Source organism: Pangasianodon hypophthalmus, chromosome 5 (assembly GCF_027358585.1).
Source record: "Pangasianodon hypophthalmus isolate fPanHyp1 chromosome 5, fPanHyp1.pri, whole genome shotgun sequence".
NCBI lineage: Eukaryota > Metazoa > Chordata > Actinopteri > Siluriformes > Pangasiidae > Pangasianodon > Pangasianodon hypophthalmus.
The window spans coordinates 11,684,516-11,972,873 of record NC_069714.1 but is presented as its reverse complement, the minus strand read 5'-3'; the positions used below and the strand labels follow the sequence as shown (position 1 = coordinate 11,972,873).

Sequence of the window (288,358 nt, the reverse complement as noted above, 5' to 3'; positions counted from 1 at the left end):
CTTTCCGCCCCCTCCACAAGCCTGGTTATGGGATAGGTCTGTTGCCTCCAACCCCCCCAACTTCTCCATCCCACCACAGGTTTGGCTTACTGACTAACTGACATGGCTGACGTGTTTCCAAGCTAACTAAGCCACTGGGAGGCTTGGGCAGGTAAAGCTGGTGCCATAACTGTGTACATGTGTAGTTTTAAATGTGTGTATTTATATTAATATGACAAAAAATCTGATAGCCCACTCACTGTTTGGGAGTTGCACAATAGACTAGAAGAAGTTGAGCAGGTTTGAAAGATCTGCTTGTTTTTTAAAGAATGAATTTTAGTACCCTTATAAATGAATAACTAGCTTGTTGATTTGCAGTCTTGGATGCCTTATCTGACTCCCTGGAGTTCAATAATTACACAGCGTCTACAGTTACAGCGGCCATGTTTGATATGAGTTTATCTGAGCTGTCTGTCAGGCAATTAAGGTCAGCGTTCAGCATTCTCCCAATAGCACAGTCACAGCCCCAGCAAGCAAGGGAGCGGATCAAAACCAACACAGATCAAATTAGGTCACTCAGTCTCAGTTTCCACCTTCAGCCCCCCTCCCCACCATGACAACACACAATGCCTCTGATAAACCTTTTCCTAAATGACTCTTCACCCTGTATGACCTATACATTTAACACTCGTATTACCTGAGCAGCCCTGGAAAAATGAATACCAAGTCTAAAGGCCATTAAAAATAATCTTTGTAATTTCTCAGAACATTTTGTGCTGTTTTTCAAGGCATTTCCTTCACTATGAACAGCATTACTCAGTCAAATGGTTATGTACAGTATGTGGTCCTTTTGGGCTGTGTCCAATATTAGTGTCATTATTTTCCTCAACTGAATAAAACCTGTTTATTGTGCTGAATGAAGCTGCCACAGCTGGGTGTGGGAGAAATATATAGTAATAATAACTAAAACATTTAACTTTATCCAGATAAGAGCGTGCATCAGGCAGGTCAGAGCAGTAAACAACCGAGTGCTTAGACAATAAAGACTAACATGAGAAGAAGATTCACTCCATGGATAGCCATAGCCTGGCCAGTTTCACTGTGTAAGGACTCACACCTGATACTCTGTAAACATGTGGCTTTGTCTGTGTGTGTGTGTGTGTGTGTGTGCGTGTGTGTGTGTGTAACTCATGTGATGATACGTGACATGCTATACTGAACCACAGATTAACTGTTTGACACCATGATAGCTTGGTAAATGTACAGTCATCCTTTTTCAAACAAGGCTATTCCTCCTTTGCACTCATTCATTTGGGTTTTTAAGCCATTGCAGCTTTAATGGTCTAAGCTAAATTTCTGAAATAGACTTTTAATGTTATGCAAGATATGCAACAAAAAAAAGCATTTAAAAAACCATGCAAATTAGGTCATACTACAATGTTTACATGAAAGTAAAAAAAAAAATCCACACTTTTAAATGCCATAAATGTGTAGCAATATAGGAAACCCATACAATTTGAACTTTTTTACACTCTTTTAAAAGGTTAAATCAAGAGTCCTAAAAAGAAAACTGTAAAGGTTCTTTGTACAGGGTTCTTTGTACTTTGCACCTTTTCCCTAGGGCTACTCTTTTACCTAAATACAAAGTTGAATCTGTCAGCGAATCAATTTCCTCTTGTTCTGTTATTCACACGTGTTATTTTGTTATCAGGCTCTTTACCCACCTGTGGTTAGATTCTACTGATTTAAGTTGGTCTATAACATAGCAGTGTATAATGCAACAACCAGTTTGAACAATAACACACCATATATGTGTGTAATGGAGGGACTATTTGATATAAATAGTAAGTCTCCACAGTATGAAAACCTCTGCCTGAGACACAAAGTCTTGCAATTGTCATCCATGATCTCATTCTGCCCTTTTTGTATTACACAGATCAAGAACTCTTTGTTGAACTCTGTTAGGAATTAGGGAGGAAGAGATTAGCTGAAAGCAGAGGATGAACAAACACACCCCTCCACTTCCACACATCTAGAGTTCTGAGAAAATCAACAACCTGAATTATAATGTATTAAATAGGGGAACATGCAGGGAGCATGCTGAAAGCAAAGTTAATATTCAGAAAATAATAGACTAAAAAGCAAATGTCACCTCATGGGCCATGAGCACATGGTGTGAAGCTTAAATGAGCCTTGATTGCACAAGGCAGTTTGCATCTCAGCATAGCGCTCAATTAAGCTGAGCGATTAGCATTGCCTCTGACTTGTCCAGTTCTATGTCATGTCATAAGTCTTGGAGTGTGGCCTCATAGCAGGAGTCTGATTTGACCAAAGCCCTGGGCAGCAGCTTATATCACTAATGAGGCCTTCCACATTCAGTGCTCCACATATATGACTAATGGGGCCTTCGATATTCAGTAAGACCTTAGACCTGCAGGCAACTACTGAGAGCTGCACTGAACACAAGCTATCAACAGCGCAACTCAGACCACTTTACGCCATTTACTCCACATGAGCCTTTCCTGCTTCGCTTTTAAATATGAACTTAAAAGGACATTCCTTAATGAGAGTCCATACCTGTAAGCACCATGTCATCTGAATGAATACTGGTGTAAGTATTTTTGGGATTCTAATTAGGAGATCTGGTTTCCAGTAGCAGATTTTGAGCAGGTTAAATTCTGGGCACAATCTGGAATAGTCACAATTATACATAAGACAATTACGTGTTTCTTTGTTTTTTCACATAGCTAACAAGCAATTGTAATAGAATTCTGAGATCATAGGTGATGATTGTTGATTTTCATTTAACTATATTGTGACATTTATTTAATGTCACATTTGCTCTTATTTCCAACAGGCACTCAGGCATTAACAGAAGTCAATAAACTCTACAGTAGCTGCACATGCAAAACCAGTGCTACACATCTTTCACTTTGTATGCTACTTTGTTTTGTGTGTGTGTGTGTGTGTGTGTGTGTGTGTACTTGTGTGAAATGTCTCTGAATGTGTGTGCACATTGCTGAGAGTGAAGCAGTGTGCACTGCATCTCCTTCAAACGTCTTCCCAGTCAATGGCAAAAACAAAGGTCAGGACTTTGGAAATGTCACTCAGTCTTTGGCTTGGCACTTAGAGGGCCAAGGGAACCTGGGGGGGGGTTTGGCCTGGCTGCAGGTTCCGGGGGGACGGAATAATGTGTTGCGCAGTGGCTGCTGCTTCCTCTTCCCCTGGTGGCTGGGGGCAGGCAGCGAGGCGCAGTGGGGGCTCATTGTTCCGCTGCCTTTTCCATCAGCTGCCAGAGGGGTAGGGGGCCTGACTAAATGGGCACTCTAAAATAGAGCACAGCCGGGAGGGAGCCCTCCCAAGTATATAAAGTACACCTAGAAAGTGCGGAGAGAAATTTACAGCCCTAGTATTTAACCATACATATGACACATATATAGCATTTGAAGCAGTCATGGTTTATTCCTGTTTCACACATATGCTACTGACTCCAAAAAGGCCACTTCCAGGATGGTGTAGGTTATCATGCACAATGTAGTTTGTGTCCATCTTTTGATTATATATTTGATCTTTATCTCTATCTTAATATAGTAAAGTTCAATGCAGAAAACTTGCAGTTCACTTTTTAAGTAAATAGTTTATTATCGGACAATAAACTATATTATTTTTAATTACACACTACACATAAATGAGTTTTTAATGTTATGCTAGAGCCAAGCTAGCAGTGATATACAGTACTGTGCAAAAGTCTTAGGCAACTTTTTTTTTAGTACGAACTTTGTTATAGATTTTTACTTTATGACTTCTACATTATTGATTCAGTACAAAAACATTTTAGATTTCCAAACATTAGTTTTCCAGCACAAAATTAAATGTTACAGAAAAATGTTTGTATGTCAGTAAAGAAAGCAGCATATTACATAAGAGACACTTTTCAGACAAAAAACATAATGAAGGCTGCTGGGTTTTGCTGCAAAAATAAGAAGCAAGTGTGACAGTCAAAGTCTCCAGAAGAACTGTGGCTGCTTCTGCAAGATGCTCAGTAACACTTACAGCTTATTTCCTTATAAAACTGCACACATTGCACCTGAGACTGCTATTTTTAAGTGAAGGATCGTCACACCAAATATTGACTTTGCTTCATTTAATACTGTTTAGTGCTCTTTATATATTTTTTTATGTATAAACATTTAATTTCATTACTTTTGAAGGCATCTTTGCTCTACAGCATTTCTTTGCATGTGCCTAAGACTTTTGCACAGTACTGTATATGTGTAATTACATTTTATATTTTGTATACCATGTATAGTAGATCTAGCATGAACACAGGCATGTCAGGCTTTTAACAAATTTTCTTTTATATATGTTTGTATATTGCAATTTTACAGCAAATCCTTTATTAGGGAATATTTGACTTAAAGCCTTTTAGATACACTGTAAAGTATTTCTGCAGTATCATTCAGTGTTCAAACCAGTATGATACTTTAAATGAGTTTTTTTCCAGTTTAATACTGTAGCCTGCATAGTAGTCTGGGAGAATATTTACAGTACTGTTTGGATAATACTGTATCTAAGGACCTTACTGTATAGCTATTGCAACACTACAATTGTATTGTAATAACACAAAAAACATACAGTATCATTAACTTTACTATAAGATTAGGCAACTGAAGAATTTCCCTGAAGGAACGTCATCTAGCTGATTTTTCTATTTTACATTTCTTCCATGTTCGTGTTATTCTAAGTTGCAGCTTTAACTATTTTTTGCAAAGCAGAATGAACACAATATGTTTAAACTGGAGGTAATGCTATGCAACACAAGGTAATTTTAGCCTTAGGTAGGTAGCTGAAGTTTGCTAGGTGTCTGATATTTTAAATAGATAACCCATATAGCGTACTTTTTTGTGCATTTTTTTTCTGTGATATTCTGGACTGTGACCCACTGATTGTTCTACTGTTGTGGTAATTGTTCAGCTGTTACTTATTATTCATTTTTTTGCACATTCTTATTGTGTAACTTGATATCTTATGTTTGTTCTTATGTGAACTGAAATGAAATGAGTACTGAGAAGGGGGGGTGACTGATTGCTGATCAGATGATTATTTCAGGGCAAGTAGCTGAAACAGAGCCATGCTTGTCGCTGGCCTGTGGGTGATGAAGGCAAGAAGGGGAAAAGGAGGAGCCATGGCCCTGAGCACACCTGAGCTTGCATTACCTGCCGTCTCTCAAGCAACATACTGAGAGCGTGGAAACCTGAGTGCAGTCATGGGAGGAAATCTGGCTGTCTGTCAAGTGCCTTTGTTTGTGGTTCTACGAACAGGTCAGATTGGGTTTCCCTGCACATGAAACAGGGCACCTAACCACGGACACAGCAGAGAAGCACACACAACGCCTACAGTATCTGTCAATACTATGTCAATAGCAATAACCACAATAAGAGTTGTTCAGTAAAGAAAATATGACTGTTTATAACAAATACAAGAAAATATTGCATATTCTTAAAACTACAGGAATGTATCTGGGTTTATTCAAGATGTTTTTGTCTCGCCAAGAACCCCAAGAAATGGACACTCACATATATGTTTCATTTTTTAATTTAAAAAAAAAAGGAATTAAAGATGGTCAAATCCCACCTGAGTCAAGGTGTGGTAGAACCGAAAAGAAGACAGGACAGGCTTTGTGGATTTAGTTTAGATTCTTAAAAGTTAAATTCATAAAGGTGATCACAAAACCTTACAACAGAATGTTTTCCTGTCAGGGAGGGTTCTGCATAGAACTTCTTTTGGAAGCTAAGAACCATCATTATCCCCTTTTTTTATGAAAACCCGTAGAAGACAAAAGACAAAAAAATTAAGCTCAGAACATAGTAACTACAATTTACAACAGGTTTCTACAGCCATAAATACAATGTTATATTTAAAAGCAAGTTCTGCTAGAAAAAAAGTGAAGCACAGTAGTAAATGGTAAAAATGTATTTATTCACCATCTGAAAAAACAACAGTGTAAGACCATAGAAAGTTGTTTACAGAAGCTTTCACATCATATTTAAACACATAAACTTACAATCAATAGCATGTACATTAGCATGGATAAGCCAAGTAATAGGTAAGCACTCAGAGGTATATTCTGTTGGAGTACTGGGAATTTAAACCATACAAAATGCTAGATGCAGTCTTACTACAAATCACTCAGGTGTAATTGTTCACAGACATTTCATGTGAAATTAATGTATCAAGAGCATTCCCATGATACGTCTGAGTGAGTGGATAATTTATTGTTGAGGGCCTTAGCCCCTTAGCGTTGTAATTAAAAAGTGAAAGAAAATCAGAGAGATTATTAGGGAGCAACATCAAGGATATGGCAGGAATTTTTTTTAAACTAGAAAGTGAGCTGTTAAAAGGGGTAGGATGGTTGAGTTTGGAACAGACAGAGTGTGTACAGTAAATAAAGAGTTAAAGATTAAGAGAAGGGTGTGTATTTACATCTGATGTAATAGGCAGAAAGGTTTAAAAGCCACTGCCACATGTGGGAATAACTCACTGTCTAACTGAATAACTCATATAGTTGCACCTTTTCCCATCTCTCATTCTCTGAGGTTTTGTTTATACAACTTGTTATTGTGGTTTCCCTTCTTCCTCCCTTTTTCTTTTCCTGCTTCCCTCTCCTCTTTGTCTTTTCTTGCTTGAGGGAAATCTGCAAGACTGCCAGCAACTGTTAATCCTCTTCCAAAGCACCTTAACTATGCTGGGAATTCTGTGGATGCTAAAGAAAACAACAGGAACAGCCATGCACTTAACACTGGCTTACTCTGGCAGGGATGTCTCTGTCTTCAGATGCTGTGCCTTTTTAATAAGTAGTTCAAAACAGTCTGTTGTTGTGTGATAACTGTGTGTCTCTTGAGTGAACAGGGAGAGGGGCCATGCTGAGTTCAACAGCAGCATCTCTATAATCCCATTACAGCAGTTCACCTGAGATTACACAGCCTTGAGTGGAAACAAGACCTTACCTTACGGTCTGCATAGAAAACACAATGACACTCAAAATATTACATAACTACTTTCATGATCAAATACTGCCTATCTTTTGATGATAGCAATTTTGCAAATAAAAAAGGTAGTGTGTAGGCCTATGTGAGCGAGACCTCTTATATTTAAAGGTAATCTCTCCTGTCTGCCCCTTCCTATTGTATTAGGATGTTACTATTCAGAGACGTTTAGCAGACATCCTTGTGGTGACACGTTCCAGAAACACAAAATGAACCACTCTTTTTTTTATTACAGTAATTCTTTATTCACAGCAGTTATTTATGCTATTTCAGTATGATGGTAGCAAAACACCATTCAGATAATATTTATAATCCCAATGTAAATCATATTCCAATAAATTATTTAGTTTTTGGATTTGCCATTGACTGAGATTAAATAATTATCCTACTTTAATCAACATTCTCTTCATGTAGAGAAACATAGAAGTGTACCATAGATATATGTGTATAGCTAATTCATCAAAAGATTAGTGTAGATTTTCGGTTTGAACTGAGGAGTGTTATTTAATTCAGTTTTATCCATGCTCAGAAAATTGGCAGCTAGAATCTTTACAACCATTCTCAATGGCCGTAGCTACTTGAATTACACATCTTTACCTGGAGATGGAGGAGACTTTGTAAACTACATAAAATAAAATCTCTCAACAACATAAAAACAAGGTCTCAGCAATAGTTCTGTCAATCAGCAAAATCAATCAAATGAGAAAATGACATGAGCTTTTTTAAGGTGATTACATATTCCTTAAGAGCTCCAATTGTGCTTTATATTTATCATTCCAGTCATATACTTATGTTATTCTTCTTAAAGAATGCAAGACACATCTTCCCTCAAAAATATAATGATTAGTCAAGACAGTTATTTTGAAATCAATAAGTTGTCATTAGCACACCTTAATGTAGATTGGGTTGGTGAAAAGGATGGTGAGCTCAGGTGGAGTTTCTATGCACTGTTCATTATGCCTGAATGGTGACCTTCAGGAGTGCACATCTCTGTAATCATCCTTCACTCTCCGTCTCTCTTGCTAAATGCTAACTGGATCTTTTCAAAGCAGCCACTGAAAGGCAAAATTGTACTATTGAAGAAGTTTATTAGAAATTGATTTACTCCTTTCAAGTAATGTAGCAGACAGAAGACTTCAGAAACTTCCATGGACATGAGACAATCTCAGCTCAGCTGTATTCATGCTCATGGACATACTTAAAGATGGAGACACTGTTGGAAGCCAATGAAGGGGAAACCAGGGTCAATAGACTGAGCCATGGAAAAGGTGGATTAGTGATACCTTAGTGACACATGTGGTCATGGGTGAATATGGTTTCAATCTGGTGTTAATAGGGTTGGTATTGGTGATGAAATAGTAGGGCAATAGAACCCCTGTGTGTGTTACAACTGGATATCAAGGCTCATTTTTCTATAATCTCATCAATGCCATGTTGTTACTGTCACTTGGAGATAACAGAATATGTTGAAGATAGTTCCAAAATATATAAAATATATCATATTGAAGTATGAAAACGATAGTACCTGTGAATGGTTATTAATATCAATATAAATATAATATATGTTTTCCCTTTAGGCATAAGAAAGATAATCTATGATGATCTTTTTTTTATTATAAAATTAATTAAACCCAATTACTGTTGTTTGTTCAGTTCTCTAACAGTAAATTCTACAGAAAAAATGAATGAGACACATGGAACAGCAAAACTGCAGATTAATTTGGTTGTGAGAAGTGCAGGGAGCAATTCTTATAACACGTTTTCACAAATCCATGGCAACAAGTGTATGATTGTCAGCCCAGTTTTGAATTCATTTCCACTGGGCAGCTCTAAAGCAATTTCTGTGCTGCAAAAAGTACAGAGATGTTTTATTAGTCCCAGAAGACATGTTTTTATTGTTCATTCTAGTCTGTTCTACCTTGTAGACCATTTTTTGTCATGATAACTTTGCATATGATTTACACATTGGACTAGATCGGACATGATGACGATCCAACACTATGGAAATCCTGAAAAGAAGTTCGGCTTCCAATGGCTTTATTTGCAGAATATTTTTCATCAATAAATCTTTAGCAGTTATGTTATTGATGCTTAGCCTTCTTTTTCTGCATGTCACTAGTGGCATCTGGGCATACTGTACACTTACATGTATTCATCTGGCAGATGCTTTTATTCACAGATATTTAGAAAATAAAGCAAATAGGCAGCATCATATTGAGCAGAGCTGAAGAACTAAATACATCAACTGACCATAGACAAATTCGGGATATTTCAGGATAAAACAGAGAGAGCAACAACTAAATATGACTGTTTGACTTGGTGCTAATACACAGACATGCTGCAAACATTTTGGCAAGGGTACAAGGGAAAGTAGGGGTGATAAGAACGGGGTTAACTGCAATAAAATGTTTAGGTTCAATTGCAGCTCATATAGTTTTTTTCTCATCACTTCTGTATTCTTTCTAGTATTTTCACATCTCACTCCAGAGCAGATTACACCTGACATGGGTTCTGGAGTACTGTAACGTTTGTAACATTTCTCTCATTGTGACTGATGATTATTTACATCTACCTGGTTAACTGTATTTGGCTAAGAGATGAAAATTGCATCAGTTTGTAGCAGATGTTTTGGTTGGTCTAGATGGTGTAGTTTTTAAGAAACTAAGCAAAAAGTAAAAACTATTACAATCATTCTCAGTCTACCCTACCCTACACACACACACATACACACACACACACATACACACACACACACTCAAAGGAGAGCTAATTGTGTTTTGGTATCAATGTGTGTCTTGTGCCTTAGGAAGAGCTGAGTCATGTGTTTGTTGCAGGTGGGGATGGAATCTGCAGAGTGAACTTAGTTGAGAAGTTTGTTCCAATATCCCAGAACTACAAGTGAAAGAATGTCTGGTTTCACACTCAGTGCCACGTTGTGGTCATCAGCAGGTGCTGTTTACTTACAGATTGTAGTGATCAGGGTGGAACATAGGTCGAAAAGTAGCTGAATGAAGTTTCATTTGTTACTCTATAATCAATCATCAAAAAACTTGACCTTAAGCTGGTAGGCTGGCCTTCAGAGAGTCGCAGTAATTGAGAGATGAAGAGTGCCGGTGCAGCAAATTATGACTGATACCGTCTGACTACCGTCTGCAAGCTTGGCAGATTTGTGTAGAGGGGTTTGTGAAGGCAAGCTGGTCATCAGATCTTTTCCCAAGGTTCTACAGGGGTGAGTATTGGCAAAAAGTCAGGCTTCATATTGAGCATTCATGTTGTAGAATATAAGTACAATATAAAAAAAAATTAGTAACACTTACACCAGTTTTTGTTCAAAAAAAATTCTTGAACTATTGTTTGACATTAATATGTGTAATTACAATGTTAAAATACATATACTATAAATTTACCTTTGGCACTAAAATTTGTGTTATTTACCTGGAAGAAAGATGTTTTATTCCAAAGGAAAAGAACAAGAAATTAGAGTCGCAGTGAAGTGCCTTAATTCAAACTTGAATTGATGGCAGACTCGCAAAAAGCACAGATGTGAAAAACCTAGTCTTGTTAAATATAAATGCTAGAAATTTTAGAACTGTTAATGGTTCTCCCTTAAGACTTCAGTGTTGAACCCTGTTGAACAGAGTATGTCTATAAGAAAGCTGAGAACCCATAATTATCCAAAGAACCCTTAAAAAACCCTTGAAGATCCTTTTTGTCTGTTTAATACATGAAAGATGATAATTGAATACCCCCTTGACCACACTAATTCTGTCTAAGAAAAAAAAATCACCACATATTCTGTATATAACGACTGTTGCTACAAATAGATTCTTTTTAGTTTTCAGTGAGATAAATTTCTGCTGTCCATTACAAACCCAATGGGTGCAAATCATGTCATAATTTAGCTTTCTAAAGGCCTGTGTTTGCTGATCACACACTGTAAGTGAGGTCAAAGGTCAGCAGTGGTGAGAGCTATCAGTGACACCCAGAGGAAACAAGCCGGCTGTTTCTGTCATCACCTCCTGACCTCTCATTTACCTAATCTCTACTGAAAATAATCACGTACCACAAGGATAGTACCAGTCCGATGTTTGCAGGTGTATGTTAGACAGATTTAAGACTGTGTTAAGTTATTGAATTGTGGTTTTTATTTGGTTTGCATAAGAAGTATGAACTATACAGTTTGTAAAGAAACCTCTAGCAGGATTAGCTGGTTTGGGCTTGGTTTTAGTTGTTGGTTGTGTTCCTCTGTATGGATTGACAGTTTTCTTTGACCCTACTGAGAAATACTGCCACATTAGCAGTTCAGGCACCAGAAGAGCAACACAGCCCCGGGGCCATATCACACCCATCTATGTGTTTATGTATGGTGACTCTTACTGACACCAGCATTACTCTACTTTTTTGCCCTATGAACATCAGCAGCACTGGATCAATGAGCTGAAGTTGAGAAAAGAAGCCCACAGTAATAGTTCCAGTATGAGTGTTAAACACTGGTAATGGCACCTAATATGCAACATTTTAATTTACTAAAAGTACTGATTGTATTATAGATACTCTACTACTTGTGTTACGCTAAAGATCTTGCTTTTTCCAGTAAAAATCCCAAAGTAGAACAGGACTGATCTAAGGCAGACTGAACATACTGTATGTAACTATGGAATTGGGGGCATTCAAGCTGTAAGGTGGCAGGCAGAATTCAAGATACACAAAGGCTATTTATGTCAGTAGTGTGTGATAACAAACCCCATACTGCTGTTTAACCCTTTCATGTATTGTGTCCACACTCATAGACCACTAACTTAGGACTGTTTTTAGAAATAAGATTTAAATCAACTCCAAACCACTGTTATATACACTATTATATAGACTATTATCCTGATTTCTATTATTCCATTCGATCTTGCTCCATATGGTGAGAGTGACAGATGCAGCACATCTCAGGCATTTATGTCTAAACTGTCAGACTGTCACTCTTTTTTAATATGACATCATTTAACTGTAGTACTAACCTGTACGATTGACATATGTGTTAAAAAATGCATTTTCAATCATTTTGGACATCAACCTTGCATGCAATTATTTAGAACAAAAACCATCTAAAAATCCAGATGTTTTATAATTTAAGCTTGAAAAAAGGTAAATAGTACCTCATTATTAAGTATAGCTCAATCCTATCCTAAATAAACTGTCCATAAATAGCAAAACATGGTACAAACTTTTCTGTTTTGCTACTTTTCTGTTTTGCATTTTATTTTACAAACTATTGCCAGAGTGAAAGCTGATCAATTCATACATATATAGGCTATGCATCATCATGTCCACTTGCACTGATGATGATGCTCCGGCTATATTAGATCTTGGCCCTTTTTAAATGTTGATATCAGCTGTATTTACTCCTACAGTAACAACTGGTTTTCTCATACTTTTTAATGTTACATTTCCTTTTAATGTGAGAGAAGAGTTTTTTTTTTTTACTTACTTTAAGCTACTTTGTAATATTCGCCATAACAAGTTGCTAGCACAAAAATCACATTGCCAATGTTTTTTTTTTTTTTTTTTGCTGCATGCAATACTCTTGTGCTAAACTGTATTATCCTGTCAAGAAACCTAGAGCTCTGACATAATATTATTCTACTAAGTCTATAATTGTAATTTTCATTTATGATTGCATGTTTTAAAAATCTTTACAATTCCAAAAGGAAATTGTATATTGAGTTACAGAATTATAAGGAAATCCAAATTGTATATTAAATTATATATACAAACAAAGAATAAAGGAAAAACATTGTTCTCCAGCTTGAAGCAAGAACATTTCACCTTGCATTGATGCTGTGGCATGAATAAGTCATGAATCTACAGACCTGCTCTCTTTCTCTGTGAACAAAACAATAATACTTTTGGTGCTAATGGACTAGCCTTCTATAGTTCTACATATTTCTGTAGTGAGGAAACTAGAAAGTCTCTTTTACACACATACAAACACATATGCTCCCATACATAGACACTGTGAGAATGATTACTGGTCTGATTTGCTTTGGGGTAAAGCTGTCTCTCAAAGCATTTTTGAATCTAAGAGGAAAGTGTCCAGCCGAGCTAACGATCCTTTGTGTATGAGCCCAAGGAGTCCCTCCACACATAAGACCTGAAACAATTATGCAGGAAACTACTTATTACACACAGCATGAATGTGGCCCTCACCAGGAGTTGGCTACTGCAAACCAGATCCTATTCTCTCTCTCTCTCTCTCTCTCTCTCTCTCTCTCACACACACACACACACACACACACTTGTTGCTCAGCTAAGCCCTTGTGTATTTTTCAAATGTACAAATGTACTTTTCAAATACTTCAGCCAAGGCACATTAGAGAATATATCCGCGTTCTTCCACAAACAAATGTATTCTAGAAAATGTATTACACAAACAGTAGGCAAATGCAGCTAACCAGAGGACTCTAAAGTACCCCTAGCATGCACCTGCCTGTGGAGTCAGCCCAGACACACTCAGCCTCTGCTCAAATATCAGCAAAAGATTAAAACAGAGTTTCAGAATTTCTGGTATTTATCCCACAAATTTATGAACCAGGCATACATAAAAGTCTTTTTAGCATAAAGATTCTTAAGGATGGGAGAGTAGAAAGGGGATATATATATATATATATATATATATATATATATATACAGAAAGAGAGAGAGAGAGAGAGAGAGAGAGAGAGAGAGCTACAGGAGACAAAATGGGACAGAGATAAGCTGTAAAGCAAGAATACCTAGTTCCTTGAAAACAGGGCATAAAGTACCCTCCCATTACAATGTCATTTCATCCCAGCACAGTCTTTAAGTAATAACTCTCAGTGGGGTGTGCCATTATCACCCCAACCCCTCTGCCCTCCATCCGCCACACTGTCTTCAAGGCAGGTGCTCCCGTTGTCATCAACTGTCCATGCAGACTCCACTTCCCCTCTGCAACATCCCTTCTGATGGTCTGCGTGCTTTACTATTCCACCTTCCATCCACTCCTCCTTTTAAGAGAACTCACAAAGATGGACACCACAAAATCAATAATCAATCCACGAACATCAAATTCTTTGTTGTGGTTTCTCTCTATCTGTCTCCCTCTTTTAGATGTAAAAGCACAACACAATCAGACACAAAGTTTAGCCCCTATCAGAAAATACAGAAACACAGTGCAGCCCTAAAACAGAAAACAATTCAAAAACCCATTTGTGGAGCCCTGCTGAGAAGAAGTTTACCTCATGAGATGGGTCGAGGAAAGTCATTTACAGCTGCCATTTGGGCTGTTGATAGATCACACCATTTGCTAATTCTTGTTTGATTTCAAACCAAAACTGCATGAAATGAGAGAAATCCCCGGACTATTTTTGCATTATTAACTAAAGCTGTTATCACTCTCAATTTTTGAACCATCTACAGACAAGTGAGTAAGAGCATTTCTAATTAACACTGTTCTGACATCTAACATGGGATGTGAAAACATTTTTGAAGTGGTTGTTTTAGGTGGTAGAACAGCAAAAACAAAGGTCTGTGCAATGTGTATTCTAATAAAAAAACATTTTATGCCATACATACCTTAATAAACTCTTTGTGTCTAATGCAGTCTGGCAGTGTCTACATTAATATGTCTTTTGTGCTTTATGTAGCTACATAGAAATTGTCCCTTAGGAACCCAAGCCCTATTAAATTAATTCTAAATTAATTTTAATAACGTTAAAATACCTAATAAGGCCAATTAATATCCTACAAAAATGAATTTCTCATAAGCACTGATACTAAACTTTTTTCCCCTTTTTCTTGTTACCAGTGGTGCATTGTTTCGACTCCTCAGGTGTAAAATTTGGGACGTGGTGTGTGCTGGTTCCTTGCGCTTGTCATTTCAGAACTAGGACAGCTCCTCAGAAGCGCGCGTTTGTGACTTGAATTCGACTTTGTGTAAGACATGCATGCTCTGAATTGCTCGCGTTCACATACCCAGACATACAGTAAAGAGGTGCTGCAGTCGGAAGGGGAATGTGTATAGAGAACAGAGGGGTTGCAGCTGCCCTGAGTTCTGAAGATCTCCGCAAAATCGGGATCAGTATTCGCCGTTCTCTGGCCATTTACTCCAATTAGCATAGTCGGTCGCGCCTGAATGACGAGCCTGGGCGCTTTTGTCCCCTCATCACCCGAGGACGACGGGGGTGACAGGACCCAGGTGAAGCCAAAGTTACAATAGATTAACGGCTTTTTTTTTTTTTTTTTTTTTTTTTTTGGTGGAAGGCATGAATGCACAAGCACGCAAAGAGAGCCGGGACCCAACAAGCTCTCTGTTTGGAAACTGAATTATTATCACAAATGATATATTATTTATAAAAGAAATGTCGAAGAATGGGTTTACTGGTCTGCAGCCTTCGTATGGAAAAAAAAAAAAAAAGCATAATCCATTGTGCTCCCTTCTGACCATTAGATCCACCCATGGCTCTGTAAAGGATGGGATTTAAATAAGCCGTATAAACTGGGATATTGTGTCCTTATTAAAACATAATGTAAACGCTTACGGACTACACTGGACCCACGTGTGTGGAAAACTGCTGTGCAAACTCTATTATAGAAATTAGGCGAATCACGCATCATAGTTTTCATAGACTGGCTGGAGCTTCAGTTATTGTATCGTTTAAGAATAGTAGCTTATTATGATCACAGTTGAAATTGTTAATCAAGAAAAATACGACCAGAGCGTCATGCGTGAGAATTACGTTAGGAAGTTGTGAATGAGGACATTCAGATGCAGTAAATGAGGGAAGCGGGCAGATGCGGCTGATTATCATTGTAGTGTTGCAGTAATGAGCGAGCAGACCGACTGTTCGGGTGCTGATTAGCGGCCCTTAGGGAGCCTCTGTTTTTCTTGAGTAATTGATAGTTAGACTCCGCTTTAATTAAATACGCTGCCTGGTCCACTGATGTCATATTTTGCGGAGCAGAGGGAATAAAAGAGACTGGATTAAGCAAAGAGACTGCGCTTTTTATGATTCTCTGTGTTAACCCCCAACACTACAACTTACGTTATTACATCATGAAACACTAGTTGACTGCAGCTTATGAAATTTACATATGCAAATTTTCATATGCCACAAATTAGTAACACAATGATGCAGACTACAGCATGCAAGAGAATAGGTTTTCATTCCGACAGAATACAGTCTTACAGTCTAAATGAGCGGCGATAATAAGGGTGGTACTAAAAAAGTTCCTCTGTGCACTCACGGATGGGAGGGCATTTGAAGAGGTGGCGTTTTCCCTCAGCTTACACACTCTGTTCCCACCAAATTCCCGGGACACTTTGGCTTTTTGTGTGGTCCCCCCGCCTTGCCCCGCTCTGGAGGGCTGCCCCCTATCTAACGCACACCTGTGTGACTGGCCCGCTCCCTTCACGAACTCGCTGGGGCTTGTAATCAGCTTTGTGAAGCTATTGAGGCCACGGCTCAGTGCAAACTTCCCAACCACACAGCGCGCTCGACCACTGAATGGCAGCGCAGCGTGGGGGAGCCTCTCCAAACTCCGGGCCTGCCAAATTCCTGCAGAGGCTCTCACAATCACCCCTACACAGACACAAAGAGTGAGAAGAAGAAGAAGAAGAAGAAGAAGAAGACATTTAGATGCGATCATACAATCATAACCAAAAACAGACGATCGCTGAGATAAAAGTTGTCAAGTGTAACAATCAGTTGCTTCGTGGAAGAAATCTGAAGTTCAGTAACAAGCTCATTTCTGCCTGAGGTCTGTGAATGCTGAGTTTGGTGTTTCCCAAACAGTGTGTTGGAACAACATTGCAAATGAGGCCCACTGATTGCAGGCAAGATGTCATTTTAAAGTAAAGTTCAGCACATTAAGTCTGCCAGCCTCACACGTACAAGACTACAGTAATGCTAATCTTGGCATATTCCACAAAATCCGAACAGAAATGAGCAAAACATTGGAAAATAAAAACGGTAAACTAAGTTGTGGGGGGTTTAGGAGCGCATTGAATGCCAAACCACATTTTGTGCCGCTTAAAAGCCTGCTAGAGAGTCGCAGGCTGCAGAAATTGCGGCGCAGCAGCATCTCTCCTCTTGGAAGGGCGCAGGATTAAGAGGCCGCAAGATTGTTAAACATGTCAACGTGTAATTGCACGATAAGGCCCTCGCGAGGAATTTATTGGCCCAGTTGCTATTTCTATTCCCCCCTAATCTCGTTCAGCACATTCGTTCCGTGCAATCTGTCTCCGTAATCTTCTGCGACAGAGCGGCGACCAATAGCGGCATAGCGGGTTTTTTTTGGTGAAGGGAGAGAAATATGCAGAGGCGTGATAAAGTGATGCTAATTATCCCCATTTAGGACAGCGAGTGCGAGAGATCGGGGAGTGCACGAGAGAGAGAGGCGAATACGAGCCAACAACAGCCAAGGCTCTCCCAACGCAAAATATATCGGCGGTTACAAGATAAGGACATCGCGCCCTGAGACGATTTATTGGTTGGGGTTCACCGCCATAACCAGCAGCTCCACCACTTTGGCGCCCACTTCCAGCCCCATCCCGTCTTTTTCACGCACACCCGCCCCACCGCTTTGGCGGAGGAGTAAATTATTTTGGTGAAATTTACCAGAACGCTTTGGCTTTAACCTGGCACTGTGCCCTAAATCGTACCCCGCCTCTGTGCTTTCAGCGCTAATCCGTGTCGCTTTTCGGGGGCACCAAAAATACAAAGAGCTGCAGAGAGGGCAGTCCCTCAGCTCTACTACCCCACTACTCAGACAAGTAAAAGTGTAGGCCTAAGAATCAGCATCAACTCGTTATAAGAAATAATGAATATAACATCTAGCTTATATTTATTTAGCAAGAAGTGACAAGAAGAAGAAGAAGAAGAACAAGAATAGGAGGAGGAAGAAGAGGAGGAGGATAAAGAGGAAGAAGAAGAGGAGGAAGAAGAAGAGGAAGAATAGGAGGAGGAAGATGAAGAAGATGAGGAGGAAGAAGAGGAGGAGGATAAAGAGGAAGAAGAAGAGGAGGAAGAAGAAGAGGAGAAAGAGGAGGAGGAAGAATAGGAGGAGGAAGATGAAGAAGAGGAGGAGGAAGAAGAAGAAGAAGAAGAAGAAATCACATTTTACATCATATCTTTAATTATGGAAAAGAGTCTATAACATAGTTAAGTAACTGTTACCAAATCATTTAGGCAATTATTTATTTATCAGTTACCTTAAAACCTTAAGTTTATTCAATTCTTTTTAGTTTATTGTAGTTAATTTATAATAGCCATTCTAAACAATAAACTAAGTAGGCTAAGCTAATGTTTTGTTTGTTTGTTTGTTTTTCAATACTATAATCATTTAGATTCTGGAGGTTATTTTATCCTTCAGACGGTGTGTATTGGATGGGATGCTGAGATGTCTGAGGGTCTGACACTTGTTGCTGAACTTCCTCGGGAGTAACAGGGAAGTGATAATAGACTCTGACCTGCTGCTGACCCTGAGGTCAGAGCGTCTGCTAGTTAATCCTACATCCCCTTACACACTCCATCCAGCTCGTTTTCTGTGATTCAGCACTCAAAAACACACGAGCACAATATGGTCCACAACTCAGCTCCCAAGTAATGTACAGTAAATGAGTGCATGGGACACACAGAAAACTAAATGCAGTAAACTGGCCTGTAACATCATATTAAGCTTACATTATTTACCAAGAAATATCAAATGATTAAAATCCTCATTATTAAATGCAATTGAAGGGGTTTTGTCTAATAGAAACAGCTGTTTGTTAGTGTCTGAGTGATTCTTGGTCTTCAAGTTAGGCAGTTTGTATCAAATGATTAAAAAAAAAAAAGATTTGGATTATGTTTGTAATCTCACGCGCAATGTCAAACTGCGCAGGTATTTCATGTCCGAGATGGAGTTTAAGCCAAGGCGTCTAGTGCACTAAACATTTTTGCTTTATTTAATTTCATTATAAACTGTTTCCACAGTGAAATTGCTCTAGACTATCAGGACTGCTTCCACAAATGTTTCTGATGTTAGCTCTTCAAAGCCGCACGCGCACATCTCTGTACTGCCTTGCAGTTTTAAAGTTCAAGCGTCTGGACAGAAATTCTGAAAAAGGCCAAAATCGTGTAGGTGCTTGATTTATGCTTGCCTTATAGGCTATAGCAATTACAACGCCTGAACCTGGGTTATAAAGAAGCTTTTAACTGGCATGTAATTAATTGTTTTTCATGTAAGTCAGTCTTTCATAAACGTGTTTTCTGTGGAAATCATAATTTATTTTGCAGGGTAAAAGGCAAGAGAACAGATTTAATACATTGTGAAAAAACCTGCCTGACCTGCTCACGTCAAAACGTAAAGAAGGTGTTTTTTATTTAATTTGCCCACATAAATAATAATAATAATAATAATAATAATAATAATAATAATAATAATAATGGTTTGTCTAAATAATGGAATGATTTTTATAGATTGTGTTCTCTATAAAGTAAGAAATCTTCCCAAGTGAACTTCCCCAAAATGTCCCATTACAAGAAATAACAACAATTTAGTTTTTTTTAATTATTATTATTATTATTTTAAATCAGCTGTTGTCTGAAATAGCGACGATGGATGCTTGAATAACGACTGAATTATAGGGTGCAATTAAAGGTGGTCCTTTACACTGAGGAGCGAATAGGTGCACATTATAAAGATGTGAGAGAAGGAGCGGAACAATTACACAATGCCATGAACAAAATAACAAAACTAACACATTTTAGAACCATAGTAACATTCTTCCAAATTTTATTTAGACAATGAGTCAGCGCAAAGTGAGGATGTAAACTGGCAGGAATGCATTTCATAAATTATATACAGCAGCAGTTACGTGCCAGTCTTCTCAAATATTAAAACTTATTCACAATTTACAAGAAATGTTACAGCATATTTCAGGTACATAGATTCACGTGTACAAATGTTTCAAATGTAAGAGGCTATGCAAGAATCTCTTTATAAATTCCCAGAAACATTTCTCCAAGTTATCCAAGTTATGCTAGATGTCTTATTAACTTAAAAAAAATGAATTTGCACAAATAAATATGTGAACAGAAACACTTCAGTTACGGTGAACATCGCGGGATTTTTGGCATGGCCAGGAAGAATGTCAAATTAGAATTCATGAACAGTATAATTTATAAAAACATGTTTAGTCTAAGTGACATATCATCAGCTCTCGAGTTCCTCGGAACGGAAACCGAAATGATAGCTATTTTTATCTTAAATTACAAGGACATCTTAAAACATTCTGTACAAAAGTAGTTAAATGGCCATCGAAAAGAGGTCAATATTTGGTGGTGTGTCTGAATCCCCCCTCCCTTTTCTTCAACAATTTCAAATGTGCGTGAGCGGGACAGTCCCGTTTACTCCGGCCGTCGTGCTCTGATAGTGCTGCGGTAAAGCGTGTAGTCTGCTCTGAACGGACGGCTCTCCGGACTCTCCAGCCGGTAAATACATGCTAATCATCTCCCTCAAGTCTCCCTGGCACGGGCCTCTGGAGTGCGTGCTAACTGGAGGACTTACGTTCGGCTCGGACTTGACCAAAGAGCTCAGCGTGCCGATGGCGGCCGACGACGCAACACCCGCGTTTTGGTGCTGGGAATAGGAAATCCCTCCATAGCCGGGCGGCGACGCGCTCATGTAACTCTGGGAACTGGATATGGGGCTGTACTGCAGGGTGCTCATGTCGTAGCGGTGCATTGGCTGCGGGTTGTGCGGATGATGGTGGTGGGCATGGGGGTGGTGGTGGTGGTGGTGTGCCCCGCTGCCCGGGTGCTGCCCGTAGGCGAGCTGCGCCTCCTGCATCATAGCAGCAGCAGCGGCGGCGGCAGCGACTTGGCCCGAATACGCGCCGTTTGCCCAGCCGTTCATGTGCGAGTAACCGGCGCCGGCTGAGCCACCGTGACCCCCGGGGCTTTCTAACCTCTGGCCTACTCCGGCTGCGCTCATGCCCACCCCGAGGCCAACTCCCGCGCCCGTGGCCGCTCCGCCGAGCAGACCGCCAGCCAGAGAGTACTTGTCCTTTTTAAGCAGCGTCTTGGTTTTGCGCCTCGGTCGGTATTTGTAATCCGGATGCTCTTTCATGTGCATGGCGCGCAGCCTTTTTGCCTCGTCGATGAAGGGCCGCTTTTCAGCTTCTGACATCACCTTCCACTCTGCGCCGAGTCTCTTGCTGATCTCTGAGTTGTGCATTTTCGGATTTTCCTGAGCCATTTTCCGGCGCTGGCCGCGGGACCACACCATAAACGCATTCATAGGGCGTTTGACGCGCTCTTGGTTGGCTTTGTTCCCCGTGTTCGGACCTGTCTGCCCCGGGTTTGTATTGCTCTGGGGTCCCGGGGAGTGCAAGTCCGTCTCCATCATCATGCTATACATTCACGTGGTTTTAAAGACTTCTCAACTAATACAAAAAAGCATTAACTTTCGGCGCTGGTCCGCCGGAGCAGGTGCAGCACAAGCAAGGCAAGGAGAACTCCGGAATGAAGTGGAATTTAATCCGAACAGTGGCTGTGAGTTTGAAGTTCTGGTGGTGTTTTTGTATTTTTTTTTTTAATATCTTCCTGCAGCCTGTTTTGTCTTGTCCCGAACAGCTGTTTTACATCCACGCTAATTGAAAGCGCATTGGAGCTACTTTCCCTAGTGGAGCTGAGGAGTTAGTTAAAGTGGCGGCCATATGACGGGTTTTGACAGCGATTAAACCGAGCCAGCGGCCAATGGCGTGCAAGAACGGGAGCGATTTGCATGGTGATCGGTGCAGTGACGTAGGAGCGAGGACAGACCTAGTAGGCGGGGTGCAGCAGGGGTCAGCCACGCCCCTCCAACGGAAACCAGAGAGCGGGAGACCCTGACAGATTATGGCTAGTTGATTTTTTTTTCCTCCAGTAAATTCATTAAAAAAAAAGAAAAAAAAAAAAAAAACACTTTATCCTCTTTAAAAGTTCAATTGTTTAAAAATATTCGATCATCTTTAACGTTCAATCAAACAAAAGTGTGTGTAATTGGAAATAAAGGGTAAGATCTCTGAAATAAATCGTTTATAATAACCCCGTTTCTTGCTGTGTTCAGTTTCTTGCAAATAAAGAGAGAAAAGTGAAGTTCAGACCTAATTTAATGCTCTGCTGAATATGACAACGGAGCTGTAGAATAGATATACTACCACGAAAAACTTAAACTCTTACAATGTCACTGATTTCGCTCATTAGAAAATGGTTAAGAAAGACCATTATTATTATAAATAAGTAACCTAATTTATTGTGTGAATGCACTTTTCCTCTGGACACGGATACAAAACAGCACACAAGTGCGCACTGTGCTTACCTGCACCCCTCCAGCGCCACACACTCTGCCTATCGGCATCCCCGCTGTAGCAGCCCAGCCGCCGGCTACTTTTACAACAGACTGCCTATATGTTCAGCTAATACATTTAGTCAAAAGGGGAATGCGATTCCATAGACGTCTGAAAGGAGTCTTAGTGCCGTCTGCTGGCAGTTTAGTGTTTGAAATATGTCATGGTTCTGAAAGACAGCATCATAGCACGTATGGAAATATATATTAAGTCGCTTTACACTGAAACAACGGATTAAGTGCAATATACATATATATGATTTTTTTTTACTTGGTATATTGTTTGTAACGCAGATCAGACTGAAGACGATATTAAGACCAAGTGCATGTTACAATCTATTGGCAAGGGAAAATCTCACACTGTGCACAACGCAGCACATGTATAATTCGAATTTCACAGCTGACCTGCCCTGAAAACACCAATCAGCCCCTAATTGAAGGCAAAACAAAAATATTCCTGCCCCGCTGCGCAGCTAACGATGCCAAGCTGTATGGCTTTTAATTAGGTTAATACCGATGTGCATGAGAAAAAAGAGTCATTGAACGTGAATCACACACTAAACTGTGTAATTGTGCTTAAACATATGACAGTGGTAAATATCATATCTGTCAGTGGCTCGAGGTGAGATCAGTTAAATTACAGGTAAAGAAAATGATGAGTATATAAAGAATATCAATTATTTTCTCCGTTTTCTCCACTGATATTAAACGACACCTGTGGAAACTGATACAGGGTTACCTCTAAATATTTTAGGGTGTGATATTCTATATATTGCTCACAATAATAGCATAGAACGGGGTATTTAGATTTTTTCCCCCTTGTTTATAAACCACAAAGCAATACGTTTGCGCCTAATTAAGGATCTATTACAGTATAGCGAATATATATTGTAATATATTTTATAATAGAGGAAAACACGATTTGACAGCCAGAACATTACTGCCAGACCGTTCAATTTCATATATGTTTTTCTATGTATGTTTTCGACTTCCTAAAATGTCTGAATGGCTGATTTAATAAAAAAAAAAATATCACCCACCCTTAAGAATAAGTCTATCTTAATTCATGTGCACTTTATCAACAAAACCCAGCCAGACAGTGATGGCCGAAATAACGCAAGTTACCTCGCAGTAGCATAATAATAATAATAATAATAATAATAATAATAATAATAATAATACACAGTGATTATTATAGTTTCTATTATTATTATTATTATTATTATTATTATTATTATTATTATTGCTGTTGTTGTGGTTGTAGGATTATTATTAATTTATTGTTGTTGGTGTTGTTCATAAAGACAAACCAAACTTGGTGTTCATACCGATTATTTCACCATTTTTCTTTACTTAAAATGTTTTTAGAAAGCTGCTTGAGGAGGGGATTAGTAAGATTAGACGTTTCCGTTTCGCTTGGATTAAAGTCAATTGAAACACACCGTAACCCTCGTGGGACACATTTACTTTGTCCTTGTTATTTTGTGTCTGGCTGCGCGCTTTGGAGCAGTGCAGACTGAGCACGCGGGGGAGAGGGGACGGCGGTGGTGCGCGCGCGAGTGCAGGGGTCACAGCAGTTCCCCTAAACAAACAGCACTGACCCTCATAATTGTTCAAGGGTTCTTATTTGTTGGATTAAGATGGATGCGCTCTCTTTCTAGAAACACAAAAGATTTTGTACAGGGCCCACAAAGGCACTATCCAAATTAATAAGCTGCTTTCTATTAGATCTATACTTTGTTCTCAGGACAAGTAAGTAATAATAATATATAAGCACTAGCATATAAGAGAATATTTGCAAGAAATAATGCATGGACTAAAAAACTAAACACAGACCCGAGTTTTTATTCCAGAAACGAATTATTACCCCTCAGTGTACCCTCTCCCTCCCATTGCTAAACCTCTCCCAAAAGTGGAGAGTCTCTTGAACTTGTGAGCAGGCAGTTTAGCATCACCATCTGACAGGTGTTAGCGGCCGCGCGCTCACAAAACATAATTACGCTGTAGGGAGAGTGGAACAGTAAAAATGCTCTGGGAGAGGGGGTTTGGGTATCAGATATCAGAGATATCAGAGTCTATAGCACAAATGCCCCAAACACAAATTTCCACTATAGTGAAAATCCTAAAATCTATAGACTCTCTAACTGTCCCCACATGTCGCCTGAGTCTGTTTCTGAAACATAACTGTCTGCAATATTTTCCCTCTTTTGAACTAATCGGGCACGTGAGCGTTAAAATTTCATTATGGCCTATAAATATAATTCAAAGTAAGATCGCATTAATAGAAACCTCAGTGATGAAAGGTATGATGACAAAGTAGGCGACACTGTGTCACTAATCTCTTTCGTTATTGATCAGACATTTATATTTAACCTGAATCTAGTGTAGTTTTTTTTAAAAGACAATTTACATTTATTTACAGTTACAGTTGTATTGTATACAATTTACAGATTTACAGTTGAATCCTAATGGCTCTAGTTCTTATATACATATATATATATATATATATATATATATATATATATATATATATATATATATATATATATATATATATATATATATATAAACACTTGTTTTTAAAAGAGGGCAATGTTATTCTATAATTAGTTGATCGCTGACCTCCAGGGTGGTTGGTGAGTTAAAATGACCATTTGTCAGATAGAGTGATATAATACTGAAAAAAAGCACTGGGATGAAATCATGCAAACCAAATATACCTAGGACCTAATGTTTCAGCGGCATATGCATGAGCTTCAGTACTACTTTAAACTTTGACACGATAACTGGCTAAAGCAGTACTCGTTTAGAGTATCCTTAAACAACTTTCTGTGAGTAATCTGTTCAGATTTACTGATATCTCATTGCCTACTGAGTAAATCTGGTAGTCTTGTCTCGGCGGGATGAAGGACGCTTTCCTCCGGCGCGCGGCAAACACCAACCCCTCGCTGCTACAACAGCATTAAATTCACACTGCAAATGTGCCATTGTGTAATTTATAATTATTCCAGTTCACCCACAGACATTTAAGCGTGTATATCTCAGTCTAAGTATAACCTTGTGGATTTAATTCTAAACACACAGTTTAGTTAAGGGCAGTGTAGTCAGTTCCAGCGCACTGGAGTTGTTGCCCCAAACCTTTTTTTTTTTTTTTTTTTTTTTTTTGACGAGGATTAGTCGTTTAACACACCATGCGGTCGAATCTAAATAACAAAATCTTATTTCCGATTGTCCTGTACTCTACAACCAATCAGTTTTATCAACATTTTTCTTCTCTAAAAGAATCTGAATCATTACATTTCAGATCAAGCAAACTTACGCGAGTTCCACCGTTCCCGATTTGCAGTGCTGGAAAATTGTTGTTGCTCGTGACTATCGCTCCATCCCTCTTAAAAACTAGTTTAGTGCACCAAAGCTGCGCGAGCCCGGCTCCCCATCCATCCCACCACTCACCACACACTGAGCAGAGAAGCAAGAAAATGAAATTTATTATAGACTCGAAAGACAATTTCAAGTCATTGTTTCTCTCGGCGAAAGGGCTCCTTCTTACATAATGAAGCGCCTTTTGTGTGGCGCAAAACAATGGCAAACAAGTATTCTAATAAATAGCCACTTTTTTGTTCCCTCTCGAGGATGAATGGAGTCGAGCAGTTGGGTTTGAAAGCAGCTGCGGCGCGCGCAGGAGACGCTTGGGGGCGGAGCCTCGGCGCGCGGCCACTCTGCTCTATGGAAACGGACTTGGAGAGCGGAAGCAGCAGCGGCAGCAGCATGTCCACAGCCCTGATCGCCTCCAAAGTCTATCAGCTACTACAAGGCTCCAAAGAGCACTACACAAATTAAATAAAAGAATCCCTAAACAGACATTCTTTCATTTACTAGGCGCTCACAATACAGCACTTATGCGTATAGGCTCATTTGGACAATAAAAAGGAAAATGTCTCAGTGTGTGCCTCTGAAAAAAGCTCAATAATAACCTCTTCTCCAAACTGGAAAATGAGGGACGTATCATCCAATTTCTCGCTCGTAGCCCACTACAAAAGTACGTCAATAGACAGTACATTCAAGGTTCACTACAGACCAGAAATAATGGTTGTATAATGAACTACTAATCACCACTTTAATGTTTAGGAAATCAGGAAAATTCTCTACCATGATCATCTCAGACATGATATGGATCAGTACTTACAGCTGGGACACATTCAGACCAAAACTGAAATACTGCACATGCATTAGATATGGCTATCTGTGCTTCCAAATGTTGTGAAATCCTTATATGCGGCTGCTTACAGCTGGAACAGTTTTGGCCCACATTACACACTTGTCACAGTTAATGTGCCTAAACTCACCAGAACTTTCTGCAATCTGGGTTACTTTTCCTTAGACTGGACCTCAGAGTTTTTTTTTTAATTTATTCCATTTTCTCATAGCTCATAGATGCTCATGACACTCTAATTGACATCCCTCACACCTAGAGAACAAGCCCAGTTTTGCTCTTTTGGACTCATGGATGTCTGTGGTATTGTCTGGATTCAAACTCCCAATGAAAAGGCAAACTGTTGCAGCACTTGAGTGCCCCTCAGAAAGTTTCTTTTAATCCTTTTTATCATCACAGACCTTCAGTTATGAAATTCACTATGGAAAGCGCAACATTCTGATAATGTGGTAGCTGAGGGCATGGCCTGTTATGTGTAAAAGTTTGTATTTAAAAAAATTACCCAACTGTTATTAGTTCTCAAAGAGTGACTGGGAGCTCGTGTTGAGGCCCAAGCCTGTATGTAACACATAACACAACATGACAAATCTCAATTCATTTTTCATTTTAGGTGATATCTACCCTGCTACAAGGGGCACTGCAGGAGGGGGCTGAATGATTCAGTTGGCCCAGAGACAGATAGTTGCTCTGTAGCACATAATCTAAACTAGAGACTGTTGGAGTGGAGGGCAAGCTTTTCCTATTTTTTCCAGGGACCCAAGATATCTTACCTTACTCTTGCCAAGTACAACATTGTTAAATCAGCATGTTGTAGCCTAATGCTACAACTGAACTGCTAAAATAGTTCCTAGGGTTTCAGTAAATAGTTCTTTTTTTGTGTGCCATTCAAAATATGCAACAGTTTGTTAGGCTTTATATTCTCTCTTGCATCTATACTGTAAAAATGATTACTAAGTAATTACTTTAAAACGTTTACAGGTCAAGAAACATTTCTACATTCATGGCTAGCTAGCTGAACTAGCAATATTGTAGCTTTCTAGTCAAATTTGCTGATTTTTTCTCAAGTCATAATTTAATATATTAATTTAAGAGGGTTCTTTAAAATGAATTTTAATTCTTTTTACACTATAGCTCTTTTGTGCTGAGTGTTGAGACGCAATCAAGAGCAGACACTGCTTAGCAAAACAGCTATCCTCACTTACTAGAGATCATTCTAGACACAATCACTTTCAGATAACTGACTGTAATATGCATATTTCAAAATTTTCACAAAATAGTAACTTCCTTCAGTTTATTACATGAACATATTTTTCTATAATAAACAAACAACCTCGGAAGGTCTTATAATAATAATAATAATAATAATAATAATAATAATAAGCTTTAGGAAAATCATTACCCCTCACTGACTAGGGAATTTGTCTAGTGAACAACAGATACAAGTTCGAGGCTTGCTGGACAGGAATGTCTCTTTCCTTCTTTTCACAATCGATTTCTTTTTCCAGCTCTGTGCAAATGCAGCCCCATGTGTACTGATGTATACACATAATGTTTGATAGATATATTCTAAGATTGCCTCTTCATCTGGGTAACAACATGCTGAACAGTGTGCATAAAATAAAATCAATGTTTCCATATGCAACCTGTTGTAAATGGTTCTTTAAAGATCTTTTTAAAAGAGTTCCACTATTGCTAAGAAAAACAACTATTATGGTGCTGTATAGAACCCTTTTTGCTAAGAGAGTACCATATGTCTTTGACAGTGTAATGGAGTGTGTAAGCCATTATACAACAGCTCTGACAGGCTCAGTGGGAACCACATCATCTCCATCTCTTGGTAGATGCTTACAGTATGTTATCCATACCCTAGAACGGATCTGGAACATCTCTTTTCTAGTCATTCACTAACCCTTACTATTGATCAACAAGATGATGATGATGATGGCTATGGATGGTTTACACTACTTCCAGATTACTACAATGGATATAAAAAGTCTACACACCCCTGTTAAAATGAATCCAAGATAAATCATGTTAGAACTTTTTCCACCCTCAATGTGAAATTACGACATAAAAAAAAAATTAATTGGAAAAACAATCAGAAACATTTTTAGGGAAAATAGGAAAAATAAAAAAGTTACAATATCCTAGTTGCATAAGTGTGCACACCCTTTCATAATTGGGGATGTGGCTGTGCTCAGAATGAACCAATTACATTCAATCTCATGTTCAAAAGTAATTATCATACACCTGTCATCAATGAAATTATTCTGATTAACCCTAAATAAAGACCAACTGTTTCTGTAGGATTTTCTTCACATCTACTTGGTTTCATTTACTGAAGCCATGGTCCGCAAAGAGCTTACAAAGCATGTAGGGGATCTCACTTGTTGAAAGGTATCGATCAGGAATGGGGTATAAAAGACTTTCCAAAACATTAGATGTACCATGCAACAATGTAAAGGCCATCATCAACAAATACAGAAAATGGAGCATCGCAATGACAACACCAAGAATAGGATGTCCCTCCAAAATTTAAAGGACAAGACAAAAACTTACCAGGGAAGTTACCAAGAGTTCAACGGCAACATTAAAGAGCTACAGGAATATCTGACAAGTACTGATTACTCTCTGCATGTGACAACAATCTCTCGTATTCTTCACGACTGGGCTATGGGGTAGGGTGGCTAGACGGAAGCCATTTCTCAAAAAAAACATCCAAGCTCAACTAAATCTCCCCAGACCATGTGGCGAAATGTGTTATGGTCTGATGAGACCAATTCCAAAAGTTTTAATAATTCCATAATTCCAAAAGTTATGTTTGGCGCAAAAAAAAACACAACAAAAGAACACCATACACACAGTATGAAGCATGGTGGTGGCAGCATCATGCTTTAGGGCTGGTTTTCTTCAGCCAGTACTGGGGCTTTTATCAAGGTGGAGGGAATCATGAATAGCTTGTCTGCTAGTAAGCTGAAGATGAAAAGGAATTTCACCTTTCAGTATGGCAGTGACCCAAAGCATACATCCAACTCAACAAAGGAACGGCTTGACCAAAAGAAGATCAATGTTTTTGAATGGCCGAGCCAGAGCCCAGACCTGAATTCAACTAAAAATCTGTGGGGTGACCTGAAGTGTTCTGTGCACAGGAGATGCCCTTACAATCTGATGGATCTAGAATGTTTTTGCAAGAAAGAGTGGGAAAATATTGCTAAGTCAAGATGTGCCATTCTGATAGACTCTTACCAAAGAAGGCTGGGTGGTATAATAAAATCAAAAGATGCTTCCACAAAATATTAGTTTAGGTGTATGCACACTTTTGAAACGAGGTTATTGTTTTTTATTTTTCCTTTTCTCCCCTAAAAATTTTCTGATTGTTTTTCACTTTATTTGTACACCTTGCAATTGCACATTAATGGTGGGAAAAGATCTGACATGATTTATCTTAGTGTCATTCTTTTACTTCACAAAAACCTGCCATTTTAACAGGGGTGTGTAGACTATTTATATCCATTATATATTTACTGTGAAGGCAGTAAATACTAAGTATTCAATTTAGAAAAAGATAATGAAGAAGAAACTTCTTTCAGATAAATTACAAGCATTCCAAAATAAATGCTGATTTATTTAGGGTACTATGAGTTAGGTATTTAGGGTACCACACATATTCATTCACACCTAGAAGAAATTTAGCCTAGACAATTCTTCATGTTTTGGGAGGTGGGAGGAAACCAGACAAGCCAGAGGAAACCCGCACAGACACAGGGAAACATGCCAAGAAACTCCAGACAGACAGTAACCCAAGCTCAAGATCAAACTGGGACCCTGGAGATGTGAGGCCTTCAACGATTGTCATCATGACAGCTGAGCTGTGTGACTTGTGATTAGATATATATGCTCTGGTAGATGGGTGAAAGGTAATTACACCTGGCACCCAGCTCACCTCATGGTCTTATGTTAATGATACAGTATTTAATCAAGCAATTAAAATATTAAGTTAACAACAAAATGAACCCTCCTTATGTATTATTATATTGTGCCTTGGTTGTTTTAATATGCAGTTTGTAGGTGTGGTGTAAATTTAAAGCTTTGTCCCATCTGCTTACTAACAATGTTCTTTAAAAACCACTGAAACCTTTGTCATTTGTGTGAATATCATTTTTATTACTAAGAAATAATGAGTTTTAAATATGAACTGACTCAAATTTTACTTGTTTATTAATCTGGCAATAAAAATGCACAGTACAATTAAATTAGACACAGTAGACAGACCTATGAATAAGGCAACAGTGTATACAGTTCATCATAGGATCATTATCCCCAACAGAGTCTTGTTGAACCCCATCATCAGCAGGACTCTGAACCCGATCACTGCACAATTCATTAATCTCTTACCACGGCTGTTTGGGCTGCCAGTGGTTAAACATCTCTCTCAGGGTACAGCACTTCTTCAGCAGGATACCGCTGTGGTAATTTTCTCAATCTATTAGCAATGCTCAGCTAATCAAGCCCCTCTCCCCAACACCGGTGGGAGCCGAGGAGACATGAGCAGGTGTCAAGCCTGTCTCTGCCATTTACCACTGCAATCTGTCTCCCAACTTTGCCTCGGTGGGATAATGGAGGGATCATATGTGATTGATTCTCTCACTGCTATTGTGCCCAATCTGTTGCATTAAACACTTGGCAGACATTCAATTACAAATAATCAAATCATTGTTTTTCCCCTCCCACAGTTCATCACATGCACTCTCTCGTAAACATAAACAAGCACAGTAACCTTTCCCTAGCAGGCCTCATTAGTAGCCTGCTATACCATACAAATGTTATTTAAATTGTATAGAACTCATTGTTGCAATAAGATTGAAGACCCAGTCATCTGTAATCTCACAGACTATGCCATATATATTTGACAGATAAGACAATTATGTAACACATTTCATTATGGATTAAAGCGTAATAGACTTATCTCTGTATCTGCTTTTTCAGAAGTTGTAAAACATGTTGTTAACCAACCATTTTTAAGTATTTTAACTATTTATTTTAACAATTAATGTTTAACAATATTATAATAGTTTAACTCAGTGGTTCTCAAACTTTTTCAGCCTAGGACCCCTTAACTATGAAATAAATTCCATGGCCCCCATCAGTACAGGTTTTTTTTTTTTTTTTAATGAACGTAATCCAAAGATTCAAATACCTTATCCTTATTGCAATGTGTACAAAAATTTGTGCTATTCGTTAGATTTATTAGAGTTTTTTATTCCCTCCCACACTACTACATTGCTATGCTCCCTCCACTGGCTTTCTGTAGCTGCCCACATCAGATTTAAAACTGATGCTTGCCTACAAAAGCCAAAAAAGGACCAGTGCCCACCTACCTCAAAGGACTTATCACATCCCACTCTGCGCCATGCTCACTCTAGCACTGCTCGATTTGACCCACCATCTCTCAGGGTACGAGAAAGACATACATCAATACTTTTGTCTGTCCTGACTGTATTGGCACCTAGGTGGTGGAACAAACTTTCCCTGGCTGTCCGACCAGCTGAGTCACTGTATGTCTTCAAACGAACACTAAAGACCTGCCTCTTCAGCAAGTACTTCAATTAAAAAAAAATGTCTTGTGTTTTCATACTGTACTAACCACCCCCAGGGGTTTTAGCCTGATGGTATCCCTAGTCCCTGACCTAATTATGAGGATGTGTTTACTGATAGAGACTTCAAAGCACTTCTGTACGTTGCTCTGGATAAGGGCATCTGCCAAATGCCAGAAATGTAAATGTTGTTGTTGTTCCTCTTTTAGCTGCTCCCGTTAGGGGTCGGCACTGCGGACACTGGTCCGCGTATTTGATTTGGCACAGTTTTTTACGCCGGATGCCCTTCCTGATGCAACCCTCCCCAATTTTATCTGGGCTTGGGACTGGCAGTGAGAGCGCACTGCATGCAACCCCAATGGCTAGGGTCTGGCACTGAGAGCGCACTGCATGCAACCCCAATGGCTAGGGTCAGCTCCCTGGCCAGGAATCCAACCCGGGCCGCAGTGGTGGGAGCACTGTGGCGTAACCACTAGTCCTCCAGGGACCCCCAGAAAGGTAAATGTAAACCCTTTCAAACGAAGTGGCCAGTCATACAGGCTAATGATTATAGAAACCTAAATAATAATTAACTTTGATAATGGTGGATTGTGATTTTTACCACTGCAACTAAATAAATTGTGGACTATGCCTCACAGACCCCACTTTGAAAACCACTGGTTTAGCTAACGGTTAAATTCCCATTTTATTATCTGGTTAATTATCCTTATTAAACATATTATTCAGTAACTGCCATGAATTAATCAGTATCTGAAGTGAAATTGATAATAAATGAGGGAGTTTAAGGAATTAACTAGCAACCACATTACTAGTAGTCACCACCACTAGCGCATAAGATTCATGGCAAATTCCACATATTCAGAGAGATGTCTCTTATGTCTGTTTACAGATTCACGTGGCATCACGGTTCTCTTGCAATCTGTTGATTTATGCATCATTAGCATAAATGCAAAACGTACTGAAAGGCTGAACACATTTCCATGTCGCTCTTTGTACTCAGATGAAACGGCAGTCACAACACTGCTTTGAAGGCTCCCCATATCTCTGTCCAGAGCTGTCTGCAGCCTCATATGTTTTAAAGACAACGAAAAGAGTACGAGAGAGAAGATGGGCCAAAACGAGAAGTGTGGGGTCAAGTCTAAAAGCCTTGTGTTAGAGATGGACTCAAAGGCTTTAAAGCTCAAAGAGTTCTCCCCCTCCCACAAAACCCGGCTGGTTTCAAACATATAAACTTCAGCCGCCGTAGGTCTAATAAGTGAACAAATCTCTCAAAAATAGAATAAATGTTAGGAAGGAACTGGGTGTAATAAATCAGTATCACACTTGTAACACCCCCCACTCCTTTTTAATGTAGGAATGTGTAAAAAGACTCATGACTGGATAATAGGATTTCAGAAACATCACCTAAGATGCTTATTGGTTTGAGTTTCATCTAGTGTGTTAAAATAAAAATAAAATGTGTGCATGCATTCATCTTTCGTTGAGTTTCAATACTCAAAGACATTTCCAGGAATGACGGTGGCATAAATTCATCAGTTAAATTGCATCTATAACTGTATCTAGTTTTCCAATGCAGTGAATTTGTGGTTACAAATAAATAAATAAAAGTTTAAAAAATGGAAATAATTAATCTTGACTATTTTTGTACCAAATAAACCAATAAAATCTTAGGCAGTTAAAAAATGTGCTTAACAGTATTGCTAAATGAATATGATAGTTTAGTTAAATTTTCAATAATGCATCTGCTTTTTTCCCAGAATGAGGAGAGGCATTGCTAAAGATAATTTCATTAAAAGACACAGTATATTCACTAAGACATAAATCATCCATTATGTAAGAAAATCTATCCATCATAGCAAGAGCACATATGACCATTATCCAGACATTGATGGGGTGTTTTTCTTATTTTCCTTTTTTACCCATCAATAACGGCAAGATTTTAAGCATTGTTCCCACTCCTCAATTAGCAGCAACACCTTTCCTTTGATTGATATATAATGAATGTAATGGTTTTAACAGTCCACAGACAGATCACTTAGAGCAGCTCTGTTAATGGCTGTGGCGGCTCCAGGGCTGGAATAATGTCAGCTTCTCCAGGCCCCAGCTAATTAGAGACTGTGTAGCTCATTACCCAGGTAATAAGCCCTAACGCTAATGGGTATCAGACAAGACCCCCAAACACTAGAGAAGGAGAGTGAGAGAAAGAGCATGAGAGAGAGAGAGAGAGAGAGAGAGAGAGAGAGAAGGAAGAGAAGAGAAGAGAAGGGGGGCTGTAAGCATTGAGGCGACGAAAAAAATATATTCAGGGAAAATTTAGGCAAAAGAAATAACAGGAAAGGAAAGAAAATAGACAAAATGATGTGGAGGTTTTAGTGTATTGTAATTGAAATGCTATGCTATTTAATGTAGCAGCTTCACTGTTTAGGAAGAAGCAGGGTTTTCACTTTGGACACAATGGTTGCTATGCACAAGGCAAAGCGAGGAGTGAAGGAGCAGGAAAGGGGGAGGAAGAAGGCAAGCGTGAGAGAGAGGGAGCGATGGTCTCCTTGTTAACCACTTTCCCACTTAGGCCTCGTTAGGACCAGAGCTCCCAGCTGCACCTATTATTGGACTTGGATGCTATGCTTGAATTTACAAGGCTCACACAGATGCTCTACGCTCCAGAGAGAGCACACTAGTTTCCAGCTGAAGAGCATGTGATGAGAATCACTAGATGACAGAAAGCCAAGTGACACATCATATTCTACATCATTAGAGACTTTAAGGACAACCAGGAACAAAAAATATACATAAAAATGTATTCATTTCAAATTTCTCATGTCTTCTAATATGAGTAATATTTTGATTTACAGAATTGCTCGAGACACTTTAAATGTGGCTGAGGAATGAGAGCATAATCTGTATCTCATCTCCTCATGGGGTCATCCAAACTGTTGCAGTGACTGGCTGCAGTCTGAGAGGAGCCACAGAGCTGGAGCAGTGTGTGTGTGTGTGTGTGTGTGTGCGCGTGTGTGCGTGTGTGCGCGCATGTGTGAAAAGGCTGTTTAGCATGCCCATGAGCTGAGCAGCAGGGTCTGGAGACTGTGTAATCTCATTTAACCTCACTACACAGCACTAATTAGAGGTGACATGGTAACAACAAACACCAAAAAGCCTCTTGGCTTAAAAAGTCAACAGCAGCCCCTGACCCAGGGCACAGTCCCTCCCTGTGCCCAAGTGGCCGGTCCTCCCCAGAGAGGTGGCACAGCTCTAGCCCAGGAGCTAGCGTAGTCACAGGGCAGCAGCCTCCCCAGAGCCAAATTAGCCTAAAAGCTTCTTCGGTCCTCCTATACTTCCCCCTTTTTTGGGAATGAAGGGTCAATGAGGTACCCTGCTGATTAGTGTGTGTGTGTGGGTCTGTGTGTGTGTGTGTGAGAGAGAGAGAGAGAGAGAGAGAGAGAGAGAGTGTGTTGGTGGGTACTGGGCACCCCCTCTCACCCTATCCTGGCTCCCAGCATTCTAAATGAGGTCATGCTTTTAAAGGAGGTCTGAGTGGATCAAAGTCTCCAACCTACACCTGCCCTTTTCTTTCTTTGCTGCTCTCTCTCTCTCTTCTCCCCTCTCTCGTTTATGTCCTGAAGTTTCCTATTGACTAGCAGCTTCTAAGAAGCCCCCTGACGCCTTAAGATGCCCAGTCCTCAAAAGCTCCCCCTGAATTTTGCTTACTGCGGTATTTTCTGTCTATTGGTTAAGGCTGAAATTGTGGGGGGAAAAATCCACTAATTCACTTATATTCGATTACCTACTCGCCATTTTTAATGCATCTTTTTTTAAATGAAGCAGCCATTGACAGAAGTGATGAGATGGTCCATGTTGCCAGATAAGGCCTCTAATCAGCATATTTAACTTTGCTGTGCATTTTAAAACCACAAGCGCTTAGAGCAACAGAAATGCACATCCAATATCAGCCTGCATTCATGACAACAACATACCATTGTGATGCAAATCAAGGGGCCCATTAATGTTTAAATTCATTTCGGTCCTTTCCTGAAAAAAATACGCCTATTTCCCGCAAACCCAAATAATTACTTCTCCCCAAATTGCATATTCCATTAAGTCAGGTGAATATCGCTCATCAGATTCTGGTTTATTTCTTTATGATAATGCAATTTAAAGGTAAATGACATTCTGACCATTACAGAAGGACAAAATGAATGTTAAACAACAACCAATCCATAAATTACAAATAAAGCAAAAAAAAAGTCATGTTTTGCTGTATTGTGAATTAAATTACCTGGGCATAGCTTTATAAGTAGTTGTCAAACATAAGCTACTGTGTCCCTGTGAGTACACTTTCACTTAAACAGCTCACAGAAGCTTAGCAGCAAAAACCTTGCCAGACTTCTTAATTCTAACACTGTACCAACATGACAGGTCAAAGGTATGCTAATCTCTTTAGCCTTAAAACCACAGAGTACTCTGTCATGTAGGAACTCCATATTACTGAACATCAGTCCTTTCCACGAAACACAAATCACAACCATTATGTCCATAGTGGACATTGCAACTGTGCAGGAATTTCAATACATTGCCACAAACTGCCAACACTAAAAACATGGCCCTAATCTATATATCACTCTTACATAGATGAGAAGAGAGAATTTATAGGAGATGAAGAAGCTCCCTAATGATAACTAATAATAATTGTGTTATTAGTTATAAATAACAATTGTGTGGTCCTGACCAACTTCTATAAACAAATAAATAACCTCGGGTGACAGCAAAAAGAAGCACAAGAGATTTCAATATGTAGTCCTTTTTTCCAAAACGTAAACCAACATTCAGAAACCAGGTGGGAAAAATAAATATACCTTACAATTCAGTAACATCTAGAACCTACTTTAGCTTGACTTGCTTAAGTTGACTTGGCCATCCCAACACCTTGATTTTTTCTTCTTTAGCCAATCAGATGATGATTTGTTGGTGAGCCTGGGATCATTGTCCTGTTGCATGACCCAACTGTAGGCCTCATATTTATTTCAAGAATATTCTAGTATAAAGTAGAGTTCATTGTTGTCTCAATGACTGTAAGTTTCTCAGGTCCTGTGGCTGCAAAATAAAAACCCAAATCATCCGTCCATCACCGTGTTTGACAGTTGAGGTGTTTGTGGTGATACACTGTGTTTTCACCAAACACACCAAACATGGCACTGTGCATGAAGACCAAACATCTCAACCTTGGTCTCATCAGTCCAAAGGATATTGTTCCAGAACTTCTGTGGTTTTTTCAGATGCAATCTTGCAAAATTTTGCAAAGTTGTTTTGCCATATTCTTTTTGGAGAGAAGAGTCTTCTTCCTAGCCACTCTTCCATGAAAGCCATACTTGTTCAGTATTTTTGTGATTGTTTTGTCATGAACATAAACATTTAATGTGCTTACAGAGGCCTGTAGGTCACATGATGTAGCTCTTGGGTTTATATCTCTGAGCATTAAACGGCCTGACCTTGTACTGAATTTGCTGGGTCACCCACTCCTGGCAACTGTCTTGAAAGTTCTCCATTTGTAAACAATCCTTCTCACTGTAGAATGTTGAATTTCAAATTATCTGGACATGGCCTTATAACCCTTATCAGAATTTTGATAATGTAAATTTGAAGTAATTTACAGTAACATGCTTGTAGCATTCTTACTTTGTTTACACAAAGTGCAAAATTGTATTTTTTCAGGGCTACACATTGGTGGCAGAATAACTTACAGATATACCTTTTTAGTGACAAATATACATCTTAAATAAATATAAAAGTGTCAGTAATTCTAAAACAAAACCTGACTAAAAAAAGTGTTCATTAAAGCAATCAGTTCAGTTCACATCAGAACAAACAAATCATAGTTAAATTAGACAGTAAGAACTAAAATGAACAATCAGACTACGCAAAAAGAAAATGCTTAAATGAAAGATAACACAAAAAGAAACTGCTAAAATGAATGAGATCAATGGTCTCAAAAAAAGCAAGCTATATGGCTTATCTGTTAAAAATATCAGGTTAGTTAGCAAACAATAGCTACCTAGCTAGATTAACATTAAAGGATTACCTAGCTTTACCTCCAGTTTAAACGTGTTGCACTTACCTGGCTTTACAAAAATAACTGAAGCTATGGTTTTTTTATTCAACATTTAGGATAGTAATGGAAGAAAATGAAAACTGGAAACATCTGCCAAACAAGGTTCCTTTGCTGCTTCAGGTAAATGCTTTTGGCACCTAGTTTTACAGTAAAGTCAATGATATTATACATTTCACTGTGTTAATATATATATATATATATATGTATCATCTACAAGTACTGGAAATGTACCAGAAAACCAGGCAGGCTATGGCAATCAAACTGTAATATATAACGGTTTAATGCTTTGAGTGCAGTATTTTATTGTAGAAATATAAATTGTACTGTGGAAAGAGTATTGAACAGTAAATATAGACTGAAGTGCTTTAGTGTTTTGCTAGCTGGAATATCAAATCTTTGAGTACAAAACCAGAACATCAAACCAGATAGAACCTGTGTGATAGTCTCAAATTGTTGATAACTTTCCGTTTTTTTTCTCCATAAAAGGAAACAGGAATAGGAATTAGATTATAAATTATGGAATATTTATTTATTTATTAACATAGCATAAAATTATGATTTAATTTCTGAATGGCCTTGAAACAGAATGTGTCACTTTCTCTTAAGCAACAAATTTAACATGAAGATCACAGCAAAACACACATTCCCCTATACACACATGCACACATACACACACATAGTATAAATACACAACACATGCACACAGGAACTGCGGTCATCAGGATGGTAAATGCACTCATCACTGAGCCACACAGCCCTATGATTTGGAGGCAAAACCAGCAATCGAGCAATCATGAATGTAGGGCTCTCTAGACTCTCCACGCACACGCACAGACACACACACACACACACACACACACACACACACACACACACGCTTATGCACAGAGACTCAATGACTGCTGTGTTGTCTCAGGGTTGCCAAAGACACTTGGTAGTACCCAACAGTCACCTGGGTTATGTTACTCTAATGAAAACAACAGAAATATTTACAACATACACTATTACCACCAATGTATATCACACAAAAACCACCACAGATATTGCTGATTCTCTTTCACAAACACACATACACACATGTGATACAGGCACTGCATGCACAAAAGCAGACATGCACACAATCATTCTCATTTGACTAACACAGAAGGTCCAGGATGAGGTCACTGACAACAAATGACAGCACAGTGGATCTTCCAGAATAGTCTGGCTGCATCAGCAATCCACTGACTGCTCCTGCTTTACCTACTGACACAATGCGGTATGTACACTCCCTCACACACACACACACACACACACACACACACACACGAAGTACCATCCAGCATAGTAATATAAATTTTACTCCAGTTCTTTAAGCAAAGACATTCATTTAGTATGTATAGCTCAAGAGTGCCCAGCAAAACCCATTACATCAAATATCTCCATATTTCCCCAGCTCCAAACTGTATCATCCTGTAATTATGAACGGAGAGAGCAGTTTAATTAGCCGCTCTGCCTCCACCTCTAACAGGGATTTAATTAACAAGGTGGCTGGCATAATTAGCTGGAGATGGGCTGCTGATTCTCACACAACACCCTATGTTGACACAGTAACCTGCAAAACACACACACACACACACACACACACACCAAGCAAACATATACTGGCATTGCTATACCCTCTGTTTTGATCTCCTCTCTCCCACTCTCTCACACATATACATTAACACACACACACAAACTGCCCGTGGTGACAGCGTAATGGATAGGATCTCTGTGGAGGCGACTGTCAAACCCGACCACCCTAATCAGAGAGGAAGATAAAGGAGAAAATAATGAGTGTCGGGTCGGGCCTTTCAAAGAGCAACAAAAGAGCCGAGGATCAGATAGGCCAGCACAATGTGGAGAGAAAAGGGGAGGGCACAAGAGGAGAGGAGACGAGAAGTGAAAAAGAGGAGAGGAGAGGAGGAGACAAGAAGTAGAGGAGAGGAGAGGAGATGAGATGAGAAGTGGAAGAGAGGAGAGGAGAGGAGAGGAGAGGAGAGGAGGAAACGAGAAGTGGAAGAGAGGAGAGGAGATTAAGTCTTGGGATGAGAGAGGAGGAGATGAATAGGGAAGGAGTGGCAAGACCAGGAAATATTAAGTTGCAGATCTGAACATTTGTATTACAGGTGGCTCTAACATGCTATTTTTGACTGCTGGACTGCAAGAGAGGAACCTATGGAAAAAAAAAAAAGTGTAGAAATGGTGTGTGTTCACTACTGTGTGTGTGCACTTGGATGGGTTAAATGCAGAGCACAAATTCCGAGTATGGGTCACCATACTTGGCCACACGTCACTTCACTCACTTCACTTCACTATATTGAGAGTTGTAAATCTTTTTGCCATGAGGCCCACTTCCCAATTTTTTGAGAACTTGAGCACACCCCGCCCCCCCGCCCCCCACCACCCACCCATCAGCACCACCACCCAAAAAAACTTCTCAGTAGGCTACTTAAACTTTGTCACTTTACTTTAACTTTTTATATGCAGACAATGCATACTTATAAAAACAGGACAAGTCATCCCTTTTGCCCAGGGCTTTCATTCCCTGTTATTAAATGGTTAATAAAATAAAATAGAACCACATAAAAAAAGAGTCTTATAATACAGCAGATCTGACAACCCCAGGATAAAGAATAATGCCTAGTCCCACATTATTGATCTGCTTCTCAAACTGTTTGAACACGTCTGAGCACCAAAAGGTGCAGAACAGCAAAGCCAACAAACAGCATTTTTATCTCTGTCCAATTATAATTACCAAGCAGCAAGTGTTAAAATTTAACACATAGTTGTGTTAATTTTTTTTCAGTCAAAATATTCAGCCTTGGTATAAACAAACAAATAAACAAACAAACAGACAAACAAATGCCATTTTTGGCCATTTTCGGTGAATTCAAAACATTCTCCATTTACCTGACAGAAAGAGAGGGTGCAGTATCAGTGCATCTTTCAAGCACCTTGAGCATAGACCAAAACATTACGAATGTAAAATGGGCGAGGGGGTGGGGCTTCCAGAGAATGTCAGTTAATATTTGAGAGTTCAAAACACCTGTGCAAAAATGTTGATTGGCTCATCTGCAATTAAAAGAAAAGAAAAAACTACAGCTCATCTGGTGTATTTTAAAGTAAGTTCCAGCATACTTCACTGTTACAATGCAGAGGTCCTATGCAAAATGCATAAAGGCTTGCAGGTCTGGTACAGACTTTTAAATATTTATTTATAATATTTTCCATCTCACCCCTCACTCTCTTCCCTCCTACAACTCTGCTATAGGGGAAGTCTATGCTCTATGTAGAACCATACAACTGCCTGTTTCCTTATTAGAAATGGTTCCAAGCAGAACTATTTTAGGAAGCTATGGACTCTTAACTATACAAGAACCCTTGAAGAACCTTTAAAAGGTTCTTTTTCTGTATGTCTTATAACACCAAAGAAATATTTAGGAAACATAAATAATCACTTAACTTAGAGCCTTCCAAAACACAGCATGTGAAAATTTATTGAACTGAGCATGACAGGATGTCAAAATTGTATTTATTTGTCATCTAAAAGATTTCTGAAACAATTATAAACATGCTACATTTTGACAAATTATCTTCTTATGGAGATCTTCTTATGCAAGAAAATGAGTCTCTAGGAGTTGGCACCTTTGATTTCAGAGGACATGTGTGTTATATGAAATGATTCATAAATGTTATGTACTGTATCTGGCAGTATACAGTAATTTGTACTCAATTTGTAGGAAAAGTTAGGAGGATTAAACCTAGAAACTAGCAACTATATGTTTTGTTATGAGTTCACTCATATTAAACCAAACTAAATACAGCATTATCGCTCTCACTTGTTCAAATATGTATAATTTCTAGATATTAAAATAAGTTCTAAATGTAAACTAGAGGACTATGCAGTTAACAGAAAATATTAAACAGAAAAAAAAAACCCACTGATCTCAGGTGAACCAGCAAAATGCAAAACAAAATGCTCAGGCTCAGGTTTGTTTTGTTCTCAAAATTTTGACTTCCTTGTAAGTGAGCATGAGTTGCTAGGAGCTGAGAATATGCCAGGGGTGAGCAGTGGCCAGAGGCTGTATGAACTCCAGATGAACAGCAGAGTGGCACTGTAAGCTGAGCTGACGGAAAATAGCCCCTAATTAAGTACATGACAGCCAGCACTATCATATTCAGCCACCTGCTTAATAATACACAAAAATTAAAGGGAATATGTACCTCCCCTTCCCTTCTCCCATTCATATTTAATAACCTGTTCACTTCCCCTGGGAGGTTCGGCAAAGATGAAGAGCTGAGGGGGTTACAGGAGTAGTAAGAACACTACACACTACACTTCAAATGCTTATCAAATAATGCCATGTTTGGGCCAAATGTACTTCCTTCTAGCATTTGGCAAGAAACAGGAAGAGAAGAGAAGAGAAGAGAAGAGAAGAGAAGAGCAGAGCAGAGCAGAGCAGAGCAGAGCAGAGAAGAGAAGAGAAGAGAAGAGAAGAGAAGAGAAGAGAAGAGAAGAGAAGAGAAGAGAAGAGAAGAGAAGAGAAGAGAAGAGAAATGAAATCGGCAGGGGTACACAAAAGAATTTAAACTCTTTGGCTTTCTCTTCTGACAGAGACGGGTCATTATCTGATAGATTTCAGGGCCAGGCCCTGTATTATTGTTCAGATAGACAGTAACAACCCTAGAACAGCCTGGGAACAGGACACACAACACCACCACAATCATCCCTGAGAAAATGTTCAGAAGCCCAGGACAACACTCCTAATCTCTCTCTATCAGCCACTGAATCAGGTACAAACAGCCATTCAGCTAGAGACTAGACATAAGAGATCATCATCTTTATCATTAATGTATCATTATCAGTCACGATTACATGACTCAGTATTCATGCACTCACTACTCGCCTTAAAAAGGTGGAAAGATATGCAGACCTTTTAGATCAGCACAGCTAGCACGTCCCTGAATAAACAACTTTCTGACCAGACAATTGCCACTGTGCATAATATGGCATATACCTCATGCATAAAATGGAATGTACAGTCCCCTCTGAAAGTATTGGTACCGCAAGGCCACTTCTTTTGTTTTTGCTATACACTGAAGACATTTGGGTTCAAAAGATGAATATGAGATGATAGATCAGAATTTCAGCTTTCATTTCCTGATATTTACATCTAGATGTGTTAAACAATTTAAACCATGACAACTTTTATTTGAACCAATTTTTCAAGTGATCAAAAATATTGGGCATGAGACTGCCAGGTTTCTTGTTGCCCAGGTGTTCCCTGTTGGATTGATTGTTTAATCATTTAATAGCTCTGAATGTCTACTCTTGGTTTGAGCCCTGGGTTTCACCTGTGAAAACTGCGTTTGTTGTTAAAAAGGATAAACCAACATGAAGACCAGAGAGCTGTCTATGGGAAAAAAGCAAGCCATTTTGAAGCTGAGAAAAGAAAGGAAATCATTCAGAGCATTGCACAACCATTGGGCATAGCTAGTGTCCTGAAAAAGAAAGAAACTACTGGTGTACTAACAATCAGACATCAACAGTCAGTGACATCACCAACAGCTTCCACAGGCCAGGGGTGAAGGTATCACAATCCACTGTATACCTCTATTTTAAAAATTATGAACAAAAATCAATCAATCAATCAATCATCTTCCTTCCACTTTTCCTAGTGGGGAAAACATGAAAAAACAAGGCAACATTAAAAATGTATTTATTTATTTATTTTAAAGTTTTGCTATGATCCTCTCCAGACCCGATTTAAAGATATTATAACAGAGATGTCAAGAAGAACAGCTGGTGAGTGTAGGCAATATGAATTAATTATTAATTGATTAAATTATTTTCTTTTTCTTCTTCTTCATTTTGTCTTAAGGGTATGCATTTGCTTTTGTAAGATCAGACTCGATATCTACAAAGTAGCTACCTATAAAGCTAATGGTCTCTGATGTACAAGGGTACTAAGGAAGAAAATATGCATATTTTTCTGTGGACCTTAGTTGCAAGAATATATATCTGGAATTTCTTTTTATAAATGCTGAAAGCAACCATTTTCTTTACATTGTTCTTTCTTTCTTTACTCATTAAGATCAGGCAGCAGATTTATAGGGGGGGCTCAGAAACCTGACACCTGATCAGCCTGCTGAGCAAAAGGTGACACTCAATACTAACACCAGGCTGTTGACCCTTAACACTCACCTCACTAATACAATGTAAATAGTTAATGTGAATGTTCATATATACACATCTTATATACAATGGAAATAAAAAGTCTACACATCCCTGTTAAAAGGGCAGGTTTTTGTGATGTTAAAAAATGAAACCAAAATAAATCATGTTAGAACCTTTTCCACCCTCAATGTGAAATTACAGTGTATAAAAATTAAGTGAAAAGCAATCAGAAACATTTTTGGGGAAAATAGGAAAAATAAAAAAGTTACAATATCCTAGTTGCATAAGTGTGCACACCCTTTTATAATTGGGGATGTGGCTGTGTTCAGAATGAACCAATTACATTCAATCTCATGTTCAAATGTAAGTATCATATAGCTGTCATCAATGAAATTATACTGATTAACCCCAAATAAAGATGTTTCTTTAATCCTACAGTTGTTTCTGTAGGATTTTCTTCACATCTACTTGGTTTCATCTGACTGCTGAAGCCATGGTCCGCAAAGAGTTTACAAAGAATGCATGGTATCTCACTTGTTGAAAAGTATCGATCAGGACAGGGGTACAAAAGAATTTCCAAAACATTAGATGTACCATGCAACAACGTAAAGGCCATCATCAACAAATAGAGAAAATGGAGCATCACAATGACAACACCAAGAACAGGATGTCCCTCCAAAATTTACAAAAGGACAAGAAGAAAACTTATCAGGGAGGCTGCCAAGAGACCTATGGCAACATTAAAGGAGCTGCAGGAATATCTGACAAGTACTGATTACTCTCTGCATGTGACAACAATCTATCTTACTCGTCACATGTCTGGGCTATGGGGTAGGGTGGCTAGGCAGAAGCCATTTCTCAAAAAAAACATCCAAGCCCAGCTAAATCATCCTAAACCATGATGGGTGCAAAACTAAGTGTTATGGTCTGATGAGACCAATTCCAAAAGGTGTAATAATTCCATCATTCCAAAAGATATGTTTGGTGCTTAAAAAAAATAAATAAATAAAAATTAAAAAAATCACCAAAAGAACACTATACCCAAGTTGAAGCATGGTTTAGGGCTGCTTTTCTTCAGTCAGAAGTGGGGCTTTTGTCAAGGTGGAGGAAATCATGAATAGCTATAAACACCAGTCAACTATACCAGTTTTTTATTTTTCTTGTTTTTCCCTAAAATGTTTCTGATTGTTTTTCTCTTAGATTTTATACATTGTAATTTCACATTGAGGGTGGAATAAGTTCTGACATGATTTATCTTGGTTTCATTTTTTTTACATCACAAAAAGCCATTTTAACAGGGGTGTGTAAACTTTTTATATCCATTGTAACTGCAAAATTCATGGGTGTTTGATATAATTTCTCAACAACAAACGGGTGAAAGTGATAGGGGTAACATTCTTCACTTTGTCTCAAACTTCAGCACTCCCCAAAATGTAGAATTCCATGACCTCTTCTGTGTTCACTTGAAGCACTTTTCCAACCTGTTCTAGTCTGATAGCGACAAACCCCAGCAATAAGTCACAATTGAATAACTTTGAGTCCGATGCCTAATAACGCTTCAGAACCAACACAAGCTATGAAGCCTCAGGTCACTCCACAGCATGTGGCCTTCTCTGGCTTGTGTCTATGTCAGTCACCCCTGAATGGCTTTATTAGCTGCAGACTCTAGACAACTGATTCTGCCTGTGCTCTGATGACTAATTGATTGCTGTTAATCTGCCGCTGAATGAAATATTCAGATGATTCAGGGAAAGGCACACAGGGTCTGGTTGGTCATGTGACCCTTGAGGTCATGTGATAGGGCTGTGTGAGAGAACTCATTAGCTGGCCTGATGAGCAACGGGTGCCTGGCTCGTTAACCCTACACGGACTTGGTTTCACTCCCAACCTGACCTGGACATGATCCTGAGAACAGGATTCTAATAGTCGATTGTAGTAAGATAGAACATTTAGACAAACGCATTCTTTCTTTACAGATTAACCATATTCAGTTTCATCTATTCATATACAAAAAATGTTCATCAAAAGTGTGTCAGCATCCTCCATTTAAAATCCCTATGTCAGTAATAACTGTATGACCTCTGCCCCGCCTCCAGCACACATACACAGATACACTGCTCTTCATCTCATCTACACAAATGGCCCTGCGCTCTGTAGCTGGGATGGAAATGCACTCTGGTCTTTCAAAAACACCTTCACTCTGCTTTCCGTGCCAAAGCCTTTGAACTGCTGCTTTCAAAATACTGCCCTTGTACCTATGAATAATATTTGCTACGTGTCAGGGAGCGCAAGAGAAATAGTGCGAGAGCAAGAGAGACAGCTAGACTGTGAGTGAAATTGACAGAGAGAGAGAGACTGAGAGAGAGAGAGAGAGAGAGAGAGAGAGAGACAGAGGAAAGAGGGAGAACCATCTTGGGTCTATTCTTGTGGTAAAGAGGGCAAACAACCTTGTTAGTCAACATTTATTAGCATCCCACCACACATGCATACACATGTGCTCACGCACGTGCACATACACACATGCATACACACAAACACACACACACGAGTGACACTTATTACCTGAAGATGAAAGGTTTGGCTTTACCCCATACCTTTAATTTTGATCTGAAAAGGTAAGGCATAAGGAGGTGAACCAAATTTATAAATATGGACGGAACTAGGTGATGCATAAATATACATAAATAACTACAATAGTCTTTAAAGACCCTGTAACCAAATGGTACTCCTATTGTGTCCTCTAACGTGATAGCTATGATTATCAAAAAAGAAAGAAAAATTTAAAGAAAGAAAGAAGGAAAGAAATTTACAGGGATGGGAGAACGTTCAGTTCACCTTGCTTCAGTCGCTGTCTGCCTGTTTTGTGGTTGAGCTGTATAGAAACCTTCTTCCCCTCTGATGCAGGCTCAAGGTGTCTTTCATGAGCTAAACACAAATTGAAAGCTCAGGTGGTTTGAATATGAATTCTGAGAGAGATGTCTTAATGGAGGTTGTCCTTGGGCCTGAGCTTCCAAAGACCAAGCAAAGGGTTGTGGGAGGCTACGCCTGTGTGTACCCTCTGGTTGACGGTTTCAGCCAACACACACTTGCAGTCATGTAGCCTTGACTAAATCTCCATTATTCATTAGCATGACCCCATAATGAGTTTCGAGCCCTGGCCTTGAGAGCAATATGCAACACAATAAAGATGGCCATGGTTAAAAAATACTCCTGCTTCAAAGTGTGTCTTCCCCACCCACCCTCTCGTGCTTCTTTGGCACTGAGTCTACTGTGGCTGCTATTTCCCTCAGCACCATTCTACCCAGAAATACAAAGATAGTCTTCAGAGAGTTTGAAAGAAGAGTAAAGGTGCTGGCCTCCTTTAGTGCGGACAAACACACCTATCTTAAACATGCCGACCCCAGAAATGTGTAGCCACTATCAGCCTGCTGAGTCTGCTGAGCTTGCCTCAGAATCACACAATGGAAAGATGATAATTAATAGCTCACATAGCTACATTACAGCCTGAACAATAATGTTATTTTCTGTCTCTTCTTGATCTCATATGCATGTGTGAATGAGTTTCAGTAAAATAAAAACACAGATCAATATTACGACTCAGAAATAGCGTGATAAATACTAGATTCAAGCATTTTTCATCTCTCACTATTCATACATACACAACGAAACCTTAGTGTTGAGCTCAGAAATGTGGCTACAGGGAAGCTTTTGGTAATTCAGCTATTGTGATTAGTCATAATAGTGATGTTTATTCGAGATGAAATTGGATGAAATTGAGTGAAAACACACACCTCATCAAATTAAACTGCTATCGAGCTATAGACTGTGTGCATGTGTGTGTGTGTCACATGCCAATGTCTGTGCATATGATGCATGTCAGTAGATAATATAACTATCATTTTAATAGCATATATTTAATATACATCCAATGAGAATACATAGACACACACTGAACATACAAAAAAGTTCTCAGAACAGATGATTCCAGTGCCCATAATAAAATGATCTGTTCTCTCAAGTTGGTCTTGAGAGAACAACTGCTCTCCAAGCACATATGTGCGTTAGCCTAGCTTGAAATTATATTAAACTATATTTTAAAGAAATTCCTTGAATGAAAATGGTCATTTCTGTCCCAACCAGTAGCCAGATAAAATAATTCTATTGCATTAATGCTCTAGCTTGTAAGTCACTTAAATAGAGGAAGCTGTATGAGCTGTGCATGCACTTGAGCTTATGTTGCAAATTGCACTTACAAACCTACACAGTCAGTGACATAGCAAAAAGAAAAAAGAAAAAAAATTAAAAGGGGCGGTAATGGAAATATGAGTGTGAGGGCTTTCAATCTGACCTCAACAATCTTCATTTAAGATGCATACGCAATGCAAGTAAAATTTATGTCAGAGGTTATTTTCTCCCTTCTAGCATTCACTTCCACTCTTGCCTCACACTCTCCCTTTTTCTTTCCCTTATCCATTTTCTTTGAGATGCACCTGGTTCATAACCGCAAACGTTATTTTGATTTGGAATTAGCTCTTAGACACTTGCTATCTTCCAGGCTCTGAATACTCTACACAATAATGGAACCTTTTCTCAGTACTGCATACCTTATTCAGCTACACTAATTAAGGCTGGACAATTAACTATGTAGGATTCAGCACTGATGCTTCCTGAATGACATTTGCAACTGATAAAGCTCAGGAGAAAAGGCCATGTTGCAATGATGAAGATAAACAAAAAGCTCTTATTTGTAATGCAACTCCTGAAATATTGCTAGACTCACAGTGTTGCAATGGAACAAACAGCAAGAAGGGAGACAAGTGAGGGTGTTGAGCTGTAGCAGAACACAACAGATGTCTTACTTAATTGGTCCAAAGGTGCGCTAAAGAACACAGGGGCTGCTAATGCGATTTGTACAGAATGCCTCCAGGTTAAAGGTCTCAAGTAGACTGCTGGGCAACAGCAAAACAGATGACAACTGTGAAACTAACCATGATAGATGGGAATTCAATTGACTGGCTGAGTCCAGACAGACCTCATGTCAGCAGTCATTTCCTCAGAATACTTGGTGGGAATCCACCCTGACATAAAAATCACACAAAATACAAATGGCGATTCTTGGTTGATGCTAACATTAAACATTCAGTTTGAGTGTGCTTGAACCTTATTGTTTTAGGGTTGATGGCAGAGTTAGACAAGGACATTTTTCTCTAAATCTATTCATCTGTTTATTAGTCACATTATTCCTTTTAGGAATTGCTGCATGTGCATCTTAATGTAGCTCTACTAACAATGAATAGAATTCGCAAACATTCCTTTTGAAAGGCTGTTCTTATCTTGTTAAAGCTCAAATGACCTGTAAAAAAAAAAAAAAGCAACATATAACAAATTAGGAAACATCCTAAAAATATCAGCTTGAATTTAATATTAACTATTATTTAATATTAAATAAATAACCATACAATAATTAATTAAACATATTAACCATATACATTTTTCTTCCATCTATACACTTAGATGCTAAAAAAAAACAGCGAGAGAAAGGCCAGAACCCAAAAATGCTATTGTCTGGAAAAACATGATAAAATTCACAGGATGGGGAAAAAAAACTCATCTGTAATAACTGCAAGTCTTTTAAGAACAACAGGAAAACATCAGCATTTAGAAATAGGACAGAATGTCCTAATCATATTTGCTTTTCTTCTTTTAAAAACTAATATACGATGGAAGTTTGAATCAGAACTAAAAAGATCAGTTGTGAGCTTTCTAAACTTTCAGGAAAATATTAGATGCATGTCAGATATCACAATCAAAATTTTATTAAAAACATTATTTTAGGCTGCCAGCATTCTCTTGGAACATACACTACATCATGCAGATGGAACACTACCATATCAATTATATGTTCAATCATATGTTCAGCTAAAAATATTTTACAGCTACAGTGTTGCTGCAAGTTAGTGATGAATATTATTTAATTGATACATGACAGAATTACATTTCAGACAGAATGATTGGAAATGCAAGGTCCTGCAAATCCCAGATGCCTCATACAAAACCAATGTCAAACCACTGAGAAAGTGTGAAAAGAATGAAAACTGGAAGCATACTGAGAGCTGAAGGTTTCTTTTTTCTCTGTATATTTGCTGTAAGCTGTCAGTTTGAAGTCACTCAAGATGAGCATGCTTAGGTATTGTGTTCAAGGCCACATAACTGTGCTGCTGTGTGTTGTTCCAAAATTGTTCCACAAGAAGAGTGAACACATGTGCGTTTGTCTTTTCAGCAGTTAGAAAAAGACATTTTTATGCATTCACTCTCTCACTATGCTCCATAATGGCATAACATCATTTTGAGGTTAGGTTATTGAAACCCGAGTTTCTGTAAGTGGTGGGAAATTGAGGGTTAGTAGTATCTCCTTTTTAAATTTGCTCATGTTCTAGAGATGTATAACCAATAAAAAAATAAAAATGAACTGCAAAAATGGACATTTCTTATATATTATTTTGCTAGTGAGTCACAGGAGCTGGAATAAAAGAAAATGGATATAATGAGAAAGAGGTCCACTTAAAGGGTTAAATGTAAGTCTCAAGCTATTATGCTATCATCCTTAGTTAAAGTGAAAGAGAAATTAACAGAAGAATTAGCAAAGCAATTACCACCATAAATTGGACTAATTCCTCTGCTCTTGTCACAGCTGTATTCCAAAATATGCATTTTTTTTTCTTCATCCTGCACGCTGTTATTAATTTTTCTAATTTGAATCTCCCTTTTTCACCAAGTGACACCTGGGGTTGCTGAGGGTGTGCTTCTGTCAGATTCCACTCATATTTCCCCCTTTGCTCCCCCTCTTTCAATTGCTCTCTCTCTCTCTCTCCCTCTCTCTCTTTCTCTCCCTCTGCCTGCATGCACAGAATTTTTCTCCACATTCTTCAAGCCATGTCTGTCTCTCTTGGTTTTGTCCCCTTACTCTTGCATTCTTTCCTCTTCCCAATACTTTTCTACCTTACTCATGCTTTTAATATGACATAACACTGATAATCAGTTGAGAAAAGCATGGTATGTTTAGTCAAATACCAAAAAGGATATCTATAATACTTAGCTATTCAGCAATATACAGTAAGTGACTGAAATCTTCATCTATCCAAATGGGAAAAGGGAAATTGCACAGAACTATTAAAATCACGACATGTTGCATTTCTGCAATGCATTATAAACATATTGTCATTAACCTCATATGTACTGATTGACTACTCCTAAGTGGGTCCTGTGGTTGTGATACCTTTTGTCTGAAGACCAGTGGAACAGGATTAGGACTGACAGCTTATTGTGTTTGCTGACTGAGTCTAGATCCATTCACTGCCTCTTGTTGTTCCTCCGTATATAATGGAATCAATCAGATTGATTAAGAGCGGTTTAGCCTGAGCAAGGAGGGAACAGAGCATCTGTCACTTCCCTGGTACTTAGCAGAAATGCAGCACATGCAGTGAAACATCAGGTGAGGTTAGATGTACTGAAACACTGATCATTAAGTCCCCACTGCATTTAGAACTGTAATTACCCTTTGACTGAACAACTTCCAATCAATCACTAATAATAGACCTCTGTTTTTCAGTGTTGCCAATTGGACTACTTCCAACATGGCAACATACTTACAGTACACAAATTAATTAGTTGTATTCATTTGTTCTCATAATAATTTATCATATATAGATACGTTGATCGTCTAAAAATGAAACAAAATCTATTGCTAATATTTTAGTACACTGCAGTAGTGTCAGCTGTAGTCTTGTATGCCATCTTTTCAGATTAGTAGGGTTTGCAATTTAATACAATTTAATATAAAGATTGCAAAAGCCTGACTGACAGAATCAGGATAAATATTAGTTAGTAGGCCTACAGTAGGATGCAGGTTTCATCTGTCATTAAAGACAGACATTATTTATTCAATTATTTGTGTCTAGGAGAAGACCACTGGAACTCTGTAATAACCGCAGAGAACCCACAGGCAAAAATACTTCTTTCAAATAATCCAAATATGAAAGCGATTCCCTTAAAATATTCATCTCCAGTAAAAGTAAGTCCCTGTTCTCTGAATTTAATTAAGAGACCACTCTTTATATTTCAAAAAGGGTTTTGTTTGTGTATACTTTGAACCAAAACAATTACTTTTATAGTCATGAGAAATAAATGCCCCCCCAAGAGTGGCACCTACTAAAAGCACTATGTCTCATGTCAGCTATAATCGGGGCTTGTGAATAACATGATGGAGTTCAAACCTGGTCTCACAGTTAATTCATAGACATTCAAATAAGGAAAAATTTAGCTGTGAACAAATGCCACAATCCTTCCTCTTATTTAACTGTAACCTGTCATGGTTATGATGAAATCAGCACTGACCTACATTACCCATCAGCCCCATCACATGACCTTGTCACATGTCTCACCTGTTCTGTGTTACCCCTAACAAGCACCACTATTTAAGTTCTGGTTTCTGTGTACCTCATTGTCATGCTTCTGTTGATGTCGTGTCTGTTGTTGCTTTGCCTGCCATAGTCTTGTTCATAGTCTTTATGTTTTGCTGTTTTGTGTATACTCACTGGATTAGTTGTTATTTTTACACTCTGCACAAAAAAAGTCTGCACTTGCATCCATCCCCTCTGAGAATACCTGACATAAACATTCATAATTTTTCCTACAAGTTGAGAATTACTTGAGATACATGAGAATTCCTACAAATTCTCATGTATCTCTAATTGTGAGACAATCTTATAGGTTCTCATTCTCAATAAAACAAAGTAGAGACTCTCTGTTTTTTCACATTCCCATACTAGTTTATTGGTGAGACACACTACTCTGGAAAAAATACAGTTTCTAAAAAATATATTGCATATAATGCTGTGGGCAAAACCTGGATTTTTTGTCTTCCCCAGAGAAAAAATCCACATGAAAACTTGATTCATCAGACCAGGCCACCTTCTTCCATTGCTCCATGGTCCATTTCTGATGCTCTCGTGCCCATTGTAGGCGCTTTCAGTGGCAAACAGCGTTCAGCTTGACCTTTAACCTGACTCGTCTGCGACGATGCAGCCCCATACGCAGAAAGCTGCGATGCACTGTGTGTTCTCTCACCTTTCTATCATAGCCAGCATTAACTTTTTCAGCAATTTGTGCTACAGTAGCTCTTCTGTGGGATTGGACCAGACGGGTTAGCCTTCACTCCCCACACACATGGCTGAGCCTTGGATGCCCACAACCTTGTCGCTGGTTCACCAGTTGTCCTTCCTTGGACCACTTTTGCTAGGTACTGACCACTGCATACCAGGATCACCCAACAAGACCTGCTGTTTTGGAGATGGTCTGACCCAGTCGTCTAGCCATCACAATTTGGCAAAGTCGCTCAGATCCTTACGTTGCCCATTTTTCCTGCTTCCAACACATTAGCTTCGAGAACTGACTGTTAACTGTTAACCTAATATATACCACCCCTTGACATGTGCCATTGCAATGAGATAATCAATGTTATTCACTTCACCTGCGTATGGGGCTGGGTAACCACAGACCGGTTGGAGTGCCCATGCTGACCCCTGTCCACCGCCAAAAGCTCCTACAGTGGGCATGTGAGCATCGGATCTGGACCATGGAGCAATGGAAGAAGGTGGCCTGGTCTGATGAATCATGTTTTCTTTTACATCATGTGGACAGCCGTGTACGTGTGCGTCATTTACCTGGGGAAGAGATGGCACCAGGAAGAAGGCATGCCGACGGAGACAGTGTGATACTCTGGGCAATGTTCTGCTGGGAAACTTGGGTCCTGGCATTCAGGTGGCTGTTACTTTGACACGTAACACCTAAACTAAACATTGTTGCAACTAAACTAAACAACTAAACATTGTTGCAGACCAAGTACACCCCTTCATGGCAGTAGTGTTCTCTAGCGGCAGTGGCATCTTTCAGCAGGATAATGTGCCCTGCAACATTGTAAAAATTGTTCAGGAATGGTTTGAGGAACATGACAAAGAGTTCAAGGTGTTGACTTGGCCTCCAAATTCCTCAGATCTCAATCTGATCAAGCATCTGTGGGTTGTGCTGGATAAACAAGTCCAATCCATGGAGGTTGCACCTCGCAACTTACAGGACTTAAAGGCTCTGCTGCTAACGTCTTGGTGCCAGATACCACAGCACACCTTCAGAGGTCTTGCGGAGTCCATGCCTCGACAGGTCAGAGCTGTTTTGGCGGCACAAGGGAGACCTACACAATATTAGGCAGGTGGTTTTAATGATATGGCTCATCTATTGATCTATCTATCTATCTATCTATATTATATATAGATATAGATATATATATACACATTTTATGGATGATTATATATATATATATATATATATATATATATATATATATATATATATATATATATATATATATATATTTACATAGACACTCTCTCTCTCCCCCTCTTGGCATCACTCTCTACTCAGAGAAGGCACCTGTGTATCTGTGATTACACTCATACACAGACAGAGCTCACTGTGGGAGAACAAAAATGCACCACGTGTCAATACAATACAGGATGTGTAGTAAAGTAGTTGATGTGCAGGATTATTTTATCCTGAATTACTTACTATGACTCTATTTGTGTGTTTGTGTGTATTTATTTCCCTTGCCCCATTACAAGAGTGTGTGAGGAGTGTGTTGGTGTGGAAGAGTGAACTGAGGGTATTTACTGTCAAATGGAGGGTGGGCACTATGTCATGCCTTTAACCTCTAATCCAACCTGAGACATGATTTGAAGTACAGGAAATGGGAAAAACCTCTTTCTCTCTCTCTCTCTCTCTCTCACACGCGCACACACACACACACACACACACACACACGCACGCACACACACACAATAAGTGTATAGAGAGCCTGAAACGAAAAATGGAAATACTGAGGGAAAAGAGCATTTGTAAAATATAGAGCTGCAAGCCTCTCATATGGCCTGAGTGATCTACCCTAGAGCGAAATTCTCTGTGCCTCAGGAAGCTTATCAATTACAGAAGAGCATCTTAAAAGCTTACACGGCTCAGATGTGCCCACAGCTATGATCAAACACAGCATCATACAACAAAAGAAAATAAAAGATGGATTACTTTTTCCTGGCTTTTCCTAATTCCCTGTCAGCTTTCACTAAAGGTCCTGTAATGCTAATCTCTTTAGCTACAGAGGGAATATGTCAGTTCTGTAACCTCTTTATCTGGAATTATAGAGAAATCCAACAAAAAAAACTTTGTCAGATAAGGGTCCATCTCCTCCTCCTTGGAAAGAAGTTTCAGCTGCCTGTTTCCATATCCATGAGAAAGATAATATGGTGTCTGGACCAGTGGCAATCAAAATGGTGTCCTACTCATTACAGCATATTGCTGAACCTTTTCTTGCCCTAACCTCTCAATCACTCTTTCTCGCTGCCTTTCTTTCCTAATTCCCTTTCCATCCCTTGTCAGAGCAGAGGCTCCTGTCAGATAGCAGGAACTCACTGGACATGTTATCAGATGTCTCTGCTGATTTGGGACGGTCTCATTCAGCCCCCAGTATAGAGTGAAATGCCAGTGGTCATAGGTAGACAGCAAAATGATGATGGTGCAACACTCAATCTCACTCTCACACTGCTTCTCTCTCTTCCTCTCTCTGAAACACACACACACACACACACACACACACACACACAAACACATGCACCAAAATGTCACTCTTAAGTTTGAGATGGGGCAGGGATTTTTGTCCTGCTCTTTCTTTATCATAGTCACATCTTAATTTATAGCTGAGTCCTCATTATCACGTATGTCAGCCTTGTTTAACCTCTCCTGATCTCCATGATTCCTGGCCGGCTGACAGGCATGATTGCTTGCCTTCTGTCAGCCAGCTGATAGGAGCTGAGTGATTAGCCTGCCTCCTAAATCTAGACAATGATGCATAGGATTCAGGAGTCTGGACCCCATATTAATGAGAGGGGTTGTGGGACTTTGATAAGACAGTGGGCTGATATACTATGGGAAGATTTCAGAGGGGGTAGTATTACATTATTAGACAGATTAAACAATTAGAATTTGCTTAAATATCTAAAATATTAAAAAAAATCATTCATATACAAATAAAGAACAGAATACCTTGAAAAGGAACAACACAATGTGTCACAGAAAAAAAAATCCACATGCCCATTACACATTAAAGGCACTGAAAATTTATTTAGAATATATCTCCTAAACACTTTGGTATATTGCTTCTTGGTTTACACACACTCTCAGGAAAAAAGGTACCAAACTGTACTTTTCTTGTAGATGGGGTGATACCATCAAGTGGTATAGGTTTTGTACCTTTAATATCTATTTGATCTGTAAACCTTTAAAAATAATTTAAGGTACATAATTGGACCTTAAGGACCACTACTCTAAAAGCAAATTAAAGGTACAACCACATGCGCTTTCCTAGGCAAACGATACATACTAAAGGTACAACACATGCACCCTTGGTGGTACCAACTCAGCAACACAGGAAAGTATATTTGGGTATATTTAGGTATATTGGTGTAAATGGGTACAAAAAAATTCTACTGTGCCATCATGATGATGATGATGATGATGGACTGAGCAACAACAAGATAAGTGGGTACTTATAAATTCTACAAATTGAGTTATGCCTTGAGAAATTGAACAATGAGCAACAATCATGAGAAATCAAGAAATTGTCCATCGAGCATTGGATAGCTGCTCATCTCTCTTCTTTAAGGGGCTCTATTATATGTGAGAACTAAATAACAGGCTTGTGAGACAGTTTGCTGTGGATAAGGATTTCCCAGCTCAGCTTTCTCTATTCTATGTGAGCCTAAATACTCTTACAGGTGTAACCTCAAATTATATGTACTATGTGCAAGGGGAGGGTAAGAAAGCAAAAGAGAGCAGACAAGAATGAAGGGAGGAGAAAGAGATTGTCCTCACAATTATGTCAAATGTCACATCAATCCACATCTAGAGAGAGGCTGGGTTGTGGCATTTAAGCAAGGGGGTCACTAGGTTTCTGTGGGGCTTTTGGAGAGAGGTCAATATCTCTTCTCCATGGTCACCTGACTTACCTCCCTCCTTCATCAGCTCTCTTTTTCTACTTCTTTATGTGTTTATTGGAAGTCTGTTGAGAACAGGGGGCAGAGATCAATAAGAGTTCAATCCATGATACAAACAACCTGGATCATCTCTGTCCATTTCTTGCACACAACTACTGGTTTATTCAGTTTCATTTGTGAAAGAAAACCCAAAGTATTGTACAGCACAACAGGGCAAATCCATATAAACATGCCAAGAAAGAATCTATGTAACATATTTGTAGATGCCTAATATTTCAAGCACAACAACGGCATGTTTTTTTTTTTAATGTGATACCTTTACCACATGCAATTTATTGACCTGTAATAATCTCCATGTTTACACAGAGAGGGAATGGCATTGGGGTGGATACCACCACAAACACACACACATGCACACCTTCAACAGCCCCCTCATCCCAATCACGTTAGTAGGGCTGCATGGCAATGATTTCTCCTTACTTTTGTGTGGGCTCTAGTTAAACCCAGGCACTAATGGGCTTTTTTTCTCCAGATAAGAAATTACCAGCACAGGCCACTCTTTTGTCTCTCCCTGGGAGCTCAATAGCCGTCGGCGTGGAGAAAGGCCTCGGTTACCAGAGAAACAGAGAGTGTGCTCCCCTCGTCTCCATGGTAAACAGCAGAGCATTTTGTCACAGCCTCCCGTTCAGACCCTGCACACGATTTAGCAGTTTGGTAACAATCTACTGCATAGTAATAATTTGTACAGAATAAACCATCTACAGCAAATGTATGTATTGCTTATAAGAGAAGCAAACATGGCAATGGCATGTTATGATAACCTAATATTCACAAAGAGTACAGTGTTTTATGCCATGTGAAGAATTTTTAAACAGACAAGAAAATAATAATGTAAATCTCATTCATCACCTTCTTTTTCCCTTTTTTCCACTTGAACTTAATAGTTTAAATGAATTAAAAACCATTTACCTAATAATAATAAGAAGAAGAAGAAGAATTTAATATATTCTTAAGAGCTTTAATTTATTTGTTTTTTATGATTTTTTTTGGAGTTTTTTTTTGGAGTTTTTTTTTTTTTTTTTAATCAGCCATCATTTTCAGTGTTCAGGTTTCACTTTGCATCACATCTAGTCTACAGCCACTTTTGATTTGAAAAGAACTGAATGAATCGGGGGGCGGACGAAAATACTTTTTTTTGAGAGAGAGAGAGAGAGAGAGAGAGAGAGAAAGAGAGAGAGCCAGTAGCCTCCATTTCACTTCAATCAGGACGAGGGAAACAGGGAAATTGCAGCGCACACAAAGACACTGGCGTCGTAATTTCAGGGATAGACAAACCCTGCAATAAAATTACCCAAATTACTGGCGCGCGCCCTAAATACTGCTCGCGCTCAATCTCGCAGCCAGAGCGCACACGGGCACGCGCCTCCCCGCGCTCCCGCGAGTCAGACCATCGGTTCATACAGTGGTGTCCAAAATATAGAAGGAGAACAAATAAATATAGACGGAGAACAAATAAAAGATTAAAAATTCAAAGAAAATGACATTTAATTATGCCTATATAAAATAGCTTTTAAAATAAGACCAGGAAACAAAGATGAAAACTACAACTGACATTTATGGAATGGTTAATATACTGTACATACAATACATACATTGTCAGTAATGTAAGTTGGAAAATCACGTAAAGTACAGTAACATTCAAAAGTTATTTTCACTAAATAGCTATTTCAATTTTGCCTAAATCTAATTTAAAATATGCTTGTCATATAAACTGTATGCATTTAATTTATATAGAATCAAAACATTTTGTACTAAATACAAAACTAGGATTTATAACACGTTTAATGTATATTATGGGGGGTTGATTAAAAAAAAAAAAAGCACACATTTGGAAGTCATGCACTATACTATATGCATAGTTCACTTTAAAGGTGTTCTGTAGGAGCTGCCAAAAAGTGCCCCACGTTACCTGTCTTCACTTAATATACAAGCATTTAAAGCAGCACGCATAAGAACGTTTGCCATGAGAGGGGTCAGAGGAGAATAGCCTTATTGGTTTGAGCTGACAGGAAGGATGTGGTAACACAAATAATCATTAGAACCATGGTGAGCACAAAAACATCTCAGAATGCACAGCACAATGAACCTTGAGCTGGATGGGCTACAACAGCAGAAGACCACATCAAGTTCCACTCCTCTCAGCCAAGACAGGAATCTGAGGTTACAGCCTTAAAGACTTAAATACTAATTCTAAACTAAAGACACAGTTGTCAGTTTTTTAGGCACCATACATACTCACAGAGAGGTAATGCATCATCAGCTGACTGTGGCTCATACCACTGGAATGCATTTTTTCAGCACCAGTCTATTACATTCTAAATAATGATCACAGTAAGTATAAAATGACAGTAAAGATGTCGAAAAATACCAAAGAAGTATTTTGTTAGATCACTAAATGTTTTAATGGAGCTTTTAATACAGTTATCTGTGGCTACACTATGCTATAAGGTAAAAATAGCATAATTACATTAAAGCTGCATTCATGATTGATGTGATCTCTCCTAATAACAATTAATATTGAAGATTTAGTTTGAATACCAAATGTAACAAGTGACAAGTGCGCACAATTGGGTAACCTGACCAATGATGAGGGACAGAAGACCAAACAGAAACACATTTTTGCCATGAAAGCAATGACACAAATCAGGGAGGGCAAGTTTGTGAAACATCCTATGTAGTGCACCCATCTCTTCAAAAAAAGAGTCTATTTGCATTGCACAAACACATACACAACCTGAGAACACTGGATATTCCAAGGGCAATGCCCACTCCAAAAACTGCTGTCCACACCACAGGCCCAACTGACAGGTTCACATTTTTCTATTGTCATTGCTTAGTTATTAAACTCAACATATAAACTTGCTAAACAGAAACGTTCATTTCCCTTTCATCCTCCATCCCCTCCCCCACATCTGTTACTTGCAGAACTAACACAAGCAAATCATATTGATTAGCTGTCACATCGAAGAAAGCTGCCCTTCACTTCAGCTACTGGTAAGTATGGCAGGTTTCAATGTCTATTCATTATTCAGCTAGAATCCAGCTAGTAAACTTGCTTGCTGAAGTTACAAGCAATAGGCTGTCTATTGTTTTAAAATGTAACACTACATGTTTTTCTTTCAAATTCAAATCAGATAGTAGCCTATTGTATAAATGTAAAATCATAGTAATTTGTACAGTGTTCTGAGTGTCCCAGCATTCCATACAGATGATCTTATCCTTAATCAAGCTGATCTTATCCTTTCAGTCAAGGGGCCACACTGCCAGGCTTTGGGCAAATGTTTCAGTACCCCACATCTACATAACAGGGAGGCCAGCCCCCAAGCATGTACCTTCATGGTACAGGCTAACAATGTAGCGTCTTATAGCCAAGAACATTGCTCACTGGACAGGGACTACATCAGATCAGTGGTCCTAAAGTCAGTGTCAAAGTGGTACAAACTACAATTCTGACACTGGCCCCCAGTCTTTTCAGGGTTCAAGTCATTGGCAATTTCAGACCCCACATAAGTACTGTCTGCCTCGTCAGAGCCCTAAACAGACAGAATAAAGCCCCTAACATGGACCTGGGATCCCCCGAATCATCATGTGGAACAGGGCCTTAACAGAGCCCCCACTACTTATGAGTCCTGTGGAGCCCGCAGGGGCTGCCAATAGTACAAGGCTGGATGAGTCTCATTGCCTCCGCACAAAACCTCCTCAGTTGGGCACACCTCACTGAGGGCAACTCACTTGCCAAGATGGAATAATGGTGCATGGGACACCTGTCAAGACAGCATAGTGTGTGGCATTTGAAGTGGTGTCCTAGATCTGTGAGAGATTTGGTAAAGCACAGTTGGACCCCTTTGCAGATGTTAAATCAACTCAGTGTCAACTGTGGTTCTCCCTGGTGAAGCTGCACAATATGTTGGCCCATAATTCAGTGGCCCACAACTGCATGCGTTGTGCAGAATTTAGCAATTGGGGTAAATAGTCCTACTTGTGGCCCAAGTCCAGCCTTGGTTTCCACTGCTGCTCTCACTAGGTGCTGGATCGCCTTGGCCGCTTCATCCCTGAATAGACCTGTTATCCCAAATGGACTGAGAGATTCAGCACTCTTGGCCTTTGTGCATCATGCTACTGCAAGAGCCTGGCGTGGGATCTCTCCTTAGGCATCATATGCAGGATGGTGAACTGAAATTGGTTTAACCCGAAGACTGCGTTTTTTTCTAGCAATCACCACAGCAAAAAGAGTGGGAGAACTGCATGCAGATAAGCTCATCTTTCATGTGTTGGTGGCCAGAGGCTGGTGGAGTGATCTTATGGTTAAACCTGGGGTTTCTCCTCCAAGTCATATCACACAGTTGTGTTAAACAACTGACTGACCTTGCAGTGTTCCATGAGGAAAAAACCTGCAGAGTGCTCAGTAACCCCCCTACAGTACTGGGAGGAGTGGATGGTGGCCATTCGGACATTAGATCAGCCTTCACGGAGAAAAGACATGAAGAACTCCCCTAAATAGACAGAGACCTGCTACATAACCACCATGGCCTACAGGATGGCTGGATGTGTGGCCCCTCCATGATATGCTACTCTACATGGAGCATCTCCATTACTCAGAGGCAATTACTTTGTCATTACTTAGAGGCAGGCTGCGCCAGCACTGTTGCTACCTGGGTGTTACTGTCCAGGTTCTTCAGGTATTGTATATGGTTAAAATTCACCCTCCCAGTGGCATCAGTGAAGCAGTCATCTACAAACACCTTTTCAGTCAGTGCTAAGGTGGGTCAGTTCCTCATTACATTGTTGCATGTCTTCTCTATCCCAGGCAGATAGCAGGGGTGAAACAGAAATCTTGTTACTTATACAGTCAGGTCCGGAAGTATTTGGACAATGACTGAGTTTTTGTGATTTTGCCTTTATACACCACCACAATGGACTTGAAATAAAACAATCAAGGTGTGATAGAAGTGTAGACTTTCAGTTTTATTTTAAGAGGTTCCACAAAAATATGGCATTTACCATTTAGGAATTACAGCCATTTTAAGTAAAGCACTTCCATTTTCAGGGGCTCAAAGGTATTTGGACAATTGACTGACAAGAAGTTAATTGACCAAGTGCGGTCCATTCCCTCATTACTTCAAGACATATGAAGCAGATAAAAGGTCTGGTGTTGATATCAGGTATTGGGTTGGCATTTGGCAGCTGTTCGACTGGAGCTACCAATATGAAGTCCAAGGAGATCTCAATGCAAGTGAAGGAGGCCATCACTAGTCTGAAAAAACAACATAAATCTATAAGAGAAATAGCAAAAACCTTAGGTGTGGCCAAATCAACAGTTGGGTACATTCTTAAAAAGAAAGAAAGCGCTGGTGAGCTCAACAACATCGGCCTGGAAAAAGGCCTGGAAGACCATGGAAAACAACTAAAGTGGATGATCGCAGAATCCTTTCCTTGGTGAAGAAAAACCCCTTCACAACATCAACAGAAGTCAAGAATACTCTGGAGAAGGTAGGCCTATCATTGTCAAAATCTACAATCAAGAGACGTCTTCATGAACGTAACTACAGAGGGTTTACAACAAGGTGCAAACCACTGGTAACATTCAAGAACAGGAAAGCCAGATTAAACTTTGCCAGAAAACATCTAAAAAAGCCTCCCATGCTCTGGAATAAGATTCTTTGGACTGATGAAACCAAGATTAACTTGTACCAGAATGATGGGAAGAGAAAAGAATGTCAAAAGAAAGGAACAGCTCATGATTCAAAGTATACCACATCATATGTCAAACATGGTGGAGACAGTGTTATGGCATGTGCATGTATGGCTGCCAGTGGAACGGGCTCACTGGTGTTTATTAATGATGTGACTGCTGACAGAAGTAGCAATATGAATTTTGGGGTGTATAGGGCTATACTCTCTGCTCACATTCAGCCAAATGCTACAAAACTGATAGGATGCAGTGCAAGTGGATAATGACCCTAAACATACTGTGAAAGCAACTCGAGACTTTTTGAAGGCAAAGAAATGGAATAGTCTTCAATGGCCAAGTCAGTCGCCTGATCTCAACCCAATAGAGCATGCTTTTCACTTACTGAAGACAAGACTGAAGGCAGAAAGACTCACAAACAAGCAGCAACTGAAGGTGGCTGCAGTGAAAGCCTGGCAAAGCATCTCCAAGGAGGAAACTCAGAATTTAGTGATGTCCATGGGCTCCAGACTTCAAGCAGCCATTGACTGCAAAGGATTTTCATCCAAGTATTAAAATTATGGTTATATTTACAATTATGTCGCTTTGTCTAAATACCTTTGAGCCCCTGAAAATGGAGGTACTTTGTTGAAAATGGCTGTAATTCCTAAATGGAAAATGCCATATTTTTGTGGAACCTCTTAAAATAAAGCTGAAAGTCTACATCTCGATCACATCTTGATTGTATAAAGGCAAAATCACAAAAACTCTGTCATTGTCCAAAAACTTCCAGACCTGACTATATGTAACTATGGTCCTATTAACACTGGGTAACTGCCTGGATCAGGAAAGAGATCTGGCACGAACTCTAAGAGAAGATTTGAGGAAAAGATGACCACTGTACCAAATCGGCACTGAACTACATTACGCATCAGCCCCAGCATGTCACTGCACTTGCATCCACTGCCTCTACAGAATCATGACAGAAACCTTGACCAAACATGGATGCAGCAGATATTTTTTTACCATCCAATAAGCCCTCCTGGAGAGGAACCACCTGCGGTGGGAGCAAGAGGGGAGGGGGAATTTGGTCAAAGCCACTCGGGAATGGCTCGACACAATGCGCCCCTCAAGAAATTTTTTAAGGGGGGGGGTCACTGACCCAACTAAAACCATCTCCCACCCTCCCTGCCCCATTTCGGACATCGCTCTGCCTCCTTGCTCTGCTGAGGATGTTGCTCTGCCTCCTTGCTCTGCTGAGGATGTCGCTCTGCCTCCTTGCTCTGCTGAGGATGTCGCTCTGCCTCCTTGCTCTGCTGCGGGGCAGACGGGCAGGGGATGTCCTCAGTGGAGCAAGGAGGCAGAGCGCTCACAGCCTCGCCATGGGCATCACTCCATCTCCCTGCTTTGCCTCAGACATCACTATATTACCCGGCTCCACTTCTGACGTCACTCCGCCTTACTACTCTGCTGAGGATGTCGCTCTGCCTCCCTGCTCGGCTGAGGACATCGCTCTGCCTCCCTGCTCAGCTGAGGATGTTGCTCCACCTCCTTGCTACGCTGAGGACGTTGCTCCACCTCCTTGCTATGCTGAGGGCATTAGTCCTCCCCCGACTTTGTGGTATACGTCACTCCCCCTCTTGCTTCGCGGAGGACATCGCTCCCCCCTCTGGCCTCGCGGAGGACATCGCTCCCCCCTCTGGCCTCGCGAAGGACATCGCTCCCCCCTCTGGCCTCACGGAGGACATCGCTCCCCCCTCTTGCTCCCCAGAGAGTGCCGTTCCCCTCTCTGGCTTCGTGGTAGACGTCGGTCACCCCTCTGGCTCTGCCTTGAACTTCACTGCAGCCTCAGTTTTCTGTTCTTGGCTGACAGAAGTGAAACCCGACGTGGTCCTCTGCTGCTGTAGCCAAGCCGCCTCTGGGTTTGACGTGTTGTGCATTCTGAGATGATTTTCTGCTCACCACAATTATACAGAGTGGTTATCTGAGTTACTGTAGCATTTCTGTCAGCTTGAACAAGTCTTGCCATTCTCAGTTGACCTCTCTCATCAACAAGGAGTTTCCATTCGCAGAACTGCCGCTCACTGGATGTTTTTTCTGTATTGCACTATTCTGAGAAAACTCTAGAGACTGTTGTGTGTGAAAATCCCAGAAAATCAGCAGTTATAGAAACATTCGAACCAGCCTGTCAATCAGCACCAACAATCATGCCATGGTCAAAATCACTGAGATCACATTTATCCCCATTCAAATGGTTGAAGCTGCTGGCCTGTATCTGCATGATTTTATGCATTGCACTGCTGCCACAAGATTGGCTGATTAGATAATTGCATGAATGAGTAGGTGTACAGGTATTCCTAATAAAGTGCTCAGTGAGTGTAGTGTATTTGAAATAGTGCATTTTTTCGTTTTGAAAATTCCTTCCACCAAAAAAGTAGTTCCACCACAAGCAGCTCCACTACAAGTATCAGTTTCACGGTTGCTAGCATATAAACGCAGCTAGTAGCTTAACACGTCAATTTGGATTAGTGCATAGCTTAGAATTGGAAGGGTATTTATTAGCTAATTCAAGTTTGTTAAGCTGTATGCCTAAAGGTTGGTTAGACAGCACAATGACAGATTAATGTTACTGTTCTTTCAAATCTGAGATGGGTTGCAAAGTCAAATCTTACTTTTCAAATGCATCTATTTTTCCTGACCTCTATTAGATAACATTAGCAGTTAGATGACCTTAAAGTAGAGCTATGGTTACAGAACTACTGACTTTTCAGATATTCCTGGGAATGATACAGGTATTACCTGTGTACAGAATTAGCTGTTGTCTAATTATAATTTGGTAATGAAGAACGAAAAAAATATATATAGTGATTCCTCTACTTCAAACTAATTTAAATGTAACTTATATATATATATATATATATATATATATATATATATATATATATATATATATATATATATATATATATATATATACATACATATATATACGTAAACAAAATACTCATACATTTTTTATTATTTTACAATGCAACACCAAGGAACAAGATCTACTCTGTTGATCTTCTGAAAGAATTTAATCTCTCCACCCACCTCTGATGCAGTGGGACATGATTAACGTCTCCCTTTTTTCTTCCCTTCCTGCTGGGGAGAAGGATATTTTCAAGTTGCCCACAGCAGGAATTTACAGTAAAGCTTCCTTGACACGCCACACAAAGGAAAGAGCTACAGAAAGAGGTTCCAGTGACACCATCTCTACCTCAGTATCTCATCCAGCTGCACTACAGAATAGCGATTGAAGACTTACGACTGAGAAACTCCAACACATCATAAGACTAAGCTCAGATTAGACGAATGTAGGCTGTACAGTATATGTGTGTTATTATGCAGTGGTCCAATGGAAGTACAGCTCAATGTTATGTTTCATGCAGTAAATACAGACAAGGTACAGTAAGCATCATTTTCCATAAACAGGCCATGAATTATGTGGTGTTCTGTAACCTGAGACCTTCTTTTCTAGTTAGGCTGACAGGTCAGGTTACTTCCTGTTATGATGATGTGGCTGCTGTGGCTATGCATATGACAGTTATGTTCTGTCGTAAGTGGCAAGTCAAACATAATGTGCTCCCAGCCACATTATTTAAAATTCACTTAACAAATTTAAGCAAAATGCACTAATCTATAAGTCACATGGGAAAGGATCATATCGGTTTGATGCAATAGTTGTTCAATGTACTAAACCATTAAATTGTTGAGTTTTCAACCTAGGTTGCGCATTGGCTGCATGTGATGGAAAGCAGGCATAAGAGGATATATTGTATAAATCATGCACGTGTAGGTCAAATGTATCTATTGTCAGGTATTATTTAGAAAGGTACTAGAGAAAGAGATCACGGAACAGAAACTCAAGCGGAGACATGTTTAAAAACATGTTGTTCATCCTAACATATAATGCTATTTTATCTAATAGAAATCATACTGTGGAAATATTTTATAACTGTAGAGCACAGTAATATCCACTATAGCTCAGTTAGTGCATTGCATAGCATGAGTTGGGTGTGACAAAGGGGTGTGAGTAATTGGATTGTGTGTGTGTGTGTTCACGTGTATGTGTTCGCTTGTGTGCGTGTGTGCGTGTATGCGTATGAACTCATGCCCAAGGCCTCACTGGCTGGCTGTAGGCTGGGTTTATTTGTTGGAGAGATACTGCAGAGCTGCACTAAGAGAGCTAATCACCAGGAGGGGGAGAGACCATGACACATACTGTGATTGACACACAATAGCCATGGATTCCCTCGCTCTGCTCATCTCCTCTCGCTCTTTCTAAAGAAAAGGGAGAATGAAGAGACAGGGAGGGAGGGAGGGAGGAAGGGTGTGATGGAGGGAGGATGGAAACAATGGAGGGCAGAAGGGTGGAAGAGAGGGAGGAAGAGTTGAGATGAGCCAAATCTGTAACTTAAGCATGGCATGATACTGGTGTGGTGTCACACGTGCACACACACACACACACACACACACATTTGGCATTTAATATAATAAGAAAATGATTGCATAACATGTTTAAATAAAATAAATCAAATTAACCAATGGCTAAGTAAGGAATAAAACATAATGGACTGTGCTGAACAACCAGAATTGAGAATTAAACAGTATCATACTTAAAAAAATAAAATAATACATCCATGTTACTCAGCATCATAGTGAGATTCACTTTCAGGTGGTAAGCAGGCTCAACAATACAGACTAACTCAAAGAGTTCAAACAATATGTTCAACTTAGAGCACTTAGGGATTTTTTTTTTTATTATGAAATCTAATGGGCTGAAAAGCTAGAAATCAGAGACGCACATGGCAGCCCATGACTTTCTCCCTTTCTATCAACCCTCCATGTACAGTAGCTCCAACTCTATGTCAGATCTCTAGCTGAGCTTAAGAAGATCACAGGCATATCAGAAATGAGCTGGTAATGATATAGAAAAACTCTTCTGGATCTCTATCATTTCGATCACACTGTAAGAGAGGAAGGCCAGAGTCAATGTGATGAAGATTACAGAGTACTTGAACAGGTGCTTGTCACAGTGCCCCATTTTCAGAGATTAGTACTCTAATGCAGGCTAAAAGCTGCCTGGACCAAAAATGACCCACTGAGCTCACCAGGAACCAGTGGGCTGTGGAAATACTGACATTTAGCTGAGCTGATATTCAGCTGATTCACATTAACCAGAAACACACACACACAGATGCCCATACATATATACAGATCAGTCTTCAGCAAGAGTGTAAAGTTTCAGTGGTAGACCACACAAAGGAAAGAGCTATAGAAACAGGTTCCTCTAACACCATCTCTTCCCCTGCATCTCATTCAGCAGTCCTGTGGCACAACTACTAAAGAAAAATGGCTCTCACCACAGACCTACTCCAACACTTAGCAGACATGAAAGGGTTTCTTTGCTTCACACCCAAAACATAAATTATTTCTATGTTACAAGAGCACGCATACCAAAACTAGCACAAGAACTGCTCCTATTACCATGGGGACAAACACCTAACCCCAAAAGGAACAGCACAACTGATTAAATAATTTACTGTTTCACTACAGTGTGTTTTTGCAGTATATCATCAAATGTGGTTTCAGATCATATGAATATTGCCTAAGACGGAGAGTTGGAGGGTTACAGAGCTCCCCCTGTTGATCACATTGCCCAGCATTCATTACAATCCACCTGCTTGTTCATTTCTTAAGAAAATGCATTGCATATGTAGTAAAATGTTTTAATAAAAAAGGATGGATAGCACAAATAAAATATAATTTGAAAGTAAATGTTTGAGATAACACAGAGATTACTGGTCTGTGCTGTTTGACTATAGGAGAACAGGTAGAACTCCTCATCATCCATCAAGCATCAGGATAGCCATTAAAAAAACCTTGGTCCAGAATAAATACAGATGTCGATCTCTTCTCTACCAGGACCTCTTCTCCTTCTCTCTTTCTCTCTCTCTCTCTCTCCTTCTCTCTCTCTCAGCTAATTAACCTGGTTGCTCTGTGGTAATGAGTTCTCTCTGGTGGCAGGCTAGCCCTGAAAAGGGAGGCACAGGGTACCGATCCTCTCTGGCCATATCATCAGAACATTGTCAGGCCAAACAATGGGCTTATCTGCCTGGTTTTCAGACCCCCCTGATTAACAGGGAGGAATGGGTGAGACGGAGAAAAGGGCATGTCCTTGCACAGGCCCAATAAATGTCAGCAAAAGGCCATGGGACCAGTCATACCCTTAAACACATGAAAATTTAGAACAAAGAATCCAGGTCAGGACAAACGAGGACAAAGGAGGGAAGAAACATGCCACAGACATATTTAATCAGTTATCACGAAGAACACAGGTTAGGACCCTGAAAACGAGATATCTGACATGCTGCTCATTAATAAAACCAAAACAACAATAATGCACCAACATGTAAAGAAATGAACCATACAGAAACATTTGCAGAACTTTTTTGTTCCTTTTATAGTAGAGCTGTTTTGGCTAAAATGAGTCTAAAATAAATTAATAGGAGCAGTGGGTGAATTCTGAATGACATGACTCATACTTCTCAGAAGTATCTCAGAAGTGCCACCACCTTCAGTGTATTCTGCATGTGTCCCTAACTCTTTTCTCTCTCTATTTTAATGTCTTTCCCTATTTTTTTTTTCTAAAGTAAGTATGGCATAATGAGAGGGCAGGTCAATCTAAAGATCCAGAGTTCACCTCACTTCCTTCTTATGCCTCATGAGAGGCCACTTAGCACTGCAGTGATTGGGAGGACAGAAAAAGGAAAGGGAGAGAGGGAGAGAGAGAGAGAGAGGGAGAGAGAGAACGGAAGAGAGTAAGGGTAAGAGGGTGTAAGTAAAGTGGAGTTGGAGTGAGAAAATAGGACAAGAGGAGGAAAGATGAAGGAAATTAATTGAAGACAGATGGCATTCAGCTACTGTCTCAAATCCTGAAAACATTTTAGATAGACACACATAACACACAGTAAGGTCTATTAGAAAAAGAGACAACTATGATGGCTGGGAATTTAGGAGGATGGGAGCATGAGGGAGGACAGCTTTTGTAATAGGTTCTGTTTATTTCATTATCTGGTTGGAACTGAATGTGTCTTTCTTCTTGCATTGGGGCCACCCACAAGCCAAACAAAGATGCCTCTGTCTGGGCCTCTGCCCGCCATCACACCTCATTGAGTGGCTCAAGGTTCATACGAAACTTGCAGGACCTATTCACACATGTATATTCATACACTCAAATGCACACACACATATACATACACATGCACACACGCACACACACACATATATACACTATATGGCAAAAAGTATGTGGACACGTGACCATCACAACCATATGTGGGCGTTCCAAAAACTGTTGCCACTAAGTTGAAAGCACACAATTTTTTGAATGTCTTTTTTATGCTGTAGCTTTAAGATTTCCCTTCACTGGAATTAAGGGGCTCAAACCCGTTCCTGCATGACAATGCCCCTGTGCACAAAATGAGCTCCATAAAGATATGTTTTGCCAAGGATGGGGTGGTAGAACTTGAGTGGCCTGCAGAGAGTCCTGACCTCAACCCCACTGAACACCTTTGGAATGAGCTGGAACACCGACTGCACCCCAGGCCTCCTCACCCAACATCAGTGCCTGACCTCACTAATGCTCTTGCAGCTGGATGGACGAATCCACAGAGCCATGCTCCAAAATCTAGTGGGCAGCCTTCCCAGAAGAGTGGAGGCTGTTGTAGCAGCAAAGGGTGGAGCAACTTTGGAATGGGATGTTTAACAATCAAATATGGGTATGATGGTCAGGTGTCCACATACTTTTGGCCATAAAGTATACATACACATATTAACTGCTGAGCAACACTAATAACTCCTAAAATTAACAAGACTATTACTATAACCATTGTCCTGTTTAGAAATGCAATTCATTCATTCATCTTCAGTAACCTCTTTATCCTGCTCAGGGTCACAGTGGATTCAGTACCTATCCCGACACTATGGATACATATTCACACACTTATTCACAGGGCAATTCAGCATAGCCAGCAGGTTTTTGGAAGGTGGGAGGAAACCAGAGACCCTGGGAGAAACCCACACTAACACAGGGGGAAAAAAACACAGAAACTCCACATATACAGTAACCCAGGCTCAGAATTGTACAAGGGACCCTGGAGCTGTAAGCATGGCAACACTACCCACTGCACCACTGTGCAGCCATGATACTGTATGTTTTACTGTATTATTACAATTTAGTCACAGCAGAGTTACAGTAGCTATAACCGCTATACACTGTTCAGGGTCAGGGTAGATCTGGAGCCTATCCAAGAAATATAGGGCACATGGTGGAAATACATCAGTCCATCATGAGGTACCATGCACATACATAGGGAAAATTAAGCGTAGCCATTCCACCTACGGGGAGGTGGAAGGAAACCAGAGAACCCAGAAGAAACAAATGCAGACACAGGGAGAACATGCGAAACGCCGCAAAGACAGTAACCCTGGAGTTGTGAGACAGCAACGCTACCTGCTGCGCTGTTGTGCTGCCCCGTCTAGAAATCTTTTAAAGCATTTTCCATTTAGTCTGCATATGCTCACTCAGTTACACCAGCACATGTGGTAACATATTATAGCGAAGGTCATCTTCAAGATCTGTGGAAGTACTTCATCAAAACTGAATTCTGTTTAACATTTCTGCATTGCATGTGCATTGATGTTTTTGCACCATGTGTATCTATCTATCCATCCAGCCAGCCCGCCACCCACCCACACCTACATAAGGTTGATAAATTTTCAGAGAGTAGAAAACTTTCACCACATAAACAAGGATAACCAAAAGGTAAACTACTGAACATGTAAAAAAAAAATTACATTGTCTGTACCTGGAACATTAACACAAAATTAACACTATAGCCATGCCACAGTAAGACACATATAAAGCCAAATACTTAATATCTTTCAACCAAAAATAATCCTGTCAAATACAACAGCTTATGGCTTTTCATCTCTCAATACAGCACCCTCTGTTCCTCCCTCTTTCCCCATGACACACTCTCGCATACACACTTGCATGCTCTCCTTCTCTTCACCTATTCGAGATTGAGTGTGCCTCTGAGGGATTGCTGTTCAGCGCTTGTCAGGCTAAATTGAAAAGATGATCCACTGAGCCATGGGGTAAACACTGAAGCCTTTTAATCTGAAGAGTCCACAGTTAAATAAATAGCGGAGTGTTCGCTCGCTGCCACCCAGCCCCTCAGGGCTTCATTAGGCTCCAATTACAGGTTCATTCAGCTGTGAAATACAGAAACGCAACAGCTGTATAAACCGCTTATGGAGTAGCAATTTGTGCACCATCCATAAGGCTGATGTTATCACACCCTAATACGACATAGCATTTACCATTACATAATACTTACTGTGCTCATTAAAACAATTCAGGTAATTAATTTCAATTTGTTTTTTTTTTTAAGCTTTGCTGCAGGGCTTCTGGCTCCTGCACTCCGAGATTCAAACTGATACCCTGTTCACATAATAAATGTATACACAAATGCACTGGGAGACAAACACCTATTTTAAGCTCATGTTTATAATGCATATCCGTCAGGCTTCAAAGCACAGGTAGGGACTGGAGAGAAAAGAAAACTATGGAATGAGAAAATTTCCAGCATTGATCTGAGAGAGCGAAAGGTGGAGAATGAGCTGAAGGAGGTTTAAAAGACAACATGTAGGGGAGATGGAGTAATGAAGCGGGTTTCTCGGAAGCTGCTGTTGAAGATAGTGGGAAAGAGACAACAAGAGATGGGGGAGGGGATTCTACAATGCACACACAGTCTCTCCAAAATGCACAAAACATTCGTGTGATTATCATACACATGCAAACACACACACACAAACACATCCCCTTGGACTGAGGAATAATGGTTGCATGAAAGTCATCAGCCACATCCTCCCCCCAGGAGCCTGTTTCATCATTTTAATTAATTTCTAATCAGGCGACACTAAACTAATCAGCGGCTGCGTGAAAACAGGGGCTGTTGTGCTCAGCTGTGGAGATGCCACAGTTCTGTAGCACACTGTGTCCTGCCGGGACAAAAACACACAACTCTATTTTATTATTGAGACTTGAGTGTAAATGATAGAATTTCATGTCTCAGCGTTAGCACACAAAAAAGGCTAGTGCCATATAAGGACTTATAATATGGTACGGTACAGTACGATACAATATGGGTTGTATGATTTAGCACTTTGAGGATCTAAAATGTTCTAAAAACACAAGGATTTCATTTTAAGTAACACTATGGTAAAATGTCTCATTAAGTGTGTAAAGAGAATAGATGAATAAAATATCAGTAGACAATCACAGTAAATTGTCTACAATAGCTTAATTAGATGTTGGCTTTATTTGTGCTGTGCTGTTTTTAAAGTGTCATTTAATAAGACCTACCCTGAGACCATATGCACATTTGTATCACATTTGTAAAAATCTATAAAAGGTAAAAACAAATCGATAAACAACCACACTTTGTGTAAGATCCCGTATGTCATCTTTGGGGTTTTTCTCTCTAGAACACTGAATGCATTATTCCAAAAAATATAAAAACATGAAGTTAACAGTCATCACAGTATGAAACTTGAGCAGTAAGCTCCTATCTCTTACAGGTTTCCATGTTGAGCTCTTACACAATAATAATATTTTAAGAAGTGTTTTTTTAATGGAAAATTGCAGGAGCTTTAATTCCTGTGGAGAGCTGGACTACAGCTACACTAAGTGGATACCAGTCATGCAAGGAAGGACCCATTCATGACATCATACAGTGCAAATTCCACATCAGTACATACTATCATTAGTGGACAATATCTATATGAGCCTTATAATTAAATGCAAAAATGGCAAAGGCAAACTTGGAAAAAAAAAAAAAAATAAAAAAATAAAAATAAAAAAAAAAAGCAGCACAGGCACACTCTCTTAGAGTAAACCTGAGTGGATTATAAATGAAAATCTCTAATCTCTCTTAGGCCGCTTGGATTAGAGTGCTCTCTCTCTCAGTATGAGCGGACATGTTTACCCACGGTGAGTATATTTAGACTCTAAATTCCACTGCTGCCTCATCTTCCCACTGGCTGGCACTGGGAGAGGCAGAGGAAGGAAGCCAAGCAGCATATAATAATGCAGAATATGAGAGAGAGAGAGAGAGAGAGAGAGAGAGAGACAGAGAGAGAGAGAGATTCCCTTAAGCAGAAAGAGAAAGGGAGAAAGGAGAGAGGAGGATTAGGCCTCTCATCTCCCTATGGATCATCTACTCTCTTCACTGATGGTGTTCTCTGATAGCCAGCAGCACAGAGGGATGATCTCATTACACGCCAATAAACACTCCAACACCAATATACACCAGTGCTGCAGCACACTGTTAAAATACACAGCCCAGCAATACACAACTAACCAAAATATACAGTGTGGAGGACAATTCAACAACAAAAGTTTCTCAGGCAGACAAAATAAGTATAAAACATATAGTACAAAGAATCAAACCAACAGACAGTTAAAACTAGTTAATGCATGACTACTAATAATTGATTAATACAATATACTATATAAAGGCACTATAGATCAGGGGTGGATTACAGTCTGGATGTGGACCCAGCAAAGTATTTCAGCTGAATCAAATGAGTACTTGAAAAAATATTGTAGCAGAGCCAAAAAACATTTTGTAAACATGAACCTGCTTCTGTAGCTATTGCTCTGTTATCCAATCACATACATTTATTGTAAATTATTTAGCTGAAGTGAAGCACCACTGCAAAACAAAATATAACCTCCTCAAACTGTTTTATTTATAGACATGAACTATCACCATTCAGTCATGTTAGTTGTTTATCCGGACATTTTGTTAGCAAGGAATTTTATGTAACTAGTCCTTTACAAATTTTAGTTGAATACCCCTGCTATAGAGCTTTAAGAGTAAATTAACCAGAAGAATTTGTCTTTTACACTCTCACAAACTGATGGCTGCTGATTTTATAATTTAATATCCATCCTATGACCAGAGGCATAATAAAAAAATCTATTCAAGATTGACCAGCAACAGAAATAGCTTTTTTCTGATCTAAAAAAGATAAATGACATCCACCTGTGGGTTACACCACTGTATTTCCCTTTTGATATTCTCAAACAATGTTTTATAGGAAACAGAATGAAAACCTCTAGATGAGAGCATTAGTCTCAGTGATGCCTGAGGTGAAAGTGGAAAAGGGTGGGGATGCACTCAGCACAAACCTCTAACAGGAACAGGTGTAACTCTAGCTGACCTGGCTCCTCTACCTGTCTCCATAATGCTCACTCAGAGGGGGACCTTCAGGTAACTGCTGACCTGAGACATGAACTTGAGATCGCATATCAGCTTTACATCCTTCTGCCAGTGATGAAAGGAAAATGACTGGTTAAGATGTCTGGTGTCTAAGAAAGAAAACCAGTGGCAGTGCAAGATAACTTCAATGAGTATTAAAGCTAGTACAGTAATGGGAGCAATGAACCGACCTGTGAACAGCAATGAACAACTGTCCATTGTCATTAGATCAGTAAAATAAGATCAGTAAAAATGATCTACTCATAAACCAGGGTTCTGTGGTGCTTTACATTGTTTTGCTCACTTTTTAAAAAAAAATGCAAGTAGAATTTTGACTTAGGAGCACAGCAGAGACCAGATTTTTCCTTTGCAGCCTACCACTTTGACTTTATTTATTTGATAAGCAAAAGCCTATATTTATTTTAAAATCTTTTCATGTGAACATGTGAAATGTGCTAACTACAGTACATTCTTAATGGTGGTTCGTTTCACTCCTGCTAACTGCCATGCCTGGTGAGAATCCCCTGGACACCTACTTGTGCGTGTGTTAATGCATGTCAAGGCCTAACAACAAAGTCACGAACTGAGGCAGTACTTGCAGTAAACACTGCTGTCATAGAGCCATCTTTAAATTCCTTCTTCTGAACCTCCGTCAGTCCAAATGTGCACAACAAACTGTGACCACGGTCAGAGCTACAGGTACCCTGTCATCCAAACCTGGTAATAGACTCCTATCATCTCTTCTGCCATGGTAAGTGCATTTTTCATCCATTTTTCATATTCACTGCACTGTTCACTAGTTAGCTCTATGGTGCTGCTCACCTTTCTTTATTCCTGAAAGGTTGGGGTTTTCCCTTGCCACCACCTCCATCTAGGTCATCAGCAGACCTGTGAATATGTAGCTCTAGCACACTTGAGTGGTTCTCCCTCACCATAATACATGCTTTCATCACCAAGTTTGCTAAGTTAGCCAGGCTGCAATAACACTCAAACTGGGGCCTGTTTCAGGTGTCCAACCATTCTCCCCTCATTCTCCCTGCTTGGTCAGGTTCTCCCTCTGCATTATCTGTTCAGAGTTTTCCCCATTGCCTGACGTCCATCTGACCAGCAAGTCTGTGACTAAACACGACTAATGTGATAAAATGGGATTCCTTAGACTGAACACTGCTTTATTAAAGTTAACATACTACACACTAACCTGATCCTACCTCTCAATATTTTCTTTTCTCTAGCTGCATATGAAAACATTGGGACATGACCAGAAAACATTTGAATCATTACTAAACAGCAACGTACTGTATCAGTTCTGGTTTGGCCACCAGTGGTCAACATAGGACATATTGCAAGAGATGCAGTTACAGCTTCAATCAGCCTTCAACTCTACTCAGGCAGTAAAGCATGCCATCACCTAAAATTTAAACACGATGTTGTGCAAAAACAAAAATGCTCTAGCCACATAACAGTTAAAAAACAACTACTTGCTGCTCTGAAGTATTGTCATGGGCACAAACACAAAAAGCTTTATAAAGTCACTGCAAGATTCTGGCCAGATAGAAGATTTTGCTTCTGAGATCCATCCATTTTCTGCACCAATTATCCTACACAGGGTCATATGGAGCCTGAAGCCTCTTGCGGGGGACTCGGGGCACAAGGTGAGGTACACAAGCTGCCAACCTCACAGAGCACAATCGCATAATACAGACAATTCAGAGATATGTCTTTGGACCGGGGGAAGAAACCAGAATACCGAGAGGAAACCCCCAAAGCATGGGGAGAACATGCAAACAGGGCAGAGGTGGGAATCGAACTCCCAACCCTGGAGGTGCAAGGCAAACATACTCATCATTAAGCCACCATGCCACCATATTATTTAATACACCTGGTGATTTTATGTTAAATTAAGAGACTAATACTTAATATAGAATACCTAAAAATCCAGCCTGATCTGTTCTAGCAGCTGCCACAAGACGGGCCAGGCTTATAAATGCTAGTAGATAGTGCTGTTGAGAAAAATATGTGTGACTTATTCCTAAACACAACATCGGAGACTAGTTGTTCCAAGACAATTACACAACAGCATTGCCATTAGAAATGTCAAACATTCATTAATCAACCTCCAACTTAATAGGGAAGCTGGAAAATAACAGCTGGCTAAGCCACCAGCTTGACCAGCTCAGGCCCAAGGCAGGACAATGATCCAAGTCTTTCTGAGTGACCAAAAAAAAAAATCCCCATGTGTCTTCTCCTCTTGATTTGTTGACTGATTGCAAATGAACTATATCTATATCTTGGTCTCAAAATGAAAAGCTGAAATTAATTTCAGAAAGAAAATATACAAGATAACAAGATTATGTTTGGAAAAGTGATAAACAGATTTTTGTTGAATGTTAAATGCTGTTTTTTCATGTGAAGGTTTCAGGAGGGGTTGTATCCTGCTACTAACACGGAGGCAGAATTTGGATATCCTTAATCTTGCTTCTAGCAGTTAGGAGAAACAGAGAGAGAGGAGAGAAGGAGAGATTGGGGAAGCTGACCAAGGAAATCCTGTTCTTGAGATTGGCAAGCATAGAATCAGCATTAGAATAAAAAAAAAATCTTAAGGGATTGGAGTTTTACCAAAAACAGCAAGCCCAGGAGGAACCATATTTGTTTTCTTTCTTTTTTTGTTCTTTAAAACAATTTTCACATGCCTCTGCAATGAGAGGAACCTGCTGGACCATATGTATACTAGAGATGAGCATGTCACAGATTCAGTTCAGAGCAAGGAACCGAGAGCCACAAGAGACAGCACTCCTCTCAAATGATTTTACATTTGATTTTTAATGATTTAAGACCAAATTAAAGTACAGCTTAAATACCAGTCATGCACTGATTCAGCATCAAACAACCTTAATTATTTTTCATATTCACTACCACATTATAAGACCCTAAATGCTAAATATAACAGTTCCTCAGGCAGGATTATGTTGCTTTTACAGTGGCACCATATTCTCTAATAAAGTCATGGCTTCTAATTAGCCGAAATAAGTGACAAATTAATTAGAAATCAGCAAGGGCACCAAAGTGAAAATTGTCAATTGTTCAGTCAATTTTGCATGATACAACAGCATAATTGTACATTTTGCATCAAAACTCTTGCTTTGCCAATCATTAAACTCATGAACCTAAGCATTAAAGTCATATGAGATTCCAAATAGTTTATTGTAAGATTTTAGAAAGAATGCAACAATGCACTTGTAAGCAAAATTCATCAGAACCTTTCCATAATGCCTCCACCCGACATACACCATGCATCAAAAAAAAAAAACAAAAAACAAAAAAAGAATCAAACACAACTGTAATACAGAGAACAGACACAGAGAAAAACTATCCACTGTCAACTGCAGTCCACCTTACAAGAAAGAACTTCATGACAACTAAAATACTGAAAATACTGAAAAGTAAATTCTGCATTATACAATATGACTATTTTTGAAGCTTGATGCCATTTGGCTTATCTAAGTCAGTAATTTTCTAGTTCTTTGCAGCTCAGCAAATTATGACTTGCTCATTTGTTTCAGTAGTTTTGCCCACTTGCTATTGTATGCTGTTCCATCAGCTTTATTGGTGAGAGAAATTAATTAAGTGCTACTAGGTCTATTGAGCCTCACACCATGAATGTCTGCTGAATTTCTTTAGAAATGGTACTGTTATGAAGTAGGCTTAATAAAAGCTTATTCAAGCATTTTATCTCACATATTAATTTTGGGATTTAGGGCATGCATTGTGTTAGTATCAGTACTTTCTCTCCATTTTATGCCTATACTCTAAGCATTATAAATCCTAATCAAATATTATAGTATTCAGTTGCACAATACCTCTCACCCATTTCAAGTATAGTCAGCTTTATGAGGGGAAACTATTATTTCAAAAATCACACAGAATACTTTTCTTTGCTATTGAGAAATTTGGTAACGGAAGTCAGATGCCAACATTTACTGTTCTCTTGTGCATGTATAAATGTATATTCAGAATGGTGTACTTTTTGTGTGATTAAAAATGCACATGATTTTTTTTTAGCATGTCTGAATTCTGCTCAGTCTTGTGATTGTTCTAGTTTGCATGCTATTTACCAAAATTTCAAACAGTAGTATCCAGTCATTGTAAGACCTACAGGAAAATAAACCACCAACATATGCACAAAAGAAGGCAGAAATGTGAAGTAGATAATGAACAAGCATTAAGTCCTTATTTAGTACATGTGCTGAATTTCACCCCTTGTTATGCTGCATTAATGTAATTGTCTTTTCAATCCATCCAAATATCAGATGACGCATTTTAGAAAGCTACTCTGGACTAAAATGTAATATTGTTTATCATACGCTTTACATCACAGGCAAAAATTTACCTGAGTTCAGTGTCTGGAATGAGAGGTTGCCGTCAGAATTCAGAATATGTTCAAGGAAAGCAACTTAAAGCATTTTATCAATAGTCTGCTCTGTGCTTATGGCATCTTAGTGCATGAGAAAGCCTGGATATGGATTTTAATCCAGATGTTTTTAATGTACTTGGGAAGGACAAAACATATTATCTTTGCAAAATCTGTTATAAAAAAGAGAGCCCAAATCATTTTCATGAAAAATATTACATTCGAACTGAAACTGATACATACACAGTTGCACAGGTCTATGCATGAATTTATATAAATTAGAACATTTTAGATCATCACCAAGTCCCTTCTGTTCCTCTCTTTAAAGCAAGGCCTTATTGGCTTTTTGTTGAAGGAAATGTATGTACTCCAGTCTAGCTCTGTGTGGTAAAGAGCCTAAGAGATATCACAGAGGAAGCTCCTAGCCACCTGTCAATCTTCCATCTTCCTCCCCCTGGTGTACCCACCCATCACAGCTAAATTGCAGTTTAAAGGATGGGGGAGCGAGAGTGTGTGTGTCTGCGCATGTGTGCTAGAGGGGCTCGAGGGACAGCACACAAAAGAGTGGAGAGCTGACCAACGCTCAGGTGAAATTGACTTGGAAATCTTCCATAACTCGTTAGCATAAGAAAGGAGCTTGTGGCTTTAGACAAAGACTCCTTTTCTCATGCAGAAAATCAATCTCTCCTGGGGCCCAGCCATTGTTCACTGCCACAGTACAGGTGTCCCTTCAATGGTCCTTAATCAAAAGTGTCAAAACAAAGTTAGAAGTTATCTCACCACTGCTGTCTTGGAGTGTAGGTGTGTGTGTGTGTATCTGTGTGCCAGCATGCCTAGGTGTGTGGTATAGGCTCTTGGTATGCATGTAATTTTTCTGGAATGTGTAGGAATCATACTAAGGTGAACTTGAATGAAGGTATGCGTGCACCTAAGTGTGTAACAAATAACTTGTGTATGCTTAACTGGTGAGAATTGCTGCTCTCCCCAGCACTGCATGCTTAGTTCTCCAATAAAATGCATATACTTTTTTGTCTGTATCCATAATGGGGCCAAACAAGTATGAATAAGTGTCCTTACACACAATGAAATGAAGGTCTGTTAGAAAGCTTTAGCACAAGCATTAGCTGCGCCTGTATTCAGCCTTGCACTGGAGCTGCTACAGTATCGAAGCTTCCTGCAAGTACAATACAAATTTAATATGTAATATGTAAATTAGCTATGCATTTTATATTTTTCAGTTGCACTGAAATATGCAATTTATTGCTCAACATAAGAATTAAATTCAATAATGTCATTTGCATTTGCTATTTAGTCTATTTGTATTGACATTTTGGGGCAATCTTTTCCATTCAGCGTGCTATGGCTCTGCCCTGATGAGCGGACTGACTGGTGGCATATAGAAGAAAATTAAAATCTAATCAGCTTGCAAAGCTATTTTGTTGTAAAATAATCAGGAAAGGCCCTGTTTCTCTCTTTACATTTCAATTTTTTCAAATTTTGTGTGACGTATTAAATATGTTGATTTCAAACGTCTCAAATAAGATAAATGACATATCACTTATTGTTTTGAGACCATTACAGCATGTTCCAGTTATCACTTTCATTTAAATAAAGATATTTGCGAAGAATATTTCTCTGTGTAAAAGAAATGTCAATACCTAATTAGGGCCGAAATCATGGTAAATTATCTCACGATACATATCGCAAGTATCATGATTATCATCTTCTAGCATTTTATTAAAAAACTGCAATAAACTCTGATTTGAAGCAACTGAGTTGATGTTAAAATTCTGTATTTAACCTTTAAAACTGTAAAATGTATTTTTTATTTATTGTTGGAATTTATTAAAATATTAGAATTTTTTGTTTATGTAATTTATTTAGTTTAAGTAATTTATTTTTGTAGACAGTGTAGATGTAAAAGTTTTTCATAGGTTATTTATTTATTTATTTTTTTGGCAACACTATTGTTTGTCTGGCAGTTGGTTACTAAACCTATACAGCATAATGCATATTGGGTATCAAAAAATAACCAATATCATGATATGATAATTTTGTTATATCGCCCACTCCTATACCTAATATCAAATTTCAATGCCATTACTGAATTTTGTATTTTTGTTTTAAGCAAAAGGTTTTATATATGCATTTATATATGCATTTAGATTTGTATATGCTTCCATACGACAGCTCATAACTCATCTGGGTTTGGTCAGTTTGAGTGTATTGAGGCTTCAGTGCAATATAATGAGACTTGGAGCACTAGCCCCTTATCTCCTCTCTCTCCTCACCACCCACACTTTTTTTTTTTTTTGCAGGCATTTGTAAGGCTGTATGCCACAAATACATATACAGTTTGTGCTATTTGCTTATTATGAAAACCTAACTAGCTTGTTTTATTTGCTTTTTTATTTGTGTGATTTAATTTGCGACACAGTCATTACTCTCCATTACTGAGGTTTCAGTAAGGCATCATCTCCAGCTCTTTCCCCATCCCAGGCCTGAGTCAACTTCTCCTCCCTGGGGCATAACACCCCAAACACAACCCTTTCATCCCCTGGGCTATCCATATGTAAACAGAGGGTTGATTAAAAATTACTTAGCAGGGCAGAGAAATAAAGCCATCTCATTTACGCAAAGCCCAGGGGACATCAGCGTTAACCAACCCAGAAATGTAACAGATTACTGCAGATACACCACCTGCATCAGTGCTCAGTGGAGTTTCAGCAACAGCTTTCCTTAGCTTTTTCATAAAGACAGTGGCATGTGGGTTATAATAGACAGAGTGGGAATATGAGAGTCTGCCTTTCTCGCAGTTCAAGGTCTCAGTAGAGGACTCAGGAAATCTATGAACGCATGTTAAATTGGCTACCTTCTGCCAGAGTCCACTGCACCAGGCTTAGAAAAAGCAACTGACTAAAAGATGGATTTATTTATTTGTTTGTTTATTTATTTATTGATTGCTTGCAAATCAAGGGTGGGACAGGAGCTACCAATTAAGCATTTTTGGATTCTTAGCATGCATCCTTTTGCTCCATTTCATTCAAAACACCTTTTCTCTATACTAACATGTCATTCTAGGACATATAAAAGTTTGAGAAGCTAGCAAGGCAACTTTCAGACTAAACCCACTAGCACTTTAAGGCATTAAACTCTGAAAAAGTAAAAGTGTAGAATATGAGGCTGTTTTGAAGATATGAAGACCATTTTTAAAAAGCCAAGGATTAGTTAATTCCTGGTCTGTATTAAATACAAAAGTATCTTTAAAAATATATCAGAGATTTCTAATTGAGTGGAATGTCTCTTGAATAGCTGCATAATAGCTGATCTGGAAATGAACAGAAATGGAATTGACACTATTACAGATCGATTAGGAAGCCACTGTGGCTTAGTGACAACCAGCCTGTTAGAGTGAGACAGGTAGGGTAATATGCAGCTGGAGATGACAGAGGGGCATGATGTCATGCTAAAGCCTTCAGACTGTCACTTTCAGATGGCAACACTGGTAAACATGCAACAACACCCTACCTCACAGCACAGCAACCAAATCTTAACCTGTGTAACTGAATGGAAACATATTTTTGGCTCTTTGATTTTAGTTTAAATAAAATAAACTGCTGTTTTTGTTTAAAAAAAATCTCATGGGGACCAGCCAAATGTTCTCTCAAGGTCAAAACTGTCAAATATTCCTATCTTTGTGGGGGGGGGACACACACAGAGCTTTGCAAATGATCTCTGTTCACTTCAAAATGTTTATCAGTTATCCAGTTATTTCTTCAGATTTCTTTTAAATATTCTATGAACAACAGTCTCTCCCATTTTAAGTGTCACTAGGAGTACTTCAGGCATCATGAGTGTGCAAGTCAGCATCAGTCAGTTGATTCAGCAACCAAATTCAGTCTTAATATCAATAAAGATGTGATCTGTTTTCCATTATACTCAGACATCTGACACACAGCTCAGGGGGACACTTGAGAACAAAAAAGGGATCAAGGGGCATGACAAAACCAGAGTCTGACAATAATCCCTCAGGGAGCCTACTGGACAAGCCCTAAGCTGCGTCTGAAGATGAAGAGTCTACTGTAGCACAGAAGGATTAAAACCTTCTGTGCATGTCACCTTCCATCTCTGACTCCTGAGCCTAGAGGGCCATCTCTCAAACTCCTCTGAGTGAACTGAGAGGCGTATCTTTTATGTGTCAAACAGTGTGTCCTATATGTTATTAAAACCCATCAGTGTCGGCCTGTCAGTGATGCACTGATTTCAAGCTTACACCACTAAGTGAAGCCAAACACCATTAAAATGCTACTTTAGAGGTCTTTCTCAAATTGTGAACAGGAGAAGAGAGCAGGCACAGATTACACAAGAGTCTAAAATTTGGATATGGCATCTATCCTTGGCACTACTTTAGTACAAGTAAGAAGAGAAGAGAGACAGGAAAAGCAGGAAGAGACACAGAATAATTGACTTTTGCAACACAGCTACGTGCACTACATAGGATAATTACATATCACTACAGAGCATTTACACAGCATGAGATGAATTTAAAAAAAAATGGAAGGGAGTCATAGAAAGGCTAATGTATGTGGTGGGATTTGTAAACAAATATTTACATATTTATAATTGGGGCAAATTAAATGTTACAAATTCATCAACTGTGTGGGAAATGCTAGCCCAAAGATGTACTTATATCTTAATATGTAAAGATATCTTGAATACAGGCATATTTATTTAATATTTCTCATTATGAGATTTTAATACAATAAAAATAACACTACTATAACATTCATCTTAGTTTCATTCACCTCATTTTTAACAATTTCATGTTTTAAATTGTCCCATTCTGCTGGTATATAATTTAGTAATTTAAAAGCATTTATTTCTAGAAAAAAAAGAAAAATGATCTGCCAACAGAACCATTCCAAGCTACAATAAAATAAAAACATTTTTTTAATATCTATAAATATGCTTGTTTATATATTTGTTTAGCCTTATTCATTTTCTAATTATATCTTTTTTTTTTTGCAGTGTGCAGCTCAAACAGAGAGATATGGACTTTGGTTGGGCGATATAACCAAAATATCATATCACAATACTAGAAACAATTTCTATGATAGATGATATGTTTCACAATATATAAACTGCATGCAAAACAGTAGTATTGCATTAAAAATAATAGCTTAATGATACTTTAAAATCTACAGAAATAAATGAATACTTTATTTTTAATCTTTAACATCATCTCAGATGCTTCCAATCAGAGTGTGTAATTATAAATGCTAGAAATAGAGGTCACTGTATACACAATATCGCAGAAAAGTATATTAAGGAATAATTTATCACAATATCGATATTATATCCTCATACTGGCCAGCACTAATATGCACTATGTTCTTCCTCTATGTACTTCAGCATGTAGTAGCTACATTTTAATTTTTTTAAATTTTCAACATTTTTCAGAGAAATATCTATTTAGTACATGGTGTCCAATACAGTGACTCCTGCCAGAACAGCCTCTACCACTGAGGAAAAAAGTTCAAATGTCCAACCAAAAAATGTTCTGCTTCTAATTTACATTTGCAGTGTAGCGGCATTCTTTCTTGGTGTGTCCACTATTTAGTGAAAGTCAAACTACACCCACCTGTATGTAGATCAGGCTACAACCACAGAGTGCAAAAGGGTTTATATAGGCATTACACGCTTTAAATTATTCATCTGGGTATTAGGAGTACACCACACTTCACTGAGTCTCTAGTGTGAACAAACTATTTGCACTAAAACTATACAAAGTATCACCAACTTTAGGCATTAAGTTAGATTCGACATATTGCTGAACTTTTTCTCAATGTTCTAATGAAGTAGAGAAAGTGGCTCTAAACTAATAGCTGCACATCACATCATGTAGCAGTGTGCAGGAGAGGAGGGGAACACAGCCTCACAGCCTGTTTGCTTTTCCTGATTATTCTCATGTCATATTGACATCTGAAATGACAACTTCACGGGCTGACATAGATAGACAGGCAGCTCTGACAGCAGACAACGTTCAACAGATGTCGAGTTCCCTCAGTCCTTTGAAACCAACATGACTGACAGGCAACAAGTAGCAATGTGTTGTTCCATTCACAGAACTTACAAAGGAACAGGAACAATGGGATAAAACTGTCAGAACCCAAAAAGCTCCCCCCAAAAAACTCTGAGGAAAACATCTAGGGGTAGTAATCAAGGTAGCAAATGAGACAAAGGCAACAGCACATTTCGACAAGGCTACTGAAAGTGTTTATTATCTGTCCAAATGGGCAAGACGCTTTTCAGTTAAAGATTTGCAGATCTAGATAATGAGTTCTAAAGGACAAGGTGGAAGCCTGCTGACCCCTGGATGACCTTTATTTCTTAAATCTGAACAGGGATGTGGTCAATGCAAATACCACTTCCATGAGCAGTAACTCAAGGTGAAAAAGCCTCACGAGAGGGGTGTTGTGTTAGAAACGGGGATCTATTGTAAAATAGAGAGAGAGAGAGAGAGAGAGAGAGAGAACAGTCAGGATAGACAACTCCAGTCAGAGGACAATGTTATGTCTCACACACAACACACACTAGCATATACAAAAGCATCAGTATGACCACAAGCTGAGTGACAAACCATAAAGAAGAGGAAGATGTAGAACACTATCACTAGTGTAATAAGGAAATAAGGGCTGTATGTGGTAGAAGGATGAAGGACAGAATGGCAGGGATCACTGAAGAGAGTGGGTGGAGGTACAGAGGACATGAAGGCAGAGACAATTAACTTCCGATAAGAATAGACAGGTGTGTTGGGGAAAACAGAATTCAATATGAAGGTGACGGTGGGAAAAGATGGATAAAAGAGAGAGATGTGGGACTGAGAGATAGGGCTGATTTAAATGAAGATGGCCATGACTGTAAATGAGAGGCTCCTCTTGGGATTCCAACTAATTAAAGCGTCCTCTCTTGGAGAGACAGAGATCACATTGACAGGCAGCTGTTGGTAAATGCTCAGTGTCAGAGGAAATGTCCCACAATGCATTGCTTCCAGAGGGGCTCCGATCAGACCACTAATTACAGTCTGGCCCTGTCAATGTCATTTAGATTTGCTGCCACAAACTATAATGTAGCGTCAAAACCTCACGAGCATGCAGACACGTGCACGCACACACACACACACACACACACACAAACACAAACACACAGAATTCTGAATACAGGCACATTGATAGTGGTGTACACAAGCCTTGTTCACCATGTTATGATTCTTCATCTTATTTTGCTGACCTTTGCATGGAGTGGGTTCAAAAGGACCTGCACACAATCTAGCCCAATCTCGCAGTGCTGCACCAAGGGGGGAATTGGATCACCTCTGCACTGACCCAACCACAGTGACGCCCCGCTCTCCGTGGCCTCTGGTGTTGGGGTGAGCGTTCAGGACGTCCAATCCTGACCCTGCATTTCACCCCACTCCTCTCTGCTGTCTCCTAAATTTCCATAAGTCCCTGTCACAGCCTGTCTTTCTCTCTCTCTCTCTTACAAATACAAATAAAAGATGACGGGCTACACCATCATCTCTCTGCTTCAAATCCACGTTAGAGTAATTTGTAATATGTAGATGTGTATTTACACATGCATTACAGCATTTTTCATTTATCATTACTTACAGACCGGCTTAGTATTTTATTAGCGTAGCTCAAGCACTGTATTTGCTAAGTTATGTATCTGTTAAGCTGTGATGAATTTCAAAAATTAATTTATAGACACATTTATAGACATATATAGGCATAACATATAAGGAAGCAGGTCAGTTGTTTTCCTCAAAATGGTGCATTTTAGGAGACACCCTGCTGAGATGGTCACGCTCAAAGGATAGAGACAGAAATGACTGATCACACATTTCTTATCCAGTTTTCACTCAGTCTTAGAGTGATACTCCCTGCATGACCACCAACAGAAAGAACTGTCATACACACAGAAATTATTCTGTAATATTTATTTTGAATAGCAAGAACAGAATAAAACAGCATGTGGTACAGGCAATACAGTAACCTTGGGGGTCAAAACACTGTTTTATTCTATATAAACAACAAACCTTCCTGAACGACAGTGACCTAGAGAGAGAGAAAGAGAAAGAGAGAGGGGGAGAGAGAGAGAAAGAAGGGGTGGGGGGGACAAAAAGACGCATCTTGAGTTCAGTATTCATTTAAATGCCTATGAATACAAGCTATTGATGAGAAATACACATCATTTTAAAAAGCCCAGCTAAAACCAATTCTATTTTAAAAACAATTACAGCTTTGAATTCATGTCCCATGTCTGAGGTCGTAGATGCTGTTCACCTCTCCATGGTTACTGTCCGCCTGTGTTGGAGTAATTATGGGCCGTTTTAGGCGAGACCCCCGTATTTGTGTAGCAGGCCACAGTCTGCATCTGCATGCTGCCATGGCTACCCTGGCGGTTTTGTCTTACCATGACCTGTATAATGAGTGTCACATTAGCAACACAACAAATCAAAACGCACAGCTGTCGGCCATATCGTGTCATCCGATTTTAATTAATATGATAAGTAATGCTTATTAGACAAGCTTGCTTCTCTATCACTTTTCAATTTGCAAAAATTTAGGCTGGGATAAAAAAAAAAGCTATGGGGGGTTTCTGTGAATAAAAATGAATATGAACTGATGTTACACACCATCCATTAAGCTTTATAAATAAGGAACACATGCCAACATTAGCTCACATTCAGACCTTCCAGTCAAGTGAATCTTCCCATTTCCTGTAAATCGGGAAATTTTTTCATGGAGCAGGAAAAGTTACTGGCACTAATCGCTGCTCATTTTTTCTGGCTGACATCCTTACTTCTTTGAGGCAACGGAAATGCAATCATTGGCCTGTTTCACCTCCACATTGCCACCCAAACCTTGCTCTCTTGGAGGGGAGCAGAGAGTGAACCCCTACTGACTGAAGCATATGAGCTTATGAGACTCTTTGATTAAGCTAACATTGCTAATCAATGGAACATTCAGAGGGTTTCCTGTACCACCGCTTCTTCCCTGCTAGGTCTTAATTGGCCTATTCTCTGGTAAGTAAGATGAGTTCACTTCAGCAATTGCCAAAATCATCTATATCATACATACAAAAAACATACAAACAGATGTGTTCCTCCTTTCACATGTGTATACACACACACACACACACACACACAAAACTAAGAAGAAACAGAGAGAGGAAAGAAAATGGGAGTGCACAGAAAAAAAGCTGCTTATAAAAGGGCATATTTTCTTTAATGACCAAATTGAATTTGATTGACTTAAAGAAACTGAGGGCCAGTGAAAATAACTACATCTGCACAAACAATAGAGAGAATATATGATCCAGAGTAAGGACAAAAACCCTTGACTCACATTAAGGCCTCCTCAGAATTAGATTTCATTTGGTTGAGGGTTAGATTATGTTCTATAATAGAGGTAATTGTAAATGCCTTTCCAAGCTCCAGTGAATACCACCTATACACAAAACAGAGAAATGCCTACCAGTGCCAACTGGAACACTGCTGAACGTAGAAAGATTTAAAGCCAGGTACTGCAGCAGTGATCTACAGTAGTTGTTTATATCATGATGTGATCTATAGAAAGCAGATGTTATAAAAAGCTACAATGGCAACATAAATTTTTAAATAAAGCCTCTGGCTGCAGTTATGTCCAGTTTATAACCACTAGACCATGCAAAAACAAATAAACTAAAAAAAAAAACCCAGCCAAATCCTGTAAATCGTGATGACCATGTCCTGGTGACAGTGCTGACACCTTTGTAAGTGTCATTCAATTGAAGAGAGCAGCACTTCTGCCGAAATAGACGCCATTACCAGCCTCTCCATGTAGCACTACTGACTTGGAGCGTCCTCTCTGACAGGGTTGTGTGTGTGTGTGTGTATTTGCTCTGACAGGTAGAGTGATAGCAGCACACACCTCCACTCCCTCTGTCAACAACACTCAGCACTCAAGAGCACACTAAAACACCACTGCAGATAAAGTACATAAATATTAGTGCAGCGTAATGTGTGTGTGTGTGTGTGTGTGTGTGTGTGTGTGTGTGAGTAAACATGTGTGGGTGCCTAAATGAGCTTGTGTGTCAAAGTGTGATATGGATGTACTACAGTGCACCAGAACAAAACACATTCACTAAAATACAGCAACAGCTCATTTCATTGCATGCTAGCAGTATGCCTAAGATAATGCACACGCTCAACTGTTCATGTCTCTCATTGTGACTTAGCAGACAAATGTCAAGAATTGCTCACTTTCACCACAACCAAAATAGTATGCAATATCAGCATCTGTTACTGAAAAGTGGGTTTTGAATGTTTGTATTAATTTCGTATACATTTGCAATCACAAGAAGAATCAGGAATAGAAATATCTGTGAATATTGCAATGCAGAATCATGAATACTTAAACCTTAGTTTTGATCAGTCTACAAATTTCTCCACTCTTAATACGCTGGACATATACCTGTCCTGGCTAGATATATGAGTCTTGTGCTACAGTTAAGGCTAAATTGTCAGCCAAATGAATAGATGCATAAGGGAATGAAGGATCAGAGGGATTCGAGATAAGGACAGAGAAGGAATAGAGAATAAAAACTAGTTAGTATGAATGGTGCATGAAAATGACAAAAGTATGATCACAGAATCAGAATGTGCTTAAATTTAAAATGTAAAAAAAAAAAGTCATTGATTAAACCTAAATCAAAGAGGTAATTATGGACATACATTTTTCACCCTGACCTTTGATTTGGAACCATGGATCACTGTGGATAGCTTCATTAGAGTCATTGACTGGCTTCAACAATCATTAGCATCATTAGGAATAATTAATTTGCTGTTATTTAAAATCAATTAAAAGCAGATCCCACCAGAAATTAGAATTTTACCAAACAAGAAAATGTTTGTTCAAATTTACCAATAATTTTTCATTTCAATAATATCCTAAATCATATGACTTTAATACAGCCATTACTGTCTATTCTTTTTCCCCCATAAGTAGTTTTTAACACTGGCATTTCCCAAAAGGAGAACATATATAAAAAAAAACAGCATGAATGTATCAGAAAAGTATTAGAAATGTTCCTACCTTGTGAGCTCTTGCAGAGTGTCCTTGAAAAAGACAATAACAATATCAAAGACATATGGCATTCAGAACTCAAAGGTACGTGAGCTAGTTTTATTCTCTTTTTTGATAGCAAGATCACTTGATTGTGCTAAATCTATATACTGATATATTATGAGTATAGAGATTATATGAAATGCTCGGCTGTTCAAGAGCTGCAAAGGCACCAAAAAATGCAATATGAATAAATAAAAACTGAAATGAAAATATTATGAGCTAGAACTATTTATATGAATAAAAATGCATGACTACAATTAAAAATAACAGACAAATCAGCTTCAAATGCTATCACAATGCATCTTAACATCAGCACAGTGAAATACACACACAGTGAAATACACACCAGCTCAGACAAAGAGTAAAACTCCATTTTATACACAAAGTCACAGACAAAAAAAAAAAGATCAACAATCTCTCTGCCCAGCGTGCACACACAAGGACTGTAGGTCTTGTCACTAATCACTAGAATTAGATAAAACAATGGAGGTTAATGGTCCGTGTGGCCCAGCAGCACATGAAGAATCTAGATAAGAGTCAGGGCTCTGTATCATGGCCCTCAATAGAGCCATTACTCTCTCCTCCTATGAAAGAGAACAGAAGGGAATAGCAAAGGGACAATCGATGCAAAAGAGAAGCACTCCCTCACAGTTAAAGCTGAAAACTTATTGTAAAGTCGAAGGCGGAAAGGGCGAGGGTCTCGTTCTAAAACACAACCTTTTGTATCCATGTCACCTTCTCCCCTGATGTATAATGGTCTATTACAAAAGTGTGAGGCCAAGCTCTATTCAATTAGCCTATCAAATTCTTAATGGCCAGATCATGAATGGGTTATCAGCAATAGAGATAAAATGAATTTATAACCCTAATAATGATTCACAACAAAAGGGCTTGTTTGTGCTGAATGTCACAGTTTCTTTCTTTATTGTATAGACTTTTACTAAAACGCCCAGCAAAAAACACAATGAAAACAAAATTTTATCTTTTTTTGTTGTTATTGTTATTCTTAAAAGTAAGTGGTGTAAAGCATGTCTTTTTTTTCCAGAAACTGAGATCCTGCATACATTTGATTTAGAACCTGTATGAGTTTAGTGCATCACACACTTCCATTACTTTTTTAATTCTGAAACTCCAGACACCAGCTGGAGTTTTATTCCCTGCTGAATAGGCTCAAATTAAGAACATGAAGGAATTTTAAATAACTGGCCAAACTATACAAACTATGTATTAGAGCACATATGCATTATACCTAAGTAGACAAATGGATAGTGGCATGCAAGCAAGCATACAAACAAGGCTAGTCTTAAAATTCATATTCAGACCACAGGACAGGATGTCCAAATTCTAAATGACAAATAGACTGTGACGACTAGAAAATAGCACGCAATTTCCTTTTCACTAAAGCAGCCAATACAATGTCCCAAGGATCGATACAAATGCACTGTGAGACTCTGACCATTACTCTGATTGAATCTCTGCTGTGATGCTCTCATATGACAGAAACTCAGGTACAGCACTCTACTATATAGGCTGTGGAGATGGATTAATACAGTCTTAAAGCTAAAACTGATGGCCTGCCATCTCTGCCATTGGCCTCTATACAGAGTGCCCGTCACTGGTAATGGGTATCAGTTATAAAAGAGCACTGGATAAGTAAATGAATAAGCAAGTAATCAGGTCAGAGATAAAGTGGAAGAGAGAAGGCTGGCACAAATACACACTAAAACACATGAGTAGACCGAGGTCCTCCAATACACACGGAAAGTGAAAGGAAGTGGACGAAGAAGCAAATAAAGATTGCTTACTTAATGGTGACATCTGGGCACCTGTCAATCAAATACTCAATGGCTGAGCCTGAGAAAGGGCAAGGGGAGGGTGGGGGTGTCATCAAGGATACAGCTCAAGTAAAAAAAAAAAAAAAAAGAAAGAAAGAAAAAAAAATGCACAGCTTAAAGTCAGATATGCCCTGATTTCTTATTTAGGTAGCTGTGCTAGATGCCCAGTTAGCACTCCTGTACATCACAGATTCCCAACCTGGGTCCTGGAGTACCCCTGTCTTGCACATTTCAGTGTTTTCCCTGCTCTAACACACCCACTTGGTGCAACCCACCCACTACTCGCTGTGGAGCCTGATAACAACATTTCGTCAACAGGAAAATGGTGAAGCTGGAGGGCCAAACACTCTTAACCTCGGTTACAGAAACACTTATAGAAGCTGTAACTCTTACTCGTCTTAGACTAGAGAAATAGAATACAAATACACTCCAACACAATCAACATCGAGGACAATGTATGATGTGAGAGCTGTTTATCTTTTACCTGAAAAAGTGGATATGGTGTACTTTTAAAATTCTTTAAGGTATATAACTGGACTCTTAAGTGGTTAAACTTTAAAGGTTCACTACATGCATCTATACATACTAAAATTACAAAAGACCTACCCTTGAGGGTAGCTCTCCAGCGACAAGGAACAGTACAGTTTAGCACCTTTTTTTTCCTGAAAGTGTTCCCAATTGGCCATTCTTTCCTCTCAAAACCTGTATGCAATTTGTTTTTGCATTTGCCCAAGTATACTTGTGTGTCTATAGAATATTGCACAATTTTAGGACGTCTTTAATAAATAACCCAGCAAATGTGAGGGTGCCCCAAAGTCAGTGTTAAACACATCGTTATGCATCATTTACAGAAAGCTTAGTAACCTTAGCTAGTAAACACTCTGCAGCTCAACAGTTTGGCAAACCATATATTTTATATATATATATATATATATATATATATATATATATATATATATATATATATATATATATATATATATATTTTTTTTTTTTTTTTTTTCTCCTCAATTTTTTATTTTATTTTTTTTCTTTCAGTATATAAACTGGGGGGTTAGACTGCACTGCTGCCACCATAACACTTTAGCTAATTGTGATTATTATGTGCCAAAGACTAACACTGACCAGCTTTCTGTCACCTCCATCAGCTTCATTCACACATAAATCTACACAATGGCACAATGGCATCACATGAACCGAGTCATATAAAGACAGAAGGTGTGCAGTGTTGGGAAAGCAAAGCAGCACCATACAATCGGGACTGGATATAAGTCTGCAATACTTATGTATGTAAGATCTGTGTGTGTGTGTGTGTGTGTGTGTGTGTGTGTGTGTGTGTGTGTATGACACGCAACACTGCAAAAACCGTTTACATCAAACTTACTGCTGTGTTTCCACTGCAAACAGATTTGCAGTAACACGAAGGCTTCTATCCATCTATCCTCTTGTGTTTTAGTTACACGTGGATTTTACTAGCAGGTCAGAATGTGTCCAGGTCCACATCACTGTCCTGCTGGAAAATGCGCCAGGGAGCGTACAAGTGCGTCAAGACTGAAAAATGTGTCAAGAGCGACATCTAGTGGTTAGTAACTTGAATGCAGTGATCACACTGAGATGTCAGGCAGCGGAAGCCAATAGAGCTAGGATTACTCACTTGTTAATATTAAAAAGTATATTTCTGTCACACTGTTGGGAATAACATGTGTAACACACATATTTGTTAATTCTCAGAAAGCTAAAAAAATTTTTTTAAAAATTACTAATGTACAGCTTCTGAGTCTGTGAATTATCACAGTCTGTTATTTGCCCGGCATCATTTCCTCCAGTACAACTCTGCCCTCTGCTGTCCAAATATTAACACTACAACAAGTTCTCCATGCGAGCTATAGGCTACTTAGTACAGTATAAAACAGACTTCCTCTTCAGATTACTTGTTCATAACAGACATTAATACATTTCACAGCCCTGAAAAAAATCCATCAGAAAAATCTGAAAAATCCATCTTTAGTCTGAGCTACCAGCTGCCAGACTGGGTTGGTCAAACAGATAGAAACAAACAGGTAGAAATCTGGTTAAGTTATTTTCCAGCTCCCATATTACCTGACTAAACTAAAAACAGGGCCTAAATGTTTGAGGTTTTCGAATTACCTCAGTGTTGTGTTATTGTCTTCAGAGTGTGGCATTAGTAGGTATCAGTCAGAAACTGGGTCCTTTGGACCAGCACTTGCTAGCAGGCTAAGATGGTCTGCCAGCTTGAGCAGCCTTCCCGGTGTTTTGGCAGATAGTAGCTAGTCAAGGTGAGTATTTGTATTTTATTTATTTATTTATTTATTTTCTCTCAGCAGGGAGAACATCTCTGATAGTGTTGGACACGTTGAGTAGTAAGAAAGGGGAGACTGTAGGTCTATTTTAGCTCCAGAAGGAGCTGGAAACTAGTCAGAACCGCATTCAGTTGCTTGACTCGAGTCTAAGACGAACGGAAATAGTATTAATGCGAGGCTTCTGAGAAAATGCAGACTACTAAGAAGTGTACACTTTTTCATTAGCAGTACAGTCTGAGAAACCTGATTCGTATGAAACAAATGGCTTTGGTTTTTACTGGAAAATCGCTTGTCGAGGTCCTTGTCGACCCCTGGTGTAGGAACAACGTGCAAACAATATGACCGACTTAATCATATGAACATATCAAACCGCCATGAAAAAAAAAAAGTGAAATGATTCACCAGAATCACTAGCAAATGTTCACTAAAAATATATACATTCTGCAACGAGCAATTCTCAGCCTGAGCCTAAAGAACACGAAACACACTCACTTACTTGTTAGCTGATTTATTGATGACATGTCACAGCTCCAAAAGAGATTTATTTTTAATCAAACTATTTCCACCACAGAAATGGTCCTGAGAAGCTTATTTCTTCTTTATGGAGTAAGCTATATTTTAGCTGATGTATATACTAGTACCTGGCTTTTCAACAGCACCAAAAACTAAGGATAAATTACTCCATACTAGATGTTGGTACTGTTTCAAAAGAGGTTGGAGATGATATCAGTCTCAGGAGTAAAACAAAAACATACTGAGAAGCATCATTTCCTTAGATGGGCTTCCACACGGCTTCCTCATGCTTCTTATTACGTGACCAATATGGGAATTTTGACAGGACGCATAATTCCACTGACTTGAAAGAGCAGAAGGAAAGAAAAAGCAGTTGATAAGCAAACGTCGACAGATGTCAGCAACTGTTTTCCTCCTGGTAGCTTGCAATCACTTTTGTCTGAAGATGTCAATGAAGACAACTACTAACTGGTCCCATTTTTGTCAAGTAGTTCCACCAGGTGTTCATGTACCAGCACAAAACACCCTGCCATAGAAAATACATATCCTCAAGTTTTAATTCCACCTCCTTGCTTCCTTTTTCCTGTGATTCCTTCTACACCGTCTGTTTCCTACATTCCACCTGCTCTGTGATGACAAGCATCAAATATTCCCTCAGGACACCAGTCACTCTTTCCACTCCTGTAGTTGCATTAGTCCATTAGTATCCCCTAGGGAGGGCAGACGAACATTTAGGAGACAAATCCAGCATTACATCTAACTTCGTTAGACATGGAGCTTTGTTAGATGTAAAGAAAAAAAAAAAAAAAAAAAAAAACAGGTCCTCTGACTCCAAGAAAGGGAGGGAGGAGAGTTAAACGTAAGCTCCAATTCACAGCACATTGCTGGAATGTCAAAAAAAAAATGAATCTGTGAGAAGTGGGGGAAAAAGAGGGATGCAGAAAGAAAAACCATGAAGGCAAGAAAGAAGATAAGAAAAAGATGGAAAGTATGAAAAGTAATCAGAGATAATGAGACTGGGAGCTTACAAGTGGAGAGAAGCACTCACTGAGCAAGCTGTTTATAAAGTCCAGGAGTAATCCATCCCTCTTCTCTCCTCATGCACAGAGCCATAGGACTGCCTTCTAGCCTCTCCACAGCATGAATATATTACTATGCACACAATGACACTGCTTATTGTTTATGAATTACTGGCCTCCCTGCCAACAAAGGCTATTTTCATAAGAAAACTAATTCATTTCAGTTCCTATTTGATTAGAGGCAGAGGAAAAGAAGCCCTTTGGTCAAAGCCCCAGAGGACTGTTTTTATTCAGTCCTTTTCAATAGGGCTTTATTGCTCTTCTTTTCAAAGCTGACGGGGAAAGGCTTTTAGAGTTAAACATTGACGAAAAATTATTGGGCGGCTGTTTTTTGTGCAATAACAAACCCTTTCAAAAGGACACTGAGCTCTTATCCATCCATCCGTCCCTCACTCTCCTTTCTCTTTCTTTTTGGCAAATTGTAAAGCCTGGAAATTAATGACAGACAGTAGCAAAAGAGGGAGAGAGCAAAAGAGGAAGACAAGCCCAGCCACAATGCATGTCAAATCTAAATGATCACAAGCTACTGAATAGACCCAGGAGAAGAAAGGAAAAGACAGGGTCTTAGAAGTGTGTGTGCAAGTGTGTGTATAGGTTGGTCAAAAGCTAATTGATTCAATGTCCACAGAGTCCTGCTGTCCCTTTCACTCAGGCCTTCAAAGACAGCTATTATAGTTCACTGTCAGTAACAGTGGCGGTATTAATACCTGAAACTTAAGAGTCAAATAGAGCAACATCACACTCTACAGGTGTTGCTTGCATTGTCCAAAACTGTCTCCTCCTCAGTCTATACCCTTAGTCTTTAGTAATACTAAGACTAATGCTAAAGACTAGAATGACAGCTAGGAAAATTATCCATTGCTAAGATAAAGAAGTGAACACGTCATGCAGTTTCCTTTTTAATCATATTCTTGTTATTTGGTATAGGAGACAGTTGTCTTATGAATAATATGAGCACACCACTGAAAGCAACGACACTGTCATCTAAACTGAATAAGGTTAAAAAATGAAAAAGAATAGAAGCGAACAAAAAAATGAAAAGGCCAACCTGGCATTTATCTGCAGGTTTTATCTACACACTAAAGGATAAATCGGGATAAATCAGGGCTTCCTTTTTATCGGGATGGCATTATGCCCCTTTGTATTTATGCAGGAATATTTAACAGGAGACAAAAGGTGACTTTCTCCTCATTCATCCACGAACAAGGCAATGGTGGCATTCTGAAAAGGCTGACATTTGAGCTTTTTGCCAACACCAGCAAAATTATATCCTTTCCATTGTAAATCAATGAAGTAGAATCATCGCCCACAAAGGGCCTAGATTGCCTTGTCAGTGTAATAGGTCCTGGTGTATGCACAACCTTCATCCTGCACTGTTGTACAGGGAAAAGAGACAAAGGCACAAAATCATCCTCAACATTGGCCTCCCCTTCATGAACTAAGTGTAGAACTTCCACTGGTTTGAACTCTGGTATTACTTTTACTTTTACACTATGTCTATCTACTTTGCAGCTCAACACACCTGATTGAAATAAAATAAAAATGTACTTGCAAAATAATGGGTGCTGAGGTATAGTACATTCTTTAAAAATACACAAAGAGAGTACTTAAAAATCTTCAAAATAATCACCAAATCTTAAGAAAACTTCTTTATTTACAGAATTTACAATGACAAAGGGAGTTGTGTGGAGGTTAAGGGTCATCAGTAAATACACTAAAAGTGTTTTGGTGAGGTAATTCCTATCCTGACTGTCCTCAGTGAGCACTCACAGAAAGATCAGTCCATACATAAGTGTAGCTACAAGTAGTATAGAATCATGTTTCAAGAGCTATTAGTAATATAGGTTACCAACATTTTTAAATACACTGTTAAATAAAAGACCCTCCATGGCATTAATTGCTTCATGAAAAACCCTAATATAACATGTATTATTACTTTTAAAAGTTAATTTGTATTCATTATATGGAGGAGTGTGCTGAAACCTAGCTGAATTAGTCATTGAAGGGTTAGTTCCAGGTCACCTTCTAAATGTAAATGAAAAAAGTTGGACATTTGGAATAAGTACCATAGCTCTATAATATTTATAAATTACACATATGGAGTATCTCTAAACACAAGTTTACAGTTAATGCACAGCAGTAATATATACAATTCTCAGTGAGGTTTCCTGCATCAGTATAGTAGCTGAAAAGAACCAGGAAGAGTTCATGTAGGATAACAACCACTTCCTTTCTAGCATAGTTGCGTGGTCATGTCAATTGTAAGGTCCAAGTATTTCTTTGAAGAGAATTACACCCATTAGTTATTTTACACGATTCCACTAAGTAATGACCTGAACTCAACTATGTGGAATTTGGGTTAAAGAGGAATTGTGCAAATTTTATTAATCTCAATTTCCAACACAATTGGTCAATAACAAATTTCAAACATATTAACATATTAAGTATTTACTGTAATTGGTCATAAATACATAATGCTAAAGCAATGTAGAGATGGTCTGCCTATGATTTGTATTTTGGGACTGTCTTTTTTTTTTTCCCTTTCACAGCTCCAAAGTACACTATATTGCCAAAGAGTCAGGTGTCAGCAAACATCACACCCATATGTGGTTCTTCTCCAAACTGTTACCACAAAGCTGGAAGCACACAATTGTAGAATGTCTTTGTATGCTGTAGCATTACAAATTCCCTTCACCGGAACTAAGGGGCCAAAACTCATTTCTGCATGACAATGCCCCTGTGCACAAAGCAAGGTCCACGAAGACCTGGTTTGCCAAGGTTGGTGTGAAAAAACTCCAGTGGCCTGCACAGAGCCCTGACCTCAACCCCACTGAACACTGTTGGGATGAATTGGCACGCCGACTGCGCACCAGGCCTCCTCACCTGACATCAGTGCCTGACTTCACTAATGCTCTTGTAGCCGAATGGACAAATCCTCAAAGCCACACTCCAAAATCTAGTGGAAAGCCATCCCAAAAGTGTGGAGGTTATTATTACAGCAAGGGGGGACTAAATATAGAATGGGCTTTTCAAAAAGCACTTAAGAGTGTGAAGATCAGATGTCCACATACTTTCAGCCATACAATGTAGATCCTTGGTATAAAGCATCTGCATGTCAACTTCAGAGATTGCAGTGAGATGCAAGTGCACTAATATCAAGATAATGAGCTGAGAGTGTTGATCTATATTTATAAGCAGAACTGGTTCCAAATTCATGGGAAATATAAAATTTAAAATCCCCACAAATGCTACCAAACCTGTAAGATGCTTTCTCATGATCTCACAAATTGGTCTCATCCCAAGATGGGTCATTCATATTCTTTAGAACTTTCCGTACAATTCTCTCCAGATCTTTACGAGCTCGCTGCTCCTCTTCCAGAGATCGTTTCATTTTCTTACTGTCCTGTTGATTAAGTCATATGACCACATAAAGTTACCTTATTATACAGCTTGATCATACCACAAAGAAAGGGACAGAAAGTTTGGTCCACACGCACCTGTTTAAGTTCTTGGACTTCGTCTCTAAGTGAATAAACAACATCTACGAGACTCCTGTAAGAGTTAAAATTAGTTATTTTGATGGTATTGTATGGCAGTGAAATCTAATTTATTATACTCAAGTATTTGGTTGATTTAACATTTTCCCAGCACGGAAAGGAATTTGTGAAAAATAGATGTTATATAGCAACACGTGTATTCTTACTTCTCTTCTATAACAGTCTGTCCATTGCTTTTGATCTCCTCCACAATTATCTTCTCCTCTGCAGGTAGTATCAGGGCTGGAGCAGTGTCTCTCCTCTCTCCTGTTCCAAAAGAAAAGTCCTGCAGTTTGGTTTCCACATATCTCTATGTGAAGGACTGATTGGTAAGAACACTTTAAGAGACACATGTGCTCTGAAACAGTGAAAGGATCAGGTTAAAAGAACTGTGCAGGAGACTGAAGTAAGACAGGTTAGTCATGCAGAAAGGAAATGTCAAGACAGGAAAATTCCAACAATGGCTTCCTAGAGAATTATGAATTACATATCTTCATGACATTTAAAAGTTCCAAGTTCCTGAAACCAATAAGGAACATATTTATAGAAGGTAAAGTAAGCATTGAAAGAAAATTATGGTTCAAGTACTTCCCCAAAAAGGACAAAAATATTGACAAAAGTCTAACAAAGCCAATATTTATTGAAAATGTATATTACAGTGACTGCTCTGTCATACTGTAATCTGTATGTATATATGTATGTATATATACATATGTAATGGACACATTAATTATATCTTATTTCTGAACCACGTAAACATCACTGACTTCTGAGTTGTACAGAGAATCAGAATACCGGCACAGTACAGCAGACAAAAGGGCAGCAAGTGTTTTGAATTTCTTTGTCTATTTTTTGTTTTACCACAGAAGAGAACTTGGTCACAAGGATTACCACACAACATGAAGAGTTATATTCTTATTCTTTGTTCAAGTACTTTTGTAACTGGCAATATGTATTTCTCTTTTGCCTGATTAACAAATCATACATAAGAGAGAAAAAGTTCATCTTAAAACACTACAGGTAGTCACAGAGCTTCAAATGAGTAACAAAGAACCACAAACCACATAACTGGTTTAAAATCAAAAAATTTTTTGAAGGGACATTAAAATTCAGCATATTTTGGCAAACAATCATACCATATGTAGACATTATTATGAACATATATTTAACATATAAAAATAAAAAAACACATGTACAAGTCAAAAATAAATACATAAATAAAAGACAGAGGTACATCCACTAATACTGTCCAAAGTAGCAACTCATGATTTTCCTGTATTTTACCAAAGCATTTTGTGTTCAACTTTTCTATTGTCTAACATCCTGAAAAATGTGAAGCTGGAATTCTTGTGTCCAATGCTTCCCTAAAGAATAATACTTCACATTTCAAATATATGACAATACTAAATTATTTACAAAGTTGTGATCTTATAATTTCTAGCAGGACAAAAGTCCACTAACAAATATCCTTCTTTATTCTTATTGATGAAATACTAGTTAGAGACAGAGAAAGGCATATTCCCCAACTATCACATGAGGGGACATCAAAATAACAGGCAAAAAAGGTGTCAAGGCAACAAGGACCAATTTGGATAAGTGCACAAAGAAGACAAGGAGTGAGGTTTAATACAGGCAAGTGAAAAGACATAAATATAATAAATAAAAATATAAATAAACATCAAAATAAATTAAATAAATAAAGTGAATGAAGTTGAATAGTACAAGTGAGGGAGTTTAGTTCTGGTGGGAGATGTAGGAGCTGCAGCTCTTACGGGAAACCGGCCCCATTCTGTAAGAGTGAGCCGTCCATATACTGTCATAGTCCGAGTCCTCTGAAAGGTCCGAGCTGCCCTCGGGCCGAGAGATGCTGCTGCGACGGCCCATACACTCCATGCTTGACTGATCCAACACGTGGTTATGCATCAGATCAGTGCCCTGCCACGCTAGGATGGGCAGAGGAGACAGCACACCAGCCAAAGCAGGGGAGGACAGTCCAATCATATGAATGAAGAGTGGGAGATTTCCCCAAAACACAATGGTGGTACATGGGATGGCAAAAACCATATGGATAAAAAGGTAAGGAAAAAGAGTGTAACCAAGGTGGAGAGATGGAAACAGAAAAATGGTTATATGTGAATGTTAAAAAAAAGAGGACAGAAAAAGAGAGAAGGGGATTAATAGTGAATAAATAAATGATGTCAAAAAGAGTGAAGAGGAAAGAGATAAAGAGGATATTGTTACTAGAGTTCCAAGAGTGACTTTGTTAACATCAAACAGACACAGCATTATGTAGCCTTAGTCCTATGATAGATATACAGATTTAATCTTACTTGAATTGAGAGTCTGTCGAGTTTTGGCACTTGTACAGTAGGCCTCAATCACTTTCAGGATCTGAGCATCCTCTTCAAGTGCTACAGTACCTGTTGCAGTTACACAGTAATTACATGCATGTCACCACAGTAACACTCATCAGCAGCAAGAACGAATCCATCAACTTACTTTTCCTCAATGCAAACTCCTCATCAGACGGCTTCCTTTCAGGTTTCCGTTTAGGCAGCAGCTTCTTCATACTTTTGGGGCTTTTACTAAGATCCTGGAGCAGTGCAAAGAATGGAGAGGATCAGGATGAATAAGAGAGTTTAAGGTGAGACAATAGGATAAATACAGGAGACGGTTTACACTTCAATTACACAAGAGTTTTAAAGAAGAGCATTTTCATATGGAAATAAATGTTTGTTTAAAAGAATCACATGTACTGGAATCATTATAAATTCTTTCAAACCTAATCAAGTCCATATCTCATTTTAGAATTTTAACCATACAAGTTTTTAATTACCCTAAAAGTACACATGTAAGACTTACTATATTGTGGTGCACAATACATATGTTCAACCATCTGAAAATATGAGGCAACACACATGCCACCAGTCCCACAAAATCATCAATCATCAACATCAATAGACATCATGACCCAAACACACACTGACCTCTTTATAGCAGAGGGCAGCTGATGGTCTGAGTGGGGGCGCTGGCCTCAGGCAACTCAGACTCCAAGGTTTCTGGGTTTTGGGAGGTTCCAGAGGCCCCCACATTACAGTGCTGTGTGGAGCTCCGTGAGAGGAGGAGTGAGGGAGCGTGTGGTAGGCAGGAGCCACAGTCAGGCCTCGGTTCTCTGCGTGCCTGGATGGAGTTAGAGGGTGGGATGGGAGCTATAGAAGGAGAAGGTGAGAGAGATGTCTTACTGTAAAAACAGGACAAACTATGACTGTTTTAAACTAAATCTGTATTGTTGTACAGCAGTAGTTTGTCTTGTCAGACATTTGTCACATTATTTGCACTGTATGTAGTCCTATGCTCAGGGAAATTCTTGTAAGTTGCACCATAGTTCCTAAAGCATCATACAGCTTGAGAATTTTTGGCACCATTCAGCATGGGCAAAATCCTGCTCCTGAACTTCATCAAGTGTCAAATTGTGTTATGGTGAAAGAGACAACATTTTTTTTGACCATGCACACAATTAGCCTGTTTGGTAGAAAAATGACTACAAATAAGGGAAAGCACTAGATGTCCACTGCAAATTCTGGTTACATCTGCCAGGAAGTTAAGAGTTGAAGAAGGCCTAAAGTCAAAATGTTTGTGTAATTATTCCCCATATATTGAAACTCAAGACTTCATTCTTCAGGAGGTTAGGAGTTGGCCATAGATGGATCTTTCACCAAAATAATGACCCAAACATTAACTGTAAGTGTCTCCAACCTTTAAAGACATTAAATTGAGAGAGTGTAGTTATTCTCTCCAAAGGTGGTTCACCTAATATTAAACTGTAGGGGTGCCAATTATTTTGCAAACAGTATATGTTTAAAATATGTTTTAAAATAAAACTATTAAGCTTTCCCACACTTTAGACAATAAAAAAATTAAATAATGTTATGGTGAAAGTGCAATATATGAATTTGAAAGTATACTTTATGTAGTCACTGCATGCAGACATTCAGGTCTTATTTTGCTGATACTTTGAGAAGGCCTAATTTAGGTCCTGTAATCAGAAACTCACTGTGTGGCAAGGGACCGTGAGTGGCTTCATGCTTGGGGCCGTCATGGTGGTGTGTTTGGTCTGGCGGTTCAGGTGTTCCAGCCAATCCTGTTGATCATGCTTATTAAAGCAGATAACCTGCAGCCTCTCAAACATGCAACCTGCAGGGATGGACCACACATACTAAACAAACCATCCCAATGCATTCACCTCCACACTGTATGTTTTCAGTTAAATTAAAAAAATTGCAGGTGTATTTTTACCTGAGAGCTCAAAAGCATTTTTGTGGCTTTCACAGTCCTCTAAAGGAGTTACTGTCATTCCACTCAAAGGCAGCTTGCCCTGTGAGAAACAAAGTAGGCACATTTAATGTCTACCAGTAGGGCTGGGAATGGAGCTAAATTCCTACATCCTGCTTATTTAGTAGCACATAGCATGGTGATCACATTCTGACCTGGTAGATAAAGCCACTCATCCTTGGGCTGGCCGAAAGGATAAGCAGAACATGAGGGAAAAGCATGAGGTAACGTTCATTCCTTTCCTGAAAAATACACATCAGTGCCATGAGAGTTGATTGAATGCACAATTTAGTGCCAAAGATTGCATACCCAGGGGACAAAATAAAGAAGATAAACTAATTTAAAACAAACCAGACATTTAGTGTGTTAGGTTTCACAGATTCCTTAAATATTACATGTAAAACATTGAATCAAATAGTGTATGCTACGACATTAATAGTGGAGAATAAACCATATCACGTCAGAAGTATTGATATCCCTGTCTAAATGTGATAAATACTCTCTAAAATGTAAGCCCATCCTTTGCTTCTAGAATTTCCTCCACTGTGTTTTTGTTTCTTTTTGGAGCTTTTGAATCCTCTCAGTTGTAATACTTTCGCCTCTTCACCTTTTTTGTCCTTTTTTCACCAAGAAAGCATATGTGATGCATACGTTTTCACACAGCTACAGTATAAGCATAGTTGATATTCTATTGACTCAGTGCCAGTTATTGTGAGAGGTACCTTTCAGGACAGGAAGTCCTGAACAGCATTGATATAACAAAAATACAATGCATTTTCCTCCTTGAAAGATAAAAAGGTACACTATACCCTCACTGTCCACTTTAATAGGAACACCTGTACACCTGCTTATTTATGCAGTTATCCAATCAGCCTGGATGTGGCAGCAGCACAATGCATAAAATCACACAGATACAGGTCAAGAGCATCAGCTAATGTTAACATTAGAATGGGGAAAAATGTGATCTCTGTGACTTTAACCATGATATGGATGTTTATGCAAGGTAGGCTGGTTTGAGTATTTCAGAAACTGCTGATCTCCTGGGATTTTCACACACAACAGTCTGTAGCACAGACTCACCAAAACTGGACAGCTGAAGTATTGAAAAAGACCAGTTAATTTTTTCAAATCTTCAACTGTCCAGTTTCAGTGAGTTTGTGCTCATGATAGCCTCAGATTCTTGTTCTTGGCTGACAGGATTGGATCCCATCCACCTCAAACTTGCCCATCTGGCACCAACAAGCATGGATCACAGTCACAGAGATTTTTTCCCCATTCTGATGTTTGATGTGAACATTAACTGAAGCTCTTGAACTGTACCTGTATGATTTTATGTATTGTGCTTATGCCATATGATTGGCCGATTAGCTAATTGCATGAAAGTGCAGGTGTACAGGTGTTCCTGTTAAAGTAGCTGGTGAGTGTATGGCCAAAAGCATGTGGGCACCTGACCATCATACCCATACAGTCATAGAAAAAAGAAAACACACCCTCCTTAAATTCTATGTTTTTATTTATCAGGGTCTAACAATAACAATTGTCTGGTTCTCACCAACTTCTATAAACAAACTAATAACCTCAGGTGGCAACAAAAACTTAGCAGATTTCAATATTTCCCAAAAAGTAAACCAATATTCAGAACCATTTAACGCTCAGAGATATAAAGAATAACCCAAGAGCTACATCATCTGATCTACAGGCCTCTGTAAGCACATTAAATGCTTATGTTCATTACAGAACAATCAAAAAAGACTGAACAAGCATGGTTTTCATGAAAGGGTGGCTAGGAAAAAGACCTTTCTCTCCAAAAAGAACATGGCAGCATGATTTAGGTTTTTGCAAAATTGCATCTGAACAAACCACAAAAGTTCTGGAACAAGATCCTTTGGACAGATGAGACCAGATGTTTGGTCTTCACGCACAATTCCATGTTTGGCGAAAACCAAACACAGCATATCACTACAAACACCTCATACCAACTGTCAAGCATGGTGGTGGAGGGGAGTTGATTTGGGCCTGTTTTGCAGCCACTGCGAAACTTGCGGTCACTGAGACAAAGCTTTATACCAGAATATTCTTGAGATGTGAGACTAAAGGCTAAATGTGAGGCCATCTGTCCAGCACCTTAAGCTGGGTCGAAATTGGATCACGCAATGATCAATGACAAATGATCCCAAGCACACCAGCAAATCAACATCTAAAAGGCTAAAGAAATTTAAAAAAAAAAAAAACTCAAGCTGATGGAATGGCCAAGTCAAAGTCCAGACCTCAACCCCATTGAGAGGCTGCTGCAGGATCTTAAAAGAGCTGTGCATAAACAATTGCCCTCACACAACAATGAACTGATGCAATGTTGTAAAGAAGAGTGGGCCAAAATTTATCCAAAACAATGTGAGAGACTGATAAACTCCCACAGAAAACGTTTAAGTTAAGTTATTGTTGGTTCTACATGTTACTGAATTATAGGGTGTACATTTTTTCCCCACCTTATTTCTAAATTTTTTTTTTTTTTTTTTTGGTGAAAAAAATGACTAAATATTAAAATCTGTTGTTTTGTTTTTTTTGGTCATCTGAGGTTATTTGTTTGTTTATAGAAGTTGGTGAGGACCACACAATTGTTATTTAGTCCTTCATAAATGAAAACACAGAACTGAAGGAGGGTGTAGTTTCTTTTTCTTTTGTGCTTGTTGAACATCCAATTCCATAACCATGGCCATTAATATACAGTTGGTCCACACTTTACTGCTATAACAGCCTCCACTCTACTGGGAATGCTTTCCATTAGATTTTGGAACAGGACTGTGAAGATTTGTGCCCATTCAATCACAAAAGCAATAGTAAGGTCAGGCACTGATGTTGGGTGAGGAGGCCTGGTGCACAGTCAGTGTTCCAATTCATCTCAAAGGTGTTCAGTGGGGCTGAGTTCAGGGCTCTGTGCAGGCCACTCAAGTTCTTCCACATCAACCGTAGCAAACAATATCTTTTAACCTTGCTTTGTGCAAGGGCCATGAGGAATCACAGCTGTGCTGATATTCATATAACAGCATGATTGTGAGTGTGATGTTGCTTTTATACAACAGTTGTATAAATATCAATGAACTGACATTTCAAAAATAATATGGCCATGTAATCATATTTTTTTCAGCGTCAACAAAAATAGTCCCTAAAAAGGCCGCAGCTAGATAGAGTATTACTTGTTGCCATGTAATGCACAGACTGATTAACAGCCTGTAGTAAGTGTAGTAACTGTTTCAGTGTAACGAACAGTTACAACAAACAGTTGGAATTTTATGTAGACAAGCGGAGTGATACAAACAGTGAAATGCACCAGTGCTCTTATACTGAATATCAGCACTCTTGGAAGGCCTCTTGTCCAATCAAATTAGTAGACCGGAACTAACTGTTGTATAAAATAATGTATACTAACAGAATGCCTAATATATAAACACAAATGACTCCAATGTTTTAAGAAATGTTAATTTGAGTAATGTCTCACCTCACAGCCTTGGTTCTGTACCATGGCCTGGCTCATGTAGATCACAGAGCCAAAAGTCTTGATGTCTTCACCCTCCCACAAACGAATGGATTCTGTGAGAATTTGCAGCTCCAGCTCCTTCCGTTTCCGCACCTCCTGACACTGGGCCTGTAACCATGGAAACATAGGGTGGAAAAATGGTTGCCATGGAAACAATCCACACCTGATTGAGAATGCAGAGTGACATGGGACGCTGGTGTGTGTCAGCATATATGACAAGTTTTTGTAGCCCACTAACTGGTAGCACACCCTGCTCATAAGTGTATAATCCATCACACTACTAATAAGAGTTTTTTATATAATAATAATAATAATAATAATAATAATAATAAAACTCACAGAAAGATTCTTGAATGCGGTCATGCACTTTTGAATTTCAGTCCGATCTGGGTGACCCTCCTAAGGGCAAAATGAAGACAAAATAGAGACATTTATATCTGGTTGTCACTTTAATAACAGTTATAAATACTCAAAAGAATGCCTGGAGTTATTTTCTTACCTCCATGTGTCTCTCCAGTTCTTTCAGTAAAGTTGGGTATTTGTCTAGTCTCATGAAAGGTTTGCTAAGGCCTGTGGTCAAAGTGAGGATTCCTGGAGAACTTGCTCCTCTACTCTCCATGAAGTCTCCTAGCTCCTCACTATGGGGCAGACAAATGTTCAGAGTGAATGCTATTTTATAGCTTCCTGGGGAATGATTATATAAAAAGGTAAAACAGATTGCAGTGGCACACCTGTGATCAGTGAGAATGTTAACAGCTGATGGATGGTTTGAGCAGTAACCTGTATACAATGCTCGCATTTTTGGCATAAGGTTTAAGAAAAAGCCCCCTACTTTCTGTTGCAGCTCTGGAAGTCTGAAACAGCAAAGTCAGAAAAAAAAATTAAAATCACAGACAAAAAAATTAATGATTCTCCATTCTCACATTTTCTTTCTTCTCACTGAAGATTTCTCTAAAACAGAGCTAGCAATAATTGTCAGTTATAGAGACAATAAGAAATAATGAGTTATTCTAGTACAAAAGGTGCCTCAATACTCGCAATGTCACCTGGTTTTAGAAGAATATTACTGTTAAAGGGAACAGAGACGACTTCTCCTTTTTACATTCCAGGGATTATTTGACTTCCTAAAAGTAAATGTGTTCTCCTTCCTCAAATATCATCATTTCTGTCTAATTCTAAAAATTAAGGCTAGATTATGGCATTTAATTTACTCTGACATTTAGTCATTTTAATGACCGAAACACTGCAGAATTCCCAATCCAACGGATGTGTTTCCTGTCCCTAGTAACAATCTCACTGTGTCATACATATTGGTACTCACTTAGTGCAGTCCTCTAGTGACTGGACAAGAGTTTGTTGGAAGGTGCTGATTTCCTCCAGGTTTCCCATGATTACACTGATGTCTGCTGAGGTAAGTCTAACGTGGAATGAGAAATTTACAGGAAGACAAGAGGAAATGAGGAATCACACATTCTAGTCGATAAGCAATTGCATCACTGTAAATATAGATCACAGTAAAGTCAAAGACAGTCATGCAACAGATCCTTCCGTACATATTTATTGACTGTGATTTAGGCACTTCAGGAAGTGGATGGACGTCATTTACTTAAAAGACTCACTTTTCTGTGTTCTGAAGTGGCCTCAGGTAGTTGGTCAGAAGATTCTGAAGCTCCTTTGAGTACTCTGTCTCCGTTTCTAAAATGTTCTGTAGCACCTGTTGAAAGAGAGGGCAGACAAAGTAAACTTCCATTATAAGACATCAAGCTAAACCATTTAGCTACAGAGGCAATTAAAGACTAAAGTTTTTGGTATTATTTTTCTTATAAAAGTCGGGAAACAAGAGTATTGTCTGTGAGATGAGCTCTTTCTTCTCACACAAAAATTTCTTTTCACATAGAAAAAACACACATCTACACTTAAAGCTATCATGCTTATGCCCAGATATCCTCTGTTTGTGCACACTATATTGATAATTTCATATCTGAAACATATGAGCATGCATTCAAATTCATCTTGCTTACATGCAAAGTATGAACAAACCACTATGATTTTGAATGTAAGGTTATCAATATTACATGACCAATATTAATATTACAGGAATATTAACATACGTAGCTGCTTTTGCATTTACTGCACAGGTGTCAGTGTGTCAACAGTCTACAAGGCAACAGCATTTTCAGTTATTGAAATACCTATATACCTAATACTATATTAAAATACCTAGATAAACTTTACTGTACCCAGGTTGCAGGCACACCCAATATGTTAGCTCTAGCAGAACCACGTTGAAGATAACTTGCACAGCTACAAAAACTAGAAGGTTTTATCTCTGGTTTTCTCTGCTAATGAGGACATAGTGTAGTAAAAATAATCGGGATAGAACAGTCATAAATTTGTCTTTTTCTTTACTTTTAAGTGCATCAACAAACACAAAAAGTAAGCTAGATTCACTTTTGCTGAAGATGAATTATAAATGTACATATGCTGATTGATCTCCATTTATAATCTACCTCAGCACTCCCATTAAATAAAGAGATAGCACTTTCTTTTTTCCCCCAACAATAACAAGAAGCAGAAATGAACATTAAATTGTCAAAGAAAAAAATGAGTCTGACAGAACTAGGACAACCTTACATAATGTTCATCATATCCCTTAAGCAACAGAAACTTCACCAGTAGAAGTGGCCAGTGATCTCACAAAATTTACTTCAAGAACTGTTACAGATTTAAACTTTTTTTCTTTTTTCTTTTTTTTAAACAAAACACACATTTAAAGGTTTGCAAATACTGAGCTAAAAATTCTCACCAGGTTGTAGTAGGTTTTGCTAATGGCAGTGGTGTCAAAACCTTTAGGGGGGCTTTTAAGTGTTCCAGATTTGGGGGAAACTTGTTTGTCTGTGACAGAGAGGAAGAAAAAAAATTCAGTCTTACACACACACTAAAGCTCACAAGTCCTCGAAGGATCAATAACAATAAAACTTTAACAAATTTGCTTTTTTTTTTAAAACATAACTGACACTTGCCACAACCTTTGACCTCTCTGACATAGTTGCTTGGAAACCAGCCAGTCTTTCCATTGAGGTTTCCCTCCCACCATCCCCCCTCCTCCGTGCGGGTGACTGTGATGATGTCACCCTTGGTGAAGGAGAGCTCATCCTCATTGGTCTGCTGGAAGTTGAAGCGAGCTTTCACCACCAACTGGGTGTTACTATTCTCTGTCATATCCTAAAACAAGAAAGATCACTGAATACTGACAAATTTTGCTTTTAATACTGTTTGAACAGATAGAAATTTTTGATAAATAAATAATGGTTACTGTAAAATTATAATACTAATTTGCATCTAGTAGAATTTGTTAGTGCACTTTAAAATCAAGAAACTGTTTCAACACAATGGCCCTTATTCATCAGTGCTGTCTACCCTCTTCCACATACCTGAGCTCACAGACACCCACAACTGGTTAGTGTCAATCTGATCTCTAACATAATCCATAAACATAATATTAGCTTCCATTGTTATGCTGATGACACACAGTTATACGTCTCAGCTAGGCCAGATGAGAATAGCCAGTTAAAGAAAGTTGAGGCATGTGCGATAGACATAAGAGACTGGATGCTAAGCAACTTTCTCCTGCTAAACCCAGAAAAAACAGAGGTTCTGGTACTGGGACCACAAGCCGCTAGAAGTAAGTTTAGAGATCACACTGTTACTTTAGATGGTCTCTCTGTTTCAAGTAGTCTAACAGTAAAAGATCTCGGTGTGATTATAGACTCTAATCGCTCATTTGAGGCGCATGTAGATAATGTAAGCAGGTTAGCATTTTTCCACCTCAGAAATATTGCTAAGATTAGAAATATACTTTCGCTAAGTGATGCTGAAAAACTAGTCCATGCATTTATCACGTCCAGATTAGATTACTGTAATGCTTTACTATCTGGATGCTCATCTAGATGCATAAATAAGCTTCAGATAGTTCAGAACGCAGCAGCGAGGGTCCTGACTAGGACTAGGAAGTATGAGCATATCACGCCAGTCTTATCTACATTACACTGGCTCCCAGTAAGATTCCGCATCGATTTTAAAATATTACTCCTAACCTATAAAGCATTAAACGGTCTCGCTCCGCAGTATTTAAGCGATATGTTAGTACCTTACGTTCCGCCGCGCCTACTTCGCTCTAAGGATGCAGGCTGTCTATCAGTACCACGCATTGCCAAAACCACGGCAGGGGGCAGAGCTTTCTCTTACCAAGCCCCAAAATTATGGAATAGTCTCCCAGTTAATGTACGTGAAGCAGACACGGTCTCAGTGTTTAAGTCGAGGTTGAAGACTTATTTATTTAACCTAGCATTTAGCGACTAGTGTTTTTATCAAAGGAGTAGATCTGGGGGACTCGTGGATGTTGAGTTTTATCTCCACACGGTGACTGTGAGTGTACCTAACCACTTTCCTTCTCCTTCTGCCGAGCTACACTCCTGAGCTGCCGGTGATCCAGACCTCCCCCCCTTCACTCTGGACCTGTCCACCGGCAATGCTTCATACTGCCACGAAAACGCTTCAGCTGTTTTCCATGGACTACACCAACACACATTGTGCTCACACACACGCACACTACAGTGTAAACCCATATGAGGATGGGTTCTCTGTTGAGCCTGGTTCCTCTCAAGGTTTCTTCCTATCACCATCTCAGGGAGTTTTTCCTTGCCACCGTCGCCCTGCTTGCTCATCAGAGACGGCACACACACACACTTCACTTTACTTTTGTTTGTGTAAAGCTGCTTTGAGACAATGACCTTTGTAAAAAGCGCTATACAAATAAAAATGAATTGAATTGAATTGAATCTCTGACCCAGAGAGCATGACCAATTTTAGCTCTCTTGACTCCTTGATCACTGGATGATAGGATGAACGCTTTTCTGTTGCACTACTCGAGAGTACTTCCAAACATCTTTAAATAATCTGGGTATGTGCAGTTCGACAGCAGAGGTGAAATTGATGAATAAGGAATTGATGAACAAGGAAACGCACACGCTTGTGCGTACGCTTGTTTTATGATCAGATTTGACAGTATGCAACTTGACAAATAGGGGTCATTGTGCATCACTGCTTTAGTATACATCATGCAAGAGGCTTTATCTAGCCTCCCACTACCCACCAGGCTTCGGAACTGGTTATGGAGGAGTTTGGACGATCGGCCCAGTGAGGTCTGTGACACCAGAGATTCAAAGGACTTGATGCGATGGGCGGTAGAGTGACGGGTGCATACAGAATCACTGCCAATGCCAATATCTGCTCCAGTGCAAGTAAACAAACAAAAAAAGATGTCCAGGCATAGTCAAGGCTGGTAACTAGAGTACAATATACAATATTTCTAACAGTGATGGAGAGGCATGTTTTGTTTAATATGGATGATAACTTAATAAGGTTACAATTAATGAAGCAATCATTAGGCATTTAGCAAACATGGGGAAAATGGAATTTTTTTTAAAATAATTTATATTAGATTAATATTTGGCTTGTAACATGCCATCAAGCTACCACCAAACTCAACACTTTGACATGTCGCATATCACTTTTGTTTGCTAAACTGTTAAATGTTTAAACAGCAAACATTCATGTTCCTACCCTTGAAAACTGCTTGCATATGCCACAGTAATGTGTGAAGCTCACCTGCAGTCACTTTGTTGAGTGCCACCAATGTAGTGAGAACTTTGCTGAAGTTCTGGCCTTGCAGCAGGTCACTTGCCTCAAACGGCTACGGAGGCAGAAAAGAGATGAAAATCACCATTAATGTGGACTACATTTATAGAAAACTGATCACATTAAGTGCATCTAAACACTCGAATGACTTTCAAAATTTACAGATCAATTATTCAATTTTGAAATTTCTTAATATTTTTTAAAGGATCACTGGAAAGATTGGGTGGTATTCATTTACACATGAAATACTCTTCAAGTCTTCAAGACTTATTATTAATAACCTAGAACCACTGTCACAATATGTTAAACTTCATGTAAGGAGTGTGGGGTTAATTTCTCACCCACAGATTTGTCAAGAGTAGCTTCTTTCAACATTAAGCAGCTAATTATTCAACAAAAAATTAAACCATTAATTTATTTTCATAACCTAGAGAACATTACACATGCTTTTATATCATCCCATCTAGACTACAGTATAATGCATTACTTATATATTTATATACATACGCATACATGCACGCACACACAAACTCACACAGTGCCTTTCAGAATTATTCCAAAATCATAAAAAGTGCAGAATGACTGTATAAAACAAATATTACACACAATAATTCAAATTTTCCACTTAACAAAGAGGAGAAACTATTGATCATTTTTCTATTGAAAATTATTCTCTCACAAAGAGTCTATATTTATAAAAATATATTTAAATAATTTTCTCTCAAAAGATATGTGCCAAAATGATTGGGGCCCTTAAGGAAAATGACCAATGGTGGTTGTTGCACAAATCAGGTAGTGAATATAAAAATGTAGTAAAAAATACTATTAAGCACTGTGTAAAGGATTCCCAGGATTGGCTTCAGCTCCATTGTGACCCCTACCAGGATAAAATAATTACTGAAGATAGATAGATAGATGTGTGGATGAGTGGATGGGTGGGTGAATGAATGAATGAATGAATGAGTCTGGGTGAAGTCAAATCCATAACTTTAAGTTGTGGAGCTTTATTGTGTAATTTTTGCAAAACAAATCAATTCACAGCAAGGTTTGATGGGAAATGAGGAGTTTATTCAGTCTCATCCTCAATCAGCTCACTCTAGCTGGTGCAGCTGTGTCATTGTTCTTACCCACACCATTCAGTCATTCTTTGTGGACCCGGTAGTAAGGATTCCAATATCTTCTATCTTATAAAGTTAATTTGATACTTTAGCCCTCTTGAAGTGTTAACTGATGAAGTGGAAAGCAATGTCTAGTTTGAGAGGGGCAGCTAAATCATAATACGGCCAAGTGCCAGCAAGCTCCACTGACCGTAAAACGCAGACGTCAAATTCACTTTACGCTGATTACAGATATTCACCATGAGGAGGCAGGATGAGGCAGCAAAGTGTTATTGTACCAGTGTATATCTGTTAGTGGTGTGTGGTTCCTCCTATGTGTGAATGCATTGTTTTTGCTCTAGTTGTGGTTACATTAGAATAGTTAACTTCCTGTGGTCAGACTGGTCCTTGAATTTACTTTTAAAACATAGTGTGCCAAAATATACAACCAACTGATCTGATGCAGTGCTGCAGAAAGGAGCCATCGCAACTTACTACAAACATAAAGACACAAACATTTATTTTAGTAAGTGGGGTAAATAATTTCAGCAAACAGTACAGCTGATCTGAGAAAAGCAGTGCTTCATAAAAAGGGCTACTTGGTCTGCAAAGCCAAGTAACTGCGGTCTGAGCAGTCCTGGATAAATAATTAACTTGAGGAGAATAAACAGCTCTCTGCATCAGGTTAACCAGTCAGACAGATGAGAAGACTCCACCTATACTCGGGTATGCACCAGACAACTGAAACAGGGTCTGCTGAAGTCTGGGGTTCAGCTCACAGTGGGAACACTGCTATGAGTTCACCACAGTGAAATCATTTTAATTGTTATACATTTGTCCTTTTGACTGTGGTAACCCATACAGTGTTACACAAAAAAAAATCCACAGAGCTGATGCACACCAAATGTTTTGGTGAAATTTAACATATGACTCTGCATTAATACAGAAAATTACATATCTCTATAAGCAGAAGTGTAGGAACTGGAGTCAGACTCCAGTCATAGAGAACCGCAGACCTACAGAGATTTGTGTTTTTCCTCATCAAAGAGTTTCCTCATACACAAGAAGTTTCTGTTGTGACAGAAATCGGCTGTAAACAAGAAATCTGTTGAGTTGAATCAGGGGATTACTCCACAATGTGAGCTAACTCCATAAGCCAGGCTTATTTCAACAAGCCTGGACAATTTCCATCAATTTCAGTTCCACAGAGTAAGGTAATCTTAAGCCCCGCTCAGTTACTAAGGCAACATATGCATTTGGGTAAACCTGCTCTGTATCAGGCTAATGTTGAAGCATAGCTTCATCAATTCTTGATCAATTATATAAGTCACATGATGTCATGGTTTCAACATTCTGCCATGGCACCTAGCACATCTTATTACATTAATACACATGGAGTAGCCTAAAAAGCTTTATCAGGAATATGAGTATTTTAAAAAATACTTGCTGAGGCTTTGACCCTGTTTGGATCAATTCCAAAATCTAAGCAGTTGATCTGCTGGTTACAGTGATAATTCTTTTTAAATCTTAAAAATATTCAGTCACCCATTCCTGAGATACCGCACTAACAAGAATCTCAGAGAGACGAACAGATGTTCAGACAGCCCTAAAACATAACGCCTCCACCACTTTGTGGCAAAGGCATAAAAACAAACAGTTTAATTAGGCCAAAATGTAGACCATATAAGGAATAAAACACAGCAGCCCATGCATTTGTAGAAAATAATCAACGATGGGGTAATCGCCTGACAGCCCTGCCTTAAACTATAAGTAATTTTGTCACATTAACTGCAAACAGTTTGGTTCATTTGACTGTAACTTTAGGATAATGATAAGGATACGCACAAAAAAATCTAATTCTGGTACAGAGTCCAGCAAACAAACTAGGTAAGTATGAAAACAGAAAATGTGTTTGAAGCAATGATCAGTGCAATGAAACAGAGTATTCAAACCAGTGCTAACAGTGTGAAAAGACCATGGCTGTGGAATCAGTAGCCTATGTGGTCCTGGAGGCTGAAATGTTACAGTCAGCTGTGATCTAACACAACAGTAATGATGCAGAGCAGAATACACTAGCTTCTCAAACACAGCGTTCATCATGGACAAAGAGGGGCTTGTGTGTGTGTGTGCATGGCCCAGCTGGCCATGGGCAATGCCAGGACACTGCAACGTGTCAGCACTCTACATGTGTGGAGAATCCTGCAGCATCCTGCATAACGCACAGTTTAAAACTGCAGCAGGTTCACACGAAAGAAACAACAGTATAACATTCACAGGCAGTGCCAGCATCTTCATTTGTGACTAAAGCAGAAAACTGATCAAACGTGTGCTGTCAAAAACTACCTCCTCAAACAGCTCTTTACCAAAGCAAACCAAAACAACTCCACATTAAAAATGTCATTAAATATTTACAATCTGCTTTTTTGTCATTACACAGTTAAAAGAAGAGCCAGTGACAGACTAAGCCCCCGTCTTCTTTCAATGCACTCAAGTATATGGGCTCTTTCCAAACCCATCTGGCTCCATAATAAATGCGCATAATTCATCATGCTGCAATCTGGCCCTTTGTATTCTTGCTTAATGAAATATATAGGCGCATATATCCTATAAACAATGGGGGGGGGGGGGGGGGGGAGTTTCACCTGGCAGACTAGAAGAATAATTCATAATATCAAGTAACACAATGGACATCTTCCACAGTTAAAATGCTGTCAGTGTATCCACAGATGTGAAGATATCTGCAGCAGTATAGAGCACTGTTTATTTAGTAGCCTGTATGTGGAGAAAATAATAACGTCTACTAATGCCTCTCAAAAGTATATATTTGGACAATCGACTAAATATGGTACTAGTATGACAGACAAAAACAAAAACAGTGAAAAGGGATTTATGAAGCAGAGATATCACTCATAACTGGACTCACTTTGTGAGTGCTGACATCAGTAACTAATCACTGAAGGCACTGAAGATGAGTTTTATCAGAGTGCAAGTAATAAAGTAATAGATGACAAACTTGTTTTCAAAGCATGAAGAATCCCAGTCAGCACAAAGCATCACATGAATGAACAATGCAGGGCTAACCATAACGTTACCGACTTTTAAAAGGCTCATCAGTAAGTTATGTGAGAAAATGTTTACACAATGCATCAGCAGATCTCCGCTTTGTAACGGCTGAATGCACAGCCCTGAATGCAAAAACCCATGGTATTTGTAGTGGAAACCATCACAGAAATGCTAATGGTTTCCACTACAAATACCATTAAAAACCATCAGATATCCATTAAAACCATTATTGGTCCTTAATGGTATCCACTAGACATAACATGCCAACAATAGAAGGCAAGAAATCACCAACAGAGACCCACAGGGACCATTAGAGTTTCCATTATAACCATTACAATTCCTATTATAACCATTAAAACCATTACAAATTCTAAGAGGGATTCTATTGTTTTTTTCAGCAGATAGTTTTGACAGTTTTATGTGTAAATTCTATTATGTGGTGTATCTCAAAGCAACAAAGCAGTGTATTTGGCGCTCAGTTCATGGCTGTGCCTCCTACTGTCAGCCTCCGTCCTCAAGACTCCTTTGTTAATTGTTTTTCTACATACTGCTGTTCATAACGTTTCCCGTTTCAGCACCAAAGTCTCCAGATATTCAGATATTTAGCTGTTACTGAGTCGCAGAATCAGCTCACCTCGACACGAAACGCAGCACAGCCTTTCAGAAACTCCTTTATGTTGCTCAGACACTCGCTGTCGCTTCTGGGCTCCTGGAAAACCTGGAGAGGGAAGAATAGAGCAAGGAGAGTGAGCCAGGAGTGCGACTTTATCCCTCTTGCACTGTTGGAAATCTGGGGCGAAAAGCACTGTGAATAGTCTGTTCCTCATGAGTGTCCAAGGAAGAGCAGACTCCTGCGCGTCCAACGCTAACCTCAACTAAATGCCTAGTCTAGGAAATGAGGAAAGAAAACCGGAAATGACGCTACAGCGTGGAGTCAGGACGCATCCATTGCTTATCAGGCGGGCAAAATAAAACGAGTTCTCTGATCCAGCTGAGACAGGTTTATTTTCAGAATTCATTCGGAAAGACTTCGTGTATTAAATATTACACAGCTAACAACCAGTGAAAATGTGTGATGCTAGACAAATGGTTTTATGGTGTTCATTACAGTTTAGAGAACGTGTTTCTATTTAGGAAGAAAATCAATCAAATTTTCAAATGATATTAAACATGAAGTTTGTACTAATATTTAAAACTGTATCTAGCAACAATCTCTTATGTTATACCTTGAGAAGATTCCAGCTATAATTACATCATAAATTAATGTATAGGTTGTACTATCTTGCCACATGTATCTTAACCCTTAGCTAATAGCTAATCTCAAATGTCTGTAGTAAAGTAAAACTATTCCTGATTATGCTGAGGGTTGGGGTGGGTTCCTTTTTCCCTTTTTTTCCCTCCTTATAACTTAGTCCTTATTATCTCTTTCTTTTATTATTTAGCACTTTAACTTCTGTTAAATGCACAACACTTCTGTCTTTATTATTGTTTAAAAACAAGGACATCTATGTTTATGCCTAATGCTTGCATATTTCTGTTTCACATGTCCAGGAAAAATATAACTACAAAAAAGAAATGGCAAATTGAACACTAAAAATCTGTCTCTAGATTGTGAACATATAACTAGTAAAAATGTCAGGATGTCTTAGCTCCTGTCTTAAATGCACCCTTTCACCCTCACAGACCTTACAGGCACAAGTTGGGTAAGTGAGGCAGTGAGGTGTCCCATTTCCCATTTTAGGTTTCAAAATGTGCTCACAAGCGCCCTCTATGCACACTTACCTCTCCCCCAGTAGGAGCTCTTATCAAAGTGGACTCATTACCAGTGTCTGACCCAAAAACCTTTGTGATTATTAGCAAGGACCAGTCTTGGTGTATGGGTTTGCCAAGAGCAAGACAAGCCAGATACAACAATGTTAAAGCCAATGATGGCAACAAAAAAAATAACAGTGTGCCCTCAATCTTACCCATGAAGTTTGTTCTCTCTTAGACAGAGGTGCAAACCCACAGTTCAAAACAAAGGGTCCTACTTATCATGCTTTTTGTTCAGAAGATGGACAATGGTAAATCTGAGGGGGCTGAACTGGTTCCAAAGACCTTCTCTTTCCTTATCGTAAGGTTATCATGTTATCATGCAAGATGTAATTCATGCCAACCACAGGACTGGTTCGCATTTTTGGGTTTGCAGGATGAATGCACTTGATTCCATGGGAGGCTCAACGATCTCTCCATGTGTTGGTCTGCTCTGACATTGTTATGATAGTCAGTAATCAGCATTATGACAGCATATGGTTAGCCACACTGCAAGCAACTCATCTACTGGAGCTGTACAAAAGCCCCGATGAGTGGCTCTGCTTTTAATAGGAAACACCAAAGGTCCATACTGAAGGTACACATGCAAGATGTCAGTCAACATCACACATATTCACAGCATAAAACATGCCAGTGGATTGGATCAGAAAATATCCATATTATATGTTCATATTACATATCCAATCCAATATCAATCCAGCATTTCAGGTAAATACCAGCCTGATTACGATACTTAATATTGGATAAGTGTACCTCCAATTTGCCATCCTAACAGTTTAAGATTTAATAGGCTTTTACTGGCCCAATTACTGAATGATTTTTAGCTAAATTTTCATTTCACCTGAATGAATGGCTCATTCTACCAGGAAACATTTGACACTTAAATGGTTCTATGATTTAAGATTGAATTTTGTCATTATTTTTCACTATAACTGACAAAAGAGTCTGGTTTAATAAAAAAAATGTATGTATACCTGTAGCTAATTATTAAAAAAAAGATTCAATCTTGATCCCTTTAAGTGTTCTTTGATTGTCCAAGGGAAATCCTTAAAGGTTTTATGTAGAACAAATGTTTCTCTTTCAGACTGGCTCCAGACAGAACGCTTACAGAAAGCTAACAACCTTTAACTGCCCAGAAACACAAGAAAGATTCTTTTAAAAAAGCATCCATGCCAAAAAAGTGGCCCAATTTACCTGCCTTCAGTCTATGTCCTCTAGCCCATTGCAATCATCAGGCTGTCCTCCATCAGGGCTTTGTCTAAATATTAGTGTACAGGACAGCAGTGGGATATGAAAAATTGACAAGGTGTCAGCTCACTATAATGTGCACATAAACCACCTGTAAAATAACTGAAATTGCACTATGTTTTTAATAGTCTGCCTGTGACATTTACTTTCACGTTTACAGCATTTAGCATGAAATTGATGTTGATCTGCTGTTGGTACTATTAAACGTTTTAATGGCAGTAAATAGCCCTATAGACTAGCTCTTATTTTATTGTAAAATTGCAGTCCATGACAGTCCTTTCTCTAAATGAGGAATAATATTGAATATCAACAGACTTGGCCTAGATAGGGAGCCTATGTCTTTTCATAACAAGATGTGATCATTATAGCCTAGGTTTGTCTGGCTTTTACCTTCTCCAGATGACCTACAACGAAGTCAATGCACACAGGCCTATTTTTTCCCCATAACAAGACTATAAGGGTAAACACGCAGGCCTGCAGAATACGATTTTAACTCAATTTGCGCTGCTTCAACACGTCCGCAGCATTCAGTCATATCTGGTGCTATACGGATGTATTAGACGTACTGCGTTTATCACCTTGTAAAAGGTCTAATAACACTGGCACATGAGAGAAGTGGGCTCTTTCGTGTTGTAAATAGAAATACAATGCGATTGTACAGAAAGGCTGATCATTAGCGGGCGCTTACTTGCTCGGTGGTACCGGGGCGCAGGCGCTCGATCAGCCTGCAGAGCACGACTCCGTCCTTCAGCGCGCACTGCAGAAACGCGGCCGGGTCCGACACGCTCTTCTTCGGCGACTCCATCACACCGAGCGTTATGAGCCATGTAACCGTCTGTTCTGCCGGATTCATGGTCGAATATGGTTGTCCCCAGGCGTTAGTATAAAGGGAAAATAATTAAAGGAGTGGTTATCAGCCAGCCGTTGAATTAAGCGCCACCATTTTCCGTGCAGCCGCCCGTCTGAATGTGGCGCATCGCGTAGTGTGTGTGTGTGTGTGTGTGTGTGTGTGTCCCTCTGAGCTCTGCAAAGCTGCTCCAAAAATCATGAACGATGTGGCTGTTAAAACGTCTGTAGCAGACACACACTCCCCTCCACCTGCCTCGTCTGCTTTTTCACCTTCTGGCAAATGACATCACTGACAGCCTTGTGTGTGTGTGTGTGTGTGTGTGCGTGTGTGTGTGTGTGTGCGCGCACCTATGCCCTCACAGACGAATTTGCATGTACATTTGGTCGGTTTTACATTATTTTACATGGGCATGACAAAGACTCCTAGGGCAATGTTTGCTGTAAGGTAGGTAGTGAATCCCAGTAAAGGTTTGAGGAATAAAAAAAATGATCAGGCTATTGCCTATGATATGCAATTATAAGGCTGTACCACACCTAATGAGCACTGTGGTGCTATCAAAATTCCAAAATCGCCTACAAGAAAATATTCTCTAGGCTCCATTTCTTTCTTTCTTATCGCTATTTCTTCAGGTGACCTCAGGGAGGCGCTATCTAACCTACAATATTATAGAAAGTGCATGCAGGCATACAGTAGATATCAGATTCTTTAAAAATTAATTTCCTTATTGGTCTTGGATAAAGCTAAACAATACCACTGTAACAACAAGAGATTATTTGAACTAGTATAGACTCTTGTGAATTCATGCTTTATTGGTGGGATATACACAGTATTTTCTCTGTTTCTATTTCTCACAAATTTAGCAGTCTCTCAGACAAAGATTACATCTGTAGGTGTAGTCTATATATTCTATCCAGTCTTAAATTACATAGCTGATGGAGATTCGGAACTGAAAGTCCCTTTTACTGGAATCTGTGTTGGTAAACGCAGCCCACAAACTCCATCTCATGATACACTTTTAATGTGCATGCTCCATGGCATCACCAGACCAGATACCTGGAGGAATCTAAATTCCCAGTGGGTCACCATGGATACTGGTAGAGGTTCAGGACTCTCTGGGGTGTTAGGGTAAGAGAGTCTGCACTCCTGTGGTTGGGAGTGCAGAATAGCAGGTATTAACAGGCTTGACATGGGAATATTCACAATCCCCAAGGTCAATCAGCAGGAGTTGTAACCAAGGGAGCTCCTGCAAAGACTTCCTACTAGTATATTCCCCACATGGAGTCTTTCATATTCATTGTTTACCATATCTTCTAACATTATATTTGCCTCCTATTTACGAGCTACCCCGAAATCTCTAATTTAGCTTTTGATTGTCATATTATTCATGTGAATGTAATATTGGCAATTTAGAATCTATATCTCTGCAATGAGTGCGTGTGTATGTTCATATGTAAGACATTGAGAGGTTTGTTTGAGAGCATTGTTATTGATTTTTATCACTTCTTTATAGATGATTTTCTCTATAGATTTATAACTGCAATATGCATGCATCACACCCCTGCATCCTCATGTGTAGGAGATATAATAATGCCATAACTCAAGATATCATGTTAAGATGTGACATCATATAAACAAACCATCAGGCATCATTAAACACAAATGGATTGCTAACACATTGCAATCTCTCTGGTGTGGTTGTGTCACCCTGGAAATCCACTTTGCATTCAAATGAGCTTCTCTCCACAAGTCTCATAACTAAAATATATCTAAAACTGTGAGGCTGAAAGTCCCTCATTTTTGACTCTCTCCCTCTCTCTCTCTCTGTTCTCTCTTAAGCTCTCTCTTTCTCTCGCTTGTACTCTGGTATGCAGTCTCACTCTCTGTATTTCTGTTGCCCAGTGCCCACACATGCACATTCTTAGTTTCAATGATTATTTTCCTGCCCAGGTGTGTCTCTCTTCTCTGCTCAGTAGGGTGAAAAATGCCTCAGAGGTCACAAGTTGCACATGCTCTATCTGAATTGTGAAACCATGAAAAAGAGAGGGTAGTGAAGACTAGAAACACATCTGCACAAATTAGTTAAAGGCGGGCTGAAAGGTCAATTTATAACTGTGTATTGAGGAAGAACTCTATCAATCTATCTCTGACACATTATTGCATTAAAAACAGTAATTCTGTGATTTAATTGATGTGAGTGTATTCAGAATGGGTGGTATGGTTTGACTAGCTGGAATATTGTTTCATTTTTCTTATTTAGATGTCACTACATGAAAGCCATCACGGCATATGTGAAACCGTATAAACAGCATGGCCCCGGCCCTGAGTAATAGAATTATGATCATCAAAGCTAGCAATACATCCTGAATGTTCTACCAACCATTGAGAAAATCTGAGCAGACACATAGTGAAAGGCTAGAGCAAAAAAGAAGTTTGGGATCAGAATTGTGGTCTTCTGGTTTCCTTATTTTACAGACCTTAATAGCATCATTTCTCTTGACTTTAAAGTGAACCTCACAGCAAAGGCTGATCCCATTTTGTCTCATTCCTCCTCAACTTCACTGTGATTTAGTGATCAATCAATACACAGACAAGGGAGTTCATAGTATCTCTATAAATCTCATGACACATTGAATTGCATCCACATTTTATTCATCTTTATTCTTTCACTAGTAGCTAGTCTTTCTCTTTATTTGATTTTTGAAGTATTGATGTCAGACAACAGCCTTCCAGTGTGAAGACTCTACATAAGATAATGTGAGGCTACTACATAACAGTACTCCTGCTTCAGGTGAAGATTTGTTCTTGTCTATCCCTCTACATATGCAGGTTCAGGCCATTTTACTCTTCTGCATGAAACGCATGAAAAACATTGCCATCTGTAGAGCAGGATGGCCAGTTTCAAACACACAACCAAGTATCTGTTTAGTGAATCTATTTAAAAGTCTACACTCTAACAACAACCCAGGGATCTTATTGAGTTTTGGGTTCTTTTAGTAAACAAGGCTCCTAGAGACATGTGTACAGGTTCTGCTACTGAGACAAGAATCATTAAATATCTTCCAAGAACCTTTTAAGTGTGTAGGTTCGCTTACTGCAAACTGCTAAAACACGCCTTCTAATAGATTTTTGTAGATTGCACATTTTGGTGACTGGAGTTCCGGCTGGTTCACATTCAGACCCGTTACAGCTGTGACACAACCGCTGCACTGGGACTCAGTGGAGTGTATCTGTGGCCCTGCCCACGCGCGCTCCCCGTGCTCACAGTGTGTGTGTGCGTGCTTGTGTGTGTGTGTGTGTGTGTGTGTGTGTGTGTGTGACCCGCTAATTCTGTTTACCGCGGAGCAGCGGAGCGCACTAGCACCATGATGGATTACTGAAAGGACTCAAACAGAACCATGCTTACTGTGTATTTTAAAAAAGGGGAAACGTGTAGGAGTTTGTTTGTTTGTTTGTTTTTCTTCGGTACTCATCACACGTAAGCGAGAAGTTTTAATTAATGATTTTCTTCTTTTTAAAATAGAAACAAATTTTCTTGTTTTCTTGCTCTCCTGGAATATTTAACAATTCATTAGTTTTTTTTTTTTTTTTGCACTATTTCCATCAAGCCTTAACACCACATTTCATCCAGAAGTTTTTATACAGCTAAGCTGTTGCTTCATTACAGATTGCATCACTTCAGTATTATTGTTCATCCGTGTTGTGTTGTGTTGTATTGTGTGAGCTGGGGCAGTACCGGTGTTGGGACTGTAGTGTTTACCGCAGTTCTGTCAGTTGAAACCGTTTTCCGGTTGAAGGTGCGCTGAGCGCAGTTCTTGTGTTTTCGGTTTTGCTCTGTGGCCGCGCGCGCAGATGATTAGGTGAAGTTTGAAATATTCAAATGTAAACATTCAAACTGAGACTTCCTCTGCTGTGTCACTGCAGGGCTGGTGCACTCCGTCATCCAAGTCTCTCTGCGTCCCAGCATGGCTCTCACCGTGTCTCTGTGCCGCGTTTGGAGCCGCCGGTAAAGCGCACAGGAGCTGCTGGAACTGTAGGACTCTAAGCGTGTAGGGTTTGCACAGACTGATGTCGGGAGCTGGATATGCACACACATCAGCACCTGCTTGGAGGAAGAAGAGTTTGAAGAAGGTTGGAAAGGTGGTTCATCACATCAAATCCCTGAGGCTTTTCTGGGAGAGCAGAGCGGATCTGCGTGGATGAGTAAGTGATCAAATCACCATCAGTGAAACGCATAAGTAGGCTACTTCTCTCTCTCTCTCTCTCTCTCTCTCACTGTAAGTCTCACACTTACAGTCACCTAGTCACAGCAGCAAAGATGAGTCATTCTTTCAGACAGGAAAACATGCAGAGAGGTGGATAAAGGTAGCTGCTGGGGGTGTTGAGAGAGGAGAGAGAATGAAATAAGTGTTGTTGGTGCATATGTGTAATGGGATGAGATGAAGTAAGAGATCATGGGATACTTCAAAGTATTCTGGTTAACTTCCACATTACAAGGCTCATCATCAGTTACTGCTTCTCTGTGAGTCAGAATATGACCTTAGGTCTTTTAATCTACAAGGGCACCACAATGTGTGTGCGTGTGTGTGTGTGTGTGTGTGTGTGTGTATGTGTGAGAAAGAGAGAGAGTGAGAGAGAGAGAGACTTGTATTCATGTGTCACATTGTAAGCAGGCCTACACATTGTCTCAATAAAGAGATGATGTACTGGCTAGTTATTCAGTGTCTTAATGATAGGCCTAGCCTGGAGCGTGCATGCTCCTTTTCATGCCCTCATAAATTAATGTTTATTTTTATTCTCCACACCTACAGTGGAGAGAATAACAACACTGAGTCTTTTCCTGTAATGTCTAACAAGGTTGGAGACACTTGTAGTGGTGACTTGGTCCACTTCACCAATGAAAACTCCACTTGATCCACTCCTCCATGATCACTGCAAAACATGGATTTTTTTTTTATTTTTTTTTTTGGAAGATTTGGAAGTATGTTTGACTTACTGTCATGCTGAAAGCTCTGTCTATGGCCAAGTCTGCCCCCAAAACAGCCCCAAAGCACCACTGATCAACCACAGAATTTTAGTGGGTATCAGGTGCCTTTCAGATACAGCCCCCTATCATTGCCAAACAAAATGATCTAATCTGACCACAACGCATGATGCCAGTTGTAGTTAACAGTTGGTGAATTTCAGGGTGCATTTTTTGAGATGCTCTCAGGAAGGGTTTCTTTCTTGCACCACTCAGCTTGTTGTTATGAACATGGTGTTTAACAGTCGATTCATCTGAGACTGAACATCGACAACCACAAAAATAAATTAAACTGTGCAATTTTAAAGATCTTTAAGACCTTTGGGCTCTTTTTTCTCCTTCAGTGTGGGGGGAAAGTGTGTTCAATTCCACACATGTGAAACTTTATTATGGCTCTACCTGCTTATGTATTTCTTATAACTATTACGCAGATCAACAACCATCCGTCTCTTTTGTGTGAAAGTTCTGTGGGTTTTTTTTCCATTTTAATGAATGACAAAGGGATTTTAAAATGTGTGCAACTTCAAAGTTTTACCCAGGCCCTGACATTATCTCCACCCCAACCAGAACAGGATTCACTAGAGTCCATTCTGTAGCCCCACCCACAGCACGCTCCCCTAGGCTCACCTGTGTGCTCAAACTGCCAGTGCTGTTTACTGTGGAGCACACACACATGCACCATGACAGATAACTGCAGAGACTAATAGTGCCGGTAATTGCAAGATGATGAGCTGGAGATTCTAAGTATAGCTGTTCTCAGACTTGGAACTTCGTCATTTCTACGGAGAGAATACAGTACCTTAATGCCTTTCAATGATTTGAGACAGGAAGTTAAATGACACTATACTATTAATTAGGAAGTCATTACTATCAAATGACATGTTTGATAAACATGTACTGTTAAATCCTGCAATAACACTCCCAAATACCCTTAACTGCAGACTCTACTGCCATTGTTACAGTCATGTTTGTTTATAACGTAATGTTACACAATGGCAAGTGGGAGTTGAATAGAGGGAGGAAAATTTCAAGTTTCCAAATGGTAATTACAATGTGATATGAGTGCATTATAACACCAGAAACATGCATACTGAGTATTTTTTTGTGAAAAGCTGTACAGAATAGTAAGAAGTAAAACTAGAGTAAATATAGGTATTTCATTTGAATCACTGAGAGCGCTGACCCTGAACTCCTGTTGCTACCATAATATTGCTGTAGTAAATATGTAAATCAGTAAATATAAATGAGACTGTCTATGTAATGAGACTTATGTGAATAGCATATAACTACAACTCTTACATGGAGTTGCTAGTGCAGTTTGCTTTCTTTATAGGTAGTCTCAGTAAAACAGTCTGGAATTTGGAGAGGCATTATAAAGAGAACATTTTAATTAAAAATACATAAGCATGATATTCAGAGTGTAAGTATCACAACCCTGACCAAGATAAAGCGGTTACTTAAGATGAGTGAATGAATGAATGAATGCAACTAGGATGCAAATCACCCAGGACACAGGGTAATGGCAGGTGTAAACAGAGTCTAAATTAAGCTAAGCTAAGTTAATGGACTTGTCGTTAGTCGAAAAGAGTATTTGATGGCTAGGCAACCAAAAACAAAGTCTATCTTTGTGAATACTAAATTTAGTAGCTTGTTAGTTGTAATATGGTACACTATCTAGCAGCCAAAGATGCTTTGAAGTTTATTTATTTATTTATTTTAGACTTATTACCTGTCACAGCTCAGTGAGTCCCTGGCTGGTGAGATCTAGCTAGTTAATATAGCATGTATAAGTAACAAAAAAATAAAAGTAAAAAAAGGTCAGGTTTGCCTATGTGTTCCATGCAGTTGTGATTTGCAGGTAATAATGTGGCTAAAATTAATGCTTTAAATGGGTACTCAGTTTGTAACCTAAGATCGTAAAGGAGCTATACTGTGAAAACTGTATTCTTCCTGTGGATTTTAAATTATAAGGATGAAAATCCTAAAATGATAGAGGCACGTTTGCATACTGACTGTGAGTGGCCCATGGCTGCAATCAACATAGAGTGGAAGCAGGACACAGGCCACATCCCAAACTGCAAATCTTCATTCTTCATATTCAGTAACTGCTTTATCCTGGTCAGGGTCACGGTAGATCTAAAGCCAAACCCAGGAACCCTGGGCATGAGGTGGGAATGGGACCTGCCATGCTGCCCATCCTCAAATCTACTGTCCTAAATTGTACTTCACTATATGAAACAATAGCATACTCTTTTGACATAGTTTTTAGTACAGTTGTATGCTATTTGGGATGATAATACACACTACCTGCAGTAAGCTAAATCTTGCTAATGAACCCAACACTGACTCAACATGACAAGTGAAAAGAGTGCAAATGTGCCATTTCTAAAGCAACATGGAAAATAAATCACTTCCATTGTTCTTCAAAGACATAACTGTTCTTTACCAAACTCCATTTTCAGTGATCTCTCAACTGATTTCCTGGCGTCCTGTTACTCAGGATGCACAGCACACCACTGTCAGGTCAGCATTTAAAAACCCAGGTCAGTATGTTTGCAAGGAATTGAATTTTGTTCTTGTTTAGCACTCAGGTTTGGAACACAAACTGGCTATAAAACATTAATTTAAAAGATGACTTTGGCATGCACCATGCTTCTCCCATCACTTAGCTTGATATTATCTAGCTAATTTACCAGAATAAGCTACTTAATTTACAAGATGTAACCTTGCTGTCAGCTACTGTTGATAAACTGGGGGCCTGCTTATAAATATTTGTGACAGGGAGGTAGTCTCAGTAAAAATAGGCTGGGAGTTGGAGAGGTATATAAAGAGAACTTTGAAAAAAAAAACATAACATAAGCATGATATTCAGAGCACTCTGTGACAAACCAGGATCCCATTCAGGCTGTGTCCCTGACCAGGATAAAGCAGTTACTGAAGATATAGGAATGAATGAATGATATTCAGAGTCAAAATCAATTGACTTGTGTTTTAAAGGATATATATACAGTTTATACATCTGGGTATATGGTAATATACTTCTGGGGACAGTAATAGATTTTTAAAACTTTTTTTTTTCTTTTTTTAGCTTGCCACTGTTAATTCTCTCTGTGAGTTAAAGTGATGTGCTTGTTTAATTGTATCACATGTTGGTCAGAAGAGCTGCTGTATACTCCTGGCCTCCCCATTTTCTTACCTTACTGTGTGTGGGAGAGAATCTGTAATCTCACAGGATGTTGTGCCATAAGATGCTGCGTGCTAAATGTGTGTGTTAAGGTGCGTAGTTGTATACATGTGGTTCTTGCACTCGGCTGCAGCCAACCAGCACTCACCTGCATGCAGTCACACTATCTTTTATTTATCTCTGTGTGTGTGTGTGTGGGTGTGTGTGTGTGTGTGGTTTTCTTTGCATTTTCAGTTAGTGACTGTTTCTAAATTAAGCTTATTTATGAGTTCTTCACTTCATCACAGGTAAAGGAACAGCATTCTCTACCCACTCAAGATACTCTCAGTGCAAGAGCTTGATTAAAAAAAAACTTATTCAGTGGCATATGTGTAAGCGTGTATGGGCACAGTTTCTCCGTCTACAATATAAGTATTAAACTGTCTTCATTCAACTTTGTCGTGTAAATGTGTCTCCTTCCATGCGAGTTCAAAGTAAAACTGAAATGGTGGAAGATTATTAAAACCATGGGTGATTTTTTGTGTAAACAGTCAGACTTCAGAAATACAGCACATAGGAGCAGGCTCACCTGGGAAGCCTTGTTGTTAGAACAGAGGGACGACCTCGTCCTTAGTGACTGAGAGAGCGGTGAGATATAATGAAGCCAGAGGACAAGTGGAAAGAGGAAAGCTTGTACTCCACAGGGAGGAGTGTGTTTGTGTGAGAGATGCTCTGAAGATAAGCTAGAGAAGGTAAGAGGAAATGGGACCATTATTAAGTGTGCCATTTAATCGGTGAGTGTCCTTGGCAAATGATTTCCTTTTAAAGGAATATCACAGGGTTGGATTTTCGAAGCATTTGCATGAATATCTGTGCATGTGGGTGCACACTGATGTTAGTATTTAGGTAGTTGGATACATATCTGTATCATGTCTTGGTAAATAACAGGACACTGACCTTCTGCTTGTCATAGTAAGTGTTTCTAGTGTTTCTACCTGCTGATTAGATTTCAAGTATGTAGCACAGGCAGGATTCTATTCTATTCTATCCTAATATCTGCCTTATCACACATCCACATCTGTTCCTCTGACAAGCTACCACTGTCAGAGCAGATAACACTTGACCTTTTCCACCAACTACTTCCTTTTCATTACACACACACACACATAGCAATGCACAATTCATACATGAAACAGATGATGCAATAAATTGTTTTAAGCTATTTTTGCTTAGAGACAGACATTCTGATTTATAACAAAACACAGAAACACATGCTTATACTTACGCTGCATGTCTTACTTAGCAAGTGAAGATATCTTGAATAAAGGAAAAGTTTTCTTTCCTAATATGATATTATTATATATCAACAATAAGGCCATTATGTCTATTTCTAGATATATTTACTTATTTCAAACTTAAAATTGTCTTATTCTATTGGCAGATAATTTTGCTTCTTTCTAGAAATAAACACTTGAAATAAGGTAAATTTCAATTTCAAGCTTGATATAAGTAAAATATCTAGAAATTTGTTTCAAAAAGAATAAAAAAGAGAATTTGAATAATAAAGGTCTTAAAGATCCTATACTTACTTCTTCAGTAATCTCCAGACATCTTGCTGCTCTGATTATTTCATTAGTATTGTACTGTGTGGAGAAATTAAACATGGAGTTAATGTACACTGAGAAAGGCATGTAGAATATAAAAATGACATTAGATTACTTGGTTTGTTTTTTGTGTATGTGTGTGTGTGTGTGTGTGTGTGTGTGTGTGTGTGTGTTTGTGGCTGTGAATACTCTGTGAATTGTCCTTGTTGTTAATCTTTGATAACATCTGTGCTTCCTGTGATCAGGATCCTAGTGGAACTCGCACATATGTAGAGTAACAAAAGAGAAAGTACTTGCTCAACTTATGTGATCTGTTCCTCTATATTCATAAAAATTATTGATGGATGAATGGATATGCTATGACTTTGCAATAGTACTCTAAAATTGTAGTAGCTGCTATAGTAGTAGTAATTGTTTATATACTAACAGGAAAGTTCTTTGTAGGGTGTAATGTAAAGCCACTGTGTCTGTATCTGTGTCTGTTTAATGCTGCAAATATCTGTAACTGTATTTGGATTTGAACCAGGAGTGGGTGTGCCCTAAACCGTGGTCTATTTCAGTATTTCAGTATTACGCTTCCTAGTCATAACTGAATTTGTATCTGTTCAGTCAAAATAATTAACTAATATGTATTACATCCCTACAGAGGCATATGTGCTAAACTTTTTCACAGACCTTCTTTCGTTATATGAGGACAGTTCCAATACAGTAAAGTGTCCCTGTAACTCAGACCCCATCCCAGACACCCTGCTCAAACTGGCAAGATGCTATGGATTGTAATTCAAACCACCTGGTATGGCCTCTAGTGGACAACAATCATAATGACATGGTGTAAATGAACCAGAGCATTGTCAGTAGGCCATCTCTCACTCACACCTCAGACAGCAAAACTCTTGCATTTCCACTTGCATGTATTTCACGGAGAATCTTTAAATCTATCTGACTTCTCCCTCTTTGACCTATTCTCTCCTCAGGACATGACCCACTCCTGGCCTTCCCAGCAGCCCCCAGGTGGAGGGGGGACAGAACGATTCCTGTATTCAGATTCAAAAGTGAGTATAAGGGATATGATAGTGCTCACACTAACCCAGCCCCAGAAGATCCACACCTTACCTGACAGCAAGGTGTTTGTGTAACTACCTGCTGAGTGAATTGTATGTTTTATCTGCTTGCTGCAGGAGGGAAAACGCCACAGCACTCATCACAAACAAGGTAAAGCTGCATGTAGCTACAACTGTTCTCTGATGTCTGCTTTTGGTTCCTTAAACAGTATGTGTGTATTAATGTAGATGTGAGCAAGCTTTTAATGTTTTTTGTTATGTACTTGCATGTTCAAATGTTTCACATGTTGATTAACACAGTTTTCTAAGACTCATTTTCTCATACAGTCATTTGTTTATTTTCTCAGTAAGGAGTGATGCCCCTATAAGGATGCCACGTGTGGCCCCTCACAAATCGTAAGTGGGACACATGACACCCGATCTGGCGGCAGACTGTGAGCTTTATTATACAGTTCACACACACACACACACACACACACACACAAACACAAGTATATCTTACTATCCTTAGGACCTTGTAGCAGCTAGTTAATGCTCTGCCTCCTAAACCTAGGCCTAATCTAACCTCAGTAACCTTTTCACACTTCGGGGGCTGCTGCTTTGGTCCCCATCAAGATATTAAAAACATGCCCCTGCCCACTCTCACTTTTATGGGATTAACTGCTCACATCTGTGTGGATTGCCAGAAGACTGCCAGTTGTATTCTTACTAGATTGAAATGTGTAAAGCCATAATACACACAAAATACAGCCAACAGTTTAACTGAACAGATTCAAATTTAAGAGAAAATAAAGAAGTGTTAAACTGAGTATTCCCTTTTGTAAAAAAAAATTTGCTCACTTTAAATACACTTTAAGTCAAAGGAATGTGTGTGTTAGTAATTGGTATTTTTCAAAATGATTAATTTTACCAATTGTACCAATTTTCAAATCAAGTCAGAACTTTCAACTTTTTACACGAGCTTGTGTGTTTTAGACATACATAGAGATGGAATAAAGCAGTGAGTGAGTATGAGAAAGAAAAATAGACAGAGTGAAAGGGGAAGACAGCAAGAATTTTACAGCTTGAGACTAACTGCTGTTTTGAGGGGAGTTCATATGGAAGGTTAAGGTTCATATGGAACTCTGGCTCTATCCTCCCCCAACTCCATACACACATCATTAAGTGCATACACCCCATGGAGTTAGATTAACACAAGAGATTAACACAAGCAGAGAGAGCCCTGTCACATTCAGCAACAAAACCACAATGCAAATTAAAGTCTGAGGGGTGTGTTTATGAGTGTGGTTTGGCACTCATCATCCACACTCTCAGGTCATAACTGCTCTTTACACTATGCTGGCTCACACGCACACACTGATACCGATGCTTGGCTAACAGCTTGTTATTTTGCCTTTTCAGCATGCTTGCTGATGACCTGAAGCTCAGTAGTGATGAGGATGACAGTGACAAGGTATGGTTGCTTTTCAGAAGCCTCTAGAACAGTTTAGTATTAGAGGTGTGTTTGTGTGTTCTTGGGCCATTTTCCACTGCAAAAAATACCAGAACCATCAGCACCTGGAACTGTTCTTGTCCCATTGGCCATTTGTCCAGTACCGGGGTTTAATTGTATAGTTATTGATGCTGTTAGTAACAGGAACTGTTGGTACTCTGGAGTGGGGATTGCGTCACTGTTCGTTACTGACTGGTTGTGCACACAGTGTGCAACACCAAATTCAAATTTTATTGGTCACACACAAAACCAGACACAGTACAACGTGCAGTGAAATGCTTTTTTTTTTGACTGTCCATGACATAAAATAGAATTTACATAAACCAGAATTTACTTGTATACAGGTAGAAAAGGAAAAGGTATTTGGAATGACAGTATGATTATATTTGGAATAAAGTGCAGATATGTGCAGTTGTTTGTGCAATGTAATGTGATGCTATGCAACATCAGGCTGAGGTAGTTGTAGTGAACTGAAATTGCCAACATATATAATAAATATTTATAAATATGGGGTAATAATGGTATATTAACAGGTATTTAGGTGGTGTGGGTGTTATGCAAACAAGTCCAAGCTCTAGTCTTAGGTGTTGTCCTGGTTGAGGGCCCGAATGGCCTCATTCTTTCTGAATTGGCCTTCAGGGAATGGAAGCACTTCCCTGACCGCAACATAGAGAAGAAGCACTGCCCTGACCGCAACATAGAGAAGAGTCCATTGTTCAGATGGCTGAGGTCCTTCACTATCTTCCTGGGCTTGGTTCAGCACCGCTTGTTGTAGATATACTGCAGGTCAGGGAGCTCAGTGCGGATTTTGCACTCAGCTGATCGCACCACCCTCTGAACAGCCCACTTATCCTGCTTGGTGCTGTTCCCAAACCAGGCTGAGATGCTTGTCGTCAGAATGCTCTCGATGGTGCAGATGTAAAATTTCCTTAGCAACTTAGAGGGCAGTTTAAAGTCCCTTAAATGTCTAAAGTGGTAAAGACGCTGACGGGCCTTCTTCCCCAAACGTGTTAATGTGACAGGACCATGACAGGTCCTGCTTGATGTGAACACCAGGGTCCTGGAAACGTTGGAGCAGTCGTGACGGCAGCCGACCTCACCGGCACCATACACATAGGCAAACACAGAGTCACTAGTTTTAGAAAAATATTTCAGAAGACCAATTATTTTTTGTTGCTTGAAAATGGTAGAAATGGAGACCCTGGAGTGATGACTTTTGACCATAGCCATTATAAATGGTCAATCAGACAAAAAAATATCCAAGTACTTCCAAGTTACATTTGCTCCTGTTTAGGCCAGTTTTTGTTTTTGAATGTGCAGGAAAACACCCTTGCACTGATGAGTGTCTGGCCAGGTAAAGTGGCATCCATGCTCGGACACCCTTTCTCTTTTTTTGTGCATGATTATTTGTGAGTGCTTGTCAGTTGTTGTGCTTCCAAATATTATCTGATGAGAGGGTAAAATTGAGAGTGAGTGTGTCTGTTTCCACTCAGCATGCACAGGGTCAATAACAGTTCATTTGCAGCAATTCTGTGGACTGTCTGTGAGACACAAACAGTGTCCTTTGTGTGGACATGCATATGATCTGACTCAAATTTGCTTTGACACACATATGTTTAACTCTTTGCCTTGACCTAGTTTCTGGGGAGTGGCTATATGACTTCCTCTATTTTTTTTTTATTTAAGACTGCTTTCAGTCTGTAACAACGTGGATAATTATTTTTAAAGCAGAGCTATTAACTCCAGTTGTTCTGGGGTGTGGAGTACCTAGTCAGTGTGTGTGTGTGTGTGTGTGTGTGGGAGGGGGGAGGGCATTTTATGATAATTAGACAAGTTTAATAGTTGTGAGTGTATGTGCCTTTAAGCAATGGACTCTTGGCATATGAGTCACAGCAACTTGACTCATCGTCGTATTATGCTCCAAGTTATGACCTTTCTATTAGTTGACCATTAGTTGATCTTAATGTGCTGCTGTGATCAGTGTTCTGTTGGCTCAGTGCTTGTGAATATCTGAATTAATATATTTAAAACTTTCCAATTTTTTTTTTAAAGGGACCTCACCAAATTGCTTCATGGTCTGAACATCACAAGTAAGTGTTCATTTTTGTGTTTTTAATTCATATGACGTTAATTCATCCATTATGAATTCAAATATGAAGTCTTTAGGAATGTATTGTAGTTTCAGTCCAATCCAACATAATGAATCATTCAATCTGAATGTGCGTACTGCAGGTTGCATAGTTTTCGAAAACCCAGCATGTTTGTTTATGTACGTCATGTTCACGTGTACATTTTCACGAACTTTATATGCATGATGATTCATTACTCATGCCTGTGTATATGTGTATGTGGGTGTTGAATGACAGCCTGTCAGGGCAGCACACACACACACATGGCAGGAGGGCAAGACATTCCAGCTCGGGCTCCTCAGGATCTGATTCCTCCAGTGAGTCTGGGAGCAGTAGCCAGCGGTCACGCAGCCCAAGCCCAGAAGCACAGACTCAACCTGAGATCCCCAGCCAGCCACCGCCTCTTACCTTCAGCAGAGAGGTACTTTTACACTTTTGTTTCTCATTCCTTTGTCTTCCCTGATTGTTCTATGAACTGACCAGCAAAAGTTATTTTTGCATTGGAGGTATAGATGGTGGAGAGTGGAGGAGGAAGCACTTGGAGGAGTGAGTGGGGTATGAGGAATGTGAGTAAGGGGGGTGAGGGGCTGCAGGCCACTGAAAATTTAGAGTTTCAGTGTCATGTCAACATGTGGAGTCTCCCTGGACTAAATAGGTACAGGATACAGTAAAAATCCCTATTGTTTTGGATACATTAACTGTCCTGAAGGATATCAGACTGGAGAGTACAAAAAGTGATTAAAGTGATCAAAATTTATATCACATGAGTAAAGTCTGTATGCAGTTGCCACTTAAAGTCGAAGTGTATGGTTGTACTGTTCAGTTCATTATTTTGGAGGAGGGAGAGTTAATTGTCAGAGGGGGGTGGGGAAGATAGAAGGGTCTGCTACCCTGCACGCTCCGGGAACAGAGACCTGCTCCACTGTATGAATGAAAGTGCCTGTGTGACACAGCTTCCTTTACATGCTGAACATGCTGTATACGGGAGCCCATGGAGCAGAGAGAAGGGGACGCCATATGTTTTTCATCTATGTGCAGCCATAGAGTGTCTCTGAGGAGGAAAGCTTGGAAACAACGTGCCGTTCCAGGTAGAGAGTGGTTGGAGAGGACGGGTGGGGGAGAGTGAGAGAGGGCACAAGAGATGCAGTGTCTTCTCTGGAAAAAGAGTGAGGGATGAGGAAGGGGGGGGGTTGTTTGAGTAGAGCAGTGGACGTTTAAATTAGCACAGGTCAGCCACCAGAGGAAAGCAGGGAAAGTAGACTGCCCTCATTCCTATGTATGCCTGCAAGTGAGTATTGTCCCATTATATTGATTTAGCTTAATTACTACTTTATTGTTCACAAAGTTTTAAAAAAACATTTAGGATATAATCTTTATTTGCTGTTATAAAACAGAGCTTTGTTTTACTGTGTATGGAAAAAATTAACTTAAGGTTTAGAAGCTTGCATTTTGGAGTCTTTTGTAAAGAGTGCTGGTTCAAATGTCTTGTTTTTATATGCTATTTAAAGGGTGATGAAGGATTAGATGAATGATGTTTCTGTCACATTCCCCAGATACTCACGCTCTCCTTCTATCTCTTTCCCTTCATGCGAGGTATCAGCTGTTTGCGCAGATCCATTTCAATTAAGTTTAATGTTTCTAATTCTCTTTTAATCTCTCTCTCAGGCCACAGAGTCCATGCTCTTGTGTCAATAGTCTCATTTTAGTCCATTCCTCTCACTCATATTGTGCCATCTAATTTGCCCCCATTTAACAAACGGAATTTAAATGCATATTGGCATGTCCAATTGAATTGTGTTATGTTTTTATGAAAAGTTTCATGCAACATAAGTCAGTCATGACATTATTAAAATATTATAAGGACATTTTAGCATTATTTCACCATCATCTCATTATCATCTCAATATAACAAATTACATTTTAAGATTTCCATAGATTGCAAAATGACTTCCAGTATGAGTCTTTACAGTATGATTAGAAACATGCAATGTCATTTTAACATATGCTTTTATTTTCAAACTAGATTTAATACTCTCTTTCAAATCGAATCTTTCTCTTGTTCTGTGTCCATCAGGATCCATCCTTGACACACTGGCAGCTAGACAAGTGGCTTGAGAAAGTTCATAAAACCCGACAGTCAGATCACAACTCAGGAGGAGGTCACAGCTCTGGTCCAGGCTTTGATTCTGATAGAGTACCATCTCCAGGAAGATACTGGGAGAGAGATTCTGGCCTTGGGACAAGAGAGAGCTATAGCCCAAGCCAGAGCCCTGTCCCCAGCCCTAGGTTTGACTACAGCCCCAGGCATAGTCACCAATCTAGCCCGGGATATAGCCCTTGGCCAAGCCCAGGAATTAGCCCTGCGCCAAGCCCAGTGCCCAGTGTTTGCCCAAGCCCAGGTGCTAGCCTAAGAATAAGTCGAAGTCCCAGTCCTTTACCCCTTCACCCACCCAGAAGCCCTAGCCCTAGCCTCACCTCTGCTCCTGCCTCTCCAAGAATCGCTTCTTATACTCAGGTTCACCAGGAAAGCTCCAGGCGTACTACACAGGCTACATTTACCTCCAGTCCTGTGCGTCAACCTAAGGTTAGACCATGGTTGCCACCAGACCATAACACTCAACGTATTAATGACTCTAGACAGAAAGATTCTAGACAGCCTGCCCTCCCACAGCATCATTCCAAACACAACTCAGCGCACAAAGAGACTCCACACAAGCCAAAATCCCAAAGCAGTGAATCTAGATCAAAATCCAGGTCTAGTCCTGCTCCACATCAGTCTCAGTCTAGCTCCAGGTCCAACCTCAGCCCTAAAACAAAGACCAGGCACTCGTCTTCCACTGATCGTAGCACTGAGCATAGCAACAGACCAAGTGATCATAAGAGCAAATTGAGCCAGAGTTTAAATTCCAAACCAAAGCCCAGCCCCACACCCAAACTTAAGGCTGCAACTGAGACAAACAGTCACTCAGTCCACAGTTCCAGCTCTAGGCCACCACCTCGGCCTGCCCCAGAGATTTCAGCTAGGTCCCTCTCAAAACCTAGCTCGAGACTCAGTCCCAGCACAAAACCAAAAACAAAATCCAGGGAGGAAGCTGTGCCCTGCACTAGGACTTCTCAGAAGGACCAAAAGCCAAGGGACAGAGAGCCAGATTTGCATAGCCGGGGTAAGGCCCAGGGAAGAGCCCCGGTCCAAACTACAGAAGCTCAAAGACACAGGAGACTGGCGGAGGAGCAGCTAATAAGGCAACGCTGGCTCCGGAGTTCTGAGGAAGAGGAGGAGGAAGAGGAGAGGAGAAAAGAGCAAGGAGAAAGAGAAAAGAAGAGGAGGAGGAGGAAGGAGCATAATGCTGAATGGCAGGCGGTACAGCCCAAGCAGAGACCCCACACCAACAGTCAGCATCAGCCCCGAACTGAATGCAGTGCACCTGAGCGGGAAGACCAGAAGAGGAAGAAGAGGAGGAGGAGCAGTGAAGAGAACTCCTCCAACCCTGGAGTTATAGACTCTAACCCTTCTCCTCCACTATCCCCACCCTCTCCTACTCCCGTTGTCCACCCCACACGCCAACCTTTTGCCTCTTCTTCCTCTTCTTCCTCTTCTTTTTCCTCCTCGTCTTCCTCAGAATCAGACTCTGAGCCCTGTCGGCCCCCAAACGTTGCTAAAGTTCCTGCAGACTCTACATCTAGCCAGAGACTTGCACCAAAACAGAAGCATCAGCAGCAATGCAGACCCTCTGAGTTAAGATCAAATGACGCTTCTCCAGATGAAGGGCAACAGCATCCAGGCAAGCACAAACTCTACACACTGGTGCCATTTGGCCGTACTGAGAAGTCCACCACTGTCTCTCATCGAGGACTAAGGAATCTGGTAGTCAAGATAGACCTCTCACTTCTGGCCAGAGTCCCTAACACAAGTGAGGTCCCAAACAAAGGGTCTTCATCTTCATCATCTGCTTCATCATCAGCTAAAGCTAAAGAAAAGACTCCCATGAAACATCAGTACCACCAAGACCAAGAAACTGGAGATGCCAAAAGCAAACGGAAGGTTAGAATAAAAGTAGATTAGAAGATCAGAATAATGCAAAGAAATGTAAAGCTATTACTGTCTCCCTGATGTGTGTTTCTGTGTTCATCTAGGCTGAGAATGGAGAAGCTCAAAGGGAAAGTAAGAGGAGCCATGTTCACACTGAAAAGCTCCCAGCTCCCACACACTCAGCTGACACTGAAAAGCAGGAGGCTCATTCCAACAACAGGCATAATGAGTATGTTTGAACCCAAACACAAATTTTATATATATCATGCATTGACATGAATATCATACAATATCATATTGTATAAAAATTTCCATACTATTTTGTATCTGATTATAAAGTAAACTATCAACATGATTCAGTGAATGGTTTATTTAGGTTTATTTAGGTCATGATTCAGTGAATGGTTTATTCCCTTTGTGTCCATTTACTTGACCACTTACTTGTGTCAAATCCATTGGAAGAAAACCTAAAAGAAGCTATGCCAATACAAACAATACTGAACCAGATTTGCATTTACTGTACATAGCAAGTCACAGTTCAGCAGTTAACAAAAAAGTCTTCGGTTCTCACTTTCTAGGTTAAAAATAAACCTTCATGCTAATTAGGTCTTAGGTCAACTGCTAGCCTACTGTGTTTTAAGCTGATCCAGACCTGAAGTCTTCCTTTTTTAATAAACAGCCATCACGCGGATTATATTTACACCAAGAGGCCACTGTCCCCACTCTCTCCTCCAACTGCTTCAAAGACGCAGCATTCAGACCAGCAACACACAAACCCACCAAGAGACAGAGACTCCACCGTGAAAAAAACACAGGTACACAAGGCAATTTGGCTAACATCCTTGACTAATGTCCACTTGGTGCTTTAGTGGTGTGTCCTATCTGTTAAAGTATTTTACTAATTAAATTATATGTGTGGGGTCAACAATTTCTAGGCAGAGAACGTTTTGTTACATTTGATGAAATTTTCCTATTCTGTCAGCTTTCATAAGGTAATGGTCTCGTTCCTATGGTATCCCAGGCTCTGTAACTGAAAGAAAAAAAATAATAATACCACCTTTTTGTTGCCAGGAAGCTCTCCTTTATTTCAGAGCATTTAGACATTCTAGGCGACATATGTTTATGTGCTTTGGGGTGTGGGTATGGAGTGGACCATGAAGTGATCAGACAGATAGCTTCAGCTAGTATCTCAATATCCTGTTGTAGATACAAAAAGCTCGGCCCAAGATTGAAGCGGAGTGTGCTGGAGTGTCAGGAAACACACAGCCCCCTTCTGGAACCTGGTCTGCAAAGGAGCCATCCTACAGAGGAACTGTGCCTTACACGGATGTGTGAGTTATCAATATTATATATATTAGCTTTTTTCCATATCCATATAAATGTCAGTAGTAATATCCACTAAATACCCATCCCCAGAGATCAAAAAGCAATATTCTCCCTTTTTCACTTTAGCTCACACCATGCAGAGTACTACATGCATGAGGCCAAAAGATTGAAGCATCGAGCTGATGCTATGGTATGTTTGCAATACAGATTCTGTGACCACTATATCACATTAGTATAAGCATTGTAGTTTAAGGAAAATATATGGCTATTAAAGATGTTTCACAGTATATTTAAACATTAGACCATCATTTAATTCAGTTGTCCTAAATTTTTATTCCCATTGCTGTCAGGTGGATAAACTAGGGAAAGCTGTGAATTATGTGGATGCTGCCTTGTCCTTCATGGAGTGTGGCAAGGCCATGGAGGAAGGCCCTCTGGAAGCTAAGTCTCCTTATACAATGTATGCAGAAACTGTGGAACTCATAAGGTAATTAAGTGGTGTTTCTCTCTCTCATCTCCCACTTTTTCTGTTTTTTCACCTTAGTTTCTCTAAAACACTCACACACACACACACACAGCCATTGGTCTGTTGTTGATACACGAATATGTTATGTTTATGGTAGATATGCCATGAGGCTAAAGAGTCACACAGGCCCTGGAGCCAGGCAGGAGGACAAGCAGCTGGCTGTACTTTGGTAAATATGACTCTGTAACCATCTAGATCTAACTATCTGTGCCATGACTAGAAACAGCACCAGCTATCCAGAGTGATTGTTTCCACATGCTGTCCTCTGAAGTGCTTCACATCATTTCCAGCCATTTAGTATCTAAATGCCTTAGTAGTTTGATCTAGTTTGGCTGAATCCCTACTTACATTAAGGAGGAGGGAGAAAGCCTAAAATCCTTGTCAAATGATGAAATACTCAGGAAATGTTTCATCATGTAGCCATCTCAATGTCTAAAAAACACTTTTATGTGTCTGGATTTTAGTTTCCGTTGTCTTGCTCTCCTGTATTGGCAAATGTTCCGGCTGAAAAAAGACCATGCCCTGAAATACTCCAAAGCCCTGACGGACTACTTCAAGGTAGGCTCTAGCACATGGAATCATTCCTGAAATGTAATGCATAATTATTGAAGTTGCTAAGAGAAAACCTCATTTAATTTTGTCATTCATATTATATTGATTATCACCTTAAATTAAATTCTCCTTACTACCTTAAATTCTATCTACACTGACTTTCTTGTATCTGGTCTTACAGACTTTACCAAAAGTGCCTCACACACCACCTCCCTGGAACGATACCACAAAGTATGGCTTTACTCATCCTGGATATTAAATATAGACAAGGATTTGAGTCAGAAATCAAACTGATACTAAGGGCACTTTGTGTTTATGTGCTTGTATGTATGTGCTTGGGTGTGTGTTTCTCTAGGGGAAATGGGCCTCCAACTTGCATATCCCCTGTTGGTTTAACTGGGTCCCAACTTGGCAGCTCTTACACCTACCCTTTCATCAACATTCCCCATCGTATCCACCAGATGGCAGCAAATCACCTCAATATCACCAACTGTGTGCTTTACAGTTATGAGTACTGGGAGGTAGCTGACACCTTGGCCAAGGAAAACAAAGGTGAGTTAAACATAACTGAGAGTACAGCACCCTCTAAAGGCAAGACATTTTTACTGATTACATGATTTTTTAAATTATTATGTGAAAGAGCATTTAATAAGTTTTGTTTCTTTTTTAAGAAATTGTCACACCTACCATTCAAAGATCTAACACTGTACTGCTAACTGTCAGTTTTGGCAACACACAAACCTTGTTATATTAAATCTAGGAAGCAGCCAGTATGTTGACTGTTAGTGTAAATCTTTTCTCGCTGCAAAATGATGACAGTGTTTCTGGTGGAATTTACATTTACCTTGCTGAGTGCTGAGCTGTGTATGGGGTTTTGGATATTTTGTATTTTGGCAGAGCAATATGCACTGAATTTGTAGAAACCAGGTATAGTTTAGATCAAGAGTAGTATATAAAATTTTTAAAACTTATAATATATAAAAACATTATAGAAAAACTAGTTCTGGGACCATTGGTGATTTTACAAATACAGTTAACTAAACTATTATAAAGAAATAAATTTATTAAGTATTTATTAATAGACATAAATTACTTAATATAAACAACTAACATACATTGAGTTGCCAGTTTATAGGTACACCTACATTCACTGGCATTAGAGTAAACTGGCATTTCAGAGTAAATATTTATAGTAATATTAATAATATGTATTATTTATTATGCAGCAACAGCTACAAACATTCTTGTTCCTGTACCTAATTCATACACACATAAATACTAATTTGTACATTTTTTCTGTCTGTCTGTCTGTCTGTCTGTCTCTTTCTCTATATCTAGAGTTTTTTAACTACCTGAACACACTGACTGGACCCGTGACCCTACACAGCAGCATGGCTCATATAGTCCAGTACACAAGACAGGGGCTACAGTGGATACGGATCAGTGCCAATTTGTCCTAGCTTTCAGACTCAGCCACCACACTGATGGCTCTCCTGTATTAAACACTGTAACCTGAACCCACGTTCAGCTTAATAAACAATAATAATAAACCTGCCGGTCTGAAAGACAGCAAAAGACAGTTCATATACCTTTAACCCATTTTAAGAATCCATTTCTCTATTTTGACAAAAATCCACATTTACAGTATAACAGGACCTCTTGTGGAGAAGTTAAATGAAATGCTGGTCTTGCTAACTTTTTCTTCCCACAGTTAAGAGGCATTGGGGAAGCCATATGTCTAGAAAGATAACAGCCCACAATTAAAGGACACCGATTTGAATTTTTTTTTTTTTTTTTTTTTTTTGTTGAAGTAAGTGTCCAATAAGAAAGTATGAATATCTTTAGCAATGTCATACAGTTGTACTTCAGTACAAAGAGCGTTACTTTGCCAAATGTGCCACATTTTTATAAAATGTGGCGAAGAAACCATTCTTCATTTGTAATACTATGTGGAATGATGTAGCTTAAACTAGTGAAGTGTTTTATTTCAGTAGCTCTTGGCATTTGCCTGCATATATATGTAAACAGGACACTTTTTTAAGTTATCATATTTTTGTATTTTATATGAGTTCATTCTGATGTTCTTAAAGCACTGTGAATGTTGTCAACATTTTTCTAAAAATGACTTTTATAAAGGTTTTTGTGCAGTAGTGTCTGTTTTTTGCAGTAGTGTCCCATTTTACAATGCAAGGTGCTGCATAATGGTCAGGATATTGTCATAAAAATCTAAAACCTAAGCAAAATGTTATATATTTATATCCAAGCCTGCTATCTGAATAGTCTGAGGAAAAAATGTAAGTAAACAGAGTTAATTGCAGATGCAATTGCACTGTACCGTATGATATATATCAGTTTGTAATTGTAAGATTAAATTGGAATTACTGCCAGTACAATATTTCCTGTAGAAAAACAGAGCCAAATTCCTTAACCTAATTCGTGATCAGCTGACCACAACTATGCAGAACTAATGGTGCTAAATAAGAAGTAATAGCTCAACATTTTATTTTGACTTGTACTCTATAATAATGGAGAAGTGAAGACACTTAGAACATGCTGTATGGGCTTCATTCACTACTTCACATATGAAATTCCAAACCACGAGATGAAATACAATCACATAACTACCCAGATGACACAGAAATCATATTGCACATATTGCAATAAGCTCATGAATATATATCTGAGACTTGCCAGAAAATGAATCAACACCTTCTGACCACTCAGAACTGAGAATTCACCAGCGCTGCTTTTTCTTTTGTACATGCAAGTTTTTATTTTTTTAGTTGAGGCCCCTTGAGGACCCTCTCGACTAGTTATGAGAATTCCAGCTCTTTTCTGGGAGTCAGATAATTCCAAGTGTATCGTCTGCGTCCTGAAGGATTATAAACCACGCCCCTTAAAGGTACGCCCACTATTACAAATTACGCCCACAAAAATATGTAAAATACAGGGTTAAGGTTAGAGTTAGGAGGAGTGGGCGTGGAAATGTTGTGTAGTGGGCGTGGGAATGTTGTGAAGTGTGATTTGCTAGTGGGCGTTCCTTGTAGTGGGCGTGGTTTGTAGACTTGCAGGACGCAGACAGACCCTTCTGGATAATTTGGCTCAGCCTTACTCTATGTTATCTTACTCTACCTTCTAGTTAACCATTACTAACCTTACTTTTTATTATTATTATTGTATTTTACACTCTCAAATAAAATGCTAAAAAATCAGCAAAGCACTTCAAATGTGCATTGGCAAATAGTAAGCATCCCTTCAGTATAATATTATTGTGCCTGTTGTGCTTCATTTCTGCTATCTGCTGTGACTGATCGCCTCCTCTGTGTACAGCACATCTTATCATGATGCCTCATACTCACAGCTGAGTCAAATCCGACTCAGTACAGATGCTGAAAATAGATTTCCACGCGTTCATGGGTGCATCACTACCCTCCACTTAGGGAAAGACAGATGGACTAGTCTCTAACCCTGGTGATGACTGAGATGAAACTTCGTCTGTGTTTGTGGATCTCACTGGTGTGCTCGGTTTTACGCATGAGCTTGTCCATAACACACACCCTTCCTACCCATTCCTAATCTCAGAGTGCATCTCTCGAGGGCGAGGGTCAGTGGTGCTGGACTGCGTGACCCCGCCCACATAGGCTCCGCCCATAGCGGCTCCGCTCCGCCCCGCGCGCCCCCGCGTCCACTTTCACCAGAACAGCTCCTGCTGCTGCTCTCCAGAGGAGTTGTACGTTAAGGCGAGGTCTTTCGTGCAATGCTGTTCTTGTAGCAAGTTAAGAAGTATAGCTTTTACCTTGTCCATATACAAATGGATTCCGGTGCAGAGAGAGCGGACCCTGGGGACAGCGAGCAGGATGAAGAAGAGGATGTATACGAAGTGGAAAGGATTATTGACATGCGAGTGGAAGATGTGAGTGGGGACGACTGCTAGCTAGTTGGCTAGTCCCTATCATGCTAGCTAGGATGCCATCTTGTTAGCTGGCGCATTGAAAGCGGTTAGAAAAATAAGCTATGCATAACATTTTTGTTCTTGAGGAAAAGTGCTGAAATTGTGCAGATAAACGAGCAGGTGAAGAGGCTGACTTTTTTCAGTGATAAGGCATGCTAATTGTTGCTAACACTTGCTAGGGGGAGTTAGCTTAGCCGGTGTAAGCTTGGCTAACTTTCCTAGCGTTAGCTGCAGGCTAGCTTCAAGGGTCACTTCATTGCTGGCTGATTTAGCCAACAAGGTAGCAGCAGATTATTATGGAAACAACTATGCAGTGCCTATTTTTGGTTCTTTGTCTGTTCTTTATGTGGTGTAAAACATGCAGTACTTGAAAATGCAGCCTTTATTTGTTTTTTGGTAAAAAGATATGGAGGAGTTTTTTGTTTGTTTGTTTGAAGTAAAGTAAAAGATTTAAACGTCTCCTGCTTTGCCATGAGCGACCTGTCGTGAGGTAACAGTGCCACAGCGACGGTCCAGGGACGGTAGTAATGATTCCGCGGTACTTATGGGGTGAATGTCTGCAGCACTCGTCGTAAAGATTTTGCTGTAATGGTCCTGCTTGTTTTCGGCTTGCAAAGCGCTGGAGAGTGAGCGGAGCTGCATCTCTGTTCAGAAAGCAGCACTAATCCAAAGTACGCAAAGCAGCAAGCAGCAGTTGCGATGAGTTTAGAGAGCACATGCATCAATGCACTCACGGTACACAGATTAACTACCTCACTTTTCTTTAGTGAATCAGCATTTTCAGATAAACTCTGAACCCCCCATAACCAGATGTGATGTATTTTACATGAGCAGGGGTCTGTGTGTCTGTCTGTGTGTGTGTGTGTGTGTGTGTGTGTGTGTGTGTGTGTAAGCAAGCCTGAGTTTTCACTGGACAGTAGAGACCATTTTTGTAGGCTTTAGCTTTTTTAAAGGTCTGCAGTAATTTGTCTGTGTGTCTCTGGTCAACATTTTTCCTTCCTGTTGAGAGGCTTTATTACAATGTGACACAGTACCGTAGACCATAAGTGCTGTGTTACAATGCTAGCTGATTGCTTTGGGCTTGTGCTCTACCTCACAGCAGGCCTTGTTCTTACTTTGGCTGCCATGTTAACATTTTTATGTGTAACTGCATTGTGGACTACTGTCTCTGATTGTTGCAGTGTTATGGTGTTTCCCACTTTAGTAAAAGTCTGGTGTCTGGATTGTTTTTACTTTTTTATTTTTTTATTTATTTATTTTTTTTTTTAAAGTAAGTACATTGTTGTATGCTGTGCCTTGTCAGGTGTCCTAGATCATTTTTAGTTTGGGGAAGAGTGTGCGAGATGAAGAGGAACAGGGAAAAAAAGATTGGCGTGCGAGAGAAATAGGGGAACGGGAGTACAATTCAGTGGTGTTAGGTTGGTTTGAGGTGTAAATGAGAGGAGGTAAGAGCGCTTACTGAAGATCAGAGATATGTCTCACTTATCATGCGTGTGTTTCGAGCTCCTCCGGATCCTGCTGCACGAACGTTGGTGCTTTAGGTCCATGTGATGTGCCAGTTGAGGTACAGTGACAGTAAAATCCAATAGTTTGCACACAGCACTGTTACTAGTCAGTAAGGCACAGACCCAGTGCCTATTCGCAGGCATTGACTGAGAGTCATCAGCTCTGAGTGTGCGTGCATGATACAGGTCTGTGTTCCTGCTTTAATGTAAAGCAGGTTGCAGACAAAAGCAACAAAGATATGTTAAGAAACATGAACAGTAAATTATTCACACTAATGTTGTACTTAGGTTTAGCTATATTAGCTTGTAAAGTGCCTGCAAATGAACCCTCACTCTGAATAGTAAAAGATATCTCTAAATATTTGCTTTTTTTTTTCTTGATTTATTACAGCAATCACATTACTTCAATTTCTGTTCAATTGTAGTCTGTGAAACTGGTGGCTAATCAAAAATTTAAAATTGACCCTGCATGGGGAAATACATCAACTGGCATACCATGTGACATAGCAGATAGCATAAGCAGCTATCTCTGTTTGTTATCATTGACCCAGTCATCTCTAAACAGAGTGGTTGAGTAATGAAACAGGAGACAGTAAGGACTCTGAGCCAGTTCAGCCATTCCAGGTTCAACAGACTGACTGTGGCTACAACTTTGGCATTATGTGACTTTTTACTTTGGCACAGTCAATCCAACGTGTGTGTATGATAAATAAGCTTATACAGACAAGTGGACTGTCAGAGGGAATAGGCCTAATCTGTAAGAATATCACTTTAATTAGATGGCGGCTGTCGGGGCTTACCTTTGATAATTAAAAGACGAGATTTGAGTGAGAGGGAAAAACCACGGAAAATACACTAGTGAGATCAGCTGTAAGAGGAAACAGTGGTGCAACTGACAGGGAAGCAGGCCCACCCACTCTGATCCAAATGAATGCAGAGCTTTGTGTTCGAGCTGTAGTGATTATTCAAGGGCTGCCCAGAAACACAGGCAGACGAGTAGTCCAATTGGTTACTGTTACTAAGCAACATGGTGAATAATGAACCATCCATGACATTCACCTGTGTAACATAATGTCTGTTTAATATTAATTGCATTGTACAAATTATTGTTTCTTTGATCATATTGGATTTTAAAAATGAAAACTGATGCTGCTACTGTGTGTTTTTTTTAAATGCATGTGAATTAGTTAACTGACCCTACCTTTGGAATTTTTTTTTTAGGGAGAGGTGCTATACCGTGTGCGGTGGAAGAACTATTCATCAGATGATGATACCTGGGAGCCCAAAGCTCACCTGGAGGACTGTAGTGAGGTGCTGCTGGCCTACGAGAGGTCTCTGGCTGAGAAAAAACTTAAGAAAGACTCCAGTATGGTGAGACTTATAAGATATTTTCTCACACAGCCTAAAAAAATCACATTGATTCATTTAATGTCTGACTAAGTGTTACATTAAAGGGGAATTCTGTTGCATGATAAAATGTGACTAACTTTGACATTTTGTGAACAGTGTAATATTGCCATTGTTTTTCCTCAGAAGCTGCCTATGAAGAGCGACCTATTTGATGCAAACTCTGAGAGTGACAGCGATAAAGATAGACCAAAAGAGTCACCTAGTAAGAAAAAGAAAAAAAAGAAGAAACACGCAGAGGACTCGGAGGACGAGAAGTCTGAGAAGGACAAGAAGAAAAAGAAAAAGAAGGAGAAATGGAAGGAGGACAAACCATTGCCTGCTCCCGAGTCTGATGAAGAGGAGGACAGGGCTCCTACTCCACCACCTTCTAAGAAAGAGAAGGCCACAGATTCCAAGAAGCGAGCTATTGAAAAGGAAGAGGATGATAATGATGATGCTCCTGCAAAGAAACAGAAAAAAGAAAACAAAGCTAAAGATGGAGGGAAGCAAAAGAAAGAAAATGTTGATGAAAGGAAGAAAAAAAAGGTTAAGTCAAAAAAAGAGATTGAGACTTCAGAAGATGAGACAGACAAGAGTGACGCACCATCAGAATTATACACCGATGACACTTCTTCAACAGGCAACCTGAGTATCACAGCAAAACCTACACCTCCAAAAACCACAGAGAAATCCACTCGGAGTGAAAGTGGGAGTGACCATTCCAAGGCAAAACAGAAGAAGAACAAACCTGAACTGAAGCTGCAAGGTTTCAGAGACTTGGCTCAGGACAAGAACCCTAAAAAGACAGACAGTTCAGTTCTGCTGCTCAAAGAGAGTGGCCTAAATAAGTTGAAGAGCCTGGCTAGCAGTAAGAGCAGCAGCAAGTCGTCTCGCAGTGAGGATGAGCTTGACTCCAGTGAACCGGGGGCCACAGCAAAAGCAAAAAACAAGGCTAAAGGTCCGGACTCCAACTCTACTCCTCAAAAGGATTCATCTGTATCTTCCTCCTCTTCATCCTCTACAGTCTTAGCTGCTCCCACCAAGCCAAGAGAAGAGGAGCTGAAGGAGCCAAAGGAAGAAGCTGGAGAGAAGGGTGCTCCTAATCTCTTTGAGAAGTTTTTGCTCAACTGTGAGGCCAAGGATCGTGTGCCTAGGAAACAGGCAGCTCACACAACACCAAAGGTACAGGTAAGTTATTTATTTATTTGTTGACAAGTATGCTTAGAGACGTTATGTTTATTCTGGCTTTTGTGTCATGTTGCAGAATTCAGTGAAGACTGACAAAAAAGCGAGAAAGGAGTCTCCAGTGCAAAAGCCTGAGTTTGACAACGCTGAAAAGGCAAAGGAGGGTAAGTGACAGAGATTCCGCAGGCTTTAACTCATGTTCTAAATAATTTTTTCACCACTGATATTTTGTACTGCACACCTCCAGGCACTATTGCTGTGGAGATGACTGATGAAAGACAGGAAAAGACCACACAGGAGTCAGAGAAGAGTGACAAGTCAAATGAACCTGTGGCCAAGACAAAGGATGATCTACAGCGTGAACAGAAAGAAGAAGAGCAGCGAAGAAGGAAAGAAAGGCTTGAGGAGGAGGAGAAAAAGAGGAAAGAGAGGCTCGAGGAGTCCCAGAGAGAACGGAAGGTGAGGATGGAAGAGACACAGAGAGAGAGACAGAGAATGGCAGAGGAGGCCCGGTTAGATCGGCTGGACAGGAGGTCTGTGATGGAGGCTATGGCATCTGCTGAGACTACTGAAGACTTGAGGTGGAAGGAGAGGAGAAGGAAGAGGCGGGAAGACAGTGAGTCTCGCCTCCTTATCACCTGCGATGACAATCGGGATTCTCAGGACCCCCTGGAACGCTCTGATAAAACGCCTGGTTTGTATCAACAGGGTTGCATCAACATTTTTATAAGCAGGCACTCTTTACCCACTTCTGTTGTTCTCTAAAAACCTTGTTGTATAATAATAGAATATGATCAAATAACATTTTAAAATACAGGTGCACTGTAGTCCTGTTTCAATCAGACTATCTCAAACAGCCTATTAGGGGTGGGCGATGAGACAAAACTTCATATCATGTTACTAGCTGTGAGTGAAAGAGTAGTGTTGCACTTAAAAAAAAAAAAAAGAAAAAGTTCAGTGAAACTTTTATTATACATGCACAAAAATAAATTACTTAAACGTGTAAAGGAAAAATAATACACTCTAATAATAATTCTAGTAAATTATATAAATAGAAGAGTGGGTGGCCTGGTGGTGCAGCGGGTAGCATCAGCCCCCTCACAGCTCCGGGGTCCCTGGTTCAGTTCTGAGCTCGTGTTACTGTCTCTGTGGAGTTTCTGTGTATGTCCTTGCCAAGTCCACATGGATTTCCTCCGGGTTCCTCCTACTTCCCAAAACATGCCTGTAGGTAGATTGGCTGTGCTAAAATAGGCTCCAGATACACTGAGTCCACGAACAGGTTAAAGTGGTTACTGACAATGAATGACTTTTACGTTTGCATTTTATAGACTGAATACAACATTTTAACATCAACGCTGCTGCTTCCAAACAATTTGTTTGGAATATAATGTCATATTGTCCAGCTCTGCAACCTGTGTATAGCCTGGATTGTTACATACTGACTCAATTTCAGTGACAATCTGAATCCTCTGTAATACTCTGTAATAATCTTGTCCTTGTAGGATGAAAGGTTTCACATCAAACCTCTGTTTGTATGAACATCCTGGTTTTGCATAGTGCATTGTGAATTTTGTGAAGTTGCTTAAATGCTGTTGCTTTGTGTAACAGACAGGGGCCCTCCTTCTCTCAATCTTGGAGTTGAGCTGAAGCTAGACTGGATGACACTGGAAGACTTTCAAAAACACTTGAATGGAGAGGATGAGAATCTCTCCCCGCTAGCCTTAACTCCCAGTGAGTATTACACACAACCCACATCACCCCATAACAGTAAAAATTTCGGATAAACATTTGAATTCTTTGTCAACACCTCTTACTGTTTCTTTTTGTTGTTGTTGTTATTGTTGTTGTTGTTGTTTCCAAACACAGCTGAGTTGCGGGATGCCGTAAAAAATGGGAATTATATGGCTGTGAAACGTGCACTCAGTTCCAAAGAGGACTATAATCTGGACCAGGAGGTGAGACATGTATTTTTTATGACAGAAATGTTAATCATTAGTCATGTCACAGTTTTAATACACAATATGCACATTAACTAGATAGCAAATAAACCAAGTAAACTAAACTTTAGTAAACTAAAGCTTTCCTTCTGTGTTTAATCCACATCCCATATGATAAGACAATAGCTGAAAGGTGTTTTATTTGTTTGTGCAAGTAATTCTTGGTAATATTTAATCATTCGTATCTTTAATGACTGTTAATGTCATTCAGGACATTAATGTCCAGATCACTTCAAAAGAGCCTGATGCATTTGTTTAAAAAAAAAAAAGAAAGCGGTTTTGTCTCTCAACCTACACAAACAAAGCATAAACAAATCTGTTTTGGTGCAATCTTGATGAGTTGCTGAGAGACATTACAGGTCATGCAATGTACGGTTTCATTTTACAAAAATATGCTTGCATAAGCAGTGTGTTTACAGTGCAAATGCAGCACAGATAAATTGGAATTCTTCAGTTTTCTGATTGTTATGGGGTGTTGACTTCACATGCTGTTTTTACTGCTCTAATGCTGTTTTTACCATGAATTTTTTACAATGTATTTTTGACGTTTGTCAATGAGCAGTGGAAATTAGTGTATTTTTTTTTATTGAAGAAATTTGTAAACAGATATTTTGTCTATAATATCACTGAGAAAAAAAAAAACACTGCTGCATGTCAGTACTGAGTGATAAGTTACTATTTCACCTTAAAGTGCAATTCATTAACTTGTGAGATGAAACCAAACTGAAAAGCTAGCCATATGCCTGTGTATTGTAATTGCTGTATGGTTGGGTTGACTGCTTTTTATGTAATGCCACCCTCTGGCCTGTAATCTATCATCTATCATTTTGGGGGGAAAAAAAAAAGATTTTAGATTAACTGCATATCTTTTGTGGTCTCCTTTTGGGTGTTTGTGCACGTGTGGGCCCACTCTGTCCCCTGCAGGACTCCAGTGGTATGTCTCTGTCCATGCTGGCTGCCGCAGGTGGACAGGATGATATCCTCCGGCTGCTGATTAAGAAAGGAGTGAAGGTTAATGGGCGGCAGAAGAACGGCACCACAGCCCTTATGCATGCTGCTGAGAAGGTAATTATTGCTTTGCTGCTAAAACTGTTCTGCAGCTGTTCTGCTGCTTTACTCACACCACACAAGACATCTGTTCATGTCTCTCACTGTCTTGCAGTCATATGGGGGTATTAAAAAAAGGTCTGCAATAACCTCATAATTATCTCTCCATCCAGAATTTCCTCACCACTGTGGCCATTCTTCTCGAGGCAGGATCTTGCTTAAATGCTCAGACACTGGGTGGGGAGACAGCTCTTATGAAGGTATGGATAAGAGAGAGCAAGGGAGACTCATTCCATCATTTGCAAAGTGAATGATACTCTGCTGATAAATGGGTTGTTTTCCTTAGACATCTGTGTCTGGGTATTTTTCTTATGTCCTTCAGCTTTATGAATGACTAGTTTCTCATTTATCATTGTTGGCCTTGTTAGGCATGTAGAAGAGGAAATGCAGATGTAGTGCGCCTCCTGCTGGAGTATGGAGCTGACTGCAACATCCTCTCCAAGCACAAGACAACAGCCTTGCACTTTGCCAAGCTCAGCAACAACATGATTGTGTATGACCTCATCAAAGACCACATCCAGACGTGAGTGTTTTTAAAACAACTTCTAATGGCAAAAAAAAAAAAAAAAAAGAATTTTAGATTTCACACAACCTCTGAAATTTACATCAATGAACACCTTTTGAATGTAATTCCCAGGTTATCAACAGTGGCAGAGGAGACAATCAGAGCGTATTTTGAGACGCGGTTGGCTCTGCTTGAGCCTGTGTTTCCACTGGCCTGCCATCGCCTATGCGAAGGACCAGACTTCTCACTGGAATTCAGTTACAAACCCCCACAGCACACACCTGGAGAGGGTAGGACACAGCAGTTATGACGTCAATGAAATGGCAATACCACAAACAGTATATTAGCACTGAGGAAGGTAGTGAAAATATTGTTTCTCCTGTCAGGATCTGGTATCCTTCTCTTCATCTTCCATGCTAACTTCATGACCGAGATCACAGCCAGGCTCTGTGGGCCCTGTAGCGTCCATGCTGTCATCCTTAATGACAAGTTCCAGCTGCCTATCTTCCTTGTAAGTCATTTTATTCACAAGAAGTGCTCATTTGGGTTTGTTTTTTGCCTTGCTATTTTAGCACTAAAAACTGTATCAATTTAACAAGACATTGCTATAAATATTTGCAGTCTAACTGATTGTGTTCTTCCCCTGACAGGATAGCCACTTTATTTATTCCTTCAGCCCTGTTCAAGGAGCCAACAAACTCTTTATTCGCCTAGCCGAGTCACCCACAGCTAAGGTGAGGGCATTACAGGAATGCCAGGCACGCAAACATGCAGAAAGCCTCTTCAGATAAATGATTTTAATCAGAGACTGTGTCATAATATATTTCCACAGGTTAAACTTCTCATTGGTGCATATAGAGTCCAGCTACAATGATGCCCAGCCTTCCCTTCAAGGTCAAAGTTCAGCAGAGAATCTTTACCATGCTAAGAGCCAAGAGTAATTTCCCAAACCTGTCATCCGTGTGTCACTAGACATGCCAAGAAGAAGAGATGGTTCATGTTCAGTTTAATGGCTTGGAAATGAAGGCCCAAATACACTAGCCAGACTTTCATAGCAGACATTGGAGTGTGACTCCAGGATACACATTCATCAAAGTGTTTTATGAGTTTTACAGGATGTCTGTTTTTGTTGATTTTTTTTTTTTTTTTTTTTTTTTTTTTTTTTTTTTAGCCTGTACTTCCAGACGTAGTCAAAACAAGTGGGAGGGATTGGCATTTGTAAAGGCTCATTTGTAAATCTTGTTTGTAAAGGTTTTTCTTGTTTTAAATACAATAATTTATCACTCCAGATTTACCCATAGTTCTTTTATGTTTTTGTCTTATCACCTTGTACTTGCCTTGTGTGTGTGTGTGAGCGTGCATGTGTGTCTGAAAGACTTAGACTTGTGTGAAATAGAGAGCAGGTGTCACTTGTTCTTGCTACTGGGTTTTGTTTTTTGTGGGACCAAGATGATACTGGACCTTTTAAACACCATAGTTAATTCCCTGCTGATTGCTTTCCCAATTGGCTGTTTTACGCCAAACTTAGATCTCTGGGGTAAACTGAGTGTAGGATGATTTGTGTAGAAAATGTACTATATCTATGAATTTTGGGTTTGTTCAGCAGTACAGGGGAAGTATTGTCCAAGCATATGTGTGTGTTGGGCATGTCTGTTCTAAGGGCTAGTATTTGCTCAGAGGCTGGTGGAACCAAGTCTGATAATGCCTTTTGTTTAGGACTGAACATCTTGCCTCCATCCCTCATTAGGCTTGTAATGACCCTTTGTATTAATTGATGGATTAATGCTCATACACCTTTTTCAGTGTATTTGGTTGGCTGTTTCAACACTGCTACCTTTTTATTGGGGTTGTATGACTAGTTACGTTGGCAGCTGAAATGAATGGAGAGAATCTAATCTATCGGCAGAGATAACTGTCACATGATTTTGTTTTTCACAGCCAATGATGATCAATATAGATTAAGATCAAGATTAGACTGAGTCATATTGGGAATTTACAACCAGGAGTGAGTTACTATCCTAGAGATTCTTCTGGAAACAGTGTGCTGGACAACATGGTTTTTAATTTATTTTCCCCTGACTGTTAAGAGTAACTTTATGACTGTTTTTGTTTGCTGCCTTACTGTGTGGTAAATTGAAGAGTAAGAGAATGCATACAGCTTGGCTTCCTCTTCAAATAAACTGTACATATCTTTCCATAACTTTTGGAGAAAAAAAAAAAAAAAAAGGTTGTTAACATTGTATTTTTTTAAAGGCCCTATCATCATTTAGTGATGCTGCTGATGTATGAAGTACTTTTATTTATATGGAGAATTTGCTTCTTTTCTTTTTCACACACACACACACACATTATATATATATATATATTACATTACACACACACATATACAATTTTTTATATTTTTCAATCCTTCAATCCTACTTTCATGTAGGTTTAACAGCACTAGTACTGGAATCTGTGTAAGCAAATATTGTTGGCTCTTGAAGAAGAGTGATCACCTGGCACATCATGCACAAAAGCAAACAAGGCTTTAACACTGATACTATTTAAATAGTACCTGCAGCTTTCAATTCAGCAAATCTTCTCTCATGGAAATTTCCCTTGGAGTTTGAAAGACAAATACAAACTTCCATATCCCATCCTATAAATAATGCAAGAACACAAAGATAAATTTTATATTTATTGAAGAAACTAAGGTCATCCTGAAACTATAATCAGTTAGTTTCTCTTTAACGTCAGAGATTCACTGGTACTCTGGACTTGTACAGAATCTAGCAAATACATTAATAATGGCCACTCAATCCACTTTCTCAGGTCTGTGCAATACAGAAAAATAATTACAGCCTCTTACTATACCCTCCTTTAAAGATAAGTGAAGGATTATTTAGTGTTAGTGTGAGTAACTACAATTTAGTGTTTAGTTTTTAATATGCTAGAACACAGAAAACTCTCTTAAACCAGACTGGATGAAGCAACTAATATACAAACAAAGCGAACGATATACCATCATCCAGAGGCATAAGACTAGTTCATTAAATAGCCTGATAACTGACCAAATTCAGCATTAGAAAGAGGGGGAGAACAACTAAATGAATGAATGAATGAAAATAACATTTTCTAGAGTCCTAATAGAAACCTATGATCAGGGGATTCTAAATGCGAATGATATAAACAACAGAATTCAAATGGCCCTTGTCTTGTAGAAAATGTCACAAATTTAACTGGGTGTTAATTTTGATTATGACAGTCTGCATTCACTGTGCATTCCCCCCTTCTGAAGATAAAGGTGGATAGTGAACACTCAAACACACACATTCTTACCCAAAAAAAACCCAGATAAATTCTTTTCTATGATTATATGAGATGCTGTTTGGTCCTAGTGGGTTATTGTGCATGGATTGAGTGCTAGATAACTTACTTATAAGTAATACGTTAATATTTTGTGGCCTCTGGTCTTACATGGAGTGTTGAACCATATTACAGCAGGAGGAAAGAGGATTCTTTACAGATAAAATCTGAAATATTTGATCATACAGCTGACAGCATACGGTTGACATTCCCACATCTTGATGTTACATAACTTTAATGAAAATCCTGATCAACTCAAAAACATTTTCATGAACAGTGATGTGACTGCAAATGTGTTTTGGTCAAATGCACTTTATTTATTTATTTATTTATTTATTATTTTAATTATACACTATACTACATATCATTTCTATAGAATTTAAATGTAATAGTGAAACTCATTTATACATTTAGAATTAATGTTTATTCTAATATTCTAACATAAAAAAAAAAAAAAAAAAAAAGATTTTAACTGGCAAAACAGTTGGTAGCAATGATGGCCATTTCATTTTGGAGTCGGTTCTCTTGACTCCGAATCGACTCCTTGATTCTTTTCCAAATAGGTTCCTCCTGTGTGTTCAGAGACGGGTTCACTGAGTTTACCGTGAGCAGCAATAAACTCAAGCAATTAATCAAGCATGAATAAGATATATAAACCATGGCTAAAATGCCACGAATTTTCCGAGAGAATCTGGAGTTGTACATTACTTCTGCTGCTTTATGTCTCTGGATGAAGAGCGAGGGCCTCGAATCACTTTACAGAAGCCGTAACAATAAGCAAATGCAGAATGGAAAACGTTTACAACAATCCTCATTAAACATATTTACTTTTCAAATCATCGCCACATTCGGCGAGGAAAGAGCTGTCTAATAGTTTAGATTATATGGAAGTAATCCTGTAACGGATCCTCCTCCATCACTCACTAAACTGAGCTGAAAGCTCGTAAATCAGCCATCACGAGAAACGTGCAGCAACGTGGACGCGCCCCGGACATGAGTCACAGCTCTGTCAAAATAAAAGCTCCACGACGTCCCACTGACAAATACTAATGGTTATGTAGATGTGCTGCTCATTAACACACATAAAACCTAGACCTATTAGCAGGATAACCCGGTTAAACGAAAACGAAGGGTTGTACATACACAGAAGAGAGGATGCAAAAGTATCATGTAGTCCGTCAGATTACACCACATAAACGGTAGGAAACTCTTATTTCTATTAACCAGAAAGACGACATATGGCACCGTGTCTTGAGTGCACTCACTGATATAAAACCAACGTGGGCTCCTCGTTAATGTTAAACCCGATTGAGGCTTGGTGGAATTTGGTCTAGTTTAATTTAGAGTGAAAATGAGCCTGTTGAACATGGCATATTAGACCTTGGGGGAGGTTTCCAACCCGTCTTGGAATAAACGATAAGGTATGTACACGTGATACAAACCCATGGCAGACGAGAAACTTCTCAGGAGGAGCACTCAGTCCTCTTATTTTCAGTGCATTTTCAGTTTTGTATGTGGGCCGCCATATTTTTGACGCCTCTCTCCAGTTCAGTGGTGTAGTGCACGTTTTTTTTTTTTCCTCTCTTACATCCTTATCCTGTAGAGCTCAATGCTACTGACAGGAGTTTCACAAGTCATGTGTTTTATCCCTGCTTTGACCATAGGCGCTGCTAATAGTTACTGTAAATCATAAAACTAGTATTTTGTGTATTTCCTGAGCACGTGAGCAAGTACAGAAGTGTGCCAATGCACTTAATTGGTGTTGAAAATCTGTAAATAACCTACAAGTGACAGCTTAAGAGGATTGAAGATAAAAGCCAAAGATGGATATATGTAAACAAAACAAAAAAAGACAAAGTGTGGTGATATTTAAAACAAAGACTTTCCTAGAGTTCAAGTTTATAATTCAGAATTTAGGGTACAGTGACATGACTTATGTTACTGGATGTTAATATCACGATAATAACCGTGCATGTGATAGACTGCAGATGTGCCTTCTTTTGTTGGATTTCAATTTTTAAGTTGATCGGGCAGCAGTGCGCATGCGCGATAACGAGCGGCAAGGACCTCGTTGGCAGTATCCTCCCACGCGCCTGGAACGTCCGTACGTTTTCGCGCATGCGCGTCTGAATTTATGTCAAGGCACAAAACTGGCGCTATATCGTTTCCAGCTCTACTCCGGTAAGAATTTTCACTGGCGGTTTTGATGCTATAGCTACTGGGTTTAATTGGCCAAAGTTCTCACAACTGTCTGTAGTGTGTAGCTCGTCCTAAAGACATGATTCGGGTCACCTGCGTGGTTCTTAAATCTCATTTAACCAGGAGAGAGGCAGGCAATTTTACCCCGCCTGAGATTTTCTCCCCCTCTCCGCCGAGGTAGGGTGCTGTTGCCGCTGCGCGTCCGCGTATTGTTTCTCTGCCTCTCTAATGGCGGACGGGAGACAGTACTACCCACTGAGGGGGGAAATTACTGCTCAGCTAGCTGATCGCTGTCTACTTTGGGCAATGATTATTGTGTGTGCTTTAATGCTTCCTCGATTCAGTATCTCTCTCACAATGATCTGGTCGATTTGGTAAATTTGTGTACCGAGAGGCGTTAGAGTTGATGCTCTGGGCTGTATAGCGCCCCCTCAGGTAGCCACGTGTATGTCCTTTTTGATTGCCCGGGGTAAAAGCTCAGGGGTAACTTCCGAATTAAAATGTTCACCCCAAAGTAATAACACTAAAACTCATTTTAAGTCATGTCCAGTGTACTATTACATGAATGCCTGCTCTGATGCTTATTTGTAACATTAATTAAATAATCTACCAATATGGCAAGGATACCATAACAAAGAGTCTAAATTGATCATGGTTTGTGAAAAATTGAAGTACCTGGACGGTTTTAATGGTCATTTGTGGACTTAATAGGTGTCTCGATGCTGCGATTATTCGCGAATAACTTGCGACGTTTCTCTGTAGCTAATAACAATGGCGCAGTCTCACAGGCTCTCCTCCCTCCACTTCCACGCTAATCCAATGGCTGCATGCGCCAGAGAGGCCAGGGGTGGGAACACCGCGAGCTGAAACACGGCCACTCTCCAGCCTGGAAAACACACGCTTTTCCCTCTCCATAGTTAACTAGAGTCCGTGTCTTCATGTGTGCCTGTTATGGGAGTGGAGAGGTTTGACGCCGTCTTCAGTGTTAAAGCAGGGACTTGTGTCGGGACCGGCGAGCTGCGGCCCTGCTCCAGTCCCAAACCCCAGCGAGCTCCACTCGAGTGCACAGTGAAGGGTACAAGCCCTAGTGGGCCTCACTCCGTTTCCTCCTTAGACGAAACCAGAACATTTTGTAGGTGTGTGTTATGTGGAAATGCTGCGAACACGGAGCAACTTCAGAGCACGGAAGGTTTCCTCTGAAACACTTTATTGGTCACGTGGCATGAACGTGCTGATTATTGATTAATTCTGTCGCCCCATTGGCACGTGTGAAGACCTCACACCCATAGCACATGTTCCTCACAGCAACAATAGATGTGGCTGGAGATATGTAGAGCACCTCTGATTTATCTCAGATATTGTATATTGTGCTGTTGTGTAGACAGATGTACAAAAAGTACTTTGTTTATTTTAAAGCTAGTTCCAGCTATTGTGAATACTGAATTATTTAATTAATGTGTGTTTACATTACACAGTTCCATTTGTCAACACCTGGCTTTTTTTTTTTTTTTTTTTTTTTTTTTTTTTTGAATTGCAGTTTATGATGTTACTACATTATTATATGCCTCTTTGGGCAGCGATTGTGTGATTGATATTTCATTGACTCACAAACACTTGTTAGGCTCTAAACAGTTTATTTTTTTTTCCTTTTTGATTGAAACCTTTAATTCTGGAAAATTTAACGTAATAAGGATTAGTAGTTGAGGGTGAAATCTATGACTAAATTTGAACCCACTCCAGAGAAGTATGGTACGTACGGAATAAAACGTGATGGAGCGTGCTGTTAGAGGAACTAATCAATGACGGGGTGATGTGCTGCAGCCGTAGCCATCCCGAAGTCAATTATTTTCCAATAACAGCATTTTATTTCTTTTATACCACAGCGATTTGCCAGTGATTACATTTTTTTTTAGTTTATTTATGAATGGCACGTTCCCGTTATCACTTACATTATAGCAGCTCACCACTCTCTCTGCTGAAGACACAAAGACAAAAAAAAAAAAAAAAACCTTTGTCAAGTTACAGAGAAACCAGAAAGCACAGTCTTCTGTCCAATGACTTTCCTGTGGCAGAAAACTGACATTGTCGCGCTGTGACTCCTTCCATAAATGTTACATAAATGTCACCTTACTGAAGACCTATAAACCATTATATGCCATTCTTTGTTAAATAACACATTTTTGTCTGCTTATTAGCCTTAGTCCACCATAAAAGTCCCTGTATGAGTTACTGTATAAAAAAATTAGATTAGCGTGCATTAATATAAACCAGATTAATCAAGACCTTCTGACCAGATGCGAGAAATTAACAATGCTATGGTATAATGCAATCTACTGTATACTGTACTCCTACTGTTTTATACCACAGCGTTGTTTCTCACGTCTGGTCAGAAGGCGTTGTCTACTCCTATTGTATTGCCAGTGTGTTGCGTACTCAAGCTAGTTAACTAAAAGACCATGGAGAACAGAACACTCCCTGTCACATCTGTTGTGTGTATTTCTATCACTTGGTCGTGTTGTGTATATTTTTCTGACCAGTGTATTTTGCCAATCTATTCTGATTTGTGTGTTGCCAGTCTGTACATTAGCTAGCTAGCTAGCTAAGATTAGCCACTTAACGTTCTACAGTTGCTTGTGTGTGAAGTCGGACTTGTGGATGACATCTAAGATATCTGCAAATAGTATGTGATGCATGCATCTGAAAAGTGCCATCAAATCCGAACTGACAGCTCTGACTGATGTTTTGACTGATTTGATCCGAATTGATCTGACTGAATTCGGCATACCCTTTGGGTTTTTTTTTTTTTTGAAGTGGTTGAACAACTTTGTAATTTTTCTTTGACATGCCAGTCTTGCCTTTGGATATTTTTTAAACCAACCATTGTTTGTACCATATCTGTTGTGTAAAATGCAGCAGATGGCTATTATTGGTTCGCTTTCAGGGAGAACGCAAAGTAGACTAGCGAATAAAGTCTCATCTAGTTCATAAAACAACTTGGGGTGCCATGTTTGAGCATTTTCACCCCAACTGACAAAATGTGTTTAGTCTAAGGTACTTGCAATCTCAACTTTTCATCTAAAATTCATCGAAAATTGTTGTATCATCCCCTTGTAGGTGCCATTGCCTTTATCATGGTGGAAATAAAGGAATTGTTCATGTGCCAACTTTAAAAAACAAAAACACACACAAGTTGCACATTTTTTTGTGGCTGAATCAAATATGGGGTAATATTGGAAGGTATACTGCGGCATTGCTTTACCCTATGTAGTGTACAAACACAGTGAAACAAAAGTCATTTGGAATTCAACTTAAATTGTGCTGTGGCTGTTTTTGCATCACTGCTCCAGTACTTTCGGAAGAGTGCTTAGATGTTTCTTAAAGGTGTTCCCGAAAACACAGTTAGATTTTTAAAATGAGGTTAGCTCTTACTAGCTAAGCTTACTAGCCTAGCTTAGATAACATACAACGATCAGGTGTAACATTAAAACCACTGACAGGTGAAGTGAAAAACAATAATTATCATGTTAAAATGGCATCTGTCAAGGGGTGGGATATATTAGGCAGTAAGTGAACAGTCAGTTCAAGTTGATGTGTTGGAAGCAGGAAAAATGGGCATGTATAAGGATCTGAGCGACTTTGACAAGGGTCAAATTGTGATGGCTAGACGACTGGGTCAGAGCATCTCCTGAACGGCAGGTATTGTGAGGTGTTTCCGGTATGCAGTGGTCAGTACCTACAAAAAGTGGTCCAAGGAAGGACAACCAGTGAACCGGCGACAGGGTCATGGGCACCCAAGGCTCATTGATGCGCGTTGGGAGCGAAGACTAGCCTCTCTGGTCCAATCCCATGGAAGAGCTACTGTAGAACAAATTGCTGAAAAAGTGCATTGCAGATTGCTGCGTATGGGGCTGTTTAGCTGCAGACCAGTCAGAGTGCCCATGCTGACCCCATCCACTGCCAAAAGCACCTACAGTGGGCATGTGAGCATCAGAACTGGACCATGGAGCAATGGAAGAAGGTGGTCTGGTCTGATGAATCACGTTTTCTTTTACATCATGTGGACGGCCGGGTGTGTGTGCGTCGTTACCTGCTGAAGTGATGGCACCAGGATGCACTATGGGAAGAAGGCAAGACGGAGGCAGTGTGATGCTCTGGGCAATGTTCTGCTGGGAAACCTTGGGTCCTGCAATTCATATGGATGTTACATTGACACGTACCACCTACCTAAACATTGTTGCAGACCAAGTACACCCCTTCATGGCAATGGAATTCCCTAATGGCAGTGGCATCTTTCAGCAGGATAATGCGCCTTGCCACACTGCAAAAATTGTTAAGGAATGGTTTGAGGAACATGACGAAGAGTTCAAGGTGTTGACTTGGCCTCCAAATTCCCCAGATCTCAATCCGATCAAGCATCTGTGAGTTGTGCTGGACAAACAAGTCCGATCCATGGAGGCCCCACCTAGCAACTTACAGGACTAAAAGGATCTGCTGCTAACATCTTGGTGCCAGATACCACAGCGCATCTTCAGAGGTCAGTGGAGTCCATGACTCGAGGGACCAGACATGTTTTGGTGGCACAAGGGGGACCTACACAATATTAGGCAGGTGGTTTTAATGTTATGGCTGATTGGTGTATGCTGTCTTAACTACTGCAGCCAGATTATAATAATTATAGTGTCTGTCTGTTAGCTGACCTAACTCCTTCCCTAAAGAATGATTAACCAGTTGTAGCTTAGCAACCGTAACCAGGCGCAGGCACCTTTTGAAAAGCTTTGAGGATTTTGCAGTATGCTGCAGCGTGTGAAGTGGAAGTGAAATTTTACTTATTTCCTTTAGCTGAGGCAAATGAGATGTGTAGCATTTGGAGTAAACTGTGTAACAGTTTAACAGTGTGTAACAGCTAAACATGTCAAAATCACACAGAAGTACACCTGTTTCAAGATATTTAGCTAACTAGCTATCATGTCAGGGTAACCAATTTCTTGTTATTGATAACATGTTGAATTTACTACCATGTAATTGAAGAAGAATGAGAATGTAATTACATTTCTGTGTTGTAATGGGTAGAAAAAAATAGACACATTTTAACAGGTAATATCACTTAAAAATTCTGGTGACCAGTGTGGCTAGCTGACACTGGAAGTTAGCACCTTAAACACTATTCTTGTATATAATCATACATTTCTGCACCCTGTAGTGCCAGAACAACATTGCTTTTCAATTTCCATGATCAGCCGTGTCCCCAGATATTTCACTGCCCTAGGCCTTAACATGAAGGACTGAGTTGTAGCCCTGCAGTGTAACGGGCTGGAATGATCATAGTACCGTTGCAGATTATTTCTGTCCGTCGGTAATTAGTCAGACAAACAGAGGCTAATCTTTTGTCTCTAGCACATAATACATGTGACCTACTGCATAGTGAACACTGTTACAGATTGCATTGACAGGAACTGTCCCTTGATGCTTTTATTACCATGGTAACCATAGATGCCAAGTAACCAAGACAGACACGCGTGGGGTTGCAGGAATGATGTTTAACATGAGAAGGTCACAACAGCATACAGAACATGAAATTAGAGTATAAAAGTGTCTGAGACAGTAATGAGGCCAGCTGGACTCAAGATTATAAGCATTGGTGAAAGAATGATGACTGTTCAGTGCTTTTTACAACATTGGGTTCTGCCTCATGTTTTTTTTTTTTTTTTTTTTGAATGGGTGAATTAAACTGTATTTAAAATGCTGACCAGTTACAAAAAACCAGGTTTATTTATTTATTTATTTTTATAAAAGTCAAATATCAGTATACCAGTCATCTCATTATGTCAGTTTTTCCAGGTGAATGCCTCACTTCTTTATTTGTGGCAACAGGTGGTTGGTTACCTAAGTGATGGATGGAGAGTTGGAGCCCAGGACAGATGTGGAGGAGGGATTAAACAAGGGGGATGAGCCCATGGAAACCACACCCTCAACAGAACTGTGCTCAGATGGGCAGCGTCAAGGAACTGGTGTCATGACAACAGACGTATCCAAGGCTCCAGAGGATAACGATGATGACGTTGTGCTGGTGGAGGGGCCTCACTTTCAGGAGGGGAAAAAAGCAGCAAGCCCCTCTAGCAACCCTGCACCTGCTGAGACCACAGACAGTGCAGAGCCAGCCACCACAGCAACAGCATCCTCCAACACTCCTTCTCCTCTCTCCTCCACAGCAACAACAACAGCAACCATGGCTCCCAAAAGCCAGACTGAGCCCATTGTTATAGACGATGAAGAAGATTCTGAGCAAAGAGACTCTTCCTCGCTGGCATCGAGTCAGAACAGGGAAGCATTAAGCAGCACAGAACCAGACTCAGAAATCAAAATTGCCAGCGTCACCACACTGGGAGGGTCATGTTCATCAGAGGTGGCAATGTCGACGTCAGCAGAGACATCCACAGCCCCGTCTGAAGAGGAAAGCATGAACCTCAAAATCACAAGTGTGACATCATTGAAGGGGAATGAGGGAGCAGAGGCTGGTGGAGAGATGGAAGCTGCAGAAAACGGTTTGCAGATCAGTAGCACATTCAGCCTAAACCCAGAGGCCCAGCAGAGCCAAGGGTCAGCCAGCAAACCTTCACCAACGTTCAACCCAGGGCGTGTTAATTCAGCTACCCAGCCGGTTCAAAATGGCGAGACGGGGACTCACCAGAGATCTGGTAATGCATAGACAACTCTTATGCCATTCATTTTATCTGATAAATTGTTGGCTATTTTATTAGCAGATAGCCAGTGAATTGATTTCAACCCAGCTTTTTTTAGTATGTGTGCCATATCTGGTTCATTATTGAGCTATTTTAAATGATGACAATACATTAGTTAGTGTTATTTAATATGTGCTTCAGATGGAATGAGAGGACATTCTTGTGAATAAGACACTGTTTTATCGTTGCTATGGATTTTATTTGAGCCCATTTTATTTGTATGGGCTGAATTTATTACTCTTTCTATGCCTAAAGGATTTCAGAATTAATGGGTTGGAAATATGTTGTCAATATTTTTCCTATGTTTGTAGTTGAGTTTGTTAACTGTTTTTTGCATGCAAAGCTAAGTCTCTGCATATTACCTTTTTGTGTTTAATTTATGTGAATGCTCTAATATTGCCTGGTAGAATTAATGTGTATGCTTTACCTTAAGTAATTTACTGATTAAAAACTTACTGACAAATCTCTTGTCTAATAAAAACCTTCTAGTTATTTATCTTCCTAGGCCATCATAAGCCCTATATATCAATATAGAATTTCTTGTATTAATATTTTAAAAATTATATTAATATATAGAAGCTGACTTAACTGTCTTGCTCTCCTTACAGAATTTTGTCTTTTCAATAATTAAAAAAAAAAAACCTCTAAAATCAATTTTGCTTTTTTCTCAGATTCCTGGATCTCTCAATCCGCATCTTTTCCCCGCAATCAGAAGCAGCCAGGGGTGGACTCTCCCTCTCCTACAGCATCTCTTCCCAAAGCACCAGGCCAGTCTTCCTCAGGCTCCCAGCAGCCACCACGCACCATGAAGGTCACCTGTGCTAACTGTAAAAAGCCTTTAAAGAAAGGTCAGACTGCTTATCAGCGCAAAGGCTCCTCCCACTTGTTTTGCTCTACGACCTGCCTCTCTGCCTTCTCCCACAAACCCACACCCAAAAAGAGCTGCACCATGTGCAAGAAGTAAGACTTATAAATGTGAAATGTTTTGTGTTTATATCATTCTCTCAAGAGACTGTTATGATGATAAACTTGCCAAATGTAATTTCTCATTAAACTAGGGACATTACTAGTATGAAAGGAACAATTGTGGCTCAGGTGGACTCAAGCGAATCATTTCAGGAGTTCTGCAGCACCGGTTGTCTGGCTGCGTATGAAAATAAACAAAATCCCCCGAAGAACACCCTCAAAACCAAGTGTACTGTCTGTGGAAAGCTCACAGAGGTCAGTGAAACAGTTCTATTGGTTTTGATTTTATATACTATATTACACTTCTCTCTTAAATTTAATATCTAATATTTTTAAGTGGTATATAAAGATAATATGAGATAATTAGCAATGTTCTGTGATTTTTACTTGTCTGTCTGTCTCATCTTTTGTTTGTCTATGTACGTTTATATGAAAATCCATTTGTGTCTCATTTATTTCTTTAGATTCGCCATGAAGTCAGCTTCAAGAACATCACCCATAAAATCTGCAGTGATGCCTGTTTTAACCGTTACCGTATGGCTAATGGCCTGATCATGAACTGTTGTGAGCAGTGTGGGAACTACCTGCCCAGCCGGGCCACAGCAAATCACTTCTTGCTTATTGATGGGCAGCAGAAACGGTTCTGTTGTCAGAACTGTGTCAGGGACTACAAACAGGTAAAGTCAACTAACATGTATCTATTTTTGAACGGTGACATCCGTGGTTTATTATTGCCCTTGGATGTAGAGGTTTACACAGAATATATTTTAATCCCTCTTCAGACAGCTTCTAAAGGTTTTCTGACCAATATGGCCACTCTTGCATTTATTTTTGTTTGTACCGGTCTGCAATATATTCTAAAGCAGGGGTACTCGTTACGTCGATCGCAATCGACCAGTCAATCGCAAGGCGATCACTGGTCGATCTTCGAACACTAGTCAACTTGGGAGACAGGTGGACTTTTTGCTGAACTCCGGGCTTACGTTTATTCTGTCCACACTTTTCAGCACACTTTCAATTACTCAACAAATACAAAACAGTTCAACTGAAACATGTTTGTCCTGGACTCTCAGCTTTCACTCGGTCTAGTTCACACTTCCTGGTGTGCGTGTGTGCATGCGGGCGTTCGTGCGTGTCTCAAAAGCTCTGCCAGCTATATCGCATTTTCTCTCTCTGTGTGGTTACTGAACATACAACGAGACACAAATAAGTAGGCTCATGGTAATAAGACACAGGTGAGAATCATCACGCGTTACTTGCCGGTTAGACCCACCTCCTCTCCATCCACCGCTGACGCTCGACCACTCCCATGCTGCTGTATATATTACTTTTCTGATTTCTCTGAATGAAAATTGATTGCATAACATTATTTGAATAAAATCAAATCTCTCAAAATAATTTCTCAAACTCCAAATTTAGAGTGTACATGCATAATTACATGGTGGATCTTACCATAATAGTAATATGAAAAAGTAGATCTCTTGTCATATAAGTGTGAATACCCCTGTTCTAAGGAAATTAGTTTGGTTTTATTTCCCAAAATATAAACTAATAAGTCATTTAAACCACAACAATCAAGAGTAGGATAAAGGGGTTACTGATGATGAATGAATGAACACGATAAACACGTTGCAACACGTGCATCCAGTACCTACAGTGGTGCTTGAAAGTTTGTGAACCCTTTAGAATTTTCTGTAAAAATCATATGACCTAAAAACATCATCAGATTTTCACACATGTCCTAAAAATAGATAAAGAGAACCCAGTTAAGTAAATGAGACAAAAAATATTATACTTGGTCACTTATTTATTGAGGAAAATCTAGATAATAAAAAGGCCGTGCCGGTCAGTTCCATTACCTCAACCTGTTTTTGGCATGTTTTACTTTGGGTAACGGATAATGGGTAATTGACAATCACTGCCTGAAATAACTGATTAATCTGATTTTTTTTTTTTCAAAGAAAAACACAATGATAAAAGTTCTAGCCTGATTAGTCTTCCACCAATGTTCATGACTGCCCCTCAAACAGAACAGGAATTCTGCTTCAGAGACACTGATACCACCGTTCCTCTGTTGTCACCATCTTTCAGGTGTTTCCCCCTTTCAATAATTTCATACAGAGAAGTTACCCAGCAGCCTAAGAAACTTGTTGTCAAGAATGTAGCTAATTTAAGTCAATCTTTTATTATTGAAATGCTAACCTTAATTGAATTATTTTTTTTTTTTTTTTTTTTTTACTTTTTAACTTTACCCTAGACTCATGGAAAGATGACACAGTGTAGTGGATGTAAGGTGATGTGCAGGTCTTTTGATGTTACTCATGGTATTGGACCCACTGGAGTCATGGAGCCTTATTGTTCTTCATCCTGTATGAATAAAAGCAAAATTGCAGCTGCTGCACATAGTAAGTACTGTTACAACTCTGCTACCTACTCATTGTTGCCTGTTTCTAATATATTGGACTTTAGATTGACCTGTTTCATTTATGTCATGTGCACTCAGTAAATGAGACTTCGTCTTTAGATTTTCCTGGCTATTTAATATACAATAATACTAATAATAATCTGGGTCACTGCAGATGTAAATAACTGTTAAAAGTTTGAGATTATTTTGCTCAGCTTTTGGCCTTGCTGATTATAAATGCCTTTTGAAGGGCTTATCCTGATTATATACATTATAGAAAATTTCTCAGGTTTTTGTATAAAACACATTGTATAAGGTGTGTTTGTTTATTTATTTATTTGTTTTGTACACCTTTCTGGACACAGGTTTCAAAATGTTCAAAGCTAGAATACCTCTCCACTTTCGGTGGCTGGTGTCAAGTCTCAAAGCAAACTTTTAAACTTACCTACAGTCCAGTACATTGGTACATTTAGCAGAGAGCAATATCATTAAGTGCTGTCATAAAAGATGATAACTTGCATTGCTCTGATATGGGATGTTGGTGAACAAATGTCTCCTCTTGTGACTAGTCAGTCTGTGGTTCAGACAGCGCAGGGTCACATTTCACCAATGTTAAATCTCATCTTTTTTTTTTTTTTTTTCGTTTGTTTTAAGTATCTTTAGCAAGGTAGTAGCTTAGCACAGTGATCATGATTGATGTTGCTGCTGATTTACCTTCTTACAGAATTCATTAGGGATCTAGTTGAATCCAACAGAGCTGATCTGGCTAATCAAGTAGACTGATTATCGGGAACAGGTGTGCAGGATTAGGGTTGGAACTGAATTCTGCAGGAAGTTAAATGTCCAGGAACAGTGTTGATTACTGGCATCACATAATCACAGGAGTGAGGCGTCGGGGCGGGGATGGGATGGGATGGAAACGTTTGTGTTATGATGGTAAAGTGCTTAGACATACTCCTGGGCAATTTGTTAGACATTAGAGATTTTTGTGGTTTGAAGTTATTTTCAGTAGTATATTTAACGCATTTTGTTTATAAAATATTTGCAAAAGTTTGATTCATAGGCAACTATGCAACTTGAGTACAGAGCATAAAGACATCAACCTATGATGCACACGTATACCACAAGTAGCACTAAAATGTGTTGCTCTCAAACAGAGCACAGCTGATTTTCATTGGCTGCTAACAGTTTCTTGGTTTCAGAAATGGTGTCAACTGACATGTTTAAGACCTGCGTAGTTTGAATTGACACTTTACATCTGTTTTTGTAGTTGCTGAGCCTTCCTGTCATTTCTGTAAGAGAAATGCATTACCTCAGTATCAGGCAACACTACCTGAAGGGAAGGTCTTAAACTTCTGCAGCTCTCAGTGTGTCACAAAATTCCAGGTACATGCATTGCAAACTGTATAACCTATAGACATACTTGCATGGCATACACTGTGTGAAAGTATTTCTAATAAATATAAGGGTTTTTAGGGCCATAATTGTATGGGATTACACCTTTGGAACTTAAAGCTAATTTCAATGTCTTTCACATTTTCCTGTTTCATAGAACGCCACTATACAAACATCAACCAATGGTCAACTTCCTGCCTCAGCTTCCAGCAACATCCAACTGAAATGCAACTACTGTCGTGGCTCCTTCAGCCTGAAACCAGAGATTCTGGAGTGGGAGGTAGTGTTATCCACTAAGCCTGTTGTTTTATCATTACTGTTTGTTTACCTTAGGAACTGGACCAGACATTGAGGCGGGTAATTATTTTTCATTAATATGATTGTTAGATATGTTCTTTCTTGTTCATTTCAGGATAAAGTGTACCAGTTTTGCAGTAAGACGTGTTGTGAGGACTATAAAAAGCTCCATTGTATAGTGACCTTCTGCGAGTATTGCCAGGAGGAGAAGACACTTCATGAGACTGTCAAGTTTTCAGGGGTCAAAAGGCCTTTCTGTAGTGAAGGTATTTTTGTCATGTCTTTTATTTTATCTTGGATGAGAGCCTGTTTACTGGCCTGTGATTAGAACACCACTGCAGTTTAAAAACAAAAGCTGTTCTCTGTCAGTTTAGAGGAACATGCCAAGTTAATATTGCAGGAAAAGCTTTTTTTTTTTTTTTTGGATAAATGTATAGATTTAAGTGGTAGAATGATTTTCACCACACTTTTTAAAGTGAGAGACTAAATAACACCACCCTTCCGAACATAATCCAACTGTTAAAATATTAGGCTCATTACTTAAATGTGTACAATAACATATTGGGTAGATATCAGCACAGAGAGAAGCTTTCTATCTTTCAGTGTGACTTTGGTTTTGTTTTGTTTTTTAGTTTTAAGGTTTGCATCATACCCCTCAATTAAAGTCAATTTAAAGTCAATAATGACTATAACTTTAATAATGGTGGGTGTGATTTCCATGACTGTAACAATTCTTTTTTCTTTTTTTCCCCCTTCTTTTTTGTCTGCTACCTTCTTTGGCTGCAGGTTGCAAGCTATTGTTCAAGCAGGATTTTATACACCGTCTGGGCCTCAAATGTGTCACCTGCAACCACTGCACACAAATGTGCAAAAAATCTGTTACCAAACAGATAGATGGTGTCAGCAGAGACTTCTGCAGTGAAACTTGTGCTAAGAAGTTTCATGACTGGTACTACAAGGTCTGCGGTTCATTCTTAATTACGTTTCTGTTTTTAAAAATGTCCTATGATTATAACTTTATTGCTGTTCACATTCTGAACCATGGTGTTGATTCCCATTATAATATGAGGACACAGTACAGGGATTTATACCTTTCCATGTCCATATGCTGTGCCATTATTCATTTGCTTTTTAATTGTGGGCTTCTCTTGTTTGTCCACCAGGCGGCGCGCTGTGACTGCTGTAAGGTGCAGGGGAACCTGACAGAGTCGGTGCAGTGGCGTGCTGAGATGAAGCACTTCTGTGACCAAGAGTGTCTCCTCCGTTTTTACTGCCAGCAAAATCAGCCCAATATGGCAACTCAGAAAGGGCCAGAAAACACAGCATTAGGTAATAAGCAATCCTAATAAAATCAGGAAAAGTTTGTAATTCTTTTGAATTTTTTTATTTTTTTAAAGTAATGTAATAATCATTTTGTCTTATAATAGGACAGACCCATGCATCAAAGTTAACTGTGAGTACAAGTCAGTTTATTTTTCTCATTTTATCATGTTTACTGTTTATTGTTGTTGGAAGACAGGTGAAGGAATAGAAGCATAGAGACAGTCAGTATAATCTCCCTCTATGTGTAACTGTATGTAGCAGCAATCTCTCTCTTTGTCTCTTTTTCCATGCAGCTGATTAATCAGGGACCCGTGTCATACGCAGGAGGAGGGATTATTAAGGATGTGAAAAATAAAGCTGTTCTATGTAAACCTCTCACCATGACTAAAGCCACGTACTGTAAACCTCATATGCAGAGCAAACCACTGCAAACAGGTAAATTGTGTTGGGTACAAACTGCCTGAGTACAGGACCCATACATGTGTAAATTATAGAAGCAGACACGCATTCTGTTTTGTCTCTACAGAAGAAGATGGCTTGGAGGGCTTGGTGAAGGAGTATGTCCCTGTTCCAATTCCTGTTCCTGTTTATGTTCCAGTACCCATGAATCTTTACGCTCAGGCCACACCCACCTCTGTTGCAATACCTGTACCTGTAAGGGCTTCTCTCTCAATTACTGAGACTCCCAAAAATGCACAAATGTCTAATATTAGTCATTTACTGCTGATGAGATATACATACACTGTGAATGTATGATGAAGTTGTAGAGAAAATCTTGATTGGTTCTGCTGTTCTCAGGTACCTGTGCCAGTGTTTCTGCCCACCACACTGCAGAGTGCTGAGCATATTGTGAAGACCATAGATGAGCTCAAAGCCAAGGTTCCCACTGATCCTCTTGAAGCTGATCTGATAACTATGGCTGAAATGATTGCAGAGGAGGATAAGAAACCTGACTGCTTAGGTGTGAAGATTTTCCTGGAAACTACTTTTGTTGTGTTTCTGCCTTGATGGAATTTTTTAGGGGGCAAAGTGTAAAAATTGGAGGAAAAAAGATCTAAAACGTTCAGCTGTTTCTTCGTTTTTAAGAATGAATACAACAATGCATAAAACACACGGTCATGTAAGTGACAAGTAGTTACTCGCAGTGTATGTGCCCTATTTTAGGCACTACCCAACACTAGGCACTACCCGATCTGTACTACAAATGCACAGATTTTTACTTCAGTGACTGGTGTTGTCCACAGTGCTGAATTTTGTTTTAGGGACATAGGGAATTTTCATTCACATGTATTTAAATATTGAAAGAATATTACTGGTTTGCATTCTCCTTACATTGCTCTAAATACCAGTTCTATCCATCCTGTATCCTCCACCACACCACAGTAGTGTAGTCATGACAGGCTCTACATCCCTAAATACACACCTTGTTAATGATGCATTTGGAAATAAAGCATTTTTTTTCTTTATATATATATATATATATATATATATATATATATATATATATATATATATATAAAATCCCCCCCCCCCCCCCCCCCCCTCAACTAGATATGTGATGCCATGGCTCAAATAACAAATACACAGACTTTACTGCAGTTTGTAAAAAGACATGGCTTTCTACTGATATTCCACGTTTTGACGAATCGTATTTTACTTTTGTCTGTTTTAGATATCAAATGTGAGAAGGAGAGTGGAGGGGTTAAAAGGGAGAAAGTAAATAGCATCAGTGGTGGTAGCGGTTCAGAAGAAGAGGAAGAGGAGGAAGACAAGTATGAACCTGAGCTGGACCTGGAAAAAGATCTTCCTCAAGGTACAAAACTGCTTAACAGTTAAAACACTGATGTTTTGTAAATATTAGTTGTGTAACATACTCAAGCTAGTCTGTTCTGCCTGACACTTGTGTAATATATAGAGTACTGTCAAGTCTACTTAGGATTAAAACTTGGATTAAAATTCTCCTTTGGCTTTTACCAGTTGTTCAATGTCAGTCAGGCAGAGAAAAATGCTGTGAGCTTGTACACACACATACTGTGTGAGTGAGTGAAAAGTAGTTTGAGGGTATAATTCTCCTCAGCCTCAGAGCTTGTGCCCACCTTGGAGGGGATGGACGCAGAGATGGGTTTCACACTGCCGCCTGTCCTCACTGAGGAGCGAGAGGAGACATCCTGGACTAGAACTAGGAGAAAGGTACTTAACACACATCATGAGATTTTTTTACACAAGTGTGTCCATTGATTATAACCACTATGCTGTTCACATGCTGATGTGCAGTGATTGCTGATGTTTTATTATGAGGACATTACATGAATAGTATCTACAAATTGTATGCTCTTTACTTTGATGTCATTATCCTTAGCACCCATGATTTTCCTGTTATTATGATAATTATGATTTAGGGCATCAAGAGGCGGACCATGGAAGAGGAGACTTCTACGGAGTCATCTTCATCAGCAGAGCCTTTTGCAGCGGATGCCTCTTTCCCCCTGAGCTCCAGGTATGGCCTGAATGCCTGGAGGAGATGGACTGCATCATCAGCTGCACAGTCCATTGATGTAAAAGAGAAAGGTGCTTGCAAACAAGGTGAGAAAACATTCACCCCCTGGTCATGAGAGATTCATTTACGAGCCAAAATAAGGAGGTGCCTTTTGAACCACATATGTTAATGTGTCCAATGATTTTAACTTAACTGCTGTTCACATCCTGAAACATCTGGTGTTGATCATTTTGAAGTTATGAGGACACAAGCTTTTTATTTTAAGAAATAGCTCTAATGTTTATGAAAGGCTAGAGATGAACATTGTAGAAAAATAAAGAAGCACTGATCCCCTCTGTTTTGCTTTGTCACTGTTTTATAGCCACATGTGATTTATTGATGATTAGATGAGGAGTAATCATGAACCTTGAAATTAGTTCTTGTTCATTAGGCTGTCATGTCCCATACTAGTATTACCTTTAGGAAATTGTTTACTTAAAGCTAGAGGATGTACAAATTTGATCCTGTCTGATGGAAAGATGCTAATGCAAGTTACTTGTGGCAGAACATTTCATAATGTGGTTTTTGCTGCGCTGTTCCACCACTGCATGCATTAATCTCATGGTTGTGGAGTGTGAATTACTATTACAGAATTGTCAGGGTGACTACTCAGCTCAGGAACATCTATTTAAAGTATTTTTTTCTTCTGACTCAATGATTTGTAATTAAATTATCTTACTTTTTAATTATACTTCATTGTAATGTCCATCCAATATAAGTGATTTGTATAATGATTATATAATGTATCTTTTGCTTCTGTGTCCAGTGACTCCATGTCGGTTGAAAGGCAGTCTTATTTCACTGAGCGCAGCAGATCTGAACAAGGCTCTAACTGAGTTCGTCAGAGAGGTGCGTCGGCCCAACGGTGAGCGCTATGCTCCAGACAGCATTCTCTACCTTTGCCTCAGCATACAGAAGGTATGTGTGACTGCTTCATATACTGTACATGTGGCTTCTGTGTCATTGTAGTTTGGAGGATTTATTTGGATTTGACTTATTTCGCTTTCTTTAAGCCGTTTGGGGTCTAATTTATACAATGCAGAATAGTGCTTGTGCAGAGTGCGCACACAGGCTTGCATTTATAGTCATGTAATGCTAGTCTGTCCTGACTGCTCTGATTTAAATTTGGCTTAAAGATAGTGGTGCAAAGTTTGAAGAAAACTCCTTTAGTTTAAACTTAAGTAAAACTGATGAGACAGAGGAGCTATGAGGAAAGTAGAGAAAAGCCACAGAGCACTCGCATCAGCATATTTGTGTAGCGCATACGCTGACTTTTTTTGGAATATTTCATTTTCATTGCAATTAGTTCACTGAATCAGTAGTAAGGAAGGCACTACATTGCTTGTGTTTACATTATGTAGGTATGTGCATGATTAAGAAATCATTTTACATTTGAATTTTTTGATAATCTCTATACACTGCTTAATGGATTTTTGTCTTGGGACAATTTGCCATTATGTGCTGTTTTAGGAGGTATGTAGGAAGTTCTCTTCCTACTTATTTATACTCTCACCATTATTCTTCCTGATGTTATATTGGTTTACTTAAAGTATTTGCAGGAAAAAGGAAGGACAGATGACTTGTTTAATGACTCCTGCTACAGTGTATTTGAGGAGGAACTTAACAAGGTTCTCAAAGGCTGGCAACCCAGCGTTCTTCCTGATGGTAAAACTCTTGGTGTCCTTGTTATTTCATGTTGCTGTTACTTAAGTGTCCAATGATTAGAACCACTGCTGTTCACATCCTGAACTAAAGATGTTGACTCACTACTATGAGGACATTTTGAAGTTAATATTTACAAGAGGCATCTTGTAATATTTTCCATCTGTGTTATTACTATGTATTATATGCCACATCAAGAATATAATGTAATTTTTTTCTGCATATGCAGAAGATTCATATGTTTGCGGTGTTACTGTGTTCAGGCTCTCTGTGGGGTCGTGTAGAGGAACCGTGTCTGTGGAGCAGCAGACAGCTAGGAGAACATTCCCCCTCAGTTCTCTTACGCTCTCTCGTCTATCTCAACACAAAATACTTTGGCCTGCGCACTGTTGAGCAGCACATGCGCCTCTCTTTTGGTAACGTCTATGGGCCCAGCACTTCTAAACCTCACAATCACGACACCACTGTCTGTATTTGCATCCCCTCCATCTCACAGGATCAACATGGTACGTTTCACTGCAGTCAATTAACACCTGCTTGAGATCACAAGATTCGTGTAAATTGTCTTCTGATGGTGTGCTATTTAATTGCCTGTTATCCTGTCTGCGGCATTTTTATTATTTACTATGTTGTTCCCTTGAACATTTTGTGAAAGGTTTATTTTAAAATCCTCCTTGAGCTTAGACAGTTTTCTAAACAGCACTGTTCATTCATGCGCACTGAGTCCTTAAGGTTAATCTTAAGGTTCAGATTTATAGTGTACCCAGGCCCAACGATGAAATTTTAAGTGCTTGTCTTTATTGGTCTTGGATTCAACCATTATTTTTGTGTGTTAATCTCTCTGTCTCGCCCATGTGAACAGAACCAACAGCAAGTAAGAGGAGGCGTAAAGAGGCTAGTGACTCAAACTTTGATCAGAATGATGGTTCGGGAGACATTCACTGTCCTGTTAAGAAACACGAGTGCCGCTTGTATGAACTCTACTTGTCTAAGTGGTGAGTCTCACTGGAATCCAGGTGTATGATCCTTTTAGAAAGTGTCAGGGAAAAGTATGTGCACTATACGCTATAACAGACATGTTCAAACTTTTTCCCCATAAGGCTATTTCATTCTGGGTTGTAAGCCTCTTTCTGCTATTTTCAGGTTTTTCTCTTGCCATTTTCATTTTCAGTGGCATCCCTAATAAATATAGTTAACTGATGATAGCTAACATTAGACATGCATATAGTTAAGTTGAACATACACTGATATTGTATTTCAGATTAGTGAACTCAGGACGTTCTCCATTTACCCTGACAGAAAGCAAGGCTGCCACATCTTTCATGTGAGAAAGTCAAAACGAGATTACTATGTGAGATGTGGAAAGGCATGACACATCCAGGGAGTCAATTAAAAACACAACTGTGCGACTGATGGTGGGGTGGTGGGAGGGAGAGACTGCTCTTTTGGTGTATTTTTGTGTCTCAGCATACTCTGGCATTAAAATGCAGAGAATGCATTAAGGTTGCCAGATCTGATGCAATTATTTTAAATATTTATATAATATTTGTGTTCCACAGGTTGAATAGCTCTGCATTGTAGAATATATTTTCTTTGTAAACAAAAAAAAAACAAATCAAAAGTCTGTCTAAGATGAATTTCGTGCTTGCTTTTCCCAGCCCTGAGTCTGTGAGGCAGAGGACAGATTTCTTCTATGTGAAGCCAGAGGTTGCCTCTACATCAGACAGTCCTCTGTGGTTCACTTCAAGTCCTCTAGAAAAGTGTGTGCTGGAGAGCCTACTAACTCAAGTCCTTCTGGTGCGAGATATCTACAGAGAGAGCAGCCATGAGGAGGAGGGAATTTAGGAAAAGAACTGAGGCCTTGTATGCCACCATAGCACCCTCTGCATTACATGTCACTTTCCCTTTAAACACACTGATCCCATTACAGTTATAAGCAAAGCGAATACTGTATGTCAGGACTTGAGGGGTTTAAGGCTTAATACTGATTTCTAAATCAGTGTTTCCAGAAGACTTGGTCTGATGATTGGTGCTTTACGTGAAAAGCAACCCACAGACTGCTGCTTTTTCTTTTTTTTGTATATTTTTTGTTGTTTTTCATTTGTTAGGAAATTGTGTGTATGTGATGTAGCATTACCTACGATGCCCAGATTGGGCTGCTGTGGTCTGTAAATATTTCTGAAAATATTGTTAGAGAGAGGTGAAGTGTGTGTGTGTGTGTGTGTGTTTAAAACAAAAACCATTGAAATACTATAGATAAATAAAATGAAAGAAATCATCCTCAACATGAATCCAACAAGCCTTCTTAAGAGAAAATATTTATTTATTGCGGTTTGTGATGTGTTGGAGTCCTTATGACAGGACTACGTGTGTGTGTGCGTGTGTGTGTGTGTGTATATGCTGTGCCATTTCTCTCACCTTCATTAAGAGCATTAAAGCCTGCTGCAGCCCTTGACCACCCATCTGTGTCTGTCTCTCTCTCTCCAACTTTTCTTTTGGAGTTTGGGTGTTGGGTGGCTTGCAGAGCAGGCTTATTTGAAGCAGGCTTTTTGTTGGTATTAAGCTTTTAGTGTGAAGCTATTCTTTTGAACAATCAGTTCTCTAAACCTTTATTTTTTATCCCCAATGTGTATTGTTTTTTCCCTTCCAACTTTACTGACGTTTGGATGTTTCTTTAATACATTTGAAATAAACAAAGCACTTGACAAAAAGTGCAGTGTTGATTCCACATTTCAGTGGTATTTTGTTAATGGTAGAACACAACATTTGTACTGTACTCGGGTGGGATTTTAATTGAAAAAAATTGTATATCTGCAAAGGACAGTTTTGATCATTAAAAATCATTCTTATAGATGAAAGGAAAAAACAGCTTTATATGTTAAATGGTTTTATGTTTTTATTGTCTGTTTTTATAAATTCTATTTTTTTACCAACTAATTAAAAGTCATTTTCTTTATTTTACAAAGACAACCTTTTGGAATTTCACTGATTTAATGAGCCTTCTTTCGCGCAAAACGAATCATTTGCTTTGAATGTTGTCAAATTTGCTTCCAGCCTGAGGAACCAATATATTTTCTCAACTGCTCAGTCACACACATCACGTGGCTCAGCAGAACCTGTAGCTAAAAGGGACTGAATTACATTGATAATTGCACTTTGTTCGGGGGCGAAGAGAATATTTTAGACCAGATGGGGTCAACCTAAGCAGGGCTGGAGTGAAAATATTAAAGTACAGTCATCTTTTTGCACTTCGCCACCGACTGGCCCCTTGCAACGATTCAACACTAAATGTATACAGTTGTGTTCATAAGTTTACATTCCCTAGCAGAATTTATGGTTTCCTGGCCATTTTTCAGAGAATATGAATGATAACACAAAAACTTTTCTTTCACTCATGGTTAGTGGTTGGCTGAAGCCATTTAATGTCAATCAACTGTGTTTACTCTTTTTAAATCATGATGACAGAAACTACCCAAATGACCCTGATCAAAAGTTTACATACCCTGGTGATTTTGGCCTGATAACATGCAAACAAGTTGCCACGAATGGGTTTGAATGGCTATTAAAGGTAGCCATCCTCACCTGTGACCTGTTTGCTTGTAATAAGTGTGTGTGTATAAAAGGTCAATGAGTTTCTGGACTCCTGACAGACCCTTGCATCTTTCATCCAATGCTGCACTGATGTTTCTGAATTCTGAGTCATGGGGAAAGCAAAAGAATTGTCAAAAGATCTGCGGGAAAAGGTAGTTGAACTGTATAAAACAGGAAAGGGATATAAAAAGATATCCAAGGAATTGAGAATGCCAATCAGCAGTGTTCAAACTCTAATTGAGAAGTCAGGTAGACCAACTAAAATTTCGGCCACAACTGCCAGGAAAATTGTTCGGGATGCAAAGAAAAACCCACAAATTACTTCAGGTGAAATACAGGACTCTCTGAAAAAATGTGGTGTGGCTGTTTCAAGGTGCACAATAAGGAGGTACTTGGAAAAAAAGATGGGCTGCATGGTCGAGTCACCAGAAGAAAGCCATTACTACACAAATGCCACAAAGTATCCCACTTACAATACTCCAAACAGCACAGAGACAAGCCTCAAACCTTCTGGCACAAAGTCATTTGGAGTGATGAGACCAAAATTGAACTTTTTGGCCACAACCATAAACGCTACATTTGGAAAGGAGTCAACAAGGCCTATGATGAAAGGTACACCATTCCTACTATGAAACACGGAGGTGGATCGCTGATGTTTTGGGGATGTGTGAGCTACAAAGGCACAGGAAATTTGGTCAAAATTGATGGCAAGATGAATGCAGTATGTTATCAAAAAATACTGGAGGAAAATTTGCACCCATCATTGAGCCACTCTGGGGAGATCTCAAATGTGCAGTTCATGCAAGACATCCCAAGAATTTACAGGAACTGGAGGCTTTTTGCCAAGAAGAATGGGCAGCTTTACCATCAGCAAAGACAAAGAGCCTCATCCACAACTACCACAAAAGACTTCAAGCTGTCATTGATGTTAAAGGGGGCAATACACGATATTAAGAACTGGGGTATGTAAACTTTTGATCAGGGTCATTTGGGTAGTTTCTGTGGTCATTATGATTTAAAAAGAGTAAACACAGTTGATTGATAATAAATGGCTTCAGCCAAACACTAACCATGAGTGAAAGAAAAGTTTTTGTGTTATCATTCATATTCTCTGAAAAATTGTCAAGAAACCATAAATTCCGCCAGGGAATGTAAACTTATGAGCACAAGTGTAAATGCAGCCACTTCTACCTGCCCTGATGATGCTCAAACATCACATCTTAAGAAGATTTGATTTACAAATGGGGTTGTGAGATTACCTCACAATCACCTCTATTGTTTCCTTTATTTGGTTAACATATTAATAATTGAAATATCAAAGATGGATTTGTGTTTTGAAATATTCTTGGGAGTCACATTAAGGCAAGCCACATTTAAATTGTGTACACGTCATCTGGTCATTCTTCATTAGCCTGACATGCTGCACTAGTAGTTTAGCAATAAAAATGGACAAAATTCCCTGTCCATCTACCTCCGCTAAACAAACTAGAGCTGAGTTGCAGACGCTTATGTATTAAGACTGTCATTGAGTGAATACATAACCACGTTTCCTGTAACAGTAATGCTGCATTCGACTCGAGATCGCAACTTGTAATTCCCAACCAGGAAAAGCCAAAGAAAACACCCCCTCAACTTGAAATTCCTACTCGTCAACTTGGTGTAATCTTCTCAACTATGAGCTCCTTCCCAGTTTAGGGAGCGAGGTTAAATCAACATGGCTGTGCACACCATCAGAACATACCTTTAAATAAGTTGTACATACACGCTTATTTGCTTGTTGAATCTACAACACTGACTATACAGATTGCTGTTTGAGGAGGAAAGTATATATCACTCATTAACTGGCTAGCTTGTTGCTTACAAACATGGAGGCATTATTTTTTTTTTTAAACACTTTGTATGTCAAATGTGCCACGGTCAAAAATGACATCAGTCCAACCTGCGAATTACCATTTATGAGGTAAGTCAAATGCAGCACTGGATTGGACGGCCTGAAGAACCGTGTGGATTGCTGGAGATGGTGCCACCCGGGGGCTGTGGAGATGGCTTGGGGATCACATATGGGGAGCTACACTGTAATGGCTTGGGACTGCAATTGCCACGAGGACCTTCGTACTCAGGACTCCATCAGTGGACAATGGATAGATTTTAACCAACCGGACTTCTTGCGAAAACTGTGATGAATTTACTGGTTGCACATTTGCACTATTTGTCCATATAGTACACAATAATAGAAGGGATTTATTTATAATTGCACTGTCCATTGCACCCAGATGAGGATGGGTTCCCTTTTGAGCCTGGTTCCTCTCAAGGTTTCTTCCTCATATTGTCTCAGGGAGTTTTTCCTTGCCACCATCGCCTCTGGCTTGCTCATAAGGGATAAATTCTCATATTTACAAGATATTTTTTGAATCCATTTATTTCTGTGAAGCTGCTTTGTGTGTCCGTTGTTAAAAGTGCTATACAAATAAACTTGAATTGAACTGAATCATCTTAAAAGCCAGAATCAAAGATTTAGTGTCCCAACAAGACTAGAGAAACTAATCCATGCTTTTATCTCCAGCAAAGTAGAATACTGTAACAGTCTTTCAAGTAGACTTCCCACAGCTACAACTCATTTAAAATAGTGCTGCAAGAGTTTTAACTGGGACAAAGAGAAAAGAGCACATCACTCCAGCTCTAAAATCTTTACAATAACTACTACAGAATAGATTTTAAAGTGCTGCATTTAGTCTATAAATCATTGAATGGTTTAGGCCCAGAATATTTTTTAACATTACTCAAATGCTTGAAGAAAATAAACCTGTTAGCTCTCATAGATCCGTGGGTACAAGGCAACTAGCAGAGCCTAGAATCAAAACTAAACACAGTGAAGCAGCATTTAGCTTTTATGCTACACATAACTGGAACCAACTCCCAGAAGATCTCAGATGTGCCCCAATTGTAGCCATTTTTCCACCTAGGTTAAAAACGTTTCTATATTCTTTACCTACAAGACATGCATTTTACTGCATTTTAGTAATCTACTTTTACTGTCATTTAATCTTATGTTGATTCATTTGAATTTTTTCTACTTTTTTCTTTTCTTTATTAAATCTTCTTATCTTTTTATTTTTTTTTTTAATGTAAAGCATTCTGAATGACCTTGGTGTATGAAATGTGCTATACAAATAAGCTAAATTTGCCTTGCCTTATGCTGATGTTTGTAAAAGGTTAACAGGGTCATCAATACGATTCTGTATTTATCCATCCCCAGACCACCTCAGGGATATCTGATGAGGTACTGGAGGTTTACTTAGTTTAATTTATAGTGAAAATATTATACAGATTATCTATGGGAAGAGTGGCTGACAGTAGCTTGTGCTGCAAATGATTAAATAATAATAATAATAATAATGCAATTACTGCTCTTACTTCTGTCTGGTATACACATGAGTGCATCGCAGTTATCAGTATAATTGTACAGGCCAAGCAGTGATTTTATTTTATGTCCACATCCCCCTGAAATTAATTCCTGGCTAAGCCACTGCCAGAAACAACATGACTGCCTTGCCTTGCACGCTCTATGTAACCTACTGCACGTGTAGTGCACGCCATTTGATATTTAGCCATATGATCCAATGAGGTGGAACTTTTACAAGTACAAATTTTAAGTCATTTCTGCTGGAAAGTTGTACACAAAACCTGAGATGATCATCTTGTTTAAAACTGAAATGCTGATCTAGAGATGTGCCTCATTTGGCACCTGGCTTAACAACACTTTTTATTTATTTATTTTTTAACATACAGTGTAACTGAAAAATATGTTAGAGACAGAGAATTGACATTTGATTATCTCAGACGAACAGTATCAGGACTGTGCATATATGTGGTGATAACTACCAGGTCGTCTGAAAGTATTACATTTCAGTCTTTACTGATATTTAGATGCATAATAATTTATAGTGCTATAACAATAATTGATTACTCGTTTGTCATTGTACTACTACTGTGATTTCTGACCTGAATAAATCATCATTAGGCATGATATGTGCATGTTGGTTCAAAAGGTTCAATTACAATATCACTAAGTTCAGTAATCTTGAAACCTGTCAGTAATGCTTATATTGTAGTCAATGTACGGTGTTAGCGCAACCTTTTTGGTTACCTATGTGGTGTTATGTGTTGCCTGTGTTATTTATAGATGGTCATGGAATGCTGAAGAGTGTGTGAAGAAGGAGCAGGAGGTGTGGAAATGCTTGTGCTGGCATGTGACCTTGATGTGGTGTGTTTGAGTGACCTTTGAGGCTTTTTTCTGTGTACTGAGTTCACTAAAAAGATAATGTGGACATAGTGAATTCTTCCAGCAAAAAAAAAAATTTTTTGTACTTTTCAGGTACCTTGCTTTACATTTGCAATCTATAGAAACCCTTTCATCACACCATTCACCAAATGAAAACTCAATTCTTTATTAACTCTACATCTTGACTGCTGATTTGGTCTCTTCCCAGCCTGTAGTCCAGACTTTCTTTATTCCAAAACAGTTTAATCTGGGACTGTAACATCTGACATCTGGACTGCTAATGGTAACCCTGAGAAGTAGCTGGATTCTGGTCCATGTGAAAACAGAGTGCAAGTGTGAGATACCATCACACAGCTCCAGCACATTCACAGCACTACACAGAATGGGCACATGTCCAAGTGCATCATCAAAAGGGAAACTTCAAGGTTCATTAATATGCACTGCAGCTTGTAAGTATTTGGACAGTGGCAATTTCTGTTGTGTTTTACTCCATAATTGAATTTAAGAAGAAACTAACAGTGAAGTTAAAGTGCTGGGTGTCAGATTGTCTAACAAATTTCTGTGCCGGCCTTGTCTTTCGTAAGTATAGTACATGCTCACATTTTTGACCTTAGAAAGGCTGTTGTGGGCATTTGAGACATTGATGTGGGATTTTAAGGCTGAGCTACTGATATCCTGCACTTACCCTGTTTAATTTTTTGTTCAATTGGTAGAGAGCCAAACCAATAAAACAGACTGCAAACTAATGAGGCTATGTACCTCTATGGGGAAGGTTGTCCACAGGGGGGAGCTCTTTACTGGGTGTGTACGTGGACACCAGGGGTGGGACTGGGATGGAATAGTGATATTAAATTCATTAACATTTGTTCCTGCTTGTCTGTCCTATAATAACTACCTATCATATATGTGCATTGCGGGTCTGGAGTGGCTGCTGTCCTTCCCATCTGTGAGAGACCCACAGTGTCAGACTGCAGGTTTTGTCTTCACTGTGGAGACAGTATAAGATGATTGATTGTGTTGGTACTGTAGTACACTGTTTTAGAAATACTTTTGCAAGTCTTATATGTCTTTTTGAAGAGACAGCTTTTTTGCTTTCTTTTTCTCTGTGTTAAAGTTGGCCAGACTTCAATAACTTGTTCTATTGATCTAAAGCTAAAACGAGCACACAGCCAGGTTAGCAAGAGGGCGGGTGGGCGTAAAAACATTTTTTCACCCTCGTGGGTTTTTTGTTTCGGCTCAATCCCCAAACCTTTCATGGCACATAAAGAAAGTGCTGCTCTCAGCAGGGTCAACTGGGATCAAGCCATGGCAGAGACAAGGGCAGACTATAGGTGGCGATTAGGCCTGCTAATGTCTGATGAATCCTTTCAGAATCACATGATATGAACTAATGTCATCATTTAATTATAAAACAACAGAGAACGTGAGGGAGGGAGGGGTAGATGCAGTGCCTGTGTGTGTTCAGGGACCAAAAGAGAGTTCAGCTGCACAGAACAGAGGGGGACCAGAATGGATGACAACTGCATTTCTCACATTTTTTGTTACAACACACTTTTGGTAGTTTCTTTGTGGCGATATGCACCGCTTCAACATGTAATATCATATAACACTGGAACACATAACACAAAAATTATTATCCATTGCTACTTAAGTAAAATGTAGGATATAAAGCATGGTAGTGGGAGCAATCTCTTTGAATAACACTGCACAGACTTACTAATTACATCACAGATCTGAACACAAACTGGGTGAATAGATTTTAAATTAATCATAGAGCAGCAGCAACAAAAAAAATGACATAACTTTATCCCTGAGTGCTGTTCCTGTATAGTTTTATAACTATATTCAAGCCTTACATAATCCACCAAACCTATTAGCGTCCTGGTGGTAAACATGCATTTTACTCAAACGCTTTCTCTCACTGATATTGCCTTTAGTAGTTGTTCATAGATAGGTCTAGGTTTGAATCTATGTTTTCTACCATTCATTCATTCATTCATCTTCACTAACTGCTAGTTTCCTGTTCAAGGTCATGGTGGATCTGGAGCCTATCCCATGAGCACTGGGTACGAGGCATTAGGTATTATTTCAGTAATTCTCTTTCAAGTTTCCTACAATCTTTAGTAAAGGAAGGTTAATATTAAACAGTGTATATAGCAACTAATTATCAAACTAATTGACAAACTTCTTGGACCAGTACAGATAATGGGTTTAATAAATTGAAAAACTTCACTGGAATAAACACATGAGGGGCCGGATTGAATTTGCTTGGTGATTAAAAGCTATAAATAACTTTCTATGTGTTTAACTCTTAGGGCTGGAGCTACACAGCCTCACATAGACACTTCTCTTCATAGCTATCACTAACAGACAGGCCATCGCATGACACACTGCAGCCACTGAATACAACACCCGCTACTTATCATCATCAGGTCCTCATCCCCCACCCGACCTTGATAACTCTGCTTCACTGTTCTCTTCCTGAATGACTTGTTTTTTCAGAAGTCTCTTTCCTCTTTTCCTTGGTTTTCCAGTTTTCTTTTTGTGTTTCTTATTCATATTGATAAATAGTCAGCAATCAAAATATGAAGAGCTACATTCAGGAGAGCCAAAATTCACTACTGTTTACTATGGACATTGTTGTCTTAATCCATCAGTCCTAAAATAACTGCAGGCTCTTGTTCTATCCTAGGTGTCTAGACACAGAAATAGACATATGAAACATGGGAGAGAGAGGCTAGTACTTATATTAAAATGTAAAGGGTCAGTGTAACACTAGAAGTAAAACACAAGAGGTAAATAATATAATCATATACAGCACTGTGCAAAAGTCTTAGGCACATGTCCATGCCTTCAGAAAGAATGAAATTAGACATCTACATTAATACTATAAAGAGCAGTAAACAGTAATAATCTAAAGAAAGAGGATATTTGGTGTGACAGCCCTTTGTTTTAAAAAAAAAAAAACATTAGTAGTGTTCTGTTTTGTAATGTGTTGCTTTCTTTACTGACATGCAAACATTTTTCTGTAACTTTTTGTTGGAAAAGTAATGTTTGAAAATATAAAATGTTTTTGTAGTAACTCAATAATGTACAAGTCATGAAATAAACATCTATAACAAAATTTGTACTAAAAAATACAAGGTGTCTTACACTTTTGCACAGTACTGTATTTCTACACATATTCACAATTCCCTACATCATAGGGTTTTTTTTCTAGTGACAATTTACAGAAGGCATTAGGCAAAAGGTCTAAATACTTATATTCTTTCTTCCTACAAAGAAAAAACCTAGCTTATATAAGAGAGATGGTGGGCCTAATAAACCCCTGCTGGACAATCTCTTGGATGTCCTCCAGGTCTTCAAGTAGTGGGACAAGTTGCTTTATTTTTGCTGAACACCTTTTAATGTTCTTGTATCATCTATTTACAATAACAGCTTACTATTTCTCTGCTTGTCCAAGCATCTGTTGGGTTATGGTTTTAAAGCTATGGGAGTCCTTGTATGATTTTATACGTGGGTGAGCAGATAACTATGAAGGACATGGTGGTATGACGAGTGGCACAAAGAAGTGTACAGGTCGGGCAGTGGGTGACAGCAGGAGCATCCACTGGTGTGTCATCTAATATGAACAGAGATTGGGCTTTATCTCATGGCTTGACCAATTTTGCCAAGAACAATAGGCAGCAATCAGGGTCAAGATGTACAAAGCTAATAAAAATATACCTCAAATGTCAGACAGCCTAAAATGGTAAAAATCCCAATTAAGTTCATTTAAGTTCCAGGCTGTCATGTAATGAGGAACAGAGTTGTTGCATCACTTCGTCCATGTTGGAGCCCAGGCAAGCCAATTTGCATTATTAATCTCTCGTCTTGCCATATTGATCTCTATTCAATGACTGCTTTATAGATAGCTGTTAATGTTGTATTAAGCAAGTCTTCTCTCATAGCAAAAGTCTGGGGCTTGAGAAACAAGTGTGAGATGTTTAGAGTAGACTACATAATCCACAATCCAGAATATTTACCGCAAAAAAGGCAATTCAACAAACTACTCTAAGTACTATGAATGCAAAGCGAGACAAATTAGCAGAGAGACTCAGTAATGCACAGAGTAAGATTTTGTCAGCCTTAAATTCCTGTTTGTCAGATTGTATGAGGCTAAAACTACTGCTGCTTGATTTCACTTGAATTGTTTGCTGGCAGAGTGTGAAGAGCAAAGAGTGTGATAGTGATGGGTCATATTTGCCTCCTTTCCAATTCACTATCATGACCTTAACCCTCACATCACCTTGTGGAATTTGATTTCATGGAGAGGTAAGTCTAACAATCACAGGTTGACGAGTGTCTGTTCTTTGGAAGGATGTATTTGTTTTCATGATTATGGCTTCTGGTGTCATGTAGCGCAAATAAAGGAATTGGGGGGAATTACGGGGGTGAAAAAACAATGAATATCTTTAAAGATATTCTTACTATATGCTTACTGCATCCAACTGTGTGACTGCCTGCACTTAGTGCTTTTGAACTCCTCTGTCTTGGTTCATCTCTCACTCTGTATGCACTGAAATGTTAGCTGATATGTTCTATCTCTCTTTGACAGTGTCGTTCTGTTGAATCTGCTCTTCAAAGCTCTAACATGATCACTTAGCTACTTAAAAGAAATCATGTCAAGCATCAATTTTTATTGTACAAAAAGTTTATTTAGTAAGAGTTTTGTAAACAATTGAGGTAAATGAACATTTACATCAACATGTTTTACAGAAAGTATATCACAAGGCACTTCTCTTAAGACAGCATTTAAACAGGCTGCTATTCTGAGTGTATGTACGGGGTTAATTTCCCTGACTGGTCAGAATGAAATAATTCAATCATTCACAAGATAAATGTTAAAGTAAAATGCTGCAGCTAAGTACATTTCTTATTGATCTAAATGGAAATTGGTGGTAACCCATGTAAAATTCTTATTGTAGTACATATCTATCTTTTCTGTGTGCCTTTCAGGCTAACAGTCTTAAAACATGGTAAATCTATACCTGTAACCTACAAGTTCTTTTTATATCACATTTGATGTCATTTTATTTGAGAAATACTGTCTTCAACACAATATTATTAAGACATTTTCCTTTAAGGATCCTTTTTCACTGAACAGCATGGTTTACTCATATGTGCAAATCTTCATCTATTTACTAAAATGTAAACTTTAAGGACCAAAAAAAGCAACACAGTGCTTTGTACATTAAAATAGGGAAAATAAATTACATACATCTGTAAATACTGTATTTTAATAAAAGTAAAATGCTTTTAGTGCTGTCACAAGCAAAAGTCTGATCAGGCTTAGGAGTAAATCCATATTTGAATACTTTGACTTGTAAGTCAAGTTTGTGTGTATTAATTTTAGTGTATGTTCTAAACATAGTAAAGTTAGAGTTAGAGATTGGATCCTTTAAGTGTTTAGGTGTTGTGTGATTCATAAGGATGACCCATCTTTGTCAAGTTTATAACAAAGCACTGAGCATTCCCCTGCTTAAAACAGCTGCAGTAGTCACTAATGAGTAGGACCGCAAAAGTAACCCAAGACTTGTAGCATCTTAGATGCACTCAAAGCAAATACATATTTTTTCCAATCACAAAATGATTACAAGAAAGTCTAAAATAAAAATATGAAACGAGAAAGAATTTTTTTTTGTTTTTCTTATCAACCAATTCCTTTAAAAACAGCATTTTGTCATGAATAAACTCAAAAGAAATTTAAAATGGCACATGTACCATTGTATTCACATTACATTCTACATTAAATGTATTAAAACTGTAATATGTATCTGATGACAAACTGAAAGATATGTTAAACTTCTCCAAACTAATCTAGAAGTGTAGCTTAGAATTCATAGATCAGTTAAACTGTGCAAGAAAACCGTGTTCTCCTTCAGACAGAAAACTACATTTAACTGATATGTTTTTTTTTTTTTTTTTTCTCACTGTTCACAAAATGTTCCCATCTTAATTGTGTGAGTCAAATGCAGAGGCAGATGCTGGCTTCAGGGTCATTCTTTATGAGATTATGAGCAGATTTGCTATAATAAAAGAGGGCTTAACAAGTTTCAAAACAGAAAGCTACATTGTTACTGGACTGCTATTTTAAAATTAAATGCTTGTCCTGTTCCTGTTTTTTCACTCTGAAAATATTGTGATCTCAATTTAAATTTCAACGTAAAACGTATTTTCATCAATAATCCAGGACTGAATAATATGTTAGTATTAACAATCAGAATCAGTGAAATGTAGTTCTAGTATGTCAGTCCCTGTTAGCATATCTATAATTGATAATATGTGTAATTATACACACGCAAGTAATAAAGGTGATTGCTGAATAGTAATTACACTGTGTTACGGTCAATCACAGATAGATATTTAGTGTCTTTCATTTACTGAAAATGTGCACCAGTACTGGATTTTATTGAATCAAAACTGAAAGATTGAAACAAAAGAAAAAGGCAATTTGTATTATTGACAATCAGCAATTGGATATTGCAGTTTAAAAAACAACTCTTTTATATGAAATATGTTATTTAAGCACTGCAGTGGTAGGATCACTACTAAATATGACTGTTTGTTTATTGATTAATCTTAACAATACTACGCTTTTGGATCTCTGGTAATTGAATTATATATATATATATATATATATATATATATATATATATATATATATATATATATATAAAGTTAAAGCTGTATAATACACTAAGGTGACAGTATTTCCAGGATTTTGCTCCTAAGCTACATGCTCAGATGTTAAAATGCACAGATATACACTCACAGCCAATCATATAGCAGCAGTGCATGCAGATACATGTTAAGAGCTTCAGTTAATACTCAAACAAAACACACATCAAACAAAAAATTGGGAAAAACGGTTATTTCACTGACTTTGACAATGGCATGGTTGTTGGTGCCAGACAGGCTGGTTTGAATATTTCAGAAACTGCTGATCTCCTGGCATTTTCAACACAACAGTCTGTAGAGTTTATAGAGAATGGTGTGAAAAACAAAAAACACCCAGTGTCCGGCAGTTATGCAGGCAGAAATGCCTTGTTGCTGAGAGTGGTCAGAGGAGAAACTGTTTAAAACTTCTTTCTGCTGACAGGAAGGCTACAGTAACTCAAATAACCACTCTTGACAACCGTAGTGAGCAGAAAAGCATCTCAGAACACTCAACATGCCAAAACTTGAGGCAGATAGGCTACAACAGCAGAGACTGTTTATGTGCAACAGTCTTTAGAGTTTACACAGAATGGTGTGGAAAAAAAAACAGGTATCTGAGAGTACAGTTGGTGCAGGCTCACCGACATTTTTCAATCTTCAGCTGTCTGGTTTTGGTGAACCTGTGCCCACTGTAGCCTCAGATACCTGTTCTTGGCTGACAGGAGGGAACACGATGTGGTCTTCTGCCTCACATTCTCCTCTGACCTCTCTCATCAACAAGGCATTTCTACCTGCAGAACTACCGCTCACTGGATGTTTTTTGTTTTTCACACCATTCTATGTAACCTCTCAAGACTCTTGCACATGAAAATCCCAGGAGATCAGCCATTTCTGAAATATTCAAACCAGGCTGTCTGACATTGGCAATCATGCCACAGTCAAAGTCACTGAGATAACATCTTTTCCCCATTCTGATTTGAACACTAACTGAAGCTTTTACTCTGCTGCCACATGAGTGGATGATTGGATAATTGCATTAATGAGCAGGTGTACATGTGTTCCTATTAATGTGGTCGATGTTCAATATTGTGAAATATCTTTAAACACCTAACATGTGAACTGAATAAGCTCTCATTTATCATATCACTGAACTGCCACGTAACATCAGACTCCATTCAAGTGCAATATGTCAACACCACAACCCACTGATTACACAGCTGTCAGTGTTTTATGTTTTTTAATCCCCCTAGATAACATCCAGCAACCTGACTCTCGTTTATATTTCCACATTATTTTTTGCATTTCCTAATGTGTATATATTAAAATTGGAGCTATGCAATGAAGGTTACTAGACAGCCAGATCATTGTGCCTTGCTCTTACACTGCTTGTTTTGCTTGCTCTGCTCATGCATCGGAGGTCAGTAAACACACTAGGTGGCTCGTGCATCTCCACCGTAGTGGTGACGTGACTCTCCTCTGGCTCACACTTCCCACTACTCAAAATGCCACTACTTGAGTTGGGAATGCTGGTAATGGGAGCAGCGTCTCTCGGGCGCTGCTCGTTATCACAGGACGAGGCAGAGGAGGAGGAAGTAGAGGGAGCAATGGCCTTCTTTTCCAGAGTTTGCTGTTCAGTGGCCAGATTGGCCCAGTTCTGCTCAGCAGCCAGCCTGTGATTGTTGCTGCTGATGTAGAAAGAGTTTGGCTCCTCATGCAGAGGATCAATCTTGAACTCCGCTGTTACGGGAACTGACCCAGGCTGCAGGAAGGCTGCGCTACCTGCTGCCAACTTGGTGTATTTGGGAGGATAGCTAAGGGTTGCAGGGTCAGTTCTGGAGGCAGCAGGCAGGGCTCCTGTCTCCACCGTGTCAGTATGGGCTAGCGACTCATGCTCAGGGATGTATCCACTGGTTACACCCTGTTTGATTTTTTTCCATCCAAGGTGATAAATCTCTAATAAATTCAGCACAAGAGATACACAAGCCACCACAAGCATGAACATGATGAAGATGGTCTTCTCTGTGGGTCTGGACAGGAAGCAGTCCACAGTGTTGGGGCAGGGCCACCGTGCACACTTATATAGTGGCCTGAGCTGGAAACCATAAAGAAAATATTGACCTAAAATGAAACCCACCTCAAACAGGGTCTTGAAAATAATGTTGAACACGTATGTGCGCAACAAGGCACCCCTGATGCGGATTTTGCCATGCTCATCTCTGATTGATGGTTTCTCCTTTTTCCCACCTCCACTGCCACCCTCCCCATTTCTAAACAGCAGTTCCTTCTCCTCCTGGTGTCTCTGTGCCTTTTGCAGCTCCTCCTCCTTCTCTTTGCGCTTATCCTCCATACGGATGATGTGCAGTATGTGACCCAGGTAAATGAGCGTTGGTGTGGACACAAAGATGATCTGCAGCACCCAGTAACGGATGTGTGAAATGGGAAAGGCCTCGTCATAACAAACGTTTTCACAACCAGGCTGCTGCGTGTTACAGGTAAAGTCCGACTGTTCATCGCCCCAGACTTCCTCTGCTGCTGTTCCCAACACCAGGATCCTAAAGATGAAGAGGACAGTCAGCCAGACTTTGCCGATCACCGTAGAGTGTTCTTGTGCATTCTCCAACAGTCGCCCAAGAAAGCTCCAGTCACCCATGCTTCACGATTTCTAACCTAAAGAGAAAATACAGTCTGGAGTGAACATGCCCAAGAAGAGAGGGAAAGGGTGAGGAAATGGGAGAAAGGAAGATGATCTTGTGTTAAAATTTACATGGGCTAAACACACATGAACATGAACTATGAACAGGATATATTGAACAACAGCTGCCTGGTTAAACTGAACTGATTATGCTAATACAACTAAAATACACTGAATAATTTCAGCAAATTGGACTCACATAATCATTCCACACTAATTCACATAGCATTTCACATTTCTGCATAAAATGTGGTTCTGTTCAAGCAGTTGCTGTTTAGACAAACAAACAAAGATGAACAAGTCCGAAAGAACAGAGATACTAGACAATGTTGCTGTCCTTAACTCTTAATGTCTTTTCAACTTTTCAAGCCTTTTATGAGTCTAGTATGCACTCTCTATCTCTCTCTCTTTCTTGTGTACTTTTTCTCTCACTTCATTGACACACACACCCATATAGATATTATATCATCACACATACACACAGTGTGCTTTTCTCTCACCTTTTTTCGCTTCACTGTTCAGCAGGTATGTGCTGAGATCGACACTATAATGTTCGAAAACATGTGTGCGCATTGAGTGGACACTGCTGCGGAGAGCCATGAGGTACCCTCCTCCCAGAGTTATATGCAATAATCGAGCCAAGTACATTTAAAACAATAATATTGAGATATAACTCATGATGATGATATACCTAACTCTCATTTAACACCACTATTTTGTTCTGAAAATGAATACATATCTATCACACGCCATCCACACAATCATCTTTATCTGAATTTGAATCAGCATCTATAAATTTCAGTTTTAGGTTAAACAATATTATAATAAAAATTGTTAGTACATAACAGACCACATGAGGAAAAACATTCAGTTAGCAAAAAAAAAATTCACACACGAAAATGATCTGCTATAAACATCAACTAAGATTTGTGATTTATTACACCTGAAATAAAATAAGTAAGAAGATTAGAAACATAGTTTATGGTTTGAAAAGTATGTTTAATGGGTTTTTTTGCCCAATGTCACTATAAACTGTATTTTGACAGGCCCCTAAATGATTCTGTCTTCCTTTAATATTTTATGTTAACCATATGAAGAACTTTTATAATGTCAGCCCAGAAATCTTCCTAAAGCAGACATTCACAACTCTGACCTTGAGTACCCCCTGTCCAGCACTTTATCAAGGGTTTGATAATGAACCGATCATTTGGATCTGGTGTGTTGGCAGTAGGAAAACTTCAACTTCAGCTGAAAAGAGTGGAGGCCTTTAAAAAAAAAAAATCTAGTAAACCTTTAAGTGGGCAAATTAATCAGCCCACTTGTATTTGCCATGATTTTAAGGAAATCCTTAGAATGTTGTTGTTATTGTTATTATTATTATTATTATTATTATTACTAGTAGTAGTAGTAGTTATTAATTGTTAATGTATTTGGTCTGTAAACTAGCAGAATTTTTTTTTAATATTTTAAGTAATATTTAATATTTAAAGAAATTAATTTATTTGCTTTCTGAACTCCACAAAATCGTTTGGCACCAATTTAATAATTAACCGGTATCTATTTGGTAGATTAAACTTCATACCAAATAATAATAACTAATAATAAGTAAGTAATACCAAGAATTGAAAGGAAATCTTTTTTAACAGTATAGATGCGACAGCAGTTGGTATGACAAAATGGACTGTGCTAGATTTCCTTTTGTTCCTTTCCTGTATGGCCCTAACAAAAAGAGTTCTCATTTAAAACGTTTCTATAGGGCTAGTTAATAATCAGTGTCATTCCACTCAGCTGAAGAAGAAAAGCTGCAGGCCACAGATTGAAATTATTCAGAATGTGACACTGTGTCTAGGCTTAAGCATACCTTAGACTGGAGATGCCAAACAGAGGTGCAGAAAGTCACTGATGCTATCATTAGACTGAGCAGATGCCCTCCCTCTCCCCCAGCCCCAAATTCCAAACCCAGCTTACCAAACTGTTTTGAAATGAGTCGGTCAGTTCATTCTTGCATACACTTTTTCAGGCGTGGACTCGAGGCCAGATGTGAGCGGAACCAGCTAGTGTTTAGTGAGAAGTCGGGTGAGGAGTCGGGGACTGGTGAAGCGCTGCTGATTCCTGCTGCAGGCCATCGCGCCTCTCTCTCTCTCTCTCTCTCTCTCTCTCTCTCTCTCCTCTCTCACTGCGCACCAGGACATGTGGAGGAGCGAGCCATGAGCCCCGGTGCGCGCGACCACGCCCCCTCAGCGCGCGCGCGCACACACACACACACGCGCGCGCGCGCGCACCCGTCTGTACGCTCGCGAGCAGAATGAACCTCAACTCTCTTAAGGTTCAGTTTTAGGTGTTAAAAGTTAGCAAAGATAGACTTTTACTCGTCAGTTGAATTACAGTATCCTTATATATTCAATAAAATAAATAAATAAATAAAATACCGGGCAACAGTAACTACTCATCCTGCTCAGTGCCTTTCCCAGCATAACCTGAAGGACATCGCCCTCCACTGGTTTTCCGCGCAGTTAAAGTTGTCACCTCAGTGTAAATACATTTCCAGAGATGTTTCCCCACAGGGATTTATGGAAACCATGCTGTATCTGATTTGTTAAAATGTATAGAAATAATAATATCTGAAATATTACAAGTACACTTGGGAATTGTGTTGGAACGTAACAGCTGTGTGAGCTTTATTTTAGTTTTGGGATATTTTTTACTGAATAGGCTGCTTTTGGTTTTGCTTGGTAATCCCGGGCCTATGGGTTGCCAAATGTAAAAGGTTTAATACTCTTTCTGTCTGACTTTTTGAACATTTGAGGCCCTTCTGATACAGTTAAATAGTGATGCATGTACAATAACAGTTTTTAAAAAAAAAATCACACGTTATAAATAGGCTGAATGTAAATAAATCTAATTTTAAACATGAATGTAAATGTTAAATGTAAATAAATAAATATAAACCGAAATGATAAATGGCGACATGAAGTGAAGTGAAGCCAAGTAGGGTGACCCATACTCGGAATTTGTGACACACACACACACACACACCCACACCCGGAGCAGTGGGCAGCCTTTTTTGCTGCTGCGCCCGGGGAGCAGTTTGGGGTTCGGTGCCTTGCTCGAGGGTCTCCCCTCAGTCGTGGTATTGAGGGTGGGAGAGAGCGCTGGTCATTCACTCCCCCCACCTACAATCCCTGCCAGACCTGAGACTCGAACCCACGACCTTCAGGTTGCAAGTCCGACTCTCTATCCATTAGGCCACGACTACCCCCCACATAAACGTAAAATGGAAATATTAAACGTAAATGTTAAATATAAATATAAATATAAACATAAAATGTAAATCTAAATGTTAAATGTATGTAAAAGCGGCAGGGTTGCCAGGGCCGCAGATTATACTCCACATGGTGCTAATGTTGTGGGTGTGGGCAATGATGGCTTAGTGGCTTAGCCACCTCCGGGGCTTGGGTTCGAATCGGGGGGGATCTTGTTTTAAAGCAAATAATATATACTACTGGGGCAAACAGGTCTACCTACAATGCACAGAACCATTTGTGTTATTGAAATAATAACTATTTGTGTTCTGAATCAGGAAGCTCATTTGAGACAGCGATTTATCAGAATGGCCTCAAATGTTTTAAAAAGAAGGTGTTTTTTTCTTTTTTTACATTTGGTGCTCCATGCGCATTAGGTGCTGTGTGTGTTCGGCCCGGTGTCTCTCTCCCCCGCCCTGTGCAGCTCTCCACAGCACCAACCCTGGTCCTGAAGATCCCCTGTCCTACACGTTTGTGTGTTTTCCCTGCTCCCTGCACACCTTCTGCAACTAATCAGCTAATGACAGTTCTTCTTCAGCTAAAGTGGATGTGTTAGAGCAGGAAAAACACTGAAATGTACAGGAGAGGGGGAATCCTGAGACAGCTGCTATATACTCTATATATAGGCTAGTGAAAGTGAGTGACAGAGGGGCGCGCGGGCACACACACACACACACACACACACACACACAGAGGGATAAAAGACCCCTATAAACAATTTCGGAAGATTTAATCTCATGTCACTTAAATAAATCAACGTGTTAAATCTATCTATCTATCTATCTATCTATCTATCTATCTATCTCCCCTTCAACAAATATCTCCTGGAATTTATTTTTTCCATTCCGCGACGGTGAGGCTCCAGTCAGGAGTTTTGGCGACTGTAACAGAAGTTAAAAAAAAAAAACACAATCTGTGCAAAAGATCTCATGCAAAATTCAGAGAAAATCTATAGTACATTAAATCCCATGTGGTCCAGCATGTAAGTATTTATTTTTGCATTCATTTTAGACTACACGGAACGTTTTTATATAAAACGTAATAAATGTGTTTACATAAGTGTACAAAAAGTAGGCAAAAATGTTCAAATGCCTTGCATGTAGAAAAAAACTCTCCAACAAGACACTACAGGATGAGGTACAGGTTCTGAATAAGATTCCATATTGTTCAGTCTCTCTTCTACAGTCATAAAGACCTACTGCCCTAAAGTTTTGGGTTGTCCCTCAATCCAAACACACTGGATCCAAATAATGAAGGACTTAATAAGTAGCTCATGAGCTAGTTCAGGTGTTTTGAAAGGAGGGAAAACACCACAGACCAATGATCCTCCAGGACCAAGGTTGAGTTACCTTACCATATTGGAACCTCTTGTCCACTGGGAGCCACTGTTATCTGATTCTGGTTAGAACTGGAGCACAAAAGCTTGAAAGACATTTTACAACATATGTAGTCACATTCATTAATTAAGGTAAGTTGTAAACAGGCCAGCAAAACATACAACTATTGCCAAGTTTGCTCTTGTAAGTCAATAAAGAAATGCAATTTCTCATATTACCGAAGAGTACACAATTGCCAAATCATTTACACACAATCATTACACACAATCATGACATTTTTATATAAATGTGTATACAGACTTAAAACCCACAATCATTAAATGCACCATTCCAGATTAAAGCACATGAAGTCATGTAGGCTATAATTGGGTGCCAATATTAGATGTCTAATCATGTTCATGTTTATCAAAAAAGCATGACAATTAATAAAAAACAAACAAACACTGTATTCAAAGTTAAAATGCAAGCAAAAAGAGACAAAGCTCTCATAACGGACCCTTTGTAAATAAGGCATCAAATCACTGCCTAACAGTCTACAAAGGCTATGCTGTCTGCCAAAAAGACTGAACTGGTAAGAACATCTTAAAGTATAGACATGTGTCTGTCTCATGAAACAATATAAAAGGAAGCTATACATTCAAGAACAAAGGCAGCAGGTTAACTTTATTTGTATTTGGTAACCACTAGATGTCATTGATTTCTCCCTAAATGAGAACACAAGTGTGGAATGTGAAAAACAAGGCCACACTTTAACCAGTACTAAATGTGTTTAAACATTCATGATCAAGTGCCTTGTGCTTTTATTTCAGCAGAAGGGAACGGAGTACTACTGAAGTAGTAAAATTGCAATAACCTTTTTTTTCATGTTTGTAATGTTCATTCAAGAGAAAAAATAAATCACGTTCAGCTCGATAAAACACTGGACCTCTTACATAGACTTGCTATTACTGGACTCAGAGACTGATGAAAGCAACATCTCGTTCTTTTTGTTCTCTAACAGAGCCCCATCTTTAGACATGTCTGATGAGTGGCTATACGTATGCCTCCTCTTGGCTCTAGATAAGCATCTCATCAATGCCTTAATGATCAAATAGACCAGCTCTGCGACATTGAGCACAATGCACAAAGCTGAAGATCCCACCATGAAAATGGTGAAAACTGTCTTCTCTGTTGGTCGTGAGATGAAGCAGTCAACTTTATTTGGACAAGGCCACTGTTCACACTTGACAAGACGTGGCATCTGGAAGCCATCATAGACCATGTAGAGGGCGTACATGAAGCCAGCTTCGAAAAGGAGCCTGAAGAACAGGCTACAAGTGTAGGTCCACCACAGTGGGCCTGTAATGGGCAAGCGTCTCTTCTTCAGACCCTCCAGGTCTTCCTCCTTTGCTTTGTCACCCTTGCATGCAATGAGTTCTTTCTTGACGCCACGCTTGCGATATGCCACATGCATGGCCACCATTAGAGCCGGGGTGGAAACGAAGATCAGCTGTAGGCACCAGAGACGGATGTGAGAGACTGGGAAGAAGTGATCGTAGCAGACATTTTTGCAACCTGGCTGCTGTGTGTTACAAGTAAAGTCTGATTGCTCATCTCCCCAGACGCTCTCAGCGGCCAGCACCAGGATAGTGATGCGGAAAATGAAAAGAACGGAGAGCCAGATCTTTCCCAGACTAGTGGAGTGTTTGTTCACTCCTCCTAGCTGGCTATATAGTGCTGCCCAACTCATCTTGCTTGCTGCTGATCACTAACCCTGCAGGCAAAAAAATAAAAATGTCAAGTAGGCACCACAGTGTGACACCCTCCCCTTCTTTCCCAGGAACTCGTAGACCCCAGTTACAAAATTTCTTACACCACTTTTACAATGACTGGCTAATTGCCTAAAGGTGCATTGACTGTATGTATAACATGAACATATATTATATTCAGGAAACGGTGTTTTATTTTTTGTTATCAAGTCAATTTATGCTGTCGCACAGAAAAAGTGGGCATGGGACAGACAGGATAGCTCTTCAAAATTAAATGAACAATGAATATATATATGTACACAGTACTGTGCAAAAGTCATAGGCACCCTATTTTTTTTAGTGCAAACTTTGTTATAGATTTTTATTTTATGAATTCTACATTATTGATTCAGTATAAAAACATTTTAGATTTCCAAACATTAGTTTTCCAGCACAAAATTAAATGCTACAGAAAAATGTTTGTATGTCAGTAAAGAAAGCAGCATATTACATAAGAGACACTTTTCAGACAAAAAACATAATGAAGGCTGCTGGGTTTTGCTGCAGAAATAAGAAGCAAGTGTGACAGTCAAAGTCTCCAGAAGAACTGTGGCTGCTTCTGCAAGATGCTCAGTAACACTTACAGCTCATTTCCTTATAAAACTGCACTAATTGTACCTGAGACTGTTATTTTTTTTTAAAGCGAAGGATCGTCACACCAAATATTGACTTTGTTTTATTTATTACTGTTTACTGCTCTTTGTAGTATTTTTAATGTAGAAACATTTAGTTTCATTATTTTTGAAGGCATCTCTGCTCTACAGCATTTCTTTGCATGTGCCTAAGACTTTTGCACAGTGCTGTATATATATATATATATATATATATATATATATATATATATATATATATATATATATATATATATATATATATATATATATAATCAAAGTTTTATTATGATTGTGCTGTTGTGCTTTGTGTACACAAAAGCATTACACTTCAGTAGCCTACATTGTTGCAGGTTTATTTTTTGAATCTATTTGATCTCTAGGAGCTAAAGGTTAGACACAAAGAGTCTTAAATAGTCCTAATATAACAGAAGAACAAACAGGCTTCGTTAAAATAGGAAGATTACCACGTAGCCTGTATGAAGCAAGAAAAGGGAAACTCTGAGATTAAAAAATTGAGGTTAAATATAATACATAAAATATTGTCCATGTGTGTAGTATTATGGTTGGTACAGAAAATCTTGATCTGAAAAATCGGGGCAATTTTTTTTCCAAATCAAAGTGTCCCATAGCTATGACTCCTGTGAGACTGATATCTTTTCCTTCTCATATGATTAGATCTGATATGATATGATTAGATCTGATATGATTAGATCTCATCTTGAGGATTTTATAAAGTCCAGAGAAAACATTTGCCGGATGACACTTCAGTTCTACTTTAGTGCAATTTCTATTTTCGAACGGAACAAAACGACAAAATGGAGCAGAATTAAAAAAAAAAAAAAAAAAAAAAAGTCAGGTAAAAAATTTTTTAAAGTTGAAGTAAGAAAATGAGTTCCTAATGTAAATAAGATTTTAGCCTTACAGTCAACAGAATTTAAAGTGTTGATAAATCAGTACCAGTCTGATTCTAGCCGAGAGCTGTGTAAATGTATAAAGCTGTGTAAAGCAGTGTAAAGTGTTGAGATGGACAGGCGTAAAAGCTGAAGTTCCTCTTACCTGTGTTTAGAGAATAAAGAAGTGCGCAGCCATGCTGAGAGGCGCAGGGAGCGGCGGTACTGAGCGGCGGTAATGAGCAGCAGTAATGAGCAGCAGTAATGAGCAGCGCTCTGATCAGCGCCACTGATTTAATGCCTCTGCAGGAGGCTGCACCTGCCGTCAGGGGGCGGAGCTTCAGTCATTATCGCTCTTTAATAGGTGTGCACTCACTTCCCTTTTCTACACCATCAACACCGACTTTAATCACAACACATGCTTGCAGGTGACACTTAACATAGTAAAGGATGATGTACAACATAACCAACAACAGCCTATTATTTAACTAAAACTGATATGATATAGTAATCTAACTAACATGACTTGACATCAGTATTGGACATTTAGTTTGCCTACTGTTTCACCATCTGAAAGACTAAAGATTGTCTAAATATAAAAACAAGGTTTCTACCCTCTTTTCCTATACATCTATATGTGACATTTACTTAAGCATGGTCAATATGTTAAGTAAGAGGAGAGATTGTCTAAAATAAATAAACAGATTTTCTTAATTATGGCTGTTGGTTCACATCTTTTAGTTTTCTTTTCTAGGCAATAACTCTAAAATGAGGAACAGAGGAATTAATGTTTCTGTACTGGTTTGATTCTTGTCAGATTTGTGGTGATAGTATCACACTCTAAACTTGTCATCTCAAGTGTCCACTTTTTTTTTAATTTAACTACACTGGGCTGTAACTGTGCTGATGGAAATGCATTCACTGCAACTTTTCTATTAAGTCACATGGCAGTCACAAGTGAAGAGAGATAAATTATAGCTAAGTCACCATATAGCGTCGAGAACAAAAACACTTTACCAACCCCCATTCCAGTGTATTTTCATTTTAATGGTGAGAACAGTCAGGCTTGCTTTATAAACCAAACAAAATGCCACATTAAGTCTTTTAATAGCCATAGGTTCTGTTTTCAATTCAGAATCAAATGTACAGAAAGCACAGACATGGTGTTAAAACAGTATTCCTGAGAACAGAGGATTAGCCAGTATTCTGAAGTACAGGTGCAAAGTTGGCTCAGTTAAAATTTACTGCTTTTTTTTTTCTTAAGTTGAGACTATGAGTAATGGGGCAGAAGTCATTCACTTCTTAAGCTTAGCCAGCCCCATCAGCAGCTGATCTCTTCTCTCTCTCCTGGCAGAGAGATGCTCCCGGTCACTTGGGATAAACTCACAGATCTCCTAAAGGGATAAGAAAGGTAAGGTTACAACAAAGACTTTATTCATATAATTCACCTACGAAAATTGCATTAATTCTTAAATTATTTGATAAGACTGCACACACTTTATTGATTCTAGCTGCTGCCTCGCCATCAAACTCAGGAATGGGCCCAAAACTAGACAGAACTCTTCTCATGCCCTCCCGATAGCGTCCAAGGTAGTCTTCAAGACCTGAGGATACAGAGAAGAGGACACACATTACACAAGTCTGTTATAACTTTCTGCATGTTTCACAACAAATGCATTTAAAGGTTTATGTGACTGAATATTAAAAAGCTTTCCTTTATTTAACCTACTGTAAAAATGTATTTGAATGTTTTATCACGCCAAGCAGCTATGAGCTCTAACCTGTTGATCACTCTAGACCAAGCTGCATCCAAGATGACTCAGCTGTTATACAAACTTAATTCTTGAGTGCCTTGTTTACTTTAGCCTTGTTACACAGAATCTTGAAGTGCAACTCAAATGGTTACGAGTTGGGCTTGGATGCTTACAGGAGACTCTTACAGAGAGACAAGAATGCAAGTGTAAACATAACTTCAGTTCTTCCCTTATAAGTAGCACACACCTTGAAGGCTACAGTAGGATTAAAATTGATTAACTTTTATTCCAATATGCTATTAATGGAAGTATTCAGTCCCATATTAAAATCAGACACATCAAAATGTAATATCAACTCTTGATATTATGGTTCCAAGGACTGACCAACTGGAGCGAGAACAGTATTTAACAGCCATCAAAAGAGGGCCTTGTTTTCACATGGCTTTACAGAGCAAGGCCATCCTGCATATTTCACACTGCCTTCCGATATTCACCATGAACATGTGGCCTCCACAACACACACACACACACCACGTGAGTCACACAGTAATGCAAACAGTCATGTGCTGTGTTATGGAAGTGCTCAATTCTGACTGGAGAGCCCACGAGAAAGCAAGCCCTCTCCATGCTATGATCTGGCCATTAAAATTTTATATAAGAAAGAGATTTTATTCATAAACACATTACAACGCATGAATACTTGCCATTTGGTGCATTGAGATGCATAGTTTCAATTGGACCAATGAAAGCATAGCGCATGCCCAGCCCTTCTGACATCACCAGATCAATATCCTTTACTGAGATCACATTATCCTGAAGACACAAAAACACCACAACTCAGTAAAATGTTAACCTTCATTTGACAATGGTGTAATTTAAGAATGATTCACTGGTTTAGTGATTATCTGGGTCTACATTCAGTACTTTTAGTTTATCTGGTTCTTTATTCAGTACTTCCTGGTCTTTTTTCTGTATGGCAAATGTATGCTGATCCCACAGAGTGAGCAGAAAACAGTGACAGTCTTTCCTTTTCATCCCAATAGAAGAGCACTAAAACTGGTCCTGATGTATTGGATTTCCCTCATCATCTAATTCTGTGCCATGGGAACAATGGGACGGTATCGAGGGAAGCGTGGTAGTGCCAAGCTTTGGGCCCACTCTGCACTCAGATTACCTCAGGCTACAGATACCTGCTGCATGACCGGCTTGAAATCAAAGCTTGGACACAGACCTGGTAAAAGTGGGAGAGACTGGGAGGGGGGACAGGGTGGTCTTTGTTCATTTCCTGTGGGCAACAACGAACCCGTTATATCCCAGTCGCCGGGCGACGGACTGGCTGTGGGAGTGGAGAAAAGAGGCCTTTCCTTTGCAGTAATCACCGGAGGCAACCAGCAGCTTTCTCAGCTGCTCCACTTTCCAGTACTGGCTCTCTCTCAACAGCCCTTCTTGAACTCTCCATGCAACCCTGTATGGTTGTGTATCCTTTGAATTAACTGCTTATCCACATTAATGGCTCTTAAAATGTGATTTGTTCATGTAAGTCATAATAATAGAGGCTGTTTTATGAACCATCACCATACGGTTCTTTATTTTGTCAAATAAGTTTTTTATTCAGTCATCGAATAACCTTACAATAATCACAAGTTCCAGTAGTAATTTTTATATGCACAGAAACTTTCAAATAAAATAAATAAATAAGTAAATAAATAAGTTAAAAAAAAAAAAAAAACAAAACATGTAACACCCCTTCCCCAGCCTGTTAATATAAGATACAGTGACATTCAAAACAGCTTTTAAGTTACAATACATTGCATTAAGGAATAGAATTCCTCTTGAGGTAACAGAAGAAAGGGTCCCAAATCTTGTGAAACTGTCCAATGTTGCCTTTTAAAAGATATCTGATTCGCTCCAAGTGCAGAGTAGATACCAGCTCCTCAAGCCATAGTTTAGCAGCAGGAGGATTAACCTTTTTCCAGAACAGTAATAACAGTTTCTTGGCTGTTATCAAGCAATATGTAAGGAATTTCTGTTGAGCACTGTTCAATGAATATGTATAATTAGAATGTCCTAATATAATGAGCACTGGGTCTGGATCCATACGGTTCTTTATTGAACAAATTGTTTGAAGATTTATTTACTGGAAAAATCTGTAACCAGTTATTAGTGGCACCTACATTTTTTTGGAAAAAGCCCAATCAAACTTTGATAAATCAGTTTTCTGCCAGCAGATCAGTCCTGACCAGATGAATGTAATTTTATAGTTATTCTACACAAAACATTTCACGTGTGTTTTTAGGCTAATGTTACTTCAGCTCATGTGATTGAGGTCAGAACTCTGACTTGAACACAAAGCTGGGAGTAGGCTTAAGTATTTCTATTTATGCAGCCGTATGTGCCAGTTTGTTTTCTCTCAACATACAGGCTTGTACATTTGCCATAATGATTCTTCTCAACTCTCACAGAACATGTATAACTTTAGCAACTTGATAGGGTGGTATTTTGTTTTGTAGAGCCATTTGTTTCTTTCACAGTAACTTTGCATGACAACCACTGGAAGTACCGAAACTATAAAAGTGCTAAGATCCTTAGCCGTCAGGCTAAGAGTTATTTATCAGTTGTAGAGGATTCAGTAGTGCAGTCATCTTTAAAAGACACACGGTTTGACTGAAATGATAGAGGCCCAATAGTTACAGTAAGAAATCGTTCTGTAAACTTTATGTTCTGAGCTTTGAAAACCTATTTTATCTTTTGCCTGTATGATATTGTATTTGAACAGAATTCTATTATATACAGCAGTGATTCTTTGATATGGGAGAGTATGTGAAAAACATTTAAACTGACAAACATCCTGCAAGATGCCCAGCTTCTGTAGTGTAGAACCAGAGTCCAGCAGAGATTGCTGGTATCACTGTTCTAACACACCTATTAAATCTGGCATAAACTGCTCATTTAAAAAAAGTTTTTTGAGCAGGTACAACCCTGCCCACAAAATTGAAACTGTAAAATGTAAAATGCTGTACATGTTTTCTCCACATTTTCTCACAGATGCATGTAACTGAAGTCCATATCAGAAAGGTTTGTGTGCGTGTGCACGCATAAACCAAGGCTGACCTCAATGGTGTATTAAACACACAGAAAACATAATGTGAAAGAAATAAAGCAACAAAAGAGTTTACCCAATGCAGGGTTAGAATGCTTTGTACATGGTTTTGAAAGGCTTGCAGCACAATATTTACAGCTGCAGACTGTAAGCACGAAAACCAAATGCTATGACCTCCTGCCTAGAAACTTTTCACTACACACAGACATCAAATTTGGCCTCAGAGGAGTACTACGCTCTTTTAGACAGCACATTCCTCTTCTGTGAATTTGCAAAAACACTAAGCTTTCTTGCGCACCATCAGGTTGAACCAGATTCCTTACATTCCCACTTATGCAAAGTCTGACAAATCTGCTGGACGTTTTAGACAAATGTGACAACAAAAAAAGGTCATTCATGACATTACAACATACCCTCCTTAATGCACTCCTTTTCTTTTGCTAATGCATAATGTATTGCATAAGATTATATCATGTTAGTTCAATATCTAATATAAGAATATCATTAGGGCATGTGATTTGTTGCAATGCTGTGCCCCCCAAAAAAAAAAAAAAAAAAAAAAAAACAAGACTTAAAATGTTTCTTAAAAGCTGCAGAGATGCTAAACAAAGGTGGAACTTTTCGAGCATAATTCTAAAAGATATCTTTGGCACAAAAACAAGACAGCTTATAACCCAAGGAACACACCATACATAATGAAGCATGGTGGTGGTAGCAGCATCATGCTATGGGGTTGCTTCTCTTCAGCTGGAAGTGGAGATCTTGTCAAGCCTCTGTTATACAGCTGAAGATAAAGAAACATTTCCAGCATGATAATAACCCAAAGCGCAAATCACAAAGCACATATCGAAAACCTGTGGAATGACTTGAATGACTATGAAAGAGGGCTGTGCACAGGAGATCCTCTTGCAATTTGATAGAGTATTTTTGTAAGGAAGTGTGGAATAAAATTGCCAAATCAAGAGGTGCTATGTTTGTAGACTCTTACCCAAAAGACTGAGTGCTGTATTACAAGAAAAAGGTGCATTAACACCTTTAAGTATGAGTTAAACAGTGTACACATTTGTAAAACCAGTTTATTGTAATTTATTCTTTTTGTTGTTTTTCCTTAAATGTTTCTATCTGTTTTCCACTTGAATTTTGTTGGTCGCTATATCACATTAATGGTGAAAAAAATCTGATACAATTTATCTTGGTGTAGACTTTTTATATCCACTGTAGAGGTACAACAGTCTGTGTCGCTGGTTAGTCTAATGACACACTGTCATAAACTTGCTGCTATATTGAATAAATAGTTGGTAGTCCTGTCAAGCTAGTCAATCAGCTTTACACTCTCAGGTTAATTAGCATGACCTGGTTTGAGCTCAAGGGCTTCTTTAGTCTCTGTCCAATGTTACGCGCTTTCTCACGCAGCACATCTTAAACCTGTTTATTCTAAAAGCTGGATGCAAACCCAATGCAGGTTATAGATTTATAAAAACCTCTCGAGGACTGGAGAGATGCTTTTTAATATTCTTTAACAAAATAGCACAATTACTTAGCCATACAACTGTATATCAGGATGACATATGACAGGATAATGGAGAACTGTAACAAGAGAGAATTAGTGTGCACACTCACAAATAAGCCAAGATCACACTTTATCTTTCCTATAACCAGAGAAGGCTGGGGCTACTAAAACAGTAAAACTTTGCACAGTCCAAATGTGAACTTCTAAATGGAACTACTGGCAATCAAACACAAGCTCGTATTCCATGCAGTGATGACGAATTATCACAGGTCATCACTAAGGACACGAGTTAAAGCACTGCTTCCTGAGCAGCATAATTACAGCACAAAGAACAAACCAAATCTTGTTTAAAAAAAATGCAGATTTAAAATAGAGTATGTGACTTAAAATAAAATATGTGATATATAGGTGATATGAAGTCATGGGAAAAAGAAAGTACACCCTCCTTCAATTCTATGTTTTTATTTTTCAGGGACTAAATAACAATTGTGTGGTCCTCAAAAAACAAGAACAAGAACAACAAGAACAACTTCTATAAACAAACAAATAACCTCAGGTGACAACAACAACAACAAAAAAAACACAACATTTCAATATTTTCTGTCTTTTTTCCCCAAAAAATAATCCAATATTCAGAAACCAGGTGGGAAAAAATAAGTACACCCTACAATTCAGTATTTTGGAGAAAATGGTCTTTTTCCTAGCCACCCTTCCATGAAATCCATACTTTTTCAGCCTTTTTGTGATTGTGCTGTCATGAACATTAACATTTAATGTGCTTACAGAGGCCTGTAGGTCACAGTCAGACCTTGGACTGAATTTGATGAGACACCCATTCCTGGGAAGACTGGCAAATGGTGAATTTCAGATTGTTTGTAGATGGCCTTATAACCCTTCCCAAACTGATGAGTACTAAAAATTGCTTCTCTGGGGTCATGGCTGGTGTCCTTTCTTCTTGGCATGATGTAGACCCACAGCTGAATGCTCCACAACACCAAACTGACAAAAGATCTGCTTTTATAGAGGTAGTTGCACTTCTTGATGATTAAATAATCTTATGCATTTCATAGTAATGCCTGGCTACTGATTACTCTCTTAAAGATTGTGGTAGTGGGGTGTACTTTTTTCCTACTACATTTCTGAACGTTGTTTTACTTTTTGGGAAAAGATGACTTAATATTGAAATCTCTTTTGATGTTTTTTTTTTTTTTGTCGTTATTTGTTTGTTTTGAGAAGCTGGTGAGGACCACATTATTATTTAACCCCTGATAAATAAAAACATAGAATTGGAGGAGGGTGTGCTTTCTTATTCCCATGACAGTATAACAAACTTAACAGACAAACGAGACAGGTTTTACCATGAAAACTCTCTTATATTTTTTTACTCTCGTATATTTTTGTTGCATGCATGGACACTACTAGAAAAATATATATATTTTTTTCCTGCATGCTCTAGTGGACTAGTTCTGGCTGACCGTGAAAGGAGAAAGTGCCTCTCTGAGGTACTTGAAGCTTGAATCTTTGAGGATATGGTTCTTTATATCTCTTTGCCTCAAATAAATAATTGAGAGAACTATCTCAAGTCAGTGTCGTCAAAATTGGGCACACTGTTTAGTACTACATTAAGGACTTTGATTAACTTCACTGAATCCTTTGGCTTACTCTAGCTATCATAGCTTCTTAGAAAATTAAGCTAAAGCTGCAAGAAAACTCAAGTACAGACTCATTATCTGTCCTTAAAATCTATGATGTTTTCTTTAAATGTATGTATGTAAGTAAATGTAAATCTCATTTATTCCATAGAAATTAATGTTGCACTATTTACTGTATTTGAAATAAATATTACAATGAATGTTGGGAGGCCTTGGAGGGTTTGCAACCAGACAAATACACTATAAACACTTTTAGAGCTTCACTCACTTAATTCGTGGGGTTCCCTACTACTGAAGTCAACTGCGCCTCCATTTTCACTTTGTATTTCCTTATAAAGCTGTAGTTATTTCTGGATTATGCAATTCCGCTAAGTGAGAGTACCAGAGGTGTTGTTGACTTGCCTTTTTGCTTTGAGTTGTGAACAGATCCCATGGGGCTCCAACTCTTAAAAAGGATTGCTACTATTCACGGTGCTTCTGATACACTTTAACCTGGGACAAAATGCCCAATGGGATCAAAGAAAAGTCAAGCACTTGGCAAATTTCACAAGTGAAAGATAGTTAAAAGACTAGTATCTCTCATCTCCTAAAGTTACATGATACACTTGTGTGCTTCTTAACAAATACAGTAGGCTCTGTATGAGCCCTTCACTACTATTTTCATACTCTTTCTCACACCAGTGAATATAAGCCCAAACTACAGCCATTACCTTTTTACTTTCTATATTCAGGAACCCATGTAATAATAGCTAAACTCCATATCTGTGATATGGGCTGCATGAGGGCAAGACAGTAGCACTGTACATTCATAGATGTCTACATCATTTATATCATTATATCATTACTGTCAAAATGGAGTCCTTAACATATAAAACCCATCCTGGAAATAATCTAGAAAAATACATTTTATTCATACAGCTATACAAATATCGGCTAATCATGGCAGCAGATCAATGCATAAAATCATGCAGCTACAAGTAACAAGCTTCAGTTAAGTTTCACATCGAAAGAGAATGGGAAAAATATGATCTTTGTGATTTTGACCGTGGCATGATTCGTGTTTTGAATATTTCAGAAACCACTGATCTGCTGGTTTCTTATCTGATTTTCATGCAAAACAACTCTAAAGAGCATTATGCTGCTGCCACATGATTGGCTGTTTGGATAATTGCATGAATGAATGGGGTATAGGTGTTGCTTAAAATTAAAATATCTGGTGAATGTATATGTGATGCACTGAAAGATACAGGTACTATAGAATATCTGTGATGTAATGTTCATAGCAGTTCTGATCGGACTTACTTCAACCAGTCTCCAGCACTCTGCTATAATGGCATACTGGACTCTATTTAGCGCAAAGCCATCAATCTCCTTCCTGAGGCGTACAGGTGCCTGCCCCACTTCGGTCATCAATTCAAAAGCCATGTCCATAGCCGTAGGCAGGGTCTCAGGATGAGGAACCAGCTCCACCAGACGAACATAGTAAGGTGGGTTCACCTGTAACATGAAAGGAACATACTGATCATAGCACCACATGTCTTCCCTCAGGGAAAAAATTGCATTTGAAACATATTTGTGTTTGGTGTTGTTAAAGATAAGATACTGCTGGTCTGTCCCCACTTCAGTGTCTGGCTAATCCCTAATGCTTGGCATTAACCCACTGAACATTTACCCACTGAACATGTAACTGTAAATCGTTCACTTTTTGTTACACATACACAGACAGACACGCACAGACGCAGGCTTGCACAGATGCAGACACGCACACGCAGACATGCACACACGCAGGCACGCACACACGCACACGCAGGCATGCACACGCACAGGCACACACAGGCACTTAGGTAACACTGAACACTGTACAAGATGGAAATACACTCTGGATGGAACAGCAGTTCATCAGAGGGCATCACACACATGTTCATGCATTCACACACTCCTTCACATCTGGGAGGAATTTATCATAGCCAATGCACCTACTGGCATGTTTTCGGGAAGTGGTAGAAAACTGGAGTACCTTTAGGAAACCTATACTGACACAGGGAGAACATTTAAAACTCAGCACACGCAGTAACTGGAGCTTGGGATTAAAACCCAGACCCTGGAACTGTGAGGTGACAAACCCTACCCGCTACCGTATACTCCTCTGAGGATTCCTATACAAAATACAGTGTCACAGTGCAAAGCTCACTGACCGGGTGGGATATAATACAGCGTTTTGGGTTCTGGACTAGAGAGAAGACGTTGCTGGGCATCAGACACGAGGTGGAGCTGCTGAGAATAGTGTCCTCACCCACGTGATTTTCCACAGCCTGGAAAACAGTCTGCTTGGCCTGTAGTTCCTCAAATACACACTCCTAACAAGCAAACCATATTAAGATTGAAGAAAATGAACAATTCAACATTTAGATAAACATTTAAATAAAGCATACCTAGGACAACAAGTGTATGACAAACACGTCTGTGTTTTCAGCCGGTAGATTTAATTTTGTAGCATTCAAAATTTTGAAATAATAGTCTACAATAGCATTTGATTTTTTTGTGGTGACTATATAACAAAACTACACAAGCTGATAAGGTTTAACTGGCAAAAAATATTTTCACATTCTAATCACCTTGGACTGTCATTAGCTTGAAGGCTGAAAAGCCTAAACTCTTCCTTGTGTGGTTAATATGTTAATTATCAAACCACACAAACCAGAGATTGGACATAAGCTGACATAACATACAACACATTATCATTCAAAACAGTTTCATTTCCTGTTAGGACCTGAACCTTTCTGATACTGCATTCAGAACATGGTTTTGACCGTACAGACTTGTTTGAGAAAGAAAGTCTGTCTCAGAACTATGATAATATATAGGTAATCTGGAAGGCTTAGTCAAACAACCAAACACATCTCTCTGCTTTGGCATTAACCAGTAAACAGAAGCAAAATATTGGTCACTGACATTCTCATTCTATGATCCATGTCTATGTCAGCATACCCCCTTTGTGATAAAAACTTTCGACATCACTTCAGTTTTATTTAACTATAAATTGTACTTGTATCCACTGTTAAAGATAAAATGCTCAAAAGAGTACTGTACTCAACTATTTATTCAGAAAAATAGTTTATGGGTATAGTAATATCAATGCATAACAAAGATGGTGTCTGACTATAAGGTTACACATTTAAAAGTATACAGTGGTATACACATTGTTTAACCCAGTGGTATCCATAATATTTCAATTATTCCCGACTCAGGATTGGCACACCAGAACAACTAAGATATAGACAGAATACTTGGTGGATTTGTGTAGTGGTTCAAGTGAAGACTTTACCTGAACAAAAAATGCTCCCTCTAGTGCTTGTGAAAGGTCATCATGACTGCTCAGCAAACTCAACTGCTCTGAAGCACTGAGCTTTCCTCTAAGCATTTGAGCTTCCTGAAGCTCCTCTACTTGCTTCCTGCTCAAATATGAAGACAACAAGTTGTTTTCAATCTTGGAATGTTTTCAATCCCTGTCACTGCTTAATATGATGAGTATGAAAACATACATAATATGCTATGGCCTTCAAAGTGACCAGATCTCAAAACCATTTGAACACCTATGGGGGATTTCGGGCTGATGTGTTTGACAGGGCTCTCCACCATCACCATCAAAACACCAACAGAAGGAATATTTTTTGGAGGAATGGTGTTCATTACTCCAATAGAGTTCCAGAGACTTGTAGAATCTCTCTCTCTCTCTCTCTGTGTAATGCCTGTTTTAAGATGCATAAATACTGTACTGGAAGTAGTGCAATACTTGATCAGACCAATATGACAATATTTATCCTAATATATTCTGTAATGTATCTCCTTAACCATTAGCTGTAAATGTTAACTTATACGTTAATGTAAAAGGACCTATACATGAGAAAATGTCCTGCTGCCCCCTCTACTGACAACAAAATTTAAGCTCACTACATAAGACTTCCCATACACGCCTACTCATGAAGACTAAATTCACCACTGTATCAAAAGATAAGTGACAGGGTCGGTTTAAGATTTTAAACTAATTTCGAAAGACATTATTTTGCACCAAATCACAGGGATGAAGTAACCGGGCTGGACAAATTATAAAACATAAAGTATCTCGTAGTGAGGCTTGTAAATTATATATTCCCTGTAGTTAAATATTAAAGCCAGTCTATCCTCTGTTTGGCTGTTTGTTTCAGTGTTTCACCTGAAAATGATCTGTGTGCTGCCACTTTACAGGATAACTATTAGCTTAAAGTCTTTTCTACCAATCTGTCACAGACCTGATTTCTGCAATGGCCCTTGATGCTTGTCCTGGCTGATTGTCATAGATTTTAACCCTGTATCCTCCACTTAAGAACACCATGGCCCAGGAGCGGCCAATTAGCCCACTGAAAGAGAAAACCAGCAAGCCTTATGTTATTAAAAATATATACATTATATAATATAACATTGGGAGATCTGTGTAAGATCCATAGACAATGAGTGAGGCTACATGTAGGAACCCTTATGAATATCAGTCTTACAGTATTTAAACTGCTCCAAGCTATTGTGCCAGCTGTCAATTTGTCAAACACTTAATAGGTATTAAAGATCAACATAAAGTAGTATTAGAACTAAATGAATGAATTAATGAATGAATGGGGAAGAGTAACAACTCGTGTAAAAAAAAGAAACAACATACTCTTCCCTCATAACAAAGGACCCTAACCAGCGATTAGTCGCTTATGCTCTAAATGAACTGGCAAATATCCATACAAACCAAAGGTCGAGCAGAAACTCAGATGGTGCAGCTGCAGGACCTGAGCTCGACAGGTTGCACTGCTGCCATTATTATATATTTAACACTGAACTAGCTGAGTTAAATGTCGTTAGCCTGCTCACCTTCCTACAACTGTAATGATTTTCCCTTTAGATGAAGACATTGTGCACGGTCGCTAACACCAGCTAAAAATTTAGCAATAATTCATCCCAAACTCAAAGTCTCAAAAACCCAATCTCGTGAATCATGTGGTCATAGGCGGTGCTCCAAGGCACCTACGGAAGCCTACAATTACCAAACTAGCTTAAAACAGCACGCGTTTTCTATAATGGTATATGTTTAAAGGGCTGTTGTTGTTTTTTTTTTAAAATGTTTTGAGAATATATTTTTTCAGAGAAGTTATTAACGTTGAGGGTAAAATAGTAAGATAAGTAAGATAAACGCGTTGCTACAGCTCCGTCCCCTACACACACACACACACACACGCACGCACGCACGCAGAGAAGATACTCTGTATCCTAGCAACGGCGCAGTTTAACTTTACGTATTAGCTTGGTTGTTTTTATCGTTAGCTACTGGGCTGCATTATCATAATAAAAGCTGTAGGTAAAGCATTTTATTAATACTATAAATTCTCTTTTACGTGCCAGCTAACCCTAATGATAGACCGTGCTATCTTAGAGTCAGGCTATCCAGTATGTTATTCGCTATCTAACTTAGCCTAGCAAACTGAGCTAGCCATTCCGTTAAGCCTAAAGTAGCTAGCTGATGTTACTGTATTGGAGACTGTATGACTAGTGACCACAGCTAGCGATAACTAGCGATTCTCTGGTTAACTTGTATTTTTGCTCTCTTATTTGACGACGCCTCGAGACACGCCAAAACACAGCTAGTTAAAGTTACTTTGGGGAAATGAACCATAGTTTACTGTAAATATGGACATCATTGGTAGTACTTCTTATGGTGTTATTGTGCTTTTGTTGGTTAAGTGTACACACATACACACACACACACACACACACACACACATATATATATATATATATATATATATATATATATATATGTGTGTGTGTATATATATATATATATATATATATATATATATATATATATATATATATATATATATATATATATATATATATATAGAGAGAGAGAGAGAGAGAGAGAGAGAGAGATTTCACAGGTTACAGGTTATGAAACAGCTACCACTGATTGACTGTCTCTCTTGTGTGTCTTCAGATTTAATTTGATTTTGTGCTCTTGTAAAAAGTGTGTGATGGAGAACGTTCATCTTGTGACTGAGGATGAAGATGATCTGTATTCAGGCTACAATGACTACAATCCCACATTCGATTCAGAGGTATGTGTAGCCTTACATGTCCTGTCTGCAGATATCATCTTGAAAATAAATGTATATATATATATATATATATATATATATATATATATATATATATATATATATATTATACACTATATAGTTTATATTATCAGTTTTTTTTTCTACAGGAGCTGGACAATGACATTGGCTTTCAGCAAGCTGTGAGAACGAGTCATGGCAAACGACCACCTGTAAGATTCACTGTGTTAATCAACCACCTGGATACTACAATTACAGATATCTGAGAATGTCAGAGATGCATCCAACAGCTAGGATTTGCAACTAGAAGAAGGCTTTGCCATTGACATTCCTAGCTGGACATAACTTCTTATGCATGTAGTCTTTTTGAGGGGGGAAAATCAAGCTTTCCGTAAATGTTATACAGCATAGTTTCAAGTCTTCTACTACTACCATACTATAGATACATTCATGGAGCACTTTATTAGGAACACCTGTACACCTACTCATTCATGCAATTATCTAGTCAGCCAATCATGTGGCAGCAGTGCAGTGCATAAAATCATGCAGATATGGGCCAGCAGCTTCAAGTTATGTTCACATCAACCATCAGAATGGGGAAAAAAATGCAAACTGAAGACTGGAAAAATGTAGCCTGGTCTGATGAATCTCGATTTCTGCTGAGGCACACAGATGGTAGGGTCAGAATTTGGCACCAACAGCATGAATCCATGGACCAACCTGCCTTGTGTCAGCAGTCCAGGCTGGTGGGGGTGGTGTAATGGTGTGGGGAATGTTTTCTTGCCACACTTTGGGCCCTTTAATACCAATCAATCATTGCTTGAATACCACAGTTTATTTGAGTATTGTTGCTGAACATGTGCATCCCTTCACAATTTGGCCATAATTTCCGCATTTCCTAATGGCTACTTCCTGCATGATAATGCACCATGTCACAAAGCAAAAGTCTTCTCATACTGGTTTCATGAACATGACAATGAGTTCAGTGCTCAGCAGAGGCCTTTGCAGTCACCGTATCTGAATCCACTGAAACACCTTTGGGATGTGGGACAATGGGAGATTCGCAGCATGAAAGCGCACCTGAAAAATCAGCAGGAATTGCGTGATGCAGTCATGTCAACATGGAGGAGAATCTCAAAAGAATGTTTCCAACTTCTTGTGGAATCCATGCCACGAAGAATTGTTTTCAGAACAAAGGGAGGCCCTAACCAGTATTAGTATTGTGTTCCTAATAAAGTGCTCAGTGAGTGTATTTGATCACTACCTTTATCTTCTTGTGTGGTGTATTTGATATAATTAATTATGTTCTATAACCACTTTCATTCTAAGGATATGGCAGTAATATAATATATACATCTATAATAATATACATCGGAATATGATGTTGAAGCACCTTATACATTGGGAATTATTCTTGGTAATGTTGGACACATGTATGATAGATATTTGTTACATTTTTTTCTTAGATGACTGCAAAATTTCCTGGCACTGCTGTTGGAGGAAGACCCGTAGGAACGTCTTTTGGCGTAAGTGACACAACTAAACCTATATGAACAGATTCATTTTAAACAATAAAAGATGTTAGGTGATGATAGACTCTATCACATATAGTGAGAAAGAGAGTAGATTTTCTTTTCTAGCATGTTTGATGTTTCAAAAAACTCAGGCAGACAGCAGTCAGGGCAAGGTTGGTGAAAGACTTCTAAAGGTGAGAAAATGGTTAGAATTGCTTATGTGTCAGAAGTAGAAAAAATTCTTTCAAATCTATTAAAAAAAATAATTAAGCAATATTGCATGAGCAAGAGTGCTGTTGTACTGAATATCAGCACGGCTGTGATTTGGCCTTATGCATGATGCCGTAGGTAATGCTGATATTCAGTACAACAGCATGATTTGAGTGTAATATTGCTTTTACAGTTGCATAAAACAATAGTTATATAAAAAGAAATTGATATTGAGTAACTGACATTTCAGACAAAATATGGCCAAATATTTTGTTTATTTTTGCTCAGTTAATGAAAATAGTGCCTAAAGAAGCCACAGCTGGATAGAGTGTTGCATTTGATCCAATTGTTTGTTTTGTTTATGGCCTTCATTTGTTGCTCATTAGCTACGGACAGCTATGGGTTCGTCAATGGGAAGGCCTATGACCGGGGCAGTGCAGGTGAGAACATCTCACTCAAGTGCTATGGGTTCTTTTATGCTTTAAAAATATCTTTGCAGAAGTAGAAGGACATACATTTGCCTATAGTGTCTTATTTTTCCTTAAGGATGGGGCTGCTCGTCCTATGACTGCAGTGCGAGCAGCAGGATACTCGTCCTCTTTGACTAGAGGTAAGTGTGTAAATGACAAATTTTACTGTTCAAGCTGATATAATATCAAGTTTTGTCTACACTGATTGTATGTAGTTCTACATCTCTCAACCACCAGACATCATATATTTTTACTTGGCAATATGGTTGTATCAGTTGTGTTGGATAATGCAAGCGTTTCCTTTTTTTTTTCAGGCTCTACTTTTGATCCACTTGGACAATCAAGAGGGCCAGCTCCTCCATTAGAAGCAAAAAATGAAGACACGTGTGTTTTCTGTTCTGTTTTTGTTACGCCTAATTCATGAGAACATGGCACTCCATATGCAGTTTATATTATATTTATGTACCCCCTAGTCTGGCAAGTTTATGAACCATTTTTATGTGCAATCCAGGCCAGAAGAGAAGATTAAGATATTGGAAAAGAAAGTAAATGACTTGATCGAGGAGAGCTGTATGGGCCATGCAAATGGCGATCTACAGCTGGTAAGTAAAATTTTGCCTTAAATAAGCTTAGTGAGTTGTGTAAATGTAAATATGTGCATGGACTAGACTTTTAAAATACTGTGACAATGTGTTTACTTTTGTGCTTTGTACATTTTAACAGTTGTGATGCTCTGAATTACTCTACAACTGTCTTTTATTTCTCTTTGTGTGTTGCTCATTCAGGCTCTAGAAAAGGCCAAAGAAGCTGGTAGAAAAGAAAGAGTGCTGTTGAGACAAAGAGAGCAAACTGGCACTGCAGATCATATCAATTTGGATTTAACCTATTCAGTCAGTTCATTTCTAATTAATCAAAGCCAATATAAAATTATATTAAATTTAATATAACGAATGCTGGGTTTTCTTGTGCTTCTGCTGTTCAGGCGCTGTTTAATTTGGCAAACCAGTATGCTAACAACGACATGAACACAGAAGCGTTGAACACTTACCAGGTCATTGTGAAGAACAAGATGTTTAACAATGCAGGTGATGTTATGACTAGAGTTTTGACATGTTACTTGTTGAACACTATAGACTGTGCATGTGCTAGAGTGATTCGGACAATCTGTAAGAAATAAAGTGCTAAACCATATGTCAGCAGAGCCTTAACAGTAGCGTCACAGATGTTATGTTGCTAACAATAATATGTCACTAAAGCAATTAATTTGGTGTAGTAAATATTTTATAAAAGTTACCAATAATTCTGAATACATAACTTGTCAAGATGGTGACCAGTAAAAATTCTACAGGATATACACTCATCGTCCACTTTAATAGGAACACATACATCTGCACATTTATGCAGTTATCCAATCATGTGGCAGCCGCACAATGCATAAAATCATGCAGATACAGGTCAAGAGCTTCAGTAAATGTTCACATCAAACATCAGAATGGGTAAAAAATGTAATCTCAGTGACTTTAGCCATGGTATGGTTGTTGCCAGAAGGGCTGGTTTGAGTATTTCAGAAACTGCTGATTTTCACACAGAACAGTCTCTAGAGTTTACACAGAACGGTGTGAAAAACAAAAAACATTGAGCGACAGTTCTGTCGGTGGAAACGCCTTGTTGATAAGCGAGGTCAGAGTAAAATGGCCAGATTGGTTTGAGCTACCAAGAAGAATATAACTCAAATAATCACTCTTTACAACCGAGGTGAGCAGAAAAGCATCTCAGCATGCACAAAACATCAAACCTTAAGGTGGTTGGGCTACAACAGCAGAAGACCACATCAGGTTCCACTCCTGTCAGCCACGAACAAGAATATGAGGCTATCATGGGCACAGACTCACCCAGACTGGACAGCTGAAGATTATAAAAAAAAAAATCACCTGGTCTTTTTCAGTCTTCAGTTGTCCAGTCTGAGTGAGTCTGTGCCCGTGATAGCCTCAGATTTCTGATTTCTGTTTCAATCAATGATTTTTTTTTTGCACCAGTCCATAAACTCTAGGGACTGTTGTGCCTGAAAATCCCAGGAGATCAGCAGTTTCTGAAATACTCAAACCAGTCCATCCGGCACCAGCAGCCATGGTTAAAGTCACAGAGATCACATTTTTTTGCCCCAGTGTGATGTTACATTAACTGAAGCTCTTGACCTGTATCTGCATGATTTTATACTTTGTACTGCTGCCACATGATTGGCTGATTGGATAACTGCGTAAATGAGCAGGTGTACATGTGTTCCTAATAATGTGGATGGTGAGTCTATAAATATCATGCATATCTCTAATCACAATATTTGTCCTTTTTTTCTTTTCCCAATATAGGACGACTGAAAGTGAACATGGCTAATATTTACTTTAAACAGAAGAACTACCCCATGGCAATTAAATTTTATCGTATGGCTTTGGACCAAATCTCTAATGTACACACAGAGATGAGGCAAGTTTCACAGACGATCAGTCAGTATGCATGCAATATCATGTAAATAAATAGTGCCTTTTTTAAATGTAGTGTGACATCTGTTTGATGACAGTGTTTGTTGTTGGTTTCAATAGGATCAAGATCATGCAGAACATTGGTATTGCATTCATACGCATGGGCCAGTACTCGGATGCCATAACCTCCTTTGAGCACATTATGAGTGAGAGTCCAAACATAAAGACAGGCTTCAACCTAATTCTATGCTACTATGCCATTGGAGACCGTAAAATGATGAAAAAATCTTTCCAGAAACTAATCTGTGTGCCCCTGGGCATTGATGAGGATGAGAAGTACATCCCTTCAAATGTAAGCTTAAAGAGAATGTAATTTTACTACACATTCCAGTTAGCGCTAGAATCATTTGTGGCTAATAGTTCAGTTTTCTTGATTAAATTGAGCAGTGTGATTCAATTTCCTGTTAGGATGACCCCCATGCAAGCTTACTGATTGAAGCCATCAAAAACGATCAGCTTCGTCAAATGGAACGAGAGAGGTATCAAGAAGTTCTTATATCTATATATATATATATAAGATATACTTATGAAGCAGTAAATTAATATACAGTGGGGTCCAAAAGTCTGAGACCACACTGACAATCTTGCCTTTTTTTTTTATTTAAAACTGGAAATAAACAGAAAGTTGTAGAATTTTGAAAATTCTAAAACATAATTGAATATTAAAATTGAATATTAAAGATGTTGCACAATTTCTAGGTTACTATTTAAATTTAAGCAAATTTGTGATACTGACCATGTTAACTCCATTGTACAAAAGGTCAGATTTTCTTACCCCTTCCACTGAATCATGTGTTCAGACGACACTCCAATGGATTTGATCACCCATGGATCAAAAGGTTTTAAACAAACTCATGGAATCCGTGTCAGCTCGAGTGCACACCGTTAATAAAGCAAAAAGGGGACATATCAAATACTAAGAAACTCTGAAATTCATGTAAATATTACTTGTTATGAGTTATTGCTTATAATATATTTTGTGATGAAGCCATTGTGTTACACTGAAAAAGAATGCCAGACCGAAGCATTTTTCACTAGTGGTCTCATACTTTTGGACCCCACAGTATGTTCCTTAAGATGAAACTGCACAGTGTTAATTAATGCTTTGAGAAAGTTATGCATTATTTTCTCTATTGTAGAAAAGCTCTGGCTGAGAAGTACATCATGACTTCAGCAAAGCTTATTGCTCCAGCCATTGAGTCCACTTTTGCAGCTGGTTTTGACTGGTGAGTTTTCATTGCACTATACAGAGCTGTGGAGAAATAATCTAAACTAACTTACTAGCTAAGATAACTAGTAATAAATCTAATAATGATAATAATAACACACCAGGAATTTATATGTAAGCTAAAGGCAATTAGACAATTATTACAAAGGGAGTAAAAAAAACAGTTATTATGCCTGAATGTTGAATGTAGTACTATGGTTTTAGGTGTGTAGATATGGTTAAAGGGTCGCAGTATGTGGAGCTGGCCAATGATCTAGAGATCAACAAAGCTATCACCTACCTGAGACAGAGGAACTTTAACCAGGTGAGGGAGGTCCTAATACACTTCTGCTATGTTTCTGTTGACCTAGTCTGTGTGTAGTGAATGGATGAATATGAATGTTACATATTAGCCCACATTTCTTCTTTTTCTTTTTTCCTCACTCCATTATCTGTCTCTTCAGTGTTTCAAACATTTATATTCCCCATTTTTCTTTCTTCTGCTTTTCCATTTGCTTGCCTGTTGAGGCTGAGGTATGTGTGTCCTGTCACGGTTTATGTCGTTGAATGAGTGAACTTTGTGGTGATTGTTTTGCCTCTCTCACTGCTCCACTATGTGCCAAATAAAATAAGTGGAAACCCATATCAGGGACTGATGCAAGCACAGCTTTTGTTTCTTATTGTCTCTGCCACTATACTTTAGTTAACAATATCTTTCTTGAGGATTTGTAAATATGCTAGAATGGTGTATTACAGCGCTAGTAGGGTTGAATTGTTAGCACTGAAAGCCTATAGGCTAAGCAGTCTTTTCTAAATACACCAAATATCTGACACACTGGTCCTGATGTGCAGGCAGTGGACACACTGAAAGCCTTTGAGAAGAAAGACAGCCGGGTGAAGAGTGCTGCTGCTACCAACCTTTCCTTTCTCTACTTCTGGGTATGTAGATATGAGTTCTGTTTGATAACTGTACTGAAAGGCATTATGACATTGCACTACTTGAAAGTGTAGTGAAAATGTATTTATTTTTTTCCCCATTGCATTTTTAAATACATTACATATACAGAAGTACATTGAATATAAAAATATTTTACTGCTTGTTGTGTTGACTTGGACGTTTATTTGATAGAGTAGAGACATTCAGAAAGTGTCTGACCTTTTTCCTTTTTGTTTGGTTACAGCCTTGCTCTAAAATGGATTAAATTTATTTGTTCTTATCAATCTGCAAAAATACTGCATAATGAATACACAAACAGGTTTTTACAGTTCAGTTAAAAATTAAAAAAAAAAACCTGAACTATCATTTTTACATTAGTATTCAGACCCTTTGAATTCAACCAGTACTTTGTTGAAGCACCTTGACAGCAATTATATTCTTAAGTCTGCTCTCAATATGTCTGTTTTTAGGATTGATGGGAGTGTCACTGTTGCTGTTTTTAGTATGTGTCCAGAGATGTTCAATTTGGTTCAAGTCCAGACTCTGTTTAGGCCACTCAAGGACATTAACAGACTTATCCTGAAGCTACTCGTGCTGTCTTGGTTGCATTTCAGGTTATTGTTGGAAGGAGAACCATCACTCAAATCTCAAGTGCTGAATGCTTTTGAGCAGGTTTTCCTTAACTGTATACTTTGATCCATTCATTTTCCCCTCAGTCCTGAGAGCTTCTCAGTCCCTACTGCTGAAAAACATCCTCACAGCATCCTGTCACTGCATGATGCTGCAACCACTGGGCTTCATGTGGGGATGGAATTGGCCAAATGATGAGTAGTTTTTGCTTCATGGTTGATTTTTTGCTCTGACATGCACTGTCAACTCTGGGGCTTTAAATAGATGTAAGAGGTGTGCTTTTCCACATCATGGTTAAAAAGAAACTGCATTTACCACAGGTAATCAAGAATGATCAGAGCTCAATTTTGAGTGTCATAGCAAAGGGTCTGAATATTTATGTAAATGTAATATTATGTTAGTTTTTAATTTCAATACATTTATGCTTTTACACGACTTTTTTGTGGATTGATGAAAAAAATAATATAATCAATTTTAGGGTAACAGAATGAAAAATGTGAAAGCGTTTGAATACTTTCTGAATGTAATATATTACTTTTATTTATTGTATTAAATGCTGCTGTTTTTATTTCTCATAGGAGAAGGATTTTGACCAAGCTGATCGCTATGCTGAATTGGCCATGAATGCTGACCGCTATAATCCTGCTGCCCTCATTAATAAAGGCAACACAGTGTTTGTGAAGCAAGACTATGAGAAAGCAGCTGAGTTTTATAAAGAAGCACTGCGGAACGACTCGTCCTGCACAGAGGCTCTTTACAATTTAGGTCTTTTATTAAATTTACTAGAAACTGTGCTGCATCAGCAGACTTGCTAATTTTCTTTCATTTATGCCACCTCTATCTGATGGACTTTTGATGTTCATAAATTTGGTATGAGATGGCATTTTGATATACAGGGAAAATAACATTTTTCCACAGGCACATGCTTTGTTGTACATCCAACTGTACTGGTAGCTTTGTGTTGATCTGTGCTTGATCTGTTCCTGTAGGGTTGACCTATAAGAAACTGGGGCGGCTGGAAGAAGCCCTCGACTGCTTCCTGAAGCTCCATGCCATCCTTAGGAACAGCGATCAAGTTATGTATCAGCTGGCCAATCTGTATCCTTTTTTAACAATTACCTAAATTGCTTATTTCAGAAATATTAACTAAGCATGATGCTCCCATCAAAATCTGGGCCTGAATTTAATGTAGCACTGCAAGCGTTTGTTGTTTTAAAATGATTTTTTTTTTTTATATTGAATCATTTTTGTTAAACTAGTTAGTGCTCTTTAAGCAGCCTTTAGATATGAGATGTTGGAAGATCCTCACCAGGCTATTGAGTGGCTCATGCAGCTGATCAGTGTCACCCCCACTGACCCTCATGTACTGGCCAAACTGGGAGAGTTATATGACAACGAAGGCGACAAGTCACAAGCCTTCCAGTACTATTATGAGGCAAGGCCTTATTCCTCTCTACTGCTTCAAAGCATTTTAGCTTAATAAACAATTAATATGTTTGACACATTATATTTCTATGTGGTGAACCTTAGATGTGTAGCAAAAATGATTAAAGCCATGCTTTTTCTTAGTCTTTCAGATACTTTCCGTCGAACATTCATGTCATTGAATGGCTGGGAGCATATTATATTGACACACAGTTTTGTGAAAAGGCAATTCAGTATTTTGAAAGAGCAACACTCATCCAGTAAGTTATTGTCTCTGTTTGTTGAATACAGTCTTGGATATATAGTACATTACTGTATATACAGTATACTGTACTGATGAAAACAAGAAACATCACCTGTTGGATTAAATTTCCAAACTTTATTGCATAATTAACAGAAAAATTTAAATCTAGAAATTGTATTTTTGTACCTAATTGCTGATGTCTCTTTGTACTGTGTTACTTGGTAATATATGTTGAATGTTGTACTTTGTCTAGTACTTTACTGTCCTTTGCTGCTGTAGCACCCAAATTTCTCCTTGGGGATCAATAAAGTCCATCCATCCATCCATCCCTAACAATAAAAATTTTTTTTTATCTTTTTTTAAAATATTAATACATATTAACATAATATGTATTAATTTGGAGGTTACGTAACCTCTAAACTATCATTTATCAAATCCAGAAAATATAAATTAATATAAATGTATACAATATGAGTTTATTATTTATTATTTATTATTATTATTTTTTGTGTGAATTCATGTGTTCATGTGAATTCCAGGCCAAATCATGTTGTATGGCAGCTGATGGTGGCTAGCTGTTACAGGAGAAGTGGTATGACAGTTGTTAACTGATTGTGTTAACTTAAAGTTACCAATAATCTCTATATTGTTAATTATATATTGTTAATCTAAATGTGCCTTTTATCGTCTCATTCAGGAAATTATCAGAGAGCACTTGAGACCTATAAGGACATTCACCGCAAATTCCCTGAAAACGCAGAATGTGACTTACACAACCATTTTCTCTCTTTCATTTACTTCTCAACATTGCACTCTATCGGTTAATGAGTTTCATGTGAGCTTTTGTGTTGGTTAGGTCTACGATTCCTTGTGAGGTTGTGCACAGATATGGGGTTGAAGGAGGTACAAGATTATGCCACCAAACTCAAAAAAGTGGAAAAGATGAAGGAGATCAGAGAACAGGTACAGTGCCTGTTACTTTTGTACCTGTGTCAGAGGGTCATGCTTCAGTACTGACTTGACAGAGAGAAATAAATTCTAGAGAAAATGTACTTGAATGAGAAACAGCTGTTTCCAAATCAGCAGGGGCTTTTGGATCAGTGAGTGTGTTCAGAGAAACGAATTATGTCCAGCGTCAGCAGTTCCCTTCCTGCTGAACATTCTGTTCCTTTCTTCTGCTGTGTCACAGTCCTTTATATACATTTTAAATGTTAGCATTTGTTAGTCCTTTATTGTCAGCCTGGTATATTAATCACTGTGCATTTTTATCTCTGTATTAGTCACGCTTCACTTATTTTGCTTGTTCCATTGCAATAAACTGAGTTTTTTCTCCCTGCAGAGGGTGAAGTCAGGGAGGGAGAACAGTGCTCGAGGCCGTAGAGAAGGCAGTGCCAGTAGTGGTAAGTGGGATGGATGGATGGTTCTTTTTCATCTTTGGTTCTTTTTCATCCACATCAATCAGTACATTCCGCAGTGTGAAATGTTCAACATTTTACTTTCTCTCTCTTTTTTTTTTTTTTAATCTGCTGTCCAATGCAGTGAATCAAAAAGAGAGTAGTCCAAACACCATTCACAAACCCCCTCACAAAGTCAGTGGTATGACTTTTACTCCTTCATTATTATAGCTCTCTGGCTTATTGTTTTAGTTTTAAAATAAAACAAACAAAAACCCAGGTAAATAAATCTTCATCTTTAAAATACACACAGTAGTTCACAGTGATTATAGAGCAGCAACTGTAGTCCTCATGTAATGTGAAATTAGTTGAATTGAATAGTAATGTTCATCAGAATTAAATATTTAATCATTCAGTAATCCCCTGGGTGTTGATTTCCTATTTGTCGGCTGAAAACTTCACGTTTTAGTATCATTGTATAGTTATTTCCCATACTTTTCAATCTTTCCCTTTTAATTCTGTAATTCTTGGCTCTTCATGTGACATCAGATATGGATATCAAGCCAGGTGAGCATTACCTTCTGTTCACAGGATTTTAGGTGATGTAGTGCTTAATATTTAACCCAAACTGTTAGATTTAGACTTTTGCCATCTCTGATAGAAAAAAAATGTAATTGCAAGGTACTTGCAGAAGAACATTTCATAATGTTTATGCTTTCACATGCTCTCACTCTTTTTCTCCTGATTGGCTGTGCATTATATGAACTTTATCTTTTATAATAACCAGTTGATTGTTCATATAGTTTAAAAGGATATTGGAATAATGACAGATCTTTTTCTGTCCCAAGCCTTTCCTTGCTGAGCTCTCTCTCCCTCTTTTCACACAAACACATTTTCTGATTGTATGTATTGTTGCTCTGAGATGAACCACAACCCTGCACTGCAGTGAGACAGAGTTATGTGCTGTGCCGAAAAAGTTCCCACTCACTCTGTAGGAACAATGCATGGTTCAGTGCAAACAATAAACCAACACCTTTTAACCTGCCTTCACAATTCTCCTGTGAAAAGCTTGTAGTGAACTAAACAACAGCCACCAAGACTTAAAGACCTGGCCGGTTAGCCTGGTTAAGGTCTTCTGGAAACTGCTGTAATAAACTGAATTACAAAATGAGATCCAGACATGATATGCAACATTAGCTTGAATGAAAAATATTGCAAAATGATGTAATGTTTTGCTAAACATCCCCTCAGCATCTGCCCTTCAGCAAATATGATTAAACTAGAGCTTTAAAAACTTTTAAAACTGTTAAAATTGATGATAATCATCATTCTTGTTCTTATAAGAACAGAAATATCCAACAATATGAATTACTGAATTCCAATTTGGAGTTACATTTGGTACGGTTGGTTATATGAAGCTTTTTCACTTGCTCAAAAAATGTCAGACTGGAGAGATAATGATTTTCCCCTTTTCTCTACATTATTTTATTATTCTGAAGACCATTGTTATCTGGCTTTCAGTCTTGGGTCTGTCTCAGAGTGATCTGTTTGCGTCATTTTAGTACAGTGCAGCCAGTATATGAATACAGTGCAATGGAATACTTTGCCATGGTGCCTAGTGAAATTGTATTGCTCTAGATATAGGTCTGTCACAGCAAAATTAATGGAATGTTTCTGTTGTGTAGATGAGCTCTGACGTAAAAGAAAAACTAAAAATAATAGTTGTAATCCTTTCCCTTTGAAGAGATTCTTGAATGCTTTTTTTTTCAACTTTATTTCTTATTTTTGTAAATGAAACAGGTTTGGTTAACATTTGAGTAGTTGTACAGACAGTGACTAACATACATACATATATATAATTTTCATGCTTCCAACATGTCTTTGGGTGTGTCTGTTAGACAGTGGACAGAGCAGCCATGGTGCAAGTGCCAAAGGGGAGAGGCTAGGTGTCAAGCTGAGGTCACTTCCAGGGCCACATGAACCTTATGAAGCAAGCACCCCAGGGGACATAGGTGAGCATCTAAACTTGAAAAGCTCATGTAACATTCTGTAAAATATGGGTGTGATATATACAAACTGTATATACATATTAGTGACCTTAATAGCCAACAGAGGGCATACTACTCCAGTGGTGCATACTTACTGGAAGTGGCCCCAAAGACTTGCACTGATTTGTGCCAAATTTCAAAAGGGTTTTTAAGATTTTCTTTTCTTCAGTATACACTCACTGAGCACTTTATTAGGAACACTATACTAATACAGGGTAGAGTCTCCCTTTGCTCTCAAAACAGCCTCAATTCTTCGTGGCATGGATTCCACAAGATTTTGGAAACATTTCTTTGAGATTCTCCTCCATGTTGACATGATTGCATCACGCAATTCCTGCAGATTTTTCAGATTCCTGCACTTTCATGCTGCGAATCTCCCGTTCTCCCACATCCCAAAGGTGTTCTGTTTGATTCAGATATGGTGACTGGAAAGGCCTCTGAAGAACACTGAACTCACTGTCATGTTCAAGAAACCATTTTGAGAAGACTTTTGCTTTGTGACATGGTGCATTATCAAGCTGGAAGTAGCCATTAGAAGATGGGGAAATTGTAGCCATGAAGGGATGCACATGTTCAGCAACAATACTCAAATAAACTGTGGCACTCAAGCAGTGATTGATTGGTATTAACAGGCCCAAAGTGTGGCAAGAAAACATTCCCCACACCATTACACAACCCCCACCAGCATGGACTGTTGACACAAGGCAGGTTGGTCCATGGATTCATGCTGTTGGCACCAAATTCTGTCCCTACTATACGTGTGCCTCAGCAGAAATCAAGACTCATCAACCAGGGTATGTTTTTCCAGTCTTCAACTGTCCAGTTTTGATGAGCCTGTGCCCACTGCAGCCTCAGCTTTCTGTTCCTGGCTGACAGAAGTGGAACCCGACGTGGTCTTCTGCTGTTGTAGCCCATCCACTTAAAGGTTTGACATGTCGTGCATACTGACATGTTTTTCTGCTCACCACAGTTGTACAGAGTGGTTATCTGAGTTACTGTAGCTGTTCTCTCAGCTTGAACCAGTCTGGCCACTCTCCGTTGACCTCTCTCATCAACAAGTTGTTTCCGTCCACAGAACTGCTGCTCACTGGATGTTTTTTCTTTATTGTACTGCTGCCACATGATGAATGAGTAGGCATACAGGTATTCCTCATAAAGTGTTTGGGCAGTGTACATTAAAAAACAAACTGGGCATATCAGAGATACATGCCTATGATTATGTTGTGATTTTGGATTATGATTTGTGTAGGGTTACAATATGAATTATGAATTTTTATGCTGTTCCAGTTCTACTGTAGAGGCAAGGTCAGTTTGCTATGTACTGTACGTTTAGTTATTCTTTACCCAAGCTGTCGGTAAATCCATTACTCACTTTTAACATACACAGATGCAAGATCTCCTTGTTTGCTGCAGGAGTCTGTATATTCTGTCGGCCTGGCACTTCTGCTTCTGACCCAGCTATAACACATTCCTTGTTACATTGTCACATTTTACAGATCAATGTTATCCTGTTAACATGTGTCTGCAAGCTTTTCATAGGATAGATGTGATATGGGGAACACTTCAGTATCATGCCAAGCAAATATTACTCTTTCTGAGAATGTACAAATGAACACACTCCTTCCATCACATTTCCAGATGCTTCTTATGTTGACCCTTTGGGGCCACAAATGGAAAGACCGAAGACTGCAGCAAAGAAACGCACAGAGGAAGATGAGTTTGCAGACGAAGAGCTGGGGGATGACCTACTGCCAGAATGATGGGCTATTTGTGTGCTGTACTCTCATCACATGGATTTATTTAAGAGTTTTCCTGTAGTACATATGTAAGCATAATGTAAACACCTGACTGTCCTACATTTGTATAAATTCAGTTTCTTAAAGAGAATAGGCTTGTTCCAGGCCACTGAACACACTGCTGGATAGACATATATGTATGTATATTATAAAGTGTGTGAATCTCAAATTATGTTTGTAACAGGTGGAGACAATAAATTTACCTCATTACATTTAGAAGATTAACATTGTTATGCTGTTGTTTTGCTTATTTTTAGCTCATCTAACTGTTTGTAATGTGAATTTCTTGCTTCACAAGATTAAAGTTTGTTTGGATGAACAAAAAAAGATGAAAAAAAAAATGTCTCAATTCTGGAGACTAAGCATCCCAGTCTGACTCTCCGACCTTTTCTAAATCTTCTCTTGGAGAACTTGGCAGTGAGAAAGCTGGTGACGCGACTGACAGAAACTGACGGCAATCTGGGAGTTTTCACGTAGCGACATGAGCGTTTGGAAAACAGAAGCCTTACTACACTAATTTGTCAAATAATGCACTTGAATTTAGGACTATCGCTCTCTCTGAACGATACGATTATCATAGTATTTGAGAAGAAACACTCGAGGCTCAAGAAACATAATCAGAACAGGAAAAGCGGCTGGAAGAGTTAAGCTACGCAACGCCTAATCAAGAGAAGTTTAGAAAAAATAGACACATCACAGTCGAACTGCTTCAGGTTTCTAGTCGTGCGTTCGGGTGACTTGGGCTCTGGGCTGTTGAGAGGAAGCATGCGTGGAGGCGAGCTTGTCGTGGCGCTGCTCCTGGCTGTGGGGAGCTGTGCGGCGCGGGGAGGGAAGAGGAGCCGCAGAGTGTGTGCAGATCTTCCTGAGGAGATTCTGGAGCAGAGGTTCGGGCGCCTCTCTGTCGGAGTGCTCAATGCTTTCCATCACACACTCCAACTCACAGCAGAGCCGCAGAACCTGAGCTGCCCATCAGCAGCTCTCCTGCAGCCCGTCAACAGTTCGAGCTTTCCAGTCAATCTGCTAAGTGTTTCACCATGGGCATACAGGTAGCGCGCACTCACAGAAATGCGACTTTTTTTAAAAAAAATTATTATTAATTATTAAACGCTACATTGTTTGTTTCTCTGAATCCAGACTGAGGCACGACCCAGCGCGCTATCCCCGCTTTATTCCCGAGGCGTACTGCCTGTGTAAGGGCTGTCTGACGGGGCCGGGCGGTGAGGAGAGTCACGAGTACCACAGTGTTCCGGTGTTTGTGCCCACCGTCGTGCTGCGCCGCTCAGCCTCGTGTGCCGGAGGCCGCCGCTCCTACACCGAGAGCTACGAGTCCATACCGGTGGGCTGCACATGCTTACCAGCAGTAAAGACCGAGCAAAGCACACAGAGGAGCAACCAGAGCACACGGAGAGACGTGCAACACTCCACCAAACGGAAAAAAGTCCCCAACTGAACTACAGAGGCGCTGTACATGCTGCTCAAAGTGCAATTTTTTACAAAGTCTTGTTTTTGGTGGAACCTGCTGCATTACTGTGTAGTCGGGTTACTAAAACATTTACCATTACAATGCTGCTGAAAGAATGATAGAATCATATCTGACTGCACTGCACATGATACAGGTATGAGTGTAGACTTACCTTGCATATTCTTTTTCAGAATTACTTTGTGTACATGCATGCATATGATTAAACTGTTTTTATATTTATTCAAAGTGCAATAATATGGATGGGAATTGTTTTGAATGTGGTATGTTTTGAGCAAAAACAGATTAATTTGATTCTGATTTAAGGAAAAAAAAAAAAAAGAGGAGGAGGAAAATGCATAACAGTTTTTACAGCAATGCTATATTTACCATATTAAGCATCACAAATGCATTTGCTTTCACAGAGCCAAGAAGCTATTGTTTATAATATGCACAATTCATGTTAATCATGATTTAAAAAAAAAAAAAAAAAAAAAAGGCTGGTCAAGCATTAAAATATCATACCACGCAGGTATGAAATCTAGACAAAATGATCGCATAACAAATGGACCAATTAAGTTGTCTGAACTCTCAACAGTCCATAATTGGCTTTACTTCCAGGCCCCACTCCAAGCCTAGAGGAGACCCGACTCATAGTTAACATAACACCGGAACTCATTAGCGAGGTTGTGATTATGTTTGGGTAGATAACTGCATATCTTCACATCCATGAGTCTTCCTGCATGCTCTTCCATAATAGCTCCTGAAATTACAATAAAATAATGTCATAAATCAGGCCAAAAATGCTAAATTACACTGGGGTACTGGTTGGAATTTAAGTAATTTGGGAGAGATTTTGTTGTGCCTACTTTGAGCTCTACAACACTGACCTGTGCACAGCAGGATTTTACTCTTGGTGAGGTATTTTACTGTGAGTGCCACCTTGCTCAGGCACTCCTCAGATAGGTATGGAGGGTCTGCAACGACGATGTCAAAGCTCTGCGGGAGGACATCTTCGGGCAAACACAGCGGGTTGTTGTAGTCATAGAAGATGAACTCGTCACCATACGCAGCGAATCGACGGTCAAACTCGAGCAGCACGGCTGACACGCAGTGTGACCCCTCTACGTTCTCTGATTCCAGCTGCTTCAGCTTCTGGTAGACACTGGGTGCACTGATGCATGCTATTCTGAAGGCCATAATAAACAAAACTGAGACATTAGTCAATACCACAGCATGACTATAGTCTGAATGAGGCAAAGCAAACTGGTTTACAATAAACCTGCTGCCTGCCAGAGCCACGTATTTTGCACATTACTTTAACTACTATGCATAGTAAATAAAAATGAACTAACCTCCCCTGTTTTCCTGCTTGCTGAATGGCTTCCTTAGCCAACCGTGTAGCCGTCTCTTCACTGTACCAGAACTGGCTCATCCGCTGGTTATAGATATAACATCATAACAATAATGCCATTTTAATGAACATTGTTGTACAAGGACCATTTACACTTTTCTTGATGTTAGAATTGTAATGCGGATCATTAACCTCAATAGAATTTTGTACTTTTGACCTTTATTTCTTCCCTAATCTATACCGTTTTACTATAAACACCTTTATACCACAGCATCTCACTTTTCTGATTGGTCAAAAAGTTGTTCATTCTTTATAACAGCAGCTGTAACAGTACTTTTAGCTGCAAGGTTTGTACTGATGTGCTCATCAATTCTATATTAATAACTTGCATAGGGTCTTCTAAGGTGAACGCGCCACAAACATTTATTGTTGATATGCTGAAGTTTTCTGTGAGGAGACATTTATTTAGCATTTTTGGAAGGAGTCTCCAGTGTCAGTACTTTGTGGAAAAAAAAAAAAAAAAAAAGAGACACTGGTGAGGGGATGACTGTTTATAGCTGTTTTTAATGCAAGTGATATCAGGACATGTTTTGCTTACACTCCAGCCGCAACATTAAACGTAACTCTAAATGGATAAAAAAATATAAAAGGTCATTCAAATAATATTTAATCATTTGCAAATTGCTGTGATAAAAGAGAAATAAAACAGTTTGAGATGTGCTGTTATTGTTACTGTTATTATTTATCACCCAGTCACTGATTATTTTCCTATAAATAATCAGAGAATGATGTTTTATTCCTAACATAAACACATTTAAGAAACAGCACAGATGTAAGACTGGAGTTATATCATTTAAGATTTATTCATGCATTATTATTTTGCTGGAAAATAAAGCTTTGGATGCACAATACTATGTAACCACCACACGTTGCTGTGCAGTGCCCATGTGAGCAGTAGTGAAACTCTTCACTCACCCAGTCCTCTGTAATGGCCCCCACAGTGTAGCTGTGTGTCAGTGCCGAGTGTCCTGCTTCCTTCTCCGAGTAGAACTCCTGCAGAGCCGCCAGAGCAGCAGCCGAGAGCTGAGGCACATCATCATCATCACCACCACAGTCACTCATGATGGAGTGAAGAAGCCTAAAGCAAAGTCTACAGATACTTGTACACTTCAGTGACACTCAGTGCTCACTCTCACCCAGCTGTGGTTAGTTAGCTGTAGGCTAGCCCTAGCCACTCAACACTGCTGCTTATTTATTTATTTATTCATTATAATTCGGATTCTGCTGATTAAAAGTGTAAAATTAGTGATGGTCAATATTATAAATGCGCAGAATATCCTACCGTAATATATGAAAAATATACATACAAGTGTCACATGCTACCCCATCAGAACTTTAGCATGTTAGCCAAGTTTATAGCCTACACGCGTTTAGCAAAGTACGGCAGCCGCTAAAGGACAAACTGGAGCATGAGCTTTGCCATGCAGTGCTGAAGTACTGTGCTGCAAATTCTTATTTTGCATAATAAAAATAACTGCATATTAACTAGCATCAAACACACGAGCAGCATGTGACTACAGAGCACCTCATCCAAGTATCATTCAGGTAATATGTCTTCAAATGGACTCATAGTAAGAACAAGGTGAAATAATAATGATTTTAATGTAGTCAGCCCAGTCAAACATGTAACCCACCCAGCAGAAGTCACTAAATAATCTACTTAATCTTAAACACACACTCATGTTTATATTACTGTCCTTGTCCTGGCTGTAATGGAGGACCTTCCATTGACATAATTATTGAAATCTAACTCTTTTCCTTATGGGTAACATGTGATCTGCACCAAATACATGCACATGTACACATCTGAGCCTGCTCCACTCAGCTCACACTACAGGTGTAAATTAGACATACAGCACTCCACCAGTTGTTAATGTTAACTGCCTCCATACAAGCCTCCACTGCTAGTTTGCTAGCCATTATGCCCATGAGTATGGCCGTCATAACTGGAATTTAAAAAATGGTACGTGGAGATGACGGCACAAATGTTTCTACAGTATGCATGAGCAAAGTACACCTGCCACTGGTTTGCAGCTTGACATGACTGCTTAGAGTGCATAAAGTGTGAATGATGGGAGTGGGGGTCAATACAGGTCACTTTCTAGTCAATATTAAAGGAATACGCCTGTGTTTTTCAACCTGATTTCTAGTACACTTGTAGCATATGGTGGATTACCACAAACAATGACTATGATAGGTTTGCACTGGGGGAAACAGGTTTACTCATAATGAATGTCTGTGGGCAGACATGTCTGTGGGCAGACATTCATGCAACATACACCAATCAGCCATAACATTAAAACCACTGACGTGAAGTGAATAACATTGATTATCTCATTACAGTGGCACCTGTCAAGGGGTGGGATATATTACACAGCAAGTGAAAAGTCACTTCTCGAAGTTGATGTGTTGGAAGCAGGAAAAATGGGCAACTGTAAGGCGACTTTGACAAGGGCAAAATTGTGATGGCTAGACAACCTTGGGTCCTGGCATTCATGTGGATGTTACTTTGACACGTACCACCTACTTTAAACATTGTTGCAGACCAAGTACACCCCTTCATGGCAACAGTATTCCCTAATGGCAGTGACCTCTTTCAGCAGGATAATGTGCCCTGCAACACTACAAAAATTGTTCAGGAATGGTTTGAGGAACATGACAAAGAGTTCAGGGTGTTGACTTGGCCTCCAAATTTCCCAGATCTCAATCCGATCAAGCATCTGAGGGTTGTGCTGGACAAACAAGTCTGATCCATGGAGGCCCCACCTAGCAACTTACAGGACTTAAATGCTCTGCTGCTAACATCTTGGTGCCAGATACCACAGCACACCTTCAGAGGTCAGTGGAGTCCATGCCTTGACAGGTCAGAGCTGTTCTGGTGGCACAAGGGGGACCTACACAATATTAGGCAGGTGTTTTAATGTTATGGCTGATTGGTGTATGTTTCATGTAAAACTTTCCTGAATTCTTCATTAAGCTGATGAACCGTGATTAATTTCCTATCCCTATCAAAAAAAAAAAAAACTTTTCCAAGGAATAATAAAACCTGTCATATTCCAGAACACACATGTATACATGGCATTATCATTAAATACTTAAAAGAACAGGGAACAACCTGAAAAGAAAAGTTAAGTAGAATGACCCTGTCTTATGAGCGTGCCATGATGACCATGAAAAAAAAAAGTACACACACACTGTACATTTATATAATAAGTTTATGTACATTTTACAATACATTTCAGGCATTCCAAAAGAGAAAGTAACAGGATTAGTGCTCTAAACAAATGGAAACAAATGAGTCTTTCTTTAAAAAAAAAATCTTTTTGGTATTTTATTGCTATAGCAATGGTTTGGATGTTTGTGTGCTAGTTTGTGTTGCACCATGAGGTTATAAGAGTAAAAAAATAAAAGTAAATGGCATACATCATTTAATGACCCCATGTATTTGCTGGGAACTTTCATTATCTAGTTTCTTTATAATGACTTTCACAAGAACTGTGATCAATGAGACCTGGCAAAAAACTACAAATCGGTCTTAAGCCATTTACCACCAGGTGAAGTCATAAAACGCTTCAATGGCTGTAATCTACAATCTTATAAAATGTCAGTCCCTATTGTTTTTAATCATACATTTGTTTCCTTTTTGAAAATATATGTACACCCTCAATGAACACAAAGAGATTTGGTTTCTCTCCATAACTGCTTCCCACATTTCAGGTTCAGTGAGAAAAGGCTTCTTTAATCATAGCAATGACAATCAGAGCTCATATTTAATTATCTAATAATCTAGATCTTCTAAGGCTTCACTAGATACTCTGCCCGTTGAGGTTCTAGATAATTTCACTCATTTGCAGTGGGGACTGCATCTCAGCCTTTATGCTACTGCTGATGTTTATATGGTTAAACAGAAGCAAGCAGTCCCACACACTTGGACATGCAGCTCCATTTGGACACTCAAAGCTTTTAATACCAAGCCTCCGGCCACATGAATGCATTGTGGAGTTGGAAGATGATGGTCTTGAATATCAACACATCGGCACCATATCTCAAAAATTCAATATTTGCTTGGACATACGGAAAGTGACTCTTATTGTTACTAATAAGGGTTTAGGTATGTTTATGGTCTCAGCAAATCTGCAGTCTTATTTCCTTGCTGGTGGTTGCTTGTTTGTGTGGATGTACTTTAAATAAATGAGCAAATTTATCTAGAGCCTTACAGAAAAGGGACTGATAACTAGACAAACCAAACCAATCCTATCAGAGCCAACACCCTCAGTGATGAGAGCATGGGCTCTGCAGTAAGACACAGTTCTACCCATTGCTGTAGAGACAGCTGGATCCGAGACATGAAAAAGGCACTCAAGGAGAGGCATTAAGTGAGTGTACGTCTAGAGGGGGGAGGAGAATTTGCCCCCAACTCATTATATGTCCCATCTGACAACCTCTCACTGGCAAATTAGCCATTGATCAGCTTGGACTGAGATGAATGTGATGAGTTTTTCCCTCGCTGCTTTTCCCAACTTCCATCCTCTGCTTCTGCAGGTTTGCTGGCCACAACGGAGAGAATGAGAGCAACATTTCAAATGACCTCAGACACATCAATGCTCCTCTCCATCAGCACAGATCTGCTACGATTGTCCAGAGTTTGTCATGGCAGAGAGAACATCAGAAGAAAAGCTTTTCTTTCAATGGTAGAGAGTCAGGTGGAAATGAGGAAGCATCCAGAACAATGAAGAGGATGCTGGAGACAGTGGTTATTTGACACATAGCAACCCTCCGACGTTGGCCACAAACTCCTCCAGGCTCTTGAGGAAGGCCACTTTCTGCTTTCGATCCATCGTTGGTGGTGTGCTACTGGCTGTGAGCGTGTTGAAGGCGTCGGCGAGGCGCTGGTAAATCACAGCATCTCTCTGACTGGAGAGCAGAGTCTCCACCAGCTCGGAGTACTCCGTCTGACACACACACACACACACACACACACACACACACACACACACACACACACACACACACAGAGCTTCTAAATGATACCAATATTATCTAGTCATGACATTGGAGTGCTTTAACTACGTGACTACATCCTGATAATTAACGCTAGTCCCAATGCTATGTACTAATATTTCAATCAGATCTTTAATAAACAGCAATACTTACCTGATGCAGGCACACAAGTGTATAGAGAGCTTCTCCAGCTGCCACAGTCATTTCAGTGTTGTGCTTCTGTAGTACCAGCATATCAAACACCAGCTGGAAAAGGACAGACAGACAGACAGAATGTCAGCTATAACAAATAAAATGTAAAGAGATTAAAGGTGGTCATCATCATGACGCTGACCTTGAGGAAATGTCGAGTAGCAATAAATAAAGGGGTGTCTTTCTCCTGTGTTTTGGCACACTGCTCCGCCAATGGGGACAGAGATTCCAGACACAACTGACTAATCTCTGAGCTCATTCTGCACAACGTAGGTCAAGGTGAAAGCGTGACCATGATTTCATGACAGCATCATCAATTATTATCTAGTTAAATACAATAATACATAGAGGCGACAAGCATACACCATCTGCTACTGCTGCTGTCTGAAGATACACAAAGATAACATACATGTACAATATAATACTAAACAAAGGGCTCTCATTGGTACCCGTTGGTCAGGAATGCTTGCCGTTTTCCACTGAGAATAACCAGCACTCTGAAATAATGCAGTGGCAGGCATTATGGGAGACATGTGACCACAAAGAGAGGCCACTACCAGAGAAAAATGACCATAAGCAGAAAAAAAAAAAACATAAGTATAACAGATCTACACACTGAAGCAGTGAAAGGATACGAGGTCATGCCCAACTCAAGAGAGAACATTAAGCTCTTGAAGAGCTCCTCTGGCAGCTGAGGGATCTTCTCAGGAAAAATCTCACAGATGAATGTGATGAGCTTATAGTACTGGTTACATAAAGATGGGAACTACAAAAAGGAGAGAGGTTTTAATACAGTCTCTACAGTACAAGCTTACAATACTAATTAAAACTAGAACAGCGGTTCTTAACCTTTTGGCAAGTGCGACCCACTTTTAAGAATGACACTGTTTTGCGAACGAGAAGTTTTTTTCAATGCCATGTCACTTAGTTCTCGGTATTCGGCGTGCACAGATATCCAAAAATCCTCCAGTGGCTTCTCTGGGAACCTCTGCTTCAAGGCCATTGCTGTTGCCATGTCAACCAGTGACTCTTCCAATTCAGTTGCCATTCCTGTCAATGATATCTCTGTAAAGGGGTTTCTAATCCACTCCTCTGTTACAGACAGGGCTTGATTTTCAGGGAAATACTCATGGATTTGCATCTGCAAGTCATTTAGGTGAGCCCTGATATCCGGCCGCAAGTTGGCTTTTGACACGGTACTCTCGTTCAGAAAATCATACAGTAACAGGAAAGCATCAAAGTCATCATTGACCAAGCAAGTTCACCATAATATCAGAAAGAGTGACATGTTTTTACCGTGAAGTCCTGCTTTCAGATCATTAATCGCTAATCAGATCACTACCACTTTGCGACCCCCCCACAGGTTAAGAACCACTGGACTAGAACAATGTAGTCATGTGAACCATGGGTTTCAGAATATGATATTAATCTAATATAAGCCTCACCTTTAGAAGGTCCTGAGACATGAGGGGCAGTACAATGTTGACCCCAAACAGCACCACATCAGCCGCTGACACTGTGCGACCAGCTCCTGAACTCTGCTCTTGCCCTCGAAACACCTCATCTGGTTTACAAACACAGCCATGTCACACATTCAAACATGTCTATAACAGTTATCAAATTAAAAGTAAGAAATGATCAAACTAATTTTTCCGTTGAGAGACTGAGGATGCCTAACCCAGCCTGAGTGCTCTTACCCGTGTCACTAAAGTCTATAAACTCTTTGGAAAGCAGGTTGGTGAGGAGCTCCATGATGAGCAGCAGGTCCTGGTATTGGTCTTCCTCTGCTGCCACATCAAGTCTCTTACGACCCAGGTTATTCTTTGAGTAGACTTGCAGCAGTGTCAGACACACCTCATACAGCTTCATAGACTTAGTCTGCAGGAAAAACAAAGATTCCTTTATAGAAACTGCTTACTTACAAACACCAATATGACTTCTAATTACTGTATATATGTGTGGCAGTCTGGGAAATCCTGGGAAAACCAGACTGACCCTTAAAGTCAGTCTGGCTAAAGATGTCTAAAACCTTGTTTGCTAAGTGTAATTTCCTCACACAGTGAATGTCACACTTGGTTGTTGTACAAGTTGTTGTAGTTACGTGCCATAGCAAAAGCCTAATCTAAGCCTAATATTTAATGTGTGATCAGATACCGACTGTCAAAATGTCTGATGCTCCTGTGCCACAGTCTGGAATCTTTAAATGCAATTTTCTCTCTTTCCACTTTATTTAAGACTATTTCTTGTTGAAATGCACACAAAAAAAAGAGAAATGTATTTAAGTTAAGGAAAGGATGCAGTTTTAAGAACTACACATAATAAAAAAGGTCACAATTTCATGATGTGCAGGGTTTTCCCAGGTCACCATAAACCTCATAACACCCTTTAACTCACCTCTCCCAGGTAGCAGATTTGCTTATGGGCCACCTCAACAAACACCTCAATAATGAGGTTGACTGTTTCTGGCGAATTCTGGTAGACCTCCATTAGGCCAATGCAGCTAGACAGGAAGTCCATAAGAAAGCTGAAAAGAGAGGCAACATTGTCTATCTGAGTAGCCTCTGCAATGCCACACAGGGCTTCCAGAGTGGCCACAATCTCCTGCTTCACTGCCTCCTCCTGGCAGATCTGAGCAAAGTTTTCCTGGTTAATAAGGTTCAGGAAGCGTTGCTGGAGTGGATGAAGCACCTAGAAGACAGAAAGGAGACAAAGTGAAAAAGTTGTACTAGCTGGCATAGATTCTACCCAATGACAGGAAACAAATCCATACATATTTCTGCTCTGCAGGGACACCATACTAACTAAACAAGTAATTCCTTTGTTGTTTTGCTCAATCACAGTAGGCACTAATTTCAATCTGCATACTGCCTATCAGTACTAAACACTACTATACCAAAAGATCCACTGTCACATATTACATAATAAACCTAAACAGACAAAGCAAAAGTGCACTGACCTCCGCCCAGTACTGTTGTTTAGTATCAGAGTCCATGTGTGCAAATCCTCCGAGGACCAGCGCCTTCATCAGCGTGCGCTGGATTGGGCTTGACAGCAGGTGCAGCGGAGGACTGCGGCTGGCAAACTGCTTGGCCAGACTCCACCAGTTCTCACATTGCACCACGATGTTTGCTCTGTTGAACAGAGTGGGACACGACGTAAAGGCTTGATGAAATTAAATGAAAATATCATGCAGCGGATGACAAGATCCAGAGCTAATTTATTGAATTTCGGCATCTGAAAACTAGTGCTGGATGCTGGAAACATAAACTAGTTTCCAGCATCATTTTAATCACAAAATTATTGTAATTTAAAAACGAACAACCAGCTACATTATTTTGTTCATGGTAAATCAAAGCACACTAACATTTTGGTCTTTAATGTCCTTATAGTCTGTGCATTCTGGGGTAAACAGTATGTTCTTAGCCCCTCAGATGCCTCTAGATGACTCCAGATTCAGTATATGAAGGAGTAAATGGAGGAAGAAACACAAAAAAGAAGAGAGGAGTACTGATATTCACCTAATACTTTATTACTCGTTACTTTCTTAAGAGCACTACTATTATTTGACCAACAGGTGGTGCAAACAAACAGAAATTGCACACAACTGAATCCGTAGATATCTCAGAGATTAGTTCCCACTTCATCCTCACATGAATATTCACACATACCTCTCTCTCTTTTCCACAAGAGTGACTAATAGTTCCACTGTGTCATTTGCCAGGTCAGGCTCAGAGCTCCACACAGAGAGGTTATTTATCACCTTCTCCAGCAGGTACCCCACAATCCACTGAGCCCCCTCAGTGTCAGCCCCAAATGCTGTGCTTAGGGGCATACTGATCTAAAGGAAGGAAGTGAAAGAAAGGGAAAACGATACAGTACAACAAGGGGAAAAATGTTCAGTAAAAATGTCAAGACTTGGTGTCAGATTCACCGTCTTTACACAATTACTAGCATCTCAAAACAATTAAGATCAGTGAATCCCAGTTTTCTATAGAGAACATTCGGAGCTCACCTGACCATACAGCTTCTCATCTACTAGTAGGTAGGTTTTGGCCCAGCGCCTCAGAAACCACACAATGTCTTTACCCATCTGAGGGCTCAACAGTTCTGTTAGACTTGCCCGTGTCGCCCGAGACTCCACCTCTGATGTCCTCAATACTGCTGATAACAATCTGAGAAATGAGAAATGACATACACAGCTCTTATTAAATCTTACAACCTGATATTTTTATGACAATCAGAGGTAGGATTAATGTTTAGGTCAGAACACTTTTTCTAATATTTGGTGATGTTCTTCTCACATTCCTTCTGCTGTCAACAAAACATCTATTCAGAGGAAAAAAACTCCAGTCTTTGTGGTCCACATCATTTTTTTTCCTCTCCAGTCACAAACAACTAAACAACCAACACAAGGAATCATCTCTACTTGTCTACCTATCATGCTGCCCTAACATTTAGGCATTCTAGCCTAGGCAGCACATGTGTATGTGTGTTGGGGTGTGGCTTTGGAAAACACTAAAGAGTGGGGTTGCATTTGTTTGTCTTTTGCGCTTCAAAACCGCTAATTCAGCTAACTTGTGCCAAACCTGCTGACTAACTTTAATACAGACAACAGTGGCTTGAATTGTTCATCCCGACACAAACCACTGCTTGCAAACAGTACAGACCACTGTTAACTCTTGATGAACGCAGAAGTTCTGTCATTAATGATCTCAAGTTGCCCAGCGAACAATGATACTAATTCCATGTCATTATAACACCTGTCGAACATTATCATGCAGGATGAAAGTAGCAGTGTTCCCATGGAAGTACTAAGCAAAGACATCTGGGAACAGTGGTCCTAAATACAAAGAATCTTGATGAAACTCGGATGTAACGACAGAGCCAAATCTCCGATTCATTCATCCAACCTTCAGGAGTGATTTTCAGCTCAAAGGTGCTTTATGAATACGAGCTGCAGAAACTCATGTAGAAAGAAGGAGAAGATAATGCAAAAGAATTCAAAATCTAAAAAGCACAGTGACGCTTTTGTTCCACCTCCAGTGGAAAGAACAGAAGGATACGTAAGAAACGGCTTACTGCAGATTAATGACCTGTAAAACAGATATGCCTTCTCTGAAGAGCCAGGGCAGCACAGGCGAATGGTTTACATTGTTTGCAAAAACAAACCCCATTGACATTTCAGAGCTGTGGGGTCAGGACGCTGTTATTAGGAAACTTAATCCTTCAGCCCACTGTCTTTCCAAATCCTCCATCCCACCCGAGTCACCAACCTACTGTCTTTCCAAATCCTTTACCCCTATGCTATTCTCTCTTACCATCCCCCAAAGCTCTCCTACTGCTGAACCCATCATGAACCCATCAACACAGCATCCTTTCAATTCCTCAGCCCTGACCTCCATTCTCTCTCATTTTTCCCCATCACTGACAGAAAGGTCTGTAGATAAAGTCTCAAGACCCTATCAGAATACAGAACACAGCCCACAACAAATTAGACCTCAACTCTAGTTGCTCACTTGCTATTTGAACATGATTTACCTTTGAACTAATACAAGCAAGTACAGTTATGTCTGACATGATTATATTTTCCTTCTATTAAATGGACTAGAGACCTTTTAAAAACTAGAAACAGGTCAGACAATTTAAAATCAGATTTGTTTAATGTCAACACACCCCTTTCTACCCTTTAGTCACCTCAAACCCCCTCTGCTCTCCATTCATAAACTTCCCCTATTCCCCTCTCTCAGCACTGCACCTGTCCTGGCTCTAATTGAATAATGCGTGCGGCGTGGTATTAGAGACTCGGCTGGCGCCAGGGCCAGGCTGCTACTCGCGTGGCCATTCTGTCTGGCACATGGCCAAGACATTCCCCACTAGGCAATAAAACTGCTGCTACCAGGGCAGATCAGACACTATGTGCTGCACCACCCCTGTACACACAGGAACCATTTCCTGCTGCTAAATTCTGCATGTTTTACTGACCACTGCTGCAGGCCAAGTGAAGGGTCCGCTGTACAACAGCTGATCACTAGAGGCTCTGCCTAGCATGGAAATAGCATTCATATGACATGACACAGAGTTAAGCTGATAATCATGCACCCATTGCACTTAGGTCACATCACAGTATGGATACTTAAGCTCTGCATATATAAATCCCATGGAGTCATCAGGTTAGCCTGCTCTCTAAAGCCATCTGAAAAACAAAGTGTATGAGGCCTCTGCCTTTAGTTTTCATCCACAGTTCTGAATCGCTCATGTTAACCAAGCGCACCCCTGGATCTCGATCTCTTTACCTGATTACGGAGTCTGTCCTGTTGCAGCCCGGGATGGAGGAGGCTTTCTCCCCAGGCGAGCCGAGGATCTGCAGTGTGGTATTGATATCCACCTCAGTGGAGTGTTTTATAGAGAACTCCATCACCTCCGTGGGGATCATCGGCGTCTCCCCCTGAGGGTCATCAGCTAAGAGGTAGCCTGTCACAACCCAAAGAAAACATAACTGAATATCATGGCTTGCCCTTTTCTGTAATGTTGAGCACTGTTAGAGCTTAGAAACAGAAAAGACTTATTTGATATTTTTGACAGAGTAAAGACATTCTAATTTCACTCTTTTCTGTTTGAGACAGACCTGAGACTAATATGAGCCAGTGAATGTCTTCGTAGAGGTCATCTAAAACTTTCCGGTCCACCAAGTCTGGCTCTGACGAGGCCATGAGGTGCTGTTGGTGTCTCTGGAGCTGTCCATGTAGCCGTGTAACTCTGTCTTCCAATAAGCTAATAATAAGATACAAATCACTGGTTAATATGAATTTCTATAGTTTCAAGTTTATTTGTCATGTGCACAAAATGTCAGGGACAGTTGTATATTGAAATGCTTGTTGTGAGGCTCAGGTACTCTATAGCTTGTAATTAAAAAAAATATACATAAGAAGATAAGGGGGAAGGAGAAAAAGAAAAATGGGGAAGAGATTATTTGGAAATACTATAAACATACATATATACACAAATTATGCAAAATATATTAGGGAACTGGAATTTCTTCTGAATTTCTTTAGTACTCAATAAAGATGAAGTGTGAGCATGTGCTCTTACCTTGTAAGTAGAGGGATGCAGTGCTCTGCTGCAATGCGCCCTAACATGCCGATACTTGCTAACTGATCTGAAAACAGTTCTCTGTCATCCTCCTGCAATTCATTTATCTCCTCCTCGTCATGAGATGCAACACCATTTGCAGTCTACACAAAAAGACAAAGATGACTAAAAGGGTCACAACTGCCAGTTTATATTACAAGTTCTGAAAAAAAGCACTACCAATTTGTAGAAGAAAGGACAGTATGAGAAAAAGGGAAAGTGTAAAACATCTAACAGCCAAACAAACGGAAAGATGGTTGAACTAATGCTATGCAGATAGATAGATGTACTGCTCTCACCAGGTTTCTGGTTCCATCAGGTGCTGCAAGGTGACACTGAATGTAGGAGTTAAAGACCTGCACAGCTGGCTGGACAAAGCAGCCACGGGGGAAGTGCTCATCCTCCTGTACCAGCGTGAGCCACGACTCCAACAGCTTATCATATGCTTCCATATAAACCATGTCATCTTTATCCAGCTAAATTAGACAGAAAATATAGCAGGGATGTAGGTTACAGTTAAGTGCATTAAGTGCAGTTTTGAGTATGTGGGAAAAAAATTAACGTAATTTCAAAATCAGCTGATTTTAAAATGATTTCTTTGTATATCTGACACACTAAAAGGAGTTTAATCCTTAAAGTGCATAACGGTTAAACTAATTTAATCAATGTGAAGATAGATTCTAGTACTCACCACCTCTTCAAGGGCGGCGCTACGTCCAAAGGAGCAGGTAAGCAATGTCAGGCAGTTGATGAAGGAGGAGAAGAGCTCACTTGGTAGAGCAGTAAGAACACTCCGGGGAAACGTGGCAATAAGGTTACTGATAATGTTTGAGATTCCCACTGCCTCAGAGTCTTCAATCTCAATCCTGTTCAAACATGTACAAAATAATTAGTATTATACAAAATGATACTCCTGCAAAAAAGCAACATCATGTCAGGAAGTGCAGCAATTAATGCAAATAGCCTGAATTTAGTAAAGAAAAATCAGTGAACCATTAAAAAATTATCAATCATTATTTTTTTTTTAAATGTTAAACCCACAACAAATTTACATCTGACATTGCATAAAGAAGTTTAATTGCATCATTGCATCAGGGTAATTCACGATGTTTCAGAAAGAAACAACTTCCTCAAAGGTCAAAACCAAAGTTACTTAAGTGGAGTAATTGGTTCAGACTAAACAACTGCATAAAAGTCAAGGAAAGTGGTGGAACCTTTTAAAAGATCAAGTGTTAAAAAGCTGTACAAACATCTGTCCTAGAGTGTGAAAGCCTAGAGGAACCTTCAATACTCCACATGAAAAAGCATTACCAGTGCACAATGTGTGGGAATGTTTCAAATCACCAGAACTCCATTCATATTTTTTATTTACTTTCAAGCTTGTAAGTAATGCGTTCAAGCTTGTAGGCAAATGGATTCCATTCAAATCCACACAGCGAACACTACCTGGATTGTCTGAATTCTTCCCCTCAAAAATGCTAGAACACTACTAGAGATCTGCTTCCCTTATGCTCACTACTACAGCTCTAACCCATATCAGATGGATTTAAATTACAAGCAGAACAGTTCAATCACAACGGACCTGCCGCATGGTTTTCCGATGATGCAAGTGGAAAAAAGCTCCAAAAATAGGTGATTATGGAGTGGCAAGTGAAGCAGAGAAGTAGAAGGAAGAATGGAGGAGAAAGACCCTGACTTACTCCACCAACTATAGATCAAATTTCAGGAGCCAATGTGCATGTGCTATGTGCAATAAACCTATCCTTCTGTATTTAGTATAGACCTATAGAAGCTAAAAAGTGAGCACCAAACATCACTTATGACTTTTTTTTCCATCACCTGCCTTTAAATGGTGTCAACATTTCCAACTGCACAACCACAAACAAAAGCACATATTATTTAACATGGATGGACTTTCAGTTGATTCATGCCTTTACACTATAAAGACTTGGTATGATGCATTAGATTCAGTTTAATTCTGACTCACCCATTGATCATGTTAAGTAGCCCCTCCACAAGGTGGGCCAAGTAGGTGACCTGAGCACTCTCATCTGGGAAGATGGGCCCATGCATAGACGCCAGCTGGGCCAGGCACTGCAGGGAATCCTGGGCCATGTCGGAGTCTTCACGAATCTTCCTGTGCACCTGAGAAAACCAGAGAGAGATCAATCAAGTTTTGGATTACATTCAAACAAATTCCTTAAAAAACAAAAAACAAAAAAAACTCACTAGTCACCTAACTCACTAGTCCAAGCTATGAAAGTCAATGTGGCTTGGTGTTTTCTACTATACACTGGGCTACACAAAAACAATCACACAAGACACCTGAATAAGAGAAACATCCTGAAAGCAGCATGAAGTCTTGTGCTTCACCAACAGGCACAGTCCTCTCAGATTAGGAGGCATAATATTAAAGAAGGAGATAAAGTAGAACAATATAAAATGTGAGAGAATGTGTGTGCATGAGAGAGAAAAAGCAAGAGAGCAACAGAGAGCGAGAGAGAAGCGAAAGAAACGGTGAGGGTATATAAACCCTGTAGGCATTCTGCAGCGGGAGGAACTGTAGACTGGCTCACTGGCAGCTGATCAAACACACAGCTGGGGAGCTCACACACAGTCTTTCTGAATTACACAGAAAAGCATCTCTGTCACACAAACACCCACTCCCCCTGCCTCTTTTCTCTGCCTTACTTGAAAAGACAAATCTGTCTTTAATTTTGCAGTCATGCAAAGTAAGAAAAGCCGTCACAAAAGTGAAAGGTAGAGTGCATGAAGAATCGGAAAGACCGCTCACCTATTGAAGCAGAACTCTCCCTCGTCAATCTCCACACAATGCTTAATGTAAAGTCAAATTCAAATCACAGTTCGGAGATGGTTCAAAATAATCAGTCTCTCGACGATTTGTGAGGAGCGAGAGATCCCCGGCCATAGCGGCACCATGGCTAGGAGTGTGTGTTTAGTTCAGTGCCCTGCTCTCCCATACCAGAAGCACATGTGGTTCCACTGCAGAGCGGATGTTTGGCACAAAATCCTCTTCACTTCTTATTGGGTCTCTCTTTTTTTTTCCCCCTCGGCTTAGTTTTTTTTTTTTTCTATCTCAAAGCCTTACGCTGTCTGTCCAAAAAACATTCTGGCAAAGATGCTTCAAGTCAAAAAGAAACAAATTTTCCATGAATATGCATCTCTATGAAACTACAATTCGTTCTGAAGTCCCGTAGTACAAACTACTTCCTATCTTCGCCAGCTGGACAAAAGAGCTTCCAGGAGACCCAATACTGTTAACATGGTGTGGCACTGATCTATCTAATGGACGACTGGACTCTTTTTCCACAGTGTGAAATCATTTGGTGAGCCGATACAGAAGAGAGGGAGGGAGAGAAGGGGAGGAGGTGAATGAGAGGTAGATGAGAGACAAAGCCAGAGAAAAAGATAGGGCTAAATAGAGAGACAGAGCGCAAGGCCAAAGTTACGTGGGCAGTAAAAACAGCTGCGCTTACGAACATCCACACCACGCAAACTATTCCAACTGCCTTGAATCCAACTATAGTTAGACTGACATATATTCATTTAGATGCCTCTTGTCAGACAGAGACAACCATTTTTAGGAGGAAGACAAAGCAGGAGATAACTTCAGTCCATCTCCTGGGCAGACCTTTTGTTCTCAATCAGATCATCACTGCATCGCTGTCTACACAGATCCAGTTACTAAAGCAAAGGGCAACTAATAATCATCATCATTATAGCATCCATCTCAATCAGCTACAACAAAACATGAAACTGCTTAGTCCATAAACGAACCACACATGTGTTCTGAAAGAGGACATGGACTGATCTGATTCCAACATTCCCTGGCTGCATTTAAAAAAAAAATTGCAACCAAATTATAACTGCCATTTGCTAATCACAAGTATGTGTCTGTGTATATGAGGGACAGAGGGTGTATGTGTGTGTAAAAATAAACCTAAACCACAAACAAAAACACTCCTTGCTAGTCTTGGGTTTGAGTAGGAAAATGTTAGTGTAGCCATAGCTTTATTAGGTGTGAAGCGAAGCAAGTGAGTTTATTTTCGGCTGTGCTTCATTCTTTCATCCTGTTGTCTTTTTCCAGGGCACCCGGATCTACATCAAAGAGTCCGTCCCCTTAGATTGGAGACACTCATATCTCTCTGCCTGCCCAAGTAACAGGCCAAGCGGCTTCAGGGTCTGTTAACAGGAGCTCTTCATTCAGGGGTCAGAGTCTAATCCAGCCAGCCGTCCACACTCACCTCTGACCCCTGCAGCGCATGTCCCACCTGCCCCTGTCACAGCTGAGAGTATAACACATAATGTCAGGTATGAGCATAGAAAAACACACCACACACCAGAGGGACAGCTGACTACATTTCAACCCAACAAAAACAATCCCTTGACCCTCTGCGAATAAAACCAAATGCCACACAAGGGTAAAACACCCAGAAGTAAACTGAACGACAGTAGCTGCTTCCGTTAGTCCAAACAGAAACCTCCGTCTGCTCTTAAATTCATCCAGCTGATATAGCTCTTGATATTTCTATTCTCTCACTGAGATTTCATGGCTAGTTGGGGTCTCAGTCCTTTACTATAGATGACAAAGCACAGATGAGATTCAGCAAATTTAAATTTCAGTGAGAAGGCAGAAACTCCACACTACTGAAGAAGGCTGAACACTCTGGGATTTCCCTTGACCCATCTTAATTAATCTGGCAGCATATCCTGCTGGCACTGATGAAGTAAGTATTTGGCAATTGATGGCTCAGGGAGACTATGCATATGTAATGGAAGAAAGGGGAGGAGTATTTGGAAGTCGTGCTCTGAATGATGATGGAAAGATGACGGATTTGTTCCACACATCAGGATCTTTTCGATCAGCCCTGCCTATGCTTTCTACCCCATACAACATCGTGAAACTCTTAAGCTGTCACTTTGTTTCAACCAGCTTGACTGCTCTGGCATCTTCCTCATCATGAGTGGTTTCCTCATTACATTTTTTTTTAACTCAGAGCCAGCTGCATTCTCTCATGAAATACAGGTAATTATTTATTACCCCAGACTGGTGATAAATCACTCTCGTTATATAAAACACATTGCCATTTTACACACTTTTTCAATTAAAAAAAGGAATTGACTATTTTGTCAAATTGTTTTGACGATTAAATGCATAATCACATATTTTATTCACATGTCCATCAGGCTGTTTGTTACTTTAAGGGAGACTAGCAGGAGATTAAAACAGAATTACATTACCTTTTAGGCTATGAATCAATTTCTGCACATGAACGCATTGTATTCACAATGACCATTACCTAGACTGATATTTTACAGTCCCTGCATAAAATGTATATTTGAGAGAAAATTTGTGTTCTGAGACATACAATATTAGTTACTGGAAATTTATTGTACAATACATTCACAGAATGCTGCTGGTGTAAAGTACATACATACTCAAAACATCACCAATACTGTCTTAAGGTTTAACTAGACAACTCATAGATGAAAGCTGATCGAACAATTCAGCTTGCAAGGTCACAAGAGTCTCACCAAGCATTTGCCTAAAATGCATTAATTAGTGCCTCAGAGGGGCTTTACTATTATTATTATTATTATTATTACTATTCAGAACAAGAAAAACAAATCACAAACCAAAAATAAAAAAATTGTCAGTTGCCAGTACCAGGAAATCGATAGAAAGTGATAGACACTGTAAGGTAAGCCATGACAGATTGCCTTACAGTTAGTAGTGTAAGTAGTGATAGCTTACCTTACAGTGCCTAGTGAGTCTGTCTAACCCAGATGTTGTGTTTTCTTTATGCATCTGAATGCTGACAGACAGACTGCAATTCTCATCGTATTTAAAGCGAAGTGCTCCCACATTACCGACACCTTTCTTGTTTGGAACCATGTTAATAAAGTAATCGTGATAGTAAATATTTATGGATGGATGGATGAACAGATGGCTGTATGGATGAATGTGTGGATAAATTGAGGGACAGAGATAAAAGGAGAGAGCCTGGGAGGTCAGTGCACTAACCACACCAAGATAAACATAGCATCCTTTCAAATGGGAGCAGGAGTGACAGGAAGTGAGTGGGTAAGGAGAACATCATGCAGCAATAACTATATAAGGATTTGGCCATCAGGACATCGCACATCTGCACCAAACTGAACAATGCCAATGAATGTATGATAAGCCAGGAGATTACTCACAGTAAAGAAGAGGTCCATAACTCTGTGGTCCAGAAGGGCTTCCCTCCACGACTCAGTAGGCTTCAGCATGACATTCTGAGTGGATTCAAACATGGCAATGTAATGTCTGCCTAGTAACGTATTAGTTAAGGTCAGCAGCATCACAAAGACAAACACTAGTCCTGAAATGTGAACACGTCGCTACCTCACTAGTTTCACCTTTTCTGTTCCTTTAAGTTTTGTTTGTTTCTGTCAATATATCTCTGTGTGCAGTGAAAAGCTACTCTGATTAACTCTCCCGTTCTTTAAGCTAGCCCTCTTTCTGCCTCTTTCTGAGTGTGTTACTACAGTTAAACCCAACTGTCCCCTCCCACGTAATCTGTACCTCAAGGTCACCCACTTAATAACCCACTGGAAAAAGAGGGAGACAGGGAGGGATGGAGAGAGAGAGGGAGAGAGGGAGCAAAATAAAGAGAGAGAGAGTCTCCCACAGGAATGTATGATCAAGGCCAGTTACCGGCAAAGGCCAAGCATTCCTCTGGGCTGGATCTACAGTCACTCCCTACACACACGCACGCACGCACGCACACACACACTCACACACACACACACTCTCACACACACACACACTCTCACACACACACACACTCTCACACACACACACACACTCTCACACACACACACACACTCTCACACACACACACACACTCTCACACACACACACACACTCTCACACACACACACACACACTCTCACACACACACTCTCTCACACACACACACACACCCTCTCACACACACACACCCTCTCACACACACACACTCTCTCACACACACACACTCTCTCACACACACACACACACACACACACTCTCTCACACACACACACACTCACACACACACAACATAAATGTGCAGTACAATAACAAATACAAACAACCCAAACACCAACACACTCAAAACAGTGTCAGTTTAAAGCACTGTGTGTGGGAAAGTTTGAGCAAGTGGTGAGTGTGTGTTGTCGTTGTCTCCCCGAAACCAGGCCTGTCCTTATGGCTTTTTAAATATAGCACTGGGGCAGTAGAACTCTGTGTGACCCATGTTAAGGAGGGGAGAGGAGAGCAGAGCTGGAGCCAAACCTTCAACACCATTGCCGGCTACACGAGCAAAATAAAGTGGCAATCATGTATGTTGATACAGAGCCGTATTTGCATCTGTCATACTCAACAGGATGACAGAACTGCTCAGATCACTTAGTGACATGTCATATCCTTCATTTATTTGCCAAGAAGGAAACAATATCACACTATTCTCTCTGTTACAGGTGTGTATGGAACATGAACTGCTGGCCTTTGCATGCATATTTGAGGAAAAAAAGTCTTATCCTATCACTGGCTCTAGTTAGAGATTAAAAACTTACGAAATGTCCAATGACCAGGTTAATGGCTTTGATGAAGAAAATGGAGAGTAGGATTTCAGATTTATACAAGATATACAAATTGGCCTACATGGCAGAATTACAAACATAATTACGTAATGGAAAAGTATTTAAAAGGAAATTTCCTCAATTCCCCTGCAAGCCAAGTACTAAGTTGTTCAGTGGTTATGAAGTAACAGAATCTGAAATTAGTGCACTATTAAGATTGTGAAGGGAAGGTGGGAGGGAAATAGTATGAGAAAATATTAGGAGTAAAATGAGGTATCCTATCTAGCAGTAAGACTGTTCTTTAACTGTACATAAGAGGAATAAAAAAAGTTGACGGATGCCCAAGTACATGCTGAATATGGGATCTAGACAAATAAAGATGCACACATTTTGTTAACATAATAATTATAAGAGTGCTGAGTGGCACTCAGTGACAGCCAGCCAAGATGTGTGAGGGATATTACAGTCTTTAAGTGTCACATCCTCCCCTTTAAGACTCCATCACTACCTCAGTGTGTGCACTAACACTTCAGGAATGCCCTCTCTACACACTCGCCCCTCCCATCCAGTAACACATGTCCTGGAAAGCCACTCCTGTTTTGTGTGTTGTCTGTCATCCCTCCTCACCCGTTCAGAGCACCTGACTGACACAAGGCCCAGGCTTGACCTGCCATACAGCAGCTAAAGCTGAGGAGAGATATGGAGTGGTAGACGAGCAGCAGGAGCCGTGTCTAGTCTCACATATGACACCTCCACACACTCCAGGAGCAGAGGGAGGGGGGTGTGGACAGATGCCACACATGCCGGAGCGGAGACTACATACACACTGCGGCACTTTGAGGGGAATAAAGCAGACACGGCTGTCAGGAACACATTTTTGAGCACAGGCCTTAAGTTAACATGTGTGCACGCACATCCATGCAGCACACATACTGTCCCCATGAGTGCCCTTAATAAATGCTCTTCGTCCCAGAGGAGCATCTCCTCCACGTACCACCCAGTCAGCAATTACTGTGATCTCAGTCTGTCTATACAAACACACCGAGACACATGCGCCTGCTCAACATTCCTGGCAGATCCTCTGCGACTTGCGTGTTTAAAGGCACACTTATCGGGAGTGATAAAGGCACAGGCACTCTTTGAAAGTGATATGTGATCCTAGTTGGTGCTGCCGCCAGCCCAGATCCCTGTAAACAGACAGAGAGGCACACGGCCTGCCTGAGTGGGATTAGCACCCAAAAGAGCTAACACACACCCATATACAATCACTAGCACGTGCAGTCCATGATGGACCACAGAAAGCAACATGAAGACATATAAGTAGCAACAGCAGAGAAAGAAGTAACATAACTTGAAAGAGAACAAAAATGTATAGGTACAGAAAAAACTGTGTGACGTGCAAAAAAATTTCCAAAAGAAAATGAGCATTCTTTGGCGAACAGATTGTAGGTGGATCAATAAATTTGTGCAAAATAGCTAAGACCATCAGGCAATCCCAACAGTTTCCTAACAGAAGCATTTTAATTAGCATATAAAGAGAGGGTTTTTTCCCCAATTTTTTAATTTCTTTTCATGTGTTTATTTAATTGCCTTGGGAGGATATCAAGACTTTAAATTCTTGCAGTGAAAAGAATTAAGTTGTACACTTGCTGGTAGACTCATGCAATATTGATTTTTCCCTGATTTTTCCTTTTTGATTTTTTCCTTTGAAAATTTTAAAATGTTAATGCTGCTCAGTGTTGAGCAGGAGAGCAGAGGAGAGCGCTGGACAAAAAGAAAGAAAAAAAACCAGCACAGTTAGTCCCCTAACATTATTTGTAAAGTGTAAAATGTGACACTTTGTTGTAGGCCTATTTTACCATTTTGAGTCAAAACCTTTGAGCATTTCCTCTTTTGTCTGCTGTTTTGATCATTTTCGGCCAATACGTTTCAGTATTACTCGTAATAAATATAGTAAACTTATGTTAAATATATACTTGCGTAATATTAGTCAAGTTGAATATTCACTGATTTTACATTTCACAGCATTTACTTTTGCAGAAAGCGAGTGAGCTGTGTGGGTTAAGAATGCGTGAGATTGGGGGAAGGGGGCAGGGCTTCCAAGAAGTGTCTGTTAATATCAGAGAATTCAGAACACCTGCACAAAACATTCACATGTCGGTTGGCTTATCTGCCATTTTATTGGGGAGAAAAAGGCTGCTCTTTTGGTCTGTCTTTGTGTGATAACTCATACTAGTGTTACCTTTCCTGCTCAGGGGAGCCTCTGCTCCTGGAGAGCTCCAGGGCTGGAATGCGCTAACCATTCTGCCACTCTGGGGTAATTTTCCATATTTTTTTGCTTTTCCCTTCATAATGATGAGCGGACCTTCAAACTACACCCCAAACTACAATACTGATAATGCAGTTCACCTAAACATTAACTCTTTACTCTCTAACAGTGACTCTGACGTTTTTGCGGCGCTCCGATGCAGCTGGTAATGTAATCGCCAATAAACGTCACCAGATATTGTGGCAATGACAATATCGTGTGCAGAGAATAATGCATTGCTGATCATAGATTCTAGTCTTAATATATCTGCCCTTTCCAGTTAATGCTGGAATTATCTGTAACTCGATCAGGTTTCTAATAAATAAAAATTTTCAACATGCAGTTTGAGAAAAAAATGAATCTGTTTGAAATTAACATGAATAGCAGATCGTATTCAATAATCATTTTCAATAAGCAGTGTATGAAGCAGGATCAGTGCTAGTATGTATAAAGTACAATGTAGTACAATTTTGGGCTTAAGTGCCAAAATATCAGGAAAAATTCAGGAAATTGACTCCTACACTTAGGCCTAAGAATAGAAGAAAGTATAAAAATTCTTTAGCTTTAAGAGTATGCTTAAATGAGTCAGTATTCAGCAGTGTTTCATTTAACTGCTAAGAATAGTGAAAGCACTCAGACAGAAAAGGCATGCACTCTAGTAAAAATGTACTGCAACTGCGACTGATGATGCAAAGCTCATAAAGACATTAGGCTTTTTTAAATGATAGAATTCAGTAAACAAGTATCTCCAGTCACACTATAAGAACGGCTGATTGAGGCACGGCCATTTCGAACGCGTTGCATGTTCTCACCTGGCGGCTCTGTTCATCTCATCTCAAAAGTAAGATGATGTAATATGTGGAATGTAAATATAAATTACCACGGTTATAAAGTGCTTCCTTTCTTAGTTTCATAAGAACGGTTTACTTACATGCTAACCAAATTGCACACAGTATTAAGAGCACTTATACTATCAAGAGTGCTGGGTCTCGGGCCGTCTCTGTACCTGTAACAACTCTGCCTGAGTAACTGCTCAGAGAATGAAAAATTTCAACCAAAGAGCCCACCTTAGCCCATGGCTAAATCAATATCGATATGTATGTTTTTTTTTTTAATAATAGTGAGTTGTTAAAAGAGAAAATAATAGACTATTTCAGAGCAGACTGTTTTTAAAAGCAATTCTCAAAAGCATTATACATACCGGCCCAGAAGTTACTTCAGTTCCAATTTAAGAACAATGCACAGCAACGTCCACCTTTTCTAAAAAGGATATGATTAGGTGGGAGAAAGTTCCAGCTGAGCACCTGATTGGCCAGTGCTAGGTAACGCTGGAACACGGACGACATCTGGGCATTGAGGTTCTCCCTACGACTGAACTCCTGCAAAACCTCCATGATGAGAACAAAGATCTGCTTAAGGTCATCCTCCTACAACATAAGAAGGCACGCATACATTAAAAGAACTGAACAATTTAAAAAAAAAAAAACAAAAAAAAAAAAACAGGAAATGATCAAACAAGAGGGCTGACCTGAAAGACACGCTTGCAGCTGCCATGGAACTCCATACTGAGGCCAATATTACTGGTTTTATTGGAGCTGGAGAACTCGCTTAATAAAGCTGTCAGGATGGAGCATGCCAGTGTTTGCTTCAGAGACAAAAACAGCCATAAATACATACAAATTTCATCCATGAAATTTAACCACCACACCATAACAAAAGAATGCAAAAAATAAAAGGTACACTGCAATCAGTATTCAAAAACTCATTCATGCTCCTATTTTTAGCATTATACAGTGTGTCCAAAAAGTCAGAAAGTAATGGTTATATGATTAGCAAGTATGTCAATCCGACTATGCTGAGCAAAAGCATGATACAAAGGAACAATGTAGAGTGAGAAACAGCGCAGTGTGTAAGGGTGAACATTTATGTTGAAAATAATAAATACAAAATTAAGTACAGGTAGTTTTATTCTTATTGGTTCCTGATTTTTTGGACACTCTGTATATTGTATACCGTAGATAATCAAAGCAAATAAATGTAAAATGAGCATTTTCAACCTTTTTAAAATTAAAAATTAAAAGTAAAGCATTAAATAAATATTCCTTCAGCAAGTAAATATATTTTCATGCAATGTCCCACCACTCAAGTTTGTTGAGCCAGTTTAAGTTGTTTGCTCAGTGATTTTGTCTCAAATTAAATAAAATAGAATGTGGCAGTGAAGCATGAATCGGTGTTATTTTTCAGAGAAATTTATGATTTTACACAGGTCACAATCAAAACAGTTTGGTCAGTCTCTGATTGTCTTTAAAATATTCAACATTACTCAAAACAAACACTAATGACCAAAACCTAACCTGTCAATCCAACAAAGCACTCAAGAAGCACTCAATCTCTGTGCTTGAGGTATGAACTGATATGGTTGGATAATAATAAATAATTATGGTTGGAGTTCCTTCAGAAACCATACCATTGACTTTCAAACTGGAGTTGCTTATTTGGCTGGAATCTGACCCAAACACAATATTTATAAAAATCAAGGAAATCAAGGAACTGGACCTCAGTAATAGGCTTTCATGCAATAAGTTGCGCTGCGTGACTTTCGATTAGTTATTACCTTACAATTTGTTCAAATAATTACACTGTTTGCCCCTCAACTAACAAAACAAAGCATTTAATATTAATTAACCTTTATTACTAGAAACAAAAGTTATTACTAGAAACAAAAGTATAGCAAATGAGTTTCAGGTTGCTATACACGCAAGCTTTTCTTTTATCTTTTAATCAGAGCCACTTTCGTTGCACCTCATCTCCCCGCCTGAAGTCCAGCAGACACACGGCACCCTCTAGTGAGCAAAATGATCAGTTGCCATTATACATCACCAAAGCTGTATCAGTGTGATCTGTTGCGCTCTTTATACTTCTCTATGCGCTTTTATTAGTGAGGTTTTAAATATATTCCCATAGCTTACCACTGTAGGATTGCCACTGCTGATAAGCTGGCTGACCTCATGGAAGATGCTCTTACAGTTGATGGATTTGTCTAATGAACCACGCTTCACTATAACTGCAACTGCCAATAAAATCTGTTCTCGAACGTATTTCTGCAGACTGAGGATGAGGAGAGAAGGAAAGATAAAGAGCAAAAAAGTGTAACAATATCAGGAAAAGCCAGTAGGAGAAACATAGGAACCAAATCGGTTCTTTCACAGTCACACTTACTTGGGTCTCTGTAAGACGTAGGTGAGAAGGAATGTTCGGAGAGACTCGATACTGTTCTTCTCCAGCAAGATCCATTCTCTGACTACAGCCTCCATTATGGCTGTTGCAGCCTGGAACAGCACATAGTCCACCTTACTGGTCTCTGGGAAATAAAAAGAGCAACGCCACTCAACGTCAGCTTAATATAAAGCATTCAAAAAACATTGTATACATTCGCCACACAAGACAACCAGTTCATGAGATGATGTTTATTCTATTTTGTACATTTCCATTCATTCATTTGGCTGACAGTTTTATTCACTGTGATGAACAATGGAGACAGGGTACAGATTAGCAGTTGAGGGTACAGGGCCGCTCAGGGACTCAACAGTGGCAGGTTGGTGATGCTGGGATTTGAACTCACAACCTTCTGTTCAGTAACAAATGAGCCACCATTTCCCTACTTCCATTTACAATTTATTCTAAAACATGATCAGAGCTGTTCATCTGCACTGAACTACATTAATCCATCACAGGAAGGTTGATGGAGCGGTGTTGCTCTTTCTATTTCCCAGAGGGCAGGGGTGGCTCAGTGGTTAAGGCTCTGAGTTACGAATGAGAAGGTCAGGGGTTCAAGCCCCAGCACCGCCCAACCTGCCACTGTTGGGCCCTTGAGCGAGGCCCTTAACTCTCTCTGCTCCAGGGGTGCTGTATCATGGCTGACCCTGCACTCTGACCCCAGATTCCTAACAAGCTGGGATATGCGAAGAAAAGAATTTCACTGTGCTGTAATGTATATGTGACAAATAAAGGCTCCTTTTTCTTCTTCTTCTGTGATTCACTACAGCACCAATTTGGTTACAACTGACAAAAGTAAACAGCAGAATTTCTGTTTATGACAGAAAATATAAGCAGATATTTTCAATGACGATCATATTAAACACAACACAAAACAAATACAAGAGTATAAGTAGGGTTTTCTGAAGCGGTGAAGTGGCAGGTATGAGTAGTGGACCACAGCAATTTTGTCTTATTAACGTCACGAAAAAGAAGGGGTGGAGGCTGGTGAGGGAACATCTGTTTATAGCTGCTATAACATAAGTGATAAGAGAAACTCACTTGTTTTGCCAACATGCCACAACATTATATATAACCATAAACAGTTATATAAACTATATATAAAATAGTTTATTTATACTTTATATAAAACTAGGAACATAAAACATATGTTATACTTTTGGGCAAATTTCTGTGATATAAGAGGAATAAAACACTTGAGGACATGCTTTCATAAGAAAATAATCGACTTCGTGCCAGGCCTCATCACAGCACCCTGTCAGTGATTATTTTCCCCAGCAGCACGCAAGCCGCTTCATTTCTGATGCAGCTAGCAAACTCATCACAGCCAGGGTGTGACTGACAGGCCGTGTATCATGGGTTGGGTGAATTTTGGTGTTTCAAACTTGGTTCAATTGGGCAGAATTGACATGTTTGTGTCTATTTATCCTGTGATCTGTTTTAGCCAGTGCACTAACATACACTAACAAGTGTCCTTGGTGTGTTCCTCTGTACTTTATGGATTTAAGAATCCTTCGGATTTCAGAATCAAGCAAACATGAATCAATCTTGGATTTGCTTGCTTTATTATGTATGCTTATCAATGAATTTTAACTATGGTTTTTATTCTCAGTAAAGTTTTACCTAGCATTTTAACATTTTGATGGCTAGTGGCTAAATTCTGGTTTTTAGTGTGTTACTCTGTACTTTATGCATTTAAATCTCTGTTGTACTGGCTAAGAGTAAGGCAATCAAGGCTTTTGCTCACCTTTAGTGTGTGCATTTTTGATGGATCTGTCTATTTTATTTCTGAGTCACCTGATTATTCTCATAACATTACTGTAAAACTGAGGGGGATGTCTCAAACAACATTCTATCCTACATAATATGTTAGTACAACAGTATCGTTGTTATTTAGGCATCCAATTTAGAGTGTAGAATGCGATTTGGGACACAGCCTGTAATTCTCACTGAAGTGTAGTACTTGCAGCCATCATAAGCTATGTTTCCATCCATGTATTTTTATGTGAATTTTGGGATATTGCATAAAAAAAAGGCTGGATGGAAACACCAGATATGAATAAAATCTCCAAAATGCACATAAAATAAGCTTGTACGCTCAACTGAGGCAGATAAATTTTGTATTCGATAAGAAGACATGCGCATAAACTATGATGGAAACACATTTACTGAATAAATTCCCCGATGCGCATCAAAAAGTCATGTGATTGGATAACCAGTGGACCAATCTCACTGCACAGCATCTCGAATGTTGTTTTTGTCATTCTGAAATGCCTGAGCCAAAGTCTGTCATCGAAATGATTTGGTATAATTACCTCCCAGAACTGTCTCACACGATTCTATTCCCCAATATCAGGCATCCGCCTCCAATCGCAAGATAACATGAGGTTGGTTATAGAGTTTCGTCTGCGTGCTCTGAAGCGCAAGTAATTTATTATATTGGAAAGAAGAGCCACAGTGGCCTCCCCGGTTGCAACAGCTTCCATTTATATGGATGCTTTGCACCAGTTTCCATGGAAGTGATGATTTTGTTCTCTTGAACACATGGGATGGAAAAGGTGCTTTATTCGCAAATATTTTACGCCAATTTTTCGCATAAGTTAAATTCACACTGTGGAGGAGGACACAGTGCAACAAAATGTTTTACAAAATATTCTTCCATACTTCCACACATTCCAAAATCATGTCTTCTGAGACATTTTCTAATGAAATTCTCTGGAGCTGCTCTTTAACTAATCTGCATTAGTGAAACCAGAATAGTGTCCTAAACCCTTTAATCAGGAAAAAAAATAATAAACATCCCTGAAAGACTTCAAACGAGGGAGCTACCACTTACCAAGAATGTGTTTACAAACAGCAAAAGGTGATTTGGACTTGCGAAAGGAGAGGAATATGTGCTCTGCGTGCTGCCTCTGTTCTGTGCTGACCATGGACGGTGGTGCCTGAAAACACACAGGACATGCATACATGCGTAAACACACTGCCAATATTAAAACAAATACAATATTAAAACTTATGTTTTACAAAAAAAGGTGGCTCTTTAAAAGCACTGTATGAAAGTGCAGTTTCACACTGTAGCAAAGACAAACATTTCATTCCCAATTACAGCATACAGACTGAGAGGAGACCAGTGAAGAGAGAGCATTTTGCTTACATTTTAACAAGCACACATTTTACCTGTCCACTAAGGCCAGAGTTTTACATGCAGTGTGACTACACGGCAACACAGGCATTATTCATCTACTTCCCTGTGCATCTTATGTACATCTGGAAGATTAAAAGCAATATCTACTAAATGGCACATATCTACACAATGGCCAAATATCCATGTCTGTCAGGTTTCCATGTTGTTCTGTAAAATGTTTAGCAAATTCATGACAACATTTCTGGAACACTTTTTTTTTTTTAATGAACGCAGGACGCATACTGCAGCCATTTTGTACACGTGTAGTTAAAAGCAGGTTAAAACCCAAATTAAGTGGCCAAACAAAGCTAAAAACCACACAACCATGTACCAAATTCACTCTGTGCAAATCAGACATCACTACCCCAAATTGCTTCTACCTCTATTCACACACTGACAGTGTATTAAGCTTAATCTAGTAGTACATGACTCCAGACACACACATACCAAGCAGACACCAGACAGCTACACAACTAAGCCTTAAATCATGTCAGTGATTGGATCTTTTAAATCATCAGATGGCACCTCTGCTATTCCTAAGTGTTTTTCCCACTCTCCATCAAGTTCTCTCCATCACACTGGAGAATTTCCACATTACAGATGGCCTTTAAGCTTCATGCCACAGGCATCACACACACATTCCTGAAAAGGCTTAAGGGAGAGATCTTATATTGTCTACTTTACTAAGTAATATAACAGACAAGGCATCATGAAAAAAGTACTGACGAGATAAAGAAAACTATCCGATATTCCACCTGAGAAAAAAAATAAAGATGTTCCAATGCTGTAATGTACAGATACAGAATAAACAAGTTCAGAAATATGAATTCACTCTACCATTAGAAGGGCTTAACTACAAGCGATTTAGCCTCTCTCATAACTTTGTCATTCAAAAGTAAAAATAAAATATTTCCAAAAAATTTTCATATACAATACACACTAACAAATTAATCACACACTCACTGAGCAATTTATTAGGAACACCTGTACACCTACTCATTCATGCAATTATCTAAACAGCCAATCATGTGACAGCAGTACGATGTATAAAATCATGCAGATCTATCAACTATCAGAATGGGGGAAAAAATGTGATCTCAGTGATTTTGACCGTGTCAGAATTTGGTGCCAACAGCATGAACCCATGGGCCCGACCTGCCTTGCCCAGGCTGGTGGAGGTGGTGTAATGATGTGGGGAATGTTTTCTTGCTACTGTTAATACCAATCAATCAATCGCTTGAATGCTGTTGCTGACCATGTGCATCCCTTCATGTCCACAATTTACCGTCTTCTAATAGCTACTTCCAGCATCATAATGCACCAAGTCACAAAGCAAGTCCTCTCATACTGGTTTCATGAACATGACAATGAGTTCAGTGTTCTTCAGGACCACTGGACCAGAATCTCAAAGGAATGTTTCCAACATCTTGTGGAATCCATGCCTTGAACAACTGAGGCTGTTTTGAGGGCAAAGGGAGGCCCTACCCAGTATTAGTACAGTGTTCTTAATAAAGTGCTCAGTGAGTGTATATTCTAATTACAAAATTTAAAGAACTATCTAAAATATCATTTTAAAAGAACAAGCTTTTAGAGGATACACTTATACATTAATAATTAAAACATTAAAAATTTGAAACATTCATCTCCATGATACATTTCCAAAATACCAAAAACCAAAAACAAAGACAGTAATTGATAGAATAGTCCTACAAACAAACTAGGGCTGCGATCAAATGTTTGATTAATAAATATTCAAGGGTTTTCGTGCATTAAACTGGAGCTGCAGCAAAACACAGAACCGGAAAACAAATGTTTTTGCTATATTTCATGTTTATTCAACTAGAGAACAATAGCAATAGCTCACTCCTTTAAGCAAATACAGCTTCTCTTGTGCAAAGGGCAAAAAAGTCAAAAAATGAATTGCTTACAGCTACTCATTGCACAACTGCAAATAATTAGTATATTTGGTGTGTTAGAAAATAATATATTACCAGCCCTAAGATATTGTGCAGCTCTAAAACAAACTCTGTTCTTTAATCAAATAAACAACCCTGATGCCAAAGCAACAACATAATCTCCTCCACGTTTCTGCTTGTGTAGTGGCTCTTAAAGCAGTAAAGGCAGACACACACTTGTTAAGCCCAAAAGTGCTAAGTCTAAGTTGGAAAGATGGGAAAATGTATAATAACAGAGTATACTGTGTGATTTTAGTCCCAAGCAAATGTGCCATGTGACTGTTTTTTATGCACTGTGTATCCCCATGTCTGGAACTTTATCTATTATCAAATGACCTGTAGAAATAACCCCAGATAATATAGCAAACTGACAAGTCGGTAATGATTTTGCAATACTCCTTAGGACAACAGTTTTCGTGCTTTTTTTTTTTTTTTTAATGGTAACTCTCCAGGCAGGTCTCACAAGCATTTAGCCTAATATTATCAAGCCCAAAATGTAAGGGAACAAGCCTCAAACAAGTGGTTATAATCAAGATCAAAGCAGAGGTTTGCACAGAAAACACGAAATAAGCCTGGAAATGGTAAAAACAAAAACAGAGAGGAATCCCATTGTGCGTTTCCATTCCTATACACTTTTCGAGCACTAGCACCGTCCCCGAGTTGTTGACTTTGCCAAGAAGAAGCTGCTGGTGATCAGCATGCGATCTGACACACCCACACAGTTCTGCTCAGACAGAAAAGAGGAGTTTTTGTAGTTTTAGTTATAATTAAATTAAGGTGGTAAGGGATGCATACTTCTCAAATTAAACCACAGCACTGCTGAATTTTCAAACCCTGTTTAATCTTCTGTAACAGCACAGTTCTGACACTAGCTCCAGCTAAAACATAAATGATAGGTTTATATTAATGAGCTCATTCTAAGGATGTGCCAGACTCTTCAGACTCATAATCTAAGCCTAATAATAAACACATTTTAAAAATGTTAATATTTAACAAAGAAAAATGGCTAATAGTTGCTGAAGCTTTCTGTAAGTAGACTGTTTTTAATATTTAAAGAAGGTCTAGGGTGTCAACGCTTGGCAACACTCAGTAAGGTTTTCATCATAGGAAAGTCTTCAAGACACATCACTGTCCAGTTTCTGGGTAACATGACAAGCTGTGTCATTTTTGTCTTATTAATGCACAGGGGATGACTTTAGGGAACGACTCTTTCTAGCTATAATGCAAGTAATAACAGGAACTCATTTGTCTCACAGAGGTTCTATAACATTAATGTAACTATACTCAGTTAAAATGCACAACATGTAGTTTGTTAATCAATCAAAAATTCTAATAGTTGCCAAACTGCTGTGGCCTAATGATTTAAAACACTGAAAGACATACTGTTATAAGAAAATAATCAACTTTGTGGTAGTACCGGCCCTCTGCTTTGCATTGGGCTGTATCACACCACCCCAGCAGGGATTATTTTCATAGAACAGCACTCCCCGTCATGTTTTAATCCTTACTTAAATGGCAGACCCTTAGTACCGTAAGTGGTGGTATAAAGTGTACTGACCGTTTCCATGTCTGGAACACTGTTAGAGTCGGTAGAGAAAAGTGTGCGTGCTGCCGAAATCCGAAATCATTACCTGCAAACTTCCATCTATTTCTTCCATAAATACCAGCACAATGGAAAGGAAGGCAATGAAAACATATGCAACTCTTACATTTGTGCCCACCAGGCTTAACAAGGCATCTCACGAAGACTGTTTTGATTTCCTAAAAGCACTTATCCTTCTGGTCCCTAACCTCCTCATGATTTCCATCATATGATTTTATTATTATTATTATTGATACCTTTTATGTATGTTGTACTAATCTAATCATCACTGACAAATTCCTCTCAGTCAAGACATGACTGATATAGTGATCTTAAACACACACACCTCGACTTTCAAACCATGTATTGTGTATTTATTTAATATATGCACACACACACACACACACACACACCATATATATATATATATATTACACAAAAATGCACACATACACACACGTGTGCGCATGCATGTGTGTATATATATTTACATATATACACATTATATATATGTATATATAAATACACACATACACACACGTGTGTGTGTGAGAGTGTATATATATATATATATATATATATATATATATATATATATATATATATATATATATATATATATATATATATATATATATATATAAGGCTGATACTGGGCATTGTCTGCCTCACCTCGACTTTCAAACCATTAAAATTATCCAATACATAAATCAAGATCAACTAAACAACTGCTTAGTAGAGATGTAGCCTGGAGTTTCTTAAATGGCCTTTTTTGTTGTGATTGTATTGCAATTTCCTCTATTTCTGCAACAAAGGAAAATACTTCTGGCTAAAAAAAAACTGTCAACTATTCACTCCCCAAAAAAGTTACAGTAAAATCCTAAAATCCTAAAGGATATAATATCCAGGCTGACTGGCCATGGCTGGGCCTAAAGTGATATGAACAACTCTGTGTGTAAAAGCAAACGCCAGCGCTCACGTGACTGCAGTGTTCCACAGAGAACAGGCTCGTGCATGACTGCTGTTACACACAAGACGTGACTTACAGACGTGTTAATTGGAAAGGAAAATGAATGGTCTGGCTTTAAGCTAGTGACTCATGCCACTTGTTTGGTTAACGTTAGCTACAAAACGCGCCTGAGAACTTTTTAGCCCGTTAGCTCTCTAACGTTAGATTAGCAGCCGGCTAGTTAGCGAATCAACAACCACACGACCAGGTTAGTGAGCTGTTAAAGGCATCTGTTCAGACCGGAAGTTTGTCCTGGACTAGTCTGCACCTGGCTAGAGCAGGACCTGGAGCATCTCACCATCCCGGAGTGTATCAACAGCGTGCCGCTAGCCGCCGACACAAACTGCTCCACACACTTCACCCCCAAGTCATTTCAAACTGCATGTGGACTCAACCGGAGCCACGCCGTCTAGACCACTGTGTTCTACTTTATCTCTCTCTCAACAGGTAGTGGAACCCACTGGGTTGTTGTTGTTGTTGTTTTTTTGAGGAGACGACTGTGGATGTGTGAGCGGCATTTTTGCGGGATGGAGAGTGAAACACGCACGGCGCCACGCATCGCTCTGCGTTAGCCAGCCTTCCCTAAACATGACCGAGCCACGCAACACTTCTACCACTCATCCTCACACTCACACGCACTCATATTAAAGCACACAGAGCAAAACAGCGCCGTATTTCTCACCATTAAAACTTTGGCAGCGCTTTCCAGCTGTGAAATCACTTCTGGTGCACCGACCGCCGCCATCATGGTCTCTGTTCAATGACGCGCCACGCACTGCATTGTGGGATTGAGCTGTAGCGCAGGCCAATGGCTACGTCCAAACTTGCGTCCTAACTTACTGCATAGCATGGCAAAGTAGTACACTACCTAGGCTCCTAAAAATATACTGCTATACTAGTTAGTACTGTAGTGTACAATTTTGGACGTAGCCAATGGAGATCTCCGATATTTCTAATAAGGAGCGTGCAAAGTTATGTAATATTATATATTCTTTAAATGTTCAACTTGTGCGCCCTAACTATGATCAAGATCTCTATATACACTCACCGTCCACTTTATTATGAACACTTGTACACCTGCTCATTTATGCAGTTATCCAATCAGCCAATCATGTGGCAGCAGCACAATGTATAAAATCACACAGATACAAGTCAAGAGCTTCAGTTAATGCTCACATCAAACTCCAGAAAGGGGAAAAATGTGATCTCTGTAACTTTAATCGTGGCATGGTTGTTGGTACCAGATGGGCTGGTTTGAGTATTTCAGACACTGCTGATCTCCTGGGATTTTCACACACAACAGTCTCTAGAGTTTACACAGAATGGTGCGAAAAACAAAAAAACATCCTGTGTGTGACAGTTCTATGGGTGGAAACACCTTACTGATAAGAGAGATCAGAGGAAAATGGACAGATTAGTTCAAGCTGCCAGATAGTAACTCAAATAATCATTCTTTACAACCCGGTGGTGAGCAGAAAAGCATCTCAGCATGCAAAACATCAAACCTTGAGGTGGATGGCCTACAACAGCAAAAGACCACATCAGGTTCCACTCCTGGCAGCCAAGAACAGGAATCTGAGGCTATCATGGGCATAGACTCACCCAGACTGGACAACTGAAGACTAGAAAGAAAAGAAAAGTCACCTGGTCTTTTTCCTGTCTTCAACTGTCCAGTTTCAGTGAGTCTGTGCTGTTGTAGCTCATCCACTCAAAGGTTTGATGTGTTGTGTGTTCTGAGATGCTTTTCTGCTCACCACAGTTGTAAAGAATGCTTATTTGAGTTGCTATAGACTTCCTGTCAGCTCAGACCAGTCTGGTCATTCTCCACTGATCTCTCTCATAAACAAGGTTTCAGCCTGAAGACCGTCTGTAGACAAGATGTTTTTTTGTTTTTTGCACCATATTGCACTATGTTTAAACTCTAGAGACTGCTGTGTTTGAAAATCCCAGGAGATCAGCAGTTTCTGAAATACTCAAACCAGCCCATCTGGCACCAACAATCATGCCACGGTTAAAATCACAGAGATCACATTTTTTTTCCCCCAGTGTCATGTTACATTAACTGAAGCTCTTGAGCTGTATCTGCATGATTTTATACTTTGTGCTGCCGCCACATGATTGGCTGATTAGATAACGGCATAAATGAGCAGGTGTACAGGTTTTCCTTTTAAAGTGACTGGCAAGTGTATACACACATGCACACATATGTAAGTGTCATGGAGGACCTGGAGCCTTTCCCAGGAACACTGGGTGTAAAGTAGGAATGGATTTGACTGGAACACCAATCCATCAGTCCACCACAGGGCATCAAGCATAAGCACATTCAGACACTCATTCATACCTAGGCTAATTTAGCTTAGAAAAAATTCAACTACTAGCATGTTTAAGGGAGGTGGGAGGAAACCAGTGAACTTGGAGGAAACCCATGCAGACACAGAGAGAAATACGCAAACCTCCTTACAGCCAGTAAAAAGAGCTGAGGATCAAACTGAAGACCCTGGAGCTGTGAGCCAGCCACACACAAAAAAGTGCTAATTGAACTAATCTTCCCTGAAATTATTATAGAGGCATTTACAGATCATTCCAGAAAAAAATCCATTTCCAATGTTAAAATCTTACTGATAAGCCCATATTTAGAAATAATGCAAACAATGGGATTCATTTATTTAATTTAATTTAGGAATATACATTTACACATGTGAGAACAGTGAAAGCATATTTAACAAATTCTTGGTTCATAAATGTATTTAAAAAGATATGAATCCAAATATTTACTGTCTGTAATACTGAAGACACAGAGGTTCAGAAGTTAGCTCAGAAAAATGAAAAATAATAAAGATACAAAAAATATGTATATCTGTATAAATATATATATATATATATATATATATATATATATATATATATATATATATATATATATATATATATATATATATATTCAATAGTAGCTGTATTACATAATACATTAAGGAAGATCACAGAAGTCAAAAAGTCCCACCCGACTCAAGCACTGAAATTAAAAAAGGCACACAAAAGTCCAATATCAGTTATTCTCAACCATAGATTGTCAGTCAGCACTTTCAAACGTGAAATACAGAAAAATCAATCCAAAACAAAACACACTCACATGACACTAAAATAATTCTATAAGGCCTGTCTCCTGAAATTTTCACTGAGTGTTCCATCATGATGAATATGGGTCAGCAGAACATCTGCCACACTTACTGTTAAGTCTCATTGGGGTAAAAGGGTGTGATGTTAGTATTAACTCATGCAATACATTTTGTTGTAAAGGTTCGTTATTCAGTTAAAAATCAGTTGTGATTGAATTTTAACTACTTATGAGACACCATAATGGACTGTGGATTTAATTAAGTTTTTCCAGTCAGGTGTTCTAAGTGATGGTTCAGTAAGTTTAAAACAACAGCTTGCAAAATTTATTAGTGATTGTCAATTAGCATCAAAGATAATGTTGGTTTTGTACAGTTACTTATTGCAAGTTCTTATCTTTACAAAAATGTTAATTAAATGGACTCAACAATTCAATTCAATACAATTACTTAGACACATCATATTACTTAAAAAAAAACAGGTATATAAAATCCAATCAAATCCACTTTTTCTTCTTATGTCTTTAACAATTTAATAACTAATTTTCATTCCAATCTTTACTTTCTACTTCCTCACTTTCTACTAAACACCCTTTCCCAAACATTTAGGACCAGCCTGAGTGAAGGGGAAAAGCATGTTTCCATCTCCTTCTTAAATACTGATCAGCATGTGGTGGACACACCCACACATTCATTAGAAGGCACACAGTTTATCACATCTTGTTGTCAATGACATCGTCAACCAACAGCATGCTTTTTTACAAAAGAAAAAAAAAATGAAAGGCATATATGAAAGTATGATGATAATGTAACATCAATAACAAAGAGCAGCACTGGGTCAGGTATCTATATTGAGAAAAAAATTAAAACCAATATTTTTTTAACTTTACATAGTGTATTTCAGTATTGATTTAAAAAAGCTGTTCGTGTGATTATAAAATTATATAATATATATTCTGTATTGCACATAGTAATCCCATACAATTATTTTCTTCTGACACTTTTCACTACTGTCTTATAAGATATTGTTTATATTTTAGTCAGAGACTTCATGTTAACACTGTACAGTGTATGTGTGTGCTGCAATAACTTTAAAAATTGCCAAATTTAAATATTTTTTTTGGGTACAAGTGTTGCCAGTGAATCTACATAAGGATGATGTTTAAAAAAATAAGTCCCCTGATTGTTAAGACTCCTTGTTGAGCTGAACATATCTATTTCTATATATATGAGTGAAATAGTAAATAACTGATGATAAACACTTAAATCGATATTCAGAATATGCCTAGGTGCTAATATTAAAGCAGTGGGGAAGGTCCAGATACCATGAGTAATGCTGGAAACTGGAGAGTAACTATTACTCCTAAAGAATTGTGGTGACACAAATTGTTAGAGATAGAGGACCAGCTAGTACAATAATGTCATAACTGTGAAAGCTCTGAGGTGCAGATAAAGTCAGAATATGTAACACACATAGTTGCAAATAACTGTCTGTAAAAATTCTGTTTTCCAGGTTGAGCATTACGCTGTGTTTTTGAAATCACTAGGAGGCATTGTGAAATCACTCTCAAACCAAAATATTCTGTAATTTATACAGAAGTTTCCTTAACACAAGGAGGAAAACAACCTGAGCCATATCTTATCTTCACGTAGGTGCATTTTCTCCTGGGACTAGCAGGCTCCAAATAGACATCTCTTTTTATTGTTTATTGTATAAACCCTTCAAGGTTTAAAATGAGTCGCTGATCTACCAGGCATGGTAGACTCACATGGGTGTCTCTACAGACAGTTGCAGAAGAAACAACACATCTGAGTGTATTTGGGCCCATATATTATTAGGGTAGAAGGATTTTGATTAAATTGTGTGGTCACATGACACACACAGTTAATAATCACCAAATAACACCATCACCCCTGGTTTAGCCCTGCACTGAGTCCAGTGACCACGATCACAGTTACTCATCTGGAATTAGGAATTGCTGTGTCACCTTCACTGACAGCGAACCTTGCAGAACGACACAGCATCCTGTGTCACACTGAATCTGTCTCAGTCCACATTTATTGGTCCCACATTGCAGTTTCCATTAGACGTACATATCCATGAACAAGTAAAAGATTCTGCATGATAATATTCGAATAATAATATGCATTTCACATAGCATTATTTTTCTCTTTCCATGAACATCCCTCTTTAATTCCCTTCTCTCCTTTTCAATTAAACCTTAAACACACAGGACTGTCTGGTGTATTGTGTGTTATTTAATAAAAGCCACACTGGTGAAGGTGAATCAGCATGTGAACTCATTCCCCACGTCTCACACATATACAGGCTCACACCTCTCTCCTTGCTCTTCTTCTCCCCCCTCCACTTCGTCCTCATCCTCTTCCTCCTCGGGGCCCAAGCTACTAGCCCCACTACTGCTGGGGGGCCCTTGTGTTTCTTCAAGGGGCTTAGGGTAACGGAACGGACAGCCATTATCATCAAAGAATCTGCGAAAGGTGAACTCATAGAAGGCGTGTTCAGGGTGTTTGCTATTTGGAGAGCAGAGGGTATCCCAAGCACGAGTGCTGTCTCCACTGTCACTCCATGCCCCTGGGCCACCCTCTTCTTCTACTGGATCAAAGTTGGAAGTGTCCATTGGGTGAGCAATCTTAGGTCGGTATGGAGCAGGCTGAGTGCGAAGGTTGCTGGAGAAGTCCACCTCGGCAAAGAAAGGGTGGGCCTTTATCTCACCAGCACCATTTCCTCCCAGACGCTCCTCTGCTGAACAGCAGAGACGTCCTATGATGTCAATGGCCTCAGGGCTCAGCTTGACTTGTGGAGGTACCTGCAATGTGTTCTCCCAGTTTATCACCTGAGAAAGGTAAGAGACCATGGCATGGTAAGTAAATTCCTATAGTCTAGGCTTTGACAAAGGTTTTATGAAAGTGGCATCAATAGTCTTCAGCAGATTCACATTAACAACCAGTCAGTATGCTGTTGTTGTGTAAGGCCCATTGAGAACTGATGAAGCAGCACCACAGCTGCCCTGAGACTAGATTTATTTTTATTAAGGATATTCAGAATTACAGAAACCTCAGAAATGTATTGAGATGAGGGAAAGAATTTAGTGTAGCAAATATGATGATCTCACATTATTTGCAGATAGTGCCACAATGCATGGCACACGTTCTGACATTTAATATTTAATAAAATGTTTTTGGACCAATTTGAAAATGGCAAAATAATGTCATTAAAGTCTTTAAATCAAAATAACCACATACAGACTGCATGTTAATATACTTTAGCAATATCTTTTTACTATTACAATGGCTTAAAACAAAATAATAAATAAATAATGCAGGGGTCAAGGAAAAATAGGGTTTATAACTCACCCATTGTACAGAATGTGCAAAAAAAAATCATACTGCAATCACAGAAACATTGCCTGACCTTGAGCTGTGTTTCTGTAGGGGTTGGCGCAAGGAATGGAGGCTGGCCCACTAGCATCTCAAATAGAATCACTCCCACACTCCACCAGTCACAGAGTTGAGTGTATCCTGCACACAAATAACACATTAAACAGATCATACTTTAAAAAATACTCTTAACAACAGTTAAGATGCCATTTGTGTATAGGCCTTTTATATATTTTTGTAGTGGTTCACACTTTACCTTTCCGCAGTAGCACTTCAGGGGCAATGTAGTTGGGAGTGCCCACTAAGGAGTGTGCAAGACAGCGCTGATGTTGACGGTTTGCCCGTTGTTCCAGTGTTATCAACCGGTCACCACAGTGACAGTTAGACACATCATCCCAGAAGTCACTGGGTTCCATACTATCCTGGCGGATATGGTTCCCTGTGGAAGTTATGTGTGAAAAAGAAAGAATATAAATGATTGATGGAAACAGTCTAACTGTCTACAGATGTCTCTGTAGGAATCTAGCACACATCACTAAAGTCTAGAATCTGCTCACCTTTCTGATAATACTTTGAGTTATGTGTCCAGCGGAACCCCGTGCACAATCCAAAATCAGTAAGCTTGATGTGTCCATCCAGGTCAATGAGGATGTTATCAGGTTTGATGTCTCTGTGGATAAAACCCATCTTATGCACACTCTCAATAGCAAGTGTCAGTTCTGCCACATAGAACCTGGCTAATGGCTCAGGGAAAACCCCCATACGAATTAGTAGGCTCATCATGTCTCCCCCAGGAATGTAGTCCATAACGAAATACAGGCTGTCCCGATCTTGAAATGAGTAGTACAGTCGGACTACCCATTCGTTATCGGCCTCTGATAGGATGTCCCGTTCTGCTTTAACATGAGCCACCTGGTTACGGTTCAGGACGTCTTTCTTTCGGAGAGTCTTCATGGCATACAGAGCTCCTGTGTCCACCTTACGGGTCAGACACACCTCTCCAAAGGCCCCAATTCCAAGTGTTTTAATTTTCACAAACATAGATTTTTCCATCTTGGCACGGCGCAGACGGTTATAGTTGGACTCCTTCTGGTTCAACATCTTTCTCATCTGCTCCTGCTCTGCTTCTGACAGACCAGCCTTTGGGGAGGGGTGGGGGATCGGATGGAGGTTGTGGCAGAAGTTGGAAGAGAGGAGAAGAAAAAGGATGATTTTAAATTAGTTGCATAAAATTTGTCATAAACTACTGGTTTATGGCTCAGCAAGTATAGAAATCTCACCTTAGACATCTCTTGCTCCAGCTGCAGTCTGCGATTTAGCTTCTGCTGGTAGGTTTTCATAACATTTTCTACATGCTGCTCCATGTAGAATTTAAAAGCAAAGGGAGAATAGCTCTTGATGCGTGACTCCCTTTTTTCTTCATCACGGGCATTCCTCCGCACTGGTACTGGTGAAGTCTGAATCTGCTTCTTATCCTTCACGATCTTCTCTCCTTTCCCTGGCTTTGCTTTGTCTTTGGTGGCACGCTCTTCTGGCTTTCCTGCTGGGGCACTTGGGACAGGCCTACCTGGGGCACTGTGGTCTGGAGCTCCAGCTATGCTTCCAGCTTCCAAGGGTGCAGTTTCCTGTACACCTGTGGCTCCAGACATAAGCAGCGTTTTGGGGTATGGTGGTGGCGGACATCGGGGCTCCTGGGAGGATTCCAAAGTAAAACTTTCATCTGGCAAGTACCCATGAGTCTCAGGAGTATCCTGGGCCTGTGCAGCTAACCAGCCTGGGTGGCATGGTCCAACCGCAGTCTTTGGCTCTGGTCTCATTACTCTCATGCTCTTCACAGGCTGCTGTATTGGTGGAGAGGTCACTGCAGTGATGGTATTGGGTGGCCCCATTCCAGACTCCTGTTTGCTAGGTACATTGGTTGCAGGGGGCATTGCTTGTCTTACATTTACCTTTTGGTGGTTGTTAAAAGAATTTGTCCTGCTGGGGACACGTACCTCCCCTCTGAAGGGCCCCTGTGGCTGCCTGGCTGGAGGTGCTGCCTCTGGGCCTTGAGGCCCAGCCCAGTGGTGGTCATATAGGTCAAGGTTGAGGCTGGCCCTGGAAGGGGTGAGAAGACCTTGAGGTATATCTGAGAACTCAGGACCCATAGCAGCTGCTGCAGCTGCTCCTCCAGGGGAACGTGACATCATGTGGACTTGGTGTGAAGTTGGGCTGGCCTGGCGAGGGTGTGAATGAGGAGGCAGGTAAAGGTTAGGAGGGTATCCACCACCATTTTGACCTATAGCTCCTTTACCTTGAATATTGACATAGTTGTCCGGTGCCAGAGGGGGCATCTTGTTCTGAAAAGAAGCACTCCGTTTAACACTATAGCCAGAGGGCTCCATTATAGGAGGTCTGTAGTCATAATGAGAACCAGGGCCCCCTGGTGGCTGGGACTGGAGTTGCATGTGTGGACCAGACACACTGTAGCCCATCATAGCCTGATCCATGCCCCCTGTGTATCCTTTCTGCTGAGCAGGACCAGAGGGGTAAATTGCGGTCCCTTGGGCATTCTGAGACGTCATGGCTGGTGGATAGGCACCCATGCTGGGGGGCCGAGCCATGGGGTTCCCCATTGAAGGACCCTGTGCTGAGTTAGTAGGTGGCATCATGTAGTTCAAGACTGGTGGTGCACTCATATATGGACGTGCCATCTCTCCCTCTGACCCATAGCCAGCTCCCTCATATAGCGGTGGTCCCATCTGGTGGTAAGGGGGCATAGCACCTTCACTGGAAGTCTCCATTGCTGGCCTGTGATCTACTGAATTTGCAATGCCACCTTTGCCTTCAGAAGGTAGAAAATTTTATTTAGTTTAGAGGAAATGTATACATATATCATGCAACATTTTTTTCAGAGCTCAGTTTCATTTTATTTAAAAAAAAAAAAAAAAGGAATTTGTCTGTAGCAAGGCATACACTTCACCAACCTGGAGAAGTCTGTTTGATGACACGTACAATCTGCTCAGTGCGAGGGTCTAGGTAGCCCATCTTACTGATGTACTCTAATGCTGCTTCGATGTTACGGCTGCCAGTTTGCTTCAATGCACGTATTGCCATTTCCTTTTATACAGTGGAAAAAAGCACAATTCAAGCATACAAATTTTAAAACAGCAAATAAGAGGGCCCATGTGCGAAATCAAAATGTTTGAATGCTTATTTTCATTTAAATTTTTACAATAATGGACATCCACAAACACCAGGCATGTGTTTGGGCATCTATTTCATTAAGGGTAATCATACATTTCCCATATTTCCCCACACACTCAAACAGGATCTCTCTCTCTCCCTCTCTCTCTCTCACACACACACACATACACGCACACACACACACACACACACAGCAGGTCATAGACCAGCCTCTTCCTGTGCCAGCACATTAACAAAAGCTGGCACCTTATACAACATAGGAAGACGTCAGACAGGCATGCAACACTACAGAGTAACCTACATTCAATGTCAATACACTGTATTCTGTTGGTAGCGGCATGGAACTCAAATGATGATTTAAATGATGATTTAAAAAAACACTGTGCATTTTATGACCAGCTTATTTGCAGATGTGTTTTTGCGGACACTCCAGACAAGTGTACCAAGTTATAATTTGCAAGTTAAGTACTCTAAATAAAAACAACTGTACACAGCAACCCACACCTATATGAGGAAATCCCCCTGAATGGCATATGACCTCATTCAGAAGACATTCTGTCTAAAGCTCACTCTACAGGGACACAGCAAAGCAGACTCTCTGTCTGACAATGCCTCTGGTGGTCAGAAATAATAATACACATGACATGCCATAGAAAAAAGTGACAAGGGGATTCTCTTCTGTTGCTCAGTAATTATGAAATCTCTAAACAGCACTAGAGTTCCAGTGGTTATGTAGTAGCTGGCACTGGGAGAAGAAGACAAGATGAAATTGGTGTAGAAATGAACGATCAGTCAGAATAAGCATGGGTATACTGGGCACACAGTATGAAATTATACATGTGTGACAGCCACAACGCTGTAGACATTCCTTGAATGTGAGAGTTAGCACACCTTTTCTTTTTCTGTGTGTGTGTGTGTGTGTGTGTATGTCTGTCTGTCTGTCTGTCTGTCTTGACCATACAGGCACATGTCCAAGTCACTCACTGACTCTCTCTCCCTCTCTCTCTCTCTCTCTCTCCCTCTCTCTCTCTCTCTCTCTCTCTCTCTCACACACACACACACACACACACATATATGCAGGAAATAAAAAAGGGGCTGTGTTCATTGTTCTCAAAACTGCAGGGGTTATGTGTTAAATTCCAGTGTTGCTACTCAAAGAAGGTGTGCCTTTGACTGCACACACAGACACGCACATACACACACACACACACACACATACACACACACCACACACCCCAGTGGATTAAAGAGGGGTTAGATTTTGTTTGACCCAGTCCTGACCTCCACTGTCATGGCGACAGATGTTCAGGACATTCCACAAGCCAAAAAGGTAATATTTCCAGTATGAGTGAAGTCTGTACTTACTATCTATGAATCACCCCCTCTTTATTTATTTTTGCTTTATTTTTCTCTATACGAACTATTCTCTTATACATAGTGGATAATACATGGGTTTCAAATCCCAGAACTGCTGTAGTTCTCACAGTACATGACATTTGTTGTTCTGAAACGGCTGTCTTGTCAGAGAAGAGGTATGCAAGGTCTGATCAAGCTCAGACGAGACTCACACATTATACATTTAATCCAGAACAGGAAAAAAGAGAGTACTAAATATATGGGAGAGGTGTTTTTCATTTAGCGTCAAATAAGAATTTGTTTTCTTCACCTCTTGAGGCAGCGCAAAACATGGAATACCCTTGTCATATTGTTTTGGTTGTTTTTTTCTTGTTCTCTGAAAATTTTTCTCATCTGTGGATTATTGCTCTTCTTGCTACTTGTCAAATATGTGCGTACACTACCAGATTTGTTGCCAATAATTTCAGTATTGCTTGAAAATGCAGAGGTTACCAATCAGTTGTCACTGTTCTACAAAATTTGTCTGTGACAGATAAATCGGGGCAAACATGCAGTGTGTACTAGGCTTTATGGGCTCTGCCCAAAATATCTGCATTCACATTTACATCCTGGTCATACTTGTCACCACCACATGTCTCAGCAGAACAACAGACAGTTAATCACTCATCTCAACACACACACATTCCTGACCGGGAAGAGCAAACCTCTAACTTGTGGGAATATTTATAAAAACAAACTGTCTCCATGGCTAGAGTGACATAACTATTGCTGGCTACAATGCAGTGAGTCAGTGTTAAAGTGTTTTTTTTTTCTTATGAGCTTTCACTTTGACCTAATGCTGAATCACATTCCTTCACAGACTGTGTAAATGAATGCCATATGGACGACCCTTAGAGAAGGACACACAGTAAGATGGACATCATAAGTCCTAAAGAGAAGTGAAACTACTTCAAATTTGTTAATGATGTATATAGAAACTTTCACCACCTGTTTACTAGGTTTATATACTCTTGTACTTTGGAACATTAACAATAAAAAGAGTGACAATTTCTACTGAAACCCATAACGACTAAACATAGCACATTGTGATTTACAGAATTACTGGACAATCTGAAAAAAGTAAATAATTCTGGGAACTTTCTTACAAAAATGTGCTGTGGTTCTACCACGGTTAGATAATGATATCTGATGGTACCTTGGTATATACTACGGTATTCGTCATCACAATAAAAATGCATTATGTCTGTCAAGATCTTTCCACAAATACCACTGTACGTTCAGGAGTGTAAATTTGTACCATCAGACATGGTAGACAGTAAATCAGAACAGGACAAGGTACTACAGCAGGACAAGGTACTACAACAGAATGCCAGGAGTCAACCTGGATCATCTGAATGATTCTGACATAGCCATACGCTGTAGTTTTTGTTTCATTGTTTGCCATGGATGTAAGGAATGCAAATCTGATCCGTACTAAAAAGAACAACAATATTAAAGTACATTCAGTGTTTTTTGTTTGCTTTTTCTATGCCCAACATAGTACATTTTAGAGTAACGATGATATGATTATGGTAGTATAATGATTGTAGCCTTGTGCCATGGTATTTCGTTCTCATTAGAGTCTCATGCTATTCATATTACTATGGTAATATGAATAGCATGAGACTCTAATGAGAACACTACAGAACAGAACATTACTCTTTAACTATGCAGTGATATACTTTATATTAAAGCCTTTTTTGCTTTCTATTAAAATCATAACATTAGTCATACGCATGTTTTCATTTCAGTGGCCTTTACATCTATAGCAGCTTCTACAGCTTTCTGTTCATTTTGTTACTGTGGTATATTAATTTATATTACCGTACTAATAAAATAAGAGATCCGTGATTTTGTCCATTTATTTTTGAGCAGTATTGTTCTGTGAGCTGAAGCCTTGCTACAAGTCCTTACATGTCTCCAAGTACACCCCAATTAAAAAGTCATTATACAGAAATGTTATTAGCAAACCATGCAATTTACTTTAGCTTTTGTTTTTCTGACCATGAATAATAATAACCACAATAATGCTAATTTCCACTAGTGTCTCTAGGGAATTTTCAATGTTACATTTTCACCCATGTAAGAGTGTATGTTTCAATATTGGATTCTGATATATACAGTAGGCTATGCTGGTGTAGCATGCCTACAGTCAATTCGGCTAATGTAAACATTACCATATACGTCACTTCACCTTACAAGTTGAAACATCTTCTACTAGAGGACAAAACAAAATATGCCTGATAGACTTCGAAGTACAATAAATGCTTCCAAGCATAAAAAAAACAAATGCTGTAACAGTCAAAATAAAGACGGGATTTAAAGTATCCCTCGGCCCCTCCCTTCAGCCCCCTCCTCTTCCCCCAACAAAACATTTCCTTTTTAAAGGTGATTATATAAGCAGCTGCTGCATCGCTGCGTAATTTGTGGAGCTTCGATAAGTATCAGGCAAAAGTAGCCCACTGAAGGACCCAGGCCAGCTAAGGCAGCCATTATTTTCTTGGAATGTGGTGGGGAAAAAAGGAACTGAGTGGCATAGGCTACAGTCAAAAGCTAAAAACTAAAAATACCAAGCCATATACAAAGGGCGAGGCATTATATAATAATGAGCATCAGTACTAATAATGAGGCTTACTGAAATGTATACTCTGCTATAACAGGATGGTCGATAGGTCTGTAAATCAGGACACTGTCATTCACTGATTAAAGTAAAGACATAATAAACCAAGGAATGTGTATACTTATTCAACATATAAAATGCAACATGTAATGACTGCATGAAAACAGGAGCAATAAAAGTATTGGAGGGAAACAGATACATTAAGGGGCTCTGTGTTTTCCCAGGCGAATACGTCAGACCCCCTGGGAAAACTGTTCCACCCAGCTGCTATTGAATGGACACACTTCCTCTGCATGTTCACAATGGTTCAGTCTTACTGGTGTTCTACCAATACACTGCAGTTAACATTGGGCATAAGGAATAAACCCATGTAAACCGGTGATCTGAGTGTCAGTCAGTGACCAGATAGCAAATAAGTGATGGCCCATTGCCTGCCCACACTCCATCTCCATGTTTTTAAGCCACTTAAATCCCAAAATGAAATACCATACAAGCATTGTATACAGATGGTTATTGTATACACGTGGAAAGATTTTTTTATTTACTGCTTAATCCTATCAAGACTAGATCAGTAGCAAGAGCAATTTATCATATGGCTTAGCAGCTCCATCCAGCAGCCAGTTAAAAATTATGGGAATAAATAGTGACTAAACAAAAGACAATTGAGTCTTTTTTAACCTTAGATAAATGTTGACTCTATCCATCATTGTCTTGACAGAAAGAAGTCAGTAATGCTTTTATAAAAAGTTAAGCAAAGATAGGCCACTCTTCTCTTTCACACGTCATACAATGTATCACAAACTGTCACTTTCACAAAAATGTGATTACAAACCTATTTCTATAATTCAAAATGCTGCAAACAATCTCACATAAGCTCTGACTCAAATTTGACTCAATGATTCTTCAAAAATGACAATTTTCATTATAAAGTGGGATAAGGAGAGAAAATTCTGCATCAGGTCAAGGTTATGGCTGGTACCTAAAAGAGTCAAGAATATATCCAGACAACTTGATACAGACTACAGCCCATCTGATAACATGTTTCAGCTCCCAGATAGAAAAAAAAACAAACAAAAAAACAAAAAAACAGTTCCAGTCTGCATTTAGCCATGTCCTAAAGCCTGTGACAGAGGCAGTTCAGGCTCCCTCAGGCTAGGCCTCATAATTCCACTGTGCGGTGGTGGATTTCTCAGTGGTGTTGTGCATGGGCTTGAGCATAGCATTCCTCACATGCCTAACAATCACAGAGCTGCTCTCAGGCCTGTAGCTGAGGGTCTGTTTCAGATAGTGTGATATACAGCATAAAACAGAGTGTAAACTTCAGTGCAGAGGCCCAGGCTCTATGTTCACATTTACAAGCTTTATAAATCAACACAAAAAAACAGAGGTCAGGTCCAGTGAAACGATCAATGCTACAGTCATATCATATGTAGTAGAGGTTCAACCATTACTGCTCATGTAATCAAATATCTATAAATGTCTTTGCTTCTGGTGTGGAAATGTTATTGAATTTTCTTCCTATCAGACACATTCCCTGACCTCCTCTTTCCTCTGTCATTGACATGTTCCACAGGACTCTCAAAGACTGGGAATACCAGGTTGTGAAATGTATCTGCCATTTCAACGTCACTCCTTCAGATTTTGCATATAAATTTTGTTTCATGTCCACTGCAAGACTAAGGTAAAGATAATAGACATATGATAGGTACACCAGGCAATATAAAAGGATATATTCATCAAAAGACAATTACATTTGTTGCTTCTGGAACATCACTAGAGTTCACACACTGTGTGTATTATCATACTGAATAGCTGGGAATAGATCATCTTTTTTTAAAGACAGAAAACCAGATTCTGCTTTCCAAATAGTATTTCTTACTAATGATAAATTTTCCTAATAACTTTATTACTAACCTAACTTGTTGCATAACTTGTTTTGTACCCAAAGCACTGTAATCATTTTACATCCTATCAAAATGTTAACAATCTTCAAAATATGGAATGAAAAAGATAATGATAGGCATTATGTTTGATAAGTCAGTGAGATTGTAAAAGAGGTCAGTGTTTTCTTTTGCTGGCTATGGGTCAGTGTTTAACTATGCTGTTTATATGTCACTGCCCCTATCCAGGGAGCTGCATTCTTTCAATCTTTACTGACAACCTTTAGACATTTTTTTTTTCGATTTCTGAGAAATCCTCACCACTACATTGCACTTTTCCTTGGATGTTGACAACTACTGTATAGCAATTGTGCTACTATACCATTACAATACAGAAAAACATAACTCATTCAGAATAAATATAGAATATATCCGGAATAACACATGGGAAACAGCTGTGCTGTAAAGTCATTCTACAGTTTTACTATAGACACTATTCCTCTGCACTAAAGGCTGTAATTTTGTCATGAACTTTTTAAGATCCATAAATATGTATATGTATTTTTAAGACCCATAAACATGTGAAATCATCCCCATCCTTGTTATCGTATAGGAAGTAATTACATATTGAGGGAGAAATAAGGCTTCAGGGTGTTAAACTGTCAGAATTGTCTTTTTGTTGTTTTCAAAACCCTTTTTGTCTTTGACTGATACACAAGCTGCCATTGTAAAACACACACACACACAAACACACACACATACACACATAGAGAGAGAGAGGGAGAGAGAGAGAGGAAAAAACAAAAAGACATTACCTGATCACACCCAGCTTTGACGAGCTCCTGAAGCATCTGCCTGTTTACGTCTCCGCCTGGGTGTGAGGAGCTGGATGCTGGACCAGACTCATTGGCAAAAGGCATGAGTGACTTGCGAATCTCTCGCAGGGCATTCTGGTAGTTGTTGAACTTCTGGGGTTGACGAAGTTGTTGCTGCCGACCAGCCTGGTCTTTACCTTTGCAGTCTCCCCCTCTGCTCCCTTCTCCTCGGGCACTGCCTCCATGCAGCGCCTGGCTCACCAGCTTAGCTGGCTGTTTCAGTCCTTCCTTGATCTCCTGGAGCCGTTGGCGTGTGTTGCCCACATACGGGGCTGCAGGGAAAGTTTTCGGCCGCATGGGTAGACCCACCCAAACCTATGGTACACAGTCACAGACACCCCCACCCCTGCACGCTGGCAAGTTCGCTTCGCTTACTCACATACACATACCAAGTCAATTGCAGAAGCAGAGAAAAAATAACAAAAATAAATTCACAGACCTTCATGCACACACACACACACACACACACACACACACACACACACACCCAAGGCTGAGCTATGAATGGCAGCTAATGCCCCCACCCAGATGAACTCTTGTGTAAACTTAGTAGATCTTCGAGGTCCTGCTGGAGCACATGGTCCTTTTAGGGGGCACAATCCCCCACCTCCCCTAACACAAAAGGGGTTATGCATGTGTGTTGCTTCCACTCCAGCCTGGTCTGCATCTTTGCCTGTGGAGACAGGGGATGAGGTGTAAGTTAGGTGTAAGTGTAAGTGAGGCTATGGTTCAGTCTACAGTTTGACTCCTGCATCTCTACTCACTGTGAAATACCAGAGTCCGATCAGATATTAGCACCTTGATACTGGTTTATTTCAAACAACATTGTCTACATTCCAGCACTGTGCTGATACTCTCCTGAGGCGGTGGACAGGACGAGGAGAAGAAGCACATGTCTTACTGACGCAAGCAATGCTCCGTGTTAGAAACAGAGGATCTATTATCATTATTCATAATCTAATCACATCTGGAAAGCACAAGCAACGCAACACAAAACAACAATGCTGACCAAACTGATCTTTTACAAATAGATTTGGTACAGGTTCAAGATACAGGCTACATTCCAATGTGTGTCTCCATGCCACAGATGATCCTTAGCATAAGATTATTACTTGGCCATTCTTTTTTTTATATCATCTCCAGATTATTCCAGCACCTCCTAAAATCAATAATATTGCTGCATATCTAGAAAAGAACATTTCTGGTAATGTGATCACAAAAATGAACTGAACTTTTAGCACTAACAGATTTTTGATGTAAATATAACGCTGATGCGTCGCTGCAGGATACAACTGCTCTCTATAATCTTTATACTGAGCTCTCATCTCTATAATCTTTATACTGAGCTCTCATTTCTATAATCTTTATACTGAGCTCTCATCTCTATAATCTTTATACTGAGCTCTCATTTCTATAATCTTTATACTAACCTCCCATCTCTATAATCTTTATACTGAGCTCTCATCTCTAGAATCTTTATACTGAGCTCTCATTTCTATAATCTTTATACTGAGCTCTCATCTCTAGAATCTTTATACTGAGCTCTCATTTCTATAATCTTTATACTGAGCTCTCATCTCTATAATCTTTATACTGAGCTCTCATTTCTAGAATCTTTATACTGAGCTCTCATCTCTAGAATCTTTATACTGAGCTCTCATTTCTATAATCTTTATACTAACCTCCCATCTCTAGAATCTTTATACTGAGCTCTCATTTCTATAATCTTTATCCTAAACTCTTATTTCTATGAAGCTTCCAGCATTCTGTTGCCTAAGTAAACACATGAATAGCTGTGCATCACAAGACCACCAACCCAGAATAAACCAATAAATCAATACACATTAAAGTCTTACAGAAGAAAGTTAACAACCACAAGAAAAGAATAAGCTGGCTGTTATGTTTTCACTTTCTGGTGCTGTTTGTCACAGACTGTCATCTATACTGAATCCTTTACAGCAGCAGTGAGTCTCTTTGTAAAGCTACAATTAGAGTCGACGTTGAATGGACTGCTTGCAAAACAAGCTTTAAGGATACACTACATTCAGTTACATAAGATTAGTGAATGATGTTTTCCATGCATACACACTAAGCAAAAACCGAGTATATATTATATACAAGGAACCACTGGGCTAAAAGCCACCTCTGGTGAGTATAAAATAATATGATGTGTATGTCTCATATGCTGTAGAAACCTCATATTTCCACTAATAAAACTTTAGTCAATGGTCAGTGTGTGTGTACAACATTTGGGTCTTAAACCATTTTTACTAGCAACTTCTGTAACTTAGTAACTTCAGTCACACAATTCCATGGGTGGGGGGCGCTAGCTGCTTCACTGCAGTGACACACACATGATAGTCTGATACTTTTTAATCAGAATTGTTGGATGTCTTCCATTAAGCTGCAGTTGGATGCTTTAAGTCATTATACAACATGTATGTACTTGTGAAACCTGCAATTATCATTTCAAAGTGCTGTCAAGGAACATTATTAAATGTATTCTAGGAAAACTATATCTCATATAATATATCGTGTCTCAGATATAACAGAATGTTAGCTGGTTTTCAACTACCAAACCTACACAGCTTGAAGAAATGTATTTCAATGTTTAAGTGTCTTTCAAAGTTAGTATTCTCTCTTTTTATTTATTTTTAATCTGGAATTAACACGTGTTTTCCCAGACTGCTCATAACATAGCTAGCTTCCAACAAGCCCTTGTTATCAAGTTCCTCAGCTGTCTTAATCCAGTAGCATAACAATGTTATTTCACTTTTATTTATTTATTTTTTTATAGAATTCACTAAAGATTGAGATGCATCCATGGATGCAAAAGGTGAACAGGTGAGATACCAAATGACTCAATTATATCACTGCATTATATAGTTACCTTTGTACTGAATCTATTAATCCCATTTTTCTTTCAATAAAACAGTCATGACAAATGATTTGGCATACACTGTCACTAGAGCATGTGCAATGCAGGGCATGAGATAAATAGCTTCTTGTTTCTTCAATCAGATAATGTTGTCCTACATTTAGCAGCTACCTACCTAGCAGTTATCATTTACTAAAATGCTGACATGTAGCAACAACTTAAAATTCCTTAAAATTCAGTAAACATCCTGCAGTTATCCTGAACACATATAAAAGGCAAAAAGAAACCAGGTAAAGCAACACTCTAGACAATATATATACAAACAATATGAACATGAAGTGGAAGGGAATACATTAAAATCACAAGCTCCATTCAGGCAAACTGCATGCAGTATACAGTAGACTGAACACTAAGCGAGGACTGGAGTCCAACCTGCTGCAACATGTGACTGTTACTTGCCACTTGAAGCGAACACTTTACATAAGCATTAAAGTATTTAAAATTGCCGTATACCTCATAATACTTTTATAAAAACAATTTGTTCTTACAGGATATGTAATGTTGAACATTACATTTGCATTTGATAAGAGAATGGACAATAATAATAATAATAATAATATTAATAATAATAATAATAATACATCCATTTTCCGTACCGCTTATCTTACACAGGGTCACGTGGAGCCTGGAGCCTATCCCAGGGAACTCGGAGGGGGACATACCTGGACGGGGTGCCAACCCATCACACACTACGGACAATTTGGAAATGCCAATCAACCTACAACATGTCTTTGGACTGGGGGGAGGAAACCGGAGTACCCTGAGGAAACCCCTGAAGCATGTCCTCTAGAGGTGTGAGGCAAACATTCTAACCACTAAGGAACAACAACAACAACAACAACAGTATAATAATAATAATAATAATAATAATAATAATAATAATAATAATAATAATAACAATATTGTTATTACAAAAGAATAAACAAAATCAATGATCAATAATAAAATAATAATAATAATACTACTAATAATAATAAAGTATTATTATTATTATTATTATTATTATTATAAAAGAGTAAACAAAATCAATAATAATAATAATATATAATAAATTATTGTTATTATTATATAATATATTTTTATTTATTTATATTTTTTTTTTTACAATTTTTATAGTTATTGTTATTATTATTTTATTATTTATCATTGATTTTGTTTATTCTTTTATTATTTTTTTTATTTATTATTGTAAATTATAATTTATTATTATAATTTATTATTATTATTATTATTATTATTATTGAATTTTCTGTTGTTTAATAATAACAGAAAAGACATGATACATTATTTCAAATCTTACAGTAAAAGGAGGTGATAGATTGACATAGGTTAGTCTGCTGCTGCCAAACTTTATTTACCGAGTAACGAGTTAAAAGAGGAATGTAGTGAATTCTTTTCATTCTCAGGCACATCTGCACTGCACATCTGCACTACA

General features: G+C 39.2%; 13 protein-coding genes across 30 annotated transcripts in view; 5 read left to right on the top strand and 8 right to left on the bottom strand.

Moving 5' to 3' along the window:
• Positions 1–16,476: 16,476 nt before the first annotated feature.
• On the bottom strand, positions 16,477–23,432 carry sox1a (SRY-box transcription factor 1a). The gene is made up of 2 exons (XM_026910868.3): positions 20,586–23,432; positions 16,477–16,615 (listed from the first exon to the last, which is right to left on the bottom strand). The coding sequence occupies exons 1-2, from the start codon at positions 21,435–21,437 to the stop codon at positions 16,610–16,612; spliced, it is 858 nt and encodes a 285-aa protein (XP_026766669.1). The 5' UTR covers positions 21,438–23,432; the 3' UTR covers positions 16,477–16,609.
• Positions 23,433–88,578: 65,146 nt separating this feature from the next.
• On the bottom strand, positions 88,579–122,523 carry arhgef7a (Rho guanine nucleotide exchange factor (GEF) 7a). Of its 5 annotated transcripts, none has more exons than XM_053234041.1 (22): positions 122,053–122,519; positions 118,939–119,022; positions 114,115–114,199; positions 113,600–113,733; positions 111,468–111,669; positions 111,251–111,339; positions 110,064–110,158; positions 109,766–109,861; positions 109,176–109,298; positions 108,944–109,082; positions 108,784–108,843; positions 108,406–108,552; positions 105,065–105,151; positions 104,874–104,952; positions 104,632–104,771; positions 103,565–103,786; positions 103,077–103,170; positions 102,908–102,997; positions 100,745–100,844; positions 100,539–100,593; positions 91,261–91,283; positions 88,579–88,603 (listed from the first exon to the last, which is right to left on the bottom strand). In XM_053234041.1, exons 1-22 carry the CDS (start codon positions 122,215–122,217, stop codon positions 88,594–88,596), a joined length of 2,319 nt encoding a protein of 772 aa, XP_053090016.1. In that variant the 5' UTR covers positions 122,218–122,519; the 3' UTR covers positions 88,579–88,593. The 5 variants fall into 5 exon arrangements, with proteins under 5 accessions (XP_053090016.1, XP_053090017.1, XP_053090013.1 ...); XM_053234042.1 differs by lacking the exons at positions 88,579–88,603; positions 91,261–91,283 and adding exons at positions 98,676–100,444; positions 102,350–102,520 and having other exon boundaries at positions 122,053–122,523; XM_053234038.1 differs by lacking the exons at positions 88,579–88,603; positions 91,261–91,283 and adding an exon at positions 98,676–100,444 and having other exon boundaries at positions 122,053–122,520.
• Positions 122,524–125,549: 3,026 nt separating this feature from the next.
• On the top strand, positions 125,550–146,300 carry aff3 (AF4/FMR2 family, member 3). Its single transcript, XM_026946489.3, has 19 exons — positions 125,550–125,689; positions 126,136–126,414; positions 132,976–133,053; positions 133,180–133,213; positions 133,410–133,458; positions 134,464–134,515; positions 136,607–136,644; positions 136,921–137,104; positions 138,758–140,725; positions 140,818–140,942; positions 141,393–141,528; positions 141,920–142,044; positions 142,166–142,229; positions 142,390–142,526; positions 142,663–142,734; positions 143,030–143,123; positions 143,299–143,348; positions 143,473–143,669; positions 144,456–146,300. The coding sequence occupies exons 3-19, from the start codon at positions 132,979–132,981 to the stop codon at positions 144,575–144,577; spliced, it is 3,522 nt and encodes a 1,173-aa protein (XP_026802290.3). The 5' UTR covers positions 125,550–125,689; positions 126,136–126,414; positions 132,976–132,978; the 3' UTR covers positions 144,578–146,300.
• Positions 146,301–146,803: 503 nt separating this feature from the next.
• mphosph8 (M-phase phosphoprotein 8) lies at positions 146,804–157,033 on the top strand. 3 transcript variants are annotated; one of them, XM_026912658.3, is made up of 14 exons: positions 146,804–147,030; positions 149,796–149,945; positions 150,111–151,151; positions 151,228–151,312; positions 151,396–151,842; positions 152,757–152,879; positions 153,015–153,103; positions 154,070–154,210; positions 154,366–154,452; positions 154,621–154,775; positions 154,890–155,047; positions 155,144–155,268; positions 155,408–155,491; positions 155,590–157,033. In XM_026912658.3, exons 1-14 carry the CDS (start codon positions 146,929–146,931, stop codon positions 155,629–155,631), a joined length of 2,829 nt encoding a protein of 942 aa, XP_026768459.3. In that variant the 5' UTR covers positions 146,804–146,928; the 3' UTR covers positions 155,632–157,033. The 3 variants fall into 3 exon arrangements, with proteins under 3 accessions (XP_026768459.3, XP_026768458.3, XP_026768460.3); XM_026912657.3 differs by having other exon boundaries at positions 146,805–147,030; positions 150,108–151,151; positions 155,590–157,031; XM_026912659.3 differs by having other exon boundaries at positions 146,805–147,030; positions 150,108–151,145; positions 155,590–157,029.
• Positions 157,034–159,161: 2,128 nt separating this feature from the next.
• Positions 159,162–180,357, top strand: zmym2 (zinc finger, MYM-type 2). 4 transcript variants are annotated; one of them, XM_053234033.1, is made up of 23 exons: positions 159,162–159,304; positions 166,176–166,999; positions 167,716–168,004; positions 168,103–168,265; positions 168,475–168,687; positions 170,268–170,415; positions 171,685–171,800; positions 171,967–172,089; positions 172,222–172,372; positions 172,893–173,065; positions 173,270–173,435; positions 173,534–173,559; positions 173,723–173,864; positions 173,956–174,083; positions 174,228–174,390; positions 175,102–175,242; positions 175,507–175,619; positions 175,829–176,012; positions 176,732–176,883; positions 177,516–177,630; positions 177,891–178,133; positions 178,490–178,622; positions 179,286–180,357. In XM_053234033.1, exons 2-23 carry the CDS (start codon positions 166,195–166,197, stop codon positions 179,470–179,472), a joined length of 4,074 nt encoding a protein of 1,357 aa, XP_053090008.1. In that variant the 5' UTR covers positions 159,162–159,304; positions 166,176–166,194; the 3' UTR covers positions 179,473–180,357. The 4 variants fall into 4 exon arrangements, with proteins under 4 accessions (XP_053090008.1, XP_026767923.3, XP_053090009.1 ...); XM_026912122.3 differs by having other exon boundaries at positions 159,176–159,526; XM_053234034.1 differs by lacking the exon at positions 159,162–159,304 and adding an exon at positions 160,165–160,286.
• A 9,680-nt stretch (positions 180,358–190,037) lies between these two features.
• gja3 (gap junction protein, alpha 3) lies at positions 190,038–198,135 on the bottom strand. 2 transcript variants are annotated; one of them, XM_026913251.3, is made up of 2 exons: positions 196,860–198,135; positions 190,038–194,884 (listed from the first exon to the last, which is right to left on the bottom strand). In XM_026913251.3, the coding sequence occupies exon 2, from the start codon at positions 194,847–194,849 to the stop codon at positions 193,548–193,550; it is 1,302 nt and encodes a 433-aa protein (XP_026769052.3). In that variant the 5' UTR covers positions 194,850–194,884; positions 196,860–198,135; the 3' UTR covers positions 190,038–193,547. The 2 variants fall into 2 exon arrangements, with proteins under 2 accessions (XP_026769052.3, XP_026769053.3); XM_026913252.3 differs by having other exon boundaries at positions 190,038–194,866.
• A 1,032-nt stretch (positions 198,136–199,167) lies between these two features.
• On the bottom strand, positions 199,168–203,117 carry gjb8 (gap junction protein beta 8). Its single transcript, XM_026947418.3, has 2 exons — positions 202,988–203,117; positions 199,168–201,283 (listed from the first exon to the last, which is right to left on the bottom strand). Exon 2 carries the CDS (start codon positions 201,257–201,259, stop codon positions 200,459–200,461), a length of 801 nt encoding a protein of 266 aa, XP_026803219.1. The 5' UTR covers positions 201,260–201,283; positions 202,988–203,117; the 3' UTR covers positions 199,168–200,458.
• Positions 203,118–203,847: 730 nt separating this feature from the next.
• cryl1 (crystallin, lambda 1) lies at positions 203,848–215,887 on the bottom strand. Its single transcript, XM_026912882.3, has 8 exons — positions 215,728–215,887; positions 215,127–215,234; positions 214,163–214,289; positions 213,033–213,194; positions 212,140–212,334; positions 205,280–205,388; positions 204,319–204,425; positions 203,848–204,215 (listed from the first exon to the last, which is right to left on the bottom strand). The coding sequence occupies exons 1-8, from the start codon at positions 215,766–215,768 to the stop codon at positions 204,117–204,119; spliced, it is 948 nt and encodes a 315-aa protein (XP_026768683.2). The 5' UTR covers positions 215,769–215,887; the 3' UTR covers positions 203,848–204,116.
• A 26-nt stretch (positions 215,888–215,913) lies between these two features.
• Positions 215,914–231,583, top strand: ift88 (intraflagellar transport 88 homolog). Of its 5 annotated transcripts, none has more exons than XM_053234397.1 (26): positions 215,914–216,207; positions 216,882–216,971; positions 217,121–217,183; positions 218,438–218,497; positions 219,082–219,135; positions 219,242–219,305; positions 219,480–219,549; positions 219,677–219,767; positions 219,951–220,055; positions 220,148–220,250; positions 221,532–221,646; positions 221,763–221,994; positions 222,111–222,181; positions 222,842–222,928; positions 223,135–223,234; positions 223,762–223,848; positions 225,055–225,241; positions 225,466–225,574; positions 225,761–225,911; positions 226,046–226,161; positions 226,685–226,737; positions 226,843–226,908; positions 227,002–227,108; positions 227,485–227,545; positions 229,438–229,551; positions 231,226–231,583. In XM_053234397.1, exons 2-26 carry the CDS (start codon positions 216,888–216,890, stop codon positions 231,345–231,347), a joined length of 2,472 nt encoding a protein of 823 aa, XP_053090372.1. In that variant the 5' UTR covers positions 215,914–216,207; positions 216,882–216,887; the 3' UTR covers positions 231,348–231,583. The 5 variants fall into 5 exon arrangements, with proteins under 5 accessions (XP_053090372.1, XP_053090373.1, XP_053090370.1 ...); XM_053234398.1 differs by having other exon boundaries at positions 216,851–216,971; XM_053234395.1 differs by having other exon boundaries at positions 215,914–216,211.
• A 192-nt stretch (positions 231,584–231,775) lies between these two features.
• il17d (interleukin 17d) lies at positions 231,776–233,346 on the top strand. Its single transcript, XM_026912887.3, has 2 exons — positions 231,776–232,429; positions 232,518–233,346. The coding sequence occupies exons 1-2, from the start codon at positions 232,149–232,151 to the stop codon at positions 232,831–232,833; spliced, it is 597 nt and encodes a 198-aa protein (XP_026768688.1). The 5' UTR covers positions 231,776–232,148; the 3' UTR covers positions 232,834–233,346.
• Positions 233,203–235,702, bottom strand: eef1akmt1 (EEF1A lysine methyltransferase 1). 3 transcript variants are annotated; one of them, XM_026912886.3, is made up of 5 exons: positions 235,564–235,702; positions 235,172–235,346; positions 234,198–234,280; positions 233,733–234,031; positions 233,203–233,605 (listed from the first exon to the last, which is right to left on the bottom strand). In XM_026912886.3, the coding sequence occupies exons 2-5, from the start codon at positions 235,316–235,318 to the stop codon at positions 233,478–233,480; spliced, it is 657 nt and encodes a 218-aa protein (XP_026768687.3). In that variant the 5' UTR covers positions 235,319–235,346; positions 235,564–235,702; the 3' UTR covers positions 233,203–233,477. The 3 variants fall into 3 exon arrangements, with proteins under 3 accessions (XP_026768687.3, XP_026768685.3, XP_026768686.3); XM_026912884.3 differs by having other exon boundaries at positions 235,539–235,665; XM_026912885.3 differs by having other exon boundaries at positions 235,172–235,650.
• Positions 235,703–237,453: 1,751 nt separating this feature from the next.
• On the bottom strand, positions 237,454–268,367 carry xpo4 (exportin 4). Of its 2 annotated transcripts, XM_053234393.1 has the most exons (23): positions 268,200–268,367; positions 262,624–262,729; positions 259,731–259,872; positions 259,481–259,619; positions 258,040–258,156; positions 257,786–257,938; positions 252,800–252,913; positions 248,565–248,722; positions 247,269–247,443; positions 246,877–247,053; positions 246,539–246,681; positions 246,075–246,220; positions 245,743–245,920; positions 243,462–243,621; positions 243,118–243,287; positions 242,406–242,580; positions 241,844–242,137; positions 241,147–241,327; positions 240,895–241,013; positions 240,085–240,215; positions 239,592–239,709; positions 239,411–239,503; positions 237,454–239,208 (listed from the first exon to the last, which is right to left on the bottom strand). In XM_053234393.1, exons 1-23 carry the CDS (start codon positions 268,263–268,265, stop codon positions 239,011–239,013), a joined length of 3,453 nt encoding a protein of 1,150 aa, XP_053090368.1. In that variant the 5' UTR covers positions 268,266–268,367; the 3' UTR covers positions 237,454–239,010. The 2 variants fall into 2 exon arrangements, with proteins under 2 accessions (XP_053090368.1, XP_053090369.1); XM_053234394.1 differs by lacking the exons at positions 252,800–252,913; positions 257,786–257,938; positions 258,040–258,156; ... (2 more) ...; positions 262,624–262,729; positions 268,200–268,367 and adding an exon at positions 248,903–249,327.
• Positions 268,368–270,169: 1,802 nt separating this feature from the next.
• lats2 (large tumor suppressor kinase 2) overlaps positions 270,170–288,358 on the bottom strand; it is an 18,731-nt gene continuing 542 nt past the window's right edge. The window contains exons 2-8 of the mRNA XM_026911190.3: positions 283,926–284,658; positions 276,996–277,128; positions 275,310–276,853; positions 274,587–275,169; positions 274,286–274,468; positions 274,064–274,170; positions 270,170–273,485 (exon numbers count right to left, since the gene is read on the bottom strand). Of these exons, the coding sequence (XP_026766991.1) occupies positions 272,946–273,485; positions 274,064–274,170; positions 274,286–274,468; positions 274,587–275,169; positions 275,310–276,853; positions 276,996–277,128; positions 283,926–284,282 (3,447 nt within the window). The 5' untranslated portion in view covers positions 284,283–284,658 and the 3' untranslated portion in view covers positions 270,170–272,945. The remainder of the gene's footprint in view (positions 273,486–274,063; positions 274,171–274,285; positions 274,469–274,586; positions 275,170–275,309; positions 276,854–276,995; positions 277,129–283,925; positions 284,659–288,358) is intronic.

Bases quoted from the DNA above. Each gene is read 5' to 3' on its own strand.
- aff3 (XM_026946489.3), top strand. From the start codon at position 132,979: ATGACCCACTCCTGGCCTTCCCAGCAGCCCCCAGGTGGAGGGGGGACA. The intron at 133,214-133,409 runs GTAAAGCTGCAT...TTATTTTCTCAG, and splicing joins CAGCACTCATCACAAACAAG to TAAGGAGTGATGCCCCTATA. The intron at 143,124-143,298 runs GTAGGCTCTAGC...CTGGTCTTACAG, and splicing joins CCCTGACGGACTACTTCAAG to ACTTTACCAAAAGTGCCTCA.
- mphosph8 (XM_026912657.3), top strand. From the start codon at position 146,929: ATGGATTCCGGTGCAGAGAGAGCGGACCCTGGGGACAGCGAGCAGGAT. The intron at 152,880-153,014 runs GTGAGTATTACA...TTCCAAACACAG, and splicing joins CCCGCTAGCCTTAACTCCCA to CTGAGTTGCGGGATGCCGTA. The intron at 154,776-154,889 runs GTGAGTGTTTTT...TGTAATTCCCAG, and splicing joins ATCAAAGACCACATCCAGAC to GTTATCAACAGTGGCAGAGG.
- arhgef7a (XM_053234042.1), bottom strand. From the start codon at position 122,217: ATGAATCCGGCAGAACAGACGGTTACATGGCTCATAACGCTCGGTGTG. The intron at 109,083-109,175 runs GTGTGCCACTGC...TCTGCCCCATAG, and splicing joins AACATTCTCACTGATCACAG to TGAGGAGCTAGGAGACTTCA. The intron at 104,772-104,873 runs GTAAAAATACAC...CCATCCCTGCAG, and splicing joins AAATGCTTTTGAGCTCTCAG to GTTGCATGTTTGAGAGGCTG.
- zmym2 (XM_053234033.1), top strand. From the start codon at position 166,195: ATGGATGGAGAGTTGGAGCCCAGGACAGATGTGGAGGAGGGATTAAAC. The intron at 168,266-168,474 runs GTCAGTGAAACA...TTATTTCTTTAG, and splicing joins TCTGTGGAAAGCTCACAGAG to ATTCGCCATGAAGTCAGCTT. The intron at 172,373-172,892 runs GTATTTTTGTCA...CTTTGGCTGCAG, and splicing joins AAGGCCTTTCTGTAGTGAAG to GTTGCAAGCTATTGTTCAAG.
- il17d (XM_026912887.3), top strand. From the start codon at position 232,149: ATGCGTGGAGGCGAGCTTGTCGTGGCGCTGCTCCTGGCTGTGGGGAGC. The intron at 232,430-232,517 runs GTAGCGCGCACT...CTCTGAATCCAG, and splicing joins GTTTCACCATGGGCATACAG to ACTGAGGCACGACCCAGCGC.
- ift88 (XM_053234397.1), top strand. From the start codon at position 216,888: ATGGAGAACGTTCATCTTGTGACTGAGGATGAAGATGATCTGTATTCA. The intron at 225,575-225,760 runs GTATCCTTTTTT...AGCAGCCTTTAG, and splicing joins ATGTATCAGCTGGCCAATCT to ATATGAGATGTTGGAAGATC. The intron at 229,552-231,225 runs GTGAGCATCTAA...TCACATTTCCAG, and splicing joins AAGCACCCCAGGGGACATAG to ATGCTTCTTATGTTGACCCT.
- xpo4 (XM_053234393.1), bottom strand. From the start codon at position 268,265: ATGATGGCGGCGGTCGGTGCACCAGAAGTGATTTCACAGCTGGAAAGC. The intron at 259,620-259,730 runs GTAAGTGTGACT...CCTCATCCTCAG, and splicing joins TACGTCTTACAGAGACCCAA to TCTGCAGAAATACGTTCGAG. The intron at 248,723-252,799 runs GTGAGTAATCTC...TGGTTTTCTCAG, and splicing joins TTATGGACCTCTTCTTTACT to GTGCACAGGAAGATTCGTGA.
- cryl1 (XM_026912882.3), bottom strand. From the start codon at position 215,768: ATGTCTTCATCTAAAGGGAAAATCATTACAGTTGTAGGAAG. The intron at 213,195-214,162 runs GTAAAGTCTTCA...TTTGCTTGTTAG, and splicing joins AGGGAGCATTTTTTGTTCAG to GAGTGTGTATTTGAGGAACT. The intron at 205,389-212,139 runs GTAAGTCCGATC...TTGTGTCTTCAG, and splicing joins AGTGCTGGAGACTGGTTGAA to GATAATGTGATCTCAGTAAA.
- eef1akmt1 (XM_026912884.3), bottom strand. From the start codon at position 235,561: ATGTATATTTTTCATATATTACG. The intron at 234,281-235,171 runs GTGAGTGAAGAG...ATCTATAACCAG, and splicing joins GGGCCATTACAGAGGACTGG to CGGATGAGCCAGTTCTGGTA. The intron at 233,606-233,732 runs GTCAGTGTTGTA...TTGTAATTTCAG, and splicing joins TAAAATCCTGCTGTGCACAG to GAGCTATTATGGAAGAGCAT.
- gja3 (XM_026913251.3), bottom strand. From the start codon at position 194,849: ATGGGTGACTGGAGCTTTCTTGGGCGACTGTTGGAGAATGCACAAGAA.
- gjb8 (XM_026947418.3), bottom strand. From the start codon at position 201,259: ATGAGTTGGGCAGCACTATATAGCCAGCTAGGAGGAGTGAACAAACAC.
- sox1a (XM_026910868.3), bottom strand. From the start codon at position 21,437: ATGTATAGCATGATGATGGAGACGGACTTGCACTCCCCGGGACCCCAG.